This window comes from Clarias gariepinus, chromosome 26 (genome assembly GCF_024256425.1).
Source record: "Clarias gariepinus isolate MV-2021 ecotype Netherlands chromosome 26, CGAR_prim_01v2, whole genome shotgun sequence".
Classification (NCBI taxonomy): domain Eukaryota; kingdom Metazoa; phylum Chordata; class Actinopteri; order Siluriformes; family Clariidae; genus Clarias; species Clarias gariepinus.
The window spans coordinates 8,741,852-9,030,209 of NC_071125.1; the positions used below are offsets into that span (position 1 = coordinate 8,741,852).

Here is a 288,358-nt window from a genome sequence, read left to right on the forward strand (position 1 = left end):
AACAGTGGCTTTCTTCTTGCCACTCTTCCATAAAGGCCAATTTTGTGCATTGCATGACTAATAGTTGTCCTATGGACTGATTCCCCCACCTGAGCTGTAGATCTCTGCAGCTCGTCCAGAGTCACCGTGGGCCTCTTGGCTGCATTTCTGATCAGCGCTCTCCTTGTTCGGCCTGTGAGTTTAGGTGGACGGCCTTGTCTTGTTAGGTTTACAGTTGTGCCATACTCCTTCCATTTCTGAATGATTGCTTAAACAATGCTCCATGGAATGTTCAAGGCTTTAGAAATCTTTTTGTAGCCTAAGCCTGCTTTAAATTTCTCAATAACTTTATCCCTGACCTGTCTGGAGTGTTCTTTGGACTTCATGGTGTTGTTGCTCCCAATATTCTTTTCCTCTGAGGCCATCACAGAGCAGCTGTATTTGTACTGACATAAGATTACACACAGGTGCACTCTATTTGGTCATTAGCACTCATCAGGCAATGCCTATGGGCAACTGACTGCACTTAGACCAAAGGAGGGTGAATAATTATGCACACCCCACTTTGCAGTTATTTATTTGTGAAAAAATGTTTGGAATCATGTATGGTTTTCGTTCTCAAATGTACACTACTTTTTAAATGTACACTACTTTGTATTGGTCTTTCACGTGGAATTCCAATGAAATTGATTCATGTTTGTAGCTGTAATGTGACAAAATGTGGGAAAGTTCAAGGGGGCCGAATACTTTTGCAAGCCACTGTATGTACTGCCGTTGGCCCAATGTTCGGTCGATGTCGGAGCACTAAGAAAAGGTAACCGAAATGTTGACGATGTTGGGCCAACAAAGTAGTGCTATCTGGGATCCAGGTGGTGACTTGGGCAGTGTAGACTATTTTTACATGATGATTATTTTAAGTTCAGGAGGTAAACAAATAAAATGTAAGAAATTTGATGGTATACACACATGCATATTTTAAGCAGGAGGAGGATAAAGGAAAGGTGGAACAATGTGTGAGCTGTGAAGGATTTACATGTAATAAGTGATTCTGCACATTGGTGGGTGGTTAATGACAGACTATATTTGTGCCTTTCTTTTGTCAGTAGGCTACCAAACACCAGCAAGGCTGAGGCCTGTGGAGCTAAGCAAGACTGATCTTAAAAATATGGCAACATGTTAACAACATAAAAATAAATAAATGAAAATAGCTCTGCTTTCTATGCTGCTTTCTATTCTATGCCTTACAACTTGAAAAAAAAAGTAGTTAAAAATACCTTTTAAACTCTCGTATCACTGAACGTTATTATCATGCAAGCCCACTACCAACTGCTTCATATCTCAAAATACTTAAGAGTAAAAAAGTTGCAGAGGTTTGTTAACGTAACAGATGCAGGCCCATCTGTCACTCACATTAGTTGCCACCACATATAGCTTTTACATCCAGAAAATGAAAGAAGAAAAAATAAGAGAATTGACATGCCTCTAAAGGTGGGATTAGTGCATGTATGTTTAGCAGTAATAGGTACACATGCTAAACACCAGGCCCTGACCCTGGCACCACTGTGCCAGGCACTAAACTCTTGTGAGAAGTTCTCCATTTTTTATGGAAGCTGAGGAAAGCACATGTCATCCTATTATCATGATTAGATTATAAGGGGCAGCAACTAAAATTATTTTGACAAACTGTATCTTTGTATGGTTTGGGAAATATAACTGCAATGTGACTGCAATGCCTTACAGAGAATAGTAACGACCGCTGGAAAGCTCATTGGCTCTTCTCTTCCATCACCACAGGACACATTTCAATCATGCTTTGCTCACAAAGATACGAAGATTGTGGGTGACCCCTTTCATCCCTCCCATAGTCTATTTACCCTTCTGCCATCAGGAAAGAAGTATAGAAGCATACATGCCAGTTCCAATAAACTTTATCTTTTTTTTTTTTTTTGATAGGCTGTGAGCACTTTAAATGTACTTCTGTTACCTTCCTTTAAACACTACAAACAAATGTTCAGGATTACTTACACCTTAAAATTCTGATACACTTAAAAATTATAACGTAAAATCTGTGGCATTAAGTTTTTCATTTTGTTTACTCATAATTAACACACATGGTCAGAATAGCACGAGCTGCACCAGTTCCTAGGATGTGTTTATATTGTGCAACAAAAAGAACAATAAGAGATCAAGAGTCTGCTAGACAATTTAAAATGAGCTGCATGACTAAAAGCCTTCATCAAGATTCATGATGTATTTAAATTTCCTTTTCTGCCAAGTGAGAAAATTTCATTAAAGCAGGATGTGTGAAATGGAGGATACAGTGCAATCAATGGGGTTGAATTACCTCAGAATGAAACCTAGTCTCTAGTGAGCACTGCAGGAGTTCATCCAGCTGTGAAGAATGTAGTGGGTGCCTGTGGTGTAAGTCTTTTGGTTGAGAGGGAATGATTCTGTTTCCTGCATCCTCGGATTCTGATGAATGGTGATGCATATTTCAGCACCTACACAATCCCCAGTCATTTAACCAGATTGATTGAGAAGTGCGTGTTTGTGTGCCTATCATCACGCATCACTCATGAGTTAGACTTTCCGTCCATCACTTCTGAAAGTGCTTGGTCACTTTAGCACAAATCAAAATGAAAGATTTAACATTAGACAGAAAGACTGAGTAAGTCATACTAAAAGATGGATGAACAGAAACAAATGACAGAGGAAAACCTGTCAAGCAGAATAAATCACTAGAATAAATTAAAAGGAAGAAAGGATAAAAAAAAACACATTGCAATAAAGACATGAGAAAGACTAGAAAGTGAAGAGGCAAAGTGGGAGAATGGACATAAGTAAGCAGTATCAGGGATCCTAAGTAGATCTGGGAGAAAATAGTTTATTCACCTTTCATACTACAATGTTAGAACTACAGACAGTGGCTTTAGGCTCATCTATATTTCATAAACACAATCACAGAGGGCCATTCAAGCAAGGTTTTTTCTCTGTGTGCTTTATTTTTCTTGAGGTGGATACACAGACAGCCCTTTGCCTATTTATGATGAGTTGTCTTACATACTGCCTGGCCCTAAAAATGTTGCTCACTCATAAATTTTGTCAGACAAACTTTAGCTTTGATTATGTCACAGATTTGCATTGTTTTGACAACCTTATGGAACATAATATTTATTTTGTCTGGATGCATACTTTGCAAGGTCTTGTACTCTGTAAAGTCTTTTTTACTCATAGCAAATCTGAATTTGAGACTTTTAATGGTATTAAGGTCTGGCCAATTCTTGTATTCAACTGATTCATCATGCTCCAAGAACCTTTCACAACTCCTTCACAATTTGAGCCTAAAAAATCTTGGCATTGCTGTGCTGGAATGTGCCTGTGCCATCAGTGCCCCTGGAAGCTTGTACAGTGTACATTATGTTTTAGGTGAATCATATTGCAAATTTCTATTATAATCTGAATGTACAAATTGCTCTGGAATAAGATCAATCTGGACTCATCAGACCACATGACCTTATTCTATTGCTTCAAAGTCCAATCTTTATTTTACAGCAATCTGAAACCTGAAACCCTTTCGTTTCATTGTGGTGCTTGATGGATTTTGCAAATGCACTTGACAATACTGTTCTTGCAAGAACTATTACAGAAAGGCTGACCTCTGTGTCTTAGAATAACAACTAACTGTTGTTTTTGTTGTTGTAACGTAATTACCTAATCCCATATGTGTTATTTCATAGTTTTAAAATCCCCAGTATTGTTGTAGAATGTAGAAAATAAATCACTAAACAAAAACAAAGAAATTTACGAGTGACCCCAAACTTTTGAACGGTAGTGTACTTGTGATTGTCGAAGGTTTTAATATTCATGTTTATTGTCCTAATAAGACCTAATAAGATTTTTTTTGTAAGATCAGGGGTACACACTGTATTTTTATTCTTTTAATAATGCTTCTGACCTCTTTTTTGTGTGTGTGTGTGTTAACTTTGACAAATTAACATCTTTGTTCCATATTACTTGCGTTAATACTTTGAATAGTGTTGCACCCTGTAAAAACCTTGCTCTCTTAACCAAAACCTGTACCCTGGATAAATATCACTACTTATGCTGCCAGATGTAGGAGGGCTCAGCACAAGTAAAAGACAAATTGTATGTATCTTTGAAATTGTAAAGAATATCCTGAGTAGTTATCAAAAAACTGTAAAAACAGAGAATAAATATTTTTCAAGTATTACTTAAAAAAAGCAATTTTATAATTATTATATATATAATTTATTCGTTCATTTCTTTTACCTATTTATTTATTTATTTATTATTATTTTTTTGGAGGGACACTCATCATCCCCCACAAACACACACAATACCACTTATCTATCAGTTCCTCTGTTGCTTTAAAGCAGTTTTAACCTGTTTTCCTTTTTAATGGTTTAAAGCAGATCATTGGGCATATAAAATGTTTATTCTGTCCCACTGATGTTATCCCTCCTCTATTTTTAAAGAGATTTTAAGCAAGCAGCAGTGATTACAAAACCAAATCTGGATCCATCTATTTTGTCTAAGTTCAGGCCTATCTCTAAATTGCCCCTTTTTTTTGTATAAAAATACTGGTTAAAAAAAAATGAATCTTATTTAGATGCACATGGTATTCATAAGGTGTTCTTGTCTGGTTTCAAGGTTTTCACAGCACTGATTTTACTGAGTTTTAAACAATCTTTTAATACCTACTGAGTCACTATAGTGGTTCAGAGCATACGTGATGAATGGAAGTTTTTGTTGTTGTTGTGGTGGTGGATTTGTGACCGTATAATTCTCAGCATCTCTCACATGTGGGGCCTTCAAGAGTCTATTTTTGGGCCACTGCTACTTTTACCTTACTTATTGCCATTAGGATCCATCATTAGGAAGTACAGGATTGCTTTTCAATGTTATGCAGAGACGGTGGCAAGGTAGTGTAGTTGTTAGCACTATGACCTGTGTGTGTAGAATTTGCATGTTCTACTGTACCTGTGCTTGGTGGGTTTTCTCTGGGTACTCTGTATCCTGTAATTTATTGGCACACTGCCTAAGGTGTACCCAACTTTATACTCAAAGTCTACAAAGGGAGACTGCAACCCTGTACAGGATAAGCACTGTACGAGATGAAGAACATGAAACACAGTGAGTTAAACTGTTTAAGGCAATTGTTGAACTGGCTTGGGTGTGTCAAACCATCAATGGTCTTAATTTCTTAGTTTCTAAAGTAATAAAGAATAAAACTGAAGTGTTGGTATTTGGACTCATGTTGACCATTTTATAGAGATGTGTTTTCTTAAATCATATGTTAAACAAACTGTTAGAAATCAGGGTGTTTTATTGGGCAGTGATTTTAAGTTGGATAAAGAAATCAATTCTCTAATTGAAGTTAGCTTTTTTCATGCAATTGTCCAAGGTCATTTTGGTAATTTTTGTCATTAAAAAGGTTATACATGCTTTAATATAATGTCAAAGTGACAATTGTAATGGCCCTGCAAATGTAATGTTGCCCCTCTTGACCGGTAGCAGTTGGTGCAAAATACAGTATAGTGGCCCCCCCTTTTTTAAAAAACATTAATATGTAAGCATAAACATAAACTGTAACTCCTTTCTTGGCATCACTACAATGGCTTCCTGTTCGGTTCAAGGTCAAGTTCAAGGTTCAACATTATGCACGTCTGACCTTTTAAAGCCATACAATCCAGTACGCTGATCAGGGACCATATTTACGTACAGTAAAGCATAAAAGTTGCTCCTAGTGATAAAATTCCAGGTAAATTCCTAGAATTATGACATTTTCTTAGACTTTCCCCTTAATTTAGGACTAAATCTTAGTAAAGATAAAAATGATTCTTGAAACATCTTGGTCCTAAAAACAGCTCCTAAGGTAAAAATTATTAAGAGTAGAGAGCAGGACCTTTAAAAGGCTTTAGAGTTTTTACAGCAGAGGACAAAATGACGGAAAGAAGAAATATTCTCCAAACACTGAACATAAAGTAAACACTGGTCTTCTGTGCAATTTGGTCTTCTTTTTCTTTTACTTCCTTCCATCTCTCTTTGATTGTTAGCTTAATACCATCCAGAAGTGCAACTTAAATAAACTGTCCTACAATTATGTAAATTGGTAAAAGCTGAGCCATTTTCTTCCCATCCATATGAAATGGAGTACAAGTAATAAAATACAAATATGGTAAATAAATGTAAGTAAAGTTTCTATACTTTCCTTACACAGAGTTGCTTTGAGAAGTTTTCTATATCACTTTTAGTCTAAGACTCCCAGCTAGGACTTTATAGGCTAAGATAGAAGCTCTATAAGGTAATTCTAAGAAGCTATGTGAACACGGGACCTGGTGACTATTACCTGGTTTTTATTTTTAATAAATTGTTTATTTATTTATTTGCTTAATTATTGTTTTGTTGGTTAATGATTACAGGTGGAACGGTGGCTTAGTGGTTGGTACTGTATTCCCAGGGCCTGGGTTTGATCCTTGCCTCTGTGTGCATGAGGTGTGTGTTCTCTCCATGCTTGGTGGGTTTCCTCCGGGTACTTCAGTTACCTTCCACAGTCCAAAGGGAGCAATTTGTGAACACCATTTAGCCCATAGTGTGTGAAAGTTTGTGTGTCCTGCGATGGATTGGCACCCGTTCCAGAGCGTACCCCACCTTGTGCCCTAGGTTTTCTGGAGATAGGCTCCAGGCCTCCGTGACCCTGAATGCAGAATTAAGTGGTATAGATAATGAGTAAGTGAGAGTGGTTAAAGATTTCTATGTACTGTCATAAGAACTCTTATTGATTTTATTGTTTTATGTATATTTTATTTTCCTATTATTATTTTATTATATATTATTATTTTTATATATTATATTTTATTATAGCCTGTTAACTGTGTAAGCATCTATTTTAGAATTGTTCAACAAATGGATCAACTATGTTGTGTTTCAATGCCCTTGATAAATTAATGACTTTGATATGACAAAAACCTGGCTGGGAGTTATTGCTACAGTACAACCCCCGTACAGTCCTGACAACACCATTGTGGTGGGCCTGATCACTGACAACAACCAGGATATCAGTGTTGGCATCACACAAAATATTTCATGGTCCTGTCACATCAACACCATGGTAAAGAAGGTCTGGAAGGATCTCTACCACCTCAGCCACTAGATAAACTTCAGACTGCCCTTCAAAGTTCTTCGGACTTTTACTGCTGCACCACTGAGACCATCCTGATGGGGAACATCACAACCTGGTTCGGAAACAGCACAATGCAGTGCAGACAAGCTCTACATAGTGCATCATCTGCACTGAACCCTCTGACCTGCTCCCTAAACTACAGCAAGCGGTGCTGAATCAAGTGCAGGAAGATAGTGAAGGACCTCAGCCACCCCCAGCAATAGACTCTTCACTCGGTTGTGGTCAGGAAACCACAACCTTCTGCCCCTGAAGGTCCATACAGAGAGACTAAGACACATTACTTATCTGAGGTAATCACTCACGTTGTAAATTTGAGCATTGCTTACATGCTACACACCTCCTGAGACTTTTCCTCCTGGAACATTCTTCTGCTTGTGTTTGCACACTGCTCCTTTTCAAATGAATAAGGGCTAACATAACTCAGCTGTAATGTATCCTGTATAATTTATATACTTAAACACTTAACACCTCATACACTTCTATTTTAATCTCTTTATCGTAATTGTATTTATTTATGTATTTTTTGCAGAGAAACCCTGATTTTTAGAGTGCTTTTTAAGTACTCCACTGCTTATACTTTAAAAAAAATTTAATTTGAATTAGAAATGTTTGGGCCATTAAAGAAATTCCTGGAAGGCCAGGCATTATTACAATAGGGCCCAGAGAACACCGCAAAGTTTGGTTTATTTTGATCAATGGTAACACAATCGTTCCTTGCTTGGGGCTTGGGAACCTTGCCCAAGTTTACTGGAAAAGGTGGTTTTGAGAACAATAGAGCACAGATCAAATCAGACATGAAAGCCAATTGTACCACAGAAGTAGATTGCTGTTTAGATGCAACATCATCAGTGTTATCTGTCTCCTCTAAAATCTCTGTGTGCATGTAGGTAAAATTTATTGCTGAAACAAAGCCCAAGTGAGCCAACTCAATGCCAGTTCAAGAACACGCAAAGAGCCAAATGAAAAGCAATTCAATGCTGTATACTGTTAACCGGTGGAGGGACTCACCGTCTCCTCCTTTGGTATTTATTCTTACTTATTTTCACTTGCCAAAATTGGTAGACTTGTTCCGGTTTCTGATTTTTGCCAAATTGGTAACCTTGTTTTTATTTTTTTTTCTGACTTCTGTTGGTACACTTTTTGGTACACTTGTTCCAGAAAATTTTCCCAGGTATTATGGTTTTGTTTGCCTTTACCCTTTACCTGATATATGCATATCATACCATATCTTGTATCTTTCCCCTTAAACCACTTATGTTTAAGCATGGCTTCTCTCTTGCAGAAGCATCATATTAAGAATGTGCCTTGTTTGTTGTTTGTATTATTCTTATCTGGGTCACATCAACCTCTCTATTTCAACCTTTCTATTCGTGCAGGTGCCTTGCTCACTATGATCTTATGCGAGAAAGCACCCTGCTTCTCTGGGCTCTTTAGGTCTTCCAAGTCATCCCATATGAGTTTTAATAGGAAACCTTAGTTTAGAAGTTTATATGATTGTATTTGGTACTTGATTAATGTGACATACTGCATTTGGTACATATTTGAGAAGTACTTGGTTAATGTGGTAATATGTGATTTAAATATGTTTTACCTAAAAACCTTTCTTCTTTACAACATCAAAAGAATCCACCCATTTCTTTCTTCACAGGCTACTCAGGTGCTTGTTCAGTCCCTTGTTATTTCAAGATTGGACTACTGCAACTCACTCCTGGCAGGTCTGTCTCTGTCCACGATTGGTCCTCTGCAACTGATCCAGAATGCAGCAGCACGTCTCATTTTCAACCAAGTTTTTCCACACCATCCCACTCCTCCGCTCCCTCCACTGGCTTCCTATAGCTGCCCACATCAAATTCAAAACCCTAATGCTCATCTACAAATCTAAAAATGTCCCAGCACCCACTTACCTCTCTGCTCTAATCACACCACGTTCCCTCCGATCCTCCATCACTGCTCGCCTCGTCCCACCATCTCCCAGGGATTGAGGGCGACATTCATCCAGACTCTTTTCTGTTCTGGCACCTAGGTGGTGAAACAAACTTTCTCTAGATGTCCATACAGCAGAGTCTTTAAACAACAACTTAAGATGCATCTGTTTCTTCAATACTTGGAGTAATTATGCCCCCCACCCCCCCACACACCAAAAAAAAAAAGGCTTCCCAGTTGTGTTTGACTAATGGCACTTAGTTGGTAACCTAGTAACCCAGTGTAAGTAACTATCCAGTGATGTAAACTTTAAAGCACTTTTTGTAAGTCGCTCTGGATAAGAGCATTTGACAAATGCCTAAATATAAATGTAAAAACATGCTTATACAAGCACGTGCATTGCACTTGACTTTTTTTTGTTACCTTCCCTCGTTCTCACTTTAGTTTAATTAGTGGCTCACAAACCAAATAGTGGCTTACTGCCGCCTGCCATGTCAGAGAGTGTAAATGTCAAGTCAAGTCAAGTAGGCCTTTATCGTCATTCCAACCATATACAGTTCAGTACACAGTAAAACTGTGGTAGAAACTGTCTACCATCGCAGGCCCCTCAGTCTTCTATTTTTCTTTTTGTTTTTTGTTTAATTAACTGTTAATTAGTTAGTTATTCACTTAACTGTGTTTTACAGTATGTGCCCTGCAATCCTCCTCTTTTATTGTTGTTCATCTTTAGCTGCCACAGCAAATCACTCACTCCCTTATCGTCTATACCACTTCATCCTGTATTTAGCACCAGGGGGGCCTGGAGCTTATCCCAGGAGGCTTAGGGCACAAAGCGGGGTACACTCTGGACAGGGTGCCAATCCATCGCACACACACACTCACACACTCATTCACACACTATGGGAATCTGGGAACGTCAATTAGCCAATTAGCAGCTCTTTGTACTGTGGGAGGAAACACACCAAGCATGGGGAGAACATGCAAACTCCATGCACACTTGATGGGAATCGAGCCTGGCCGGGAATCGAACCCGGACGCTGGAGGTGCAAGGCAACAGTGCTAACCACCACACCATCGTGCCACTGTGCCACCCACAGCAGATCATTTTTATTTTGCCCAACTATTTGCTCTTTCTAAAGGTGTATTACAACCACATGGGTTGGGTGGGGCATTGGCCGAATCAATGATTAGCAATGCTTCTATTTTAATACAGAATAATAAATAATAGAAGATTGTTATATTTATGTTGATATAGACAATTGTGTCCAAATTTTATTAAAATATCAATTTCACCATCCACACTAGATGTCACGCTTTAGATATTTTGTGGACAAGTGGTATTACACCACCTAACCTTAGTGGCAGTGCTTCATGACTTTCCTATTTCCTCTCCATTAATCAAAAACCTAATGCACTAAACATCACTTTCAAAAATGTAAAATAAAATAAAATAAAATAATAATAAACTTCTTTAGCTTTAGTGCGAATGCTTGAGCAGTTTCCAATCCTTGAGCCTTCAAGTACATCCCTAAAGGTACTAGTCAGCCACTTTAATAAAATCCTTTCTACTACTCTTAATCAACTTGCTCCCCTCAGAATGCATGCTGTGACCTTCATGCATCCTGTCCCTTGGTTCACTAGTACTCCACACACCATCTCATGAAAGCAGCTGGGAGCCAATTAGATCGCTTCCATGGAAAGACATGGCTGACAGTTTGTGCATTTGCCTATAAAGACCATGTTACATAGTACAAGGTGGCACTTAAGAAAGCCAAGATGGATTACTACTTCACTGTCATTAACAATAGCCCCAGTAAGCCTACTCCCCAGATCTTTGCTGGATTTTTTCTTCTTCTTTTTTTTACCCAAGGACAAAATAGAAAATATTGATTTGCAGTTTCAGCAAAACTCTATCCCTGCAAATGAAGTTGTCTACCTTCCCAATACCTGTACAGGAGATTTCTGTTTCTTGTTGATCAAAGCACTTTTTTCCGCTTCCAACACATCAGTTTCATGGACAAAATGTTCACATGCTGCCTAATATCAACCCATTTTAAGGAACATTTGTAATGAGATAATCCATGTTATTTGCTTTACTTCTCTGTGGTAATAATGTTATGGCTGTATATATATATATGCCACAACTGATCACCACAGCAATTTGGATAAAAGGATCTAATTAGCATTTAATGTCTGTTGGTTTTGATTTTAGAATTAGATTGGTATTTAATGCTGTCCTTGAATTTAAGACCATAAAATAAGAAGCAATTAACATAATAAACATCAAAATAAACATGCATATTAATATGAATAAATCTACATATAAAGCACTGTTTCCTCATATATACATTTCACTTCTTAGACTAATATAGTAAATTCATATAAGCTATGAATTGCTGTTTATATTAGATCCAGGAGAACATACATCACTTTTCTAGCACAGTGTGTAGTTCAAACACCCAAATACACCCACTGAACATTGTAATTAACAGACTAGATAAATTACACACACACACACACACACACACACACACACACACACACACACACACACACACACACACACACACACACACACACATTGATTGCTTCATTTGATTGTCTTGGTCTACAGAGCAACAATTGTGGCATTGTTTAAATACTTAGTACCCTGACTGTAAATATAGTAGCTACTTACTGTGTAAGTGTTGATTGTACCTATGGAACTTGTATGCATTTGTATAAATAAATTAAATACTTACTATATGAATATTATTTGCAGAGCTGTACATAGTAAAATGGTTGCAAAAACATCTCTGACTGACACAAGGTAAACTGATAACTGTCCAAAACAAAAGGGCTTTAGGCCTAATTGCATAAAGTTTTAGATTTGGAACAAGATAAAAAATGAAGGCATAACAGATTTTATTGCATCTCAGTAAACACCATGCTTTTAAAACTCTGTGAACACAAATTGCTCTCTCTCTCTCTCTCTCTCTCTTTCTCTCTCTCTCTTCTCACTATTATATTCAAGTATGAGTCTTTAAAGATTATATTGTAGCAATATGGGCGGTGAACAGCATTATCGCTGATGAGATTTAAGAAGTATTTTTGGAAAACGGATTTGCATGGTAACATTACATTCCTGCTAGTCAACGAAGATAAGGAGAAACAATCCCATGTTTTCATGATGTAGCACAGATCATCTGGTCTAAGTGCCATCAGATAAGTCAAGAGAAATCAGCAATGGTATAAATTTTTCCATGCACACACAATTTCACATAATTATGTGTGAATGTATGCATGCATGGGGCCCTATTATGGACTATTGCCCCAGGATCCACCACAACCTGACCCAGGAAAATAAATACTGATGAATTAATAAAATTAATTATCATGTTTTGTTCTGTTTTCTGATCATGAATATTTTTAACATATAAAAATGCAAAAAATATAAAAAGAAAAAATAAAGACCTATAGGACAATTAAGCTTAATTAAGGTTCCAGAATACAATTATAGTCAAAATAAATACATTTAAATAAACAAAATGATTAAAAGAATAATTATCCATATGAATCGTCTGTCTAAGGCAGTCAGAGCACTGCATGCACCAGACAGTATGAGGCTTTACACCATATGCGACCCCATATTCACACTAATAAAGTGAAATCATCTCGGATTTTGAATGTGAAAAAGTATTAAGTATATCTCGTTTGCTATTGAATAATTGAAAGCCTGACTTCTTCAACTCTTAGACACTATTTAATATAAACTCATTGATGTGTGATTCCAGACACATGTCTTAGTGATGTTAAAGTATGTTTTTAACTTATGATCAAAGACATTTGATCTGCTCTTCTGCTTACATCATGAAAGGCAGTTTATAAAGATTTTTTATTGAATTTTTTTTGGCTGCCAGGACAAAACAACAAGACTGTAACTAATTAATGCCTCAATACTTATTCATGAGCCAGCTGTTCCTGCTATTTAAACTAAAAGGATAATGAATTGAAATCCATACCATGGTGCTACTTTTATTCAGGGTCATCAGGATTTGCAGTGAAAGAATGGATGGTCAACAGCCATGGAACATGCTTATTACCTAATCGATTGTTGCTGATTTATCTATTGAGTAAATAAATAAAACTTACTTACTTTTTTATTGCAAAATTTACATTTTCTTTGCTAATAACTGCGTGGAAAAACCTCAGTACAGGTACCCTAGGACCAGAGTTGACAATCTCTAGTTTAGATAATCACTGTACAATTTGTTTGAAAAAAAATTATAAAAATGTATTAATTAGTGCTGTCAAAATTAGTGCGGTAACGCATGCGATAACGCAATTAACGCGGTTGCAGTTTTTTTTATTTCCTGTTGTGGCCGACGTGTGTTCAACGTGCAAAGAAGTATGGATAAGACCAAGGAAGAACTTTTAGACGGAAAGTTTCAGTATAAAACTCTGCCGGATGGTTCTGTGGATAAAACTAAAGTAATCTGTACATTTTGCAAAGCCAAATTTAAATACCAGAGAAGTAATTCGTCTTTGACATATCACTTAAAAGCAAAACACCCCACCGAAACAATCTCTACAGGGCCTCGTCAATGTAAATTGCATTGATTGTTTTGAAATTCAAATGACACAAATGGCACATACCTGTGTTTTTATTTCTGTAATGAATATGGCTTTCAAGCCAACAGTTAATTTGGAGAATATTGATGGTATGTTGTTTACATGAGAAAATCTGTGTTACAAGTTAAACAAAAATTCCAATAAACAATCATATTTGAATTTAAATAGTTTCATTGTCTTGAGTTTACATTAATTATTTACATATCCAAAAAGTTTCAGTCTTTTAATTGTGATTAATCGCGATTAATTGCAAAAAATTGTGCGATTAATTAGTTAATTTTTTTTTAATCGATTGACAGCACTAGTATTAATATAATCATTATTATAAAAGAGCCTTTGAAAAGATTAAATGCCAATACTGCGAATACAATTAATGTACTACAACATATTTCAATTACTTTTCTGGGTCAGATAGCTCTTAAAAACTAAAAGAACTAAATATTCACAGCATGGATAGAAGTAAAAACACATTTTTTTTTCGAAAAGCATTGGTGCGGAGACAACAGATATCGGGGACAAACTGATCATTCATTTCCATACATATTTCCTCACACATTTCGTACTCATTTGCATATTTTTTTTATTCTGTAAAGCTGCCTTGTGACAATGACCATTGTTAAAAGTGCTATAGAAATAAAATTGACCTGAATATTCGTGCCACCTTGGAACTACCAGAGGGATTGAAGAGGTCTTCTTAAAGGTAAATTAGCCAATTTAAAAATCAAAAAGATGCAAATGCACATAAAAGAAGAGAGCTCAGTGGCATAAATTAGAAGCTCTTAAAAAACACCAGGTGGGCTGAAAAAGTATCGCTTTCTCCCAGATGCCTGCCAGATGACAAGTCAAAGGAAATAATGCATCACGAACAGATGCATGAAGCACAGGATCAGCAAGGCCTTCAGGTGAAAAGCATAATTGTAAATGAGGGTATTGGAAGTGATTTATAATTATTAGCATGTCAGTTTTAAAAGTCAAAACATGATGCTCGTGTGGCTTTCTTAAGTGGAGACACATGAGACATCTTGTCACATTGACCTCAGATAAGAAATGTTTTTTTGTTTGCTTTACAATATACAGTGCATGTTAGAATATCATGAAAAAGTTAATTTTCTCATTTCATTCTCCACACTGCTTAACATTTACATGTTCATGGAGCGTGTCCCAAGTGACTTAAAACCCAGGCAGGGTACACCCTAAATGGGTTGCCTGTCTATCACAATACTCACAATATACAGGAAATTTGTAAACACCAGTTAGTATACCTTGCATGTCTTTGGACTGTTGGAGAAGAGATGCAAACTCCATGCATACAGACCCGAAATGGGAATTGAACACTTGACCAGGAAGTGCAAAGACTACAATGCTAAACATTATGCCACTGTGCCCACTCACTCATTCATCATCCATGCTGCCTTATCCTGTATACAAGATGGCAGGGGGACTCCCAGGAGACTTAGGGCACAGGTGACTTACACCCTGGATGGGGTGCCAATCCATAACAGCGCACACACACACACACACACACACACACACGCACACGCACACACACACACACACACACACATACACACACACACATGGTCATTAACACACTATGGGCAATTTGGAAAAGGCCATTAGCCCAATCTGCATGTATCTTTTTGGATTGTGGAAGGGAGGAAACCAGAGCACCTGGAGGAAACCCACCAAACACAGTGTTACGCTTTCTTATTCTGTTGTTATTCTTGTTATTGATATCTAGGGAAATAAGTATCCAACATTAGTAAATAAAAAAGGATATTAATATAATAAAGGTGGTCACTGATTACTAATGGGGAGAATGAACTGAGTGAAGTAATAAAGCAAACGCTAGACTTGAAATGTGTGTTAGCAAAATTTTGTGGTTACAAAACATTTGCTGTAATCAATTGCTCTTTGGTTACAGTGGAAATCAAAACTCAAATAATTAAAGAAACAATATTTGCTAAAATATATACAAGCATTACAGTTATATACTCAACAGTGAGACCAAAAACATGCACTGCTTAATATACTTACTAACTAAACATAAATACAACAATTAGCTCCCACTCTTAACTACTATTTTTATACAGATTAGCCCACAAAACTTGTTTTTGTGAATTGGAAACAGTGTTGAGACAAGGTTAGTATGCCCATGGTGTGTAAATGACAACTTGTTCTTAACGAGGAAGTAGGAAGCAGCACAGAGCTTAGTCGAACAAAACAACATGCAAAGAAAACAAGAGGCTTTCAGTTTGCTAAAACCAGTCTGGTCATTCTCCTCTGATCTTTCTCATTAGCATGACATTTCCACCCCAAAAACCAAAACTCACTGGAGCACTGTCAATGCTGTTCATTTTTTGCACGATTTTGTGTCAACTGAGGAGACTCTAGAATTCTAGAATATTATTATTTTTTGTGTTCAGTAACTGCACAACATAATGTAAACCATGATCTTTATATCAATTGAAAGGAAATGTAAAGTAAATCAAATACATTTCTTTAGAAAAAAAATATTTTGCAGCTGTCTTGAAGAATCATGCAAAAATCAGTATCCTCTCAGGAACCAATACTGTACACTACTGTAGTTATATAACAGATTTTTTTGCCAGGCAATCAGTCTTTACCATTACTGGATAAAGCTCTACTGAGAGTTATTGTCATGATTTATGCCCCGTCTGCTCCGTTTTTCCCACGCTGTCACTTTCTCTTCATGTGCTCATGTTTTCCCTAGCCTGTCTGTGTCCTTTACCACGCCCCTGTTTCTGCCCTGTCGGCACACCTGTCTCGAATCCGCCACTGATTACTCCAGAATTTAAGCACACGCTGTGCGCTGATTAAATCGCTGGATTATTGAGTGTTGTTTGCTTCAATTTACTCGCATTTTGTTTTCTCGCCTTAACATTTCCCGGCTTTGATCTTGCGCTTCCTCATTTTGACTATGGCTTTTTGTTAAGTTTTTATGGATATTTATCTCACTGCTTAATTTTTCGATGACCGACCTAATGCTTCCTATTTTGACTACGCCAGTTTTGCGCTTTTGCTTAGATGCTCCGCTGATTGATCCTTTGGCATTTGACCTGCGCTTCCGCCTTCCGACCACGCTTCGTTTAACGTTGCAATTATTTATCTGCACTTGGATGCACCTTGGTCCGCTCAGCTCTGTGACAGAATAATTCAGCCACTGATAAGGGTCCAGCTGATGTTGACCTCATGAGATCGCCGCTGAAGATTCAAGGCGCACTTCTCGGAGATCACTAGTAGAAGCTGCCCAGCACCAAGCAAGACCTTGCAGACGCAATGACCCAGCTCCAACGGCTCCAACTCTCTCCGACTTCAAGCAAGGACCCCCACATACAACGTGAACCACGTCTCCCTGCCCCTCCCACCTCCCACCTATGAAGGTGATCCAATCACCCGCCAATCTCAGTGCTCATTGATTTTTGAGCTCCAATTTTACTTCTGAATGCTCAAAGGTTGCATATGTTATCACGCTCCTTTCAGGGAGAGCCAGAGAGTGGAGCACAGCACTCAGGGAGGCCCATGACCATTGTTGCTCAAATTTTGAGTATTTTTCTCAGTAGGTGAGGAGGGTATTTAATTGCTCATGTCACGGCAGAGAAGCAGAATGCAAGCTATTGAATCTCCTACAAGGATCCTGCTCGGCTTACGACTACGCCATTGAGTTCCAGACACTGGCTTTCTCAAGTGGATGGAACGGATGGAACGGACAGTTTTTTTTTGAGGGTCTGTCAGAAGCGCTTACCGACTAGTCTCCCAGGAACTCCCCTCATCGCTCCAGGAGCTCATGGATCTGGTGGGCCGATTGGATTCACGTCTTTGTCTCCGCCGATCAGTCAGGACATTACCACTCAAAGTCACCCCACGACCACGAGCCCATGAACAGAAGGAAACCATGCATTTGGGCAGAACTCATCTCTCTTGAGGTATGACGACGACGCAGAGAGAAGGGGGCCTGTTTCTACTGCAGAAGGTCCGATCACCAGCTCAAGTACTGTCCAGTCCCTGGGAGTCCTCTTTTTGCCCTTGGAAACCCATGCCATGGAAGGATCCCACGCCACAGTTGTCCTGGGCCTGCCTTGGCTGATCCGCCATAACCCACATGTTGATTGGGCTAGGAACACCATCACCGCCTGGACCCCTTATGTTCCACAACCTGCCACAAAGGCCACCTTTATTCCTTGTCGCTCAAGGAACGTAAGCCATGGACTACTATATTACAGAGTCCCTTGAGGCAGGGATTATTCATCCGTCCTCCTTCCTCCGCAGGGGCTGGGTTCTTCTTTGTGGGCAAAAAAGACCGGTCCCTCCATCCCTGCATCGATTATAGGGGCCTGAACAAAATCACAATTAAGAACTGGTACCCCCTTCCACTGATGACCACCGCCTTCAAACTTCTCCAAGGAGCCAGGCTATTCACCAAGCTGGACCTACGCAATGCATACCACCTTATCCGTTGTCAAGATGACAACGTGACGAATGGAAGACTTTAACACCCCAACGTGTAACCCACAACGTGACTTTAACACCCCAATGGGTCACTTTGAGTACCTAGTGGTTCCATTTGGTCTGACTAACGCTCCATCAGTCTTCCGGGCCCTAATCAACAACGTCCTTACAGATTTTCTAAACTCGTCTGTGTTTATCTATCTGGATAATATCTTGAAATTTTCCCGAGATCTGAAAGAACATCAATGTCACGTGCGTCAGGTGTTGCAAAGACTCTTGGAGAACAACTTGTTCATAAAAGCTGAGAAATGCGAGTTTTACACTACTGTACATCAACCACATTTTTGGTGGCCAACATTGAAGGAGTGTCCAGATTTGTGGCAGCATGAAACATCTGTTTAAGGTGCAAGCATGCCAACACCGCTCCTGCAGGCCTCCTCAGACCTTTACCGATTCTGAATTTCGTGACAGAACTACCCACCTCTGACAGTCATGACTGTAGTTGACCAGTCTCCAAGGTAGCCCACTTCATCCCCCTGTCAAAACATTTTTTTTTCAAAGGAGACAGCAGATCTCCTGATTCTCTGTGTGTTCAAGCTTCATGGCGTCCCCAAAGACATTGTCTCATGCACATAGTTCACCTCTCAGTTCTGGAAGGCATTCTGTAAGCTTATCAGAGCCATCCCAAGTCTGTCGTCAGGATGATTTCACCCACAATCCAATGGGTTGACGGGGAGGAAGAACCAGGCCCTTGTGGTCGTTCTGTGGTGCATAACCTCCCACCTTGCTTGCTCACCATTTCATGACAAACAGTAGAGCCCTTGCAAAGCAACATTTTAATATCTTGTGTCTACAGTACAGCACCACGACACACAAACACACAAGTCAAGTCATGGGGACTTAAAAAAAAAAACAAAAAAAAAAAAAACAGATGTTTTACTTGTGAATGCACCAGCAAGTTAAAATGTTTATGAACATTTAATCAAATTAAACATGATGCTATTATTAGAAAGCTAATCAAACTTATATAAAGCTTGCCAACCATTACCTCATATGAGAAGTACAGTACAGATGAAATGTTTAGCCTACATAGAGACACTTTTAAAGCACTCTCTTTATAAGGGATGAGGATATATCAACTGCACAACCCTTTAGAAAATAAGAACACAAGTGCATATTTTTCAGGTTTCTTTTCCAGCAAAAAATGCAGCAATAACGTCTCAAACAGCCTAGAATTTCAATGGCCATGGATGTTTCTCCAATTAATGAAAAATGTGCTCCAGAGCTCTCAAACCTGTTAATTGTATTTATTTCACTAGATGGATAAATGAATTTAGTCTTTTTAATCTGAACTGCAATCTCTGGATGGATGGCAAATTTATGGCAAGTCCCCTTAATAAGTACACAGCAAACATCATCAAAAGGAGATGTACAGTATGAAAATGCATGGAAGGTCCCTTGAAAAAGATAAGCGACACATTAAAAACATTAAAAGTATAATTTTTGGAACAACTTTTGACAAGTGTATTTATATTTGAATTAAGTAATGTGTTTCAAATGCACTTATTTGTGCCACTGACTGCTTTTTTAAACAACTTAAGACACACTCAAGTAGGAGTAATAAACTTAAGGATATTATAAATATACTATGCAAGCATAATACAAGGGTAAGTCCAAAATTATCCGCACTCCGGTTATACTTAAATTTTCTAATGGCCTTATTAGCACATTCTGTTCAAGGCTGCTGTCTTCCCAGTCACTGCTGTGCAGCCATAAGTTCATTTGTAAGTGCAGCATGCAAGCATGCAGTGATTTGTGGGGATGTTTTTTGTCTGAGGGTGTACCTAGTGCTAAAACAGAAAAGCATAAACAGAAGGAACTCTAAGGAAGGTAAAAGTTTAAACAATTATTACTGATGATGAGACATAGATTCAGTACTACAAGCCCTGAAGAGTAAACCGAGTAAACGGCAGAGTTTGGCATAAAAACATCCTCAATCGCTGACCAAAAAAAAGTTTAAAAGTCAACTCTCAGCTGCAAAATTGATGCTTGCGGAAGACTGATTTCCGAGGGCGCAATCATAACTATGCATGTCCGCACACTTCAAACTTAGTTTTCAGATGTTAAAGCATCCTTCTTGTAGTCCTGATCTGGCTTCTCTGGACTTTCATCTGTTTGGTCCCCTGAAAGCAGCTCTATAAAAATGAAGATTCCTTTCTAATAAAGAAGTGAAGACAGTAGTGCATTTGTAGCTCGCAGCTCAGCCTAAAACATTTTTAAATGATGGAATATGAAAGCTTGTTGACAGATAGACAATGTTTATTAATAAGTAAGGAGATTTTGTCGAAAAATGGTGTTTGTCTTTTCTAAAAGTTAATTTAAATAAATTCTACAGCCATAGTGTGTAAAATTTTTGACTTACCCCCTTTTTTACATGGAAATTGTCTTATTTATTTGCAATATATGCAACAGAAACACATATTTTTGCAACTAAGTATACTTTGTTTACACATGGAGAGGAGAAATAAAGTGTGTAAGTGATTTCTTGGGTGCTATCAAAATTGTTGTTTAGTACAATATCCACCTGATAAGGTCCAATTTTCTATAAGTGTTTTTCAATGTATTCAATGTTCCTGAGTCTTCAACATTATACAGTATATACCATTCTCAATCACACTCTTGCTGAAGAACTGAGTGCAACTTTCTTACTCTGCATGACAGCATTTCTAACCAACTTAGTGAAATAAAGTGCCAGTAAATAACAGATGTTAGCTTCCCACTCATACAATGTCAAATAATATTGAGTTGTTTTACAGAGAAAAGTAAGAGAAAAAGTGAAGTAAAACACAGAGAAATAAGAAGCATTAAACAAGAAATGAAACACATTCGAGCTGTTTATTAGGAGTTACATGGTGCTGCCTACTGTATGTCTCAGGTATAATTAGTGATCTCAGTAAAAACTTTATTGTACCAAGTTTGCATAATTGAAGGCATGTCTGTGTAAACGGTGCCGAACCATCACAAGCACACATACACATTTGGAAATGCCAACTAGCTTAATCTGCCTGTCTTTGGACTTTGGGAGTAAACCAGAGCACCCAGAGTAAACCAACCAAGCACAGAAAAAACATGCAAACTCCATGGATACAGATCCATTAACCCTGGAGGTTTAAGGGCAGAGTGCTAACCACTATGCCTCTGTGCCACTTACTTCAGTCATTACATTTACTTTAAACATGCAAATTAATCTTTAGAGTGTTTGTGTGGTATCATCCACAATAAACCCATGGTAATCTAAAGGCTACTCAAACAAGGCCATCCTCAGCAGGAGCAAAGGAACATTTAGGTGAATATGTCTTCATGCAAAAGTGGGGTATCATGATGGATCAGATGGGTGTAGGAGGAAGAAGCAGCCATAATAACTGGTGTCTCAGGAGTAAAAAAAAAAAAAAAAAGAAAGGGGTTGGGGGGTCATGCAAATTTTGTCCTGTAATGATTTAAGATGTATATTGCACACATAATGCAAGCAGTGACTTGCATAACCAAGAGGGAAAGCACAAAAATACTTTAAAATGCATAAAGAAGTTAATTAACTTAATTAACTGATTATTATTATTATTATTATTATTATTATTATAAATATTACTATTTGATATTTGCAATAATATATATACAGTGAGGTCAATAAATATGTTGCAAGTTCTCTTACTTAGAAATCATGGAGGGGTCTACAATTTTCAGCTTAGGTGCATTTCCACTTTAAGAGACAGAATCTAAAAAGAAAAATCCGGAAATCACATTGTATGATTTTTTTTTTAACAATAGTAAATATTATTTACATGCCAACAAAACAAAAGTTTATAAATTTTTTTTATTTTCTCAATGTTTATGTTAAATTTTGTTCACTCACTCATCTTCTATACGGCTTTATCCTCTCCTCGTGCCCCAAGTCCCCTGGAGTCTATCCCAGGGGACTTGGGGCATGAGGCAGAGTACACCCTGGACAGGGTTCCAATCCATCACAGGGCACACACACATACACACACTCTGGGGAATTTGGGAACACCCCAATTATTCTAACCTACATGTCTTTGGACTGTGGGAAGAAACCGGAGTACCCGGAGGAAACCAACCAAGCACAAGGGGGAACATGCAAACTCCATGCACACAGAGACAGGAATCGAGCCTGGCCGGGAATCGAACCCAGACCCTGGAGGTGCAAGGCGACAGTGCTAACCTCTACACCACTGTGCCGCCAAATTTTGTTCAAATTCAATCTTTCATTTATCTTAAATGTTGAACAAAGTAGCATATTTATTATTTAATTATTGCTACTTATTATTATTTGTGTGTTGATTACAGTGAATAAAGAGGGGGCTACAGAAGAGTTTTTAGATTGCAAATTGGGCAATGTTTCTATTAAGTTTGAAAATAGCCAGTGTAAGGAAATTATCTAATGTACAAGCTGATTTTGATGTGGAAATTTGTAAAAATTCCAGCTTATTTTTATATGTTTTGCTTGATCAGATTTCCTCACTCTACCTTGTTTTCTCCTTGTACTCTTCAAAAAGCTGACACAACGTCAAAGAAAACATTATGACAAACTAAGCACCAGCAAAGCGACACTTTCAAAACATGATGACATGAGAAAAATTGTAAGATATTAGGAATGTAGCATTCTGAAATAATTATAATTATAATGAACACATATGGAGGTAGGAGGGAGGTTAAAAAGGGAGGGGAAAAGGGTGTTTAAAAACAGAAGGAGAGTGGACTGGTGGAAAATGGAAGCACATACGAATGTATGATTTATACTGCAGTGAAAGGCCCATTCCTGTGATTAGACACTTTCAGCTATAAATTGCTTCTTAGGTTTAATGAGGCAGAACTTGAAGTTGGGTGCATGGCACTTTTCAAAAAGAGAGAGAGAGAGAGAGAGAGAGAGAGAAAGAGAGAGAAATAAAAAGAAATTAATGAGTCTAATGGCATTTTTCTCTTTTTGTGTTTTCTCCTGTAAAAAAGTTCTGGGATTAGCAGTGTTTATCACGTTTAGATTTAAATTGTATTTAGAATGTGTTTATCAATGTATTTTAATCAAATGACTACAGGACAAAAAAAGCAAATAAAGATAAAGAGGTGCATGTGAGAGAGAGAGAGAGAGAGAGAGAGAGACTTAATTGATATGTGTGTGTGCATTGAAGCATTCTGTGATCTGAAGTGAGAATGGCAAGGATGTGCTGTGCTCTGGGAATTGCTTTGGCTTACATCCTAATTGCATCCTGCATAGTTGAACTGTCGCATTCAGAAACCAACAACAAACCTGCTAAGCCTCAGAGGAATTTTCACTGAAAAAAAGTTCAATCCCAACAGAGTTATAATCTCTAAAGCATTGGCTCTGAATGACAGTTTGGAGACAGCTCTGATAAAACCCAGAGTTCAGCTAATACATCTGCCTGTATATGTGAAATGTTTCTCATTTTTCCTTTTCATGCACTATGGCCCATCATTGAGAGTGAACACAAAATGATTGTGTATTCTTGTAAGGGTCCAGTCACTGTTCATACCTACCTGGAAGAGATAATAACATGATGAACAAGGTGGTTCATTCAAGGCGAGGACCATCTTCTACACTCCATCTGTGAAGCCATCAAATTTTGAATTGTATAATTTCTAATACTGGGAGCTGCTCTCCACTGAGAGCCATGCCTAATGGAATAAAAGAAAAAAGGTGGGCCCCCACAAAGTGTTTCCCACTTTTAGTGCATTTCTGCATCCAAGAAGGCTTTAGGAGCTGCCAGAGTCTGCACTTGCACTTTACTCTGAATGCATGTTTTTTTTTAAACCATTGTTTGATAAGAGCATACAGTAGCTAATCAGGCATACATGCCTTTTCACTTTTTTTTACTTGAGCTGTACACATACTCCTGTTGTCGATGGGGTCCCAATGACAGATTCTGTCACCTTCAGATCTGTCTGATTCAACCTGTCTGACATCAACCTCAAGCTTTCTACACTCATCCCACATGACTACTCTTTTAAGTGAAAGTACTGTATTTTAAAAACCTGCCAATAATAAGGAAATCAATTGCAATGATACATAACAGTCTCCTCATAATTGTGTAGTAATGCTCAAATAACTCCAAAAAGCATACAGACCAATCCCATAATGCAAGGAATGTTTATCCAACTTTCCGTAATAAAGATACTATGGATTTTAATCCACCATTGATTAAATTTAAATCATTTTTGCTTCTCTTAAATATTCATTTGTTTTCATTCATTTTGTATTCATTTGATTGCTTTATTAAAATGCCTTTAGCGTGTTTTCTCTGCCAATATTTCCCTTACATTTCCTCACTTTTTTACTCATTGGGGGGGCTGCCTTTAGGGAGAATGAGATTTCATTAAACTCACAGTCCCATTATATAAGGTATTTAAAATATGGAAATGGTTTTAGATTTTATGGTTCTCTGTTCATGGTTGAAATCCATTTTAACTACTTTTCATAACAGTTTTAATTAGTAGGCTGCATGCTGAGAAGTTGTTCATGACAAAGATTTGAACTCAATAATGTTATTAATGGGGCTAGACCTTACCTGTGTTATTAGCTAATGACTAACTTAACTTTATTGCCCAAGGACAAAACATGGCAGGTCAAGCAGTGTTAGCCCTCTTAAATAAGTAAACCAAAAAAATGAATAAAATTAAGGAATCTCTATCTGTGTTTTTCAGTGAGGATAAGGCAAGACCACAGGTATGAAAATAAAAACTGCCAGCTATACTAATGCACTTATCCCAGCATTTTATTCATGCTTGGATTCAGTGTCCTCAGAGTCTCCCCATATATAATAATTAAACTTTACTAAATTAATTTAATTTTGCTTACTTAATGATAAGACGTTCAAAAAGCAGTTAAGACATGACAAAGAAATGCAAGTGTATGTCTAACTATTTGATTATTAGCTACATACTTACCATTTGCACAGAATTGCAACAAGTAGTGTTTCTGTGGAGAGCAGAGAGAAAGTGTGTGTGTCTGTGTAGGCGAAAGTGGAGGGGTTCCTGTGTGCGTGTGTGTGTGTATGTGTGGCACACGGTGTCCAATGACACGAAATAAAATATGTTTTATGCACACGCACATAGTCACAGTGTTATAGTAAACAGTACATGCGTGCAAGGATGTTGATTATACCAGTAAGAGATGCGCACTAAAACCCAGCAGAGGAGAGGATTACCATAATTCCACAGCGCAAGAGGGAAAAAAAAACATTGGCTCAGTTGTGATCACATGATGCTCGGCGTCAAGACAAGAAGCGCATACGTGCTACATGATACTTGGTACTCGTAAACCAAGAATTGTTCATTTTCCAAGTCAAAATAGATTAAAAATCTTTAAAACGCGTTAAAAACTGTGTTACTAGCAATCCGAGGTTTCACTGTAGTATAATCTTTTATAGTAGAACTAAATCTAGAAAAAAATAAGTTAATGTTCCTTTCTGGTGATTAACATATTAATATTGTAAAGCATTCTGGTATTGGATATGTGAGTATTTTGATTTAATAGGAAACACATCTGGGAGAACAAAAGAGGCTTTGAAGTCTGCCAGTGGAACAGTTGCCAGCTGGCAAAGTGTGTTGCAAAGACATGTAACTAGCATTAGACAGCAGTAACTCATATACAAACCAACAAACACAAAATAACCCAAGGTTTCAGTGACATGTCCCTTTTGAAACTGAAGAAACCTTGGCTGACAAGGTGTCAGTATATGACAGGGTGGTATGTAAACATTACATGAGTTCAATGCCAACTCTGAGTTATTTTGGACAAAAGCACTTTCTTCTCTTCCTCTGTATTTTACATGATTTTTATTCATTTTCCTCTTGTACTCTCTCTGCCATGTTCTAAGGCACCAAGATATTAGAATTTCACACAGATCAGACTGTCTCTGAAAGCACACAAGAGACCAAAGTCAGTGTTCTTGAGCAAATATTAAATTTAGACATTCAGTGCAAGTACTTTGACTGTTAGGGAAAAATGGATGCTCAGCTCAAACTAGATACTTCGATATAACACATCAAAACAACATAAAAAATTATTATTATTATTATTTTTTTTTTATTATTTTTATTTGTTGCCTGTTTGAGACCAAAGGACATTAAGTAGGCATTGAGTCTCACAGGTAATTGGTATTTTTTTTTTAGCCGCCTTTTCAAGCTCTATTCAGCAAACCCTTATAAACACACATGCACACATCTACTGTACATGGCATGCTGCTCAGCTTGGCTGCTCTCTCTCCACTCACAAAATGGTATTAATAAATAAACTTCAGGTGGAAAGGATTACTGCTTGTCTTCACCTCTCTTCATCTGCAGGCAATGCTCAACCATGCCCCCACTTGCACAATATTATTATTATTATGCCCTGTAATGGATTGGCACCCAGTCCTTGTGCCCTAAATCTTCTGGGATAGGCACCAGGCCCCAGTCGACCCTGTATACAGGATAAACAATGAGTAAATACGATATATGAGAGTGAGCGTGTGAGTTATAATTATTTTATTTCCATGCAGGATCACAGGAGGCCTGGAGCCTATCTCAGTGGACACCCTGGACGGGGTGCTGATCCATCACAGGATGCAAGCACGCACTTTCTCACGACACACACACACACACACACCTGGGAATTTGAAAACACCAATTAGCCTAATTTGTATGTCATTGAATGTACGTTTTTAGTCTTATGTTTTTGGAAACCCACCAAGCACAGGGAGAACATGCAAACTCCCCAACTCTGGAGGTGCAAGGCCACACCACTGTGCCACCTATAATAATTATATTATTATTTGTAGTAGTAGTAGTATTCAAGTAGTTAAAAACCAACACTTTTTCCAAGACTAGGTGCTACTCAAAAAGTTTGCATTGTACCCATGGTACCTTGTGTACGTCGTGTTTAATTGTATTCCTTCTTTCTTAATGTCTATTTCAACTATAATCATTTCCATAGACTTCAATAATTTTTCACCCTGTATTTATAGCCCTGTCAGAAATGTTTCCCAACCATCTGCACTCAATAGAATATAACTACCATTAATGTTTGGTGAAGACAATATACTCTTACTCAGCCTTTTTAATTGCATTTACTTTTCTGCTCAATAGTCTACTGCTGTTAGATCATCATCATTTTAAATACACTACATTATGACAGACATCAAGACAAGCGGCTAATTTTTTCACCCAAATACCTGGTGACATTTATAAAATGACGAGAGTGAAAAGCTCTCTAGTTGTTTTATTTATTGAGATCAGTCAAGCTTGTTTAATCTTCACTCAAAATGACATTTTCTTTTGTTCTCTTAAATGTCAAATATAACTGCACCCTGATCACGTCTCTGTTGCTTTGCACTTGGTCTGAAAGACTAAGCCAATGAAAACAAATCAGGACATAATGAGAAAATGATTGCTCTCAGCGGATATAAATTCCTTTGAGGGATCTAAGAGTAGTCAAAGTAATCTCAGAAGATGTCACTGTTCATTACACTAATTAGATAATCATTTATTTGGATTGCTTTCCTTTGATTGTGTTGACTGTTGGCCTGATGTAGTATTTTCAGGAAATCTTTAATTAAATTAGCCCCACACAGTCTTGTTTTTCAAAACTGACAACAACCAAAGCTCTCTACTTAATCACTTAGAAATGCATATTTAGTTCAACAATATAGAATTTAACACACCATATACTTTATAAGTAGGTTAATGAGTGCTGTTTTTGTGCTGTAATGAGGCCTAAATCCTGACTGATACAGTTCATGTATGATAGATATGAGCATAGCTGCTCCGCTACTATCTTTTCGAGAATCTTAGAGATGAATGGGAGGTTTGATATTGGCCTGTAATTGGACAGCTGACAGGGGCCGAGGTCAGGTTTCTTAATTATTGGTTTAATAACTGCTAATTTAAATGATTTTGGAACATATATAATGCTGAGTGAAGAATTAATTATTCTTAACAGGGGTTCCGTTATTGCTGGTACTATATGTTTAAGAAAATATGTCGGTATAGAATCTAATATACAAGTTGATGAATTTGCAGAAGAGATGAGTGAAATTAGTTTATTCTCTTCAAGAGGAGTAAAGTATTCTAGGTTCCAATCTGACATAGTTAGTTTAATATCTGCATCAATTGCATTGTCTAGTTTCAAAGCCTCAATTTTATGCCTAATATTTACAATTTTATTATTAAAATAGTTCATAAACTCCTCACTATTGCACAATGTTGTTGTGGGGATTTCTGAAGTGGTCTTATTCACAGTCTCAATACAGTAAACCCTGAGTGACGACTTTAGCAGACGGTTGGTTTAGCCTGTCTGTCTGCTCCCTGGCCTGGGCCGTCACTTGTCACTGATTAACTAGGCCTCTTCTGAGACCTTAATCTATATTACAAAAAATAAGAGCAGCACCTTCCCGAGTGGGATGGACACCGTCCCGCCCTAACAGGCCAGCTTTGCCCTCAAAGGTCTTCCAATTGTCAATGAAGCCCAAATTTTTTTTCAGCGACCATAACCTGCTGTAAGCTATGTCGCCACGTCTCATTGGGATGGGACCAGAGCATACTACTTCATCGGACATCGCCTTCGCTAATTTAAACACCTCTGAAAAGTTAATCTTACTAACCTCTGACTGACGAAGGCGTATATCGTTAGCTCCAGCATGTACCACTATCTTTGAGAACCTGTGCTGTCCTAGAGCCCTAAGATTACCTGCTATGTCCGGTGCTCGATCTCCCGGGATACACCTAACCACTGCCGCTGGTGCGCCTAAAGGTCTTTCTAATTTCACATGTCTCAGTATAGAGTCTCCTATAACCAGAGCTCTTTCAGGTTTCTCAGCGGGTGCATCACTGAGGAGAGCAAACTTGTTGGACACGTGAAGCGCAGAAGAGGTGTGCTCCGATGGGCTTGCCTTAGTGTTAGGGTTTGTCGTTACCCACTCGCCCTGCTGTGAGGGCTCTAGTGCCGGAGTCGGGGACTGGCTATCTCTGCCTGTGGTATCCAGACTTTCCGCTACAGGAATAATGCTGCTCTCACACTCTCTAACCCTCTCTAAAGTCTGGATGCGCTCCTCTAACGCTGATATCTTCTCCGTCAGAGTGCTCACTAACACACACCTATCACAAATTAAATACCACTAACGACGGAAAAAGAATGTCTAAACATCCTGCACTCCACACACTGGACAAGCTTAACATTATCCAGTATATCATACCCAAGTCGAAGTTTAGCTGTTCTGAGCTGAATTCCGTTTCTTGTTCTTAGACGACGATACTTGTGCGTTCTCCAAAAAGCGCAAAAAAACGGAAAAAGGCGAAGCCCAATAGTATCGTAACAAAAATAGTTGCTGTTAATACTATTATTGTGTAAACAGAAAATCTATTTAATTAAATGCTGAAACTTTCGCGGCAATTATACAAAAACAGGAAGCTACGTCACCAACAGGAAGTGAGAAGAGAAGCAGAGTAATCTCTGCTTCTCTTCTCCTCTGTCCTCTCCTCTTCTCGCTCTCCCTCCTTCTCCCTGTCTCTCTCTCTGTCGAGCTATACATGTCGCTCCTGAGCTGCCGGTGACCATCCTGGTGACCTGCTTATGGTTGGAAACCTCATCACATGGATGCCTGGGGTTGTCTGCTTGAGATATGTGTGGTGACTGGGGACGGTTACACTTTACCACCAAGATGGTCCTGGCCTTGGCTGGTGCAGCAGGGTGTTCTCTGAGGACTTGTGACTGAACTTTCTCAATAGTTTAGGAATTTCCCACAGTCTACCTGAGCCTCTAGTACTGAACTTATATATAACATCTGTTATATTGAACTCAACCCAAATGAGGATGGGTTCCCTGTGGGAATCTGTATGTGCATGGTCCATCGTAATGAAATGCATCCCATCCATATTGCCACTTCTCGCCAATGTTTCTAAGATGGGCATTATAGTCACAGTGACCTGACCAGGGTAAAATGGTTTATGAAGATGAATGAATATTTCTCATTTTTTATAGCTTAATTTGTGCTGAAATAATCCAGTTTCATAACAGAGAACAGCTTTGTCAAAATGTGCATAAATGATGGTAATATAATTTAAAATCTAATTTTAAAAAGTCTGAGTGCATACTTGTGGTGACAAATCTGTTTTAGTAGTTATTTTTAGGAACACTTTAACACCGCAACACTACTAAAGTGTCTTTATACTGAGCACTATTATTAAAATAGATGTGTCTGAGGCTGTGGTGGGAAACTAAAAACATAAATATGCCCTGCATGTGTTAATTTAGAGAACCCAAGGTGCTTTGAATTCATGAATTGAAAATTGAAAATCGATTTAAAATCTATTCTTCTGTCAATTAATGCTGTATCACTGTACAGGTACATGCCATTTTAAAGAAACTATCTACCTATCTACCTATCTATCTATCTATCTATCCATCCATCCATCCATCCATCCATCCATCCATCCATCCATCAGACAAAGTTGCAGCCAGAAAGATGTGAGGTGAGCACAATCCATGCGTATGACAAAATGGCTTAAGATTTAGAAGAATTTCTCTTAAGGCTCTCTGCTTGTTCTTGCTTATACAGCCTTATTTCCAGTGAAAATAAACCTGACTGGGAAGCAGGTTGGTGCACAATGGATCATTGCTGCCCACAGTGCTGCAGTCCTAAGATATATCCTGACCTTGGTCTGTGTGGAGCTTTATATGATCTAACCATGTCTGCCTGGGTTTCCTCCAGGTTATTTCCAAATCTATTTTAGTAGGTCACCTAACCTTCTATCTCCCCAGATATAAATGTGAATTGATATTTATACACACATATATATGAATGTGTTTGTGCATAATGCCCTGTAATTGGCTCAAGCCCAATTTTGGGTCTTGGAATTCTTGGAACAGGTTCCTTAGAGTTTACTAAAGTGATGGAACATTTTCTTACACTTCCAATTAAAGGTAGGGAAGCCTGTGTAGCATTCTTTCCAAAAATCTACTATACTGTAGGTATTTGTTTGTTATCTGAGAATTGTGAGTACCAAAGTATACTCAAGGACAAAAGAAATGTTGTAGTATAAAAAATATTTTTTTTAATTGTACTGTTATGAAAATCTGTAGTCTAATTCAGAATTTAATTGCCTTGGTAAATTAGAAACTCAAGTACTGTAGAGGTTATATTCCTATAATACTCAGTTTATTTACTGAGCATTATTTTATTATAATATCATATCTTCCTAAGAGGCGCCATGCACATGCACAACATTTGCCACATGTGGTTATAACCAGCTGATATGTCTTTGTAAAAAGTACAGACAACATTATAATTGTGCACACTGTTACGATTGTCTTCACACTGTCATATAGACAGGTCTAGATTTGCCAGGAATATAATTTCTAAGCTATAGAACAAATTACAAACATCCGGTTCCACTGTTGATCATCCTATGTCTCGAAGGCCAAGAGTGGCAGGGCCACTTTTTTAAAGATTTTTTAAATGTTCTCCTCTATGTAGTCATACCCAATTCCCATCCATCACTAGCTCTCTCTCACCCATCAAATCTACAACCACCAAAATTGTGAGTGTATTTCTCCACATCTTGCTACCACACTATAGGGAGCAGCGTAACACACTCAGAGGATATCATTATACGCTCTCTCTGCTTCCATGAGCTCACATATGCCTATGATTGGCTAATGTCACCATGATTGATTTGAGAGTGCTAGAATGTCATACTGTATACCCGCTCCCCCTTCCAAACACCCCACCCCCACCCCCCAGAAAGCTCAGCCAATCAGCTCTCCCTAAGCTCCCTGGCTGCGGGAGGCTACAGCATCACCCAGGAATTGAACTTGCAATCTCCAGATGATAGAGTGAGCTCTGTATTACTGTGCCACTCAGGGGGAAGACAGACTTATTCAATGGTGTCAATTTCAAAAATCATACAGAAATGCCTCTGGTGGTATTACTCCTGCTGGAGAGTATTCAAAGCCTTTTGGCTGCAGCTGGACCTGCTACTGTGGATGTGCCGTTTTCTCGGCCAATGTTGACTCTAAATCACTGTCAGTTGAATTTTAATTTTTTCGTGCGGATGAACACAACTCCCTTAAATATCAACCATCTGTCCTTGATTGCCATATACTGTAGGTGGGAAGCCAAAATTGTCCCTTAGATAAAAATATATTTTTAAACATAAATAGTAAAAAAAACATTTTAAACATGTCATAACATAATGCATGTCAATTTAAATGGTGGCATTTATTCTGCCAAGCCCTAACATTGAAACCACTAACAGGTGAAGTAAATAACACACTGCAGAATCCCTCAGGGTTGTGTCTAAAAATCTTGTGTCTCAGGGTTGAGTGTGACAGAGAGTTCAGGGTATTGACATGACCTCCAAATCCCCCAAAACTGAATCTAACTAAGTATCTGCAGGATGTGCTGGACAAACAGGTCCAATCCAGTAAGGCATGGCTATGCAACGTCCTAAGAAGATCTTTTGCTAATGTCTTGCTGCTAGATACCACAGAACACCTGAGGTCTTGTGGTGTCCATGCACAAACAGGTCAAATCTTCTTTGAAAACAAATAAGACCTACACAATATTAAGCTTTTTGTTTGTTTGTTTGTTTGTTTGTTTGTTTGTTTGTTTGTTTGTTTGTTTATAGCTATGTTTGATTGGTGTATTTGCCAAATGATAAACGCTAGGGATTGTTGTTTTCTGATATATTGTATTCAGTATGGTTATTTTCACTTGAAAATCTTTTTATAATTGTGTACCACAGAATTTCTACAGTATGTAGATGATTGTATTGATAACTTTAGAACATTCCCTAAACACTATGTATATTGTCCGGGCTTAAGGTTGCTTTTGAGTTCAGTAAAAATCATGTTCTCTAGCACAAAAGAGCAGACATCGAAAGTCACAAAGTGAGCTCTTTTTTGCCTCTTTTATTGTATTGTTCAAGTGCCATTATTTATCATTATATAAAATCTGTCAGTATGATTCTCTTGTTGACTTTCTACCTGAGTTTTGTTTGGTGTCAAAGAAGTGTAAGACCACTTTGGCATTCAGCTGCAAGATATCCAAGATATAACATTTCTGCCATCAAAAAGGTTTTTTTTCTGCCAGGCCATAAAAGGTATATTCAAAAGCTTTTTCACAAGATTTGTGCTCTCTTTAGAGTTGCGTGACGAGCCCTGCTGAGCTTTATATGTCAGAAAAAAATAGAGAAGCAAAGAAACTAAGCTTGCTTTTGAGCAGCAGGAAAAAAACTGTCTCAACCAATCAAGCACTGTGCTTAATTCTCAGAATGAAATTTGTTGTGTGCTTTGCTTGATAAAAAGAACTTTGTACTAAAAACACATCCATCATGACCCTAAACAGCATTTTCTGAAAATGAGTGAATTGATAAATTGTTGTGGTTGGCTTGCCTACACTACCAAAGTTTGGACACACGGGATAACCATACTAGCCACTGAAAACCCAAACAAGTAGGAAACTTACAAACTGGGAAACTTACATACTTTGTGATATACAGTAGGCCATGGTCTATTTGAGAATTTTAAGAAAATCCACCTAGTCGGCGAAGTTTCTGTGAAGTGTCAAGTGAGTGAGGCAGAAAATTTAAACCAATTAAATTTTTTATTATTATTATTAATCTGCACTTTTGTATTATTCAAACCAAAGTGAAAAGAAAAGTCATTGCAGTCTCAATTTAATTAATGTTTTTATTTTCATGGCATTTTCTATTTACAGGTTACAGTAAGCTTGAATGAGTATGTGCCACTAAAAAGAATTACATACTAAAACGTTGACTATTTTTTGTATTTTATCTAAGATTCTTGTGGCATATGCATCATCAAAGGCCTACAAGCAAAACCACAAAGAACTACAAATCGCCAAATATCATCACTCCAGCCACACCCATGATTTAAGGACATGCGTCTCATTCACCAATTTGCGAAGCAGTGTTTTTATTGTTGAAGTTGCCAAGAGTTACCTGAGTTAACAAGAGTTACCTCATGCATGTAAAATTCAAAACTGGTGACACGCTTTTGGTTGGAGATCTCATCGCATGGAGGCCTCATGTGGTCTGCTTGGGATATGTGTGGTGACTGGGGATGGTTGCACTTACGTAAACCATGAAGAATATCCTGGCCTCGGCTGATGCAGAAAGCTGCTCTTTGAGGACTTGTGACTGCAGTCGCTTATTAGTTCATAAGGGCAATTATTCACAGTTTTGTACCCGACCCTCCAATAACAAACTGGACTCCATCCATTCTCTTCTTCATTGTCCTTCGGCTGTTACCTTTCAGGGGTCGCCACAGAGAATCATCTGCCTCCATCTAAGCCTATCCTTTGTAACCAACTAACTTCATGTCCTCTCACACTGCATCCATAAATTTCCTCTTTGCTTTTCCTTTAGATCTCCTGCCTTGCAGTTCCAACCTCAGCTTCTTTCTACCAATATATTCACAATCCTCTAAACATGTCCAAACCACCTTAATCTGGCAACTCTGACATTATCTCCAAAACATTTAACATGGGTTGTCCCTCTGATGGACTCATTCTTGACCATATCCATTCTCATCACCCCTGAAGAGAACCTCAACATCTTCATTTTTGCTACCAGCAATTCTGCCTCCTGCCTTTTCTTCAGCGCCACTGTCTCTAAGCTGTAGAGCATCGCTGGTCTCACCACTGTCCTGTACACCTTTCCTTTCATTCTCACTGATACTCTTTTATCACACAACACACCTGACACTTTTTATCAACCTACATTTACATCCATCTGCATATTTATAACAATATTATATATTCCATTACCTAGTAAAATTAATTTGCTAACTGCTAGTTATGTCGCTTTCATAAAATAGTGTACTTTAATATACTTAGAAATCATCTCTAAATTATTCTTAGTATTAAGCTACACTTAAAGGTCTTTTAAAAAATTGTATTTTATGTCAGTATTAAATATGTCATCATCTGAATCAAAATCATCAGTTTGTTTTTGTGTTTCTCTCTCACTGGCCTGAACATTGTCCAATTTTCTGACTGTCTTCTTCCAATCCGTTGAACAACATGCTTTGTTTGCTGCCACCAGTTCTTCTATTTTTTTCAGGAGTTCACTAACCTGATTGTGACTTTTCAGGTTCTTGTTGCTAAGAATATGATACCTATTCCCACAGTTTTCAAGAATCCACTTCAGTGCCTCACCTTCACTCTCAATGTACAGCTCAATGGTTCTGTCTCCTAACCAATCACCACAAGTAAAAAGAACTATTGTTTGGTCCCAGACTGTGTCTCCGAAAAGTTTCATATGATCCTTCACAGCATTTCTCTCTTCCTCTTGAAAAGAACTGTCCAGACGGATGACCAGTAAAAAACTGACTGGGCCTGGAGAGGTCAGTGTAACACTCTGTAAAATTTCTTCTTTATTACATTGTGGCATTTCTTCTATTGAACGACGTTTCCACCATCCTGGTGTGTCTATCACAGTGAGTAGTCTTCCTTCTACCTCTGCCATTTTCTTCACACACTGGGAAGTTCTTTTGAATCCAAAATCTGTTGTGCCTAGGATAGTGTTACTTGATGATGTTTTACCAGATTCACCGTACCCCAGAAGAATGAGGCTAAGCTCACTCAGATGCTGCCCAGCACCTACCAGAACACATTAATATGGACTAGTTAGCAAACATACAAACATGTCCAGATGTATATAGATAAGCACACAATTTTCATATGTTTGTATGTGTACACCACCACAGTGGCTTTAAAATGAAGAATTCAAGATCTGACTGAAGTGTAAACTTTTAAATATAAATCAAGGATTTTTTTTTTAAATATAGCCATCTTTTATGAAGTCACAAAAGTAATTAGACACAAAAGTAATTGGAAAAATGAGTGATAAGCACTTTGATGGTGAGCTTCAACCATTTTTGTCTGGAGTTGATTATAAGTGTTGAATTTGCATTTGGTAGCTGTTTAATGAAACTCTCAATATGCAGTCACAGAATTATCACTGCAAGTGAGAAAGGCCATTATTAAGATGGAAAAAAACAACAACCCAGACCTATAGTATTAGAAAGATAGCAAAAACTCTAGATTGTTACTTTGGTTCATATTACTATGAGAGTCTGATTCTGGACTTTAGGAGTGACGAAAGTAACAATCTGGACCATTCTTTAAAACAATGAATGCACTGGTGAGCTCAGCAACACCAAGAGGGTTTAAAGGCCACAGAAGATCATCAGAAGATAAAGTGGATGAATACAGAATAATTTTTCTGGTAATCTTCACAACATCTAGCCAAGTAAAGAACACTCTGTAGGACATACAGTGGAACCTTGGATTACGAGCATAATTCGTTCCCTAATAGAATTTTCCTATAAGAAATAATAGAAACTCAAATTATTCATTCCACAGGCCAAAAAAATTAATACATAAAATAATTAAAAACAAAATGTCTAGTAAAAAATTAAGCAAATTAACCTGCACTTTACCTTAAAAAAAAAGGAAAAATAAATCCAGACAGATAAGTGTTTCTGTGTCCATTGACGCACGCGCACACAGGCACAAAGAGCAGACTGAGCCTTAAGCAGAAAGAAAAAAGTGGATTTTTAACCTCTCTACTGAGACTTACTTTTGCTTTACATGCGCGCTGTACAGGCACGCATACAGACACAAAATAAAATCTGTTTTCTTCACACACACATGGTCACAGTGTTGTAGTAAACAGTACATGAGTGCAAGGATGTTGAGAAGCGCACTAAGACCCAGCAAGGGAGACGATTACCCACAATTCCACAGCGCAAGAGAGAGAAAAACCGTTGGCTCAGTTGTGATCACATGATGCTCGGCATCAAAACAAGAAGCGCATGCGTGATACATGATACACGGCACTCGTAAACCAAGACTTGTTCAAAATGTATTCAAAATCTTTGCTCGTCAACACTCGCAAACCACGTTACACACAATCCGAGGTTTCACTGTAGGTGTATTATTGTCAAAGTCCAAAGTCAAGAGATGCTTTCAGGAATATAACTAAAAAAGATTTCCCTCGAGGTTTAAACTATTTGTAGCAAATGACACAAAGGTGATGGAAGAAAGAAGAAGAAGAAAGGCTTATGTTCCAAAGCAGACCACAACATTACCAAATATTGTGAAGGCAGTTTTTTGGCAAATACATGTTTGAGTTTTAATACAACTGGGTCACTGGTGTTTATTTATGATATGATTGGTAATAAAAGTAGCAGGATGAATTTTGAAGTCTATATAGCTACACTGTCTGCTCCAATTCATCCAAGGCTGCAAAACGGATAAGACAGCATAATACAGATGACACAAAACATACCTTGAAAGCACCCCAAGAAGCAAAAAAATTGGAAAGTTCTCAAACTCACCTTAACACAATTGAACATGATTTTCTCTTACTGAAAAACTGAAGGCAGCTGCAGTAAAAGCCCATTAAAGCAACTCAAGAGAGGAGAGTCAGCATTTAACAATGTCCATGTGTTTCAGACTTAAGGCAGTCATTGACTGCAAAGTTTTGGGAAAATTAATTTGCAAAAACAGCGGCCAATATAGACAATAATTCCAAAATGTATGCTTATAGTATGTTAGTTTGTCCAGTTTCTTTTAAGTCTGTGAAAGTCTATACTAGCATATCCTAACTGCTTTGTTTCAAATTAATAGAACAGTATGAAAATTGCCCAAGCCAAGTATTTATATATGCTGTAAACAAATACAAATGCCTTTATTAACATTAAAAATATATAACAGCATCTGGTTGTGGCTAGAGAAGGTCACTACAAGTGGAAGATTTTTACTTTCATGTGGACAGAGAAACGTGCATTTAATGCATCCTCAAAAACTGCCTGGTCAGTTAATATTTGTTAATATTTTAAAGTAAAATAATGAATTGAAAAATATTCCCACATAATAATACACCATGCCACCAGTGCTGGCATTTCCACATTAACGTACTTTCACCAGTGTATTCATCGACAGGGGCAATAGTGGCTCAGATGGTTAAGGCTGTGGGTTAGAGATCGGAAAGTCAGAGGTACAAGCCCCAGCACCACCAAGTCTGCCACAACCTTATCTGCTTATGTTGGGACTGTATTCTGTTTGATGTTCTGACTCTAGTTTCCTAACTGAGATATGTAAAAAAATAATAATTTTACTGTTTTGTAAGGTACATGTGACAAATAATTGAATCTCAATATTATTATTTTATTCATGCATTTACTAATTTTCTTCACGGGTCACAGGATGCTTGAAGCCTATCCCTGGAGACTTCGGTCATGAGGAGGGGTACACATTGCCAGCCATGCCAATCTATGGCAGGGCAAACACTCACATACCCCCTTAGACACTCATTTACACACTATCGGCAATTTGGGAACACCAATTAGCCTACTCTACCCTGTCTTTGGGTTGTGGGAGAAAACTAGAGTAGCCAGAAGAAATCCACCTAGCACAAGGAGAACATGCAAACTACACACACACAGACCCAAGAAAAGAATTAAAATTCGTATCCCTGGAGGTGCAAGGCCACAGTGCAAAGGACTGGCAAAGTTTCATTAAATTTTGTCCAGCCAATTTTATTTGATGCTGTGACAAAATCAGCTTAACAAAAATACAGACAGTCAGATAGATAGACAAAGAGACAGAAATTTTTCTAAGACTAGTTTCAGGTCTTTCAATGTATGCAACATAAAGATAGCATTGACAAATGTTCTGACCGATGTACAGACGAAAATCCTTTTTTTTATTTATATAGATATGACACACTTTATATGTACCTTTTACTGATCTTGTCATCCTTTTATGGTTCACCTTCTGCCTCATCTTGGATTTTTTTTCCATCAGTCTCCATTTCTGCTTTATTTCCCTATACGTCCTTGGGTTCATTTCATAATAAAGGCCCTTATTTTCTGCCACCATCTTCTCTGTCTTCTTAAACAGCTCCATCACTTGTGTGCCATCTAGGAAATTCTTGTTATTGAGAACGTGATACCGGTTTCTACATTTTGCAACAAGTATCTTTAAGGCCTCCCCTTCACTCTCAATGTACTGCTCAACAGTCAGGTCACCAAGCAAATCCCCATGTGTGAAGACAAGAATAGTGTGTTTCCAAACATGCTCACCAAGGAGACCCATATGGTCCTCCAATGATTTCATTTCTTCCTCTCTGAATGGCATATCTAAACGTAGAGCCAAGAGTAAAGCATGTGGTCCTGGGGGACACAGACAAGTGCTGCGTAATAGTTCGTGCTTGTCTAGTTCTGCAGTGTCTCTTGCTGTGAGAGTCTTCCACCAGCCTGGTGTGTCTAGAACAGTAATGACTTTTCCAGCAACCTCACCCTGAGTCTTCACACACTGTGTGGTTCTCTTCAATTCAGTGTTTTCTCTCCCAAGGATATTATTTTTGATAGAACTTTTTCCAGATCTTCGATAGCCTAACAACACCATTCTTATGTTGGACAGAGAGTAGTTATGTCCTGGAAGACCAAAGAAATAAAAGTTAATATATTACAGGACATTCACAAATACTAGCTCTAAAAAAAAAAAAATCTCACCTTCATGCGCATCTCTTTGTTTCTGTGCTATCATCCTCCTCTTGTTTGCTTTCTCCTCTGCCTCCCTCCTCTTGTTTGTGACTTCATACAGACACTTTTTATCCATTTCATAACAGTAGCCACTATTTCTCACCACCATATCCTCAATCATCTCAAGCAGCTCCTTCACCTGGGTACCACAGTACCGATCAATGTTGAAAATGTGATAACGGTTCCCACATTTTCTCACGAGCCATTGCAAAAAAGTTTCTCCTTCACTTTCAATGTACTGCTCAACTGTTTGATCTTGAAAATGATCACCATAAGTGAACACAACCAATGTATGCTTCCAGATGTCCTTTCCAAAAAGCTCCAGGTGCTGCTGTGCTGCTCTTTTGTTTTTCTCCGTGTATAGAGCATCTGCACGTATGACTAGAAGGGCAGCATGGAGTCCTGATTGACAATGAGCCATGCTTAGCACCAGCTCCTGTTTTTGAAACTCCGGAGTCTCATGCACAAGAAAGTTCTTCCACCAGCCAGGACTGTCAACCAGAGTGACCAGTCTTCCAGCTGCAACCCCACGGAGCTTTACACACTGTGCAGTATTTTGGGGGGATGCAGTCTGTCTGCCCAAAATCATGTTTGCTAGAGATGTTTTTCCTGCTCCTTTATTCCCAAGCAGCACAATCCTGATCTCTGAGATAAATGGTACACCTGATTGAGAAGAAGGTAAAATCATTTTTAACTATTTAGGACTTCATTCAGATTTGAGTAAAGCATGCAAGCATGCAAGCACACTTTAAATAAATAAATAAAGAATTCAGTCTCTAGCCTACAGTTTACCGTTTCAATCTGCATATTCCGTCCCTGAAGCATTTTTTCTACCTTACAGGTTAAAGGGAAGCGCTTGTGGTCTTTAGTTTCTACTCACAAAACATCTAGTAAGTAGGGATGGACAGGACTACTAATACCAAATAGTGCATAGGCTAGTATTGTGATAATGATACCAATAATTTAAAAGGTGTTCTTGTATACACCAAAACAGCAAATCTTTGTGATTTCTGTAATGAAATCTGCAAACGCAGGTAGCAAAATTTGTGAACACATATGAATAATTATTAAAGATTAGGCTTCTTTATTTCGTTTAAATTTTTAATAGGAGCAATTAAAAAACACAAGTTCGATCAGGTTCAAGAACGTGCAAGTAGTCGCAAAATGGTTGAGATGAAATTCTAATGAACAGATATGTTGATGAAAATATAAACTGCACAGTTTGTTCATAAATATTTAATATTATTGAAATACAATTATAAATGAACCAATATATTTTGAAAAACATTTAGAATCTTTAATCATGCTCTTGCTTGGCATCAGAAGCCTACAGGGACGAAGTGTAGCCATGATGTAATGACATCATAAACATAACACACCATTATATTAGATTAATGCATAATTATGGTCAACTTATTTCAGGTTTTTTAAAAAAAACAAAGAAATGTGCTTTAAATATTGTTTGATATACTCATTTAACCATTTCTTCATAGTAATTGCTTTGTGAACTGGGGCACAGTGATGTTGGAATAGAAAATGGCCTTCCCCAAACTGTTGCCACAAAATTGGGAGCATAGCATTGTCCAAGATGCCTTGGTATGCTAAAACATTCAGATTGTCCTTCACTGGGGATAAGGGGCTGATTACTTTTGTACATATGGTGTGTTAGGCTGATTTTAAAATCTCATGCCATAAAACAAACCTAATTAAAGTTACAAAAAAACTGTCCTTATATACATGAATTCATCGTACTCTGAGCATACAGGGACATATTTTGCCCCTTAAGAAATAAGTATTTTCCTGCTTACTTTTTAAATGGGTAAAATAACCTAGTATTTTTACAAAAAAACTTGAATAATATATGCCTTTCTAAAAAAACCTTCTGTCGGATGCCGGGGTATCAGCCTGCACTCTTTCTGCTTGTTCTCACTTCTGCTGTAACTCCTGTGGCTCTTTTTCGGTGACAGTTTTTCATGTGTTTTTTTTTTTTATGTTTTGGCAAAAGACCATACTGACCTCTGACATATGTCATATCTTTGCTTCATTGTTGTTTACAAGAGTGAAATAGCTCCAAACAATGCTTCCTTCCTTTCCCTTCTTTGCTTTCACTGTGTGACTGACTAAATGGCAGAATATGTTTCCCTGCTTGCTTTTCTCTGAGCTAATTAAAGCAGAGCGACAAGGTGGAAAGAAAAATAGTTCCTATCCAAGCAACCAATTTAAAAACAATAATGAATAAAATAAAGTAAATAACATCACCTTTTAAACACAGTGGCAGCTGTTGACTTTTTAAATATGTATATAATATATATATCAGTTCTCAAAACTGCACAATCAGGATCAGAACTAATACTTTGTTATTGACCCTTACTGTACAAGCATTTAACTTTCTAAATATGCAAAAATTTCTAAACAAAATTACTGATGTTAAATTTTGGACCTAAGTCTCTAAATAAATTAAATTAGATTTATTATAGATATATTTATCTGTAACAAATACATTTACGTTTAGTGTCTTTAGAAAAAAAAACTATATATATATATATATATATATATATATATATATATATATATATATATATATATATATATATGTATATATATATATATATATATATAATTTAATATGATTACTGTAATATGTACTTATAATATGAAATACCTAAATACTCTCTTATATTAGATAATACTATATAATGCATTGAAATAGTCTTTCCAACAAAATAAATAAATAAATAATAATAAAATAATAAATAAATAATAAATAAATAAATAATAATAAAAATAAAATAAGTGCAACTTACCAAACTGAGGGCTTGAACCACATGCAGCCATCACTAAAAGGGCTGTTTTATCCTTAAATGTCCTGAAGGTTCAATTACTCAGTGACTGTTTATTTATTATAGGTTTTTGCTTGTAATTTTTTAAAAATGTAATTTACATACAAATTAAACTTATGCAACATTTTGGAAGACCAAAACAATATACTGACATTAATTTAAATTTGCCATTAATAAAATACTATTTTAATAGGAAGGCAAACTAGCTTATCATCATCCTCACTACTCTATGCCACATTGGGAAGTGAAGGAAAGCATAAACGCTTTCTGTACACAAACCACCTGAACCAGTGGGTGAACTGATAAGGCATGTTTATGTTTCTTTTTTTTTTTTACGTTTAGCAAAGTCAGTAGGTCAGTGCAAACAAAGTCCTTCAGCCACCATGTAAATCAGAATAAGTGTGTTTTCTGTTCTGGTTGATAACCTTCAGCCCTTGTCCTTTCTATGTTGGCAAAACAAACTAAATGTTTTAGCCTTTACTTGATGACAAGGGGATAATTTCTTTGATGTAACATTTTGTATATTTATATAAGCACACAGGCCAATTTAATAAGAACACCAGTGTTTTTGCTCTTTCATGCAATTATAAATTCCGCCGATAATATGACAGTAGTGTAATGGACAAAATGGATGCAGGTAAAGGTCAAGAGGTTCAATGACTTTGAGTGTCATTATTGTTTGTGCCAGACAGGCTGGTTTGAATAGGTCAGAACCTGCTGATTTCCTGGAATTTTAATGCACAACCGTTACATCTTGTGAAAAACAAAAACACTGAGTGGCTGACAGTCTGTGGGTGGAAATTTTTAGGGCCATTTGTCCCTTTTATTCCTTCCTTTTGGGCTTTTTGGGGGTCTTAAAATGCTCAAAAACTCATAAAAATTGGCAGGCAGGTTAGAATCTGCTGCCATAAGAATGTCTGAAAGTCGTGGGGCCCGCACATGAGATTTTGGTTCATAGCTCATACACACTTGAACGTATGCACACGAAACTCAGTACACATTTAAAGCTCATTGAGCTAAACAACTTTCGCATGTCTAAGTTGTTTCACAACTTTGCATGTCCTGGGCTCAACTCAACAGGGGGCCGGTTATTTGGTGTTGTTCGCAAAAACGCACCCGATGGATTTTGATACTCCTCCTAGGGAATTTATACGATCGCCACCAGTGATCCAAAGTCAATAAGGATGCAAAATTGCGGAGGGATTTTTGATATCTCAAATGGGTCAGCTGCGATAATGTCTTAAACTTGTGATAAAAAATGATTAATAACTTTCTGTGTGTCCTTATGTTGGTGACATCACGTTCAGTGACATCACATTGAGAAACATCATAGTGTGATGCTTTTTTCCCAGCATCTGCGGCCTATTCTACACACGAACACATCACAAATGTTAACATACTCACACTCTCACACTCACAGTGTGCTTGGGCCTGTCATTGTTGCTTGCAATTTTCCCCAGCAAAATTACTATACTGGTTAAGCTACAGTATAAGGAAAGCTACAGCATTTTTTTTTTTTTTTTTTAAGAACTCTTTACAACATGTTAAACCTGGCCATTGATTAGTCACTATTTATCATTTTATTTGAAACAACAATAAAAATCATAATTATTCTTTCAATTATTCATTTATTCATTCCTTCATCTGGATCAGGAGCCTGTCCCACAAATGTTTGCTGTAAGGAGGGGATGCCATTATTTGGCCAGATGCCAAGTGAGGAAAAACTGAGAGACAAACAGAGTAATCTCAGTAAGACATGGGGAAAAATGCACATAAACTCCACACATACAGAAACCATAGTTGAGGACCAAGCTATTAACCTATCTGTGAGATACTACTCAATGCACAACCATGACACCCATGAAATCAGGAAGTAAAAAATAAAAAGGTGGCCAGAATATATAACTAATGTACTGTAGCACATCCTACATCAGTAGTTGATTGTGTGCTTTTAGTACAGGGTATGACAAAAAATAAAATTATAAATGTCTAAAAAAAAAAAAAGGCTTAAGTGAGGAAATGTGTCTCCTAGACAATTTTTAAGAAAGCTCTACAGGGAGTGCAGAATTATTAGGCAAATGAGTATTTTGTCCACATCATCCTCTTTATGCATGTTGTCTTACTCCAAGCTACTACCAATTAAGCATATTAGGTGATGTGCATCTCTGTAATGAGAAGGGGTGTGGTCTAATGACATCAACACCCTACAGTATATCAGGTGTGCATAATTATTAGGCAACTTCCTTTCCTTTGGCAAAATGGGTCAAAAGAAGGACTTGACAGGCTCAGAAAAGTCAAAAATAGTGAGATATCTTGCAGAGGGATGCAGCACTCTTAAAATTGCAAAGCTTCTAAAGCGTGATCATCGAACAATTAAGCGTTTCATTCAAAATAGTCAACAGGGTCGCAAGAAGCGTGTGGAAAAACCAAGGCGCAAAATAACTGCCCATGAACTGAGAAAAGTCAAGCGTGCAGCTGCCAAGATGCCACTTGCCACCAGTTTGGCCATATTTCAGAGCTGCAACATTACTGGAGTGCCCAAAAGCACAAGGTGTGCAATACTCAGAGACATGGCCAAGGTAAGAAAGGCTAAAAGACGACCACCACTGAACAAGACACACAAGCTGAAACGTCAAGACTGGGCCAAGAAATATCTCAAGACTGACTTTTCTAAGGTTTTATGGACTGATGAAATGAGAGTGAGTCTTGATAGGCCAGATGGATGGGCCCGTGGCTGGATTGGTAAAGGGCAGAGAGCTCCAGTCCGACTCAGACGCCAGCAAGGTGGAGGTGGAGTACTGGTTTGGGCTGGTATCTTCAAAGATGAGCTTGTGGGGCCTTTTCGGGTTGAGGATGGAGTCAAGCTCCCAGTCCTACTGCCAGTTTCTGGAAGACACCTTCTTCAAGCAGTGGTACAGAAAGAAGTCTGCATCCTTCAAGAAAAACATGATTTTCATGCAGGACAATGCTCCATCACACACTCCAGCGTGTCTGGCAAGAAAGGGTATAAAAGAAGAAAAACTAATGACATGGCCTCCTTGTTCATCTGATCTGAACCCCATTGAGAACCTGTGGTCCATCATCAAATGTGAGATTTACAAGGAGGGAAAACAGTACACCTCTCTGAACAGTGTCTGGGAGGCTGTGGTTGCTGCTGCACGCAATGTTGATGGTGAACAGATCAAAACACTGACAGAATCCATGGATGGCAGGCTTTTGAGTGTCCTTGCAAAGAAAGGTGGCTATATTGGTCATTGATTTGTTTTTGTTTTGTTTTTGAATGTCAGAAATGTATATTTGTAAATGTGGAGATGTTATATTGGTTTCACTGGTAAAAATAAATAATTGAAATGGGTAAATATTTGTTTTTTGTTAAGTTGCCTAATAATTATGCACAGTAATAGTCACCTGCACACACAGATATCCCCCTAAAATAGCTAAAACTAAAAACAAACTAAAAACTACTTCCAAAAATATTCAGCTTTGATATTAATGAGTTTTTTGGGTTTATTGAGAACATGGTTGTTGTTCAATAATAAAATTATTCCTCAAAAATACAACTTGCCTAATAATTCTGCACTCCCTGTGCTACAATGAGAACCATTTAGATTATAAATCAACCCAACTGCACAAAGTGAATCAGATGTGTAGATGGGGATTTGTTGGTGGCATTGTTTTTTCAGTAAATGTAAGCCACTAAGTGGAGCTACAAGAAGCAAACTGAACCAAAAAACAGAATTACTGTATAAAACCAGAGAAATGTATTATGTTCCGTATTTTTGAATAAGCAAACTAAAATAAAGAAGGTGAATGCTATTTACAGAATATTTTTGATTTATTACTAATATAGTTAATTATCTACACTTATATTTTTTCCTCATGGGCAATTTTGTCATTTATAAACAAACTTGGTAAAAGTTTGTAGCTGATTTCTGTTACCAGATTTCTGGCTCATGAATTAAAGTTGAATTAGTTTTCTAATTAATTTAGTTTGAAGCTAACAGCCAGGTTACCAGCAAACAAAATGATCAATTTCTCGCTGATTGTGTGCAAGCAAAGTAGTAGTGAAAGTGCACTTCTTGCAAAGTACAAAAGTTTTCCTTCAACAAAAGTTTTTTTTTTTTTTTTTAAAAAAGCCTTTATACTGTTGTCATGTATCATACATATGGCTGCTGCTTTGGGAAAGTTTAACTGTAAACATTTTAGCTGCTTGTACACTTTAAAGGAACATTCACCCTGAACAACGTGCAGATAAATGTGATCTTTTATGCCCTTTTAATATTTATTTTATAATAAATTCTAAGATGACTTTTAAAATTTAAACATTCTTCAAAGTGTTCTATTGAATCTATTATTAATTATGATAGTATAATATAATATTAATTATCTATAATTATTAGACTAAATAGTCTATTTTGCCAATGCGAATGCCATTGGTCTTTCCCTTTAAAGAGTATGGATAGCCCTTGTATCATCTCCACACAACGGGCAACATCTGGTTCTGAAAAATGAGTCCAACAAAGAAGTGCCAAAATATGCAGTTTTTTGAATGACCGGCCCTTGAATGCTCCTTAAATTACTCCGAAATTGATTCAGTCACCATTGACCCCATGTTAAAATCTCCAACTTTACAAAAGAAATAAACGTTTGCAGACTTGTACAAAAAATTATTTAAAAAATGGTTTCGGCCTCCATAACTAGATTTTCTACTGTACGGGGGTGAATTTTTATGTAACTCAGCTAACATCATATTTGATCATATGCAGGTTTGTTCTGTTCTCAGCCCTGTAAATATGCATTCATTTATTTATATTTATTTTTTCATGCTTGCTTTGTTGCGAGACAATTATTATAATTTTTAGGCTGTTTTGATTAGACAGTTTTCCATGGCAGTTGTTTTATTGTTGTAAGATTCTTTACTCTCTTTTTATGCACAGCTAAATTGTTTATTTTTAAGGCTTAAGCCAACCACTCATTGGCTCTTGACATTACAGTCCCATGGTTCCACTTTCTTGCTTAAAGGTCATTTCTTTCAGTCTGAGTCATCATCATTAGTCTTGTGGCAATGGTAGTTTTTTTTTTTCCACTAGAGAATTAATAGATTTCACTGGCCCTTGAGCATAAGATGACAATCTTCAAAAAAAAAGTGGTGTTTTAATATGAAGCATTTTATGTGATATTTACTCAGATAACTAAATCAATATTAAGAGAAAGCAAAACAAACAGCACAAAGAAGCAAACAAACAGTATATAGGTTGTTTTGTAAGTTTTGTATGGAAGAAATCACCTTAACCTGAATGAACACATTTTTAAAGGATTGGAATGCCTTCTCATTTGACATTAGTGCCTAATTTGACTAATGTTTTTGTAAATAATAAAAAAAAAACTCCCTTTTCCATTTAATTTACCATATAAGACTCAGTGCTAATATTAAGATTCTGTTCAAAACATGACTTTTTTAAGTAAGGCATATTAATTAACTTTCATGAAAGGAATTTGTACCTCTCTGAGTATTTTCAAGTTTTAAAGATTTCATAGAGCTTTAGGTTAAAAATATCTACTATGTATTGCATTTTTTATTAAGAAAACAAAGATTTTCTTCAGCTTCCTATTCACCAAGTGTTTGAAATGCTCGGTAGCCATATATAGAATGTAATTAAGTCTTAAAGTCTAGTCTTAGTAATAGCTTCTTACAAAGAAATAATAACCATGCTAACCATGAGACGAAGGACTCAGCCTTGAGAAAGCTTAGCACGATAATGAGGCAATAATGAGATAATGCAAATACTGGCTTTCAGCAAAGGTCAAGTTTTTTTTTTTTTTTAAACTATTATGTTTGATTTATGACTCAACTTATTCTATGATAAAGAAGAACAGTGCTTCTAAAGATTATAAATAAAAAGATTTTTAAAAAGGCATAAACCTGCACAAACCAAGGTGAAGGTTGATGATGCGGTATCAATGATATATCACATCACTCACGGCCGTGTCTCAGGTATGTATTTACAATACTCGCCATACATGCCACTGTATATTGCAGGGGGCTCTTATGTTTGCTACATCTTGACTCTGCCATTGGAACTGCTGTTGATCTATACAGTATATCAGTAATAATATCAACATTAATGGCAGGTGAAATAAACAGCACTGATTACTAATATATACCGGTTACAGAATTATGGCCACACAATACTCACCCATGCCCACAGGGATCGAAGATCAAATGCCAGTGTGTCAGGTCCAATCCCAGAAGAAAGCCAGTGCAGATCAAATCATTTAAAAAATAAATCAAGCGAACAAATCTGATCCACAGAGTCCCCATCGCACAACCTGTAGCACCCAAGGTATCTGCTGCCAACATCCCGGTGCCAGACACCACTGCAGACCCCACTATGGGGCAGTGGTGGCTCAGAGGGCTAAGGCACTGAGTTACTGATCGAAAGAGCGGTGGTTTGATCCCCAACTCCACCAGGATGCCACTGTTGGGCCCTTGAGCAAGGCCCTTAACCCCATCTGCTACAGGGGCGCCGTATCATGGCTGACCCTGCGCTCTATCCCCAGTTACGCTGGGATATGCGAAGAAGGAATTTTACTGTGCTGTAATGTATATGTGACAAATAAAGGCTTAACTTAACAGAGATTTTGTAGAGCCTTGCCTTAAGGGGACAGTGTTGACCTGGTGGCACAAAGGGAAATCAAAACCTAGATAGCTTAAATGTTACTGTTTTTAATGTTATGGCTGATCAGCGTACGGTATGTGCACTCCTACTGCCTGTTCCTGAAAAAGTTCATCTTTCTACATCTATTTGAAGTATTTGCACTTATGACTTTCTGCTATAAATTTGATCACATCATAAGGATAATAATAATAAATAATAATGATAATAAAATTATTATTATTATCAATAGTATGCCCAAACAGCACACTTTTTTCCAAAACTGTATAATTTAATGCTTTATAATCGCACTATCTGGTGTCACAAAGAAAGGGATTGGTTCTCCTTTGAGATTCTTTTAAGGCTTCCTTCTCATGTAATTCTTGCCCTGTCTCTCTGGTTTGCTCATTAGTGATTTTAAGCTTTTTTTTCTTCTTTTTACTTTTTTCTTCTGCCTGCACTCCAACATGATCATGAAGAAGTGATTCATTAATCAGCCAATATGCATTTTCCTTGCTATTTCTTTAATCCTTGCTATTTTGTTTAAGGATACGGATGTATCAAGTGTCATCAGATAAAAGCTTGTACCAATGATATACATATTTAACAGCATCTGAGGCTGTTATTATTAGCATAATACATACCTCTAAAAAGAATAAGATCAGGATAGCATTTGATTTAAAAAGGCATTTTTAATCCCTGATGGCATTTCTAACTCATTACACACAGGAAACCATGAAAATGTGTGTAATTATGATTACAAAAGGATTATTAACGTAATGGTTTAAGTAGAGCAGAAGGGTCACATGTATTTAACAAACTTCATTCTATTCATCCCATTTTTGTAATGTTTAACTGAATTGTTATAATTACTCAAACTAAATTTCTTGACAGCTTTGGCAATGTTGGATTACATCCTTATTGTCTTTTGTTTTCTTTGTGTTTGTTATCCTTTGCATACGTGAGAAATTTTAACAAAATTGTGTCCAAAACTAGGATAAAAAAAAACAAAAAGTACTAAGAAGAAATGGAACAGAGCCATATACAGTAGGGCAATGGAGACAATTTACAGATTTAAACAGATTCAGTGCTCCATGCCATCCTCCTCCTCTTCCTCCTCGTCCTCACTGGTCGGAATAAAGTCGTCCTCAATATCATCAACAGAGGCAGCAAACGAATCACCATCATCATCAGCAGCAGTCAAATCACCTCCAAGTTCTCCTAACAGCAGCTCAGTGTGCTCCAACATGGGCACGTCCTCACAATGCATCTTTATGTAGAACTGAAACACATATAAAGAGATGGTTAGAGGCATAAGGACATACAAGTAACAAATTAAGGGATGATTCTGATAGGATAAACATCTTTCATCGGGAGCTGAACAGGCAGAAGAACCTGGTATTGATTTGATATCAGTGCAAATTGTCTCATTAATATTGATGTAACATAATTACTGTATAGTGCTAGTCCTAGCCTATGACAGTGCTCCTAGGGCACAATGATTAGTCAATAATGAAACCATTATATGATTTTTGTTTCCCTTTATCTCCTTGACTCTCTTGGTAAGTTGAAAAATGAAAAAGATTTGAAAAATTAGCTCCTACTTTCCAAACAAAAATGCATTTGGGTCATTATTAACTGCAAATTATTTATCAACTGACACAGTCCCTGTCAGAAGAAAGGGAGAATTAATTTCCCCTAGTGTGTCTTAAAACCTCAGAAGTGTGTGATAAAAACAGCAATTCCTGCAGAACATACTAGTATTATGCAAAAGTCTTAAGCAACCCCTCATTTCTCCATATTAAATGATGTAGATTAAATGAAAGGAAATGGGAACAAATATTTTACTGTGAAAGCCTGCAAAGTAATAACTTCAGGAGCAACCTCATTTCTCCTCTTGTCTGCACCTGTTTCTCACTACAGTAGTTCATGCCTTCCTTATGTTAGATGCTTTATTATGCTTGAATGACTCATAGGTCACTGTGTGGCGTAACAAGCAAAAAAAAACATTCCTATGAAACAGGTCAGGTACAGTACAGGGATTAAACTGAAAACCAAAAACACGGCAAAAATGGGAGCCAAAAAAAATAAAAAATACAAGAAACTCGGTCTCTTTGGAAGCAAAATATGTATACACCAGAGGTGGCTCAAGACTTGCACGATACTGTATAATGCCACAGACAACTTTAGTTTATTAGTTTTGCATAAAATGTTGAGAGTTGAGAGAGAAAGAAAATCATCACTACAAGAAAGAAAATACATACAAAAACAGGTAGACAGCTAGCTTAAAGAGTTTACAACCAATTAGCCTTTAAGATCAAACACGTGATTCATACACTCCAATGATGAATCGTAGTGCCAGACTGCAGAGTAATAAAACGAGCATAAACATACTCTTGGGTGATCAATCATTAGAACCTGCAGACAGTGAGGCAACAGTTGCAGCATCTCTCATTACCGAGATTAAGTAATGGATAGGGCTTTGAGTCTGCCAGACTGAAGCTACTTTGAACACCCAAGTCATATCACTCTCTCTCTCTCTCTCCACACACACACACACACACACACACACACACACACACACAGAAAATTAGACAGATGAACACTGTAAACCCAAAAAGTAGTCTCTTGCTGCCTAACAACATTGAGTGTGTTCAGAGATGCTCACATGGTTGTAAAGAGTAGTAAGTTTAACAAAATTCCACTAGTTTTTTTGCACTATTTTGTATAAACTTTAGACACTATTGTGTGTGATCCCAGGGGTTTATAACCATTAAATCAGAAAATCTGTTACCAACAACCACACTATGGTCAAAGTCACTGAGATCACATTTTTACCCCTTTATTTACCCCATATTTGATGTAAACATTACCTTTTTAACATAATGCTCTTGACCTTTATCTGTATACACAGTCTTTAGCTTTAGTTTCATATTTATTAGTTTTATTATTGATCCTCAACACACACAAAAACACACACAAACACACACAAACACAAACACACACACACACACACACACACACACACACACACACACACACACACAGACACACACAGACACACACACACGCACACACAGACACACACACACAGACACACACACAGTGAGAGAAAGGCTTGGGGCCAAAAGAAATTTAAAAGATCATAAAGGCTCCAACTGTGCATTTTATGTGTGGAATTATCTGCATAGACAGACAGCCCACACATATGCACATTTTACAAATTTTCAAACAGATTGTGTTTATACAGTATGTGCTTTGGCATGATTAAAAGGTTTAGCTGACTTCAAAAATCTTTTATCACACCTCGTATTAAGCTGAACACAGAGGTTAATAGAAATCAGAAAGCAACATTTAGTGACATTTACTGGTAAATAAATAAGCAGAGAGAGAAAGAGAGTGAGGGAGCGAAAGAGAGAAAGAGAAGCCAGATCCAATATGATTCATCTACCCAAGATCACAAAAAATTTATTAAATCAATGCATACCAAATATTTATAGAATATAAGCAGCCTGAAAAAAATCTAAATAAAATGTTTAAAAATGACATGATGCCCAACGTTTTATCCCCAAGCATACTTGAGATGATGACATCCAGGCCCACCTCAATCGTTGTGAGGGTTTCTCCAAGATAGAATTAAGCCCAGGTTCTCCATAAGAATACTTTGCCCTACTTGATGTTGACATCACACACAACAACCAACTCAGGGATGAGATCCTGCGTCACTGTGGCGTCTAATTCAGGTGGCCTCCAATTTTATTGCCACATAACAGTGGCCACTATTGCTTATGGTGCATCCCTTCTTAAAATTATTGAAAACTTATGAAACACGGTAACATTTTCCATAACAATGGGATATATTGATAAAGAAACAAGAAACAACTTACTCTCCCTTTATCAATGTAAGATCTTGGCCAAATATTAATGCACCTCTGGATATAAATAGTGCCTGAAAAAAATCTAAATAAAATGTTTAAAAATGACATGATGCCCAACGTTTTATCCCCAAGCATACTTGAGATGATGACATTCAGGCCCACCTCACTCATTGTGAGGGTTTCTCCAAGATAGAATTGAGCCCAGGTTCTCCATAAGAATACTTTGCCCTACTTGATGTGGACATCACACACAACAACCAACTCAGGGATGAGATCCTCCGTCACTGTGGCGTCTAATTCAGGTGGCCTCCAATTTTATTGCCACATAACAGTGGCCACTATTGCTTATGGTGCATCCCTTCTTAAAATTATTGAAAACTTATGAAACACAGTAACATTTTCCATAACAATGGGATATGTTGATAAAGAAACGAGAAACAACTTACTCTCCCTTTATCAATGTAAGATCTTGGCCAAATATTAATGCACCTCTGGATATAAATAGTGTGTGACACTATAAAACATCAATGTGCACCGTCATCAAAGTTAAAGGCGGGTCAACAGAATATGAACGTGTGCAATGTTTTTGGCCACACAGTGCGCAAAAAAATGTAAACACTATAAAAAATTAAGTCACTATAAAGTGACTTCATAGTGGTTAAAATTGATCTTTCTCATAATAACATAATAAAAAAACAAAATACCACAATCCTGAGGCCTCTGCTTCACTAAACCCTCTGGGTAACGCAGGGTTAAACAATTATGTTAACTTTTCAATTTTGTAACCAGTGTAACAATGTTTACTGTTTTACCATGACACTGTAATAAACACAGCTGTAGCATAATGGCTATACTATGTCCGACACATCTTAAATTTCTTAAACCCCCCACTTTTTTTTTTATACAAATCAGATTGCAACATATAGGTATGAGATGAGATGAATAGAATTTTGCCATGTCGTTTTTCTCTTCTTTCTCTTTTCTCTATGCTTAGATCGTTTAGATTATGATCTATGACTCGTCCCTGACTTGTCTCTTTCTTTAATCACCATCTCCAAGCTTTTATCTCTGACTCTCAGCAGCTCTTTATCTCATGCTCTCTCTCCTCTTCTGATCGACTACTTGGCAAGAGATGCTTGATCCAAAACTGACCTTAATGTTCACACGGCATGTACAAATGCGCACACATACGCTATCTCTTCCTCTAAGCTAAACTGATAACATGGATTAATCCTCTTTCCCTGTTCTTTCTTTCACAAATGTGTTTGCACTTAAACCTCCTGCAGAGAATGCCTCCTATTGATGTGGACAAACTTCTACTACATAATATATTCTATTCAGGAAACATTGGACTGAAGACTGAGAAGAAGATGATGAAGATGATGAAAATGATGATTGTTAGTACCGTTACCATTATTATACCCTGTGTTTGCTGGTGGGTACAGGGGACCGAATAGAGGACATTAGGTTTTAGCCCAGCATGTTTCAAAGAACGTATGCATGTCCCATCAGTATGGTTTTCTGTACCTCCTGGGCTATGTGGCATTCTGAAATCATTTTCAGTTCTTTGTAGTTGTAGTTAATTAAAAAGTATGGTATTATTATTAAGTAAGTATGACTGTTTTATATATGTGTATGCCAGTGTTTTGTGTGTGTGTGTGCATGAGTAAAGTTTGATTAAAGCCGCATACGCCGCCTCGTACATTTTCTTCATTTTAACCTGGAGAAAAAAGGCTGAAAACCTGAAGAGACACATCAAGGCATACCATAATATTTACCCAGGTTTATAGCCTCTTTGTGGTAATCATGTTACAATATGTTACTACATATTTTATTTTATAGTTAAACCGATGCCAAACACATTAATCTAATAGGTTAGCAAATGATTGTGACCTATACAACAGTCCAAGTGTGTAAATTCATTTATTTTATTTCATTTTAAAATACTGTCCATACTGCTTCTATTGTTTTGTAGGTAAAAAAAAATATGGACATGCAGCAGATAATTATTTTGAAAAAAACTTTAAAAATAAGAAAAGGTTTTGGCTAGACTAGATTGACTGTAGGGTTAATTATAATAATGGTATTGCTAAAATGTTATGTTTTCATTAAAACTAAACGAAAATACTTATTAGTTCCTCTGACTAAAACTACACTAAAATGTCCAAACTTTTAGTTGACTAAAACTTGACAAAACAAAAATAGGATAAAATTGAATAGATATGATAAAAACTACCAGGGACATTTATCCCGGGACTAAGACGAAGACTAAAGTTGAAAATAGCAGACAAAATGAACACTACTGTTTACAACTCTTATGAGACTGCTTTCACTAAGGAAAAGCGGAAAGAAATTCTTAATTTAAGTAGCAAAAACCTAAAAGGACAAGCAACATGTTTATCAAGTGTGCAAATTTTTTTATTTCTCTTTTAACAGAAACATCTGTACACCTTCACATTAATGCAATGATCAGTAAAATCTGAGTGCAACACAAAGCAGCAGTGCAACACATAATATCATACAGATTTCCTTCTGGTTAGTATAAGGTATAAGTAAAAAGCAGTATTATCATACCATCAGTGTCCCTGAGATGACCAGCAGCCGATGCACGTCCCTGTCTCGCGTGTTACTGACTGCAGTCTCTTGACTTACATGCAGGTTTTTATACACTGACCCTATATTGTTACCTCATAATTACTGGTAGAGACTCTGAGGAATGGCACAGATGGTGCTTGTGCTATGTGTCTGTACTTTTCCCAAGAAGTGACTGTGAGGTGATGCATACTTGTGATTGCGTCACAGTTGGTCCACGTTGAATTCCACCGTTGCACTTATTTTAGCCTTACAATCGTTACAGTCATTTCTGATAAGCTTGGTTTGAATATTTCAGTGACAGATGATTTCCTGGGATTTTCCTCAAATTAACTTTTTTCTTTTGCAAAGAAAAAAAAGTTCCAGTAAGTGGGAGCTCCGTAGGCAGAAATGCCTTAATGATGAGAGAGAAAAAAAGGGAATGGCCTGTCTGGTTTGAGCTGGCGGGAAGGCTATATAGTAAATCACTCTTTACAGTGGTGATAGCATGAAAGCATTTGAATAAGCACAAAACACCACACAGCAGAAACCCACATTTTGTTAAACTCCAGGAATCTAAGGCTCAAAAAGCACATACCTACAAGCAAAGTACTGCAAAGATATCCTATCACCAGTTTACTGGGATATAACTTCAATCCAATTTTATTTATATAGCGCTTTTAACAATGGTCATTGTCTCAAAGCAGCTTCACAAAAATGAAAGAAAAGAAAAAAAAAATTATAATTTAGGTGCTTCTTAAGGCAATTCATCTGCTCTTTCGTTTTCCCGGAAATGAAAATGGCCTGGGAACCACAGGAAAGAGCTCTTGACTTAGCTAACAAGAACACCAGTTTACTGGAATATAAGCAATAATCGTATAATAATTTTTATGTGTTAATCATATATGGTGTTCATGTTATGGCTAATCTTTCCATATTTATATTACCAAATCATTTAAAGCTTATTTTATCTTCATGCTTTATGTAGATTTTCATTTCTTACTCACTCAAAGTCTAACACATAACACCACATTCTGTCCGTGTCAAAGACATTAGAAGAAGACTGACCTTGATATGCGTGTTAGTACAAAGTTTACAAAAGTAGACTCAAATGCACAAACACATCCTGCATCCCGTCTTTCAACATGCACACTTACAGAACATTTCACAACAGTTAGGTCAACAAATTTTTCTGTTTGCCCAGAGAGCAAGCGATACATGGAGAGAAAAAAGAGACTTCAAAGTCAGTGTCGGACGAGAGGCAGAAAATCAATGGCGAATAGCAACTGAAGTTGAATCAGAACTGCGCCTGAAGCCACAGACTGTAACGGAGAAAAGAAAGTAGCAATAGAAAAATGTGGAAACAGGAAGAGAAGGTACAAAGACAAGGTGAGATATAGAATCCGTATGGGTGAAACAAAGGAAAAGAAAAAGAGGAAGGGAGTGAGGGAGTGAGAATAAGAGAGAGACGAAGAGCCTACTGTAATATTGACATCAGCCAGTGACTAAATCACACATCAGCATTAGTGACATTATTATGCACAAAATTATAATTTTTACTATATTGCTTCACAGGGTGATTATTAAGTACTGTTATGCTTGGAAAAAAATAGGCTATTTCATATCATATCGGCAAAAAAACCCTGTAAAAAGTTATGCAATGAACATTATTCATTCCAGCATACAATAATAATAATAATCATAATTAGTACTATTATTACTACAGATATTTTATAAGAAAGTAAAAGTGCCATAATTTACTTAAGAGCATTACCAAAGCATTGTTAAAGATGGCGGGATTTATTAAGTTTTTTGGTAATTACCAGTGTGTTTAAAATAAACAATTTTGGGCTTTTTTGGCTGTCCCCATAGGCCTTAAGCTTCAATGTGCAGTGATGCCACTTTTGATATCGCTTATGTAATATCTTTAACAGTGGTAGATTCTATTCCTAACCACCTCTTTCTTTAACTTATTATCATTTAATAAGAGAGTGTATGATTTGCTTAACTATGAAATTACTGTAGCGCTTAACATACAGTAAGTGTTTTCAGAGATGTTTTACTTCCCTGTTCAAATAATAAAAAAAATATTAAAACCAAATAGAATATAAAATATATATATTTATTAAAAACTGTCCTTTGACAAGTTAACATTTTTAGTTTTATCTACTTTTAACCCTATATATAATTAATATAGAACACGTCCAAGAAAACCCGTGATAACATTTCTTAAGAATAAAGGTGTAAAACCAATTTACACCTACAAAAGGCTCCTGTTACTTTTTGCTTCTAACCTTCAATGTATTGAAGGTCAAATTTTTGATATATAATAAAAAAATAGGCAGAATTAAAAAAATTATCAACTTTTATGCCATATTGGAAGCGTGTCAAAGATCCTTGCTGAATGTAACAATAGTCATGTAGTAACAATATTCTGGCTGCGACCTGGTGAAAATTTATGTGCCATTTTGCGCTGCACTTTACTGAGATACCAGACACCCACACATGAAACGCCTATGGATAACATGCAAAATCGTGCAAAATATTCTGGTTCCAGATAACCCAGATGTTAAAGTCCTTTAGAACGGTAAATCACTGATCAGGGAAGGAAGCAATTTTTAAAGGGAAGCTAAGGAGAGAGCGAGAGAGAGAGCTTTATAGGTGGCGGTGATGCAACTTACATAACTCCAACCAATGAGTGGTAGAGTGGTACTAAGAGAAAATGTGTCAAGAAGCAAAAGTGTGTGGGAGTGCCAGATAAAGCAGACGAAGAGTTCAAGACACAAAACAAAAAAAGACAAGATCAGGGAAGGAAACATTAGACGTTTTTTAAAGAAACGCTGGTCTGGAAAATCGAGGCGGGAAAGATGAGAGAGCATGAGACCTGCAGTTGGTGGTAATGTAACCAACTGGATTGTAACCGCCATTATACAACAAAGAAGAAGAAAAAATTAGGTGGTAAGAGTGATTGCTAATCAAAATGCACATGATGGAAATGGGAGGGAACCTGTTTAATTGGGTTAAATAATTTTTGGAGGGAAGAACTATTCAGGCTTAGAAGTGTAAGCCAGTGTAGAAAATGCCACTCACAAAATAATGCATGATTCCAGAGATGCAAAACGAATAATGGGAGGAGCTATTGTTTTCTGACACCGAAAAAGGGATGGGCAGGGCAGACTGTCTGTGACTGTTGAAGATGCTGTCAAGGAATCTGTAAGTACCGCTATTTTGCAAGCCCCTTTTTTGCCACTCTGCCACCACTTTTGTTTGCCAGCCAAGTGCCAACCTGCTAGCTGGGCACTGCCACTGGATCTGCACATGCACATCACTCCTAGTCTCCTCTTCTTTCCTCCCTCCCTCCTCAAACCCATTCCTTTGACCTTTTCTAAAAAATTACCCTTTTCCCGTAAGACCTGGTCTAGTGTCTGTGTGTCTGTGGTTCGAGGTGAGCAAAAGATCTTACAATAAACAGTTGTGCTCAAAAGTTTGCATACCTTGGGAGAATTTGCAAGATGTGAACCATTTTTAAAAAAAAATGGATGAGAAGGCAAACCTACTTTATTTTATTTCTCATAGGATGCAAGTTCGTATGTAAAGCATAACAGAATGGCACAATCATCAAACAAAACATGACGATTAAAATAAGAAAATAAACCATGTTCAAAAGATTGTATACCAATTGTTCTTAATATCGTGTATTGTCCCCTTTATAAATGCAGTCTTTTGTAATAATTGTAAGGTCCTTAATTTTCTCAGGTGGTATACAGTAGCTGCCTATTCTTTTTGGCAAAATGCCGCCAGTTCCTGTAAATTGTTTGGTTGTCTTGCATGGACTGCATGTTTGAGATCTCAACAAAGCGTCTCAATGATATTGAGGTCAGGAGTCTGTGATGGCCACTCAAGAACCTTCACCTTTTTTTGCTGTAGACATTGGATGGTCAACATGCCCTTGTGCTTCGGATCATTGTCATGTTGGAGCATCCCATGGGCAGCTTCCATGCTGTAGAATACAAATTGTCTGCCAGTATGTTCTGATACCTAGCTGGATTCATCTTGCCATCAATTTTGACTAACTTCCCTGTGCTACTAGAGCCCAAATCCACCACCATGCTTTAGGGTGGGGATTGGGTACTTTTCACTGTTGGCCTTGTTGACTCTCCGAACAAAAAGTTTGTTTTTGGTCTCTTCACTTCAAATACAGTACCTCTGCTCCAGAGGTTCTGAGGCTTGTCAAGGTGTTGTCTGGCATTCTGCAAGCAGGCATTTTGTGGCATGGGCACAGTAATAGCTTTCTGCTGGCAACTCAACCATGCAGGTAAATTTGTGTTCAGGTACCTCCTTATTGTGCCCCTTGAAACATCAGCACCACTTTTTTCCATTTCCTCCCGAAATTTGTTCAGTTCTGAACCTGCCAATCCTGGCAGTAGTAGGTGAAATCTTTCTTGGACTACTTGACCGTGGCTTAGTATCAACAGTATCATCTCTTTATCAGAGTTTGAACAGTACTGACTGACATTTGCAAGTGTTGAGATATCTTTTTATATCCTTTCCAACTAAAAAGTTTAACTACCTTATTACACAGGTCCATTGGCAGTTATTTTGTCTTCCCCATGGTGCAGTATTTAACCAAGTCAGTGCATCACCTCATGAACTGAGAATCTAACTGACTATTTATGCACAGACACTTATTATAATTACAGTTATAGAAACTTCCCTTTAATAGCCATTTAAACCTGAGTATTAACTTATGTGTTTATAATGTTGCCAAACATTTAAGAATATGTAAACTTTTGATCATGGTTGATTGAGTGATTTTGGTTATCATTGGGTTTTAAAAAAGAGTTAAACAACTGTGATAATTAATGACTTCATGTGACCATGATCCTAAAATAAAAATATATATATATATATTTTGCATTATCAGTCATATTTTCCAGATAAATGGCGCCCATTTCTTTCAGGATATACAACGTTTGAGCACAACTGTATACAAATACTGAAATGCACTGAAATGCAACTCATTTTAGATCATTTAGAGGAGGTGTTTTTTCTGGATTTCTGCTTGATATTTAGTGTCTATCCTTTAAAATAAACCTATGATGAAAATTATAAACTTGCAAAATCTACAGGGGATCAAATTATTATTTTCCCTACTGTCCTGAAATATGCCTGTGCCACCCGGGAAGAAAAACTCCATTGCTCCACTGATGTGATAACCTGGTCATTTAGCATAGTCAGGTTATCAGCTGATTTCATTTTATTGCCACATAACATTGCTGAGCCTAGACATGGCCAACTCAAGCAACCTAGATCATAACAATGTCCCCAGTGTTATGCAGTAAGCACTATGCATTAAGTGTTCATTGCTTCATATGCCTCATTTCTTACCCTGATGCACCCATGATTCAGGAATAGAGTCAATCTGACCTTTTTCCATTGGTTCAAAGCCCAATTTTTAGGCTCATCAGTACACTGGAGTCTTTTTTCGTATCAGTTTCAATAACAATTTCTTATGGACACATAGTTGTTTAGTCCCAATCCTGTAAATCCATCACATAGTGTGCATTTGGAAATGTTCTTTCTAGCAGTTAGACCCTCCTGAAATGGTGACCTTTTTCGACCAGGTAGTGTATATGATCACTTAATAAAAAACATTAATATTATGGAATCTATTTAATAAAAAAAACCCAACCTTATGCATTATAAATTCTACTTGAGAAACATGAGCAAAACTAAACTTAGCTGTACACACTATAGTATCATTGTGTTACAGTAGTATTTTGTTTTTGGGGAAATGTTTACTGAATGCTGGCTTACTTTGCAAAGACTTTTGGCATTAGGCCCTTTGTTTGTAACCCTCCTTGTAGGTCATGAGTTCAAGTCAATTCTAGCTTATGAGCCTGAATGATAAACAGTGTTTTGGCATAGTTTATCAGGGATGTTCTATTTTTCTAACATAATAAATGAATCATGCCTTCCAGAGAAGTCATGGGTCACTTCGAAAGGCTGAAAAGAAAGGAGTCTAGTTGAATGCACTGATAAAGATGGACAAAGAAAGACTGTGTATGTGCCAATGATTCATCCTGTAGGGCTCAAGGATGGAAAAAAGGAAACCTCCTTCAGAAAGACAAATTGGATAAGACAAGGGTGATGAAGCAAAGGACAGAGCATTCATACAGAAACAGATGACATGAGGTAGTCGAAGCAACAGAAAAACAAAAAAAACACAAATAACCTAGAAAATTTTACAGAAGACTCCATATCGTGTCTTCACAAGAACCCGAATTTTAATTACATCAAACATCCATTATAGGAGTTGAAAAGACAGAGGATTAAAAAAACAAAAAAACAATAATAAACCAGCCATTCCCCCATGTACCTCTCCCTTAAAACTCTTACTTGGCTTTTCTCTATCACCCCAACTTTTTATTTTCATTACACGTTTCTGTGCCTCTCAACTGCCAGCGGCATAAGAAAAATTTCACCACTGCAAGAAAAAAAAATTGAAGCAAGGCCAAGGAGTGTGTGCCTGTGTGTAAAAAAAAAAATGATGATCTCAGATATTTGTGTGTAGGAAGTATTACCTTTTTTGCTTTGGTAAGGTAGATTCTGGCAGATCTTTTCAAGGTTTCTGAGTCTTCTGCAGAACCGGGCTTGTCCAGTTGAAGATAGTACAACCATCCTAACAAATACCACACCTAAGGAATAAAGAACAATCAAAAAAAATCAAAAGTTCTGATACAATGAGCCAGGTTTATAATAAAAAAAAAAATAGTCCTATACTTCATTGAGTTTTCTCATATTATCATGATGCATGTACAACATGCGCTGTAGATATGAACATGTGTTTAAGGGCTAAAACACGTATCATTTCAGCAATAACTAGTGTATATCTGTAGCTAATTAACACATGGTAGATGCTCCACAAAGTCTATGGCTAAACACATGGAAGTTTTCTGTAAGAATATGATTAATAAAAATCATACACTATTTAAAGATTGGAAAGTAACCAATTCACAGGCTTGCTGTTAAAACTGAAGCAATTCCATATTACATCAAGTTCTGATGATCTTCAGAGAATGACATTGGGTGGGTTCTTTCTCAGTTATGCAGTAAGAGAATGTTTTAGAGTCCATCTTGAATAGGCATTAAACTAATCAGCCACAATATCAACACCAACGCTGATCACCAAATATACACCAACAACCTGGTGATAGGATCATGGGCACCCGCTGTTGACTCCACCCAACCTTAAATTCCCCAGATCCCAATCTGATTGAGCAACCATAAGATGCACTGGACAAACAAATCCAATCCATAGATTCCCCACCCCACAACCTACAGCACCCAAAGGAGCCACTGCCAACATTCTCGTGCCAGACACCACAGCACACCAGCAGAGGTTCGCAGAGCCATGCCAGACCACCTCCAGTGACACAATGGGAATGTGACGCCTAAGTGATTATATTGTTATGGCTTTGTGTAATGTGCATAGAGTAGTAAAATAAAAAAAATAAAAAAACAGTCTTGCAGGAACTGTTCCCTGAAGGGTTAAAGAAATTGTATGAAGTGTGACAAATATTTAACAAATGTTAACAAGCAATGGGTTTGAAAATGTCCTCTAGCAATTGGAATACAGAACTATTTCTGTGAAACATGAACAAGCATATACAATAGGGCTTTCATAAATATTTTCTTTGCTTAATTTATGAAAATGATATAAACTACAACATCAAAGATTATCCGCACTTAGATTCTGTGCAACATCGAGAAGAAACAGCATTTGTTATGGTTAATTAGATGTGGAAGATTATACTCAGAGAGCCATTGTCATTGCCGATCCGCTAAAATAAAAGTTGGCACTTTTCCAAGTCATTTGGTGTTATGCAAAGGCTTAAAATGCTTAACTGCAAGACCTTTCACTAATGAATCCACTGCTATTATTATAACAGCAGCAAATATTTTTTTCTCCTGTTTAAGGTTTCCCCCTCACCTAAATAAAGATCTACCATACCATGTTCTAGCTTTTACAAACTTTAGTAAGTTGTCAAAATATAATTAAACAGGGAGTCCCTGACTTACAAACATTCGAGTTGCGGATTTCCTCCCGAAAGAAGCCCACGTGTATTTTACAAAAATAGACACTGCAGTGCACCAGATAAAAATATTTACAATTATATACAATATTTTTAATGTGTAAGTGAATGTCTAAAATGTCTAAAGTCCAGTATATTGTATGTGTATACGTATGGGGGTACACACGTACACACATACAATATAAATACAAATAAATCAGCCTCACGGGTTTCAATAAATTAGTCCGGGAGCACGATGATAGAAAAGAGCTGTCCTGATGGTGAATAATTCTAATCAGTCCCATTCGATGAAAAACTTTGACAGAATGGCATCTGGAATTTCCCTCGTAAACGTGTGTGTGTGTGTGAGTGTGTGTGTATGTGTATGTGTGTGTACACGCGCATTAGGGCATGCATGCTGTAGAGCCGCGATTAATGTGGTCGGCCATTAATGCTCGGCCATTCAGCTCTCTCTGCGCCTCCGTGTGTGTGAGGAAAACAGCATCCTCTGGGGTTCGAACCAGCGATCTCTGGATGATAGGGCGAGCACTTTACCACTGCGCCACTCGGAGGCCCCTTGCAGAGGCATCATTTTACTGAGATTAATTTCCTTCATTTCCAAAGTGGACAGATTTAGTAAATCGGATTGGTATTGTTGTATTTGTGTTAAAAGCGTTCAAGACACGTTTTGTCTATCCCTGACTTATGAACAAATCTGTCTTATAAATTTGAACTCGTTCGTAAGTAGGGAACAACCTGTATAGTGATCTTGGACTCTACTATAAAAAGTTAGATTTTTTTTTTTCTCATTACCAACAAAGAAGATAACATTAAAACATTAATCTGGTTTTCTTGTCTGTCCATTCAATTCCTCCAACAACTAAAACAATGATTAATTAAAATCAACTCCATCAATTAAAACATCCAACAATCAATTTCACAAAGAATTTATCTATACACCAATATGTTCATCATTTTATTCTAAAATAAAACTGCTACTTTTAGTGTATAAATGTGCGCCAATTAATCGATTGACCTTCTCTTAGGAATTCCTTATTCAGAACAATATACAGTATAGAACGGAATAATACAAGATCATTATGAAATAAAAGTGCTGTTTAATTAAACTGCATCACTCTAGTATTACTTTAATAATGTATTGTACAATGTTACTTCTTTAACATAACTTAAATTAACAATGAATTTCATCATTTTATTTTACAATAATTAGAAGTGGTGTAGTTAGAATTTTTAAACTTAGTGACCATTAAGTCAGTTTTTATTGGCCATTGGGATCATACAGTATTTGTCCTTTTTTTTGGGGGGGGGGGGGGGGGGGGGTTTAAATCTACAGCCGTGGCCACAAGTTTTGAGAATGACACAAATATTAATTTTGTCTGCTGCTTTAGTGTTTTTAAATCTTTCTGTTAGATGGTACTATTGTATACTGAAGAATAATTACGAGAATGTTACAAGTGGCAAGTGTTTTTAGTTGACAATTACATTAAGTTTATGCAAAGAGTCGATATTTGCAACCTTCTTTTTCAAGAAATTTTCAATTCGTCTTGGCATTCTGTCAATCAACTTTTGGACCACATTTCGGGAAACAAAACATCGAAATTTTGGGTCCATGGCCAGGAAACTCCCCAGACCTTAATTCCATGGAGAACATGTGGTCAATCCTCCAGACGCAAGTGGACAAACAAAAACCGTCGATTTCTACAAATTAAACGGCAAGCTGATTATCCAAGAATAGGCTGCCATCAATAAGTATGTGGACCAGAAGCTGATTGACAGCATGCCAGGATGGATTGCAAAGGGCTTGAAAAAGAATGATCAAGACTGCAAATATTGACTCTCTGCATAAATTAATGTAACTGTTAAAAGCCTTTGACAGTCATTAAATGCTTGTATTCATATATTTTTGTATACAATGGTAACATCTCAAAAAAGGATCTAAAAAGTATTATTATTATTATAAAATTATTATTTGTGTAATTTTTTAAAACTTTTTTCCATGGCTGTACATGCATGAGCACATTGGGCAACATACTCCCTACTCTTAGTGAGATCTGGCAGCTTCTTACAGGGCAGGGCTGTTAGTTTAAGTGCACCTGAGTAGATGAGGGTAAAGGACCTTGCCTGGCAACACTGGGGACCCAATAGCTCAACCACTGGATACCGTGCCCCATTTGCCTCGTTTGTAATCTTTAATTGGTTTCAAATTTTAGATGTCAATGATAAGAATTAGCACATACAGTATGTTGACCAATAATCAAGTCTTAATTTAACATGTTTTTTTAAGCAATCATTCATGTGTTACATATTGCATATTTGATTTTTCATAGCCTGATTGATAATATGGAAACCTGACATGCCTTCAAAGAAGAATTCATAAAGTATATTTGTGATTGAATAGACAATGTGAGGGGACAGCAGTGGTTTTTAATAGGAGAGCACAGACACAGATTTTATTACTCCGTATACATATTGCACACACATAGTGATCCACAAAGCAAGATCAATCACTAGCCTGGGAGAGAACTTTGCCTGACAAGAACACTAGCTCATTTATGAAGCAGAACAGGAGTTCGGTGGGGGTGGTGCTCAACAGACAAGTGACACTTGTAACAACGATTTAGTGCAGCAAGCAGTGAGTGATTCATCAACTTGCATTAAAAGCACCCTAGCTAAAAAACACACATCAGCACTGTTTCCTTAGTGAGATATTTTCAGATTCTGGCATTTTTTCCCTCCAATTCCTTACATATGTTTATCCTGCACATATTTGATGAGATTTTGAATATCGACCTGCTACACTGCAGACTTGTGATCGGCTCTACAGCCAATCAGGGGCATCAGCAAAAAAAGAGGATAATGCTGTCCTCCAAGTGTGTTGCTGCCACCAATGGTGCGTGAGCGAGCTGTTTGAAATGATGCGGTTGGCTGGCGTCACGTGATAGACTTCGCTAGTAGTATTATACCTTACAACACAGGTGCATACGTTGTTCAGTACCTTATGACATAGGTGGACATGTAATACATTATCTTATAATGAAAATGTATACACTGTATGATCCCGATTCTGTACAGTGCCTGACTGTCACCAATCCTAATCACTATTACCTAAAATTAGGCTACTACATAAATATGTATTTTAGTTGACCATTAGATTTAAGGTGTATGTCTGAGCAAAAAAAAAAAAAAAACAGAGAGAAATGTCTGCAGTCCCACTGAGCTAAATCAAGATGGTATCTTTTAAAGTTCTAGATGATTTATAGTGTATTTTGCTGACAACATTTCTGCAGGGTTGTGCCAAAAAGTGAATGGCTGCCAAAACCTGATTGGACTCCTGCGGGACTGCAGAAGCTTCATATGAGGCTCAACATTTGGAATGCATTTTTTTGCAGGGGAAGTGAGTTATGGAATTTGGCCACATCGTACACACATTCCGGGTGACAAACTTCATGGTCGGGGTACAGAGCAGAGAAATTTATAACGACCAAGACCTACAGTAATGTACGTATATGCAGCTTAATATTGACTTGAAGGAATCTGAACTATGCCTTTAAAAAAGCTCCAAGGATACCAAATTTCACACCACAGGATTTATAACATTATGTGTGGATGTACAGTATGTCAGTGAATGTACAGTAATACTTCATGATGCAGTAGGACATTTTTATACAGAATGTCGCTCATTGTACAAAACCTCAAAACACCAGATCACATAAACTATATACTTCCTATTTAATATATAACTTACATTCAGTGTGTTGCCTTACACCATAACATAACTCACTAAATTTACTGACACTTAAGACACAAATGTAGCTTTTTAGTGTATTAAACACACTTAGATAAAGTGCAGCATTACACTACACTCCCAGTTAACCCACAAGCTCAATTTGAAAGTTAAAAGAAATGTAGAGGTCAAAATAAACAGACACTGAAAACATTGTAGCGAATGTTTAATTAGTGCCATCACCATCACTGGTGTATTTATAACCTAACTTTTATTGATTAGCCATAAAAACTTGTGAACGAGGGTCAGGAACTTGCCAAACAGCCACATCTTGCAGGTCTTAGCAAAGATGATTAACTTACTGTGCTACTCAGGCTTATGATATTTGTATCATAATGTGACATTGCTCACATTCAACATTGTCCGATTAAAAATTCTGACATGACATCTGCTTAGTGAACCCATTAGAACCTATTAATTAGCATCGTCTTCTCGTACTATGTGATTCGCACACAACTTCTCACCCGATTTAAATCAGATCTAGCATGAACTTGAAAAAGGAGCCGAAGCAAAACTGTGTCTAAATCATTCAGCGAAAGCCCACGTTCTAACAAGCTTAGGTTTAATGAGCTTTACAAGACTTTATTTTATACGCTTCAGCAGCATATAACCTAAATCACTTACTTTTTTCCACTCAATATAGCTGTAAGTGTGCAGTACGGCACTCACATCATATCAAAAAAACATACATTCTCAACATTTATTATTAATCCTAAAGCAGGGAAAAACATACAGCTATTCTGTAGAATGTGAATGCTGTACATGTCAGTGTGTGGGTGCGTAAGTAATATAAAATGCATGAGTTCCATCTGCTTTAAACAAGGTGCGTCATTTTAGCGTTGTTACAGTATATCGACGTGACAGTGGCGCTGACATCCACTCGTGTAGGTGTGCTGATAATTCCCACAGCTCATAAGTTATACCTTCACACACACACACACAGTTCCAGCAGTTCTCAAAACATAAATTATTTATTTAGCAGTCTGAAGTAGGCAATGTCAAAATCACTTTTCACACATACAGAATTGTTACAGGCAGGCTTGCCGAAATGCACAAGAATATCAGCTAGAGACAACACAAAGGCCATACTGTATGGTCTAATAATGTATTAACCAGTTTTCTTTTATTAAAACAATTTTCCAAATAAAAATCGAATTATTATCAAATCTAAATAAATATACTCACTCACCTGTACAACCTCATCGTCCTCCTCCAAAAGACCCTCCAACACGTCTGTGGCCATCTAAAGAGAGAAATCCCATTCATTGTTATAGTTTATTCACGGTTACTTTTCAACATTAACCTTATATTACATCTGTTATTAGATCATAGCGCTGTCAAATTCTCCATTCTGTCCGGTCAAAAGATTTTCTTGGACAAGGACTTCAAGGCTCATCATTTCTTCAGTAAAAACTTACAAAGAGATGTGTTTGTTTAAGATGTCAGCGACATACTATGCACAGGGTTGAAAAAGTAAAACTTGAAAATTTCGGATATATGACAACAACTGATACATAGTGACTTGAGAATGTAAAGCTTTGTTAAAGTAAATGAAGCAAACAGAGCATTCCACCAACTTATCACTAGCTAATCTTAAAGGGAACAATGACTATGAGTGCTGAATCTTTAATTTTTTTGTATTTCTTTACATTTAATCTTTATTAGGCATGGGTGAAAGTAGGCTGGTACAGTCAGAAACTGGGTACTACTGAAAGATTCAGTGGCGGTCCACAATACCAGTATAAGGGGAGAGCAGCTACCTTCCAAAACCCACATTCAAAACGGGTTATGGAAGCACTTTCAGCAAGAAAACACCTCTGTCAATGTTATGCTATATTAAACAATGATTGGCTCATTCGGAATTGGACCATCCATGTTGTGTTTTGACTTTTATTCCTGGTATTTCACATTAGAGCAAGTTTCTGCCGATGCACAGATAGGTTCATAACCTTACCGGCTAATGTGAGGTGTTGTCACAATGAGAAATATTATTGGGTGTTGTCACAATGAGAAATTGCGACAAGGCCAAAATTTTTTTTTCACAATTCATTCACTCTAAAGCCTGATTGGACACAGGGAGCTTAGCTTGAGGTCCAGAGTAACAATGGGCAGAGTTTAAAGTTTGGAGTTTAAGGCTCAGAGTTGAGAGTTGTGCAGCAAACACTAAACTTTTAATACAAGGCTGAATCTCAAATCCCTCACCCAACTTGTGAACAAATGCATTACATGGTGAGTGAAACAAGGGATTCTACACCCTAAATAGTGTACAAGCTTTTTTTTCCATATATGAATTTCAGCCCTGGAAAAGTTAGATACTGTAGCTCAAGCGGAGACATAAAAAGAAACTTAAAACATTTACAGGATTGCCCAGAAACTCTCTCTTTTTTTTTTCTTTTAACCTTTTGGCTACATACAGTAGTACCAATAAGAATTTAAAGCAACTTGCACTCATTATTAGGACAAATAAAGTCTGTTTAATAAAGTTTGTCTGTTCTGGAGCCATCCAGGCAACATAACCAGCAGCTTCTGTGAGTCATGCATGACTAGACTCCTATCTCCCTTTAGGGGAAGAGACTCTAAATCCCAAACAAATTGCCATGCGGATATATCTTTTGCTTCAGTGGTTAAAAACAAAAAAGTTCAAGTTGCTCAAACTCTCTAGGACATGGGAGTAAAGACTTTGCAACACCAACCATCTTTAAAAATTTAAATCTAATCCTCCAAACAGAAATCCATAAGTTTCCTGGGTACTTACTGCTTGTCTTGCCACTCATCTTGAGAGCCTGCTGCTCTAAAGTTTCGGTTCTATATTTCATTTCAGTCGTGGTTCACAAATCCATCGGAGTTAACGATGTTTTAGCTAAGGCATCAGCCAGGACTCTATTTGTTAGGATATTATTAACTTATGTGAAGCTGTTCTGTTATGTGGATGGTTCTTTGAACCTAATTCCTAATAAAGCATATAGCCTATGAATTACCTTTATGCAGAAAAAAATGATAATAGGAATTAAGACTTGTCTGCAGCTGAAACAGCTTCTGTGTCTCCACTAATGTAAGAATCTAATGTGTCATGCTTTTCATGTTTATGCCGTTGGCTGTTTTTATTAGGGACTTACACAGAACATCCCTTGGCTTTGTGTCATCATATTCACTTTTCAATCAGTTATTGTCACACATGATATAGTCTGATTGAATACGGAGGCATTACTATGAGTCCTCATAGACAAGGCAGACTGCAGAATGAAAATACCACAAAATAGGCTTTTCTTAACCTGTCCAACTGTCCAGTTACTAGTTAAATCACACACACAAAGTATATGTTTAATTTAAGTAAATTCCACATTTATAATCACAGTAGCACAGCTTTTTCCTCCAAAACCTGCCACTGAAAAAATGGATGTGCATTTAAAAGATGTGCTGGATCAAGAGCTATTTTATAAGTTGCCAACTACTGAGAATGGTGGCCATATCGTTAAGTTAAAATAAATTTAAAAAGCATGAAGTACCTGCAGGTATATGCCATGAATATGGAACATAGAAAATTAAGTAACTTAGGCAGCCGTGTAAGACCTAAGAAATTTCCCCACGAAAAAAAAACTTTTAAACTTGCATCACAGACTCAAATGATGCCATAGTCATGATATTATAGAATTTAAGATAAGTTATATTTAATATAAATTATATATTTAAAAAATAATATTTATACACAGCACAGTCTATAAATCAAAAAGAAAAAAAACAATACAATAATTACACTTTTTTTAATTACACTTTTAATCAAATGTAATAATATAATATTGTTTAAAAATGGGTTATTGCATAGGTGCTATTGAACAAAAGTTTACGGTATTGAAACTATATTGTGAGACATTGTACAGTGGCTATATTTAAGATATTGTAACTACTGTATATTGTATAATTAAAGATATTGTACCAACAGTACATAGCAATAATAAATGTGTGCGCATTACAGTGTTTCGTTCACTGAGAGCAAAAGAAGGGAGCAGGAGGGGAGCAAAGACCTTTGATATCTTTTCTTTGGACACATAGAATGTAAAAGTCTGTCATTATAGGAACTGCTTAGAGATGAAACTGTTTCACACAGGGGATGAGGATATACATTTATTCGGCTTGCATAAGTATTTACCTGCCCTTGAAGCCAGGGGTGGCTTTCTGAAAATAATTTCCCTTTAAATAGTGTGTGAACAATATGCATGTAAGATCACATGGTACAATGTCTACCTTTATTGATAACCAAGGAAGTTAAAGGGAAGACAAATATATGGCAGGATGTGCTATTAAACTGATTTGATAAATGAAACATATATATGTTTATGCATCCATAAAACATACAGCCAAAAATTGTTAACAGTTTAACAGTAAAAAAAATCGATTGTAAATGTATTAATCAGGCACTCTTGATTAGACTAGCTTGTGGTTTCCTCTATAGGAAATATTCAGTTTGCAGTAGATGATGGACATATACAGTGAATATTATTTTTAATGCCTTTTTTTTATTCTTTTACAATTTGTAAGAAGAGGGAGAAAGGGTACGAGTAGGCGAGTGTGAATCAGTGAATCAGGGATGCAGTAAAGAAGAAAGAGATCAGGGAGAGCATCACTCAGTGGTTACATAATTTAAGATACTGACCAGCCAACTTATGATCTTGCAGGGCCATAAAATTTGGTCTGGGCTTAAGAACAGCATATTTAATGTGACACTTCTGACAGATCCAATCTACCAGAAATGCACTACCACCTTCCCTGGTACGTAGGGGTTTAAGTCACAGAGAGAGAGAGAGTGAGTAAGAGAGAGAGGAAGAGAGGGAGAGAATATGATCTTGTTCATAGGCATATAGAAATGTGCAAGCTCATGCACAATGAATTTTACAGTTACAACATTAATCAACATTAATCAATGACAACATGGCTACACGACTGCCACAGAGAGCTAGAAAAACCCTTAATTAAATTGAGCTTTGAAAATTAGAAGCCACAATAATTACTTTAGGGATTGATTTTTATTCACACACACACACACACACACACACACACACACACACACACACACACACACACACACACACACACACACACACACACACACACACACACACACTCTCTCTCTCTCTCTCCGGCTGCGTTTCAGCTCCCCGTGCTGACACTCAAAAGATGTTGCTGATAAAAGTGTGACCAAAAAAAAATAAAAAATAATGCAAAAGAGAACAGCAGGAAACTGATCACAGGAGACACACAAATTGAAAGCATAAATCTGTTTTAAAGCCCTTTAAAAATGTATGCGGTTACAAATTTAACGCTCAATTTCTTTCAATATCACCACAGTTGCTACTTCAAATAATGAATTGTGAATATAGTCCTGTGAGCCATTTAGATTTGTGTTATATATATATGTAGCGTTCTGGTCACTAACTTATCATCTATACTGCTTTGTCCTGTATTCAGGGTCGCAGGGCTTGGATACTTATAGCATGTCCCAGAAGACTTCGAGCATGAGGCGGGGGGCACCCTGGACAGGGTGCCAATCCCTCACAGGGCACATACACATACACACATTTACACACTACAGGCAATTTGGAAACGCCAATTAGCCTAACCTGCAGGTCTTTGGACTGTGGGAGGAAACCGGAGTACCCGGAGGAAACCCACCAAGCACGATGAGAACATGCAAACTCCATGCACACAGAGACGGGAATCGAACCTGGCTGGGAATCGAACCTGGACCCTGGAGGTGCAAGACGACAGTGGCTACACCACCAGAAGGTGATAGAAGGTCAGAAGGTGATAATTTTCTCTGATGACAGTGCGGGATGTAATTCAAACAAGAATTTAAAACAAGAAACATTTTTTTTATTAGTGTACTTGTTTTAATATATTTCTGTTGTGGATATGTAATTATATATATATATATATATATATATATATATATATATATATATATATATATATATATATATATCTCGTTCTAAAAAAAGTATTGCTATTCAACAACATACAACATATACAGTAACCAAGCTTATTTAATTAATTCATTTATTTATGGAAGGACTTTCCAGTGTCAGCACTTTATAAGTTAGTTAGTTAGTTAGTTAATTAGTTAGTTAACACTAAGTTTTTTTCCCTAGGAAATAGTTTTTTATTAAAGACTTTGTACATGCAAAGGTAACGTTTTTTTTTTTTCTTTTATTGACTTCAGGTAAGAATAAAAATAAAACCCTCCTGGGTCGAGGGTTTGATTCCTGCGTCTGGTCTGTGTGCTGAGATTGAATGTTGAATGTTATATATAGTTATAGCAAACATACCTTTTTATCCTAGATTTGAAATCAACAGAAATGTTATTAAATGTTGACATCAAATAGGGCAAAAAATAAATAAAGAAACTTACACAATTCCAGTGAATGGACGTGCATCACACAGGGAGACTAAGTTAGTGGCATGGGGTAACATAATTGCTATTTGTTCGAGTATGAACACAGTAATATTAACATGAGAGTTCTCTCACCTGCTTGCACAAATGCCCTTTCACATGTGCAATCTGGCAACCATGTGATATTTTACCATTTTGATTCATTTTGTAAAAGAACTCGAAAAGAAGCAGCATGAATTCTACATTCATGAGACTGATGTGAGAACTGACAGCATGTGTAATATCATATCTGTTGATGGTCGCATGGTGGTAAATCTTTAAGACCACACAAGGGTATAGCCAAGTCTTGGAGTAATGTTTATAAAGGTTCTTGTTTAATCACTCAATTTTAATTTCGCTTAGATAGGCCTGTGTTATCTTACTAATAAAGGTCTATGCTGGTGACCAGATGTGCTTTGATTTAATCTTAAAACCTTCCAAAAAGCTTTTTCTAACTATAATTATTTGGCATTTCTTATATATAAGGAATGTAGAACACTAGACAGGGGTGGATTTGGAATTTCAGGGATGTACGATTTTAAATTCCAACTCCGCCTCGTTAAACATCCGTGTGTACACATAGTTTACGTATCAAGTTGGGGATACGCAATTTTCAATGGAATAAATGAGATTTATCAAGTTTCACTTATGTTTGATGAACATAGTCTTACCTTCATTCATGCCCTCTAACTTTAATACTGAACTGATTAGTCATAACATTAACACTATTAGCATTAAAACAACCTAGTTTTTAGATTTCCCTTGTGCCACCGAGGTGGTTTTGGCCCGTCAACCATTGCTCCAAAGAACCTCTGGTGGTGTGCTGTGGTGCCTGGCACCGGGACGTTTGAATGCTGTGGGTTGCAGGGTGGGGCCTCCATAGATCATGCTTGTTTGTTCGGCGCATCCCATAGATACATAGAGGCTGGATCAACAACCTTAAACATTTTACCTCCTGGGCCCCGTGCATGGCAGGCTGTGGTGCACTGGGTGTTCTGGTGCTTCACTCTCATGGCTAGTGTCATATGCTTTTTTCGATTGTTTGAGCTCCTTTGTTTTTTTTTTTTTCTGTTTTTTTTTATGGGATGGGGCTGGGTGGGATGGCTTCTGGAACATGTGGGCGTAGAAAGCCCTTGATGGCTGCCCATGATCCTGTCACCAGTATTCAGGTGTATATAACTGTTAATGTTAATCAATTCACCTGGCAGTGACGTTAATGTTATGCCTGATTGGTGTATATTACTGTACATTTGTAAAACCAGAAAAAAAATTAGGATTTTTCATGTAATTGCAGATTTTCTATTTGTAATTAAGATGATGCAGTGCCTAGCCAAAACAGGGTCACAATCAGGATATAAATAAGCAAACAGTTTAGAGCCTATAATTGGATAATTACAGTAATGGATACATATGATTAACCCTAACTGATGCAGTGAGCTGCTTCTCATATCTTTAAATAATTATACCGGAAGACGTATCGTTACCCTGATCATGGAAAAGCTGCATCAAGCAAGGAAAGCAATTAAGAGGAATGGTAAAATTACTGAAACTGGGTTTAAAACTGGATTGAAATGTGGAAGAATAGTGCTGAAACATGAAATATGATAGAAATATGGTCAAAACAAAGGCAACAATGATCCAGTTGCATTTTAGAAATCTGACAGTAGAAATCACACCTATATCTACCAGTGAAGGTAAGGACATTTCCATAAACACAATAAGCTAAGAACTCTCAGGATCGGAGACTAAACAGCGGTGTGGCTGCAAAATAAGTTGTTTATGAGACTAATTGGAAAAAAAAGGGATTCAGTTCGATAGAGAGCATAAAGATTGTTCTTTGGAGCAATGGAAAAAGGTCATGTGGTCTGATGAGTCCAGATTGACCCTATTCCAATGCAATGAGTACATCAGGGTAAGAAGGGAAGTGCATAAAGCAATGCATCATTATGCATAAGACCCACCAAATGCACACACAAGCAGCATTTCTTATTTGAATCCTACTTTGCTATGAATCTTAAACCTTTTGTGATGTTCTACGTCATTTGAAGCATGCATGCTTTTTAAAGAGATGTTTCTTATAATGTATGTCATTTTGATAGTGTAGTTCCATTCCATTTATGGAAATGATTGTAGCAGTACACAAGCACATTTATTTTGAATGTGTGTGATCTATCGGTGGCAATTTCATACAGATGTGTGCATGCACATGTGCGATAGACTGGCAGATTTTATGCACTAATAGTACCTATTAAGCACTAATATGACTTGTTTTACACATGCTTTGATAAAAAAAAAAGAAAGAAAGAAAAAAATACCCCTGATGAGCACCGTCACTGGCTGTGATTGTGTTCAGACTTTCAACTTATTTATACCAGGTCTACATTTGCATGGTGTGCTGCTTTTTTTTCTCTCTCTCTCCTTTTAAAGGCTTCTCTTAAATGGCTGTGAAAATTGATCCATGAGTGAAATCCACTACAACTAAGAGCAAATTTGCTTGCTCTTTCAAAGACTCATGGAATAGCTGCTTAGTGAATAAACTCGCCAATTCCAATTTACACGCTCTACATTTTTTATATGCATGTGGTAAGCATTCACAGCAAATAGATGAGGGATTTTGTCACTACTGAAGAAAAAAAAAGAACTTTTTAATGTTAATTTAATTTTAAGTTGTAAAATGTAATTTTAAATTGCAAAACTGATCGACAGGTTAAAAAAATCCTTAATTTTGCATGAAATGTTTTAATTTAATTTCTTTAAAATGTAATTTTTACAGGTCATATGCTTCCAGAAACTTGCACCACTTTTAGTATTAATACTCAAATAGTTTAATAAATATGAATAATTAGCATTTTAAATGTATATTGTTTGAAGCGAGCCAGTATAAGGCTCAGCAACTTGAACTTTTAAAAAAGCAAGATTGGTTCCTTCCATATTGCATAAACTTCAGAAGTAGTTTCTTTAGCACACACATTTTTTGTAATATATGTAAAACATAAAAAAACTAAAAAAAAAACAGCCCAAATACTGTGTTTTGGCCGCATATAATCTAGCATTAATTGTCGTGACTGGGAAACTGTAGGGGAAACAGTACAACAAATAACTGCAAAACCACAGGTGATGTTTCTTAATCTAACATCCTTTCCAGATTTCGTGCTGCTCTAAATAAATTGTTAATCTCAGCCAAGTTTTCCGTATTAAACTTTTCTCTATATTTTTTATGGCACCGCTGAGATCCGAACATTTCACGGGTTATTTGCTGATTAGCATTACAGTATCTTATCTCTTTAGTTCAACATATAAAAGAATGACTCATATTTTCTTTATTTCATTCAGCCATCTGCTTGTGTTAGGTTGAGGCCTCCCTGCTGATTCTGTTTTGGTGATAAAGACCACTATTGGTGCTAGTGTATTATGGGGAGACAAAATGTAAAAGGCTTTTAAAGCGAAACAGAGATACTCAAAAAGACCCTAAAAATTGAAGATAAAAGTCTGAGAGAGGAATGTTTATGCTATACACCTGCCACTAAAAAAAGGAAGTGCGGAAAGTAATATTCTAAATTCTACATATAACTTTTATATGGCTCAAACTAACCCAGCTATTAAAAAGCCCTTGGCAGATTTTGTTTTTGCCTGACAGCTGGCACATTACCACAGTATGGATAAATGACCTTTGGAGTAACTTCAGTCTGTCCAACAGCATTGTGCCTTATGCAATTTTTCTTTTTTACTATTACCTTTAAGCAAAAAGTTTATTTTTTTTATCTATACTTTGCTGTAGTTGGACGAATATACAGTCATGGCCAAAAATTTTGAGAATGGCACAAATATTAGTTTTCACAAAGTTTGCTGCTAAACTGCTTTTAGATCTTTGTTTCAGTTGTTTTTGTGATGTACTGAAATATAATTACAAGCACTTCATATGGTTTAAAGGCTTTTATCGACAATTACATGACATTTATGCAAAGAGTCAGTATTTGCAGTGTTGGCCCTTCTTTTTCAGGACCTCTGCAATTCGACTGGGCTCTTAATCAACTTCTGGGCCAAATCCTGACTGTTAGCAACCCATTCTTTCATAATCACTTCTTGGAGTTTGTCAGAATTAGTGGGTTTTTTTTTGTCCACCCGCCTCTTGAGGATTGACCACAAGTTCTCAATGGGATTAAGATCTGGGGAGTTTCCAGGCCATGGACCCAAAATTTCAACATTTTGGTCCCCGAGCCACTTAGTTATCACTTTTGCCTTATGGCACGGTGCTCCATCGTGCTGGAAAATGCATTGTTCTTCACCAAACTGTTGTTGGATTGTTGGAAGAAGTTGCTGTTGGAGGGTGTTTTGGTACCATTCCTCATTCATGGATGTGTTTTTGGGCAAAATTGTGAGTGAGCCCACTCCCTTGGATGAGAAGCAACCCCACACATGAATGGTCTCAGGATGCTTTACGGTTGGCATGACACAGGACTGATGGTAGCGCTCACCTTTTCATCTCTGGACAAGCCTTTTTCCAGATGCCCCAAACAATCGGAAAGAGGCTTCATCGGAGAATATGACTTTGCCCCAGTCCTCAGCAGTCCATTCACCATACTTTCTGCAGAAGAACAATCTGTCCCTGATGTTTTTTTTTCGGAGAGAAGTGGCTTCTTTGCTTCCCTTTTTGACACCAGGCCATCTTCTAAAAGTCTTCGCCTCACTGTGCGTGCAGATGCGCTCACACCTGCCTGCTGCCATTCCTGAGCAAGCTCTGCACTGGTGGCACTCCGATCCCGCAGCTGAATCCTCTTTAGGAGACGATCCTGGCGCTTGCTGGACTTTCTTGGATGCCCTGAAGCCTTCTTAACAAGAATTGAACCTCTTTCCTTGAAGTTCTTGATGATAAATTGTTGATTTAGATGCAATCTTAGTAGCCACAATATCCCTGCTTGTGAAGCCATTTTTATGCAACGCAATGATGGCTGCATGCGTTTCTTTGAAGGTCACCATGGTTAACAATGGAAGATCGTCAACATTCTCACCAACAAGTTAACAAGACGATTACTGAAATGATCTCAGCAGGTCCTTTAATGACAGCAATGAAATGCAGTGGAAAGGTTTTTTTTGGGATTAAGTTAATTTTCATGGCAAAGAAGGACTATGCAATTCACTCATCACTCTTCATAACATTCTGGAGTATATGCAAATTGCTATTATAAAAACTTAAGCAGCAACTTTTCCAATTTCTAATATTTATGTAATTCTCAAAACTTTTGGCCACGACCGTATATATATATATATATATATATATATATATATATATATATATATATATATAAATATATATATATATATATATATATATATATATATATATACACATATATACACACACAAACATACACACACAAACACACACACACACACAGTCACAATGTTATAATAAACAGTACATGTGCGCACGGATGTTGACCATATGGGTGACGCAACTCGACTTTTTCACAGCAAAAGTGAAAGCATTCAGATCACTTCTGCTTCAGGTTATTTCATTTTTTTAGATAATTAAGCAATATCACACTTGGTCATGCTGTTATACTGAATATCAGCATGCCTGTGATGCAATCGTAGGCACAACACCAAATGCTGTAGATATTACAGCCGTGTTGATAATCAGTACAACAGAATGATCTTAAGTGTGATATGGCTTTCATACAACAGTTCCCCAAACAACTCATTATGATTTCTTTGTTTATTTAACCAGGTACTTTCCTCCGCCAACACATATTCTTCCACAACTAACTGACCAGTTAGCAGCTGACAGTTAGTGTAATTAACAGGGGTGGCAGTAGTTTTTAATTCTTACCGGTAATATGTAGCCAAAAGGCAAGGAGAATAAACCATGGAGGTGGGTGACAATCCTGAGATTTACTTTATATTTCCATTCTTATCACATTAAAATATCATCTAACTAGCAGTTTCCAGGGTTGAATCCTAAACAGCATAAAAAGAAAAACCAACCCGAAAAAAAAACTCGGTCAATGTTTACTGGTGCACATCACCACAGTATGATTCTTTCAATGTATTTCACACATGACCTAAGGACTTTGAAAACAGCATAAAAAAAAGAAGAAGAAAAAACACCAGCACAAATAACACAAACCCTGCACAACTATTTAACCAGATGCAACTCCAGTCATCCAGCTAATGCCCTGCTTTCTCTCTGCTTCTCTCCAGCAAATACCTCCACAGCATCACAACACACATTTCTCAGCGCAGGAACAGTTTCTTCCCTCAGGCTATAATGATTCTCAACAGCAGGCCTTACTGGATGCTGTTTTTATCAACCTTGATCAATTCTCTCATGCAACTGCAATAAACTGCACATCTTACAAATCACATCTTATTTGGGAAAAAAAAAAAAACTTTTCCAAGCATACAACATGCAATTGACTGTAGATCAGGACTGAAACATTTTCAGTCTAAGAACCTACCATTTAGGTTCCTTTCATTCTTTCAGGCTCTTTGCCCTGCTGTTTATTCCACTGCCCCAACTTTATATTTTAAAGTTAAAATCTCTCCAGTGTTATGATTAGTGAATGCATTAGTTGTCAAGCTTATGCAACACCTAATAGTTAGTACAGAATTGCATAATACTGTATTAAATGTTGCATTGCTAAAAAACAGTAATGGGCTCGTACCTTGCTGGAAAAAGCAGCTACTGTATCACTCTTATACACACAGCTATTATTAAACCCCTCATTAGGGTTAAAAGCTCTTTATTCCTTTACCTCTCTCCCATTATTTAATTGCCGTACAACGCTTTTTCCACCAGAGTTTAATTAAGACCTACTCGTCAAGATGTCATTTAGGCCAGCAAAGCCGTATGGCATAGCAACCACCTGTGTGAAGAGGCCAAGCTAAATGAAAAGTAATTAGTTCTGTCTGGCATGACCGTATAATTTTTGCTGCTACTAAAATGTAACTAAGAAACAAATGGCAAAAATGTACGGCTCTGTAGTATCCAGGGTGATGCAAACTAAAGTGTGATGTTATATACTGGACAGTATACCATGGAATCACCTTGAAGTAGCTGCTATACTAAAAAACAGAACACTGTATGGCCAAATGTTTGTGGGCATCTGATCGATCATCATGTTCTTGTTGGACATTCCAATTTAGATTGTGTCTGCTATTGATCTGTTCCAGACACATGACTACCGTGGATGGCAGAAGTACCATTAACCAATATAAGGCTTCTATGTGTTTTCATTGCTAGATACATTCAAGGTGTTCAAAGTAAGACAAAAGTGTAATGTTACAACATACATGATAGAAAACTGTGTGTTTCCAACTGTATGGCAACAGCTTGGGGAAGTCTCAAATTTGTGCGGGTTTGACGGGTATGTGTTTACATACTTTGGGCCATACAAAAAATGTTTCTCTGAAAAAAAATAACTTCACTACAACTTAAATTAAGCCCCAGCTACATTTTGACGCATGTCCAGAAAGAGCATTGGCAATTTAATAAAAAAAAAAAAATCCTACTACCAGCTGCTGAAATTCGAGACCATTTTTGACAACCATTAATTTAATTACCAACTTTCTATTAGTTGACTGTTAAATTTTTTTTAATTATTATCACTCATGTTCTTTTCTTTAAAACATTTTGCGTAGAATGTTACATTAATAACTTCAATAACTTCCAAACTATGCTCATCTACTTGAACAGGTTTTGGCACCTGGTGGCCAAACCAAGGTGAATTTTCGTCAGTCATTCAGTATCATCTAGATCTTTTTTAATCTCACCGTGTAGTACATTTTATATATTGAATAGACTACAGTCTTAGGTTGGCAATGGAACAATCTTATCTGTTGGCTTTACTGGAAAATCCAAAATAACATTAAAATCAGATTGATTAACATTCATCAAATAACATTAATCAGACTCTGGGAAGTTTTATGCCCTGTATGCCTGTACTGTATGCCCTGTCTACTTTTTACATACAACACTAAATATATTTATATATATTTTAACAATGGTCATTTACTACATTAAAATATTAAACATGTTCAAATTCAACAGCTAAATAATGTGGGAAAGATCCGCATGGCGCCATGGTGCATCCTGTAATAAAACAGGCTAATGTAATTACAGTACTGTGCTAAAGCCTTGAGCCACCCCAATTTTTTTTCAGATTAAATTTAACTAAACAATGTAGATTTAATTTACAAAATTGGAACAAATGTATTACTGTGACAGACAGCAAAGTCCCTACAGATACAAGTTGAAAATTGGTTGTTTCTGTAATAATCTCAGCAGCAATCTCATTTCCCCTCTCATCTGTTCCAACCACTCAGCATTCAGCATCACCAGTACACTAATCCCTGGCCTGATCATCTGTCATCATCTGAACCTGTTTCTCATTGTCTCATGCCTTATGGTAAATGCATTTTTAATGCTTAAATAATTAATTGGTCACTATGTGTCTTAAACAAAAAATGTCCCCTGAAACTGGTCGAGTATAGGGACTAGACTGAAAATGAGTCAAAAACCTGGCAAAAAAGAGACTACAGGTCCTTCTTAAAAAATTAGCATATTGTGATAAAGTTCATTATTTTCTGTAATGTACTGATAAACATTAGACTTTCATATATTTCAGATTCATTACACACAACTGAAGTAGTTCAAGCCTTTTAATGGTTTTAATATTGATGATTTTGGCATACAGCTCATGAAAACCCAATCTCAAAAAATTAGCATATTTCATCCGACCAATAAAAGAAAAGTGTTTTTAATACAAAAAAAGTCAACCTTCAAATAATTATGTTCAGTTATGCACTCAATACTTGGTCGGGAATCCTTTTGCAGAAATGACTGCTTCAATGCAGCGTGGCATGGAGGCAATCAGCCTGTGGCACTGCTGAGGTGTTATGGAGGCCCAGGATGCTTCGATAGCGGCCTTAAGCTCATCCAGAGTGTTGGGTCTTGATCCAGAGCGTCCCCAGTCTTCCTCCAGACTCTGGCACCTTGATTTCCGAATGACATGCAAAATTTGCTTTAATCCGAAAAAAGTACTTTGAACCACTAAACAACAGTCCAGTGCTGATTCTCTGTAGCCCAGGTCAGGCGGTTCTGCCACTGTTTCTGGTTTAAAAGTGGCTTGACCTGGGGAATGCGGCACCTGTAGCCCATTTCCTGCACACGCCTGTACACGGTGGCTCTGGATGTTTCTACTCCAGACTCAGTCTACTGCTTCCGCAGGTTCCCCAAGGTCTGGAATCAGTCCTTCTCCACAATCTTCCTCAGGGTCCGGTCACCTCTTCTCGTTGTGCAGCGTTTTCTGCCACACTTTTTCCTTCCCACAGATTTCCCACTGCGGTGCCTTGATACGGCACTCTGGGAACAGCCTATTCGTTCAGAAATTTCTTTCTGTGTCTTACCCTCTTGCTTGAGGGTGTCAATGATGGCCTTCTGGACAGCAGTCAGGTCGGCAGTCTTACCCATGATTGCGGTTTTGAGTAATGAACAGGCTGGGAGTTTTTAAAAGCCTCAGAAATCTTTTGCAGGTGTTTAGAGTTAATTAGTTGATTCAGATGATTAGGTTAATAGCTCGTTTAGAGAACCTTTTCATGATATGCTAATTTTTTGAGATTTTGGGTTTTCATGAGCTGTATGCCAAAATCATCAATATTAAAATAATTAAAAGGCTTGAACTACTTCAGTTGTGTGTAATAAATCTAAAATATATGAAAGTCTAATGTTTATCAGTACATTACAGAAAATTATGAAGTTTATCACGGTATGCTAATTTTTTGAGAAGGACCTGTATTCCCAAAACCTATAGTAAAAAAAAATTCAAGAACGGGGGGGTTAGTCCAATGTGGAGACCTAATACTGTGCCCTGTAGCAATGACAGGTTGCTTACTGGATTCAGATTTTTACTGTTGGGGTTACCCTGGCTTTGACTAACGGTTTGTTAGCCCTGTAATCAAAGAATCATATTTTTCAACAACATCTTACTTCAATGTCTACTAATGCTAAGTGCTACTAACAACTGCACATTTCCTTTGATTTAAAGCAGGCACATATTAATATTGACTTCATGTCACATTTCAAAATGGCATCTTGTTCCAGAGCCTCTTATTAGTGGATTAGTGATTTGCATATCTGCAGCGTGACATTTAGGCAGCCCTATACAAATGCAAATTATATTAGCCTTCTCTTAAGAGAAAGTGACAGCAAGAGGAACAGGGCCTCATTTGGGGCCTTTCGCTCCTCTGGGAACAGATCGGTGGCACACATTATAAATTTTAACCTCACTCTCACAGTACACTCATTTTTTCATGCATTGTCTGAGCTCTGTGTCTCCGTGTCAGGTGATAGTCTACTTGGTTACCCTGCTGATATGTTAAGTTTTGGTTAATTACTGCCCGATAGAGAAAGGAAACGAGAATGAGAGAGATGGTTGTGAAAAGGATTGATCAAGTAGTCTGTCATGCAGCTATAATTACTAACTCTCTGGAGATCGTTATAAAGATTCTAATGCCAAACTTTTAATTGCAGTTCCTTATTTTGGCCTGATAAATCCTGACTCATTAGCCTTTAATTACCTCCATGTTCACATGCACATCCTTCAATCAATCAAGCATTCAATAAGTAGATAACTACGACATGAAATATGTTCGACAAAGCTTTGTCAATAAAATAAGATTCATAATGATATCTGGCGATAATATACAGTAGTATAATGTATATAATTATACATTGTACTATATTACAATATTAAAATCAAAACACTCATGATGTACATAAAAATAGACAGTAAGGCATTGCTGAGCAATGCAAAAGCTGAGTGATGACCTTCTCTCCAGCAAATCTCAAAAACTCACTTCAACACTGATAAGAGCTCTTATGCCGTCACGCCACACTGAGATAAATATGCACTTTACCATAAGTGGGTTGTAATCCCAACAAGATAATAGGATTAACATGAAATGAAGTGTTCTCTCTATAAAAACCTATTCATGAGAAATTTAAACGTTAGGAAGGATTTGTCAGTTTTTAGATTTCCTGAGCATTAAAAAAACAGATGTTCTGTTATGATAATTTAACAGATGCAAGTGATTAAGTTGATGCAGTAATACAGAAGTATATAATAATAAGGTTTCACAGGTTTAACATTAAAAACACTTTTTATATTTTAGCTTACAGATTTTTTTTTCTTTAATAAATTCTTTCATTAAGAGAAAATGCACACACACACACACACACACACGACTAAAAGCTAACTTTAAATGAAATTTGTAGTGCCTCAGAAGAAATACCCTAATCTAGACATGCTAGCAATCCATCATTTAGTTTGCATCTTTAGTCAACACTGAAAATCACTGTCCATGTTCATTCATTCGCACAAAGTAACAATTGTGAAAAGAGAAACTGGGGAGACCTAGTTAGACATACCTGTTGTTTAGATCACCATAGCAACCATGGTAAAACATGGTTAAAAAAACAGTGGGGTGTTAATATTATTTGATTCTGGCCTGCCAGTGGGGCACTACCAAGCCCAAAGCGCAACAATTAGAAAAAACAAACACCTTAAATCAAAAGCACCAATCAAACATGGCTGGATGATGCTAATTATCCCTGGCAGGCAGTCCAAATAGCCCAGAATAAATAAGCTGTCTGTCAAAAGATTAGGGCAAAGTAAAAACAATGTGCCACTGTAAAGCCAGACTAAGAACTAAATAACGTTTTGATTGTTTACTATGCAAATTATGTTTACACACAAAATATTGTTTAAGCTACTCAAGTTATAAATTAATTACATAAAGAAAATAATAAGAATAGGAAGAAAATTGTACTGTCTTGAGAATGACACAAATATTAATTTCCACAAAGTCTGCTGAGTCAGTGTTTTTAGTTTTTGTCATGTTACTATGGTATACTAAAGTATAATTACAAACATTTTATAAGTGGCAAAGCTTTTATTGAAAATAACATTTAGTTTATGCAAAGTGTCAGTATTTGCAGTGTTCACCCTTGTAACACCGTTGCAATGCGCCCTGGCATGCCGTCAATCAACTTCTGGGCCACATCCAGACTGATGGCAGCCCAATCTTGCATAATCAATGCCTGAAGTTTGTCCAAAAAGATATTGTTCATTACCAAACAGTTCTCAAATGGTTGGAAGAAGTTGCTCTCAGAGGACATATTTGTAGCATTCTTTATTCATGGACGTGTTCGTAAGTAAAATTGTGATTGAACCTATTGCCTGGGTTGAGAAGCAACCCCACACATGAATGGTCTCAGGATGCTTTACTGTTGGAATGTCACATGACTGACAGAAGCGTTTACATTCTCAAATTTCAAGAAGGGCAGCAAAGAAGCCACTTCTCTCTAGTAGAAAACAGCAGGGACAGACTGATATTCTGCAATAGGTACTGTACAGGTATTGGACAGGGTTATCCCTGATGAATCCCCTTCCTAAATTAAGATGCTTGCCCCATCATCCGGAAATCGCTGGTTGGGTTCCCGGGTGATGCTGTAACCTCTCACAGCCGGAGGTCTAGAAAGAGCTGATTGGCCGAGCTCTCTCAGTGGGGAGGGATGAGAGGTACTTAGTGCTCCCACATTAATTACGGCTCTACAGCCAATCAGGGGCACCTGTGAGCTCATGCAAGCGAAATCAGCAAATAGCGCTGTCCCCAGAGTGTGTTACGTCGCCCCTAACGGTGCCTGAGCCAGCAGTTCGAAAAGATGCGGTCGGCTGGCGTCACGTGGTCCGGAGGAAACACGTGATAGTCTTCGGCCCACCTGGCTGAGTGGTAGTAGTAGCCTTAACACGGAAGGGAATTGGACACGACTAAATTAGGGAGCAAACCGAGAAAAAAATCCCCCCAAAAATTAAGATGCCTAAAGCTAAACATTTTTAATCATGGCTGTATTTCACAACAAAAGATTCCAACACCGTCAATGCAACAAAAGTCTTTCAACAATTGCGCATAAAAGGGGAAAACCATCAAACCCAATGAAACATTTGAGGACACACTAGATAAAAGTGTTTAACAGTCTAAAGATATCAGCCGGCAGTGTGTGCATGTGGAGCATGAAATTGTCCAATGGTACAGTATGCTGTAAAAATGTCTTCAGCTTATGCATCAAGAGTTCTTTTCACTAGAACTAAGGGGCCGAGCCCAACTCCTGAAAAACAACTCCAAATTATAATTCCCTCACCACTGAACTTTACACCTGGCACAATGCAGTCAGACAAGTACCCAGACTCATCCATCGGATTGCCAGATAGTAAACCGTGATTCGTCACTCCAGAGAAGACTGCTCTGCTGTCTCCAGTGGTGGTGTGCTTTACACCACTGCATCTGATGCTTTGCATTGCACTTGATAATGTAGGGCTTTGATGCAGTGCTCAGTCAGGGAAACCTTTTCCATGAATCTCTTTATGCACTGTTCTTGGAGTTTGGGCTTTTTTTTGACTGGCAACCATGAAAGCCATTTTGGTGAAAGGTTTTTTTTTTTTTTAGTTTTTCTTATAAACTTTCTGTAATATTAGGAAACAGGGCAGATGAATATATCCGCAGAGGCACGAAAACTTGGACTACATCCCAAACTGAATGCTGCATTAAATACTTTGTCAAGTAGTGTGATTTGCATGCGATTTGTGTCATTTCAGTTTAGGCGCACTGTTTACTTTGGAACACTGCCTTGAATTCTTTCCAAATGTGCATTGCAAAGAGATTAATCTGTGCTGTGACAAACCACGCCGCACAACCCACAGTATAAAATCTTTCCCCGAGAATGGGGGGAAATTCTTAAAATATATAAATATCACATAGCAGAAATAATTCAGACATCTATTGGACTACTGCGACGTGTTATTCCGCCTAATAACACAGCAATTTACCAACAGTTAAAACTTAAATAAGTTGTTAAAAAATAGACATATTGCAAAACAAGTTAGTTCTACCTAGCATCTACATTAAAGCATTTCCCCACCAGCTATTATTTTTTTCCTTTTTCTCCAAGGTAATAAAACAAAAAAATTGAAAGAAAGAAAGACAGAAGGAAAGAAACTAAAAAGTCTTCTTTTATAAATGAGCCATATCTATGTGACATGTGTTTCATAGTTACATAATCCCAAATGTGGCATAGTAGTCCCTGTAAATGAGATATCATTCTAAAAGACGACAATTTTCCTAATTATATTAATTTTAAACAATCATTGGTATTTCAGCAAAAACTGTGCTGTTGTAGAAAATCAAACCACATCTTTTGATTTAAGAATGCAACTTATCTTTTTTATCAGACTGAGTACAACTCACAGTACCTTTATATCAAGGGTACCTCCTATACAGCATGTCCCACATTTGATCCATATTGTTCTGGTAAAAGTAAACCCATTAAGTGTTAAAGAAAATAATATTTACTATATAATATACTTTAACATATTTGATCATTATATAATTAACATTACGTATGTTCAATTGTGCAAGCAATCACCTTCTTTTCATTCGTGGGCTCTTTTGGAGTCCTTCAGTACCATGGCAACCGCTCATGAACAAAATCTTAAACTATATAAAACTACAGAGGCTTAACATAAACTATAAAGAAAAAAAAAGAAAAAAAGTTTGCCGTCACTGCCAGCATTTGAAAGGCGAGGATACAAACTGGAGAAAATTCCAGCTGGTAGTGTCACAAGTAACCTGACATGTGTTTAAATTTATGCATGCACATGTGCTTATCTTTTTTCCGAGTTAACATTTATAACATTGTCATCCATTTGCGTTTGAGGGCCCAACCGCGGGAAATGTGTGGTGCTATCAAATGGATTTGAATCAGTAATCCAATGTCTTATCCATTGAGCTACCCAACTAAAACACAAGCTGACTACAAGTTAACTGTTCCAAAAGGTCACCCTCAAGGCATTTTGTTGTTGTTGTCTGTTTGTAACAACAGCACTTAAGCTATTGCCGTGAAAACCATTCTTCCTTTAAAAAAGCTTATTTATTGATATGCCATAAGCTCAAAAATGATCTCTTGTTGATTAATAAGACATAAATCCCCCACCTCAATATGCAGATTCCACATCCATGCATATTACATACAAAACCTCTTTTTTATGTAACTAGCGAGCTATAAAGCACTCCACATACTGTACAAATACAATACACAGAGAGGTAAATAGCAGCTTGGTAAAGGATAAGTCTGACAACAGCTGGGTTTTGCCCTGGTGACAAGTTTTCGCCTTGATGATAGGCTGGCCTGGTGACAGGTCCGCTGTAGCGATGGTTACCGGGCGACAGGTGAGCTCTCACTAGGGATTCCTGAGACTCATTTATCACCGACACATCGCACATGGAACAGCAAATGCCTTAGCACACGCACACACATACAATCTCTGACAAGTAGCAGTTAAGTGCGGGTCTGTATGTCTGCGTGTGACAGACTGTGACAGGAAAAAAGACAAAGTGCAGGTACCACAAAACCAGCTCCTGTATTAACTACATTACAGAACAGCACATCAGATCCTTCTCAACCTCTGCTAATGAAGATATTGATTATAAAGCTAAGAATAGTGGGAAGAACGAAAGACAATGAAAGCACGTTGCTCTTTAAACCCAGGAGCGATAATTTACGCTCCCTGCTCACCTCCGCCATCCACATGAGCCTGAAGAGCAAAACCGAGCCTGGCGAGCCTCACTTTGCTTTAGGCTCCCAACCGTTTATTTTAATGCGCACACCGTCTCTGCACCTCCGTCTGTAATAGAAACAGACTTACAGAACCTATTAGGAATATTATTGATGTTCTGTCAACCTGGAGCCTTAAATACACTGACCTCTCTAACCCTAACTCTGTGGGTGTGCATGTATCTATGCATCATTGTATATTTGAATGAGGAAAAACAAAAATGCACGCCCAAGCATCGAAGAAACCCGTCACATTTTTTTTTTTCCCCTTGGCATTTAGGCGTCCTATTTTTTCAGTTCATTCGTGCTGTATGAGGTCAGCACTTTGTGTGTCTATGTTTTCGCCGGATACAGGATGGCAATTCTGTCCTCATATTTTGGTCAAAAGAGGTAACAAAACTGAGGAAGCAGAAATCCAAAGGTCTGTAGTTACCAGAGTCAGTGAGTCTATTCAAGCTTCAAAAACTCGAAGGTCACTGTCTGATTTTGTGCTTCGTCCAATTTTTTGTGTTTCTAAGCAATGTGCACTGGTCAGACAAGTTTGGAACCAGAAGGCAGAATACTGTTAAACAAACACTTGCTGAGTGGACGGGTTTGTGTTAAGATTTTAAACTCACACAGCGCATTAGTGACAACCAGGTCACATGTGAAACAAAGTTGCGGGAATAATACATGTGACTCTAAACTCCTACAGTGAAATTTACCAAAATGCTTTCTAATATGCCTTCTAATCCTAATACTTTGTTTGTCATAATGCTGATATTAGATTTCGGCTAAGATCTTCTGTAAATGAGAACAAAAACAAAAATCTGTGATTTGATTTTTAAAAAAGTCAGTGATTATTTTAACAAATATTGTAATTGTGATTTACTTTTAAATTTACCATTTTTTTTTAAACATATGTATGTACAGACGAATATGTAGTTCAATTGTTGTTGTTAGTCTTTCAGCTGCTCCTGTTAAGTAGCGGACAAATTGATCCGACCCACAACTTGGAACAGATTTTACGTCCAGGTGCCCTTCCTGATACAACCCTCCCATTCTATCCGAGCGTAGGAACTGCATGATAGGCAAGAAACCTACCACTGAGCCACCAATGCCCTCTAGGCTAAGGCCAAATAACTGAACAAATTATTTGCATAACTCCTAAAACTAAGAGTAATTTAGCCATTTTTTACTTTGCTATTTTTTATAAGCATATTTAGGACTCAGGATTGTGCAGCATAGAATTCGTTTGTTTGTTTTTTTAGCACAAAATAGACAAAACTGAATTTGATTTCATTTTATCCAACTATATAAGCATGACTGAGAAAAAAAAAATCACATAGGCAAAGAAATAGCATAGCATATGATCACATGTTTTTATGTATATTTTTATGGATGTTTTTAATAGTTTCAAAAACCCCAAACAAAAAAAAAAAAAGTTAAGTTTGAGAGTTCTACATGCGACATCATTCCCATTCCCCTAGTGCATTTAAGGTTTAAGAGGCAGTTTAATAATATTTATTCATCAACTCAAAATTATATATAAAAAAGAATCGTTATGATTATAAAAACATATAAATTATTAGGAAACTTCACATAAATGCCTGACTATGTACAGTATATACATTACTCAGAATAAGTTGGGGATATTGTGAGAGACTTAGTGGATGTCATACTGTACATATGGTGTTTGTTTCATTTCAGACATTTTTGGAATAGGGGATATCATTTTTTACTTAACGGACAAGCAGCGCCACCTGGCCACGGGTCGGTGGCAGGCAGTCAGATGTTGCTCGTGGACTTGGTGTGTCTTAAAGTGTCATCAGCAGATTTGTATCAAGACACAGGACTACTGGCAAAGTTCATGGCAGACCCAGGAGTGGAGCCCCACGAGTGACAGACTGCAACAATGACCAGTACCTAAGGACCTATGCACTCAGACATTTTAAGCATGTTAAGCAATTGCCACACAGCTGCAGGCCCGTTTACGAGATGCGAGGGGTACTAGGGTTTCCAGACAAACCATTCGCAACCGACTCCACCGCTTTGGCTTGAATGTAACAGTCTGGCCAGACATCACCCGTCAGCGCAAAACAGATTTGGTTATTGTACATGGCTTATTTACTGCACGTTCTTACCTCGGGAACATCATAGAACCCATAATCATCCCCCAATTCCGCCAGCACACCCCCAACTTTCTGTTCATGGATGATGATGCTCCACCACATGGTGGCAGAATTGTCACAGCTCGACTTCAGGAAGTTGGAGTGTCTCATATGGTATGGCCATCAATGTACCCTGACCTGAACCCCCAGCTGAAGCAAAAAATGGATGATCGTACCCCACCCCCTCATGACCTGTCAGAACTGCGTGTAGCACTTGTGGAAGAGTGGAACACCTTGTCTCAGAACAACATCATGAGGCTAGTAAGGAGCATGAGACGTCGCTGCCAAGCTGTCATTGCGGCAAATGGTGGAAACACCCGCTACTGACATTGTCAATTTTTGTTATTTGGGGCTATCCCTGTTATTGTCTAAATTTTTGGGTTAATAAATATTAAACTAATGCAAATGGTGTTTCTTCTTAAACATTATTAGTTATATTAAAGAAAACTTTAACTTATTTTAATTCAAATTCAGAGCAAATAGAATAAGCACTCATGTAAATAACAATATCCCTAACTTATTGAGAGTTGTATTACCTATAATAAATTGCAGCCCTCTGCGATTAAAATTATTGCACAGGTCCATATTGCCATTTTAATTTCTATGCAATTAATTATGCAGCACTAACTGTCGACTACAACTTAGTTTCAAGTTTCCAATTTTAATTGTACCATGGATTTATATCACGCCAGCAGTCATCCTGAATTAAAGATATCTTTACTTAATTCGGAGTTTTATGAGTATCGAGATTTTACATGCAGCCCGTGAGTGGTTTAGTGGTAAAAATATGGAGATCACGAGTTCAATTCCCTGGTGATGCTGTAGCCTCCCGCAGCCGGGGGCCTGGAGAGCTGATTGGCCGAACTGTCTCAGGGGGTGTGATGAGAGTCACTTAGCGCTCCGACATCAATCAAAGCTTTACAGAAAATCTTAGGCGTCTGTAAGCTTGCGCAAGTAAAAGGGACGGATAGCATTGTCCTCAGAGAAAAGATAAGGTAAGCTGGTGTCACATGGTTCAGAGAAAACACGTGTTGGTCTTCGGCCCTCCCTGACTGTGTAGTAGCCTTAATGTGGGAGTCCCCTAGTGACGAGTTGGAATTTAATACGATTAAATATATATATATATATTAAATTAAATTAAATAAAAAGATGTTACATACAAGGTCTTTAGTTATTTAACTTATTACTGACATCATCTCTGAATGAATTTCAAATCCACATTACTTTCTCCATACTTTTGTCTCTTTCATTCCAAACCTGAATAATATACGAAGATGAGACAAAACTTGCTGTGCATCAACTCTTACATCTTTACAGAGACCAAAGACACATAAACGCCAAAATGGCTGAAACACTATTTCCATTCTAATCAAATATGAACAGTGGGTTTTTATTAGGACGCACATAAAAACAAAGAGCCGACGCTGAACAGGTCATTAAGCTGAGTAAACAACACATTAATGATTCATTAAAGCCATTGCGGTTTATAATTAATCTCAAATTGAAACAGACAGATCCAGTATAATTGTTTGCTTCAGACACAACAATGTCAAACAGATATCACTCAGGTGCCCTCTAAAATGATTTGCACTTTATATGAAAATAATAGTTTCATACTTGTGTGCGTTTCTTCCCTTCCTTCTTCACCCCACTCACATTTTTCTTTCTAAATTATCACATGTTTTATGTTCACTTAATTGTGTCCATAGAACTGCTATTAGCATTTTGGACTTTTAAGTCAGGTTTGAAGCTAAAACATATATTTTAACTACATTCTTATCCCAATAAATTTTTGTTTAATAATTAGATATATTTCAGTAAAGATACTATGGTAAAAAAGTAAGCTGTTTTCAAGAACTTTTTTAAGGAGGCCAGTTCACAGCAAGTGGGGATTACAAACAGCCTTGTGTAAGTTGCAACAAACAAATCAAAAACCTACGAGAAACTGAGAAATCTTTATATCTGGGACGACATGCCCCAAAATAAGGTTTAAAAAACCCACACACATATACTGCAAAGTGCAAGGGAAGAACACAGACTATACTACAACATACAGACTTTTATCATCACACAGAACAGATGAGCCATGATGAACAGTGCAAAGAAATAACGTTTGAAACGGTTTCAGATTTTTTTTTTCATGGACAGCTAAGATGGATATACACCTACATCAAGCCAGAAGGTCTGCATCTGGCTCTTTTGTTTAGGTGCATGATTTGATGAATTGGGGGTGGGAACCACCAGGGATCTGTGAAGCACAGGTCTGCAATTTCATACATTTTGTTATAGTATGGTGGAAATCACATACCACTATTGTCAAATGTTTCATATATTTTTATTGTGCATTTTTGTAATAATTATATTTTTAAACAAACCCTAATTTTCCTAAATATACAGTGGAGCAAAAAAGTATTTACTCAGCCACCAATTGTGCAAGTTCTTCCACTTAAAAAGATGAGAAAAGCCTGTAATTTTCATCATAGGTATACCTCAACTATGAGAGACAAAATAATAAATAAAATTAAAAAAAAAAAAAAAAAATCACATTGTAGGATTTTTAAAGAATTTATTTGCAAATTATGGTGGAAAATAAGTATTTGTTCAATAACAAAATTTAATCTCAGTACTTTGTTATATACCCTTTGTTGGCAATGACAGAGGTCAAACGTTTTCTGTAAGTCTTCACGAGGTTTTCACGCACTGTTGCTGGTATTTTGGCCCATTTCTCCATGTAGATCTCCTCTAGAGCAGTGATGTTTTGAGGCTGTCGCTGGGCAACATGGACTTTCAACTTTCTCCAAAGATTTTCTATGGGGTTCTATGGGCTAGGCCACTCCAGGACCTTGAAATGCTTCTTACGAAGCCACTCCTTCATTGCCCGGGCGGTGTGTTTGGGATAATCATCATGCTGAAAGACCCAGTCATGTTTCATCTTCAATGCCCTTGCTGATGGAAGGAGGTTTTTACTCAAAATCTCACGATGCATGGCCCCATTTATTCATTCCTTTACACTGATTGGTCGTCCTGGTCCCAGAAAAACAGCCCCAAAGCATGATGTTTCCACCCCAATGCTTCACAGTAGGTACGGTGTTCTTTGGATGCAGCTTAGCAGTCTTTCTCCTCCAAACATGACAAGTTGCGTTTTTACCCAAAAAGTTCTAGTTTCATCTGTTTTGGTTTAATCTGACCATATGACATTCTCCCAATCTCTAGCAAACTTCAGACGGACCTGGACACGTCTGGCAGTGCAGGATTTGAGTCCCTGGCGGTGCAGTGTGTTACTAATGGTAGCCATTGTTACTTTGGTCCCAGCTCTCTGCAGGTTATTCACTAGGTCCCCCCGTGTGGTTCTGGGATTTTTGCTCACATTTCTTGTGATCATTTTGACCCCACGTGGTGAGATCTTGCATGGAGCCTCAGATTGAGGGAGATTATCAGTGGTCTTGTATGTCTTCAATTTTTTTTTTTATTGCTTCCACAGTGGATTTTTTCACACCAAGCTGCTTACCTATCGCAGATTCAGTCTTCTCAGCCTGGTACAGGTCTACAATTTTGTTTCTGGGGTCCTTTGATCTTGGCCATAGTGGAGTTTGGAGTGTGACTGAGGTTTTGGACAGGTGTCTTGTATACTGATAACGAATTCAAAGAGATGCCATTAATACAGTTAACGAGTAAAGGACAGAGGAGCCTCTTAAAGAAGTTACAGGTCTGTGAGAGCCAGAAATCTTGCTTGTTTGTAGGTGACCAAATACTTATTTTACCAAGGATTTTACCAATGAATCCAGTAAAAATCCCACAATGTGATTGTTTTTTTTCTTATTTTGTCTCTGATAGTTGAGGTATATCTATGATAAAAATTACAGGCCTCTCGCAGTTTTTAAGTGGGAGAACTTGCACAATTGGTGGCTAACTAAATACTTTTTTGCCCCACTGTATGTCTTTTATGGAAAGAAAGATAAAAAATGAAATATATTTTCTATCAAAATATTATTAAACACATTTAAACATTATGCCTAATAATTGTATAGTTGACATCCAAGAAGCCCTACTTTAGTTGATGGTGGAAAATGTAAGAGTAGGTCAGAATACTAAATTTAAATACTAAACATTTCTAACGGAATTCGAGATTTAACTGTTTAGAGAATGTGAAGGTGGACAGATCATAGAACAACCTATGTTAAAATTAAGATATTATACCTTGTTGGGACGTGGACATAAATAGTGTAAAATTGTAAAATGTCAGAGATGGAATTGCAAAACTATAGACGAACACTAATATTAGATATTATAATGTTATAAATGTTTTTTTTTTTTTAGAAATTTGTAAATAAAACAAAAAAAAATGCTGTGTTGTTTCAGCATTGTTTGGTTGATATTAGATTCATTTGAGAGATCTGGCAAGGCCTCTTCACACTCTGAGGAAGACTACAAAGTTTACTTTGTGTCCTAAAAATATTGAAAAACTTAAAAAGTTTTATTAAATATATTTGTATTTTAATAAAATTTCTTACTGTTACCAGTACTATACATACAATTTTCAAGCCACATCCCTGTCAGTTTCTCAATGCGTCCAATGTCCAATGAGATCTGTTATTACTGCACCCTATCCGATTGCACCACACTCATTCCGGGAGCTTATGATTGCTTCCTATGTTGTCACTGCATCCCGCAGGTTTAATAAATATTGCAGTGGGTTTCACACCAAAGTGATGGTGTGTGGAATTGGATCCAGTATTTATAAATAATTTATATATTAAAAAAAATAAAAAATGATTTGCATGTGACAGGTGTGCTAATAACCTCCTGCATGAGCGCCAAAAATGTGGTAAGCACCAAAGGACGTAATATGAAATTAATCTATTAAATTAAAACCTATCAATTAAAAAGTGATCTGAAGAGGTTGTTGTGAGAACTCCACTGATACGTCGACAACGCAGAGACATCTCAATTATATCTTAGAATGCTGTCCATTTTTCCCGTCTGCACAATGCTTTTTGTACCATCGATGAAGTTCCTAGGAGTTGTTAGTTACGTGGTCAATACCATCAATACTATACTCTAAAGTTCTTCCTGCATCTTGCTTTAATTACATTAAAAAAGGCGCGGCAGCTCCACATCAGGGGAGACGATCCTAGATCCTTACCAGTCTCTGTTGCGTTCCTGCTAAGTTGTACAGCATCTTTTTGCGATAACCCAATTTTTTGAGGACATAGTGGAAACATAACACAGCCAATAAATGTATTTAAAAAGTTCAGAGACATTCAGGGTTTTGTGCGAGCCACAAAAGTGAGCCAGAATTGCTTCTATTGCAATTTCCTGGCTTTAGCAGCACTTCAAAGACGAAGCTGCAAAGGCAAATAAAAAAGGGATTTCACAGATTTTCATAAATGACTGTTGTTGGTTTTTTTTTGTAATCATGATGAAATTTTCATCTGGACTAAAGCACTATGCTGACTCAAAACACAACCACTTTTAATTTTCTTTATAGCTAAAAACTAATTACTAATGAACCCAAATTAATAGCTTTCCATAGAAAATTATGTAATTTAACCAATTTCTGTTGAATACCTCTACCTAGAACGTGTAATTAATATCTGATACCTTATTTGCACTTTAAGAAAGCAAACTGTTGCACTGTGAAGGACAATTATGAAAAAAACAATAAAATCACTATTTACTACGTCCTATTTGTTACTTATTAGCAGAACTGGTGCTTGTTTGTATCATGGTTTGTTTATCTACAAAGAGTGTTGTACTTGACACACACTGCACATCGGGTTACAGTAATACATTACTTATTATTTTGTTTTGCAAGTTATGCCAGCATATGGTGTTTATGTTGCAATAAATTCAACAACAGTTGGTCTCATAACCTAAGACATCATAATTACTTCAATACAGACTGCAAACTGTAAATCCCAGTAGCTTATTTGACCATTACGCACTACTATTGAAGCAGATGGCATACATGTCTAAAAACACCCCTGACACCAGTACAGCAAAATAATTTACATGTTATTTTTGGCCTCAATATCAAATGATTTGCTATTAAAGGATTGTTATTGAAATTTTGTAAAAGCAAATGCAAAAGTGGAACCGATTAATCATTCTAGATTAATACAACCACTCAATAACAAGTCGAAACTAATTCAGCACCAGCCTCCAATTTTAATACCATTCTTAGTGCTTTCCTTATGACCATCGGTTTCACTTTTGCCCAATCATTCTAGATAAATGCATCCATTTAATGACAGTCAGGGCATAAAGACATCTCAATACATAGTCATGTATTTTTCTATTTTCTGACTACAAATATAAACACAAGAAATGCTGTTTCTTTTCTCTTTTTCCACAACATAGGCATTACGCCATTCTTATTAATAGTATTACGCTATTAAACAAAAGTACAGACATGACTTGGTGAAGCTGAGCTTATCCTGACCTAATGTGTTAATGTGCTTCTGGCCTAAAATCATTGCTCCTAGTTTAGCTTTAAACCCTGGTGTATTTTAGAAAAAGAAAAATCTTTCAGAGAAACCTAATACTATGTCTCAGCTCCACTGAGAACGCCAGAAAAGGTTACCACATTCACACAAAACCATTAACCTCATTCCTTTGACATTAAGGCAGGATGCTCTGGATTCATTTGACCCAAGACTCCAGAATCGTCATGAGATATGCAAATAAACTAAGACTTTGTATATTTTAATCCACCCATATAAAGTGATCCATATGTGCCAAAATATCCATGCTCATACATTATACATCATATTTACATTAGTTAGTTACTGTAGATTTAGGTTAGTTGACTGGATTAGATTCCCAGGGGCACGTCTGACCTTTTCTAGCGGAGCAATTATATGCTTGAACGAACGTGCATACAAATAAAAAGACCTCACGCATCCTTATACTCAATTCACTTCCAACAATACACAGGCCTCCTGCGTATGATTTTCCCCTTTGATCCTATTACTTACCTCTGGCTCGAGCAGGACATTATAGTCCAAATGAGCTTGCTCCCCAAACACAGAGACAAAAGGATGCAAGCCGTAATTAATGACCATGGCTGACTTCCTTTTATTAATGAGGCTTCACTGGGAAGGAACATTCAAATGAGAATTTATGACTGTAGCCTTTAATAAAACCTTGCAATATTTATCACCTTTTACTATAAAAAGTCAGCAGTACACAGGTATTCACTAAACAACAGAATTAAAATCACTTCATATGTCCGAAATTACCAAGTTTAGAGTTATAATAAAATAGGGTTCTAATAAAATATTGGGAAAAGAGATATAAAAGAATGGCTGTAATGGTTTAATAGAAGAAGAAATTTATCAATACCTTTTTCAGACCATGTACAGGCAGTCCCCGACTTGCAAACATTCAAGTTACGAATTTCCACAGTTTTCACGTGTATGGTGCAAAAAAGAAAATGCAATGCACCAGATATTATATCAATATTTACAACTGTAAAAAAGATTTCTAGAGTATAAGTGAATGAATAAAATGTCCAAAATCCAGCATATTGTATGTGTGTGTGTGTGTGTGTGTGTGTGTGTGTGTTGGGGGGGGGGGGGGGGGGGGGGGGGGGGGTTGGGGCGGGGTTACAATGAATCAGTCTGGCAGCACAATGATGGAAAATGGTTTTTCTTTGAAGCTACCCTGAGGGTGAATAACCCTAATTATGGAAAATCCTCAACAAAACAGAGTTCACAGTCCAATGAAGTGGAAAACAGCTCTGAGACAAAATTGGATTTCCCAATGTTATTTAAAGGCGCAGAGACAACACATTGTTACATTTGTATAAGATTCGTCTCTCTACCTAGAAAATGGTTCTGGCCTTGACTGGTGTTGGCAACTGTTTCTCTGGGAACTTGACAGTTCGATAGTTCATGACTGGAACTTCTTACAAGTCTACCTGGGTCTTCAATAACTACCTGGACTCCATATTAACATCAATTAACATCAGCTATTATAGCTGAACTGCCTCCCACCCTACACACTGTATAAATGCAGATCATTTACTGCTTTCTGTTTCACCCAGATGAGGATGGGTTCCCTGTTGAGTCTGGTTCCTCTCAAGGTTTCTTCCTATTACCATCTCAGGGAGTTTTTCCTTGCCACTGTCGCCCTCGGCTTGCTCACCAGGGACAAACTGACCATTTTGATTCATACAAATTCACATTTCATACAAACTTAAATAATTCTTTTGACTATGTAAAGCTGCTTTGCGGCATTGAAAATTGCTTGCAAAATTATTATCTACCCAGTATTTGTGTTGCAAAGTCTCAAATACAGTAAATTTTCAACATCAAAATTTATTATTTCCTAGCAAATATTTCAAAGGGGAAAAAAAGCTGTTTCCAGAAAGATATAAGGATTCAATGACTTGTAATGGCCCTCAACTGTGAAATATTAAACAACTCTCATTTTCTGGGCACCCCACTCCTTCACATGAACTGTCACTGAAGAGGAAAGGAAAGGAAAAAAAAAAAAAACGGTAATAAAAGTTCATAACTCAGCATTAGGGTGTAAAATTATATTTAAGAGGTTGGACATCCCACTAAGCACCCTTGGATCAGTCATGGAAGCTCCATCACATCTTCCGAGCACCACTTAGACAAAGCCCTTTCTAAAATAATGATTAAAAACTGTTAAAGGAAGCCAGTGTGAGAGCGACAGTCACTCTAAAGAAGTTAGAGTCTACTGGGTCGAAGTGGAGTAAAAATGCAATAGAAAACCATTTCAAAAGATCTTTTAGACAGAGCGACAGACAGATAAAGCAAGTTAGCAAAGCTTGAGAGAACCATCACCTCTTGTCCAAACAATGGTCCCAGACACAAAGAAAACAACAGCACAGGAGTAGTGTTGGGTGAGTGATCTACTGTATAAGGGCAAACTAAAATACCAGCTATGAGTCCCATTTGAGGCAGCACAGTGGCTTAGTGGTTGGCACCGTCACCAGCGGTGCACCAGTTTGCATGTTCTCCCTGTAATACGGTGGGTTTCCTCCGGATGAATGCAGATCAACATAATGTGTATTCCCTGTAGAGTGAATGAGCGTGCGTGTGTGTGTGTGTATGCGCCTTGCAATGGATTGGTACACCTTGTCCAGGGGGTACCCCAGCTTGTGCCCCAAGTCTGCTGAGATAGGCTCCAAGTCCCCAGGACCCTGTATAACGGTTAAAGTCGTATAGACAGTGAGTGTGAATCCCATTGTGAATCTGTGGCACTATTTTAAAAATAGCCAGAAACTGACCAACCCAAACAACCTGAAGAACCAACCTGGAGCAACTCTGCCAGTAAGAATAAGTAAAAATCACTCCCAAACAGTCTGTAAGGCTAATAGGAACCTACAACACACTTAAAGCTGTTTCTGCAGCAAAAAGTGATTTTAAAAATTACATCTAAAAACTGAAAGAATTAAATATTAAATATTATGAAAGAATAAAATTAAATATCAAATATATCTAAGTCAATGTTTCATTAGCAATGAAATTCAATCTTTTAAGGGAGTTGAATAATATTTGAAAAGCACTGTACATAAGACCAACTACAAGTATGATTATGAGCATGGCATCAGACAGATACTGGATACTTATATTGGGACTAAAGCTGCTAAAAGAAAAAGAAGAAGAAGAAGAAGAAGAAGAAGAAGAAGTAATAGTACTAGTACTAGCGTGGTGTAAGTATTAATACTTACACCACGCACTGCAACACGTTCCCTCCGATCCTCCAGCACTGCTCGCCTCATCCCAGCATCTCTCAGGGATCGAGGGCGGCATTCATCCAGGCTCTTTTCTGTTCTAGCACCTAGGTGGTGGAATGAACTTCCTCTAGATGTCCGTACATCAGAAACTTTGACTATCTTTAAACGACGACTCAAGACGCATCTGTTTCTCCAGTACTTGGACTAACACCCCCCCCCCCCAAAAAAAAAAAAAAAAAAAAACCCTCTTCCCAGTTGTGTTAGACCAATGGCACTTGGTTATTAACCTAGTTAACCCAGTGTAAGTATGTATCCAATGATGTAAACATTAAAGCACTTTTTGTAAGTCGCTCTGGATAAGAGCGTCTGCCAAATGCCTCAATGTAAATGTAAATGTACTAGTTTAGAATTACAGCATATGCCAATTAGGTGTGCTGCAATTTAAACAAATAAGGAACAAACAGGATTGAATAAAAATATTTCTGCATTATTTTCAGAAACTACTTAGAAACAAACACATTTAAAGTTAAATAATAACAATAACAATAATAACAATAACAATAATATTTTCTGAAAATGTTACAGTAACCCTCTGAAAGTGCATTGAATCCTGTAGGAATGATGTAATATGATTTGATGCAGTGCAATTCAGTAAGATGTAAAAAGATAAACTTTCATTCCCTTTTTATACCAGTTACAATGAATATAGTAGGTATAAATCAATGAACGTGGGAGAGACTGAGAGAAAGAGGTCCTACATCAGAATGGCCTCCTTCACAGTTTGACTATTATGGCAATATTTCAACTTGAAATCTCATTTTGTTATAATGTTCCACAGACCTTGTTCAAAAGGTCACTCAATGAGGTAAAAAGAAAAAGAATGTGGTTAGCACTGCCGCCTTGCATCTTCAGGGTCCGGGTTTGATTTCTGGCCATGCTCAATTCCCGTCTCTGTGTGCATGGAGTTTGCATGTTCTCCCCGTGCTTGGTGGGTTTCCTCCGGGTATTCCAGTTTCCTCCCACAGTCCAAAGATATGCAGGTTAGGCTAACTGGCGTTCCCAAATTGCCCGTAGTGTGTGAATTAGTGTGCGAGTGTGTGAGTGTGTGTATGTGTGTGTGTGCCCTGCGATGGATTGGCATCCTGTCCAGGTCTACCCTGCCTTATGCCCTAAGCCTTCTGGGATAGGCTACAGGCCCACACGGCCCTGAATACAGGATAAAGCGGTGTAGAAAATAAGTGAATAAGTGAGTGAGTGAGAGCTTTAGGGAGTGGAATATTTCATTAACAGGGTCTGACAGATAGTTAGAGAGGCATGGATGCAAGCAGAAAGAATGGGGGCGGGAAAGAAAATCATAATGCAAAAGAAAATTAATTTAATAAAAATGAATAATGAAATAAAATCTGTGTGGTGCTGGACTCATACAGAAAACAAAAACTATAATGGTGCAGTCATGAATGCGTCGTAGCTAATGTGCTGGCTTAAAATCAGTGAATCTTTACACCCCAAGAGGTTTGGGCAAAGATATATATCTGGTTCATCATGCTGTTTTGTTTTCTAAGTATGAACCAGCTGACTGATGCAACCAGAAGTCAATACAGTTATCTTCCTCTCATTGCTCTAAAGGCACACAAAATGACAATTCTTGATAAAAATGAATAAAGATGAGTCAGAAAAGGAGATATAATTATTATGAATAAATGCAACAAAAATACTAATCATTACTATACTACTGCTGCCAAAGATTTCATATACCTGTAATATTGAGGTCTGGGACGAAAAAAGTAATGATAAATACTGCATTATTTTAATCTATCAAAAAAAAAAGGCCTATGGTCTCATATACACAGTGGAACCTAGGATTACAAGCATAATTCGTTCTGAAAGTGGGCTTGTATTCCAAAACACTCAAAAATCAAGGCAAAATTTCTCATAAGAAATAATAGAAACTCAAATTATTCGTTGCACAGCCCCCAAAAAAATAATAATAAAAATAATTGATACCAAACATAGAATAAAAATAAAACAAATTAACCTGCACTCCTTGTAAAAATAAAAAACTCGACAGATATCCATAAACAGTTTCCGTTTATGTTGTGTGTGTGTGTGTGTGTGTGTGAGAAGCTAAAGTAAGGAGGCCCCTCTCCTCTCCCCCTTCTCGTCTTACACAGATACCCTTCCTCCACTCATTCACACACATGCGCGCACACAACAGAAACACTGGTTTATCGGAAAAATAAACAAGAAATCTCTCTAACGACACTTGATTGAGTGACATCCTAACGGAATCACTGCTGTAAAGTAAAAATAAAACAAACTAACCAGCAATTTACCTTTAAAAAGAATCGCGACAGATCAGTGTTTTTATGTAGAGCAGAGAGAGTGTGTGTGTGTCTGTGTTTGTCTGTAAAGGCGAAAGTGGGAGGGGTCTGAGTGCATGTGTGGCACGGTGTCGAATGACGCGCACGCACAGACACGAAGAGCAGGCTGCTACAGAGAGAGAAAATGGATCTTTAACCTCTATAATGAGACTTGCTTTTGCTTTACACGCACGCTGTACACACACGCATATAGACACAAAATAAAATATGTCACATGTGGACACAGTGTTATGGTAAACAGTACACGCGTGCACGGATGTTGATTATACCAGTAAGAGACGCGCACTAAGACCCAGCAGAAAAGACGATTACCCACAATTCCGCAGCACAAGAGAGATAAAAACCGTTGGCTCAGTTGTAATCACGTGACGCTCAGCATCAAACCAAGAAGCGCATGCGTGATGCATGATACTCAGCACTCGTAAACCAAGACTTGTTCGTTTTTTAAGTAAAAATTTTTTTTTAAATCTTTGCTCGCAAACCGCGTTTCTCGCAATCCACTTTCACTGTATGTGTATGTGTATATTTATAATATGAATAATTAAAACCACTATGGCCACCGCAATTAATCATGTAAAACGTAAGTATCCAACTATTAAGTTAAAATAAATAAAAACTACTGGTGAATTCCGAGAATGTTTGCATAATTGTCAGCTTTACCCCGATCTACATAGCTAAAAACAAACCAAAAAAAATTATAAATAAATACAATTTCCTGTCTTATATTAGAGGTGGACAAATCATAAAATCATAACTTACAGTCCAGTGATAGGGTCACCAGCACAAATGAAGGTAGGTCAGTACGGTCTATAGTACTGCGAAGAGGGGAGAGCAGCTGCCTGCCAAAACCCAAATTTAAAACCACTACTTTCAGCAAAGGGAACACATCTGATAAAGTTGTCCTCAACACTTTGTCTCTTAAGTAACTGCTTCTAAGTTGTTCCAAAATGATTCTAAACATCCTATGTTGTTGTTTTTTTTATTATGGACAAAGCTACTTAGCTCCTGATCAAGGGCACTACTTTATGTGTGGAAAAAAGGATTGTACACTATACATAGCGACCTACAGTAGCTTTTCATTTTATGCTGTTTGGGATTCAACCCTGACACCCTGGCAGTTGAATAGCTGAGGTTCCAAATATGGAACTATAAAATGAAAATATAAAATAAATCTTAAAAGATTCTCAGGACTGTCCACCACCTACATGGTTTATTCGTCTTACATTTTGGCTATATAGTACCACTAAGAGTTAAAAAATCCTCTTACCCCTGTTAATTACACTGTCAGTCAGCAGTTTCACCTGTCACAGTTAGTTAGCTCTGCCAGTCGCAGAAGGAAATGTCTTGGCAACCAATGTGGAGCAAACTGGCTGGTTAAATAATAATCTGTTGATAATAAATGGTGTTTCTGGTACTATTCTATAAAAGCAATACCACACTCAAGATCGTGTTGTACCAAATATAAGCACAGATGATATCTTCAGGCATAACAGCCTTGCTAATAAGCAGTACAACAGCACTCCCACTAACGTGATATTGCTTGATTATTTTTGTACATTCTAGTATTAGCTACCAGGGAATGTTACATGATTTGCTCAGTCATATAATATGGTAAATAGAGTAAACAGTATAGTACATGGCCTTATTGTCAAATACGTAATGAAGCTTTATTGATGAAAATTAGACATTAAATAGCATCTGTAAAAAACATTTTTAGTATATTATTCATATTTGCCTTGTAGACTAGCTGTCAGTAGAATATTTCTTCTTAAGAAAAAGTAATAGATGAACATATCACTAAGCAAAAGTAACACATTTACTAAGTGTGTATATTCATACAAAAAAAGTCACATGTTGTGCGGCACATGTTCAATCCTACTGCATCACACATATTAACATTTATAATGCATGGATGATGAATGATCTTTTCCAACTCATATGTATGTACACTGACAAAACTAAGCAAAATAAACTGCTGTGCCAAGCTGTAAACAAAAACGCTACCCAGTGTCTTTCTGTGCAATCTGAAGAGACTTTTTGTTGAGCGTGTACTCACAATGTGCTACCTCAGCCCCTGTCTTAGGTGAAGTAAGAGCGATGTAAAAATCTAAGTGTGGTATTGCTTTTATAGAATAGTTCCAGAAACTCCAGCAGAGCAAGCAAAAAGTATGGCCTTGAGAACTGAATCATTTAGCATGACACTAAATAAAAGGACTTATTTCTTAGGGAAATGTACCATTTAAAAAATCAAACAATAATAAAAAAAAAAGAAAAAAAAAGCCCCAAGCTACCTGGATGATTTGTCTGGTACACACACCGCTGCTTCTCACACCATTCTAGTTAACAAATTATAATGTGCATCATAAAACACAGCCATTAAGATTAGCTATTCAGTGAAATTTCCCTATAAGCAGTTTCTAAGGTAAAACACTAAAGATAAAAACCCACAAAAGAAAATTAGATAGTCAATTAAAAATGTGCACACAATGCACTCTTCGGTGAGTTTTTTTTTCCTAATTAAATACTTTCCCCTTTAGAGATAATTGAATCCCTCCAGTGTCATTACAAACGATCATTCAACTCAATAGGTATACGCAGTGATGAGAGAATATTCTCCTCTCCCATTTTGTTCCTTCTTGCTCTCCTTCGCTCTTTCTCTTTCTCTTCAAAGGAAGACATCCATCTTTTCCTGTAAGTGGGTGTGCTGGGGTTTGACCAGATGGTGTTGATAGGGAAAACGGCCCTGATAAAATTGAGTTAGAACCTGTTCCTGAGTTTTGACATCTTTAAACGCAAAGATACACACAGAGATTCTCTCAAGAGTCTGTACAAATAATACCAATATCTGCCAGTTTTACTCCAGTTTTATGAACTCTCTCAAGTGCACCGAGTTTGCTCAAGGAAGACGTTATGGCACAAAAATGCACACTCTGTTAAAAAAAAAAAAAAAAAAAAAAAAAAAAGGTACAAAACATCTACACAGAAACCTGTCTCTCACAGGCTCGTGGTTGTCTTAAGACGCCTGACAGAACAGGCATCTATATTATAGCACTTTTTCACCAAACACGGCTGCAAGACGTGGCTTGAAAACAAATAGGAACCCAGACTTAACCTAGCTGAATATGTGTGCTGTCACTTAACCTTAACTTGTGCAAAAAAGATGATTTTAGCTGTCAAAGAACCATTTTTTTATGAATATATTAGTTATATATATATATATATATATATATATATATATAGAGAGAGAGAGAGAGAGAGAGAGACTCAGCAAAAAAAAAATTACACACACTTCAGGAAAAGAATAGTATGATTCATATTATAATAATAATATATTAATGTTATCAATGTTATGTTATCATTTTATAACCATAATATTGCCATATTATCAATATAAAATGTATAGGAATATATTTAGTACTAAAATATTTAAACAGGTTGTTGGCATATTATATTCCGTGTATATAGACACACACAGACACACACACACAGACACACACACACAGACACACACACACAGACTATCTGCCACCCTCACTCTCAAACAAGGAGAGGAAAACGCAGCATGTGTTCAGTACCACGGTCAGCTCCATCTCATGCACAGGTGGTCAGCTCCTCCCACAAGCTGTGCACTGGGCCCAACAGCAAATTCCCCAGATTGCAATCCAATCAAGTACCCAAAGGATCCACTGCAAACATTCTGGTGTCAGCCACAGCATACACCAGAGGCCCTGCAGAGCCACTCCCCCAAGGGGCCAGAGCCACACCAGTGGCACAAGGTGAATCGAAAACCTAGGTGGTTTTAATGTTAACTGTATATCGTTGATAGTTGGTTGATTAATGTATTGTCTACAAAAATAAATTGTCTAACATAAAAAGGTGAGTTTAACATTTTACAAAAAAAAAAATTATTCACCTTTTTATGCTAGACAAAAAAAATGGGTGAAAATTATTTACTTGAAAATAATCGGTAGTGTTAGAAACCAATGTCCTCAATAAAACAGCTAGGAGGTTTTACTGTGTGTGCAGGAGAATATGCCAAACTTGGTCCTTTATATTTTTATGCAAAACCCAGGGTTTTATTTTTATTTATTTTTTTCATATAAAAACAGGGTTATCATATAATATGTTGCATTTCTTTACAGGCATGCAAATATTCTTCTGTAATCTTAAATGTTTAGAAATTTTTAAGATATGTTCAGAAATATTAGATGGTTTTGTACATAAAAATGTAGCCATGATAACCATATATAACAAAATGTGTACTAAAGATAATATGGTACCTAAGACTTTTGCCCAATAGTGCACTAAACCTATCCTAGCAAATTTTGGTGCATAAATCATGAACAATATTAAAAAGTTATCCTAGGTAAGTTATCTTTTACTTTTAGTAGACTGTACCGTAGACTGGTCCTGCTTAATTAGAAGGTAGCTCTTTTAACAAGTAACATTTTAGACGTATACTTTAATTCTGCGCTACTTGACTAGTGTACTAGCATTTAAAAATATATATTTAGTTAAGACTCTCTCTCTTTCTCTCCCTCTCTGTTTAATCTACATGAATCTTCCATTTGTTTCTCAAATTGCTGAGAATAAGTCTGGCAACACATGCAAGTTATATTCTTAGACTGGACTCTACTTCCCTCGACAAAAAATTGCCAGCCAAATAAATCAATGCAAACATAAAACTTAGTCATACAACTACTTGGTTATCAGAGCATCTCTCTTTGCCCCCATCCCCTTTTTAACTTTTTTTCCTTTTCTCAAAAGACCAATCAAAATGTTTCATGCTGGGCAGGAGCTTGGCTTCTGTCTAAGCACTAGCTATCAAAGCGATGACCCCATGACTTTCAGTGCAGCTCTGCCAGGCAGCCAGGTGACTGGTATTAATATTAATGCCTCCCCTATGGCGCAAAGAGCTTTCAGCCATGCTGAGACTTCTAACAGCTTTAGAGTCATGCTGCATTTACAAACACTTCTCACACGGGACGGAGATACAAAACAGACAAGAGAATGAAAAGAACATCCTTTTTTAGGTTTTTCCCAATTCTCAGTTGTGCAGAAAAACTCAGATTCCTCTTCTTTTTTTAAACCTCCTACTGTCATCACTCATTTCCAACCCTTTTTAACTCCCCCCCACCCCCACCCCCCCAATTCGATTATATCATTCTGTAATATGCTCACAGGAGTCTCACATGCATGCACACACAAACACACACAAACACACACAAAAGAGTAAAGGTCAAGTGCTAAGCAAAATACAGTTCCTGAATTATTCAACCGTAACCTCCCCACAGAGAAAAGATGGAAATATACTTTGAGGGGAAATGAAAATACCTCATTATCCAAGTGAAGCAAACACTCGTACAATGAATTTAGTAACAAACTTCTTTAACCATCACACATATTAAAAAGTGGCTTTGGCAACTTTTAAAGAGCCTTTTAAATTCCTCTTGGTAAATCAGAACTGATTTCACTGTTCACTCTCTTTTACACACTTACTTATTTCTATAATGCATAAGCTGTGCAGGGCCAAGAAGCCATTCGCAGGAGACTCCGGGCACTAGATGGAGTACACCCTGGAAGCATTGACAATCCATCACAGAGACTGTTGGAGGAAACTGGAGACGACCTGGAGGAAACCCACACCCAAATGCGAGACTCGAACCTTCGACCATAGAGGTGCGACGCCGCAGTGCTTAACACTACACCACTGTGCCACCTCATCACTGTATAGCACTATTTAAATCTGAATAGCGTTCACAAATTCAAAGGCAAAAAAAATCCACAATCTTGAACAAAAACACTAAATTCCAAGTCCATGTTTTATAGTACCAGTCCAAAGTTTGAGAACAATTAATTTTCTAGATTCTAAAACAATACTCGTATTTTTCTTTATTTTCCAAACAATGAAATAACACATATAGAATTAGGCAATTAAGCAACAACAACAGCCAGTCCGAGCTACCAGGCAGCGGTAGCTCAGAGGGTTAACGCACTGTGTTACTGATCAGAAGGTCGGCTATTAGCTACTGTACTGGAATGGAACTCATGAACATCAGATGATAGGGATAAACACACTTCTGTTGTGCCACCTTCAAGCTTGTTTTTCTTTAAAACCTTGAGTAGCGTCTGTGTTATGATCTGTGTCTCAAGTAGGAAGTAGGAAACCCTCGCTGAATATTATAAAAAATACTGTAATTACTAATCCAGGAAAGGTGGTGTTGTTCGTCTTTCGACTGCTCCTGATGAGGGGTCGCCACAGCGGAATCCCAGAATCCAGAAAAGATTTTGCTTTAGTCAAACACTTTTTGTAATAGGAAAAGCATAGTACCTAGTACCATGCTAAACTCACATGGGGTTTTACTGACTCAACTTTTAATTCTTTAAACACCATGACAGTCTAGAAAATTAATAGGTAAAGAAAAACAGGCTCCCAAGTGGCACAATGGAGATGTGTTGATCAGGATCAGGAGTTCGAAACCCAAGATGCTATAGCCATCCATAAGTAAGAGGGGGGGCTGGTATGTCCACATCGACCATAGTGACACTAGGCATTCATAGTCCAGTTTCTTTCCTCCTTTATGATAAGAATAATGAGTAGCTGGTAGGGCTGGTTTTCCGGGGGGGGTTCCTATAAAGATGGGTGGAATTGGACATGACTAAATTTAGGAGGGAATCGATACAGGCCTAACAGTCTGTTGAATGTTGTTGTGCATGAAATTCCTGAAAATGACACTGTGACTGATTTATTGGCTCCAATGTGCCATCTAATGGATGCCACTTTCAGTCCTTTACATGTAAATAAGATACTCAGGCGAGTATGTGAACAATGCGACACAGACACTAAAGCCTAATGTACACTGCATGATTTTATCTCTTATTTCCCAGTCGACAAATAATGTCGAGGCTAAGCGGCAACCCCCAGGAAGCAAATATTCAATGTTTTGTTCGATGTTCAAATATTTGATTTTCTCAAAGATTAATCACACATGGTGAACCTCTCTGCAACTAGTGGCAAGCAGAGCAGTGAAAAATGGCCTATGATAGTCTATAAACAGTGAGGGAAATGAATCAGCTATCATGTGCAGCAGATTACTGAATCCAGTTAGTCATCTACATTTGTCTGGGAGGATGAGAAAAAAAATGGAAAAAACAATAATAATGTTTCTACAAGAACTCCTTTGTCATATATGGATGACTGTTTTATTTGTTTTATTTTGCTCATATTAGTAGTTAAAACAGGTTTTTGCTCATATAAGTAGTAAAAACAGAGCGAGTGAAACAATGCAGTAGAACCTTACCTCAAATTCCTCAACTTCTATCAGCAGTTTGGCTGTTGTAATTCGGGACTCGTATGGTGGGATTTTACTCTGGTTAAAAAAAAAAAATAAAAAAAAAAGTTGTTATGGGCAAAATTCTCCATTTGGCTTTCAGCAACTTTATGCATACATAATGCTAAAACAATGTTAGAAACCTCAGGATCTAGCAAACATACACACACACACACACACACACACACACACACACGTATATATACACACATATACACACACACACAATGATGTGCTATTAGTGATGCAATGAAATGAAAATCCTTGCTGAAAACTAAAACCCAGAGCACACTTGATGGAAATGAACAACTGAATAATTATTATTCCTTATTATTATTTGTATAACAATATAAATTTTCATAAACATGCTTTTTCGTACCAGGTCCTAGCCATGTCCCTGTCAGGTTCTCAGTGCATCTATCATGACACTGATTTCCTATCTTGCACATGATCCTGCTCCACCAGGCGCTTATCACATGCTTACTACTGTACGTTGAGATCGTATCAAACACGTGCAATGCTTATCATGGGCACCATACCTTTATATCTGCTGCTTAGCACCATAAACTTTGTAAGCACTAAAAGAACGTAATTTAATTCACTCACTCACTCATCTTCTTTACCGCTTTATTCTGTATTCAGGGTTGTGGGGGGCCTGAAGCCTATCCCAGGAGACTCAGGGCACGAGGTGGGATACACCCTGGACAGGGTGCCAATCCATCACAGGGCACACACACACATACACACACTCATTTACACACTACAGCCAATTAGCCTAATCTGCAGGTCTTTTGACTGGGAGGAAACCAGAGTACCCGGAGGAAACACACCAAGCAAGAGGGGAACATGTAAACTCCATGCACACAGATGCGGACCCTAGAGGTGCAAGGTGACCGTGCTAACCACTACACCACTGTGCCTAATTCGATTAAATTTTATTTATATAGCGCTTTTAACAATGGTTATTGTCTTAAAGGAGCTTCATAAAAAAGAAAAGAAAATTTTAAAAGAAAAATTATGGAAGTGTGTATGTGTGAAAAAATGTGTCTAGATAATAATGAGATGTCCCTGATGAGCAAGCCAAGGGTGAAGGCGATGATGGCAAGGAAAAACTCCCTGAGATGGCAATAGGAAGAAACCTTGAGAGAAGCCAAACTCAACATCCTCATTTGGGTGATAACGGATAGAAATTATGTAACATCACATGTGTTATGCAGCCAATTATTATTAGCCAGTGAAATTATTGTTATGCAGTTTAATATAACAAAAGTTATTTAAATTAACATGAAGTCCAGTTCAGCACAGGAAAGAGTCAGCAGGTGCAAAGGGCAGATGGGGTCTGGATCACTGGGAGCACAGGAGCAGCATGTGTAGCTCCAAACCACCATGAAGCAGAATCCAGGTGGAGCTGGTCCTGCTCTGGATGCCTCAGGATCCTCGCAGAGTTGGCCTTTGTCTACTAAAGCTGGCACGATCTCCAGATGCCTCGGGATGGGTAGAAAGAATATGAACTTTATGCTGTCTTCTACAACGTAACATAGACGTACCATGGTCACAACACCAGACTGATGAGGGCTTTGTAAGAACAACATCCAATCCAAGCCATCCAATCTTTTTTGTCTGCATCGTGCTTGTAGCACGTCAATGAAGTTGCTTAGAGATCTTAGTTATCCCGATAATTGGTCAATGCCATCGTTACTATGCCCTTATTAAGTTCATCCTGCATCATGTCTTCACCAAGCATTTTTTTTTTTTATGTCCAAAAAAAGTGTGGCGGCTCCACATCAAGAGAGACAACTGTATGTCTTGTACGGTTTGTCAGGAACGCAGTAGAAACCGGTAAAGTTCTTACTGCCTTCAAACAATTTTTTTGCAGAGGTAATGGAAATGTGGTGCAATGTGACAGGGGGCAACGTTAGTACGAATGGTACGGTTAGTATTGTTAGTGACAGTAGTAGCAGAAATACCATTATTAATATTATTATTATTATTATTATTAATATTAATTAATAAATAATATAAGTATTAATAGGATTAGTAGAGGGTCAACTGGCAAGTATAAGTAGTAAGAATAGTAAAAGGAATAAAAATAGTACTAGTAATAGTAGGATTAGTTAAAGCAGTAATAGTTATTAGTATACTGCCCAGGCACTAGGATTAATAAAACTCATGAAAATTTGCACACAGGAAGAAATCTGAGAATATTAGTAGGCCAGCGTGGCTGGGCCTGGGCGTGGCTCAGGGCCCTCACGGTGCCCCCTGGAAAACTTTGGTGCATAGCTCATACACACTTGCAGGAATACATGTAAACCCAAGACATATTAAGATCTTATTGAGCGAAATTTCATGCTGCATGTCATGGGCTCTAATAAACAGGAAGTCAGTTTGCAAAACGCACCCAATGAATTCTGATACTCCTCCTAGGGAATTTAATCGATCGCCACAAAACTGGCCCAATATGATCTCAAGACATTCAGGATGCAAAATTGCGAAAATATTTTTGATGTCTCAGTAGGGGCGCCCCAATATGGTGCCACCGAATATGTTGTTAATTGTGGGAGCCCATCACAGGAGTTAGAGGAGAACATTGGGGTGATTATGTGTACTTTGGCAGGGATTAACCATTTAGGTCGAGCACTTCGCAGCACTAAGGTAATGGCGCTTCTCCGCCGCTTTGTAACTTATACATACATACATATACATATCTGCCTCTCTTCTTCTAATGAAATTATATATTTTTGGTATAGAGATATATATTTTTATCTTTTATGTCAGTTTTCTTTTTTCTTTATCTTTTCATTTTTCTCCTATTTATTTTTCGTTTTCTCTTTCTCTATTTAACTGTTCGCACATGGTGCGCTGTTTCTAGGAGCTTAAGTAGCCAACCGGCCAGGTGTAGCGCTTTGATTGCAGACATCGCGGGGTTGCCCAGAAACCACGCCCAGCCTGCCTATAAATCCGTGGAAAAGTCGTCGGCACAAAGTAGTCGTTTGCCCGTTGCGCGGGGGACCATGTTACACTGCCTTTCTGCTGTGCCAGGGCAGCGATGGTGCAGGTGTTTCAGTGCAGGTGTTCATTGCTTTGCAACTATTTTTAGTAAGTGTATTTATAATAGTAGGGGTTGTTCCAATAATAATCAGGGTAACAGAAGTAAAATAACCCACTCCCTATCCTAAACAGGGTTGCTGGAAGCCTGAAACTTACGCTAGGAGACTCTCTATCCCGGTTTACGAGTATCGGTGTACACTCTGGACGGGGTGCCAATCCATTGCAAAACACAAAATTCTAGTTCATCTTTATTTTCCACTGTTGTGTGTGTGTGTGTGTGTGTGTGTGTGTGTGTGTGTGTGTGTGTAGTCTAGGGCTACAATACACATAAGTGAATGAACTGCTACCTTTATATTATCTACACTGTTATGCTCTAAGGTAGCCGGAGCCTGACGAGCAAGATGCAAATGTAAGACGCGCTCTTTTATGCACGGCACTTCTATGTGTGTTTTCCGAACCTCTCGGCTCATTAGCACTTCATCAGAGCCTTGTCTCCTTTTCTGCTGACTGCACTCTTCCCTGCTGTCTGCGCCTTTCTCGCCTTTTCAACCTCGTCTACTCATTAACCACCCTGGCCTCCCGTCTCATTGTGTGTGAGAGTGTGTATGTGTGTATACAGTATATATGTGTATGTGTGTGTGTGTGTGTGTGTGTCTCAGTTCAAGAGTGCTACCACATCAGATTTTCATCATGATGGCATTGAACCAAATCTGATCCCAATTACACTGTGGCTTTTACATCCTGTTCATTTTTTTTGCTTTTTGTAGGAAACGAGCAGAACACGAAAGAATGCTGTTTAATTTGCCGTCGCATTATGCTTGCAGCTATTAAATCAAACAACAGAAAATGATCCAAACAAAAAGCCAAGACAGAAATAAAGCTGGGGCTTTTAATAATTTCCTTTAGTAAATTTCAGGGCAGTGATGTATACAGACAAGCTGAGAAATTCTTTTTGCCAACCTCAGAGAGCATAATATTAGCTAGCTTTAAGTAAAATCTCTGGATTTCACGTTGCAAAGAGGAACGTTAAAGTACAGGGTCAGCATGTGCGCGCACACGTCTGCCTTGCAGCCCGGTCCGCCTGAGAGCGAAATGAAAGGATTAGTCTCCCCAACTCCTACTAGCTTTCTGCATCTAAGAACTCATTTCAAAGCTCAGGAAAGCTTCATGCAGCGCTGCTTTTAGTCTGGCCAACGGAACAGAGGGCAAAAAAAGTCCCTCAATCAAACTTGCACACACTTGTAAACCAAACACAAATGCACTGGTAAAAATACGTTGTTTTACCAGACTTCCCTCATTCCCAAAGAAAAATCTTAATCATATCCATCTCGAAAAAATAACACCAATAACACCCTGCCATCACACCTTTAGACCAGGCAAGAGGTCTACAATTTGACCCCCTTAAAAAAAAATTCTCACACATTCCTTATTCCGTGACAATAAAGTGACTATAAACATTTAGGGAACAAAAAAAAACAAACAAACGTGTTGTTCATGAATTAATTACAAATAGCGACTGCTGGAAACCACTGGGAGCAGAAGGAATGAAACTGGCCGTTATTGGAAAACGTGGCAACGAGCCACACAATAACATTTTACATTTAGGCATTTGACAGACGCCCTCATCCAGAGCGACTTACATTTTTATCTCACTATAGATCTGAGCAGTTGAGGGTTAAAGGCCTTGTTTAAAGGCCCAACAATGGTAACTTGGTAGTCGTGGGATTTGAACCTGGGACCTCCCGAACCGTAGTCCAATGCCTATCATTGATTATTCTCCTCTAGCACATGCCTCCTTCCCTTACAAGTCAAATGCATTTAAGTCGATCCTTTATTATTAGAAATGACAATGGCCAATAAAACTGCATAATCAAGTCTCAACATAGGAAGAAACAGAGCCCTCATTTCATAATTATATAATTAATATAATCAAATCAGTGCGTCATCATATTTAAACCATTTCCTGTCAATGGGCAAGTAACTACACTTTCTTTTGTTACATATATTACTGTGAAATCTCCACAAAACCACTCAGTAGCTGTTATTACTTGCATTATACAGCAGCTGTAAACAGATGTTCCAGCCCCTGGCCCCTCCTTTTTTCTCGATCTCAAAGTTAATGAGCCATAAAAATGCAATCAGGCATTGAACACGAAATTGTTTGTACAATTACGCAATTTTGTTTATACGCTCAAGTCATTATACACTCACTGGTCACTTCATTAGGTACACCTTGTTGGTACAGGGTTAGACCTTCCTTTGCCCTAAGACGTGCCCTAATACTTTGTGTCATAGATTCAACAAGGTACTGGAAATTTTCCATATACATTTTGGTCCATACTGACATCACATATTAGTCGTTGCAGATTTTTCAGCTGCACCAACATGATGCAAATCTCTCGTTCCACCACATCCCAAAGGTGCTCTATTGGACTGAGATGTGATGACTGTGGAGGCCAATTGAGTAGCGTCCACTCATTGTGATGCTCAAGAAACCAGTTTGGGCTGATTTTAAGCTTTGTGACATGGCATGATATAATGTGGTCATAAAAGAATGGACATGGTCAGGAACAATACTAAGATGGCAATTAGTTCTCAGTTGGTGCTAAGGGGCCCAGAGTGTGCCAAAAAAATATCCACCACACCAGCAGCCTAAACTGTTTATACAAGGCAGGATGGATCCATTCCTTTATGTTATTTCTGCCAAAGTCTGACCCTACCATCTGAATGCCGCAGCAGAATTTGAGACTAGGCAACATTTTCCCATTGTTCTATTGTTGAATTTTGGTAAGCCCATGAGAACGGTAGCCTCAGATTCCTGTTCTTAACTGACAGGAGCGGCACCCGATGTGGATTTCTGCTGCTGTTGCCCATCTATTTTCGGAAATACACAGACAGTCTGGCCTAAAAACTAAACACGTTCAAGGTCATTTAAATGACCCTTTTTGCCCATTGCAATGCTTGGTTTGAACTTCAGCAGATCGTCTTGACCATGCCTATGAAAAATTTTAAGTTCCTGCTATGTGATTGGCTGATTAGATATTTGCCTTAATCAATAGTTTAACAGATGTACCTAATGAAATAGCCAGTGAGTGTATATTGTTTATGTTGTCTTGTATTCTTTATAGCTTAAAGGCAAACATCTGCCTGGCATCTGGTCAATGGCAATAAAGAGCACATTATTATAATAAACACAAGCATTATATAAACACAAGTATATGTATGAAAAATCATTACGGAATGGAGGCAGAACGAGGCAGGGCTATCGCAGTGGTCGAGCTGCTGGATTTCTGATTGGAAGGTCATGAGTTTAAACCCCAAGTCCACCAAGCTGCCACTGTTGGCCCTTGAGCAGATGTATAACGAGATAAATGTAAGCAGCTCTGAATCATGGCATCTGCCAAACACCATATATCTAACATGAATGCAGAATAAAATATCAATCTCTCATTCACTTTTAATGAGAGACAACATCATACACACACTCTCTCACACACCTGCAATTGCTCCTCATCTTCATCAGGCTGCTCTGCGCTCGCTAAAGACTCTTCCTCCTTCTGCCGACTCGGTAGCCATGACGACACACTTTTTATCAAGTACTCACGGCCCTCCTTTAAGAAAAAAAAAAAAAGATGTTTGCATCAGTTTTCGTAGTATATTATTGTATTATGTTATTTCGGTTGGTCTTTTAGTTCGGTAAGCACCTCTCCAGATGAACCAAAGAGAGCAAGATGGATGACACGTACCCCAGCATTAACTCAGACCATTATGAAAAAAATCTGATATAAAAAATTAAATGATCTCCTGCTTTGTAATAACGCAGTCAACTCTGGACTATTTCAAAAACGGTCATCTTGTGAACTTTAATATCATGTCTTGACCTGAAGTCTGAATGAATCAGGATCAAACTCCTTATACCAGTTTGCCACCTACTGGTTGAAATCAGGATTACAGTGCAATTTTGTTTTTTTTTACCTTAGGGAAGTGCAAATTCATTATATGAGCGCGCGATTAATTAAAGTATACAGCGACCTGAGTTGCACTTTCATCGCAATCTTTTTCTCTCTCTTACACTTTCCGCTCAGAGCTGTTAAGTGGTGGGTAAGTTCATAATTAAAATTTCCCATCAAATTACTGACGAACAACTTAACAATGTCATTATAATAAACCTATCAAAGTGCAGCGGAGAGGAAAAAAAAAAACGTATAGAACATCAACAGCACAGCTGATGGATTCCGTTCATTTCTAAAGCACATGAACTTAAATACATGCTTTGTGGGTGGTGTGTGAGAACACGACAAAGAAGACAGGATGTTTGCTTATATAGAGATGATAGTGTACCTCAGGTTTCTCAGTGCTGAAGAGGTAGCTAGCCATTAACTGCAGAGCTTCAGGGTTGTTCTGGTCATAGTGCAGTGCTTTCTCAATAGCCTCCTTACACCGCTCAGCTGCTCCCTCCTCCATACTGAGGGAAAAAAAAGGCATTTGCACATGAATAGAGTTATACAACATTGATTCGAGGTATCTTGCAACATCTTAGATTCTTTCCTATTGTATAAGTTTCAGACCATTACCTGAACATTTAAAGCAACCTAAACTTAGCTTTATTCAACAATTTCACTGGGTTTATTTTGTATGTATTTCAGGGTTTTAAATATACCGTAACTGCATAATACTGGAGGTATTTAACAATTATTTTCAATTAAAAAACTATTTAAAAGCTGCTTCTATTCAAATAATATTTTTTTTTCCAAAACTACAAAAATTGTCTGGGGAATTTGTAATTGTCTCTCTTTAAACTAAATAAATCTGATAATTTTTTTTTTTTCATTAGAAGTCAGACCATAATGTTTTATGATGATGCATATTTGAATTATATCTGCACTAAAGGATAAAAGCTACAATCTGAGATTTTGGTGATACAGTCATGTCTCCTAAAAGCATTTTCCAAAGACAGCGCAATGACATGTATGTAAAGATTTACATACACCAAAGGCAGGACAAGCTTTTGATGCCAATGATTTTTCAAGGAAAAATGGAAAGATGGGAGAGTAGCTATCTGCCGAAACCCACATCAAAAGCCCGCAACTAAACGAGAGTTATGGTTTAATAGGGGGCGGGGGCAAAAACGTTTGCACACAAGGCTATGTAGTTTTGGATTTTGTTTTTTCTTGATTGTATTATCTTTGGCTAATATTTAAAGTTGTTTAATAACCTGAAAATTTGTTATATATAAATAAGGGGGGCCTCCGGGAGTCTATCATCCGAAGATTGCTGGTTGATGCTGTAACCTCTCGAAGCCGGAGGTCTAGAGAAAGCTGATTGGCCGAGCTCTCTCAGAGGAGAAGGATGAGAGGTACTTAGTGCTCCCACATTAATCACAGCTCTACAGCCAATCAGGGGCGTCTGTGAGCTTGCGCAAGCGGAAGGAGTGGATAGCGCTGTTCTCCAAGTCTGTTACGCCACCCATAACGGTGCGTGAGCGAGCAGTTCGAAAAGAACCCCCCAAGGTGTGATGTGAAAAACAACAAATTGAATCTCAAACCCCTTTCCAACCCCTAAACAAGGGCATTAACTTGGTGTGTGAAACATTCTACAACCTACATAGCAGAATAAGACATTATGAGAGATAAAGAGAAATTTTAGACATCTACAGGTCGGTCCACCAACTCCATTGCTTATTCTTCTCACCTTTTGACTATATACAGTATACCCGTGGCCAAAAGTTTTGAGAATGACACAAATATTAATTTTCACAAAATTCTGATGCTTTGTTCCCCAAGCCAATTAGATATCACTTTTGCATCATGCCAAGGTGCTCCATCATGCTGGAAAAGACATTGTTTGTCACCAAACTGTTCTTGGACGGTCGAAGAAGCTGCTTTCAGGAGGTGTTTTTGTACCATTCTTTATTCATGGCTGTGGTCTTGGGTAAAATTGTAAGTGAGCCCTTGGCTCACTTTCCTTAGCTGAGAAGCAACCTCACACATACAGTAAATGGTCTCAGGATGCTTTACTGTTGGCATGATGATGCCATTTCCAGCATGATGGAGCACCTCGCCTTAGTGGCTCTGGGAACAAAACATTGAAATGTTGGGTCAATGGCTAAGTACCTCCTCAGACCGTAACTCTATTGAAAACTTGTGGTCAATCCTCAAGATGTGGGTGGAGCAAAAAAAAAAACAAACACAAATTCTGCCAAACTCCAAGCATTGATTATGCAAGAATGAGCTGCCATCAGTCAGGATGTGGCCCAGAAGTTGATTGACAGCATGCCAGGGAGAATTGCAGAGGTCATCAGCCCAGCAAAGTCACAATAAATTCTCTGGCATCTCTTAGTGATGCCCACAAAACTTCATTAAAGATGAAGCACAACAAAAGATAATCCAAACGACAAGTAAACTGTAAGAAAAGGAATTTCTTAGAGGAAGAAGTGGAAGTCATTTTGAATCACGTCCACAGTTTTTGCAAAATATATTTCTCTATTATTTAGAAAAAAGTCGTAGCATTGCCAAAATATTGCCAGTTATATGATTTGAAGCCAGTCGGGGTTTGTGTTAGTGAGTCGCCTTTCGCGTAAATTTACACAAACTGAGAAACTCCTGTAGGATAACTTTTTGTTCTCTGAGCTAACGGGATTTTCATGAATACCAAATGTCTCGTGTAAATGCTCCGCTGAACAACTTCTGAATAAATTTGGTCGTATACCGCTTGACGAATGAGCACCAGTGTTTCCTGAGAATCCGTTGGTTACTTACAGTATTAAAAAAAAAAAACTGTTTCTCATGCATGAAGTCATTTTTCCTCAGCCTTCAAGAAGAAACCTGTGCATAATTTCACACTAGTACTTACCTCTTAATGTGTTTTTCTTATTATATTAAATACTTCTAATTTAACATAACATTATATTAGCAAACTACTTGATTAGCAATGATTACAGTTCTGTTATGTTTGCACAATGAGTAATTATAAATTACAATCTTTAAATTAACTATTATTTTTCAGTTTGAGAAAGAGAAAGCATACATGGAAAAGAACTTAAAACTCACATTAAAAAATAGTGGTGGGGAGCCGTTTTGTGCCTGCGGGTTCAGGGAATTTTGAAAAAGACTGATGTGCCATAAAGTCGGTTAATATTAACCAGAGTTTATATATATACACATACCTGTTATATATATATATATATATATATATATATATATATATATATATAAAGTCCAACTTCCTTTTATAGATATAGATTATAGATAGATAGATATTAAAGAAAAAGAATATCCTTGAATATTTCTCCTTTGATGTCCATGTATCATCAAAATTACATTTTTTGTACTGTTTACTGTTAATGCACTTGATACTTGAATGAATGCTGCATTTCATAGAGCACTGCCAAGGTGTTATTAAAGACCTGGGCCCGGTTTCCCAATAACTCACACTCTTAGCGCGTTAAGAAGACTCTTAAGATACATCTTACAGGAATTGATTACATTTCTAAGTGTGTTTCCCCAAACTGTCCCTCACGTCTGACGTTACAAGGCACTGTCTACAGTGAATTAACTGACATCAATTGCTCAAGGAATTGATTTTTCACTCCTTTTGCATGACAGCATTAAGAAAGACAGCACTTTTTATGCAAATTACACATGGCACAAAATTCTTCAAATAACGTTTATTTTGACATGGGTTAACTTACAGTGGTGTGAAAAACTATTTGCCCCCTTCCTGATTTCTTACTCTTTTGCATGTTTGTCACACAAAATGTTTCTAAACATCGAACACATTTAACTATTAGTCAAAGATAACACAAGTAAACACAAAATGCTGGTTTTTACTATTTAGGGACAAAAAAAAAATCCAAACCTACATGGCCCTGTGTGAAAAAGTAATTGCCCCCTGAACCTAATAACTGGTTGGGCCACCCTTAGCAGCAATAACTGCAATCAAGCGTTTGCGATAACTCTTTTACAGCGCTCTGGAGGAATTTTGGCCCACTCATCTTTGCAGAATTGTTGTAATTCAGCTTTATTTAAGGGTTTTCTACCATGAACCGCCTTTTTAAGGTCATGCCACAACATCTCAATAGGATTCAGGTCAGGACTTTGCTTAATCGCTTCAGCTTGAGTTGACGAACAGATGGCCGGACATTCTCCTTTAGGATTTTTTGGTAGACAGTAGAATTCATGGTTCTATCTATCACAGCAAGCCTTCCAGGTCCTGAAGCAGCAAAACAACCCCAGACCATCACACTACCACTACCATATTTTACTGTTGGTATGATGTTCTTTTTCTGAAATGCTGTGTTACTTTTATGCCAAATGCAACGGGACACGGACCTTCCAAAAAGTTCAACTTTTGTCTCGTCGGTCCACAAGGTATTTTCCCAAAAGTCTTGCCAATCATTGAGATGTTTTTTAGCAAAATTGAGACGAGGCTTAATGTTCTTGGAAATCTGCCATGCAGGCCGTTTTTGCCCAGTCTCTTTCTTATGGTGGAGTCGTGAACACTGACCTTAATTGAGGCAAGTGAGGACTGCAGTTCTTTAGATGTCCTGGGGTCTTTTGTGGCCTCTCAGATGAGTTGTCTCTGCGCTCTTGGGGTAATTTTGGTCGGCCGGCCACTCCTGGGAAGGTTCACCACTGTTCCATGTTTTTGCCATTTGTGGATAATGGCTCTCACTGTGGTTCGCTGGAGTCTCAAAGCTTTAGAAATGGCTTTATAACCTTTACCAGACTGATAGATCTCAATTACTTTTGTTCTCATTTGTTCCTGAATTTCTTTAGATGTCTAGCTTTTGAGGTGCTTTTGGTCTACTTCTCTGAGTCAGGTAGCTCCTATTTAAGTGATTTCTTGATTGAAACAGGTGTGGCAGTAATCAGGCCTGGGGGTGACTACAGAAATTGAACTCAGGTGTGATAAACCACAGTTAAGTTATTTTTTAACAAGGGGGGCAATCACTTTTTCACACAGGGCCATGTAGGTTTGAAGTTTTTTTCCAACATGCAAAAGAATAAGAAATCAGGAAGGGGGCAAATAGTTTTTCACACCACTGTATCAATAGCATACAATATGCTAATCACCAAACTGTTGCTAATATTTTCCTGTAACCTGTAGTGGCGGTGAAACGAACCGGTTACACAATCATAGTTGATTGACAAACAGCTGACAACACTCTTCACCAGCTTCAGAAACAGTGTGAAGCATGTCAGTGGTTAGGGTTGTATAGCGCACTATGGAATGAATACGATGAGATGCCAGAAAAGAGTTTTAATACCCCTCTCTCACCTACACGGTTTCGCGTGATGGCTGTAAGTACGGTTCATTATGACGTTCATCATGCGTTTTCATCTTTCCATGCAAAAACTTAAGCTTGTTTAACATGCGGAAGCTCAGGGACCTTGCAGACCTTCGCGGAATGTCCGGTGGTCACTCAAGGCGGGTCAAAACTCGTGATGAATCATGATGAACTGTACTTACGGCCACCTCGCGAAACCACATGGGTCTGATGGGGATATAACACCGCATCTCACAGCGAGTCAAAACGCATAGGTGAGATAGGGGTATAAAGCATTACAATCAAAAATTAATGGATGCACTGTTTGAAACTTCCAAGTTTATTTTCTAAACTAAATCAAACTTCATCATAAAATGAAACATGTCAAAAGAAAAGTCCATCCAGTCATGGCTAATGATCAATGAAACATATTTTAAACAATAAGCAGCTGGACATCGGGACGTACAGAGTAAGTTGGCCTGGCAAGTGCAGGCCTGAGCAGGTCAAGAAGCTCCATAATCTGTTTCCTTGGAAGGCGAAACCTTTTTTTAAAATATCCCCCTTAGGCAAAATATGAAAAGGGCTAAAGTTTTGTGTAAAGAAAAAATTTACATGAACCACACGGCGCCGCGGACGGTGCCGTCTTCAGTTTAGCACAACACGCTGTAATCTGTTTAATATTAAAAATGATTGCAAATTTTAATGCATTAGTCACATTATAAAATAGGCAAATTAAAAGTCACTCTATTAGTTTCGTTTCTCATCTTCCTCATGACAACAGATTCTCGATAGGATTCAGGTCAGGCAAGTTGGCTGGGCAAAGTATGTTTACTCAAACTAAACATTCTAATATTTTTACCCATAACAGATTGATGCAGTATTTCATGATAAAGGAGCACCGGCCGAGTAAGAAATGAAAATACTTTACAGAAGCTAGACATTTTTCTGTTGTAAATAAGTTTTTGATTGATTTTAGGAAAGTGGATTTTAAGACAGTGGATTTTAATGTTAATTAACGATAAGATGTAGTCATAAAAATTAAATTTAAAAAAAGTCTTAATTTTTTATTTTATAAATTTACACTATATGAGAGATCTAAATAATCTATAATATGCAAGTTTCACATTTTGAATGAAATTATGGGCAGAAAATCCATATTATTCAAATTTATTTGAGCTGCATTGCATGTGGCATATGAGTAATTTCTTGGGAGAAAACTGAATGGAAAGCATGAGAATATTTGGATGCATGAGAGAGCCTGTGTATTCAATGAAATCCAAATATATTGAATAAAAGTCTGAATACGTTGAATCATCCTGACATCACCCTTATGAATATGTATTGTTGCATGTATTGTTTGCTATTTGTGTATTCTTTCTCCCTCTCTTGGAGAGGAAAAATGTTTTGAGCACCGTCCCTGACCAACACAGCCACATTACCCCTATGTCTTTGACTCCGTCAGTCAGTAGCCAGAATAAGAATTAACCAAGAGCAATCGCTGTACTAAAAGAAGCATGTAACATGTAACTGTTCTGATAAGAACTGTAAGAAAAGATCAGAGTTGTATTCACTGTATATATATATATATATATACACACACGCACACACAAGGTGACACAGAATAACGGGAATTTTTGAAATGCGTATTGGTAGCCATTAGCAGGTGGTAGCACTGCGGGTTAGTGACATTTAGCAAGTAAACACTCCGCCAATTTATTAATCATGGATCACTGGAACAGGCAATAAAATTTATTTCTTTTATCACTTCTAGTTTATTTGGATTGTAAAAAAGTTTGTTTTTTTTGTGTCACCTTTGTATAATTAATTTTGCCTATGGATCCATTATGGACATTCAGTTAGGTTCTTGTGCATTTGGACAAAGGCAAAATTCTTTGTGATTTTTCTGCCTCTGTACGTTAGCTTGACTCGTTTAGCTTGACTTGTAAGTTTAACAATAGGTTACAATGCCACCATGTTGACAGATGACGTAGTATACTATAACAAGTAACAATGTGTATGAGCATGTGAGAAGAGATGGCACGGAGGGGGTAGAATGGTAATGAAATAAACAAAAATTACCAAAGGTCAGTAAAGAAGATCTCAGCGATGGAACAGAAGGCCACAGACACGTCCTTTGCACTAACGGGAGACTCCGATGGCAAGGCTGCAGCTCCCATACTGCTAACCTGTCAACACATACAGTGCATTAAACTTATTGTATATTTAAGTACATAAAATATTAATCCAAGATATGCAACATACTGCAATGCTCATCACATACGGAAAGATTGTGTAAATATATAGTCATTTGTCATGTCTCTATAGCAATGTCAACAATCCTGTCTCTGAGTTGGATTAGTCAGTATGAATGGTTTAACTAAAACTCAGACAGAACCTCCACACTTTTAATGACTTTACATTATTAAAGGCAACATCTTAGCTCACTGTATCTTGATTACTTTGGCAACAATATATACAGCAATACTTTGGACGTTTTCTTTAATTTTAATACTTTTCCAGGTAACATGGAATTTCTAACAGATTTTTAAACATATTGTAGGGTTTGGTTTGTATTTAAAGAATTAGTTTTTTTAATGGTTTAATCAATTAAATAAATAAGTAAATAAATACAAAAAACTATTTTACAATTGTTTAAAGCGCTATTCAAATAAAATTGGATTGAATTACAGTATATTATGTGTATTAAATTGCATACTTTTGCAATTAAATAATTGCAAATATCCACATTTTATTTTAAGGTCACAACCTTTTGCTCCTAATCCCCTAATCTAGTCCTAGTCTGTGTTAAAACTGTTTCCCCATGTATACTCCAGGAGCACACGTCATTATTGGATTATTATCGCTTTATTACTGTTCCTACAAATGCACCACCAGTTCTGTATTATTATTATTTTATATAAGACTGAACATGATTTTTTTTTATAAATAAATAAATAAATAAATACAGCTATCTTGATGGAAATGGACTGAAATTGATCCCCAGAGTAGGCCAGCTTACAGAAATGACGAAAAGCATTAGACTTTTCTCTGCTAATGTTGCTACACCACCAAGTGATGAAACAGGGAACCACATCCCACATTATAGACAAAAATAACATACACAAAAAGCAGGTATTTAACTCACAAACTGGGCCACTATTATATAGCAAGCTATTAATCAAATTGAATGTTACTGCACATTAATATGAATACAAAAAAAAAAAAACTCAGCACTTAGAATTTTGCTCACTCTCATCAATTTCCAATGGGTGCAGCATGTGAATGTATGTGAACATGCCTAGTTCAAGTATACGTGACTAATGCCTGCATAACTCTCTAAAAATAAGCTTTGTAATTTTTCTTTGTTCTTTCTACAACAATTTCTCTTTTGTGTTTGCTTAGCTGCTGGAAACTCCTCCTTGCAGCACTTCCATCACTGCCAACTCATATAACAACTTTCTGCTTGGATTGTCTTTTACTCATGAGTCATTCTGGATTAAAGTCATCTTTCAAATACATAGAAATTGGGAAAGGGATAAAACTACCTTCCATCTCTTGCAGAATTAAGATCAAAGAGCACATTTTTATTATTAGAACCATTACTCATAGTCAAATCCATAATTATTGGCATTCTTCATAAAAAGTACTGTAGCACTGCAATGCAGTTGGAGTCTTATGCAAACCCTGGACATTCATTTAGAGTATCATTTTATCACTCCAACATCCACCATATTAGTATTATAATTAATAATAATAATAATAATAATAATAATAATAATAATAAAAAAACATGTACTTATTTGTCACATGTACCTTACGGCACAATGAAATAATTTTTTCGCACATCCCAATTAGGAAGCTAGGGTCAGAGTGCAGGGTGAGCCAGATTACAGCTCCCCTGGATCAGACAGGGTTAAAGACCTTGCTCAAAGACTCAACAATGGCAACTTGGCAATGCTGGGGCTCGCACCACCCAACCTTCTGATCAGGAACCCACACCCACAAGTACCATACTCATGTGCCTACAAAACTTACCAGATGGAGTGCTTGAGCATTACCGCTGCAGACGGAGCTAACAGCAGAGTTTCTGTTACAGCGAATTAATCAAAGGCTTTAGAATCCAATCAGAATCAAGTACCAAACTGTACAGTATTTTAATTTATATTTCCTGCAAGTTAAAATATATTTACATGTATACCATTGGTTAGAACTGAAACTGAACTAAAACTCCCTATTGAATCATGTACAGTATATTGTAATCCCTTTGGCAAGCATTAGTAGTGTTTTGGGAGAGGAATTTGAAAAGCTATATTTCCTTGTCTTGGCACATTCTGTTGAATAAAACCATTCTATTATTGAATACATGAAAAATTCTCGTAAATAAGTGTGAATCGATTCCAAATTGAAAAACTGACCCATAAATTAAATTAACTGAATCACTTATAACTGATATCACTTATGTGTCCAGATAATCCGTTTCGGACTCCCAAAAATATTACAGATATTAGCAATTTCCAACACTATAATCATATTTTGGCATAAAAAAAACAATCAAAACATTTAGAAATTAACCGCAAATGAAGTAAAATATAAAACTAACAGACATTTAATCTTACTTAAGGTAGTAAGAAGTAAGTACTCTTACATGCTAATCATTATGGTAGTTCAACATCCATCACAAGATACTCTTTTGTACAAAAATCTGTCACATAGACTGTAAATTCTGTATGAGTGCCAAAGTTAGGTACAGTAACGTAGATTGTTTTACTGTTCTGTAATTGTAATTGTGATTTTAAGCCAGATGATTTTGTGCAGTCCCTGTTGCATCTCTCCTTTTAGGATGCCAGCACTTACCCAATGCCATTTCTACATTAGTTTCTGCAATGCAAGCAAGAGCTATACAAACTATTGCTAGAACTTGATGGGTCCAATATGGCACAGTCTTCTGTACATACTAAACAGGGCTGGTGAGAAAGCAATTAGGACAATAACAAACCATGCATCTTGTCCATTTACCTCTCAAGATGAATTACACTACCCACATACAACCAGACCTACTTGGGGCTGTATCACTAATCATTCTAACACACATACTTACAAAAAGTACAATATAGCTAGCCAGGAGGATGTGTTTTACGCCTGCTTTTATATTCCTTTTATTTTCAGAAGCCTTAACACACAGTATGACTGCAAAACAATCCCTGCTATCCGTTATCACCCAAATGAGGATGGATTGCCTGTTGAGTTTGCCCGGTTTCTTCCTATTGCCATCTTAAGAGTTTTTCCTTGCCACCATTGCCCTCGGCTTGCTCAAATAATATTGAATTGAATTAAATATCTAAAAATTTGGACATTCACAAACATTATCAAGGGAATGTTGGCATTGACTTTTAAACTGGTGATACACAATTCAATTATTCAGATTAAAGAGCACACCAAGTCATAAAAATGTCATAGGTTTTGATGAATAAGAACGTCCTTTTTCCTAAATTTGAAAGAATAGAAATACTGATATTTGCTCACAGTTACAGAAGAGCTTTTGCTGTGAAAAAAAAAAACTGTGATAGGCTTTGATGCAACTATAGTTGCAGGTTTCTGTTACAATTTTTATGGATGTCATAAAAGGTTCAACTAATTTGGAATGCAGCAGCTCTCTTCACCAGGAAATCCGTTCAGTAGATTTGCCTAGTTTTATTAAATATACCCTGGCAGATAAATATACCCATGTTCTGTTTATGCATATATCCTAAAATGGTTTATCACTGTGTACATTACTGTCCTGATACTGTATATTCCACTCCCATTCAAGACAATCTGCACTCCATTCATTAGTAAAGATAAGAACCATGTGTGTTTAGACAGGAAATGATGGCACCTCTGTTAATATCTTGTTAATAAAATTGTATTCCTTTACTATTCCGCTGTACTGTTTAATTAGCCTCAATCTGTTTCAGGTTTCAGGGGTGAGGGGAGCTGGAGCCTATCCCAGGAGACTTAGGGCACGAGGCAAGGTACACATGCCAATCCATCGCAGGGCACACACACACATTCAGACACTACAGGCAATTTGGGAACGCCAATTAGCCTAACCTGCATGTCTTTGGACTGTGGGAGGAAACTGGAGTACCCGGAGGAAACCCACCAACCACAGGGAGAACATGCAAACTCCATAGACACAGAGATGGGAATCAAACCTGCCCGGGAACCGAACCCGGATCCTGGAGGTGCAAGGCGTCAGTGTTAACCACACCACCATGCCGCTTATTAATACAAAGAAATATACTTTGTAAATATACTTGTTTACGCCAAGATATACTTTTTTAGTTGTCAGCCAAATACTCCCCCTGTTCATTAATTTGGGGAGGGAATTACAGATGAGAAATCAAAAAATTTTATTGGATAAACATCAAGTTTTCTTTTAAAGCGCATTAAAATTTGCTTATACCACCTCAGTGCTGTTATTTCAGCGGGAAAAATATGAATTAATCCCAGTAAAACTGTTCAGTTTAAATTTTCAAATTAATATCTATTGCTGCAGGTGTTTGTTTACACTGAGCAAGTAGCTTATTAGTAGCTAAATTTAAAGTACAGTGAAACCTCGGATTACGAGCATAATTCATTCCGGAAGCGGGCTCGTATTCCAAAACACTCGTAAACCAAATTATAAATAATGGAAACTCAAATTATTCGTTCTACAGCCCAAAAAAAATAAATACATGAAAATAATTAATACAAAATATAAAGTAAAAATAAAACAAATTAACCTGCACTTGTTTGTGTGTGTGTGTGTGTGTGTGTGTGTGTGTGTGTGTGTGTAGGTGTGTGTGTGTGTGTGTGTGTGTGTGTGTCTGTGAGGCTAGAGTAAGTGGAGACTCTTGTATTCAGCCTCTCCTGTCTTCCCCTTTTCTCCTTTCTCGTTTAAATTAAACACACACACATTAACGGAAAGACTGTTGTTCTCTTTTAAATTATTAAAGCTTCTCTGCTTTTTTTAATGTTGCTCGCGACAGAGTAACAGCCAATTTATGCTCGTGTAATGATGAGATGGACGAACTGGTCGATGTATGCCTGTTCATTTATTTGCTGCATTGTCAGGTTATAGTACAACCTCTCGGGTGGATCCCGCACTTAAATCCAACTTAAATTACTGAAGAACAAAACTCAGGCTCTATATTCTAGCTTACATCTCGCGTTCGCGTTTACACACACCAGACTACATTACCCACAATGCATCTCCTGCACTGGACTACACTTCCGTAAACAGCAGTCATAAATCAACCTCTCTCTCCCGCTACACTTTTGTTTACATTAGCAAGGAACATTGCTAATGACACTCGTGTGAGCGCATATACCGTAATCAGTAGAGTAAAACAAACAAACAAATGAACCAGCTACCTCTAAAAAGATTTGCGACAGAGCAGAGTTTCTGTGTAGAGCAGAGTGTATGCGTCTTAATGTACATACACACAGACAGCAATGAGCTGAGGAAGAAAATGGATTTTTAACCTCTGTATTGAGAATTTCATTTGCTTTACTCGCGCGCACCGTGTGTTATAAGAAACAGTACACGCACTTCCGAACACAAAATAAAATATATTTTACACACACACGTGGTCACAGTGTTACGTTGATTATACCAGTAAGAGACGAGCACTAAGACCCAGCAGGGGAGACAATTAGTCATAATTCTGCAGTGCAAGAGAGAGAAAAAACGTTGGCTCAATTGTGATCACGTGACGCTCGGCGTCAAAACAAGAAGCGTATGCGTGATACATGATACTCGGTGCTCATAAACCAAGACAACGCTCGTTTTTCAAGTCAAAATTAATAAAAAAACCTTTGCTCGTCTTGCGGTACACTCGTAAACCGTGTTACTCGTAATCCGAGGTTTCACTGTAGATTATTAAATCCACCATATAAATGTTCATAGCCACGCTTTTACTCATCATTTTAATTTACTCATGGTGCAGATTAAACTTCAGGCAGACATACAAGTACTGCAAAAGTTCCAATTAAATTCTGTTCAGCCAGTTTTGCGTCATGACGTGACATAATCTGGCATATAACTCCTTATAACTTCACTTTTACTCAACATTTTGATTTTAGCGCATAACACTGCGCTCTCATTTTCGGGTATTTTACACGCCCTGTGACATAATCTGGCACATAACTGCTCATAACTTCCTTCTGACTTAATTTTTTTATTTCGTTTATGTAGCAGGTTTAACTTCAAGCAAATATCTAAGCACTGGCAAAGTTTTATTAAATTCTGTTTAGGCAGTTTTGTGTGATGCTGTGACATAATCTGGCTGGACAGACATACAGACAGAGAAAATTTTCTGAGACTGGTTTCTGGTCCTCCAATGTATGAAACAAAAAGATATTGAAAGAGCGAATTCTGACCAAAGTACAGACAAAACCTTTCCTTTATCTATAACGATTACTGCACTGATAATATTGTAAACTGACATCATCATCATCATCATCATCATCATCACATTGATACATACCTCTTGGACCTGCCCGTCTATGACTTTAAGCATGATTTCAATGCCTTTGCTGAAGTATTGCACGGCCTCAGCACCTGTATGAATCTGACCCAGGTACATGTATTTGCTGTGGCCTTCCTCTCGACTCAGTTCCACTGCTTTCAGAAATATGTACACTGCTGTTAAGGGCCATAACGCTTCCACACACACACACACACACACACACACACACACACTTAAATAACTCAATAAAAAAATAATAAGAGTTCCAAGAAAGACAAAACTTTTTAATTAACTGATAAGGAGTCATGCATGGAGTCGGTTTTATTATATACAGAGATATTAAACACAAGAACGCGAAATATTCTAATTACCTCATGTTCCTTTCAGCCAGCGTGATGTTATAGCATCTGCACTTGCAAGATTAATGTTGTCCCTTTCTGCATGCCCGACTCGTAGCTACAGTTCGCTTTACCGTTCGGATCATGGAATTTTTTTTTATCATCATTAGTATTCATAGTAGTGCTGCATAATATAGATAAATTCTACCATAGGAAAATGAGCTGTCTGGCCAAATATCATTATTTTACTGTATTCTGTACGCATTCTGAGTTTTTAGAGACTCGATGCAAGATTTCTGTAAGTACTTCTACAAAATTATATTAGACAGAATTCTAGCGTTGCCATGATAGAAAACTACTCAGACAGAAGCGGTCACTCATTGCACAGTATACTGTATGATACTAAAAAGTACTAGAATCTCAAAACAATACTATCCATAATCAATACTTTTGCTATTCGTATGTCTGTATGGCCCGACCTCGCACCCAGTGACCTCTTCAAGAGGCGCTCATAAAATTTGTATTATTGTATGAAAAAAGGAAAATATTTGCCAAAATTATCGAACATTTCATGAACATTTCTTCTTGTTTAAATAACCTGCGGTATACTGCTGCACAACGCTGCTAAAGAGTAAAAACCAAACCCCCCCCACACACACACTTTCCTGACGTCGTACTCAGTGACCACTTCCCTCCCATCTGAGGAAACCAGATTACCCAGAGGAAACCCACCAAGGACGGGGAGAACTCCATGCGCGCCAACCCGAGGCAGGAATCGAACCCTCAGCCCTGGAGGTGCACGATATATGCATCCATACATGGATGTTAATATTGCGATGTCTTATGTGAGACCTCCAGTGTCAAAGCCTAAACGTCAAGGTCATATGCATAGCTGTAACTCAAAGTATTATTCTTGCATGAAAGCTTTCAAGACAGAGTACTCATGGCTTAAAGAGAGCGAGAAAAAAAAGAGAGATTGGTAAGGGAACCAGGGTTTATAGCTGCTGTAATGTAAGTGATAACACAAGTGAGTGACGTGTCGTGGCATCACACCAACTCAGCATGGCCTGTAGTGTTGTATTCATTAGAGCATTATATATTAATACTAAATATATAATAATTTATTGAAATATGGCTAAAATATACTGTAAAGAACAGAATTGCAATAATCTAAAGTAAAATTTTTGGCAGAAATCAGCCTAGCTTCATGTGGGTATAACTTACACACACACTTCTCCACACAAATAGAAAATCTGAACACTTTTGAACACTTAAAAAATATCCAGATAAAGTGTGCGTTTGGACAATTTCCATCTCGCGCTAAAGGATATTTGTTTGGCTGAATCCACATCCCCCAGCTCAGCACAGATGTTTCCTAGCATGTCCAGAACAGACAGGTTGGTAGGTTCAATGTCCAGGGCACGCTGGCAGAAAACCTTTGCCATTGGGAAGTCAAAGTTGTCCATACATTCTTCTGTCTACAGAGAGAGAAACAAACAGGATTTAAAATCACAAATCTGACAACTGGGATGTCAGAATGTTATGAGCTGGGAGGACAGAACTACATCACAGGACCAGTCACTTTTGCAGAACAACCAGGTATGACAAATCAACCTCCTCGAAAAACTTCCACCCTTTAAATTCATTTCTGTGATATAACCTGGAATAGGAAGATATATCGAAATTCGATATATCGTGATACAAAAATGAAATATACATTTCATAACAAACAAAATATATATATTTTGGTCTCATAATATTTATTGTGGTCTCATTAGCTCATTAGTCACTTTTTATTTCTCTGTTATACTAGAAGAAATAAATAGACATCCATACAGTGTCCAAACACAGACAGTGTTTTCCCTCGCTTTGCCAGCAGAGGGCACAATTGCCCTTTTTAATATAATACCGTTTTTAATGTTGCGTTTAGACTATTTGAGGTTTAATTTCAGATCTAATTTCTTTAACCTATTTTTTTATTATTTAAATTTATTTGACCCATATTATTTAATATTTTTCTTAATTTGAAACATTTGTGATTTTGAGAAATATTTGCATTTACTGCATGTATGGTTGTTTTTCTGTTTACATCATCAAACCATTATAAGAATGATAAGCGAAAAAAATAATAAACTATAAAGTCATACATTGTTGCCATTGAACTTTGCATCGCGTTTATATCATATTGTAAGCAGCATACTATGTATTAAATTGTGTTTAAGGCATTAGACTATGGTTCAGAAGGTCCCAAGTTTAAATCATGCTAAATCAAAATCTCAGTTTACAACCTAATTTTTACCTTGCATTCAGGCAACAATTGCTTAAAATAGAGCTCCTTTACGTATTCCCAGAAATATTGTGTGTACTGTGGAAAAATACCCTAAATGGAATGGTAGTTCTTTTCAGAATTTACACTCATTCACAGCTAAGGGCACTGTGATCTTGTTATGCACTCCTTTAGGAGCATAACAAGATGACAGTGTAACATGGACTACATTATACAGTAAATCAGACTATGTAAATCAGACTATGTGTACTATTAGCGGGTTACATTAACAAAGGTGCATATAGGTACATTACCATAGGTCTTGGTCAATTTAAATAATAAACATGAAGTTTGTTCCCAGGAACGCAAGTACAATGCAAGTAACCAATTCCACAATCCTCATTTCATGCAAAAAGTGCATTCCAAATTTTAGCAGAGACTTAAATAGGGCTTCTGCAGTCCCGCCGAGCTAAATGGAGTTCGTACCATTAGTAGTTTAATTTCCCCATTATACAGTAGCTAGTTCTGGTTAGTTCCAGTTATGGCTATAGTGAGTGAGTAAGTGAGAGTAGGAAGGGGTTTTTCCCCTTAGGATTTTTGTTTGTATTTGCACACTGGAGACCTACCTGAATGTCTATAGAAATAACTAAAAAGTAAAATTTGCATAATAGAATCCCTTTAATCATAAACAAGCACACAACTCATCCTGTAAAAAAAGATCGTGAATTAGGACTGGCTTCAGAGACTAGACACGTATAATAGACATTTTGTTTCATGATTGATCACACAAACCCTGTGTCATGACAAACAAAGCAATCACTATACTTTCATAATGTTATATATTTTAATTAACTCAAGACACAAATTCAGTCAATGCACATTTTTTGCTGTAGAGAACATTAGCTAAATCTAATCAAATTCTAGTTGTATGTATTTATAGGCATTACCTTTTCCAGTAACTGATCAATGCTGTATTTTTCAGCAGTCTTCTTTTTGGCTTTCTCCTGCATCCTGACTTTCATCCTGTCCTGTGCTGACATATCTGTGTTCTCTGTACCTCAAAAAAAAAAGTTAAATCAGGCATAATCATTAGAATCAAAAATATGATTTTCCTAGGTGCTCGCTCTTCTATATCTAAACAATTTGCCAGAGTTGAACGACTTAAAATCTAAACACCAAAGAGGCAGCATTTTAGTCTGTTACATTTTGCAGCAATGTGCCATCAGATAAAACTCAAATTTAAATTTAAAATAAAATTTCATAGGGTTGTGGTCAAGGGTTTATACACACTTGGCACAATATTGCCATGAGACCCAAGGTTAAGATTTCAATTATTTATTTTAACAAATCTTTATTTGGAGCAAAGTAATTGCTCACTTCTGATTAAGAAATAAAGACAGTGGTGCAGCTCAGCCTAAAACATTTTTGAAGCGGCGATGAGAAAGTTTGTTGAAAGATGGACAAAGTGTATTAGGAAGCAAGGAGATTATGTCAAGAAAAGTATGTATTTGTCTTTTCTAAAAGTTAATTCTAACCTTTGCGTGTGTGTGTGTGTGTGTGTGTGTGTGTGTGTGTGTGTGTCAGTCTCAAAATAAATCTTATCTGGTCTAAGCTTATGTGATATACAACAATATTGATCAGCAAGTCATAGACACAAAACAAATGCCAGATCCCAACCTTTATCCCTGATTTGATAATACATCACATTCCTATCATTGTTATACCTAAACAGGAAGCCATGTGTTATTTAACCCCAGTCTCTATGACTACAGTTATATTGATAACTTTACAGTTAATAATAAATAACCAGTTACCTCTACGGTTCTCTTTTCTTTTAGGTTTGCCTTTCTTTTTAGCCTTTGCTTGTCCTCCCATGGTTGCCTTACGATGACAGCAAGTTTGTGAAGCAAATAAAAAACTTTTATTCAATATTATTTATAGCGCAGATGCGCATACACAGCTTCGAAATGAAAAAGGCATGGGACGTGTGAACGCTAAGTTTTTTTCCCAATCATATTGATGTAGATCCGGGTATCTTCACCTGGATTGGCTGGTAGTATCCGGCTTCTTTGCTACGATTGGCTAGATACAAGGCTAAAAATAATATTAACCAATCGAAAAGCGTTTGGAACGAGAAGGCGGGGTTTGTTGGAATACGGTTGGGGCAGAAATGCTAGCACGTGAAGCAACGTGAACGTCTAGACTTCCACTTCCGGGAGGACATTTAATTTCAAAATAAAGGCGTACATGTGTTACAATTATATGAATTATACTACGTTAACACAATAACACTGAGGTTTTATATATAAGCTATAATCTATATTTTAGTATATATTTTTATCTGTCTATAATGTAGTGTAGAACGTATTTTATAGACAGGTTTAAACAGGACAGTGTAGGAACAGCGTAGGCAATCGTCGCACAATAATGACGTGAACCCTATGCCAGTGTGTGACGACAATGTTCCGCGCCTTCCAGTGCTAATTCCATGTGAATGTCGCCGGGTCTAAAATTCTGAAGTATAAATTGAGGAGGTGAGATATACACACGGTTTATAATTATTTCTGGAAGTCCGTTTTGTGTTTAGTGCGTAATTAATTGCATTAGAGTTTGGAAAATGTTGATATTTGACAGGTAGAATCAGGTAGCGCCTCCATAGCGACAAGGTCAGGATTCTTCCTTATTGAGAAGCTCATTATTCATCTGTTTATAAGATGTAATATGATTGTCATAGTGCATGTATAAGCTTTTCTGTTACCTCTGTGGGGAAAACAGTTTGTCATGTTTACTCCATGTTATAGCTTTGTTTGGTAAACATATCCTGTTCCCCTGCAGTGTTTTGGCTTAACATTCAGGAAGTTGGTGTTAATGAAAGTGAATATGTGGAATCTGAAAGCAGTAGGACTTTTTTTTTAAATAATATACAGTACTGTGCAGAAGGGTTGAGCCACTCCTGATTGTTTGATATTTTCTTTTCAAAGAGTCTCGAGGAATAGTTCGCCAGGCTTCCTTTTTTACTCTTATTCACTCTCATTTCCTGTACCTGACCAGTTTCAGAGGAATGTGTTTTGTTTGTTAAGCCACAGAGTAACATCAAGCATGATAACCATCTAACTGAGATGATAACAGATGATCAGGCTGATGATTATTATACTGGTGATGCCGAATGCTGGATGTTTGGACCAGGCGAGAGGGGAAATGAGGTTGCTGCTGAGGTTGTTGGATATAAACATTTTAATTCAGTATGAAGAAATGCGGGTTGACTCAAGACTTTGGCATAGTTCCTTATGTTTTACAAGCTTTACCATATGAATTTTGAATGATGATATTCTTTTCATGCATTCGTTCAGGTGCTGGAATTACATGTATATTAGTTCATTTATACACATTTAAGAAGTAATAGATTTAGTGAAACCTTCCGTAAAGAGATGTTCAGATGGATAGTTTAGAGTCTTTAAGATGAAGAGGTGGACCAAAATTTGGTTTAAAAAAAACCCCACTGTTTTATAGGAAAGTAATCAACGTTGCAGTGCAAACAGTGACACGCTTTGCACCAGGCCACATGACACCATATAAATTTTCTATACCATAAATCCATTATTTCGGATAAAGTACTGGCTAAAATATACTTTTGCTTTTGTAGAGAGAGAGAGAAAGAGATATGGATAGATATAGCATTTACAATTAGTTATGTAACACAGTTCTTTTGTGTGGCAATTCCTAGATCACCACATTGACTCCAGAATCGTTTTTTTTTTTTTTTTTTTTTAAGTAAAATAAATGTATGTATTTTCACGTTTGAGTTGGTAACATATTGGCATTCCTCTATAATGGAACAGGGGGCATGCTCTTATCGGGAGCGTGCTATTCACTCATTGACAAAAAGCACAATGTTCTGGGTGGTAGGAACAATTTATTTGCTAAATGTGTGTAGAATTGTAGCAAAATCTGAGAAAATAAAATTGAATCGCAGTAAAATTGATTCAGCACCTGGGTATCGTAAAACTATCTTATCAGGTGATTCCCATCCCTAATATCTCATATGTGACTCGAGTCTTTCTGCTTTTCTGTCTCCTCTTCCTGTTCTAGCTCCCCGACCGATATGCGGATGCCTAATCCCGATTTCTAGACACTCAATTGCTTAGGTGAAGATTCCTCCAAATGGCTAGCAGGTTTTTGAGCCGGTGCGCTCGCCTCCTGGCTGTGTGCCCTCGGGCTTCTTCAGTCACCAGCCAACTTCATACACTCACTGCTCACCCACACACAGAGAGTCCACCATGGTCCCAATCCCTCATCCTACCCTCCATCAGGCCCCTCAGTCTGGGTGCCGGTCCAGTGCAGGCAGATGAGCCAGAGATCACATTTACACGTACTGAACTGGATATTCGTGTCGAGAAAGCGACCACACCACAGGAAGTGCTGTCTTTGTGGGCGGAACGAAGCGGCTCCGCCAATCAAGCGGGCATGTGTCTGATCCAACTCAGCCGCCTGGCAGTGGAGAAGAAAGATATCGACAGAGCGAATATCCTTCAGGACCCTAGTTGTGTGGATTTGCTCGAAGCTTTGAACGCTCAGGTATGTTACGGTACAGAAGGGTGTGTGTTAAAGGAACACCATGTGGATGCTAAAGTCGTTTAACTTTCCTCCACATCCTGCGATTTAGATATTGATCTTTATCAATAATAATAAAGTAAATAAAATCAGATATCAAAATGTGCTTTCCAGCCACTATGCTGGTAACATTGAGCTGTTTGTTTGTTTTTAGGTGAACGTGATATGGAATGGCACACTGGTTTCTGTCCTGCGTGCTCTCTCCATTCTTGGTGTCCCTTCCAATGCTCCAGTGATGTGCTCTCTCCAGACCGAGGCACTGTGGAGACTCCGGCGCTTCAACTACCGCCACCTTTCCTCTCTGGCAGACTGGGCATCAGGCTGGAAGAGTCAGGGGTAAACACGAATGTTAACTAAAGCTTTAGCATAGAGCAAGTCTTAATATTAAGATTTTTCAGTGTCGCTCTGTTTGCATGTGTTTTTTCGAGTGGGAATAGGCACAGCACCTAAATGAACTCCCAATTCTGATTCGGTTGTTTGAGTAAACGATGTGCTTAAATTAGGGACGCACAGTATAATTGACTTCGGCAACTGACATTGTTGTATATTTACAATACCTTCTGCTTAAATCATTATAAGATTAATGCTTCAAAATAAAAAATAAATAAAAATTGCATATATATCACTTTAGCTGTTTTTTTTTTATTTTAGCCTTAAATCAGTCTTTGATCAGGGCTCAGTCATGCATTTTGTGGATAAAAAGTTTGTTGTAGGTATACAGTAATCAATGTTTATTATTGCGTTATTGTTTCTCCTCTGGAAGATTAAAATTGAGCTGGTTATACAGCATATGATTACTTTTGCATAGGGATATTTACAGTTTGTATAAATATGTTGCAATATAGTTAGTTTGGTATTTGTGTGTGTGTGTGTGTGTGTGTGTGTGTGTGTGTGTGTGTGTGTGTGTGAGACAGACAGGGAGATGAGCTAATGACGTCTGTGCTAAAGCAACTGGAGCTGCGCTGGACAGAGCTGAATGACCCGCGCACGGTTACCATGCTCATGAGCCGAGCTGCAAAACTCTCTCCTCCGCTCATGGAAAAGCTGGAAGATAAGGTAAGATAAGTCATGCGTCACGTGGCAACAGCATGCACAAGGGGGAGATCGAGTCAGACTAGGGCTTTTAATTGTGTACAATCCCAGAACACTTATGAGAGTTAAAACTCCTTTTATTTCTATATACAATCCCCTGCTACACTAATGCACTTATGGATACAGTCAAGATAGAAAGTTCTTTCCATCAGACTGCCTGCTTCATGTCTGAAACGCTGGCCTCCCAGGAACTCCTTTAATGCCACAAACATGTGGAGTGAGGTCAGGACTGGACCAGGAATGAGGCAGTAACTCCCAGTTCCCACAGACAGATGTGTCTCTTCCGCAATTTGGCGACAGGTTAACCGTCGATTTCCAAAGATCATGCGTTCCACTCGCTGAATGCTCACGGAAATGACTGCAGTGGGCTCCGAGCCACCTCAGCCGGGATCTTTGTTTATAAGCGTTGCCCTCTTTTAAAACAGTTGCAATATTCACGTATTTTACTGCGGCTACTGAGTCTCATTTGGAAAGGTCTCCCAAGCAGCTGTCCTTCTGGGCAAAACCATTCAACAGTCTACAAAGGATGTTAATAAAAGCCTAAAAGTGCTACTAATGTTTGCAGTTCTGTAAAGGAACACAATTAAGATTGTCCATTATCTAGAATGGTTTGGACAGACTAATGTCAAATCAATATTAACAAAATTATAATACTGTATTACACTCCTTAAGTATTATTCATGTTACATGGTGATACCAGAGACTTTGTTTGTGATCTTTAAAGCAGCCATCAAAACAAATGGCAATACAATTTCAGGGCAGTTCATTGAAAGAGAAAGGACACCGGACAGGAAAAATGGTTAGTTACTACTAGTCAGCTTTGACTTACGAATTTGTAGAAAGTGAGGCAGGACTATGACCTCTTTAGGCAGTTAAATCAGTGGTGCATCTGTTAATGAAGTCACGTTGACTAGTGCTAATGGTTAAATGGAATTTTACATGACTCTATTAAAATTATCAAATCACCGTTGTACATGTTTATGCGAATGTTTCATCAAAACATCCATAAATGCTGTTTAAAATGTAAAAACCAATACAAAGATATTCGCAGCATTTTAAAAGAATAAATGTCTCGTATGTAAAGACTTCACACACTTGACAATTGTGAATGTAAGCTTATACACACATCTGGGTACTTTTAAATCCATACATTATTTTGAAAATGCATATTGGTTTATTTTGCCTTCTTGGCATTCTTCAGGCTAATACACACATTTCAGCATATTTTAAAGCTTTGTTTTTTAGGTGTTTTGAAATCCAGAGCAGTCGATATGTTCTACTAGATGAGTTACTGCTCAAAAGGTCGGCAGTTCAAGCACCAGCTCTAGGCTGGCACTGTGGGACCTCGAGCAAGGACCTTAACCCTGCCTGCTCCAGGGGCGCCGTATCATAGCTGACCCTGAGATGAGAAAGAAGAAAAGATCTATGCATTTTTTATGACAAATACATTCAGCAGATTTGTTTGTTTTTGCCATTTATTTACCAAAATCTGCCCTGGAAGGTGACTGTATTTAAAGGATTTATCCTTGGATTTTATTTGTAGTCATAAAAGCAAAAATCCTTATTAATAGTCCCTCAGAGCAGTGGTAACTATATAAAAAATATGTTGTGCAAAATTCACGGAATTTAAAGTCAAGTAGATTTTAGAGGTAATGTTACCTCATATAAAAGATGAACTTTCTTAGCTGGTTGCTGAGATCTGCTTTTCTCTGTAGGGATGTGGCTCTTTCACATATACTTTAAAATGGTACATTAAATTTAATAATTGCTCATGTTTAACTAAATTATGTAGATTAAGTTAAAGAAATGGAAATTTGTTTCTTACTAGTTTATGCCTTAAGTTACATGAAAATTCTAGAAAGTCTTTGCCTCAGAAGCAAAATCTGAAAAAATTATCGCTCAAGACTTTTGTACACGACTGTATGATTACTTTTTACAGAAATAGTAAAATATGGGACAGTTTAAGTAAGCTTGGTGTCCACCATATGTCTCGTCTGTCTAATGCTAACTCTGCCTAATCTTTCTGCACCAGGCCCTGGAGTTGGCTGAGAAGTTCAGTACTGAGGACATCCGCAGGGCGACGTTAGCTGTGGCGTTGCAGGGACGCCGATCGGTGCCACTCCTGCGTGCACTGTCCTACCACCTGCACCAGAAACCCTCTTCTGAGCTCAGTACACCGCTGCTGCTGGACATTGTGTTTGCCTATGGTCAGTTAAGAAAATGTACTTCTGTTTTAGTCAGCAGGCAGTAGCTTGTTTTTTAAGCAACTTTTAAAAGCATTTTTACAGTTACAGGTTGGAGAAAAACATAACCTTCTAGGTAGCTTACTATAGTTTCTGTTATAGATTCTCAATTATCTTGAGGTCTGTGCTCCTGCTGGCTGAAACAGTTTTGACCTGTACTTTCCTCTAACCAAAATGCCCTCAATTCAGATCAGTTTCCCATGTCAAACATTGTCATGTGTATGAGTACTTTCACTATCACTAACGGAATCACTGCTATCTGTGGTCTTCATGGAATCTTTCATTTTGTGTGGCTTTAACAATGCAATGTCACATTGCCGCGAATCACACTTGCTTTTGCCTCAACTTTTAGGATTTAATGGAAATGTGACATTGCATTGTCATGAAACAACTGTCACTACAGTTGGACACGCACACACGTGGTCACACTGTTAGAGTAAACAGAACGCACGCACAGATCTTGACTATACAAGTGACGCACAGTCACTGAGAGCGAACATGGGAGATAATTATCCACAATCCCTCAACAAGAGAGAAGAACCATTGGCTTAGTTGTGATAACGTGACGCTCGGCAGTCAATGCGCATGCATATAGCAAGTATTGCAAGACCTCGCTCGTTTATCAAGCTCAAAAAAAATATATGTTTTGGAGTTTTTTCCCTAATTTCGTCATATCAAATTCCTCCCCGTCACTAAGAAACCCTTACATTAAGGCTACTATTACTACTCAGTCATGAGGGCCAAAGACTAGCCATGTTTTCCTCCGAACCACGTGACGCCAGCCGACCATATCTTTTCGAACTGCTCGCTCACGCACTCAGAGGACAGCGCTATCCGAACCACTTCTTCCACTTGCGTGAGCTCACAGACCCCCCGATTGGCTGTAGAGCCATAATTAATGTGAGAGCACTAAGTACCTCTCATTTCTCCCCTCTGAGAGAGCTTGGTCGATCGGCTCTCTCCAGGCCTCCGGCTGTGAGAGGTTACAGCATCACGCAGGAATGGAACTCAGGATCTCCGGATAATAGGACAAGCACTATTTTGCGCCACTCAAAGGCCCAGTTAAAATTTATTAAACATTTTTGTTTATCTTCCAAAACATCTTTGCAGACTGTGTGACTCGCAATCCAGGGTTTTACTGTATATGATATTACCATGCAATTTTGTTTGAAACACTTGTAATATTGTTGAGATTTAAATTATACATTACTTTAATTCTTGCAGGTAAGCTGCATTTCCACCAGACTCAAGTCTGCCAAAGGATGGCTGCTGAGCTTCTTCCCAGATTACCAGAGATGAGCTCAACTGAAGTCATGCGTTGTTCAAAGTCTCTAGCCTTCCTGAAGTGGCTCCATCTGCCTCTGTTCGAAGGATTTACCCAGGTTTGGATCCTATTCGCTTAATTTATCTACATATAAGACATGTTCTAATAGGTGGGTGTTTGATATATTACAATATAGAGCAACTGTTAACTAAAACAACAAGCCATTCATTAGTTCAGTGTACCGGATGAGTGATGTTCAGACTGAAAAACACATTATATTGGAAAATGTCAAAGGGTACATACACTTAGTCAGCAGCATAGACGGTTTTTCCAGGTCTTCACTGATCTGTGGAATGTAACTGTATTTAACCTTAAGTACATGCAAATTAAATAAACTGCCTGCCAAAAAAAAGTTGCGCCCACAAATATTCACCTTCATATTCATATTCGCTAGCTTTGATTACAGTGCACATTGTGCTGTCCAGTTCAAGTGTGAAATTATTCCTCGCGCTTCCAGAACCACTCTTTCACAATGTGAGTCATCAAATATGTGCGTGCCATCAGGGAAGAGAAAATGCATAGATGTGATACCCCTGGTCATTCAGTCATTACATTCAGGTCATCAGCTGACTCTAGCATGATTTTATTACTACATAGTGTTGCTGAGCCTAGAGCTGACCAAATGAAGCAACCCCTGATCATAACACCGCCTCCAGAGGCTTGTACAGTTGCACTTTGCATGATGGGTGCATCGCTTCGTGTCTCTCCACTTTCATGTGACTCCCTATGAAACTGACTTTTTTTTTTTTCTTTTTTTATGATTACTTTCACTAACAACTGGATTTCTTATGGCCACACTGGTTCCAACAACGTTTCTTTACCGAAGTTGATGGTTCAGCACTATCCTTACCGGTATTAATAGTGTGTTGGACAGCTGTTCATGAAGCTTCAGACACCTGGTAGAGCTTGGAACCAGCTCCAAGCTTGGAAAGCATTAAAATACAGTAGCTATGCTAGACACCTTGTTCTTAACTCTGAGCTGAAAAGCTGGCTAGCTAGCCATTATTTAAGAAATCAGACAGGATGGGCGGTTTGTTAGAGAAAAGAAATTAAAGTCAGTGTGATATGATGCAGCTAAACACAGAGCAGATTGCTCCTGAACTGATTTTTTTTTTCCGAAAACAGCACGTCCACTGCTGTGTTTTAATCTTGTAGCACAGCAGTATGACTATGATGTATGAAAAATCATTATTTTCTATTTGTGGATGGGCAATTTCCACAAAACACTAGCTTGTGTTAATTTTGGATTATAGCACTATAAACAGTCTTTCCTCACCAGCCTATCTCTCTTTCTTTCTGACTGGTAACCATGTATGTTTTAAAAATGCATTCTTCATTCTACCTTTTAGCACTTTGTGAAAAACAGTGAAAAGTACAGCACGTTACAGATGTGTAACCTCCTCATGGCCTTCGCCAAGCTCAACTTCCAGCCCAGTAACAAGGAGCCGTTTTTCGCAAAGGTAACGCATCATAGGTGGGATGTGAGAGTCAGTCATTCACAACTTATTGGTTGATTACATAAAATATGTACCTTTTTTGCCTGTGTGTGTATGTAGATTCATGAAGCTTTGGAAAATTCCTGGAAGAGTTTGGAACCTTTTGTACTGACCGATGTAGTCTGGGCGCTCTGCATTTTCCAGCAGGCCAAACCCGAGTTTATTGCTGCTGTCACAGATCCTGCGTTTCAAAGCAAAGTTACAGGTGCGAGTGACTTAATAATGAAAGTACACTTGAAAGAAACATGAATGTTTGATTTCTAATTAGGTTAATATTGATCTTAGGCATTATACAGTACGCTGTAGTATGTGTGAATATTTTAAGACATTCACTGTCTATACTTTTCACTTGTTTCTTTTTAAAGCAGCAGGCACAAAATGTCACCATGATTTTGCTTATTGTATTTTCAAACCGTATGGTCCTGTTTGATTGGAGTTGGAAGTAAATTAAGCCAGCAAGTATAGCCTCTGACTTTACAAACATTCTTAATATTTTGCATGTTTCTTCCGTACACATACTAGCCACAGTCTGGTTTGAGTATTTCAGAAACTTGTGAGCTACTGGGATTCGGATGAACAACAGTCAATCAACAAAGTTTATGCAGAATAATATGGGGAAAAAATGCTGCTTGCTGCTGAGAGAGGTTTTTCAGTCTAAAAAAAGAATGTTTAGACTGATGTGAGCCTAAAAGAAGGCTATAGTAACTTATATAATCACTGATTACAAATGTGGTGAGCAGAAAAGCACATCAGAACAAACAACACTTTGGACCTTAAAGCAAATAGGCTACAATAACAGACGACCCTGTCTGCATTACTGTATTCTACATTTAATGTATAACTAATGAATGTAGTGTCATGTTTAGTCGATATGTAATGCAGTCAAAATACAGCTATATTGTGGAAGTCCCTATCCAGATGTGTTTTTTGGCTTGAAGCTAATGCTAACGACAGGCTTTGGATCCCCATAATGAAGCTGGATTGACGTTCAGTATTTCTTCAATTTTTAAAGTTTCTTATTTCTGATGCAAACAGTCGAATTGGAAATTGACGTGAAAATGCTCATTTACATTTTATATATGTAATGTGAAAACTTATCCGAGTGTTTAAAAAGAGAACAGAGAAAAGTAGAGTAATCCTTGTTTTATTAGAATGCAAGCAGCCTTGCAGCGATGTGCAACATGGAATTAACCAAGCCAGAGTCTTGTGTGAGAAATAAATACCCACAAATTTTAGAGCATGCTCACACAACCTTAATCATCCTCTCGCCACACACACGAGCAAGGGTGTGTGTTATGTTCCTTTTAAAGTGCCCAGTCACTGTACAGGATGTGTGTGTATTTTTTTTTTTTCTTTAACGTTTAATGGAGTCTCTGGGCTTTTACGCAGTTTATTTCTACCTGCTGTTTTTTTTCTAACCACATGATGTCAGCAAATACCTGGTGCAGAAGTTAAGCTGCAGCACTATTAGTTGCTGTACTTGTCTTGTACTGCAAACTTTTGAAAAGAACAGTGTCATTTCAACTCCACCTGCTTCAGACAGGTCAATGATCTAAAGTCACCAAGCTAATTTGGTACAGTTTTGCATGTCCTATAGTAGTATAACGCAGAAGAATAATATAGCACGTTTCTATATTTCTTTACCACTAGGTGGCAGTGGTGCTCGTTCAGAGAACTACACGCTGAAAGTGCTTCATATCGCAGCCTCCGGACAGCTAGAGTCTGGCATCCGGGCCAGTGGGCCGCTTCCAGCAGTCCCTGAAAAACACACCAACCCAAGCGTGACACCTGTTCAGAGCACTTTACACAAAGCCCTCCAGATCCTCACTGAGAATCGCACTAAAGCCCTGCGCAGAAACATGGACACGGTGTACGGGTGGAATATAGGTGTGTATGTGTGTGTTAACTGTAACCTGTGCTCTAAGCTGAATTAACAGTGAAGCAAATGAAATCCTGCATTATCAGTTGCTTATAATTGGTTTGATCTGATGCTGTTTAGATGCAGAGATAGTGGTGGATTCAGAGAATAAGCCCATAGACTTGGACAACCTGGAGGCACCACACTTACCAGGAGGGGGCGGCACTGAGCGCTTACCTCAGGGAGCACGACGGTGAGGGACAAAACAAATTTATATGTAAACCTGGCCCTGAACCTAATCTTGAGTACATTTAAACAGAGAAGATGCAAATGTTATGCTTATTTCCTGGATAAAAATAATGTTATTCACTCTATGAATAGCAAAAAAAACACCACATTTTAGTTACACTGCAGTTTGTACTGCAGTGTAAAATTGTGTAATATGATTTTATGTACTGAGCTGTTTAAGTGGTATAATCAAAAGCATTTCTTTATACTGTAGGTCAGCCTTTCTCTCTGTGTATTTCTGTCTTCTTGTGTACTTCTGTCTTTGTCTCTCTGTCAGTCTATGTGTGTTTAGAGTTTTATTTATACAGTGGAACATTGGATTATGAGCATAATTCGTTCCAGAAGCGGGCTCGTATTTCAAAACACTCCTAAACCAAATAGAATTTTCTCATAAGAAATAATGGAATAATGGCCTCAAATTATTCGTTCCACAGCCCCAAAAAATAAATACATAGAAATAATTATCACAAAATATAAAGTAAAAATAAAACAAATTAACCTGCACTTTCCCTTTAAAAAATAAATCCAGACAGATAAGTGTTTCCGTTTGTGCGCACAGGCGCTGTGTGTGTGTTTGTGTGTGTGTGTGTGTGTGTGTGTGTGTGTGTGTGTGTGTGTGTGTGAATCTGAAGTAAGCTACCCTCGCACCTTCTCGTCTTACACAGTTACCCTTCCTCCACTCTTTTCACACGTGTGCACACAACGGAAATGTTTTATCAGAAAAATAAACAAGAAATCTCTCTAATGACACTCGATTGAGTGACACACTAACGGAATCACCGCTGTAAAGTAAAAATAAAACAAATTAACCTGCACTTTACCTTTGAACAGAATTGCGACAGAGCAGTGTTTCTGTGTAGAGCAGAGAGAAAGAGTGTGTGTGTCTGTGAAGGCGAAAGTAGGAGGGGTGAGTATGCATGTATGTATGTGGCCCGGTGTCCAATGCGCCCACAGACACAAAGAGCAGGCTGATACAGAATGGATCTTTAACCTCCCTAATAAGACTTGCTTTTGCATTACACACAAGCAAACAAACACAAAATAAAATATGTTTTACATACACACACGTGATCACAGTGTGATCACGTGTGTGTATGTTATAGTAAACAGTACACACGTGCACAGATATTGATTATACCAGTAAGAGACGGGCACTAACACATAGCAGGGGAGACGATGACCCACAATTCCGCAGCACGAGAGAGATAAACCATTGCCTCAGTTGTGATAACATGACGGCGTCAAAACAGAAAGTGCATGCGTGATACATGATATTCGGTATTCGTAAATCAAGACTTCAAAATTTATTAAAAACCTTTGCTCGTCTTGCGGAACACTCGCAAACCGCGTTATTCGCAGTCCGAGGTTTCACTGTATATACAGTATTATGCAAAAGGCACCATGTGTGTGTTTTTAAGTACAAAGTTTATTTATTTTTATTTATTTCATGACTTGATTATTGAGTCGGTGCAAAGGAACATAGGATTAATTTGATTGTTTCTACAGCTTTTGCACAGTGCTATATATTTCTGTCTGTCTTACATCTTTGGTCTGTTTCTATCTGTCTGTCTGCCTTCGCCTGTCTTTCTGCTATTTTCTCTTTGTCTATCTGTCTATTCGGGATGGGAATCCCAGATGTGATATCACAATACAGAGATGCTAGTTTGATAAAAAAAAATTGCGATTTTATTAGTTTTGCGATTTTATATAAAATTATCAAAATTTTATAAAAACTCTAATGCGATATTACATTGTTCCCTGTTTTTGTCACAATTAGTTAGTTTTTTCACCTAAAAAATATTTTACTTCCTCAAATGCCTCCAAAGTCAAGAAACTCAACTTGACAGTGAGCGTGTGGCTTGAGTTGCTCCTGGCACGGCACACAGGTCTTAGAACGCATGTGATGTATTTATTTATTTATTTATTTTGAAATAATTAGCACCCGTGGCAGTTTGAGACTTGTGTAATAAGTGGATCTGAGACTAATTTACTCTCAGAGCTTGAAAAAAATGGTGGTTCGATGACTTTTAATAAGTGTGATTTTTTGATAAGGTAATACCATAAAAAATGTGTTTCCGTTGCGCCATTCGGAAGCTTCTGCACTTGATCAGCCAATCCCCGGTCATGGTCAAACTGAAAACCAGCCAGTTCAGATCACTGGCTGATCAACCGGTTCATCTCTTTTATAAACGTAAAAATGATTTTTTAAAACAACTATCTTAGAGTTGATGTTGCGATACGTGAATCGACCTTTGATCTTTTTATTCCATTAGTAGCTATAATTTTAATCATATCACATTACTTCTTGTGTTTGTTTGTGTATGTGTTTAGAGTGGCTTTCGTGGCCTGGGAGTTCCCTCACTTTGCCTCAAAGAGCAAAGATCTCCTGGGCCGCTTCGCCATGCAGAAGAGACACCTGCAGCTGGCCGGGTTTCTGTTAGTGGAGGTAGGTCATTAAGTGAGAGAAAGAAAACAAAAACAAAATGCCTGAGGCAGTTAAATGATACATGATGGGGGTGGGGGGAATGCTCATATAGCCTAAACTAGAGACTTCTTTTAAATCACATCAAAGAAGCTGTAGGCATGTGATTAGTAATTATTGGTACATAAAATGATTTGTCTAAAGCTTCAACCTATTTTGTTGAAGTTAGTTTGTTTTTATCAAATAAAATGTTATTGCGTGTGTCATGTTGCTCAAGGTATGAACGTCATCGATTTTCGTACATTTACGTCTACTTGACTTTGTTGTCAGCCACGGCTAGCACAGATTAGCCCTGATCGTGCTGCAGCGTCTGGCATAGCAGATTGTCCCATGCTTGGTTTAAAAATAGCAGCAATAGCAGTAGCACGGTGCTGCAGAACAGGAGTAAATCTCACTCACTCACTCACTCACTCACTCTCTCTCTCTCTCTCTCTCTCTCTCTCTCTGCAGCATTTAGGATAATCCTGTTAGAACTGGATTGACTTGGCTGGTTCTTTTATTAGTTCAGACTGAAAAATGATTATACAACATTATAGCTTGAAAAAAAAGTGAGCAAGAATTCCAGTAATGGAGTCGACAGGTTGCTCGGCCAGGATCTTCCATTCAGTTTCTGTATTTGTGAGCCGAGAGATAAGGGTCACTTTAAATCAATACAACCTTGTTCCAAAGATGAACTATTTAGGGTTAGACAACCCTGTCCCTATTCACAGAGCATGAGGGCTCACTGAATGGTTTGGTGAACAGTCAACCCAGCAGAAGAACATTGGGAGATTTCAGACTAATGTGAGGCAGTATAACAAATGTACTGGCTAATGCAGTCAGTTGTCCCTAACCTTGTTAGACAGAACTGAATTCATCAGCAAGTATTTTCTCACTGAAGACCTACCAGTGAAGAAATGATGACGAGGCTTGTAATTAAACTATTTGGCAGCTATGTCTTTTTTTTTTTTTTTTTTTTTTTTTTACCCCCCCCCCCCCCCCCCCACATAGGTTCTTAAGGATGTAAAGGTAGACATCTTGTAAGTCAGTAGAAATGTAATTTAATTCAGGAAGGATGTGTAGATTTGAAAATGATATACAAAGGATAAGGTAAACCTGATCATGTGCAGCATTTCCAGGAGCCTCTTTCTATTGTGTCTTTCTTCAGGTTCCATACTTCGAGTGGCTGGAGTTGAAGACAGATTGGCAGCGAGTGTCCTATCTCAAGGATAAGATCGGGAAGGCTGTAGCTGAGGACATGGCTAAGTGAGCTTATGGACTGCAGCACATCCACAGACCAAAGCAGAACTTCAGAAACCAAGAAAAGGCAAATACTTTTTGGGCACCGAGTTGTTTAGATCCAACCAGAGACCATTAGAGAATGAAGCTCATAAAACGTTCATTTATTTACAAATCATAAATGTTCATGGACATTGAAATTCAGGATTTCTCTGCAGAAATGATATAAAAGCTGAACACACTCTTTAACTGAACTTAAAATACTCTACAGTTATTTATTCTGAGTTTCCGAGGTTCCAAGGCCTTATTAGCATTCTGTGAAGAAAAAAAACTGCTTCATCTCAAGTTCATTAGTTTTAAAGTGTAATTGAAACCAATCTGTATTTCAGGTCTTCATCTTATCATGTACCTTTTGTGAATGTATGTACATCAGTAGAACAAATTCAGCTTTAAGCATAAACAGACTTTATCCTGCTTTTAATAACCAGCCAGACAAAACGATTGGTTCTGCAATTCTTGTATAAACTGTAAAGTCTCCTCTGAGAACTCTCCTTCCACTAATAATAAACTCCCACTTACCGGTTGTGATGTGGTTGCCTAGACAACAGAATTGGGCTTTCCTTGTTGCCAAGGAGACAGTCATTGAGGCTGCTTAAAAATGAATAGGATGTGCTTAGGTCTAATAGTTTTAAACATTTAAAAACATGTCTTTTTTTCCCACATGAAATATATGATTCAGATGCATTGTGAAGTACAGCATATGGACAGAATTAAAATGTTATTTAAACTATTGTATTTGGTTTATTATTAGATATTTATGAAAATGACTTTCTGGAGCCTATCCCAGAAGATCCATGGCACGAGCCAGATTACAAGCTGTAAAGGGTGTTCATCCATCACGTGGCACGCTCAAACACACACTCGTGCACACATTCACACGCATTTTTTTTGGGGAATGCCAGTTAGCCTGATTTGCATGTCTTTGGACTGTGGAAGGAAACCAGAAAATCCATAGGAAACGAACCGAGCAAGGAAGAACATGCAAACTGCATGCACACACCCGAGGCAGAAATCAAACCGAGGCCACACTGCCACCGATTTTGGAAATAAATATAAATACCCAGCTCTGAACAATATGACTTTATTACTGAGGCCTTGTAAGAGGCTTCACACAGTAAGATCCCATTAAAAATTTATACACACAGAAAAAAAAAAGTTGAATCGATCAGATCATACTGACCGTTACACGTGAAGAATTTGAATTTAGTTTCTCTGTTCCTGGATGAGTCTTTTTACATGTGAAATGCAATACAGTATGTCAAGCCCTTTTTTGTTTTGATTTAAATGATTATGGCTCACAGGTCATTTAAAATCAAAATGCAGTATCTCAACATATTGGAATGTTTCATTTTAAGTTTGAGTAATTACTATGCATACAGTACAAACACTCTTTCGGCCTAGTTCGGTACACACATGGGGAAGACTGCTGACTTGACAGTTGTTCAGAATATGATAATCAGCACCCTCCACAAAGAGAGTAAGTTACAGAAGGTGCTAATATTTCTTTTAAGAATCAGTCTGTATTTAAACCAATATATTTATTATTAGAAAAAATATATTTTCTCTCCATAAACATTGAGGTATAATACAGATCTTTCTGTAGTGTAACCTTCATTGGTGACAATAGAGAAAATGTAATAAAAGTATATATTTCACATATTTAAAAATATCATTTATAGGTTGTAAATTTATTAAGTCCGTGACTTTTAAATGAGAATATCATGCAGAATGTTACAAACAAATGATGAATTGTACATGTTTGGCATTTTATTTAATAGCAATTTATGGTCTTATAATGACCAGAAGCCTAAAAAAAGAGCTCGTCAGAAGATCCCTCTTCTTGCAAGGCAATAGGAGAGGTGACAGTTTATTTACGCCACATCAGCATTCGTCTGAAATCTGCTTAGGACAGCCATTTAATGAGAGCCCTTACATCAGACACACAAGTGGAGAAGTGGGACAAAAGGATGGATTACTTAAATCTATAACAGAGTAGTGTACGCCATGGCAACCCAAATAAGAAGCGAAACACATCAGTAGCCTGTTTTGCTTTTGCCTTGATCAGGATGAGGACCAAACTATGAACAATGTTTTGAATAAAACATGGACCTCAGTTTTCCATATGAATATGTGTAATTACTGTTTGAAGGAAGACATGATCACGTTTACAAATATTCAGATTATTCTACTTAGAGCATTTTTTTTTAATCATATTAATATGATTGATCTATTTCATTACAAAATCATTTATTCATTCATCCATCTTCAACAACAACTTTATTTTGGCAAGTGTTGCAGTGATGCCTATCTCAAAAACCTTTGACGTGATGCAGAAATACACTCCAGATAAGGTGCCAGTTTATGGCAGGGCACCATGCACCCACACACTCATTCACACTTTTGGGCATCACCGATCCACCTTCTAGCATTTTTCTGTTCTGGTTCTGGTACTAAAATATTATACAAGTGGATATTGTATATTGTACACCTACAGTATTAGGCATTAAAATTTAAATCTAAAACATTATGCCTGATATTTTATAGGTTTCCTTAGTGCCACTGGGGCAGCTCTAGCACCTTGTGGCATGACACTACAAGACTCTGAATGTGTGACAGCAGAAAGTTAAGCTCGGTAAGATCTGGGGATTTTGGCATATATGGCAGACTTTTATGCACTGGGTGTTCTGATACCTTTCTACCATGGCCAGCATTCTTTTATTTTTATTTTTATTTTTTTGGCAAGCTGTGCTGCATTGGCTTTTCTGTGGGATTGGAACACACCAGCTTGCCTTTGTTCTCCAAAGGTATAAATTAGCCGGGGTGTCCATGATCCTCTCATTGGTTTACTGATGTATAATTTATATTCAATGTTACAGCTTATTGGTCTGTATTGCATATACTATACCTAAAGTGTCAAAGCAAATATTTTGGGGAATGTGGTATTTTGAGTTTAGTTAAATATTAGGTTAACAATATGGTTTGTTTTTTAATAATAATAATGATAATAATAATAATAATTAGAGATTCTAAGTAAGAAATAGTTTAAAATGATCTAGGAAATATTTGAAACATTTTATCTTATTTGCGAAAAATACTCTAGTTGTATGGTACCTGGAAGCGACTGAAATTAGAAACATGTAGCTCACCACATACTGTATACAATACTATACAGTAAAAAGTTTGTGTCCACCTGACCGTCACTCCCATATGTGGACTTTCCCTAAACTGTTGCTACAAAGTTGAAGGCACAATATTATAACATGTCTTTGTATCCCATGGTGTCACAATTTACCTTCACTAGAACTAAGAGGGAAAATCCTGTTGCAGCATCACGATACCTCTGTGCATAAAACAAGGTTCATGAAGATGTTTTGCCAAGATTGGAGTGGAAGAGCTCTGACCTCAACTTAGGCAGACCGCACACCAAGCCTCCTTACCCCTTTTGATCTCACTAATGTCCTTGTGGCTGAATGGGAAAAAATTATATACAGTCCATATACATAGGGGCCCAAAAGATTCAACGGTTGTTATCTATGCCCTTTTTTAAAATTTGAATTTTTGGGTCCCTCTGTATATTTGAAAAATATTTATAATATTCTATTTCTCAGATTCTGCCAAAAGAGCGCAATAAAAAAAATAAGGTGACTGTTCCCTGGGTCACGAATAATGATGCTGGCTCTAGCAAACACACTTGAGACCATTCACTAAAACAAATCTCCATGAATACAGTATGGCAGAGATGATTCAGTGTATCTAAACAGCTTGTTTCACGTCGCACAAATCAATATCACAGTATAAAGGCGAAATTATACAGCTCAATGGCACTTTTAATAAAGCTGTCACTCTTCTGAGTCGATGATGTAATGTTAAGCCTGCATGTGATCGTGCTCACTGTGGGTTTCTTTGTGTGTACGTGCTCGATCTATCGCATTGCTAATTGACCTAGCACTGTTGAGAATTCAGGATTGGCATGTTCGGCAAGAATTTAATTAATGTCGTGTTACAGATTAAGGTGCAAGGGGTTTTGGGCAAGTCTATACAAGTGGTACAATTAAATGGATATGTGTGTGAGTGTGTGTGTGTGTGTGTGTGTAAGAGAGAGAGAGAGAGAGAGACAGAGAGAGGAGATCAAGGGACTTTCCTTGAAAACTGGAACAAGGCTTTAGAACAGGAAGCGGGTCAGTTCTGCAGAATTTCTTTAGAAAGGTTCAATCTTTCAGAAAAGAAAACGAAAGCGAGGGAATGAAAAGAAGCCTCTTGGAAAATCCCACAACCTTGGCAGCGCTGGGATTTTCCACATGCGCAGTTTAATTTCTAAAGATGCTGTGGATGTTTCACACAGCTCAGTTGCTGTGGAAACATGGAGGATGGTTCTGTGCTACAGCGTCCCACTGCACTGAGGAAAAAGATCTATTCTACCCTAATTTAGGTGGCAGGTGTTTTTGTAAATGAATAACAGTCACTTTTTAGCGAGTAATGAGCTCAGACATTAGGACTAATGATGGCTGGTCGTGATATTAGACGGGAGGGCAGAAATTTTAAATAAGACGTATATCAGGAGTTTGATACCAAAACTATTAAAGCTGATTAAAACATTAGATCACAATTTTTCTAATGGCATAATAAGAATTTTGTGGGGCAAATTATACCACACAATTACAAAGAAATAGGGAGTTGGATTTATGATTTTTTAAGTGGCTCATCTTCCTAATGCTCTACTGTAGCTTTTATATGCTTGTAATTCTGTTATCTGTAATTTTGTGTTATGTGTCTTTGGCTGCACAATCTTTCCAAATGCTCCTTTTTAGGAGAAAAAAATGTTTTCTCAATTAGTGCTAATAAGGTGTCTGTAAAAAAAACAAAGATGACACGCTAAAAAAAATGTTTACATGCTACTTAACTACATCATGCGAATAAAAAGTTTAATGTTGCACTGCATGTATAACTTTTGCATCTGCCTCACTCTCTAAGATGTCATTCAGTCACCTTTAGCTTTGATTACACCACACAATGTGGTAGAGTGGTAAAAAAAAAAAAAACTCCATTGATGTGATAACCTGGTCATTCAGTACATTCAGGTCGTCAGCTGTTTCCATTTTATTGCCACATAACGTTGCTGAGCCTAGACCTGACCAGCTGAAGCAGCCCCAGATCATAACACTGCCTCCAGAGAATTGAGGCCACTATGCATGATTGGTGCATCGTTTCATGCGCTTCCCTTCTTACCCTGGTACGCTCAACACGCTGGAATAGGGTCGGAATCTGAACTGGGCCACACAGCTGCAGGCCCGTTTACGAGATGCGAGGGGAACTAGGGTTTCCAGACAAACCATTCGCAACCGACTCCAACGCTTTGGCTTGAATGCCAGACGACCGTTGCAGGTGATTTCACTGACACCAAGACACCGCCGTGAACGTTTGCAGAGGCATGGGCAATGCAGCAGTGGTCTGCCGTCCTGTTCACTGATGAGTGTCGTCAGCGTTGCTGGAGAAGGCGAGGTGAGCGATACGCTGAGGTCAACATGGTCCCCAGGGTTTGCTTTGGTGAAGGAGGTGCAACAGTCTGGGCAGGCATCACCAGTCAGCGCAAAACAGATTGGGTTATTGTACATGGCTCAGTCACTGCACATTCTTACCTCAGAGACGTCATAGAACCCATCATCATCCCCCAATTCCGCCAGCACACCCCCAACTTTCTGTTCATGGTTGATAATGCTTCACCACATCGTGGCAGAATTGTCACAGCGCGATTTCAGGAAGTTGCAGTGTCTCATATGGTATGGCCATCAATGTCCCCTGACCTGAACCCCATAGCATGTCTGGGACCAGTTAAAGCAGAGACTAGATGATCGTACCTCACCCCCACATGACCTGTCAGAACTGCATGTAGCACTTGAAACACCTTGCCTCAGGCAATTTGCCTTGGGGCAAAATAATAAAAATTGTTATTGTCTAAATTTTTGGTGTAATAAATATTAAACTAATGAAAATGGTGTTAGTTCTCATACATTATAAGTACTATCAAAGCGAACTTACTTATTTCATTCATATATATATACTCAGCAAAAAAAGAAACGTCCTCTGATTTTCAACTGTTTTTACTTTCAGTAAACTTAATGTGTAAATATTTGTATGAACACTAAAAGAGTCAACACCATAAGACATAAACTATAAATATTTCACAATGTGTCCCTGAATGAAGAGAGGCTCAAAATCAAAAGTACCAGTCAGTATCTGTGTGGCCACCAGCTGCTTGAAGTACTGCAGTGCATCTCCTCCTCATGGACTGCCTATTGCGGACAGTCTGAGCACTGATGGAGGGATTGTGTGTTCCTGGTGTGACTCGGGCAGTTGTTGTGACCATCCTGTACCTGTCACGCAGGTGTGATATTCGGATGTACCGATCCTGTGCAGGTGTTGTTACACGTGGTCTTGGACCGCGAGGATGATCAGCTGTCTTTCCTGTCTCCCTGTAGCGCTTGTCTTAGGCATCTCATAGTGCGGACATGGCAATTTATTGCCCCAGCCACATCAGCCGTCCTCATGCCTCCCTGCAGCATGCCTAATGCACGTTCACGCAGATGAGCAGGGACCCTGGGCATCTTTCTTTGGGTGTTTTTCACAGTCGGTAGACAAGTCTCTTTAGTGTCCTGAGTTTTTAGAACTGTGACCTTAATGCCTACTTTCTGTAAGCTGTTAAGGTCTTAACGACCATTCCACAGGTGCATGTTAATTAATTGTTTATGGTTAATTGAACATGCATGAAAAAACAATGTTTAAACCCTTTACAATGAAGATCTGTAAAGTTATTTAAATTTTTACAACATTATTGTTGAAATACACAGTCCTGAAAAAAGGACGTTTCTTTTTTTGCTGAGTATACAGTGGTGTGAAAAACTATTTGCCCCCTTCCTGATTTCTTATTCTTTTGCATGTTTGTCACACTTAAATGTTTTTGATCATCAAACACATTTAACTATTAGTCAAAGATAACACAAGTAAACACAAAATGCAGTTTTTAAATGATGGTTTTTATTATTTAGGGAAAAAAAAACCCAAACCTACATGGCCCTGTGTGAAAAAAGTAATTGTCCCCTGAACCTAATAACTGGTTGGGCCACCCTTAGCAGCAATAACTGCAATGAAGCGTTTGCGATAACTTGCAACGAGTCATTTACAGCGCTCTGGAGGAATTTTGGCCCACTCATCTTTGCAGAATTGTTGTAATTCAGCTTTATTTGAGGGTTTTCTAGCATGAACCGCCTTTTTAAGGTCATGCCACAACATCTCAATACGATTCAGGTCAGGACTTTGACTAGGCCACTCCAAAGTCTTCATTTTGTTTTTCTTCAGCCATTCAGAGGTGGATTTGCTGGTGTGTTTTGGATCATTGTCCTGCTGCAGCACCCAAGATCGCTTCAGCTTGAGTTGACGAACAGATGGCCGGACATTCTCCTTCAGGATTTTTTGGTAGACAGTAGAATTCATGGTTCCATCTATCACAGCAAGCCTTCCAGGTCCTGAAGCAGCAAAACAACCCCAGACCATCACACTACCACCACCATATTTTACTGTTGGTATGATGTTCTTTTTCTGAAATGCTGTGTTACTTTTACGCCAGATGTAACGGGACACGCACCTTCCAAAAAGTTCAACTTTTGTCTCGTCGGTCCACAAGGTATTTTCCCAGAAGTCTTGGCAATCATTGAGATGTTTTTAGCAAAATTGAGACAAGCCTTAATGTTCTTTTTGTTTAAAAGTGGTTTGCGCCTTGGAAATCTGCCATGCAGGCCATTTTTGCCCAGTCTCTTTCTTATGGTGGAGTCGTGAACACTGACCTTAATTGAGGCAAGTGAGGCCTGCAGTTCTTTAGATGTTGTCCTGGGGTCTTTTGTGGCCTCTCGGATGAGTTGTCTCTGCGCTCTTGGGGTAATTTTGGTCGGCCGGCTACTCCTGGGAAGGTTCACCACTGTTCCATGTTTTTGTCATTTGTGGATAATGGCTCTCACTGTGGTTCGCTGGAGTCCCAAAGCTTTAGAAATGGCTTTATAACCTTTACCAGACTGATAGATCTCAATTACTTTTGTTCTCATTTGTTTCTGAATTTCTTTGGATCTTGGCATGATGTCTAGCTTTTGAGGTGCTTTTGGTCTACTTCTCTGTGTCAGGCTGCTCTTATTTAAGTGATTTCTTGATTGAAACAGGTGTGGCAGTAATCAGGCCTGGGGGTGACTACAGAAATTGAACTCAGGTGTGATAAACCACAGTTAAGTTATTTTTTAACAAGGGGGGCAATCACTTTTTCACACAGGGCCATGTAGATTTGGAGTTTTTTTTTTCTCCCTTAATAACGTAAACCTTCATTTAAAAACTGCATTTTGTGTTCAATTATGTTATCTTTGACTAATAGTTAACTGTTTTTGATGATCAGAAACATTTAAGTGTGAAACATGCAAAAGAATAAGAAATCAGGAAGGGGGCGAATAGTTTTTCACACCACTGTATATATATACAGTAAGCCCTCGTGCTTATGAATATTATCACAGCTGTGCTAATATTCAGCACAGCAGCACTTCCCTCATGTAATATTGCTTTTATACCACAGTTCCACAAACACCACATATTATTAACAGATTATGATATGTTTGTTTATTTAGCAAGTTATTTTGCTCCACCAACATATATACTTCTACAACTGTGACTGGTGAAGCTGGTGACTGACACTGACAGTGTAATTAACTGAGGTTAATGTAATTTAAAATTCTTATAATACATACAATCTAGCCAGAAGGAGATGAGAATAAAACATGGAGGTTGTCAACAGTCTTGTAAATCTTGTAAGTTTCTCTTTATATTTCCACTCCTACTAATTCCGCTGTAGAGTCAACTAAAGATTTAGGGGTTAAATCCAAAATAGTGTTAGACTGTGAAAATTAGAACGTAAATGGCATCAAACTAAACTCTTAGTATTTCAAATAGCATGGAAAGAAAGCGTCTTTAACAATAAAAAAACTTTTAGTGTTGCTGGAACATCATATGTCTATGAAAATAGTTCACTCTTCACTTAGCAGTGGGTATGTTCCAAAACCTTTTAAATTAGCATTTATTTAACCACATAGGAACAACACACAAAATGTATCAGTCAAGATTTAGCCATCATCACAGCACAGAGACATTGCTTGTTGAAGTAGTAAATGACCTCCTACTGGCCTCTGATCAGGGTTGCATTTCTTTGTTTGTATTAGTTGACCTTAGTGCAGCTTTTAACACCATTGATCATAGTATTGTCCTTTATAGATTAGAAAATGTAATAGGAATTATGGGAAGGGCGCTCTCCTGGCTCAGACCATATTTGATTGATCATTATCAGTATGTAGACTTAAATGGTGACTATTCTGCATGTTTTCAAGTGGAGTTTGGTGTTCCGCAGAGTTCGGTTTTAGGCCCACTGCTATTTTTCCTCTACTTGCTTCCTCTGGGCAACCTAATTTGTAAGCATGGTATTAGTTTCCACTGTTATGCTGACGACACACAGAGTTATGTCTCAGCAAGCCAAATGCACAGAGTAAAACCAGCTGTAAAGGTGAGCAATGTGTAAAGGACAAAAGAGACTGGATGTTAATTAACTTCTTTCTGCTTTATCTGGACATGACAGAAATACTGGTACCACATGCAGCTAGAAAAAAGATTTCTGATCACACAATAATTATGGATGGCCTTTCTATTTAATCATATACAACAGTAAAAGACCTTGGTGTGATTATAGATTCTTATAGTGTCTTACGACACTCAGGCACTCTATAGTTCAGGACTGCAGTTTCCTACAGTCTGAGCCTCCAAGAACGAACTGGATGCAATATTAACTTGAGCACATCATCTGTTATATTAGTCTAACACACAGTATTACAGCAAATAATTCCTGCTATCCCTTATCACCCAAATGAGGATGGGTTTCCTGTTAAGTCTGGTTTCTCTCAAGGTTTCTTCCCACTGCCATCTCAGGAAGTTTTTCTTTACCACCATCGCACTTGGCTTGCTCATCAGGGACATTTTGATTACTGCTCTCTTCTCAGAGAGTGTATGATGGACCGTACGGACTGACTTTCACCCATTCTGCAATCAACAGTTGTAGAACACCTGAGACGCATTAAACATCCCAGTTCTGTTACCGTCCATTATCAACTCTTGTCCTTGTCCAATCAGATAACTAACTGTATATAAAGTCAAAAGCTAGAAGAAACTGAGCCCATGCCTTGCTTCTGTACTTTTGTATGTGTTTTTACACACCACTCTGATGGTGCTGTTGTGCTTGGTGTAATAAAAGTCAAGCAAAGTCACCTAAAGACATTTATTACAACAAATTATCTACAGTACAGTATAGTCTGTTAAGGTAGTTGAGATGTGTTTAATATTAATTAGTTTAACACAACTTGTGAGTTCTTGTTTAATAATGACCAATTTATCAGGAATTCTAAATGTTGATTCATTTATATTCAATCATAATATTTGATTTATGTGATTCTTTTTTTAATTAAACTCATACATTTAACCAAATCATACCATATTTACATTTACTATATTATTTTATTTACTATACTATATTAAGTAATTTAAACCTTTATATTTTTCACTATCAAAAAGAAAAAATATAAAGGTATTTTCTCCCATACTCGAGGAAGAAAGCATCTATTTATTACAGGAAACACATCCATGATATTTCTCTGTGCCCTCCAGCAATCCAGCAGCCTCAGTGTAGAAATTTGCTGACATCATTTTCCAACATCCACTTGCTTGAAGGAGCAAAAGGGGGTGGAAGGGTGAGTGATAAAGCAACAGAAAAGAGGAGGAAGAGGAGGTGGAAGAATAAAAAAGTGGAGGAGAAAAAACAACAGGGAGGGTGAGTGAATAGAGAGAGTGAGTGAGAGAGGGCGATACAGAAGGACGTAGAGGTTTTGAGGCCGCAGGTGGAAAGGGAGGGTGTATGTGAGAGAGAAATAGAGAGAGAGAGAGAGAGAGAGAGAGAGAGGGGTTGGGCTGAGGACTCGCTGCAATCAGGGAGAGCACTGCAGCTCTCGCTCAGATTCCACCCATCCTTCTGCAGCCTCTCTCTCTCTCTGCCTTTCTACCACTTTCTCCCACACACACACAAACACACACAAATACTCAGCAACAGAGCATCTTAGCAACATACCCTGCACTCATTTGCTGCTTCCTGAGCTCCTGTCATCCGTTTCTAACAAGTGCGTCAGAGGCTGGGTGAGGATCAACATGCCCGGGGATACACAAGACTTACTGGACACGGACACAGAACTACCAGGTGAGACACACAACATAGAAAGAAAGAAAAGCAATAAATATAAGGAATGTGCACAAAATTTAACGTTGAATAAGTGAGAGTTTGGAATGTTGAAAAGTGTGCTTTTAATGTGACATCAAATAAGCTATGTGAAAAAAGAAAGAGACAAATGATAGAGACAGAATGGGTGAAGGAGATCTGGATGCTTTCTGAAGGACTCCTTTCAGTACAAATTAGGGTGTGTGTATATGTCTATGTGTGTGTGTGAGTGTGTTTGTGTGTGTGTGTGAGAGAGAGAGAGAGAGAGAGAGAGAGGTTTGGATTGGCCGCACCCTGTAACAGCATCAGCATTGTCCCAAAAGAGATGCTGTAATACATCCAGAGCATGACACAGCATCACTGAGGACCCACTGTGGCCAAGACAAATGCCTGCTCAAAAAATGTGATGTAAATAAATAATTCCAGCTTTTTGGATGATTTAGGTAAATGTGAGCATTACAACACCAGGATCACTATTAAATAGCTCTGCAATGCTGTTGCTGCAGTAGTAGAGTTCTAGCGAGGGAAATATTTCCTATACTATAGTCTACATGATGTACAGTTTGTAAGATCAAGTATAGTAAAGATTGAGTTCTATTTAGCAAAGAATTGATGTATACGATGCTACTGCTATTGTATATTGCAAAATTATATCATCTCTGATCATTTACATAAATACATGGAATGTATTTATGTAATAAATAAAATATAGTTATATAACTATATATAACTTGATGAGACATATTTTTTTGTTAATTCTCATGTTGCAATAAAAAGCAGCTCTATTTGATGACAATTGCTAAAAACATGTTAATGAGTGCCAGGTTATATAGCACAACCACAGAAGTGTGAGTGGGTGAGCTGGCCTAAAAAAAAATGTAATTAATAAAAAAATCTCTCGTGTGCCAGCGTGTCACCACTATCTTTAGTCTACTAAGCAACGTAGATGAGATGAGCAGGTCAAATTCAAATTTTACTTGCCACGTACACAACCATACACAGTAGGATATGCGGTAAAATTCTTATACGACTATTCTATACTTGTTCAAGACCTAAAAATGGAAAGATAAAATAGAATAGGAAGAAAGAGATATTTTTCTGCGATAAAAGTTCAGTATCAATTGCACTTCAAAAAAATGTAAAGTTAAAAGAATTGGTATGAATGTACTATCTACAGTACATTTGTACAGATTTATACAAGGGGTTACACAGTGGGGCAAAAACGTATTTAGTCAGCCACCAATCGTGCTCCCTCTTAAAAAGATGAGAGAGGCCTGTAATTTTCATCATGGGTATACCTCAACTATGAGAGACAGAATCACATTGTAGGATTTTAAATAAATTAATTGGTAAGTTCCTTCTGTATTACAATAAGTAATTGGTCATCTACAAACAAGCAAGAATTTTGGCTCCCACAGACCTGTAACTTCTTCTTTAAGAGGCTCCTCTGTCCTCTGTTCATTACGGTATTAATGGCATCTGTCCCCAACCTCAAACAGTCACACTCCAAACTCCACTATGGCCAAGACCAAAGAGCTGTCAAAGGACACCAGAAAACATAATTGTAGAGCTGCACCAGGCTGAGAAGACTGCAATAGGTAAGCAGCTTGGTGTGAAGAAATCAACTGTGGGAGCATTTATTAGAAAATGGAAGACAAACAAGACCACTGATAATCTCCAAAACGAAGGAGTGGCTTCGCCAGTCTCCAGAGCTCGATCCCATAGAAAATCTTTGCAGAGAGTTGAAAGTCCGTGTTGCCCAGCGACAGCCCCAAAACATCACTGCTCTAGAGGAGATCTACATGGAGGAATGGGCCAAAATACCAGCAACAGTGTGTAAAAACCTCGTGGAGACTTACAGAAAACGTTTGACCTCTGTCATTGCCAACAAAGGGTATATAACAAAGTATTGAGTTAAAATTTTGGTATTGACCAAATACTTATTTTCCACCATAATATGCATATAAATTATTTAAAAATCCTCTAATGTGATTTTCTGGATTTTTTTTTTTTTCTTATTTTGTCGCAGAGTTGAGGTTTACCTATGATGGAAATTACAGGCCTCTTATCTTTTTTAAATAAGAGAACTTGCACAATTGGTGGCTGACTAAATACTTTTTTTGCCACATGGCACTATACATTTTCCGAAGTTCTATGAGCTCATGGTTTTAATAATTAATCATTAGAAAACGAGGAACAATATATAAAGCTTCTTTGTATTTTCCATTTTCTATCAAACTCTTCTCTTCTGGGAATCTTTCCAATTTCGTTTTTCATCTACTATAACCAAATTGAACTGCACATTAACTAATCATATTATACTAAAAAAAGCAAAAAAAAGAGTCCTTTTTAGGAGGGGTGAAAAAAACAGTTTTATCCCCATAGATAATCTGGAGTGCATTTTGGATCGACAAGAGCCAGAAATAAAAATTTGCTGCTTTTTTCCTAAACCGTACCCTAATAGATCTCTTTATCGGTGACTTTAGGACATGTCAATCAGTATATACAAAGATAAATTCAAATTTCTGTAAATCCTTTTTCGCATTATGCCACCACTTATTACCACTTCAATTACCAGTTCTGCAGTTGAATCCCAAATAGGGTAATATGGGAAGCTAGTGCATTATGAATGATGTACAATTTCTTGTTTCACACAGCAAGACATGCCCTCGTTCAGGGAATAGAGAGGGCATTTGGAATCTGCCTTGACTTAGAAGCTAGTTAGCTTTATAGCTTGCGTTAGCTGTGAACAACGCATTGAGGTGAGTCATGATCCTGTCAGCACGTCGGTGGAAGCTCACACTCGTGTTACTTGGCAGTAATGAAAGATCAAAACCGCACTTTTTAGAGGTAGTTTGAAACAACTTAGAAGAACAACTATTATTAAGAGTTGTTTAAGATGACATAAAATTAGCAGATGCTTTTTTATACTGTAAGTGCTTCCTTGACTGGTTTTGAACATGGGTTTTGGCAGGCAGCTGCTCTGCCCTCTTCCTGGTACTGCATAACTCCACTGAATCTTTTAGTGGTACGCAGTATTGGACTGTATTGGCCTATTGTATTTATGGTAACATGTTTAAAGCAGATATTGAAAATTTACAGATGAAATAGAATCATACAGTCATCTATGTGTCATTAGCATATTTTCCCCTCTAAATATGTGTTTTAAAAAAAAAAAAAAGATTATTCAATCAAAGTTTATATATATATTTTATTTATATACATTTTTTAAAGAGAGGGTTACTGTTTAATATGTTTGGCAATCATAGGAAACAGCATGAAGCTAATGGATATGTACAAACTTAAAGAATAAAAATAAATGAATAAATATATATATATAACAATAATGCAACTGCTTTTCAATGTTTCCAGTGTGTTTATGCATGAAAGAACATTCTTGATATGCAGTTAATCTCTTTGTTGAGATACTGATAGAGATTAGAGTTTATCCCCGCACTTAATTTCACAACCAGCCGTCAATTATGGGAGTATGCAGAAACAGTCTGATTACAGCCAGCTTTTCCTTGTCATATGATATCTAACAACACAGAAGGATGAAGGCTAACAAATGCTTCCTCAAAGCCAGCCAACATTTTTTTTATTTGCTGCTTTTTTAACATTCTGCATCATAGAAGCTTTATCTATTCTATTCCTCATACATGATCATGATTGTCTATGACTCTTGTTACATGTCATTGTAACACATTATACATTTACAAGTAATTCAGCTGAAATCTGTAATACCAGCAATGTTGATATCTAGTGGGTTGTTACATGCTATCCAGAGGATGCTAGCACAAAATGCGGCTACAAATGTGACTAAGCAAGAAATTTCAGATTGCTCAGTCACTGCAGCAGTGAATATCAGAGCATGCAGGTGCAAAAGGATTTGGGGGTGGGGATAATGACGTGAAGCCTAATGCCGACTCAGTGTTTAAATTCATGCCTGCTGATCTGATAAGAAGTAATCATTTATGGCGTGCCTTACACCTACTGCACTTTCCATTTTGTAAACTGCAGGGATTCGGTAGGGAAGGACATTCAAAAAAGAGGTCATGCATGCAGAGAGAGAGAGAGGGAGAGGGACTGCTGCATCTGTTTGTGTATTCCTGGAGCAAATGCACCCCTCAGTATCGCAGACTTGCATGTTTCTGGCACATTTTAGGTTCTGTCCGTGTAGTTTTATAAAAACGTGAAAGGTCTTTTCTTTCATGCTCTCTCTCTGAAACACAAACATACAAAATCTGACCAAAAAACACTGTGCTGTTTTTTTTATACCACCCCATAACAGTTGCTCTGTGTGCAACGGGTGCGATACGGTGATGTAATCATTTCGCCTCATGACTAAGCACAACAAACCACCCACAGCAAAACATACGTATAAATATGACAGAGCTAACGCACTATCTTCCTGAAAAAAAAAAAAAAAAAACACATACACACTGGGAGAAACAAAAAGCAACTACATATCCATACAAAAAGACCAGCTCAAAATAATGTTGGTATATGAAAGAACACATAGTTATTCATAAGTATTTGTTTTCATCCATGCTTTTTCTTGTCCTCTTGGTGTCCCAGTGTTCCTTATTCAAGAAAAAAAAGCATATATCGAAACTACTGTATATACAGCCTTTAATCTTCAGTTTAGACTAGCCTGCTAGTCTGTAGTTCCCACTATAGCAAAAATGGTTCTGTACATAATAGATACAATGTCATCTATTTTTACAGACATTAAGGACATATAATTAAACAATATACAACAAGAGGATGGCGGCATGGTGGCTTAGTAGTTAGGGGTCTGTGTACATGGAGTTCACATGTTTTCCCGGGGCTTGGTGGGTTTCCTCTGGGTACTCCGGTTTCCTCCAACAGTCCAAAAACATGCCGATTTGGCTACCTGGCATTCCCAAACTTTGTGAATCACAGTCCCTAGTTGGACTATAGAACCACAGTCCCTAGTTGGACTATAGAGGTTTCAAGATGCATGATGGATCCCACAAAAGATTTGGCTGTTTTACTAAATACCACTAAACTGTTTGTGTGATGCGGTCATAGGCACGAGAGGGCAGCCTGAGTGCTGAAGGCATCACAGCTGTGCTGATATTTAGTACAACAGAACTCTCTCTCATGTGATATTGTCTTATTATATGTAATCAATGTCTGTAAACATAGGTTATGACAAACGAAGGGAAAGCTAACTTCTGGGGTTTCGGGGTTGAGCCCTAAATAGCGTAAAATGGAAAGTTAGTGTGCTATGTATTGTGTACAATCCCTTGTTCAATACACCAAGTAGTGCCCTTGATCAGGAGTTGGGGGGAGGATTTGTGTTAAAAAGCCTTGTGTTAAAAGCTAGTTAGCTTTTTAGCCTGTGTGAACAAAACAACAAGGATGGTTCAGAGGCAATTCAGACACACATATATATATATAATGTTATCAGATGTGTTTTCTTGCTGAAAGTGCTTCCGTTGGTTTTGTAGGTGGTTTTGGCAGGCAACTGTCCTCTCCTCTTTCCACTGCTGCGGACCATACTTACCTCCTTTCACTCATGCTAGTTAACGATTGTTAGACGCCAAGTGATACATATCTGTCTACCATGTACTGTATATATGGTGCAATCATCTAGGTTTCTGCAGACCCTTATACAGTGCTGACTACTGAAATGCCCGGTGGACCAATGAAGCCAAAGATCTGACATTTAAACATTACTTTACTTAAATAATCAGCGATTGTGTATGACGTACAGCCTGTTTGCATATAAACAATACATTCAAAAATAATGTTTTTATTTTATTTTTATTTTTTTAAAATATTACAATACCTTCACCTTCACCATATTTCAAACCAGCTGAACATTTATAAAATATTTTGGCACATTTTATTAGATAGTGCTTACTACCACCACCATAAGAATATAGTTCTAGTATAGTTATACAGTAAGGTTGCCTCTCTCATAAGAGTATAGTTCTTGCCATTGTGCATTAAAGCTGTGTTGAAGTCTTGTGGTGTCCCAACACTTCACTAAGCCACTTGGCTGTTTTTTGTTTTTTTTCATTTGTATATACAGTATACTGTATAAACTGTATATAGTACATATGACTATGTGCGTGTGTGTGTGTGTGTGTGTAGGTGTGTGTGGTTGAACCTGCATCACTATTCTGCTGACAGTAAATTAGATTCCTCCTCTTACTGTCAGTGCTGTCAGTCTAAGTTTGCCTTGCAGGCAGAATAGAAAATGACTTAGAAAGAAACTGTTAGTCAAGAGCCAATGAAATTGCTGCTTCTCACTATTTAACCAAGCTCCTTATAACATCACTACTCTCTCTCTCTCTCTCTCTCTCTCTCTCTCTCTCTCTTTCCATCTATCATCATGAGATATTTCAAATAGCCTTCTTTGGAAATTCTCTCTCCAAAGTTGATCTGGAAGACAAATTCAAAGGAAGACTCTTACATGCTCAACCAGAATAATAAAAAAAGAAAGTGTTTATCAATGTTACTTCACTATTCAACTGATAAAATAGTTTCATCTTTTTTATTTAATTAAAAAATATGGGTCTTGATGCTTGCCAAAGCCATTTTCAAATTCAAGTAATGTGACTTATGTTGAAGTGTCAAACTTTTTTTATTCGTTTGTTTAGATAAAAACTATTTATTCAAATCTAAATCAAGTACCATTTTACTATCACTATTTAAGTGCAATATTTCATACTTGGTTCAGTGCTTGTAGGATGTTTAGAATTTATTGAGATGGGGTAAATGTATTTAGCCTGTGTAAATTCACAGGCTAAATGATAAAAGAAGAAACTGTAAATCCACAGAATATTGCAATTTACTTTTCTGTTTTGTTCATTAAATGCTACCCAAAATACTCCAGCCAAACTGTTTCAGTGTAAATGACCTTTCCAAGTAATATACTGAATATTTTATGTGACATTTGGTGGCATTAATGACTATGCATGTATGTCAGCAGCATCTGGAAGTGATAAGAACGTACAAGACCACAAGTAGTTCACTTAAAGGTTACTCTTTTCCTGAAGTAGGCTTGCTGTAATTTCAATATTGCTGTAATTCCAATATTATCCAATAAATAAATGTGCTTAGTAGTGATTTAAAATATAAGAAACCCATTAAAAGCACAATTAAAAAAACATCAACTGCAGGCACAATGCAAAGAAATATTTTATGATTTTATTATTTAAATTGTTTCTTACATGTTTTCTAAATTTCTTTTTCAGATTTATCCAGGCAAGCATCAAGCTCCACAGCCTCAACTCCAACTGACAGTGCCTCCAGTCCATCTCCAAGCACTCCACCTAAGCTCTCCCCACAATGTACCTCTCCATTTGGACCACGTTTGGTCATGTCTAAACCAAACACTTCTGCTCGACCTCAGCCTGAGGGTGCCAGTTTCGAATCGGATGGACGCACAGTAGGCAGGCTAACTGGGCGGTTTGGTAAAGGTGGATGCAGACGGGGGCCAGTGAAAATGGAGAGGATTAAAGTATTAACTGGAGCTGAAGTTGAGAGTGACTACCAAGAGCCTGAGTCCATGGATGCAAGGGTTGTAATGGGACAAGAAGCATTACTCAAGAACATGGAGACACAGATTGGTGACAAAAAGACAAGTAAAGAATTATCCAGTTCAGAACCCCCTCACTCAGATACCACACTTCTTGTGGAAAAACATATTACAGCAGAGGAAAAACTTATGCTTGATACTGGTCAAGAGACTGAAAACTCTGACCAGGTAAAGACTTTGACCCCAACTCCTGAACAAGGGAGAATTGTAGAACAGCTACTAGAATGCCCGATTCTAGAAACCAAATCAGCAGATACTGGGCTGACTGAAAGCAGTACCTTTTTCCCTAATGATGAAGAAGACACACAGTTTCTATCTCAGGGTGAAGTGCCTTCCTTGTCCTTCTCTGAGCCCTCCTGTCCAGTTGATCCTCAGAAAATTGGTGTTCTTCCTGGACTGGACCCAGATCGTTATTACACAGCCCCTTCCACACCGATTAAGATGGCCTACTGCTCACATCTTAAGCAACAATGGCAACCAAGCAGTCCAAGCACAGGTCCTGGTTCACCAACAGATGAGTCTGATCTGTGCTCTCCTCCCACTTCTCCATCTGGATCCTACATCACTGCTGAGGGTGGCAGTTGGAACTCCTCCTATAATTCTGGCACGTCTCACTCCTGCTCACCTAATCTAACTGCTGAAGCTGAATTGCAAGAGGTCCCTGCTTGCTATGTGGGCTCTCTTTCTGAGATTGGTGATGAGCTGGGAGATGACAGACTTGTGGCTGAAAGGGAGCATTGTCTGTGTAAACCTGTCATGCCAGAGTTGCCCGAGAGTGAGGAACATGAGGAGGAAAAGATAAAGAGAGAGACTTGTCGGCCTCACTGGGTAACAGAGAACGTATCCCCACACAGAAGCAGCAGTGGTAGAACCACAGACACAAACCATGAGGAAGAGGGAGCTGAGACCACCTTGGTCCAGACAGAAATTCCAGGAGTCACTGATATATCACAGGCTTTGGATAATCAAGATCAGGAGCTAGAGCTGGACTTTAATTACTGTATCTCAGAGCACTTTGCCAGGCATGATGCCCCTTTAAGTCTTGAAGAAGACTTTCCTTCAGATCTGGCATGTTCTTCTCCTTTAAGTCATCAGCAGGCAGCAGCTTCAACTACTCTCGAGACAGGCAGTCTAACCCCTGCTACTTGTTCATCAGAGATTTCAGACACTGATAATAACAGTTTGTATAGTGAGATGGGATCTTCTGCCTTGTTCTTTCATGGATACTCCAGGGATGATGGATCTGGTGGAGAGGGGATGATTCCTGCATCAATGCTACCAGTCCATGCCAGCTTGATATTCCAGGCAGATTCGATGGAAATAACATTATTCCCTACAGACGATGAGCCAGAAAATGATGTTGATGCATATGCTGCTGGAGAAGAAGAGGGGGATGTGGATGAATATGATGATGAGGATGAGGATGTGGACATTGATGACAGTGATGTGGAACAGCAAGTTGAAGCCATAAAGATTGGAGCAAGGGGTGTTGACGATACAAATGAAGAGGATACCTCTGCCTCTTTTCTTAATTCACTTTCTGAGAACTCAATTAATGATGGAGTAGATGAATCATTTGCTTATCAGGATGATACAGAGGAGTCAATTGATTCCACCTCTTGTAATGGAGATGAAGATGACCAATTGTACAGCACAGAGAGACATGCTGAGCTTGCCCAGCAATTTCCTGCACAAGATGATCATGTGCAGTCAGTAACCCATGCACGACCAGAATCTTCTGGAAGTGAGAGTGAAATGGAGATTTCTTCTGGATCTTCTGGACCATCAAATGCATTAGCTCAGCAGCATATATCAGTTTGCACAGAACATGCTGAAGACATAAGCACACCTAATCCAATGGCAGAATCTGCAAAGGGACTAGTTTTTTCAAGTGATATTGAGAAACAAAACGAAGAGAGCAAGCAGAGCACGGACATTGAAAATGCAGAAGAAACCAACAATGCATCCTGTGAAGTGTCTCAACAAAGTGTCTGTGCAAACATTCAAGGGTCAGAAAAACAGACAAGCTCAGAAGAACTAGGTAAATTATCAGAAAAATACAGTAAACCAGTCCTTTGTGTGCTTGGTGCCACCGCAGCAGGCATAGATAATAAGATAAATATTCAGGATGATAAAGATCTAGATCAGAAAAATGGAAATAACTCTGAATTCATGAATACCTCACTCCAGCTTGATGAGACAGCAACCAATGATCTCAACAAGGGAGTGCCTTTGTTGTCCTATCCTAAAGATGATTGTAGCCCCACAAACATACCGGTTTGTGCCTATCCCGAACTGTCTGAAGTACCAGATAACCTGACTCCTGCTGATATTTCCCCAACTGAACAATCCCTTGACCAAGACAACCTGACTGAAAATCAACCCACCACAAATGATATAACTGTTGGCTCTCTAAATATGTCCTCTTCTACTTACGGCATGCTTGCCATCTCACCAAAGAAGGAGAATTCACAAAGTAGCATGACAGAAAAGAATGTTTCTTCTGAACATTGGGCTCCAGAAGAGCCTTTGTCTTTAGATGCATGTTGTGACTTTAGGCCAGATACTTTGCTGGTATGTGAGATACCTGGATTAATGCACAATAAGGGGCAATCTGTAACTCCCAACATTTCGGCTCGAGATAATCTTATGGGTGACCTTGAGGACAACAATATCTACTGTGACTTGCCAGAAAAGATGGCAAATAATGAGGCTGGTATGCTGGAGTCGAATTTGTCCACTTGGAAATCCATTGAGGACCTTTCAGAGGCAGGAGGAGGTGAGGATGATGCAAACAACTTACAGAATCCAGATAATAATGCACTTATACAATGCCATCCAGAACATATTCAGGAAACCACATGGAATAACCCAGAAAAGAGCTGTCCTCTCAGTATCCCAGTTGCACAATCAACATGTATGCCATTAAATATCCTTTCACAAAAGGGGAAAGATGAGAAAGACCAGACCACTGACACAGAGTTTAACATTCCTGGGGAATCCTCACCAAAACAATACGGAGATGCAAGCTCTGACATTTTGCCTAAACAGGGGTCCGAAGTCCTGGAACCAACTCAGAAATCTAATGAAGCACTGATTTCAAGTTCTACCATTTTGTACAAGGAAAATGATCTCTGTGGAAGCAAGACAACAAATAACACAACCGACAAACAAAGTGACATAGAAATTAGTGTTACTTCTAAGCAAACATGTTTGGTAAATACTAATTCAGTAGGCTTAGAGAACAAGCCTGTATTTAATCTAAAAGGAGGGTCATTTGGCAACTTTGACCATAAAAAGAAATCAACTGTATCAAAACTTAATATTTCCTCCTCTGAGAAATTGCTAATACATAAAGAATCAGCTGCTTGCTCTACTAAACGGATTACAGCTGGAGCACCAAATCTTGATACCAAACAATTACAGTCTAACTTTACAAAGACTGATGAAAATCAGGCGAATTCTGGTAATCAAGTGGCTTATGAACAAATTGAACCAAAGACTGAAAGTAGTATGTGTATTACTTTTACGGAAAAAGACAATGAGGAGGTCCTGGAAACCAATCCGAAAGAGGAGGCAAGTGAAACATCCAGAGAGAATGCTAATGTTTTTGAACTGAGCAAAGAGGAGACTGATGTCTCACAGATATCAATTACCACTGAAACTAAAAAAACAGAACTGAATGCCACTATTGTGTGTGAAAGGGGAGAAACTGTTTCTGCTAGTATGATACCAAAGGAACCTGTCACCTTTGACAACAGCAAAAAGATTGCTGGATTGGAGAAAAAGGAAGACATAAATATTGAAGACCATGAACCTGAGACGGGAATAATTCAAACATCTGTAAATGATGCAGTTTTTCAGCATAACAAATATACTCCAGAAACTCAACCAAAGGAGCCTGTCACCGTTGATAACAGTGAAACGATTGCTGCCTTAGAGAAAAAGGAAGACATTAAAATTAAAGACCGTGAACCTGAGACGGGAATAATTCAAACATCTGTAAATGATGCAGTTTTTCAGCATAACAAATATACTCCAGAAACTCAACCAAAGGAGCCTGTCACCGTTGATAACAGTGAAACGATTGCTGCCTTAGAGAAAAAGGAAGACATTAAAATTAAAGACCGTGAACCTGAGACGGAAATCATTCAAACATCTGCAAATGCTGCAGTTTTTCAGCATAACAAATATACTTCAGAAACTCAACCAAAGGAGCCTGTCACCGTTGATAACAGCGAAACGATTGCTGCCTTAGAGAAAAAGGAAGACATTAAAATTAAAGACCATGAACCTGAGACGGAAATCATTCAAACATCTGCAAATGCTGCAGTTTTTCAGAGTAACAAATATACTCCAGAAACTCAACAGCAAATACATACAAATGATGCTAGAGAAGAGAAAAACAAGAATCATCAAACTCTAGTTCAAAGCGAAATCCACCCTGCAGTTTTGATCTCCAGTACTGCTGAGAGAACCCCGAATTTGACAGAATCAAAAGATTCTACTGACACAAATAGTGTCCACAATTCAGATCAGAATGAATCTCTTAATCATGGCACCACAGAAGGGCTGAGATCACACCAAAGCACACAAGATGCCAGTGATAACGATGTCAGAGCTTCCTTAACTTTGGACCTCAACAGACATTCCACTTCTTCTTCATCCACGGATTTGTTGGAGGAGGACCTTCCAGCACCTATACAAGAGTCCCAGTCTTCATTTAACAGTCCTCAAATGCACAGTCCCCTCCCCCATACAGAAACAACGCTTAATGATGAACTGCAGCAACTTGAATCACAGAGCCCCCTCCAAATGATAGATATAGAGCAGTCGGATGTTGAATCTGAGGAAGAATTACCTGTCTCACTTCCAATACAGGATACACATAAAAATGTAAATGAGCCACCAGGCTTAAAGTCAAAGACCTGCAGACAAGAGAAACCCAAAGGTGTGTTGTATTTCAAATTACCGTTTTTAACTGTGCTACTGTTTATTAAATTAAGTGATCTCAAGCCAAATTAATTTTTGCTTATACTTGGTCACTATTAAAAATGTATGCATTTTTGGTTCTTTGAAGCAGTATGCAGGGAACACAGGCTAGAACCACCTAAAAGTCCCCAAGCCTGCCCCACTCGATGTGTAGGACTCAGAGACAGTAGTCCAGCTCACAGAAAATCAAGCTTGAGCAGTGAAAGAGAGATATTGCCATGCATCACAACTGCACTAAATTTCCCAGTGCAAGCAAGACAAAATCCAAGTGATAAACACACTGATTACCAGGATGGGTGTTCAAACAACTACAGGACAAAGGACTCTAAGGAAGTGGATCTCTCCTTAAAAAATACCAGTATGTTCACTATTTTCATAATAATTCCTAATATGCCTAACTTTAATAGTATAAGGCACTCATTCCAAATTGATTGTCTCTGTCTCTGTTTTTCACTCATAAAGTGGGCTCATGTAATGACACGGACAGTGATGGGTCAATTCCAGAGCTGGAAGAGCCAAACAGAAGCCTCTTGAAACCCTCGGACCCACAAGTACGTGTGTAATACGTTTTTATGTAGAAAAGCCAAGTTTCACTTTAAAATACAAGCTAAGTTTTGCTAACCTTGTTTAATCTCTCTTAGATATCACATTCAGCTGATGAGTCAGTAAGCAAAACTAAGCAGAGTCGAAGTGAGAAAAAGGCACGGAAGGTATGTAATGCCCCGTATCACAATTTCTTAGACAATTACGCCTTTTCTTGTTGATTTGTTGTTGAATTTTTTTTTTCCTTTTGGTGGGGGTGTTTTCAAGGCTATGTCTAAGCTTGGCTTAAAACAGATTCACGGAGTTACGCGGATTACCATCCGGAAGTCCAAGAATATCCTTTTTGTTATTACCCGCCCAGATGTCTTTAAAAGCCCTGCATCAGATATCTACATAGTCTTCGGGGAGGCCAAGGTTAGCATTTCGATTAACTTTTTGTCATTTTTACAAATTACTTTCAGTGGCAGATATTGTAATTTTAGGTTCAAGGTAATTCAAATTAAATTTGTGACAGTCGAGTTGCATAAAGTTTAATGACTAAATGATGACATTTACCAATTACAAATTACACGTCGTTTAGTAATCATGCATCACAAATGATTAACAGATATTTTAAATATGCCATGACAGGGAGGATAAATGCATACTTTTAAATCATCGAACATTCAGTCTTTGTCATCGACATCTGCCGACTAATTTCATGAAACTCTCTGAAAGTCTAAGGAAGCTCTTGTAAGCTTAAGGCCCAATGAACAGCCTTTGGTTGAATAATCTAATTTAAATACATGTCATTAGTTTAAAACAACAACAGAAGATATGCTAAAGAAACCATGTTGATTCTTGAAAACATTCTTCCATTGCCTCTGTTGCAGATTGAGGACCTGTCACAGCAAGTGCACAAGGCTGCAGCAGAGAAATTTAAGGTTCCCCTGGATCCCTCCCCTTTGACCCCCGACACTATGCCTAGCCTCACCATAAAAGAGGAGAGTGAGGAAGAGGAGGAGGTAGTGAGTTGATACTGTGTTTATAATCACTCCCTAGTCACTTGGCTTTGATGGAGTTCATTTTAATATAATTGGTTTTATGTAAAAGCAGCTACCATCTTGTTGGCGCGGCCTTTCACCTTTATATGTAACCTACTGTAATTTGATGCAACATTGTCTCCGATTTATGTCTCCACTTGTTAAAAATGCACATAAATTCAATTTCTCTTTATCAGGTGGATGACAGTGGACTGGAACAGAGAGATATAGAGCTGGTAATGGCACAGGCTAACGTGGCTCGGGCTAAAGCTGTCCGCGCACTACGTCACAACAAGAACGATATTGTCAATGCTATTATGGTAAAGCAACAGCCTTTTTACTTTATATGTTCTTCTATGTCACTATAAATCTTCTTATAAATATAGTCATGTGACTATAAATACAGCACTGTCACAGAAAAGTATAATTGTACAGGAAATGTGCGCTCCTTCCTATTCCACAGTATAACATTGGGTTTTTCCTTTATCTATCTTCAGGAGCTAACCATGTGATAGAAGAGGTCTTGCCTGGCCCCAGCTTTTCTTCCTGGCATACCCATCAACCCTTCCCAGTAATGCTGCTACATACCTTTAATGCCCCTTACCTGCTAAATAAACTCTATAAAAACTGAGCTGTTTGTTGTTTCATACATTTAATTAACAGAATAGCTGCTATCACCCACACAGTGTGATAAATGTGCAACATTTGGTTTGCGTGTCTACGTTTAATCACACTTTACTCAAAGCACATGTGTTGCATTGTAACAGTGATGCTAGCTGGCAAACACACATCAAGCCCATCAGTAAAAAATAAACCAGCAGATGGTATCCTATATTTGTAATTGAGAATATGTATTTTTGTATTATTACACTTTCATTCACTCCAAGTGGCAAAAGACAAAAACGTGGCATTTGTCTAAATATCATATGAAATACATAACATAATTATACAAACATAATTATCAGCTTCACTCACCACAAAACCAACTTGAACTGCCCTTAAAACTCAGTCATTTGCTGCGGTATGATCATTTGCTTAATCTATCATACTTTTTAGACTTTATATTTGATTTTCATTAAATTCACCATTTTGAATATTCTGTTATGCAATATTTAACTGCACATACAGAAGTAAACAATGACATTGCATTATGAAACTGAATCTCAACCGTAACAAGTGTGATTCATAGTTAATCTTATCTGCTTACTCAAAATACCGTAACTTATGACATCACTAAGGACATTGTATGTGTTTCGTTTTTATTAAACAATAGACATAGACATTATATTGTGAAACACTTTGAATGAAAGAACCTTAAGAGGAACGAGTCAAAAAGAACCCATTTGAGTGAGACCAGATATCGGAATTATACAACCAATAATGGGCACAACGGGAACCTACACTTTACTGGGAATAATGTGTGAAGTATTCCTCTTTATATTCAGTACTTTGAAGACTCATATTCGGTATGAGTGTGTTGTGAATATGAGTTCTAAAAGATCAAAGCAGAAGTAGTATAAAGATGAAAACTTTAACATTGGAACAGGTGACCACAAAGTGCTATGTAATTATATATTTTGTAATATTGTATGTTATATAGCATAAACCAACAAATGTGTCAATGTAATGTTTCAGATAAGCAGTTTACTGTAAAATACATACTTATACATGACCCATCCTGGTCATGCTCAGGGTCTATCTCAGGAGCAGTGTGCAACAGTACAAATTAGAGGCAACATCGGGCCATTACAGGAACACTGTGCTCATGTACTGTACATTCACACTCATTTACACTTAGTGGCAGGCAGCCCAGTCAATGCACCTTCTATCATGGTTTTGGGTGGAATCCTGGTGGAAGGAAAGCCTGGTGGAAGGAAAGCAGAGTATGCTGTATATTTTGGATGCTAGTTACTCAATGTGGATTTAAAATATTATGAAAATGAGATAGTAAATAAATTAGCTCTTTTCAGCTTTAAATGACTCTCACACTCTCATTTATGCCCAAGAAGCTGCTGTTAAACAGGCACTCAGCTTTAAGTTCCTCTGAGTCTATATCTCTAATGAACTCACCTGGTCCTGAACACCTCTATCCTAGTAAAATGGCACAACAGTATACTCCTATATATCTATAACTTCTAAGAAGGCTAAAAAAAAAAAAAAAAACTTAAACCCCAGAACTGATCGACAATATTTAATCTAATATTGATAACATCTTGAATAACTACTCCAAAATGGACAGCAAATCCCTTCAGCTGGTAATGAAAACCCTCTAATTATTCATCAGCACACAGCTGCCCACCATCAATGACATTTAGAAAAAAAAAAAAAAAATGACAAAAGGCGATCTCAGAGACACCTCTCACCATAAGAATGGACTATTCAACCCTATCTTTTTATGTAAGCACTATCAATGCTGTGGCACCAAACAGATATTCTATTCCTTTTGCATTTTTGCACTGCACCTGCTGTGCAACAGCAAAAATGTTTTTTGTTTTTTTCATTTCACTACATTGCATCTTTAAAAAACTGAACATGGTTAAAAAGTGCATTTTCTTTTGTAGTTTAATTTAAAACTTAAAACTCTTATATAGTCTAGATTTTTTTACATGTAAAGTGCAAAAAAGTCATGCAGTCTGATGAGTTCAGACTGACCCTATTCCAGAGTGATGGGATGTCATGGTAAAAAGGAAAGCGCCAGAGGCAATGCACCCATTATACTGTACATAGTGCACATTGTACAAGCCTCTGGAGGCCGTGTTATGATCTAGATTTGCTTCTGTTTCAGCTTTTCCCACTACATACTGTACACACACACAATGATCAAAAATTAGAAAAAAAATTGTACATCTTAAAAATTAGAATTTTGTGGAAAAGTTAATTTTCTTTTGTAATTTCATTAAAAAAATTTAAATCTTGCATATATCTATGTAGATTCATTAAATGGAAAGTAAAATGAAAAACCCATACCCTGTGAACATGGCACCCCCTTGTGGCTGTATACCAACTTATTTGCACGTAGCAACTTCTGGTCAGTGTTGCCAACTCGTCAGTAAGGAAAGTAGCTATTGGCTGTCGTAGAAGTCGCTAGAAGTCGCTAGATGACGTCATCACGTAATTTGCATAATGCACGCTGCACAGTGTGAAAAAGCAGCTTTACCTGCTTCTCCAATGTGATCACATGCCAGCATAGAACAGTGTTCAGCGATAACTAATGCCATGGTGGCTTCAGCTTTTTTTGAAGAGTCTTTTTTTTTTTTACCATAAATGGCAGTTTGTTTTGTGTGAAACTATTGTAAGACTTTGCCTTTTGTGTATGTTTCTGAGTTGACATGTGTTTTTTTTATATCGCAAAGTTTGGCATAAAAATCAGTCTTGCAATACAGGCAGTATGCCCGTGTATTATCTCCAATAAAAGGCTTCAACCATCCGTTGAATTCAGGATTTGATTCCCACTCCTTTCTGAATTTCTGAGAGTATAGTTTTGACTGAGACATGATGAACTAGCGAGCTATATGTTTATGCTAAAGTAACAAAGAAGCACACACACAGTGGATGAGGTAAGTAATGAGGCTGTCTGAGTCAAATGCAGCGATTTATTCTTGTGCAGCAATTTATTTTAGACTTCTGCGAGAGGACGGGCCTGTCTGTGAGTGCTTTGGGACGGGGGAAGGGCCGGCGGCGGCAGCTGCTGTGGCAAGTTGTGAAGAAGTCTCCAGTAACACAAGAAAAAGTCGCCAGATTTGTCGCTAGTCGCTTTTAAAAAATATTGTCGCCAGAGGGATTTGAAAAGTCGCTAAATATAGCGACAAAGTCGCTAAGTTGGCAACACTGGGTCTAGGCTCAACAATGTTATGTGGCAATAAAAGGAAGGCAACACGTTATCCCGTTAATCGTTTTTTTTTTTAAACCATAATGCACAGGCATATTCAAGGACTCAAGTTGTGAAAGAGTGGTTCTGGGAGCATAAGCATAATGCACTAGCCATAAACAAAGGAAAAGGTGATCAAACAAAATAAGTGTGTATGGCCAGACAGTGTACTCCACCAGTTGTTAGAGAACCTCCTGAGAGCAGTCCAAGAGGTTCTACTGGAAAAAGGTTCAAAGTATTTTGGTGTGAAGTAGACAGGCTAATTTGTGTCCATTAAAAGGAGAATTGTAGAAATTCATGACTGTAAGTTTAAACTTGTCAGAGAATTGACAATTCCTGCTTATGGAATATCCTGTTTTAAAATAACACCAGATACAGCACAACCCACTGGAGAGTGGTGGCTCAGGCGACTAAGGCTCTGGGTTGTTCATTTGAGGAGCTGAGGATCTGTGGATGTGAGTTTGAGCCCTGCCATCAATGGGTCGCCACACCCTATACTACTCTGTAGTAGCCACTGCATGCGGTGCCGGTCCCAAGCCTGGTTTGAAAAATGTAAAAAAGGGTATCCAGAGTGCTAATTGGATGGTGCAAATGGGATGGTCTGCTGTGGTGACCCTTTAAAAGAAAAATCCACTATGGTTGTGTTATTTTGAAATGTAAGGTTAATAGGCAAACTCACGCAGAATTTTAAAATGTTTAAATTTATATCGTTGCTTATCCAAACCTCAACACTGAAACAATACACACAAAACACTGGCCTTTTCTTTAAAGTAAAACAGGCACTTGTTCAGTGTTAAACAATGATACTGTGACACTCTTATGAGTTTCCCCTGGACTTAAGTTAGACAAGAGACAGCCTGTGTACGCTCCGGGGAACTACATGTCTGAAACTACATGTCTAAAAATACCCCTCAATACATTTATGTATATCAGCTCAATGATCTTGTATAGCTCTGAAATACTCCAGCTATCAGTTTTATCATTGAACATGGATTGAGCTTAGTGTTTTAAAAATAAATATTAAGGCCAACCAAAATGTAAGCCATCAGTGTATTAAATAATGCTTAGCCATAGGGCTCCAATTCACTTCTTAACTTTAAAACAGCAGATGACTTCCATCCTCTAGCTCCTCAAGCATTCCAGGAACAGCTTAGGACTCCTAGGAGGCAGGACATTTGCTTCGAAGTTGCCCTGATTCGTGACATTCCCGGCAGGGAAGTAGCGCGCCACCACAAATGTGGAGCCATCGGATGCAACAGCTTTACCAACACCCAGCTTCTTTGAGCTCTTCCAGACCATTGCAGTGAAGTGACCTGTATAGGAAATAATACACAAGTTCTTTAGAAGTGGAATTGTACGCTGTGCATGTTTACGCAAGCTCCAGAATTTCATACCGATTTTGCAGATATGTGCCTCTAATATAAACATCACAATTGCTGTAAATACAGAGTTAATAATTTATGTTTCAAAAGGAGCGGTAGAAAAAAGTAGCATTTATCATATTTAAATCATATGATAGCATTTATCATATTTAAAATACGCCATTTACAAAGTCACCATGAGTTTGTAGGAAATGAGGCTGATATAAGACAATCCAACTGCTGGTAGATATTACTCACCAAGTGGTTTGTTTATTGAACATCCTGTAGGTGTTTTTATAATAATTATTATTATTATTATTATTATTATTATTATTATTATTATTATTATTATCTTGTACTATTCCAGTGAATTTTGACCAATAAGTTGTTGCCTAATATTTAGCTCCATACAGTAGGGCTTATAGTATGGTTTCACTTTGGAGCCAAATCAGAGCAGGCTTACCAGTTCCAGAGGAGAATCCAGGGTGGTTAAAGTTGTACAGGTTCACCTCATTATACCAGCGATCAGTCACATCCTTTCCTAACACAGCAAAAAGTATTAACAATAACTTGCAATGACACAATGACTGATTCCATAATTGAAAACGTGTACAAAAAAGCATCATGTATTATCCTTGATTTCAGGTATAATTTATCTAATATACAGATATTATAAATTATGAAAATATTATAATACATGAATATTATAATCATGGTTACTGCACCTGAACATACTACTTTGGAGCTACGTACATACCGCACAGAGAAAGAAAATCTAATTTCGGATTAACAATTTGTATTTGAGTGTAACCATAAGCATTTGACTGCTTGTATTTAAATGGTTTGTATTGTGTATTTGAGTGTTTTTCCTTTTATCAAATAGTTTTTTTATTTTTGGAAATACTGCTATATTATTACTCAAGTCACATGCTTTTAGCATTACTCCTTAGGACTTTACTAGTACTACTGCACCATACGGGGCTGGGTGCTCATTATTTAAAGTTCAAAATTGTTGCAATTGCAAATGACATTCATCAACTGACAATAGGTCATAAGGTCTCACAACTCACTAAAACAAATCACTGCGTGAAATTGAAATTATGAAAAGTTAGAACGAGGGTATACAATGATGTTTCATAGTAGTATCATAGCATCAGTGAAATACTCTTATTTAATACGCAATACTAATACTCTTAATACTCTTTATACAAATAGATTAGTATTAAAATAAGGATGTACCAACTATGTTTCAACAGTTGGAAAAGTTGGGGTTATGGTTAGACAGTTTGTGCCTGAAAATATGATTCCTCATCGGTCAGTATTGATTATTGAATATTATACATTAAATGAAATGTTGGATGTTTGACTTTTTTTAAATAATAATTTGCCACAGTTTTTTTTGTCAAACTGAGACTTTTCATTGTCCAGAATAACAGTATACAGTTTTAAAAGTAAAACCTGCCTTGATTTCTCTATATGATCCACTGCTACACTAATGCACTTATTCCAGCGTTTTACTACTGCTTGATGGTAAAACAGTAGAAAGTCTTCTCAGTGCACTAGAGCAATGACTACCCTCTTTATGTCTAAAACACTGGCCTCCCAGGAACATCTTTAAAGCCCCAAACTAGTAGAAATGTCTTTGGGGTGATGTCAGGATTCCTTCAGGTGAGTTCCTGTAAATTATTTTTTTATTTTTTGCAGAGAGAAATACATCTCTTCCTAAGTTCTACGTACGACAAGATGGATAACAAGTTATCCATCGATTTTCAAGAATAAGGCGTTTCCCTCACTGAGTGTTCAAGGGAAAAACCACAGGAACTCCGAGCCACCTCGGCTGGAATTGTTTCTCACTAAGAAACACTCACTCATCGTCTTCTTTTTCTTCTTTGTCTTTCGCCTGTTCCCTTTCAGGGGTCGCCACAGCGAATCATCTGCCTTCATCTAACCCTATCCTCTCTCACACCAACTAACTTCATGTCCTCTCTCACTGCATCCATAAATCTCCTCTTTGGTCTTTCTCTAGACCTCCTGCATGGCAGTTCAAACCTCAGCATCCTTCTACTAATATATTCACCATCTCTCCTCTGAACATGTCCAAACCACCTCAATCTGGCCTCTCTGACTTTATCTCCAAAACATCTAACGTGGGTTGTCTCTCTGATGAACTCATTCTTGATCCTATCCATCCTTGTCACTCCCAAAGAGAACCTCAACATCTTCAGCTCTGCCACCTCCAACTCTGCCTCCTGTCTTTTCTTCAGTGCCACTGTCTCTAAGCCGTAGAGCATCGCTGGTCTCACCACTGTCCCTTCATTCTCGCTGATACTCTTTTATTGCACAACACACCTGAAACTTTTCTCCACCCATTCCAACCTGCCTGTACCTGCCTCCTCACCTCCTTTCCACGCTCTCTGTTGCTCTGAACTGTTGACCCTAAGTACTTAAAGTCCTGCACCTTCTTTACCTCTGCTCCCTGTATCCTCACCGTTCCTCTTGGGTTCCTCTCCTTAACACACATGTCTTACTGCGGGTAACCTTCATTCCTCTGCTTTTCACCTGTTTCTTGCTCTCGCTACAAAGCACAATGTCCATGGAGATTCCTGTCTAACCTCATCTGTCATCCTGTCCATCATCAAAGCAAACAAAAAGGGGCTTAGAGCCGATTCTTGATGCAGACCAACCCCCACCTTGAACTCTACTGTCACACCTCTTACCACTGTCTTACAGCTCTCATACATGTCCTGCACCACTCTAACATACTTCTCTGCTACTCCAGACTTCCTCATACAACATCACAGCTCCTCTCTCGGCACCCTGTCGTATGCCTTCTCTAAATCTACAAAGACACAATCCAACTCTTTATTACCTTCTCTGTACTTCTCTGCCAGCATCCTCAAAGCAAATACTGCATCTGATGTACTCAGACATGAAACCATATTGCTGCTCAAAGGTGAGCATTGCTCCACAAATGCTCACCTCTGCGCTTAACCTAGCTTCCACTACTCTTTCCCACAGCTTCATTGTATGGCTCATTAGCTTCATGCCTCTGTAATTGCCACAGCTCTGCACATCTGCCTTGTTCTTAAAAATCGGCACTACACTTCTCCTCTATTCTTCTGGAATCCTCTCACCCTCCAAGATCTTGTTAAACAAACTAGTTAGAAACTCTACTGCCACCTCTCCTAAGCACTTCCATACCTGCACAGGTATGTCATCAGGACCAACAGCCTTTCCACTCTTCATCCTCTTAAACACCCTTCTCACCTCACTTTTACTAATATTTGCTACTTTCTGCTCCACAACAGTCACCTCTTCCACTCTTTGTTCTCTTTCGCTTTCCTCATTTATCAACTCTTTAAAGTACTCCTTCCATCTTCCCATTACCCTCCTGGCATCTGTCAGTACATTTCCATCTCTATCTTTAATCACTCTAACTGCTGCACATTCTTCCCATCTCTATCTTTCTGCCTCGCCAACCTGTACAGATCCCCCTCTCCCTCCTTACTATCCAATCTAGCATACAAGTCCTCATATGCTCTTTGTTTGGCCTTTGTCATCTCTACCTTCACCTTACTCTGCATCTCCCTGTACCCCTGTCTACTCTCTTTATTCCTTTCATTGTCCCACTTCTTCTTAGCTAGCCTCTTTCCCTGTATAGACTCCTGGACTTCCTTGTTCCACCACCAAGTCTCCTTGTCCACTTTTGCCTTACCTGCTAATACACCAAGTACCCTCCTACCTGTCTCCCTGATCACATTGGCTGTAGTTGTCCAGTCAACTGAAAGCACCTCCTGACCACCCATAGCTTGTCTCAACTCCTCCCTGAAGACTACACAACATTTTTCCTTTCTCAGCTTCCACCACTTTCCACCACTGCTCTGCCTTTGTCCTCTTCACCTTTCTCACCACCAGGGTTATTTTACACCACCATTCTGTGTTGTCTGGCTACACTCTCCCCTACCAACACTTTGCAGTCACTGATCTCTTTCAGGTTACAACATCGACACAAGATGTAGTCTACCTGAGTGCTTCTGCCTTTACTCTTATACCTGTATGTCACCCTATGTTCCTGCCTTTTCTGAAAGAAAGTATTTAGTACTGCCATTTCCATCCTCTTTGCAAAGTCCACCACCATCTGTCCTTCTACAAAGTCCACCACCATCTGTCCTGAAGACCAAACCTGCCCATCACATTTTCATCACCTCTGTTCCCCCTCTCAACATGTCCGTTGCAGAGCATCCCGTCTGGGGATGCTCTGCATCACTTCATCTAACTCACTCCAGAATGTCTCCTTCTCTTCTAACTCACATCCTACCTGTGGGGCATAACCACTAACAACATTGAACATCACCCCTTCAATTTCCAGCTTCAGACTCATCACCCTATCTGATACTCTCTTCACCTCTAGAACATTCCTTACAAACTCCTCTTTCAGAATAACTCCTACTCCATATCTTTTCCTATCCACACCATGGTAAAACAATTTGAACCCTGATCCTAAGCTTCTAGCCTTGCTACCTTTCCACCTGGTCTCCTGGATTCACAGTATATCCACCTTCCTTCTCTGCATCATATCAACTAACTCTCTTCCCTTCCCTGTCATAGTCCCAACATTCAAAGTCCCTACTATCACTCCTAAACTCTTGCTTTTCCTTTTCTCTCTCTGCTTTCGAACACGCCTTCCTCCTCTTCTTCTTCAACCAACAGTAGCCCAATTTCCACCAGCACCCTGTAGGTCAACAGCACCAGTGGCGGTCGTTGTTAACCTGGGCTGTGACCGATCCGGTATAGAAATTATATTTGTGATTCGCATCATTGATTTGGCAAATGTTTTTCCGTCGGATGCCCTTCCCGACACAACCCTCTGCATTTATCTAGACTTGGGACTGGCACCAGAAGACACTGAATTGAGAAGTTCGAAAAGATGCGGTCAGCTGGCGTCACGTGGTTCAGAGGAAACACGGGATAGTCTTCAGCCCTCCCAACTGAGTGATAGTAGTACTGTAGCTTAATGTGGGAGCCCCCTAGCGACAGGGAGGAATTCGACACGAGTAAATTGGGGAAAATATTGGGGAAAAAAATTTAATTCAAACACTATTCTTACCTGTTTGATCATTAGACGCCAAGGCTAGATTTTCTCCACAGTTTACATTACTCAATTCAGCACTGTGCTTTAAAATCATGATGCTGGCCAAACCCTCTGCATATCTAAAAACACACAAAATGGGTGGTGCAGAGTAATTTAATTTTAACTCACTACTTATTTATTTTAACTCACTACTTATTTATTCAAACTGTATAAACATGTATGAGTTTACCTCGCCGCCTCTGTACAAAGATTCTTGCTGAGCTTCAACGGCGGTGCTTGATGCTTCTTTCTGTATTCATTATGAGACTTCAGCACATCCTTATTGAATTGCTTTGAGGCTAAGAGAGAGATACATAGCCACAGTCACAATAGTAAATGGTACAAGACCACACTAAACACTTGTTTTTATTAAGGACGCTTTTGTACCGCATCATTGGACACTGATCATCTCTTGTAAAAAAAACAAAAACAAAACACACACTCAGTGGGTATGTCATATCCAACAACGGATAAACAATATAGGTGTGAAGGCATACAACCTATATAGAAATAACGTTCTATATACAGTATATTTGACACATTATGGTTTTTTTGGATTATGGCCAAATTATATAAAGTCATGATATAGGTATTTGACATAAACCATTTCCCAGCAGAAATTCAGTTATCTTACCTGACTTTCCCATAATTATGAGAATTTCCTTTCTAGGCCTTTTCCAGCTGCTTTTTCACTGATCTTGACACCGTCCTCTTTTTATCTCTCTCTCTTTCACTCTCTTTCTTCTCAGACTCTCCGAGTCCTGCTGTCCTGCAATTCATGCAGTGCCCATATGTCTCTTAACCATACACACATAAAATACAGCTGATGTTTCAAAACCCACAGTATGAACTGCACTACCCTTCTCTCTCTTCTCATATGTCACATTCCATCTCTCTCGTTATTGCTTTCTCTTTCTGTTTCTCTTTCTATAAATATAGCAGTCCAAAGAGAAGGTAAAATACACAAGAGGATAGTTATGATGTATAAACAGTGGAAAAGATGTAGCAAGAAACACATTAATTCAATTAAAAACAATATCATAATAATTTAGAGGTCTGTTTATTTATTATTAAATTGAATTTATTTAAGAGAATTAAAAAGTGAGGTCATTTCTGTGTATGTGAATTGAGAAGGGAGAAGGAATCCTTGTCTGATTACATCATAGTGTGAGTCACGTGACCTTATATGGGGCTGTGCACCTGCTTTCCCATGGAAGCAGTGATCTGTAGCACAGCTGTAGACACACAAAAAGAAAAGTGGGTGTGCATGATCAAACTAGGGTCAGACTGACAGATTACCTATATAAGGTCGTTTTATGAGAGTTTGCAATTTTTGCTTTTTTTTTTTTGTTGTTGCTTAAACACTGTTGTTTAAAAATGAGCATTTTAAAAGCCTGAAGAATTTAGAGATTTTAAAAAATGCAAACTGAAGAAGCAGATCATGCACTCATCTTTTATACCACTGTTTCCTGTATTCAGGGTCGCGTGGTCCCAGGGTACACCGTGGACAGGGTGCCAATCCATCGCAGGGCACACACACATTACAGGCAATTTGGGAACGCTAATTAGCCTGACCTACATGTCTTTGGACTGCGGGAGGAAACCCACCAAGCACAGGAAGAACATGCAAACTCCATGCACACAGAGCCGGGAATCAAGCCTGGCCAGGAATCAAACCCAGATCCTGGAGGTGCAGGCCAAGATATTTTAGTGATGAGTTAAACTTCTATGTAAAACTAATGTATGTGTAAAAAATAATCCCTCATGCTCCCAGAACTACTCTGAAATATGCCCATGCCATCGGAAAAAAAAAATTGTGTGCAGTGGCCAGTAAGGGCTGGCAATCACATTCTTGCTATCTTTCACATCAACAGATCTGTTGTTGGGCATGTACCATGCACTAAGTTTCTTGGAATCAACTGCACAATTTATGTTTGCAAAATGATACTGTATATTACCATGTACAGCCTATCCTTATTACTTACTGCACCTTCTGTACATATGGACCGATACCCTTATTTACTACATTCGTTATTTATTGTAAACTTATGCACTTCTGCTTAGATCTAACTGTGTTTTGTTGGCTTTGTATGTGCACTTTGTACAATAATAATAAAATTTAATCTAATCTAATCTAAATAAAGCTATGCATGATGGCTTGATGTACTTGATCAATGTCCCCTAGACACACCCATTACTCATCAATAGGGTCAATTTGAACTCACATGGGTCAATGAGGCCACATGACCTTTTCCCATTGCTCCAAAGTCTGATCTTTTTGCTCCTTAGCAAACTGGTTTTCTTATTGTCATGCAGCTGTTTAGTCCCAATCCTGCGAGTTCTTGTCACATTGTGAGAATCAAAATACTCTTACTTTTCACTATTAAACATAGCTGTGATTTCTACTGTAATTTTTTTTTTTTTACAATGCAGCTTTACAAAATTTTTATACAAAAAGTTATCTTTGATCATGGTCATTCTTGATTTTTTTTTTTATCACATTTCTTCCACAAAGTTGACATCCTCACAGGTTTTAATAATGGGTTGGACTGTTCTTAGACCAATTCCAGTCATTTTAACTATCTCATTAGTATTTCTTGGGAAGGGGCCGGCGGCGGCAGCTGCTGTGGCAAGTTGAGAAGAGTCTGTACAGACACATCAGAGTCTCCAGTAACACAAGAAAAAGTCGCCAGATTTGTCGCTAGTCGCTTTTTAAAAAAATTGTCAACAGCCAATCAGAAGTAGCGTGTGGAAGTCTGTGATAGGCTAGTTTTGTAACACTGGACAAAGTTGAGCGAGTGTACAGGCAGAGTCGAGCGCGCACAGAAAATAGACGTCGCACTTGCGTGCAGGCAGTGTCGAGCGCGCACACAAAAAAGATGGTGGGACGAGGCGAGCAGTGCTGGAGGATCAGAGGGAACGTGGTGCAGTGTGTGGTGTGATTAGAGCAGAGAGGTAAGTGGGTGCTGGGACATTTTTAGCTTTGTAGGCGAGCATCAGGGTATTGAATTTGATGCGGGCAGCTACAGGAAGCCAGTGGAAGGAGCGGAGGAGTGGGGTGGTGTGGGAAAACTTGGGAAGGTTAAAAACGAGACGTGCTGCTGCATTCTGGATCAGCTGCAAAGGACGAATGATGGACAGAGGCAGGCCTGCCAGGAGTGAGTTGCAGTAGTCCAGTCTTGAAATAACCAGGGACTGAACAAGCACCTGAGTAGCCTGTGAAGAAAGAAATGGGCGAATTCTTCTGATGTTTTAAAAAGGAAATCTACAAGAGCGAGTAAGGTTAGCGAAGGAATAGTAAGGTTAGTGTCTGAAGGAATGATCAGATTGTTGTCGTCAGTCTCTGGTGGTCTAGTGGCTAGGATTCGGCACTCTCACCGCTGTGGCCCTGGTTCGATTCCCGCTCAGAGAAGGTAAGTATGGGGCAGTGGTGGCTCAGTCGGTTAAGGCTGTGGGTTACTGGGTTACTTATTGGAAGGTCGGGGTTTGAGCCCCAGCGTCGCCAAGTTGCCACTGTTGAGCCCTTGAGCAAGGCCCTTAACCCTATCTGCTCCAGGGGCGCTGTAAGCTGCCTGACCCTGCGCTCTGACCCAGATTCCTAATTGGGATATGCGAAGAAGACATTTCACTGTGTTGTAAAGTACATGTGACAAATAATTAAATATTCTTCTTCTTCTTCTTGACCTAGGGATGAGTCACCAGGGATGAACAGCAGTTTGGTTTTACTCAGATGGAGCTTCAGCTGTTGGGCTGCCATCCAGGATGAGATGTCTGCCAAACACGCTGAGATCCAGATCTCCAGGTGGAAACCAGAGTATCTGAGGGAGGAAATAAGAGAATAAGTTGTGTGTCATCTGCATAAAAATAGTATGAAAATCCATGTGATGATATGACCTTACCAGTGAACTGTGCCATCTGCAAAAAAATTCTAATAACACAGCCAGCAGTAGTCTGGTGCATAAAGAATGGACAGGAGAATGAGTATAAAGAACTTGTGGGGTCATTTGTTGATTGGTGTAAGTTGAATCATCTGCAACTGAACATCACCAAAACAAAATACATGGTTATTGAATTTATTTTTTAAGTGTCCTTTGCACTGTCTCTGAACATCAACTATCACCTACTCTGTGCTCTCCTAACAAAACAAAAGAGCACATTCAGTAATAGCCTGGGACAGCTGTGCCCGACTAAGGAACTTTATAGGAGGTTGTTCATACCTGCAGCCATTAGGCTTTTTAATGCGTCGACCTCCTTGATGCTGATGAGGTATGAATCTGCCACTGTACATATGGCTATTCTCATAGCTGCTGGACAATCTTACACACAGCATGAGCAATATTTGCACAAATGTGTTCCCTTGACATGCTAAATCCCTGTATAAATGTATATATGAATAGAATTTTTCTGTATTTGACGGCACCTTATTTTACAAGTACGAGTTTTAGGGATATGACATGCAGACATGCAGATAAGGCTAACTGGCATTCCCAAACATTCCCAACTTGCCTGTAGTGTGTGAATGAGTGATCTGTCTGTGTGTGTGTGTGTGTGTGTGTGTGTGTGTGTGTGTGTGTGTGTGTGTGTGTGCCCTGCCCTGGATTGGCAACCTGTCAAGGGTGTACCCTGCCTCATTCCCTAAGTCTACTGGTATAGGCTCCAAGTCCCCTGCAATCATGTACTGTTTACGGGATAAAGCAGTATAGACTGTGAGAGTAGTATAGACTTTTTTTCGTTTAGTCCCACCACTTGGTACGTTTGTATGTCTTTAGTCTGTGCTTTTGTCTGAGCTGCTGCAGAACTGCAACTTCCCTCAGGGTTAATAAAGATTCATCTTATCTTATCATATGACCATCAGTTATGCTAATTCTGTGTTATGTTCCACAATGTACTGTAAAGTGTGCTTCCTACTCCTTGCTCCCTGTGGAGGGAATGTCGGTTAAGTAAACTTCCTTTGACAAATTTACACTACTCAGAACACCCTGAATGGTGAAATTTTGTGACCTGAACTGTTGAGTGTACCCTTATTGTATCTCTCTTTTTTTCTGATGTGACCAGTGTAGATGTCACTTTATTATTGTATGTTTTTTTTTCTTAAGCTTAGTAAGGATTTAATGATTCTTACTATATTTTTAAGTTTACTTAAAGGATTCCATTAATACTAATGCATATGATTAACATGTCATCCTCTATAATTCTGCTAATAAATAAATAAAACATTGTCGAGCTCAAATTTTTTTATGAGCAATTAGCAATTACTGATGGGAATGTTTTCTTGTCCACTTCCAGCGAAGTGAGGTAGCATTCTTCCCTACACCATTCACAATTCCCTTTTACCAGAGCAGCTTCGCTCCTATGTAGTTAACATAACTAACATAACATAATTCAAATTCAAATTCAAATTTTATTTGTCACATACACAAACATACACAGTACGAAATGTAGTGAAATGCATTATACGACTGCCGTTGACCCTAAAAGAGAATTAAAGTTTACAAATAAGAAATAAATATGAATAAAAGAAATACGATAGAAATTAAATAAAAAATTTAAATTAAACTAGGAAAAATAGAACTAAAAATAAAAATAGAAATGTGCTAGGAAAAATAGAACTAAAAATAAAAATAGAAATATGATGTACAAAAATAGAAATATACTGTACAAATTGAAATATACTGTACTGTGCAAATATGCATAGAACAAAGTGTCTTTGTGCAGAGGTTATTAAAGTGTCTTTGTGCAGAGGTTATTAAAGTGTCTTTGTGCAATGGTCCAGGATGTAAACGTACAACATGTAGTGTAGATATGAAGGAAGGTGAGCATGTAATTGTCCATAGTGTTCATGGATGTAAAAAGATTGATAGATTTGATCAATTATGAAAAGATTGTGTTAGTTCTGCATAGTGGTGTGGTTGTGGTTGAGAGACCTTATCGCCTGCGGGAAGAAGCTCCTCCTCAGTCTCTCTGTGTTGGCCTTCAAGGACCAGAGGTGGAAACCACCCCGGAAACCACTACAACGATTGATTGATGGGCGTCGAGAAAAAATGCGCTAAACTCACAAGAACGATGGAGACAGACAAAACAGATGCCAGTGATGCAGACACAGCTGAAAGTGAAATGCCAACAAATTCTTATGATCAAACCCCTAGTCCATATTCCACTTTAATTTCAAGCACAACAAAGGGAACAGATTTATTATGAAAGGGTGTTCCATCCCCCATCCCACCCCCGCTGTTAAAAAAAAAAGTAACTCAGTAACTTTTACTCTGAGTAAATTTTTTATGAGTTACTTTTTACTTTCACTTGAGTAGATTTTTATAACGGTAACGTTACTTGTACTTCAGTAAAAAATCCACTAAAGTAACAGTACTTTCACTTGAGTACAAAATTTTATTACTCTTTCCACCTCTGCTGAATTCTCTGTGCAGTCCACTTTGCAGGGAACTATTTGCTGATCAGAACGCCACCGTACACAGTTCCTTTTGAACTGAGCAGTTCACTTAGAATCAGAATTAACATGGCCAAATTACCTGTGTAGTCCACATCGCAGGGAGCTACTAGCCGATCACAACGCAGGTTAACTGTCAGTCACAACCTTCATGAAAGTAGGTCCATATGATATTGATGGCAAAATGAAGCCTCAAGGATTCCCAGCCAGTAATTTCACCAAATGTTTATTTTAAAGATTAATTTACAAGCTCAAATGTACGGACATCTAGTGAACAACTTTTGTGTCGCAAATAGACCCTAACATCGCAAAACATTAATAAGGACAATTAATATGGACATGTAGCTCCTAGTAATTATGCATTCGACCATTGATACTTGTCAGTTGTGTGCATATGTTGTTGTTTGAAAAAAGAAATGTTTGTGCACAAATTGACGTGAATCTTTAAAAATTATGTGAAAAACAAAATAATCCTCTGATTCCATTATAGCAATTTATTAAAGTAATTACCTTATTTGGACAAATTACTTCAAACTGTCCTCATCTTTTTTCTTTTTTTAATAAACATGAGTCACTGTTTCTTGGAACAGAATATATAAATATTGAAAGTCAGCCAAATTAAAACAGATCATAAACATTAAATGAAGAGAGAAAGAAAACAGAGAAATTTAAACAAAAAAAAACTATACACACTAACTACATTGGGGTTTATGAGAAAGATTGAGGTCAAGTTTGTTGTGTGCATTTTCCTTCATGTATTTCAAAGATATGAATTAAATACTTAAATAAAAAATTTCAATGTAAAATGCAATGGCTTTCCTTAATCTTTATTTATGAATAAAACAGCGAATAGACCTTTTTTTTACACCAGTAGAAGCATCAAATAAACCAGTTATGTGATTCCAGTAAAAGCGAGGCCTTGTTTGTCATTATTCACACGACACCTAGGGACCTTTATTTGAAACAGCCTCTTTGCTTACGTCCACAGAACTGAGGAGAGAGCAGCTCACTGGGAAAGCACATTTAAAAACAGCTGCAGAAGCACTGAAGTCATTTTGAACTGTTTTTGTTGTTTTATTATGCCTAAGCCAAGCTAAAAAAGGTAATTAGAGTCTAAAGCAAGGCTGAATCCCAAATCCCTCTCTAAACCTAAACGTAGTGTGAGGAATATGTCATTGTGCACCATATAGCATAGTAGCTTTCCATTGGGACGCTAATTGGGATTAAACCTCAGGACATGGAATTTAATGAGGCTGATATTTTAAAAAGGAATAAGTAGAAATGTAGAGTTATGAAAGAAAGTTATGAAATTTACAACACCTCCATAGTTTATACTCCTCACCTTTTGGCTACATAGTACTAGTAAGAATTTAAAACTACTTTCACCCTGTTAATTATACTAACTGTCTGTCGCCAACTCAAATAAACACACAAATTATAATCTGTTGATGGTGTATGTGGAACTGTCGTATAAAAGCAAAATCACATTCAAGGTTTGCTGGATATCAGCACAATGCTGCGTCTTTGTGCCTACAACCGCATCCCAGTGCGGATATCCAGCCCAACTGCACTTCCTCTCATGTAATAATCCTTCTTTTTCTGTTAATACTGTAATAATAATAATTTGTTCCAGAAGCGGGCTCGTATACCAAAACACTTGTAAACCAAATAGAATTTTCCCTAAAGAAATAATGGAAACTCAGATTATTCATTCCACAGCCCAAAAACAATGAATACAAAAAAATAATCAACACAAAATATTTTAAAAATATAAAGTAACGCCTTAGAGTATTTGGATTACTTTTTTAATGTAACGAGTGATGTAACGAGTGATGTAACTAGTGATCTAATGCGTTAGGTCCGCCATTTAAGTACTCAGTTATTTAGTTATATTTTTCAAAATTAATTCGTTATCTAGACAATTTATGTAATCCATGAACCAGACAGCAGTGATTCTGTTATTGTACTATGTGTGTGTGAAAGTCATCCTACAAGCCTCGCCTTCGCTCCCGATAACCCGCCCTCCTCTGTTATTCCTGCAATTGTGAAAGGGTGAAAATGCAATGGGAGCTACAGCTAGTAAATCTTCAGAGCAGTGGAAACTGCATTTTTAACTTTAGTTTGCGGTTTCTTTCACGTCCCCGTTGCTGATGTGTCACTGCAAAGTAAGTCATTTTCGGCATATTTTGGAAACCTGCGAGCAGAAGATGTACTAGACATGATGCCATCCGAAAAGTAGCAAAATGTAGGATGAATTTCAAGCCTTTATAGGGCACTACAAAAGGTAAAAACAAATACCACTTACAGTATATAAGACAAAAATAAGTTCACCTTTTTTAATCTACTATTGATAACATCTTGAACAACGGCCCCCTTCAGCTGGTAATGAAAACCCCCCAATTAATCATTAGCACACAGCTGCCCACCATCGATGAGATTTAGAGTGTGGAACAATTTTATTGATCTATAATTGTAGTCAAGGGGAAGGTACCAAATACCCAGAAGGCCGACGCCTTCGTTTAAGAGGCTTTGATCCTTGCGGTACTCGCACGACAAATTGAGGAAGTGAGAAAAACATGCAGGCAGGAGGCAAAGGTTAGGTAACAGGGCAATAGATAAGAAAACTAACATCAGGAAAAAATTATAATCTGTAATCTGTAATAATAATACTTTTTGATTTTATTATCATATTTACTCTTACGTTGGTTAATGATGGTTGGGAAATGATGATTAGGAAAAAATATGCAAAGTGTGACCCAAGAACAACCCGTACATACAGAGTGCAAGAAATTAAGGAACTTTATTGGAGGGGAAAATACAGTCAGTGATACAAAATATAAAAAATAAGCTTTCGGTTCTGCTTTAATTGGGACACAAAGCGCAAAAAGCCATACTTCTGCTTTTGAAAAACAGATAAACAACATAAATCATATTCAGAACAAAACTAGTCACTGATCTTCAGCAGTACCATCATCCTCTGAAGAATGAGGATAATAAACTGGAGAGGTGGGATTGAGGCTGACACTGGGTAAAGATGGGGGAGAAGCAGGAGTGTTATTACCAGGTGGTGGAACACCCGTGGACCTGTAGTAAGGTTACACTGGAGGACGCCTTGATGGAGAGAGAGCCTCAATCTCAGCAATCACAATTTCCAGGTGGCGAACTAGGCCCATCAGAGCTCTAATCAGACGCAAATTGTGACGGTTTGGGTAAGGGAAGGAGTAGCCACCTGCTTCCAGCAGAAATCTCAGACGAGAAGTTAAAACGAAAAGTGCGCTGCCTGCGAACTAGACTAAGAAAGAGAATTTTAGTAAACATGGGCCCAATAGAAAAATCTGGATAAATGCACTAAGCACATATTAAAAGAAATGTAACAAAACAAAGCATACTGCAATATCCTACAACTAAAATTAACCGTTACTTTACCAAATTGAATAATAATCTACTGTATATGCACGCATGTAATCATGTAATGTAATCTTGATTTTAGTAGTGTAGGTTCAAAACTAGCATAACAAATAATCATGCCAATGATCAGATTAATGTGATTGTCTTAAACTAACCATAATATGGGAATAGTAGTAGGTAAATGAAAAATAAATATTAACAAACATGTTCAATTAATTGATTTAATCTGATTTAATTAATCTTTAATCTCAATATTTATCCTATAATAATCAAAATATATTAAACAAAAAAACCAAAAAATTAAACTAGTTGATATATAAGGTCAAAATCATTAAAATAATCACATAGTTATAGAAATATGTTTAAAGTATAATCAAAATGAATAACCAGAACATATATTAAAGTACTAATAGATAAATAATCTCTATACATGTAGAAAATACATAATGGACAGTTAAAGACAAATTAGATCAAATTTACTGTGATGGGAATAATAAAAATAATTAAATATAATAAATATAGAACACTTACACATTTTGATGAGAAAGAGTTTGAAAAATTGCGGCTTCAACAAAACCCGAGTCACCAGCAGTGGTCAATGGTCTGGTCAAGAAAAAAGGAACAAGCCAAATTTTCTCCAAAAAAGAGAGCATAAGAGCATAAGTAAATTCTTGACTTAAGGCAGAGCAAACAATAATGTAATTGTTAAATGAAGGTATATAAACCATGTAAAATTAGGGAAGTTGGAGGAGGTGAGGGAGAGACAACTTTGCAGAATCTTGTCTGTTTGTCTTTTGTCTGGCTGGTCCAGTGCTGTCCATTTACTTTTGGCTGCAATAAAATCTTTTGCTATTTCAGTTCATGAGTAGTTATTGATTTTTTTGGAAAATTGGCATAGTTCACAGCAAATTTGCCACGACAAAAGGTAATAAAAAAATGATGAACGGCATTCTCATAAGAATGAACTATTCAACACTCTCGTATAAGGTAAACATTATCGATGTAGTGGCCCCCAAATCTTTTCGGTCTGTTGGCAGTTCCAAATGAACAGTATTTTCACTGTATTCTATTTCTTGTGCATCTTTGCACTGCACCTGCTGTGCAACAGCAAAAATGCTGTTTTTCCATTTTACTACACCGCATAAAAAAATGAACATTGTTAAAAAGTAAACTTTCTTTTGTAGTTTAAATTAAAAACTAAAACTCTTAAATAGTCTGGATTCATTACATGTAAAGTGCAAAAATTCCTATTCCAGAGTGATGGGATGTCATGGTAAGAAGGGAAGCACCAGAAGCAATGCACCCAATATACAGTGCATTCAGAAAGTATTCACAGCGCATCACTTTTTCCCTATTTTATTATCTCACAGCCTTATTCTAAAATGAAAGGCGCATCCTGTTTCCCCTGATCATCCCTGAGATGTTTCTGATTAATTGGAGTCCATCTGTGGTAAATTCATTTGATTGGACATAATTTGGAAAGGCACACACCTGTCTATATAAGGTCCCACAGTTAACCATTCATGTCAGAGCACAAACCAAGCATGAAGTCAAAGAAATTGTCTGTAGATCTCTGAGACAGGATTATCTCGAGGCACAAATCTGGGAATTTACAGAAAAAAGTGGCCTCCATCATCTGTAAGTGGAAGAATTTCTAAACCACCAGGACTCTTCCTAGAGCTGGCCGGCCATCTAAACTGAGCGATCGGGGGAGAAGAGCCTTAGTCAGGGAGGTGACCAAAAACCCGATGGTCACTCTGTCAGAGCTCCAGAGGTCCTCTGTGGAAAGAGGAGAACCTTCCAGTAGGACACCCATCTCTACAGCAATCCACCAATCAGGCCTATATGGTAGAGTGGCCAGAGAGTCTAATCAGAGAATTTTGTTTCTCTTGGTCTGAGAGTCCTTCAGGTGCCTTTTGGCAAACTCCAGGCGGGCTGCCATGTGCCTTTAATAGAGGAGTGGCTTCCATCTGGCCACTCTGTCCAGACCACCTCTGGAATCAGTTCAGGGATTCGTACCCAAGCTTGGAACAATTGCATGCTCACAGACAAAAATAAACTGGTCCTGGGGCCAAGTGTGCTCGAAAACCTTCCCACACCCCAGTGCGAAAACGCACGAAAGCGATCCATACCCTGTAAATGCACCCCCTAGAGGCCATATACTCAATTGCACCTATGCACTTCCGGTTAGATACAAAGAGCACTTTGTATGATACATGCACTCTGCACTATGACGAAATTAAATTTGGTTTAATGTACCCGAACAAAGTAACATTTCCCTTTTTCGACAATCAATACTTACAATTAATTAAAGGAAATTTTAAATTTAACAATATAGGTAGGTGGGTTCAACTTTATTGTCATTGCATAGTAAAGGTACTTACCAACGAAATGCAGTTTAGCATCTACCAAAGGTCCAAATATTAGTGTATATACTTTTTAATATAATGCTCTTCCCCCTTTTATTTCACAAAGAGCAACACACCACTATATGACACATTGTTTATTTATTATATAAAAATCTCCCCGAAGGGTCAAAACATTGACCTACATCAGGTGTCGGCAACCTTAAACACTCCAAGAACCATTTCGACCCGTTTCCTACAGAAAACACCGGGAGCCTCAAAACATCTAAAAATGTCCTTGTGACATCTAAAAATTAAGATAACATTATATACATTATATCGCTTTTTTTTACCTTTATGATATGTATAAAAAAACACAACACAGTGTGTTGCAGTTATAAAATTTATGAACTGCAACAGCGAAAAACTAAATCTTATTTCTGTATGCAACAAAAAACATTTTGAACTCCGATAAAAGACGACGAGTTTAAGGTTACTTTTAAATAAAATAGTTAGTGTCTCTCTAGAAATAGAGAGAGTAAGAGCATTTGCATAATGTGATGACAGCTCACAGGATTGGGTCCAAACAGCTGTTTGTCTATATAACAACTTCTTGTCAGTGAGGCTAAACAAAAAAAGGCTTTAATTTGCTGGGGAGCATAATAGTTCAAACTTTAAAGCAAGAGGAAAAGGTCATGTGGGCTGACGAGTCCATACCTATTCAAGAGTGATGGACGTGCATGTAGTGATGCACCCATCATGGATAGTGCCCACTGTACAAGCTTCTGGGAGCAGTGTTATGATCTTGGGTTGCTTCCATTAGTCAGGTCTAGGCTCAACAATGTTATGTGGCAATAAAAGGAAGGCAACATGTTATCTCATTAATCGATTTTTTTAAAAACCATAATGCACAGGCATATTCAAGGACAAGTTGTGAACGAGTGGTTTGGGAGCATAAGAAATCATTTCATGCACTAGTCATAAACAAAGCTAAAGGTGATCGAACAAAATAAGGGGGTATGAATTCCCACCCCCCCGACCATACAGTGTACTGAGGGAGCCTCTTGAGAGCAGTCCAATAGTGGGGAAAAATCAAGGTATTTTGGTGTGAAGTAGACAGGCTAATTCGTGCTTGTTAAAACGAGAATTGTAGAAATTAAAAACTGTGAGTTTAAACTTGTCAGAGAACATCTGATTAGGAAACATCCTGTTTCAAAATACGACCAGATATAGCACAACCCTCAGGCAGCTAAGGCTCTAGGTTGTTGATTTGAGGATCTGAAGATGTGGGTTTGAGCCCTGCCATCGGTGGGTTGCCACACCCTATACTACCCAGCCACCGCGTGCAGTGTCGGTCCCAAGCCTGGTTGAAAAATGGAAGGGTTATGTCAAGAAGGGCATCCAGAGTAAAACCTGTGCAAATTGGATGGTCCGCTGTGGTCACCCTTTCAAGGGTGCGGCTGTCGTGTTAAGAGAAAAATCAAATACTGTTGTGTTATTAATGAAATGTAAGGTTAATAGGCAAGTTCACACCGTTTTAAACTGTTTAAATGTTTACTGTTGTTTATTCAAACCTCAACACTGAAATAATACACACAAAACTATGGTAAAGCAGGCACTTTGTTCAGTGTTAAACAATAATACTGTGACATTCATGTTAAGACTCATTTTAAGTTCACATGCTCTTAACATGAGTTTTCCTTGGACCTTTAAAAATAAGAGACAACGTGTGTAAGCTCCAGGGGACTACATGTCTGAAATTATGTGTCTAAAAATACCTGTCAATAGTACATTAGCTCTGTAGTACTTCAGCTATCAGTTTTATCTGTGAACATGGATTAAGCTTAGTATTAAAAAACATTCTAAGACCAACTAAACTGTAAGGCATCAGTGTATTTAATAATGCTTAGCCATAGGGCTCCAATTCACTTCTTGTAGACCTGTGAGACTTGCAATTCACCGTAACAGCACACGACTTCCAAACTCTAGCTCCTCAAACATTCCAGGATCAGCTCTTAGGAGGCAGGACATTTGCTTGGAAGTGGCCCTGATTAGTGATATTCCCGGCAGGGAAGTAGCGTGCCACTACAAACGTGGAGCCATCGGATGCAACAGCTTTACCAACACCCAGCTTCTGTGAGCTCTTCCACACCATTGCAGTGAAGTGACCTGAATAAGAAATAATACACAAGTTCCTTAGAAGTAGAATTGTACAGTCGTGGTCAAAGGTTTTGAGAATGACACAAATATTAGTTTTCACAAAGTTTGCTGCTAAACTGCTTTTAGATCTTTGTTTCAGTTGTTTCTGTAATGTACTTAAATATAATTACAAGCACTTCATACGTTTCAAAGGCTTTTATCGCATTTTACATGACATTTATGCAAAGAGTCAGTATTTGCAGTGTTGGCCCGTCTTTTTCAGGACCTCTGAAATTCGACTGGACATGCTCTCAATCAACTTCTGGGCCAAATCCTGATTGATAGCAACCCATTCTTTCATAATCACAAATCATAATCTCGCCCCTTGAGGATTGACCACAAGTTCTCAACGGGATTAAGATCTGGGGAGTTTCCAGGCCATGGACCCAAAATTTCAACGTTTTGGTCCCCGAGCCACTTATTTATTACTTTTGCCTTATGGCACGGTGCTCCAATCTTCACCAAACTGTTGTTGGATTGTTGGAAGAAGTTGCTGTTGGAGGGTGTTTTGGTACCATTCCTAATTCATTGCTGTGTTTTGGGCAAAATTGTGAGTGAGCCCACTCCCTTGGATGAGAAGCAACCCCACACATGAATGGTCTCAGGATACTTTACTGTTGGCAGGACACAGGACTGATGGTAGCGCTCACCTTTTCATCTCTGGACAAGCCTTTTTCCAGATGCCCCAAACAATCGGAAAGAGGCTTCATCGGAGTATATGACTTTGCCCCAGTCCTCAGCAGTCCATTCACCATACTTTCTGCAGAAGATCAATCTGTCCCTAATTTTTTTGGGAGAGAAGTGGCTTCTTTGCTGCCCTTCTTGACACCAGGCCATCTTCCAAAAGTCTTCGCCTCACTGTGCGTGCAGATGCGCTCACACCTGCCTGCTGCCATTCCTGAGCAAGCTCTGCACTGGTGGCACTCCGATCCCACAGCTGAATCCTCTTTAGGAGACGATCCTGGCGCTTGCTGGACTTTCTTGGACGCCCTGAAGCCTTCTTAACAAGAATTAAACCTCTTTCCTTGAAGTTCTTGATGATCCTATAAATTGTTGATTTAGGTGCAATCCTAGTAGCCACAATATCCTTGCCTGTGAAGCCATTTTTATGCAACGCAATGATGGCTGCACGCGTTTCTTTGAAGGTCACCATGGTTAACAATGGAAGAACAATGATTTCAAGCATCACCCTCCTTTTAACATGTCAAGTCTGCCATTCTAACCCAATCAGCCTGACATAATGATCTCCAGCCTTCTGCTCAACATTCTCACCTGAGTTAACAAGACAATTACTGAAATGATCTCAGCAGGTCCTTTAATGACAGCAATGAAATGCAGTGGAAAGTTTTTTTTGGGGATTAAGTTAATTTTCATGGCAAAGAAGGACTATGCAATTCATCTGGTCACACTTCATAACATTCTGGAGTATATGCAAATTGCTATTATAAAAACGTAAGCAGCAACTTTTTCAATTTCCAATTTTTTTGTAAATCTCAAAACTTTTGGCCACGACTGTACGAACATGTTCGAACAAGCGCCAGAATGTCAGACCGATTTTGCAAGCATGTGACTCTAATATAAACGCCACAATTGCTGTGTGAATACAGAGCTAAATATTTATGTTTCAAGAGGGGAAGTGGAAAGAATTAGATAGCATTTATCATATTTAAATGCTCCTTTTCTAAAGTCACCATGAGCTTGTAGGAAATTAGGCAGATATGACACAATCCAACTGCTGGGAGATATTACTCACCATGGGGTTTGTTCATTGAACATCCTGTAAGTGTTTTTTTACCCTCTCATACTATTCCAGTGAATTTTGTTCTGCCTAATATTTAGCTTCATACAGAAAGTCTTAGAGTTTTCATCATAAATAAGCAGGCTTACCAGTTCCAGAGGAGAATCCAGGGTGGTTGAAGTTGTACTGGTTCACCTCATTATACCAGCGATCAGTCACATCCTTTCCTAACACATTAAAAAATTATTAATAATAACTTGCAAAGACACAATGACTGATTTTCTAATTGGAAAGACATAAAAAAAGCATGATGTATTATCCTTGGTTTCAAGTAAAATAAATATATAATATACAGATTATGATATAATCAGATTATACATATACAGTAGTATACAAAATTATGAATAAAAGACTCTAATCATCATGGAAGGTTGTTACTTTGGGGTCTGCACCATTTATTTATTTATTTATTTCAAAGTGATCAGAGAAATCTAGACCCCTATGAACACTTTGTATTTGAGTGTAACCTTAAGCAATGATTCAAGATTCAAGATTCAAGGAACTTTATTAATCCCAGAGGAAAATTGCTTTAAAGAGAGATCCTTCGAGCTGGATGGAGTGCTTGTACAATATTTGAATGGTTTGTCTTGTGTATTTGAGTGATTTTCCATTTTAGTTAATAGTGTTTTTCTGAAATACTGCTATCTTATCACTCAGTTCACGTGCTCTTAACATTATTCCTTAGGACTTTACTACTGCGCCATCCTGGGCTGGGTGCTCATGATTAAAAGTTATCTTTCTGCAATTGCAAATAAGATTCATCAACTAACAATAGGTCACAAAGTGTCACACCCTACTAAAACATTTTCTTCAAATTACCATGTGGAATTGAAATTATGAAGAGTTAAACCTACTGTAGGGCATACAGTGATTTTTCATAGTAGTATCATAGCATCAAGAAATTACATTTTTGTTACCCGGCAACAAGGAGGATCACTTAAGCAAATAGATCAGTATTAAAAAAAGGATGTACCAAATACATGGGGTATTCAAGTCAAACCAGGACTTTTCATTGTCCAGAATAACAAAACACAGTAAAGAGTAAAGCCTGCCTTGATTTCTCTATACAGTATAATCCACTGCTACACTAATGCACTTGTGGTTAAAAAAAAAAAAAAGTAGAAAGTTTTCCCAGTATGCCAGAGCCATGTCTGAAACGCTGAAACATCTTTAATTAATCAATACCATCATGTAAGCATCAATAATAGAATTCAGGCACACACTGTCTAACCCTAACTGTTCCAACTCTTTATAGAATTTTAATGTTTGTCACCTTTATGAATCACCCTGGACCGGCCAGACATTCCATTCCACTTAGTCAGTATATTAACAAAGCTAACATGGAGGTTGTCACTACAAAATTAGTCCCAGCTGTTGCAAACTCTGGAGCAAACCGGAGCGAAGAGAACAAGCAAATGTGTGCTGTATCTTGGACAGGATTTCATTAATTCTAAGTCAAACAATATTCTCACCTGTTTGATCATACGATGCCCAGGCTAGATTTTCTCCACAGTTTCCTTTACTCGATTCAACACTGTGCTTTAAAATCCTTCTGCTGGCCAAACTCTCTGCATATCTAAGAAAAAACAACACACACACAATGGGTGGTGCAGAGTAATTTGATATGGAGCAAAAACAGTATGGGACATAATCAGAGCAGCAGATATGAATTCAACTACTTACTTACTTACTTACTCAAACTGTTTAAACATGAACATGTATACGCTTTACCTCGCCGCCTCTGTACAAAGATTCTTGCTGAGGCTCAACGGTGGTGCTTGATGCTTCTTTCTGTATTCGTTATGAGACTTCAGCACTTCCTTATTGAATTGCTTTGAGGCTAAGAGAGAGATACATAGCCACAGTAACAATAGTAAATGGTACAAGACCACACTAAACATTTCACTGCATCACTGGACTCTGATCATCTATTGTAAAAACAAGACACCCAGTGGTTGTCATATCTTACAATAGATAAACAATACAGTTAGTGTGAAGGCACACAACCATGTTTCAACCACTGGAAGGAATAACTTCCTATATATACTGTAAACATATACACACACTATATATATACACACACACATATACACACACACGACACATTATGGCTTTTTTTGGCAAAAAATATATATAACCTGATCCATACCAGCTAGAGGATTATAGCTGAATTGTATGAAGGGCATGACATTTTTAAACTTCTTAGCAAACCTTTTCAGACAAAAAGGATCTTTTAAGAGTGGACTTTAAGCTTGAGATTAGCACAACATACTAAACAATGCATCTTTATAATAACGATTGTTGTTGTTGAAGGGGCCTATTTATAAAGCCAACTGCATCATAGTGGATGCTGAACAATGCAATGACTATGGTCTTTCTTTCTCTATCTCTCTCTCTCTCTCACACACACACATACGGACACAAAGCAAAGGAAATGTTGTAGTATTGTGGAAAAATACTGTCATTAAAATAAATAAAAAAAACAATGACACAGACATTTGACAAATCATTTCTCAGCCGAAATCCAGTTCTCTTACCAGACTTGCCCATGATGAAGAGAATTTCCTTTCCAGGGCTTGTGCTTTTTCACTGCTCTTGGCACCTTTCCCTCTCTCTCTCTCTCTTTCTTTCTCTCTCTCTCTTCTCAGACTCTTCAAGTCCTGCTTCCCTGCAATTCATCCAATGCCCATATGTTTCTTAACCATACACACAAAGTACAGCCAATATTTTAAAACCCACTCTATAAAACTGCACTACGCTTCTCTCCCTTCTCATATGTTCCCTCTCTCTTTCTCTCGTTCTGCTGTCCCCTCTCTCTTTCTCACTCTCTTTTTCCTTCTCTTTCTGTGCATGTGAAGTGAGTAGGAATCCTCGTCTGATTACATCATCAGTGTGAGCCACGTGACCTTATATGGGGCTGACGCGCCTGCTTTCACATGAAAAAAGTGATCTGTAGCACAGCTGTAGGCACACAAAAGACAACTGGGTGTGTATGCTCAAACTAGGGTCAGACTGACAGATTACCCACATGCGATGTGTGTGCATTTTATGAGATTTTTTTTTAATGTTATACTTGCACTTATTTTATTCATCTGCTGGTTAAACATGAGTACAATGAAAGCCAGAAAAAATCAGAGGATTAAAAAAAATGCAGACTGAAGAAGCAGATCACATGAATGGAATTATTAAGTGCAAATAAATAAACAAACAAATAAATAAAGTAACACTTTAAATTTCTTTTTGGACTGTGTTTAAAAAATCCTTTGAATACAGTGCACATTGTTTTATATATATTTTAGTGATAGGAGTTAAACTACTATGTAAAAGCCAATTCATGTGTAAAAACAATTCCTCATGCTCACAGAACCACTGGGACAGACTATGTCCATGCGATCAGAGAAGAAATACTCTTGCACCCATTTACATCAACAGATTAGATTTAAGTTGCTTGGAGTCAATCATTATGCATCTTTGCATCATCCCTAATTTATGTTCTCATTGCACATGATTGTATATTATGCCCATATTTGTTCTGTATATACTGTATCATACAGACATTCATATATGCATGTACGTATATAATGCTGAGCATGTTATCCTCAGCAGAGATTCATTTGCCTGCTCTTACAAGTGTATGTAAAATTAACTGACCAAGATGCAATGTACTTTAGTGACTATTTGCCTACAGTACGACACCCATCTCAAACGCAATAATAGTCTTGATAACAGTTTAAATATGTTAGACGTCAGGAGGCAGTAAATCATTGATCAGTTGCAAATGGGTGTGCACGTGTAAGCTTATCAGTACACACACATTGTGATCATTACAAACACATTTGCTTTACAAAACACTACATGTGTTGCTTCTATTGTGCCTCCTTGGCTGTGGGGATGATGGGAGCATTTAACTAGCCGAAACACATTTGGGAGATTTTGAAGTAATATGTTGAAGTACTACTCTCTTACTCATTCACTATACCGCTTGTCCTGTACAGGGTCACGAGAGGCCTGCGGTCTACCCCAGAGGACTCGAGGCACAAAGCGGGTTATTTTGGAATCAGGCACTTTGGAACACTAGTTTGGACTGTGGCAACCACCACACACACAGAACCAAGACAGGAATCAGACTCTTGACCCTGGAGGTGCTAACCAATATGACACCATACTGCATTAAAGTACCATCATTATCAAAATATATCTTTTGAAATAATGCTGTTCAGTCCTTCAGTACAGTTGCAGGGACTTGTAGAATTTGAGAGTGCTCTGAATCTCATGGCCAAAAATCAAGAACGGCTTATAGTTTCAATAAGGCTGTGCCAGTTCCACCAAATCTCTTCTGGTTTAAAGGTCCCATATTTTACAATTTCTTCACCAAGTTAAAAAAATTAAAAAGGTCTCCCAACATGTGTTAATTCTTCAGCTAAAACACCCCTCAGATAATGGATTTTTTTTTTTATCTCATACTCCCTTTATTACACTTAACCGCCATATGTAAATGAGGTTCTGCTAAGCCACGCCCCACCGGAGAACAGGAAAGCTAACCAACAAGCCGGGGGAGGAGTACCTTCGTAGTACAATAGGGTAAAATGCATATGACTTGATTCGGCTCTGGACAATTTAAAAATAGAAAAAGGGGGAAAAAAGATAGGATTTTTTTTGTACTTACGCATTGGAGACACATTTAAATGCCTAAAAATGACTAAAATTGATTTTTGCATAATATGTTTTCTTTAAATCTGGGTTAAAGCAGATACAGTGAGTGGCAGTGCATTACATCCCTGGTATAAACTCATACTGTAAGCTATTAATGGGGATAGTGTGAACTAAGTAACAAACCTATTATTCATCTGAGTAATGGACTGTCACGTTCTGGGTGTAAAGGCAGGTGTTGACGCCGTGGGCGGAAGGAGCAGGCATAGAGGCAGAGGGGTGGTGTAACCAAAAAAAGAGTCTTTTTAATGATAATTAAACAAAGTATAAATAAAGATACATCCAAAGGAACAAACAAACTTAAATAATACTTAACTTTGTGCTAACAGGAGCTCTCTGGCAAGACACAGACAAGGGGAGACACCTAACACGCCCTGCGGCGAGACACCTAACACGCCCTGCGGCGAGACACCTAACACGCCCTGCGGCGAGACACCTAACACGCCCTGCGGCGAGACACCTAACACGCCCTGCGGCGAGACACCTAACACGCCCTGCGGCGAGACACCTAACACGCCCTGCGGCGAGACACCTAACACGCCCTGCGGCGAGACACCTAACACGCCCTGCGGCGAGACACCTAACACGCCCTGCGGCGAGACACCTAACACGCCCTGCGGCGAGACACCTAACACGCCCTGCGGCGAGACACCTAACACGCCCTGCGGCGAGACACCTAACACGCCCTGCGGCGAGACACCTAACACGCCCTGCGGCGAGACACCTAACACGCCCTGCGGCGAGACACCTAACACGCCCTGCGGCGAGACACCTAACACGCCCTGCGGCGAGACACCTAACACGCCCTGCGGCGAGACACCTAACACGCCCTGCGGCGAGACACCTAACACGCCCTGCGGCGAGACACCTAACACGCCCTGCGGCGAGACACCTAACACGCCCTGCGGCGAGACACCTAACACGCCCTGCGGCGAGACACCTAACACGCCCTGCGGCGAGACACCTAACACGCCCTGCGGCGAGACACCTAACACGCCCTGCGGCGAGACACCTAACACGCCCTGCGGCGAGACACCTAACACGCCCTGCGGCGAGACACCTAACACGCCCTGCGGCGAGACACCTAACACGCCCTGCGGCGAGACACCTAACACGCCCTGCGGCGAGACACCTAACACGCCCTGCGGCGAGACACCTAACACGCCCTGCGGCGAGACACCTAACACGCCCTGCGGCGAGACACCTAACACGCCCTGCGGCGAGACACCTAACACGCCCTGCGGCGAGACACCTAACACGCCCTGCGGCGAGACACCTAACACGCCCTGCGGCGAGACACCTAACACGCCCTGCGGCGAGACACCTAACACGCCCTGCGGCGAGACACCTAACACGCCCTGCGGCGAGACACCTAACACGCCCTGCGGCGAGACACCTAACACGCCCTGCGGCGAGACACCTAACACGCCCTGCGGCGAGACACCTAACACGCCCTGCGGCGAGACACCTAACACGCCCTGCGGCGAGACACCTAACACGCCCTGCGGCGAGACACCTAACACGCCCTGCGGCGAGACACCTAACACGCCCTGCGGCGAGACACATAACACGCCCTGCGGCGAGACACATAACACGCCCTGCGGCGAGACACATAACACGCCCTGCGGCGAGACACATAACACGCCCTGCGGCGAGACACATAACAGGGGGACAAACACAACAGGACATAAACGAGGTGTGGAGCTGAAACGAGACACTAGGGAAAACTGGAGACACTGGAGACACTGGAGACACTGGAGACACTGGAGACACTGGAGACACTGGAGACACTGGAGACACTGGAGACACTGGAGACACGTAACGACGAGACGAGAGACCAAGAGAGGGACAGGACAAGGGCTAAAGACATGGCAATCAGCTAGGCATGGCTTCTAGCTAAACATGGTTAAGCATTGCTTAACCATGGCAGTTAGCTACACATACACCTAGCTAAGCATGTCTTCAGCCCCAACATGCACTAAGCTATACTTACCTACTAGCTTAAACACACTAGGGAATAGGGGCACAGAAACACAGACAAAGACTACCCAGTGGCTAGGCGAGGCAGCCCTCCAAGGCTAAGCGAGGCAGCACTCACAAGCTAGTCGTTACTCCAAAGCCCGGAGGGACCGCACTCTAAACCTAGGCACACTGGGACGCTAGGGGGAGAGGAAACACAGACAAGGGATACCCAGTGGCTAGGCTAGGGGGCCCTCATAGGCTAGGCTAGGGGACCATCATATGCTAGGCTAGGGGACCATCATAGGCTAGGCTAGGGGACCATCATAGGCTAGGCTAGGGGACCATCATAGGCTAGGCTAGGGGACCATCATAGGCTAGGCTAGGGGACCATCATAGGCTAGGCTAGGGGACCATCATAGGCTAGGCTAGGGGACCATCATAGGCTAGGCTAGGGGACCATCCAAGGCTAGGCTAGGGGACCATCCAAGGCTAGGCTAGGGGACCATCATAGGCTAGGCTAGGGGACCAGCAAAGGCTAAGCTAGGGGACCAGCAAAGGCTAGGCTCAGGACACATCAAAGGCTAGGCTGAGGACACATCAAAGGCTAGGCTCAGGACACATCAAAGGCTAGGTTCAGGAAACATCAAAGGCTAGGCTGAGGACACATCAAAGGCTAGGCTAGGGGACACCTAAAGGCTAGGCTCACTGGGCAACTCGGGAGAGAGGAAACACAGGATAGCTAGAGACACAGAAGGGCTATGGCTAGAAGCATGCTAGTACTGTAACTGTACTATAAACTCAACATAGCATTTAGCTAATCATGCTCCTAGCCACACATACACCTAACTGCTTACCTGCTCTAGCTAACCACAAGAACACAGGAGGACAGGACCGAATCAGCTCCACTAACACAGACACACAAAACATACACAGAGACATTGCCAATAAGAGAGCCCAAGTTAACACAACTAAAATCAAAGTACAAATTAAACAAATAAGAACAAACCAAAATGCCCACATAACTGACAGTGGTTTTACCCAAAAATGCTCGACCCAGTTTCCCAGTCTAAACAGCTATTTATAGATTGGTTGATGGCTACCTCGGTTCAGGTGTGCACTGCATCACCTGACCGAGGTGCCTGCTGGGAAACTGAGTCGGCCAACAAAAACTACAAACTAAAAACAGTGACCTCTAGTGGAGGACCCTTACAGTGACACACCTACACAGGGATTATTTTTAGGAGATCATGGGGAAAATTAGCTAAAATGTCATTTTTTACAGCTTAAAACCAGAGGGTTTAATGTAAAAAAAAAAAAAAAAAAAAAAAGAAAGAAATGTAAGTATAAAATGTAACAAATCTTAATATAGCCTAAAAGGGAGGTTTATTGCTAATAAGAACAAGGTCTATTCAAGAAGGACACTAGAGGAAAGAACCTATATAGAATATACAGATTTAATAAATTATATAGAAATTATATAGAAAGTATATTTTCAAAATGAAAATTATTCTAACTGTTCAAAGATTATTCAAACTATGACCAAGGGCAAAATAATTAATATTTTGTTTTATAATTTTGTAATATAAATATTCAGTTTTTTTAAGTTTCCTGAGGTTTTAGTTATCGATTTTAGGGTTAATAACAATATTGAAGTCTTCAGGGAAAATAATATTTGTTGAATCAATATTAAAAAAGTAAATAAAAAACAAAATAGAAAAGAAGTTGATTATTATGATTATTATTATTAGTGATCTAAATGTCGGCATGTGTAAGTGCTTTGTGGTTAAAAGATATGTTGAAGATAATAAATGTTCCACCTAGATCAATGATAGATTTATGGATCAATTGAAACTATTTTATGATAAAAAAAAAAATTGTAAGGTTTTGCAGGGTTTTTTTCCTTTATTTTATTAAGTATCCTTCTTGTAAGAAACAGACATCAGCCTTTAATTTCTTTAAACCAAATTGTTGATAATGTTAGTCCTCTTAGCCGGCGTATGAAGGCCATGATACCAACTTAGGTGACTGTATAATCATTTATTAAATGTGTCTTATTGTGTATGATAGAAAATATCCATACTTCTATAAAACAACAGTTAGTTTCAACCAGACAATCTGATTGGACAAGAGGCATTCCATGAGTGGTGATAATAGATGGTAACATCACCTGCACGTTTAACTATATGTATCACTCTGGACCCCAGGTGTTCTAATACACCACCAGACATTGAACTATTTAACTATTGAACTAGCATTCGACTGTACTATATGCTGCAGGAATTGTCACGCACCATTCTGCTTGCTATTTACATTCCTCCCTCCACTGCTCCTGATGTTGCCTGTGACACTATTCATATGACTGTGGCACAATTCCAAATGCAGGACCCTAGTACTTTCTTGCACCAGTGAACTAAAGGGACTTCTTAACCTTAGGATAACCTTAGAAAAAAGAGATACAGTATGGGAAAAAACCTGGAAAGCAAAATGGAGCAGATAACACATGTTAGGTTTGGAGGCAGACGAGGAGCAGTTTTGAACAGGGTACTAGAACAGTGGTGGATGGAGGTTTGGAGAGGACAGATAAATTAAGCATGTTCTTTAATAGGTTCAATGATTCTGCTCCATCCTCCCCCAGTTCACTGATTCTTACTCTGTTGCTCCAATAAACAAGACGGGACTTAATGTGATGCTTCCTCCCATTCTGACTTCTGCTCTAAAGCCATTGTATCTTTCTTCACACATCATAGAAGAGGTCACATCTCCATCTGCACCTTCACACCTTCTCTTCACTCATGCACATGCACCCCAGCCATTGTCACTGTCTTCATACATAAAGGACTACAGTATGTCACACACCCATTTGTATCCCCTCATCACCCCATCCCCCTCTGTCTCTCTATCACAAATAAGTTATATAAACAAAAGAGCTGTGTAAAAATGGTTCAAGGAATACTGTTGGTTCTGATGGTGTCAGTGCTAGGGTCCTAAAAGAAAAAAGTGTGCTGAGCAGCCATGCAGTGTTTCAGAGAATTTTTTTTATCTGAGCCTGAAGCTGGAAAGGGTTCCAGTTATGGAAAACATGATGCCTGCTCCCAGTTTCTAACAAAGGACAATCAAAACTCCCGAATGACTTTAGAGCAGTAGCCCTTACATTACACATCATGAAGACCATGGAAAGACTGGTCCTGGCCTACCTCTATCCCTTGATTAGAATAGCACTTGACCCATTGCAGTTTTCATACTAATACCATATAAGGGTGGATCTCGCAGTGATTTACCTGTTACACAGAACCTACTTACACAAAACCATTCAACCGAGATTGCTGGGGAATAAGCTTGGTGCTATGAAATCATGGACTATTTAACTGGTAGACCACAGATTGTGTGGCTCAAGGACTGTCTATCGGACCTGGTCATTTTCAGCACTGGTGTTTCGCAAGGGACTGTATTAGCTGCACTCCTTTTCCACCCCAATCAGTTTCCTGTTGCCACTAAGGGTGAGTGTTTGCAGGTAGTCTCCAATTACAAATACATGGGGGTGCATTTGAATGAAATACTGGACTGGAGCACAAACACAGAGGTTGTATACAAGAAATCGCCTCAATTTCCAGAGGAGACTCAAGTCTATAGTGTTTGCAGGCCACTTTTGAATGTGTTTTATCAGTCTGTTGTGGCTAGTGTGATCCTTTATGCTGTGGTGTGCTGGGGAAATGGTGTTATATGGGAGTGTGGATGATGCCAATAGGCTTAATGAGCTGCTCAGGAAAGCAGGCTTTGTCATAAGAACCAAACTGGACTCACTAAAGATGGTGGTTAAACAAAGGTCACTTAAAAAATACAAACTATATTGAACAATGATTGCACTTTGAACTGTTCTTACCAATCAATATGTGTTATATACTGTGCTGTGACATAGCTTCCTGTTTTCTTATTGTTACCGTGAAAGTTCCTCATTTGTTTGTATCAGCGTTTAAATTACACTGCCTTTTCCGTTTATACTTAATAACAATATTAACTAGTTTTACGTTATAATACTACTGAACTTTTGCCTTTTTCTGTTTTTTGCACTTTTTTTGACAACGCGCATATCTCCTCATCCAAGAACAACAAGCGGAATCCATTACCAAACAATTAAAACTCCAACACAGAGGTACAATATCATGTCTACCATTCAACTTGTTCAATGTGTAGAGTGCAGGATGTTTGAAAAATTTTCCTCCGTCATTAGCGATAACTTTATTTGTAATAGGTGTGTGTTTGTGAGCACTCTGTCAGAGAAGATATTAGGGTTAGAGAAGCGCTTCCAGACTTTAAAGAGGGTTAGAGAGCATGACAGCAGTGTTATTCCCATAGCGGAAAGTCTGGGTGCCACAGTTAGCCAGCCCCTGACTCCGGCACTAGAGCCCTCACAGCGGGGTAAGTGGGTGACAACTTGGCGGCATACTCGTTCAGCCAAAGCTAACGCTAAGGAGCACACCTCCTCTGCACTTCACGTGTCCAACAGGTTTGCTGTCCTCAGTGATGAGAAACCTTGAAAGATCTCTGGTTATAGGAGACTCTATACTAAGGGCGTGAAATTAGCTAGACCTTTAGTGGCAGCAGTGGTTAGGTGTATCCCGGGAGCCAGAGCACCGGGCATACCAGGTAATCTTAGGGATCTAAGACAGCATAGGTTCTCTAAGATAATGGCACGTGCTTGAGCCACTCGGGAAGGTGCTGCTCTCATTTCCTGTAGTAAAGCTCATAGTCTCAGTGAAGGCCTAGTTAATCGGTGACAATCAAAAGCCCAGGCCAGGAAGCAGACAGACAGGCTAAACCAACCATTTGCTAGCTGCATTGAGTCGTAACTCAGGATTCAGTATATTGAGACTGTGTCTGTTCCCCGAGCTAAGCAAAAATATACAAAGATTTATAAAGTCTGTTTTAGTAATTCAATAAATATAGAGACAAAAAAATTAACAACCCACTAAATACACAGCCAGCACCTCTAATCTGAAATTAGGACTGTTAAATATTAGATCTCTAGCATCTTAAGCAGTTATTGTTAGTGAAACTATCACAGTCCAGGGGCCTGATGTATAAACGTTGCGTACGCCCAAAATGGGCATAGAAATATGCGTACGCATTTTTCCACGCACATATCGGGATTTATAAAAAATAAACTTGGCGTAAATAAGTGCGCACCGTAAGGATGCTCTTGACCGTGCGTACGCACTCTTTTAGAAGAGTATGTGTTTTGGCGACACCAACTGGCCCAAATAGCATTAACTATTTAAAATAGTCATCACCCAATTAATCAAATTGCATCAACCCGAATTATCATTATCAGCATTCTTAACCAGGTGCAAATACTTTGAATTAACTATTTTTTTTTTTTAATGAATGGGCTATAAAAAGGTATGTGCGTATATAACATATCATCATAATGGATGCTCTAGCTTTCTGTTAGAAGACCTTGCTAATGACGCTCTACGGAGGGAGCGTGTTTTCAGAGACCGTGAAGATTTCCTTGCTCATGATGATGATTGGCTCCTCTTGGAATTGTGTTCTGAATTACGGCCAGTATTGGAAGAAACCACGCGGAAAAACCACGCGCTGTGTGTTCAAGTACAAGTATTGACCACATTAGGCCACTTGGCCACTGGTACTTTCCAGCGAGAGTTGGCAGACCGATCGGGTATATCGCAGTCATCCCTGAGCCGTGTCATGCCATATGTATGGGATGCCATAGTGGGGATATATCCGTTTTCCTTACACGCAAGCTGAACAGGCCAACATCAAAATGCAATTTGCAGCAATCGCCGGTTTTCCCAATGTAATCGGTGCTATTGACTGCACTCATGTTGCAATAAAGGCACCATCTGAGAATGAATTTGCTTTCGTTAACCGAAAACATTTTCATTCTTTGAACGTGCAGATCATATGTGATGCACATATTTCTCTGACATATGTAGTTGCGAGATGGCCTGGGTCAACTCATGATTCCTACATTTTGTCCAACAGCAGTGTAGGGAACAGACTGCAAACAGGAGCTGTGCGTGATGGATGGCTTCTTGGTAAGTCGGCAGGAATGCGCATGTAATTGTAATTGAGTAATGATGCAAATGTGTTTAAAGCATACCTTTTAAAATGTTTTTTTCTTTTAGGTATAATTATAATCTCCAATGATAAACAACCCCACACTTATTTTAATAGTTTTAATGCAAAATTTCACATCAATGCAAATTTTCAGGAAACAAAACATGTTTCATAGCATTTAAAAATTAAGTGAAATGTTATATTGAATCAATATTGCCCTGGAAAAAACAAAAAGCTATCTGGAGGCTATTACAAGCATGTACTTTCTTTAAAGTATTTTTATAATATTGTTTCTAATTGTTACCTCTGCCTAGCACTTGAAATGTTATATTAATTGTCCCATTGTATTTACATTCATTGTTTTGTTATATTTCCTTTAAAAAAATTGTAAATGTTTTACCTCTCAGGAGACAGTGGTTATCCCCTTAGAACGTGGCTGCTAACTCCACTAACTAGACCATAAACCGAACAAGAATGACGTTATAATGAGAAGCATTGCCGGACGCGTTCAGTGGTCGAACGCACTATTGGTCTGCTAAAAGGACGCTGGAGGTGCTTGGATACGTCTGGTGGCACAGTGTACACCCCTACAAAGGTTTGCCGCATTGTTGTGGCTTGCGCAGTGTTGCACAACATTGCTCAAAAGAAAGGTATACCTGTTCCATCGAATGCCCATCCTGAAGATAATGAACCCGACCCTGGCCCTCCTAATGCAGTGCATAATGCTATGGCAATACAGCGGCGTATTAATGTAATAAATGCAATGTAAAAAGGCAAGTGAATTCAAACTGTTTATTTTTTCACAAGTTCTTTAAGTGAACCACTTATTTCTGACAAAATTGTTTTTATTTCTTTCAGTTCGAAACACACCGCATTAACAGCATGAACCATGTGACGTTGGGTCTGCATGACTTCTTCCGTCAGTACACGCCTTGAGTTACCAGCGCTCGGTGGTGGCACAAAGGATGATGATGATGCACTGGATTGCGCACAGGATGGGGTTGCTTGGGCATTTGATGATGGTGGCACACTGGACGTTGGTGGAGGCACACAGGACGGTGGTGGCACACAGGATGGTGGTGGAGGCACACAGAATGGTGGTGGAGGCACACAGGATGGCGGCGGCGGTGGCACGTAGGATGTAAGCCTACATCCCTTGTTTACCCCACTTGGACCACCCACCGGGCTTGAAGGCATTCCAGGATTAACTTTTCCTTTAATCATTAAAAAAACGTTTAATTAAAGGTTGTATTGCATATCTGTAAATGTGTGAAATAAAATGTGCACTTGATGACTTGCTTTTGTCTTTTTAAGTTAAATTTTTTGCATATGAATAAACAGGAAAATCGACTGTTTTAATAAACGTATATCTTAAATACAGCTGCATCTATTGCTAGATTTGTCACTTGGATATAATTGGTTGATTTAAATTATCCACAATAAAAAAGCAGAATTTTAAACAGACAAAAACTTATATAATGTGTAGATAAATCAATTACTTACCATCGTCACCGCAAATCACATCCGTATCACCTTGGAATTCTGGAAGAACTCCACTTAATCCTGTGTTCCCTATAATCGCGCCCAACCTCGCATCAAAGGCTGAGAGGTCAGTGATTCCTTGACCACCACCAGTTGTTACAACACTGCGCCTGTGTGCACATATTCTTTTTTTAACGACTACTTTTAAGTCTGACCATTTTTTTTTGGTCTCTTGGACTGTGCAAGGCACCGATGTAACAGCATTGACTGCTTCTGTTACTTGCTTCCATTCTACCATCTTTCTTTTATTTGAAATGCCCGCAGAGAGCCCACCAAATAAAACTTTTCTTCGGCCCTTCACCTCAGACAGCAGTACCTCCATCTCGCAGTCAGTGAAGTTTCTTTTTTTTGCTTTTCGTTTCTGTTTTTCCATTTTTAGCCAAACAGATCAATGACAATTATCGGTCGTATTAATATGCAGGGAGATCATACATATTCAAAATAGGCGGTCTTAATCTCCAAATATGGTTATTTGGGAGGAGATTGGGGTACGCTATAAGCATGTGCACCTGCGCACAATATTCAGATAATTGTGATTTATAAAGCGAACCTTGCGCAGGTTCTGGCTTATGTGCGTACGCACACTTTAAGGATAAAATCTACGCAAAGTTTTATACATGAGGCCCCAGGAGTTTGATATATTATGTTTAACAGAAATCTGGATTAAAGAGAACATGTATGTAGCTCTAAATGACACTAGTGCTCCTGGATACCGCTACACCAGCCTCGGCTAATTGGTAGAGGGGGAGGTGTCGCAATTATTTACAATGATAATCTGTCTATCGTACAAAAACACGTACTAAAATGTAATGCATTTAAAGTTCTCTATAGTAACATAAAAAGTGTAGCTACAAATATGAAGTCAGCTCAGTCGATTCCAATAATTATCATTTACAGACCTTCTGGGCCGTATTCTGAATTTCTCTATGAATTTGCAGATTTCCTCTCAAACCTTGTCGTCTCTGTAGACACAGTTTTAATTGCTAGAGACTTTAATATTCATTTTGAGAATGCAAAAGACCCACTGAGTCCAGTATTGACATAAATGCTGTTCTCAGAGGGAGTAAATCAGTGTGTAGTAGGACCCTTTTATAAAGCAGGTCACACTTTAGATTGAATATTATTCTTCGGTTTAAGTATAAGAAATATAACCACAATTCCACAGTATGAAGCTATCTAAGATCACTGTCTTGTCTTAATTAAAGTGTGTCATAGTAATAATGTACGCACAGTGCCGCGCTACCACATTAAACGTACATTCACATCAAATACCACAAGGAGCTTTATCAATAATCTTTCAGGGTTATCAGCTTTGATTGGATCGCCATCTGACTCCACAGAACTTGATCAGGAGACTGAATATTTTAAGTCAACATTTCGTTATACATTAGATAATGTAGCTCCAGTTGAAAAGAAAATGATTAAAGATAAGAAACTAGCTCCCTGGTATAATGCAAACCGCTCGGAAATTAGGACGCAAATGGCGTCAAACTAAATTGCTAGTACTCCAAATAGCATGGAAGGAGAGCATCCTGAACTATTAAAAAAAAGCTCTCAATGATGCTATATCATTGTATCTGTCCACTCCTATTGAAAATTACAAAAATAATCCTTGATTTTTATTTAATACCATAGCTAAATTAACTAGAAACAAGATCGCTGCAAAAATCTCCACAACAACAACATACAGCAGTGAGGACTTCATGAACTTTTTCAATAACAAAATCATAAATATTAGGCAAAAAAATCAGGCTTTAAAATCAGACAATTTAAGTTATACAGATAATAAACTAACCACTCTACATCAGAACCTAGAATACTTTACTTCATTCAAAGAGAGTAAACTAATTTTATTCATCTCTTCTTCAAAATCGTCAACCTGTGTATTAGATCCTATACCGACACATTTTCTTAAGCAGATAGTACCAGCAATAACAGAACCCCTGTTGAAAATACTTAACTTTTCACTTAGCAGTGAGTATGTTCCCAAATCCTTTAAATTAGCAGTTATTAAACCGCTAATTAAAAAACCTGACCTTGACCCTTGTCAGCTGTCCAATTACAGGCTGATATCAAACATCCCCTTTACCTCTAAGATTCTGGAAAAGATAGTAGCATAGCTCTAAGTGGAGTTTGGTGTTCCACAGGGTTCAGTTTTAGGCCCATTGCTTTTTTCTCTTTACAAGCTTCCTCTAGGCAACATAATTCATAAGCATGGTATTAGTTTTCATTGGTATGCTAATGACACAGTTATATGTGTCAGCAAAACCAGATGAGGAAAAACCAGCTTACTAAAGTTGAGCAATGTGTGCAGGACAAAAGAGATTGGATGTTAATTAACTTCCTTCTGCTTAATCCTGTTAAGAGAGAAGTTTTAGTCATAGGACCACAAGCAGCTAGAAGCAAGCTTTCTGATAAAACTGTAACATGAAATGGCCTTTCTGTTCCATCAAGAGCAACAGTAAAAGACCTTGGAGTGATTATAGATCCTAGCTTTTCATTTAAAGCACATGTAAATAATATTATCGAGATAGCATTCTTTCACCTCAGTAATATTGCCAAGATAAGAAATATATTGTCACTAAACGATGCAGAAAAACTAGTTCATGCATTTATCACCTCTAGGTTGGACTATTGTAATGCCTTACTGTCTGGATGTTTAACTAGGTGTATAAACAAGCTTCATTTAATCCAGAATTCAGCAGCGAGAGTACTCAGTAGAACCAGAAGATACGAGCACATCACCCCTATCTTATCCACACTGCATTGGCTTCCTCTGAAATTTTGCATCGATTTTAAAATACTACACCTGAGGTATAAAGCTTTAAATGGTCTCGCGCCACAGTATCTGAGTGAACTGCTTGTGTTTTATGATCCGCCATCCCTAGTTTGATTAAAGAATGCAGGCTGACTCCAATGTCGCACATTCATATTATGAATTCACCCGTCAACTTAAACTTACATTCGAACATCCTGCGGGCGAGGTGGAGACCGACGCCAAATTGTATCACCTACAGCAGGGAGGTTTGTCCAGAGACTCCGCACTATGGACAGCCTACTACGAGGGATTGGCTTCACGGATTAAGGACGAGCTCGCCGGACGAGAACTTCTCGCCAAGGATATCAATCAACCAACCCCGGGAGAGCTTCAGCCACTTCCTGTGCCCCGCCGACCCTGGACGCACATTGCCGTCACCTTCATCACGGGCCTGCTGGTTTCCGAAGGGAAGAACACCATCATGACTATAGTCAATCAGTTTTCCAAGGCTGTGCACCTGGTAGCCCTCACCAGACTCCCATCAGCAAAAAATACAGCTGAGCTGATATTGGAACACGTAGTCCGACTGCATGGGTTCCCACGGGACATCGTCTCGGACAGGGGGCCCCAGTTCACCGCCCGGTTCTGGAAGGCCTTCTGCCGTCTGATCAATTCCACCTGTAGTCTATCCTCCGGATATCATCCCCAGACTAATGGTCAGACAGAACGGACCAACCAACAACTGAAGCGCTACCTGAGATGTTTTATTGCTGATCGCCAGCACTCCTGAGCCCGCTACCTCATATGAGCTGAACTATCTCATAACCTCCACACCTCTTCCGCCACCAACTTAAGCCCATTTGAGGTATGCCATGGTTTCCAACCTGCAATGTTCAACCACCAAGAACTGGAGGTTGATGTTGATCAGCTGAACACCGTAGGTGTCCCCCCGGACGATTATACCACGTAGGTGACAAGGTATGGCTATCTAGAAATCTCCACTTACACACCGAATCACGAAAACTTTTCCCCAGGTTCATCGGTCTATAACGCATCACTTCACAGATCAACCCTTCCTGCTTCTCCTCCCCGTATCATCGACGGTGGTCCTCAGGGCAGAGACACCCAGTACCTGGTCGATTGGGAAGGCTATGGCCCCGAGGATAGGTCTTGGATTCCGGCCCGGTTCATTCTCGACCCCAAACTGATTCGAGACTACCGTCGTCGGGTATTGTCAGGAGTCGGTCCTGGAAAGGGGGTACTGTCATGCACACTCAATCCGTGACCCGCACTAGGACCCAGAAGTAATGCGGTCGTGAACCAGGAAATATAAGAGGAGTCAACATGTCGCGGCACATGGTTCAGTCATTGAGTTCGCCCATGTCGTTTCACGAGCTATTAGCTATCGGCTAATCTGTGAGTATTCACTTTATTAGGTAAACTTCTTGATTGAGTGTGTGTCACTAGGACACGGGTTAATTTGTGTTTTCCCTTGCTCTATCCGAGAGAATCCTAACAACAACAAGCGTCCTGCCTGTTCGTGTCACTTCCACGTTTGGGTTTACCATCCACGCTACAAAGGGCTAACTGCTAATCTGCTAATATGTCTTCTGTTCATCTCTGGTTAGTTCCTGACAGCTTTTTCTAAAATGCATAATAATCTAATTATTATTATTTTACTATTTTCCTATTCCTATTCAATAACTTACCTTAAAGTTATTAAAATAATTTATTGGTTAATTTTTAGTTTTTATTATTTACTTTATTTATTTATTCATTTATGATCTGAAGATTATAATGAATAATTTTTAGACTTATGTACAGTTAGGGTCAATATGATTTAATTTTGTCAAAGCTTTCCATTAGATTATATTATTTTTAATATAATTATTATTATTGCACAATTATTATAATCATTTTCCTTATTTTTTATTCATAAAATAATCCTTTTTTTAAAACATAATTTAATTATTAACCTATATGATTTTAAACATTGACGTTTGATTATATATGTATACAGTATATTAGTAATTATAGTTATATTAATTTATATAATTTATTAATTAATATTCAAAAATTACAACCTTCATTGATGAAATAAGGTTATGTAGTATAATATAGAGTGTAGTGGGGGATATTAATGGATTTGATTATTAACCATCGATCCCTTTGTTTCTTAGATTTAAAAACAGAGCTCTGTGTCCAGAAAAAAATGAACTAAAAGTTATTTCTTTTAACTTTTCCATTTTCCCACATGATAAATATGATTTATGTTGTTTATCAGCTCTTAAAAACGGAAATCTGTCTCTTTGCACTCTATGTCCCAATCCGAACTAAAAACTTATTTTTATATTTTGGATCACTGTCTGCATTTTCTGTATTTTCCATTTCATTGAGGTTCCTCAATTTCTTGCACTCTGTGTGTACGAGTTGTTCTTGGGTTACACTTCGCATTCTTTTTCTGCTTAATTAACATTAGTTATAAGAAAACAGCTATAAAACAAAATAAAAAGGGGTAAATATAGTTAGTATTATTATTTTTCCTAGTATTATCATTTTCACTTATTGCTTTGTTTCCTATCCCTGCCTTTTACCTGTATATTTCTCACTTCCCCAATTTGTCGTGCAGGCGCCTTCTCTTTTTTTGTAACGAGCGGATCACGGCCTCTTGAGTACTGGGTATTTCGTACCTCACACTTGACTACAATTGTAGGCCAATAAATTTTTTCCACAGAAGACAGCATCTAAACATACCAGTTCACCATAATACTCTACGTCTGTGAGTCCCCCAGATCTGCTTCTTTACCTAGGGCAAATCTATTTACAAAAATGCTTGGCTAAATAAGTAGGTTTTTAGCCTAGACTTAAGCACTGAGACTGTGTCTGAGTCCCGGACATTAATTGGAAGGCGATTCCATAACTTTGGGGCTTTGTAAGAAAAAGCTCTGCCCCCAGCTGGAGTTTTCATAATACATGGTACTGACAAGCAGCCTGCATCCTTTGATTATATCCTTTGATTATATATATACATGAAAGTAGTTTTGTATATTTGGATGCACCTTATTTTACAACTACTGTATCCTTATTGTATCTCTTATTTTGGTTTTCTCCCACAGTCCAAAGACATGCATATTTGGCTAATTGGCATTCCCAAACAATACCAAATTGTCCATAGTTTGTAAATGAGTATTTGTATATGTGGCAGGATGTCAAGGGTGTACACAGTCTTGTGCCCCAAGTCTCCTGGTATAGGCACCAGGTCCCCTGCAACCCTGTATACAGGATAAAGCAGTATAGACGGTGAGTGAATGAGTGAGTAAGTGTATCCTTATTTATCTTTTTTTTTTTTTCGGTTTTGTTTTGTCCCACCACTTAGTACTTTTGTATGTTTTCAGTCTTTTTAGTTAAAGTAAAATATTGTTAAGCTCAGTTTTTCCATGTACAAAGGATTAGCAACGATTGATGGGAATATTTTCTTGTCCACTTCCAATGAAGTCCTTAACATAACTAAATTCCCTGTGCAGTCCACTTTGCAGGGAATCACTTGCTGATCAGAAAGCCACTGTGCACACCGGACTGTACACAGTTTCCTTTTAATTGAACAGCTTAACTTAAAATCATAATTAACATTAACAAGTCCACTTTGCAGGGAGCTGCTAGCCGATCAGAACGTAAGTTAACTGTCAATCACAGCCCACATGAAAGTAGATCCATATGATAGTGATGGAAAGAGGAAGCTTAATTCAAGGCTTCACATGCCAGTAGTTTCACAAAAGTGTTTATTTCAAAGATTCATTTACAAGGTCAATTGTACCGACATCTAGTGGACAAATTTTGTAACAATTAATGTAACATTACAAGCATTATAATAAATATGGACATTTAGCTCCAAGCAATGTTACATTCATCATTGACTCTTGTCAGTTGTGCACATATGTGCTTTGAAAATCCTGTGTTTAAAGAAAATATTTCTGCGCAAACTGATCATTTCCGAATATGTAAAAACAAAATAATCCTTTGATTACATTATAACAATTTATTAAAATATATATGTGTGAGATAGATTGAGGTCATTTATGTAAACACAAAGTTTGTTGTGTGCATTAGCCTTTTTCATATATTTTAAAGAAAACACATCGGTTAATATTGTGTCATCTTTTAACTACTTAATAATTGCTTCCAAGTCATTATGAAATGTCTCTGAACTGTTTTTGTTGTTTTATTTATGCCTAAGCCAAGCTACAAAGCAAATTAGCGTCAAAAACCAGGCTAAATCCCAAATCCATCTCTAAACCCTAACTTAGTGTGAGGAATAAGTGATTATGCACCCTACATTGTGCACTAGATTTCCATTAAACACTAATTGGTATCCAGATGTAATTTAATGAGGTTGATATTCCAAAGAGTAATAAGTAGAAATTTATGAGTTATGAGAGACAGTTATGAGATTTATAACACCTCCATGGTTTATTCTCCTCACCTTTTGGCTACATAGAATTTAAAACTACTTTTACCCCTGTTAATGACACTAACTGTAATTATACTCATTATACTGTCGCCGACTCTGCCAGTTGTGGTTAATTAGTTCTTCTAGATGCAGAAGGATGTGTGTTGGCAAATCAAAATAAGCAAACAAATCATAATCTGTTGATAATAAATGGTGTATGTGTAATTGTCGTATAAAAGCAATATCACACTCACGGTTGTGCTGTTTTGCTGGATATCAGCACTGTCTTCGTGCCTATGACCGCATCATAGATATCCAGCACAACAGCACTCCCTCTCATGTGATAATTCTTTTGTATACGTTAATATATACCGTTCTGAACAGTGCAGAGTATTTTTGCTCTGCCACTTGTGAGACCCATGTCGTTATAGATAGAAGCAGTTCTTGACTAAACATGACAGTTCATGAAGGTTTGTAGTTACCAAGAGTAACAAGAGTGCCAAAAATACTGTGATCTCACAACAAATAACTCAGGCACTGCTACATTTCAAAATCTCAGTGAATACTTAGTAAATATTTTTAAATATCTTGCATGACTTAAGCATATCTTTTTCTTCTTTGTGGATGCCCAGGATTTCTCCAGTATCAAACGTCCTGAAAAACTCTCTCCGATTTTGTATAATCTCACGATTGTATTAGTTTGAGATTAAAGTGCAAGGTGGGAAATCCATTTACCAATTATTTTCCATAACCCAAAATTGATCCTGTTACAGAACAGTTTTAAGAAAAACACATGAATTGTGTAATTATTACATACTGTTGCTTTTACTTATTAACTGACTCGCAGTGTGTAATGACAATCAGCAGCCAGCCAAACTCTCTCCATGACTCAGGATATGAGAAACCATGTTCCCTTATTCAATTATCCATATGAAAAACATGTAAAAAGGTGAATCTGTATTAATGAATATTTTTCTATTAGTCTATTCTTTCTCATTCTCACTCACTCATCATCTATACCGCTTTATCCTGTATTCACGGTCGCGGGGGGCCTGGAGCCTATCCCAGGAGGCTAAGGGCACGAGGCAGGGTACACCCTGGACAGGGTGCCAATCCATCACAGGGTACACACACATACACTCACTTACATACTATGGGCTATTGGGAAACGCCAATTAGCCTAATCTGCATGTCTTTGTACTGCGGGAGGAATAATCTATTCTATTTTCTATTTAAATTCGAATAAAAAAAATCCATTGCATTATATTATTGATTTGCTTTTGGAAGTTCTTCTTCTTTCTCCTCTTCTTATTGCTGCTCTTATGTAGCAGCAAATTGGCAAACATTTTATCAGTTTATGATATTATGACAACTTACGTATCATCATATGATACGTTTATGATATTATGACAACGTACTATCATTGACACGCTTGTCTAAATAAAAAATGAACATAATCCTGCATGTGCAGTGTTGAGCAGCAAGGCATGTTCTGTCCCATCGGAAGACATGATAAGCTTGTCATTTTGGAATAATGTGATCTGAATGACCAGATAACATATTCCTGAACTTAAATACAGATTAGAATAGGATACACACTATTTTTAGTGGAGATTAGTGGGGTGAGTGAGTACTGGTACTTCTCAGGATGCAACAAAAATATCATATGAGTTTGAGGTCTTTATTTGCATGCAAAATGTGAGAGGGTGGACAGATCTGAAACTTGCAAAACAAAGAAAAAACAAATATTTTTAAAACAGACCTGTAGCTGCAGCTAAAACCACTGCTGGAACTGCGGGTGAGAGAACTGCAATGGGAGCTACAACATTAGCTGTAAATCTTTTAGACTGTATGTTTTAGACAAGTGCAGGTGGTACAACGTTTAACAGCAATAGGAATTGCAATGGGAAGTGTAGGTGGCACACACCTAACCAGAGCTAGGAACCGCAACCAAAGGTACAGCTGGAGCCACCGCTGAAACTGCACCTGGAACTGCGTTCTTAACTTTAGTTTGAGAGTTTTTTACCCGTCTGCATTGCCAGATGTGTCACTGCAGAGTGAGTAAATTTCATATATTATTCCAGACATATTATGGAAACCTATGAGCAGAAGATGTGATAGACATGATGCCACCCGAAGAGTATCAATGTAGGATAAAAAGCATTTGATCATGATTTATAAAAATTTTTATTAGCGCTCACAGAGTGGACTTACTCAGGACTTAAGGTAATTTTAAGATTTTATAGGGGACTTTAAAAGCTAAAAACAATAAACATCACTAATATAAGACGTTTATTTACTTATATAATATATTCATTTAGAAGCAGACAGTAGTATATCAAAGATTAATTGGACAAGGTTGAATTTCAATGTAGGATAACAAGCTTAGTGTCTTGGAGAACATTTGGCTGGAAAAGTCTCTGTAGATTTTTTTATTTCTCCAGCTTAGAAGATTCATCATTTAGGCCCTTCCAGTTGTTGGAGGAATTGTAGTTTTGTTTTTTGTTTTTTTTAAAGCTAATCATTATCACTTGTTCTGGTCCTGCCCAAAATCTACACAGAATTAGTCGCAATATTTTAAAAAAAAAAAAACAACAACAACAAAAAAAAACATTACTTTTAGTTGGCTCTTCTTTGGGTTTCCAAAAACAATATTTTTTAATTTAAAATCAAAATTTCTCTGGGTGGAGCTGCTAGAAAGGCTATAACAAGGAAATTGTGAGCCAAATACTTTAACTATTGAAGATTGGAACAATATTATTTATGGAAATTTTGTACTGGAAAAAAAAATATTACTTTCTTCATGAGGCTACAGGAAGATAAAATTGAAAAAATTTTGGAAAAATGGAAGCAGTATATCTTCCCGGAACGCCCACATTTTATGTTTTTCCCCCTTATCTTATACGGTTTCATTTTTAACAATAAATGCACCCTTGTATGTTCTTTTGTTATATAGTTGCTAACTGTGAAAGTTGCTAACTGTATATAGTTGAAAATTGTAAAAAAAAAAAAAAAAAAAAAGGGGGGGGGTTACTGTGTTAAAAACCATGTATACAGTAATTGTATAAATAATACACTGTATGTAATCCCCAATAAACTTTAAAAAAAAAAAAAAGTAGGATGGAGTTTGTGAAGCAGACATTGAGTGTTTGAACCAAACATAAGCAACAAGCATAAAATCAACATATGCAAAAAGTCAGCTGTGTCCTGGTGTGATCTTGGTTTATTCACCTGGTTTGAGACAGTATCAGTGCTGAAGACAGTATCAGTTCTGTGCTATTTTCTTACTTTCAGGCTTTCTGCTCTAAATGTGCTCTTACTCTGGTGTAGTTAATCTTGGGAAACAGTTGCTGCACAGCCCTTCTACAGGATACCGACACACCTCAGGACTTGTGTGTGTGTGTGTGAAGAATCGTTTCCTGACACTGAATATTCAGAATTCTTTCCTGTGGATGTGGTTAAGCTGGTTGTAGAAGGCCGAATTCTGCATTATTTTCGTACAAAAATGCAAACGATATATTCATTTTAATCATGCTTACTAAAGTGTAATAAAACTTAAGAATAGTAATAAAATACATTTCTAGAAGTATTTCCTAACCTTGACCAGCATGTACACTGCCTATCCAATATGCATGAGTGCACCACAATTTCAATTGCACAGATCACACTGGAAACAAAAGAATAGAGATGAAAACAAAGGTTTTTGCTATAACTTTTATTGCATTTTTTTAGGTTAGTGGGCAAAAAACAGTGATGGAACAGTAACTAATGAATTTATAAAGATGCAAAATATGTCATGGTAAATGCCATGGTAAAAACAAATGAAAATGAATTTATAGTATGAAGATGTGGAAACATTTATGAAGGTTTTGCATATTAAAAAGAAAAGGAACAGCTTCAGCAGCAGGCTGTTTGTGTTTCATAACCCTCTAGTGGACATTATTAGAAGATCAAGTGTTCCTCTTTCATATTGTCTGTGACAAGAAAACTTACTAAAATGTGTAAAATACTAACAATGCCTGCACTAAACAAAAATTACATGCATTATGAGAAAATAGTAATTAAAAAAAAACGTTTTTATTAATAAAATATATTAACATATTAATATAAAACCATCAAAATTGTTGACTGCACGACTGTCTTTTTTTTTTTTTTTTTGCTATAAAAAAAAAACATCTTTTGACCAATCAACATTAACTTCAAATCATTTTCCAAAAGCATGGAAGTAAGACCAACCACCTCTAATCAATTATATTTATCCTTGTAATACTTTACTATTTTCTCAGCGTCGTGGACAGACATTTCCTGATCTTTTAAGAGGTTCCTTGAAGCTACCTCACACACACTTAAGCTTTCAAATAGCCGTTTATGACCTACACGCAGTACCCAATGTGGATTCATATGGAAGGCCACGGATACGTTATCCCATACAAAATATTCTGGCCTTTTGTGAGATCTGTCATCTTTCTCCTTCTCCTCCTCATGGCGGTTATATTCATTTGAAGGAGACTGGCAGTGCCAGGATATTTTCTTTTGACTGTACCCACACAAAAATTCCTCATCAATGGGTAGACGAGGGTATTTCCTATAACGCCTTACGTGTATATGTCGTGGATGCACCAAAACTAAATAGGCGATCTCCTGCTTGTAGAGGTGGGTGCCTAATACACGCAGAATCGGAGACGTTCTCCGGCAAAATTGATTGCTGTATAGGTTTAGAAGCTCATTTAAATTAAAGCTGAAGCAGAAGTTGCCATAACGGGATTCACGTAGGAATGCAGGTGAAGTGGTAAATTTATCAGAGATAGGCAGCTGGATTCTTTTCTCAGCATTGACAATGTCATCATCAGTCACTGAAAGGCCCCACCAGAGGAAGTCATCTTTCCCTTTGAATCCTCTGTCACTTAAGATCCCGTCAAGACCCGGCCTCTCAGTTACATGGCAGACTTTTTTCACATTGAAGACATATGTGGGATAACAGGGAATGTTTTCCTTCCTCAGGTAGCAGTTTTCAGGGAACTTCTCTTTCAGCTCAGTCAAACTTACATGCTTTCCATCACACTGCTGAAACGTATATCCTCTGGAATTGTTTTTTTCAACCCATTTTCTGAAAATAAAAAAAGCATTATTAAAGCATTTTTAGTTGTGCAGGGTTTACTTAGCCTGAAGAGGGTTTTGTAATTCTTGCCTAGAAGCCACACTCAAAATAACCGTTGTTTGATTTTCAAGTTTCAGACATGACATTTGACCAAAAGCCAAACAGTCTGACACACCCCAAACTTGTAGAAAGTTACAATATAAAGCCTACAGGAGGCGATAATGCATTTGATACTGAAAGTGAACTAAAACTAAAAAAAGAAAACAAAAAAATACCCTAAAGGAAACTGGAATTAACAGTAATAATAATAATAATAAGAAGAAGAAAGAAACTCAAGATCATTCCTAACATACTACTTGGCAAACTAAGCCTTATCAAGTTAACCTGAAAAAAAGAAAAATCACACAACGCTGTGGGGTAAAATTAGTGACTGTCTAGGGACGTCTATAATATTTTTTCTTACCCGTCTTGAGTCATTGCTGCTTGTATTCTCTCCTCAGTGTTCAAGAAGCAAAGATTTGAAGCTTCCTTCCGTCTCGTAGCCTGCACACACACCCCCACAAAGACCCACACACACATACTCATTGTCTAAATGAGACCAGGAAATCATATTTGTACCAATTTTATATTGAAAATCATTACTGGCTTATATACTGTCCATTCTCTAACCCCTTTCCTTTAAAACAGGTAAAGTAGAAGAACTGAACCTACGGTAGGTTTGATTCATATATTTGAAGAGTTTTAGATTTTACAACGTGTCTAAGCTTTCCTTCCTTGAATAAAACCCTACTTGATACCTTTCTAAAGTTTAGAAAAAAATCTTGATTATTAACGTGTTAGAAAAAAAAATACATGGTCTTAGAAAAAATGTTTTCCTTCTTCACTTACACTAACTGGTAACTCAGCTTTCAAGAAAATAACGAAACAAATCAAAAAGACTCAATAATTTAAAATATACTGCATTCACCTAGATAATGAGTACAGTGAACAAGACATCTGAGATCTTTATATACTGGTTTATGGGGGATTTCCCTTAACTGGCTGTTACACCCTGGTCTACCTTGGGCCATAACAGGAATGAAAAGACAGACCAAAAGTGGGGCGGAATAGGCGAACAAAAACCAAGCAGTCATCAAAAGGGGGAAGTCTAAGCGTAGTCAGGAACGTAGCAAGGAGTCATACACAGAATAACATTTAGAATCAATTTTGGGATAAACAGTAAGAAAAACACGGTTTCTAGCACTGTGGTCTGAAGGCCTTAAGTTGGCCTCTGGGTCTCCTAGATACCCAATCGTCAGGCAGGAGGGGGGGACCAATGAAGGAAAGGCAGGGCAGCATCCAATAGATTTCATTTCAAATAAATCCAATATCGTAACACTTGGGAGTTCTGGTTTCTGTATGTGGTTTCTGACTTCATCGTATATTTACATTATTTTTGTCCTGGTTATTACTGGCTCATATCCAGGAGTGAGTTCATTATTAAACCATCTTCATTGTCTTTCATTATAACATTATTTACATCCCACACATGTACTGTAGGTAATTTTTTTTTTAATATTGAAAATGAGTGTGTAACAGAGATTAATATAAGGTAAGTGTCAGGTGTGCATAATTACACAAGGGCTGTACTGAAAGCAATGCAAAAGTGGTCATAACTTTTATATTACCTGACATACGTAGGTTGTTCAAATTATTGGTAAAGTACCTCTTCCTCTATATTAAACTACTACTACTACTACTGGGACTGAACTTACAAATCTTCTTTAAAAATCCCCTTTGTCAGTTATCGGTCTCTCACTGCGTTACAGAATGTTCTGAACGTGCACAGATGGATTGAAGACAAACCACACCAACAGTGGGACACCAACTATGACTAAGTGGAAATTCCTTTAAGAATGGAACATGCTACGTCTTACCGAAACAAAAAAAACCCTGAACCTTCCTTTGAATGTTTGATTGGCTGGTTTTGTGGCAGTTTTGTAACGCTGGACAAAAGTTGAGCGAGCGTACAAGGCAGAGTCGAGCGCGCACAGAAAATAAATGTTGCGCGCGCGGAAAAATCGTTGAGCGAGCAGGGAAGAAACTGCACGCGCAGAATCGAGCTGTTGAGCGCGCGGTGGAGAAATTGCACGCGCATAGAGTGCTTTGTCTGCTCTCAAAATGTCAAACCACGCGCTCAGAATTGTGGTAGGAATATAACGCCATAGGTAAGTGGATTTAGTTTAACTTGATGTGAGTACTGTTTATAGTGGAGGAGCGTGAATGTGTGGTACGCCACTCGTAGGAGCGCGAGGCTGTGTGCCAGGCTTAGAAGACCCTGCGAGTGTGTTATGTGTGTGTGAGTGGTATCTTAGAAGATCCTGTGGGTGTGAGTGGTATCTTGGAAGATCCTGTGAGTGGGTGTGTTATGTCTAAAGAACCTGAGTGTGTTAAATGTGAAAAACCTGTGTGAGTGTGTGCTAAGTTTAAAGAGCTTGTGTATATGTTAAGCTTCAGTAGCCGGTGTTTTGTTTATTTAGTTTTGGGGAATTATTGTTTGTTATGTTTTCAATAAAAGACTTATCTGTTAAAAACCCTCTGCGCCCATGCCTGCCCTTCTTTGCCCACGGCGGTAACAACAGCCAGCAATACATCTTAGTACGTTACAGTCATATATCAAAACGAATTTCCCCCATGAGAAATAAAAAAACTCAGACAATTTGTTCCACAACCCAAAAATATGCATCTTAAAATAATTGATACAAAATATGAAGTAAAAATAAAACAAATGAACAAATTAAAGCAAAAATCGTGGCTTTACACACACTAGTAATTGAAAGTTTGGATCATTTTAGAGACTTGGTTCTTTCGATCTCATTCATCAAAATCTTTTTAATTTAGTTCATTTCGTTCTTTTGATCAGAAATAAAATAAAATGCTAAATTTTTAATAAACAGACCCCCAACACATCTACATACACAAATTTTGACTACTGTTCCAGTAATAAAAATATTATAATGCAGCTAAGGACATACAGTATTATGATAAACAGAATGAGCAGCTCACCTCTCATATCTTCTGGTCTAAATATTTTGTTCTTTTGCCACGTGACTCTCACAGATGCTATGCAGTGCATTACACAGGAAACAAAATTTAGTGGTTCTTCTCATGAGTCTTTTAGTCCGAGTCGTTCGTTCTTTTGAATCTATTGTGCTGCACATGCATAATGTCTATAAGAGTCACGTGACAAAAGAATAAACGATTCAGACTAGAAGATTCAAAGGTAACTACTTATTTCTGTTTTCTGTATATAACCTACGGAGGTTTTGCGATGCTTTGTGCCTTCGCGCCCAGTAGAAAATGAACAGATCACTCTTTGAGACTACTCGTTCATCTGAGTCATGTTAAAGACTTTTACAAAAAGAGCCCAAAAAGAACACACACACACACACACACTCACACACATACAAACACAAAATAAAAGATGCTATACGCACACCCATGCAGTCAGTGTTATAGTAAACAGTAGAGGTGCACGGATGTTGACTATACGACAGGCACATGCACGCTGAGACCGAGCATGGGGGATGATTACCCGCAGAGAAGAGCCATTGGCTCAGTTGTGATCATGTGACTCTGCGTCAAAGCAAGAAGCGCATGCGTGCCACATGATACTCGATGATACTTGGTACTCAAGTATATTAAAACTTGCTCGTTTATCAAGACAAAATTTATTAATCTTGCGGAATGCTCACACCTGGGTCACTCTCAATCCGAGGTTCCACTGCTTATATTTTCATATTCTGTTTTAAAACTGTGTTTAATATATCTTTTTTTAAATAGATACCTTTCTATACCTATATTTATTATTCATGGCATCATTGGGGACAACAAAGAACGAATTATATCGTACAGGGGGAACATATTTCTTTACTGTGCATATGAAAATGGAACGTGAAACTAAACAGAAATGTATGTTTATGTTCACCACTCAGACTTCAATTAAGAATATAAAGGGACAGAAAAGAAACTTTGGTTTCAAAATTAGTATTGTATTAGTATTGCATTAGTACAATAGTATTGTATTAGTTAGTCTCATTAAGATACCTACTGCAAAATTCTAATTTAACAGCCAACTAATGAAAATGTGCTCCTCTCAAGTTGAATAAGCAGGGAAATTCTGAGCCTGGCCACTGCAGACTGCAAAAATCTGACAAGAGCTGCAGTCTTGGAGTTGCTCTGACCCAGTCATCTAGCTGTTACAATGTAACCCTTGAAAAGTCTCTCAAATCCTTACCTTACTAATCTCACTTTCCAGTAAACTGAAATGTTATTCACAGAAACCAGGCTGCTAGTTTGGGTGTCAAGCTGCCAACCCGGTCCCATAAGAAGTTGCCAGAGAAACGATGAATATCTCTCCAAGAGTGAGGGGCATGGTTAGGGGTATCCATGCCCTAATGTGCCTAGGTACAGTACATGGATACAGTATATATACTTCCGTTAATATTAATAGTAAGGTCAGTATTTCTTTTTACCCATTTATTTATATTTTTCCCTTTTTTCTTTTTTGTCCATTGTTTATCTTGTTTGAGAAAAACAAAACACAACTGAAGTTGAAAGACAACAATTTTTATACAATAATTTCCTTATAGCCTTCCAATAACATTGTATTGAAACCAAAACAAGCATGGCCATTTTTAACAATGTTGTTTCAGAAGTATATAGTTAGCCCTTTTATCCATCTTGAAAGTATTCGCGTATCACTTTGTGTCTTGTAAATTACTGAAATTGTCAGTTGAAGGTGAATGATGTCTGAGACCAAAAACAGAAAGTTTGAGGCAGTCTAATGAGAAATTAAACTTTTGAGCATGCCGAATTTAAACCTTTATTGTGACAATTTAAATAAGCAATTAAGTGTTTTGATCTGGTAGATGATCAGACATCAGTAAAATATAAGTTGAATCAGTTGGGCTTTCCAGCTCGCTTGCTAAAATAAGTTTTCAATTAAGAGTTCAAACCAGTTCAAGAGAAACAAACAACTTCACCTCTTCAGCCAACTAACAGCTAATTAATTTGCTTGTAAATCCTGCATGCGTTGCCTCATTTTCAGTCTTCCAGTAAGTCGGCTCAGGCCCTTTATTTATATTCTTTCACATGCTGCAATTTTTTTTTGGCCTGTTTAAATACCTAGTCTTGTAAAATTATATGCAACCTAAACTTGACAGCTTTATCTGTACTGAAAACTGGTGTAATTCATGACAATTATATGATTTGAAGCCAATGAGTTTACGTTCATATTAATACATCTTTTATGCAACTTTACATGAATCAGAAGCTATAGTAAGATTTTTGTTTCTAACAAAATTGTAATGTATGCATTTCTTTTGTAAAAACACCTGCAATTGATATATGAATATAATAGTATGCAGTTTGCAGTTTATATGCAGTTTACCTCTTTCATGCATTAATTATTTAGATAAATATCAACATTTCACAGAAGTAACAGCGCCCATGGTGTCTAAAGGACATTTCTTTGACATGGCTGATTTCTGGCTTGCTGCTATGATACTTCTGTCTTCTATCCATTGGCTCCATTGGTTTTTATACCGCACCGGTTTAAAGCATGATCAATGCTGAAGTCTTTGACAGTGTCCCTCAGGTCTTTTGTTTACGTTTATTTACTTATATAATATATTCATTTAGAAGCAGACAGTAGTATATCAAAGATTAATTGGACAAGGTTGAATTTCAATGTAGGATAACAAGCTTAGTGTCTTGGAGAACATTTGGCTGGAAAAGCCTCTGTAGATTTTTTTATTTCTCCAGCTTAGAAGATTCATCATTTAGGCCCTTCCAGTTGTTGGAGGAATTGTATATATATATATATATATTTTTATTTTTTTTTAAGCTAATCATTATCACTTGTTCTGGTCCTGCCCAAAATCTACACAGAATTAGTCGCACTATTTGTAAAAAACAAAACAAAAAAAAACATTACTTTTAGTTGGCTCTTCTTTGGGTTTCCAAAAACAATATTTTTAAATTTAAAAATCAACATTTCTCTGGGTGGAGCTGCTAGAAAGGCTATAACAAGGAAATTGTGTGAGCCAAATACTCTAACTATTAACGATTGGAACAATATTATTTATAAAAATTTTGTACTTGGAAAAATTACTTTCTTCATGAGGCTACAGGAAAATAAATTCGAAGAACTTTGGGGAAAATGGAAGCAGTACAGGTATATCTTCCCGGAACGCCCACATTTTATCATGTTTTTTCCCCCTTATCTTATACGGTTTCATTTTATAACAATAAATGCACCTGTACAAAAGGCCTGACTTTATGACAATAGTGCCCCCTTTTGGTCACTTTAAGTTACTGCGCCTAGAACTTTTAATCTAATTGGTTAAAAGTAGGACATGCCCAGGGCAGTGTTACCAACTTAGCGACTTTGTCGCTATATTTAGCGACTTTTCAAATCCCTCTAGCGACATTTTTTAAAAAAAGTGACTAGCGACAAATCTGGCGACTTTTTCTTGTGTTACTGGAGACTTTTGGAGACTCTGATGTGTCTGTACTGACTCTTCTCAACTTGCCACAGCAGCTGCCGCCGCCGGCCCCTCCCCCGTCCCAAAGCACTCACAGACAGGCCTGTCCTCTCGCAGGAGTCCCCCCCCCCCCCCTAGTGTTAACTAGTGTTGAGGGGGGTCTGGAAAAAACAAAAACAAAAAAATTTGGACTACTCTGTTAAATTGTTAATGTAGATGGTATTTAAAAAATGTTACAATGTTATGGTTAAACTGTTCATGTTTTAAGGTTCTAAGTGGATTATAAGATTATAAAGATAAAAAAAAAAAAACTCCGCCAAAGTGTCTCATTTGGGTCACTTTTGCCGGTCCCAAGCCCGGGTAAAGAAGGAGGGTAGGAATTGTGACATTAAAAAAACTAAACTAATGTTAACCAGTAACACTAGCTTTCCTGTTCTTTTTGTTTACTATATTTTTTATTTTATTTAGGTTATTATATATATTAAAAAAATAAAAACAGAGGCCTACCATAAGCATGTATTATTCTTTTTCTATTCCATCACCAGCATTTGCTAAATGCACTGTGTATAAGCTAACTGAGACATGGCATAGCATTTGCATGTCTTTGCTCTTTTGTTGATTTTAATTCCTTTAAATGTCCTCATTTATAAGTCCCTTTGGATAAAAACATCTGCTAAATATGAAAAAATGGTGATGTTATGAGATAAAAGTCGAAATGTTACAAATGGGTTTGTCAGATACAAATACACATTCTTACCATATTTCAAGCTTTAAATAAGTGTCACGTAACTTTATGAAAGCCATATGACAGAATTGTCTCTTACTTTCGGTTTCTGAATTTGCAAATAATTTGCATGTGCAGCGTATATTATGCAAATTACGTGATGACGTCATCTAGCGACTTCCAGCGACTTCTACGACAGCCAATAGCTACTTTTCTTACTGACGAGTTGGCAACACTGGCCCAGGCACATACAAAAGTGGTTAACTTTCTAGATAGTTCTGTAGCAAGCTGTGCGCCGTTCTGGTCCCATTTCAGTCTATTTTACCATACTGTGTGCGTAAATTCTGAAGTAAGTAACTTAATATTGTTTCATATGTTCATTGCTTAATTGAATTATCATAAGGTTATACTACAATGCTTGCTATTGGATGTTGTTCATTGTTGTGAAATAATTAGTATGTATGCTACAATCACACAGACATATTGCGTGTGATTTGAGATACTTTAAATGCAGCAGTTAAGATAATATAAGGCCATGTTCTGTTTATTTATCTAATAGTCCACTTAAAGTAAATATTAATATAGAGAAATCTGATGTGATTTATATCTGCTTGATTTAGATAAATTTAACCTGATTCATATGCTGCTGTGTTATCCATATTATTGAAATATTACTGCTACTGCTCTTAAGTGCACAGTTTGTATTTTCTGTATATTCATTCTTTGTTGTTATTGTTTATTTGTAGAAACCACACACATATTGACGTATGCTTACAGTAAAGCTTCTTAATGGACATGGACCGTGTGATTTATTGACTACAATCTGTAGCGGGTGCCACTCATATTGATAATCGAACCGCAACATTCACACAGCACCCTTGTATGTTCTTTTGTTATATAGTTGTTTGTTTACAAATATACCAATATAAATATAAGGAGAAAATTGTAAAAAAAAAAAAAAAAAAAGGGGGGGGGGATTACTGTGTTAAAAACCATGTATACAGTAATTGTATAAATAATACACTGTATGTGATCCCCAATAAACTTAAAAAAAAAAAAGTAGGATGGAGTTTGTGAAGCAGACATTGATTGTTTGAACCAAACATAAGCAACACCGATATGCAAAAAGTCAGCTGTGTCCTGGTGTGATCTTGGTTTATTCACCTGGTTTGAGACAGTATCAGTGCTGAAGACAGTATCAGTTCTGTGCTATTTTCTTACTTTCAGGCTTTCTGCTCTAAATGTGCTCTTACTCTGGTGTAGTTAATCTTGGGAAACAGTTGCTGCACAGCCCTTCTACATGATACCGACACACCTCAGGACTTGTGTGTGTGTGTGTGAAGAATCGTTTCCTGAGACTGAATATTCAGAATTCTTTCCTGTGGAAGTGGTTCAGCTGGTTGTAGAAGGCCGAATTCTGCATTATTTTCTTACAAAAATGCAAACAATATATTCATTTTAATCATGCTTACTAAAGTGAAATAAAACTTAAGAATAGTAATGAAATACATTTCTAGAAGTATTTCCTAACCTTGACCAGCATATACACTGTCTATCCAATATGCATGAGTGCACCACAATTTCAATTGCACAGATCACACTGGAAACAAAAGAATAGAGATGAAAACAAAGGTTTTTGCTATAACTTTTATTGCATTTTTTTTAGGTTAGTGGGCAAAAAACAGTGATGGAACAGTAACTAATGAATTTATAAAGATGCAAAATATGTCATGGTAAATGCCATGGTAAAAACAAATGAAAATAAATTTATAGTATGAATATGTGGAAACATTTATGAATCTTTTGCATATTAAAAAGAAAAGGAACAGCTTCAGCAGCAGGCTGTTTGGTGTTTCATAACAATCTAGTGGACATTATTAGAAGATCGAGTGTTCCTCTTTTATATTGTCTGTGACAAGAAAACTTACTAAAATGTGTAAAATACTAACAATGCTGGCACTAAACAAAAATTACATGCATTATGAGAAAATAGTAATTAAAAAAAACATTTTTATTAATAAAATATATTAACATATTAATATAAAACCATCAAAATTGTTGACTGCACGACTGTGTTTTTTTTTTTTTTTGCTATAAAAAAAAACATCTTTTGACCAATCAACATTAACTTCATATCATTTCCCAAAAGCATGGAAGTAAGATCAACCACCTCTAATCAATTATATTTATCCTTGTAATACTTTACTATTTTCTCAGCGTCGTGGACAGACATTTCCTGATCTTTTAAGAGGTTCCTTGAAGCTACCTCACACACACTCAAGCTTTTAAATAGCCGTTTATGACCTACACGCAGTACCCAATGTGGATTCATATGGAAGGCCACGGATACATTATCCCATACAAAATATTCTGGCCTTCCGTGAGATCTGTCATCTTTCTCCTTCTCCTCCTCATGGCGGTTATATTCATTTGAAGGAGACTGGCAGTGCCAGGATATTTTCTTTTGACTGTACCCACACAAAAATTCCTCATCAATGGGTAGACGAGGATATTTCCTATAACGCCTTATATGTCGTGGATGCACCAAAACTAAATAGGCGATCTCCTGCCTGTAGAGGTGGGTGCCTAATACACGCAGAATCGGAGACGTTCTCCGGCAAAATTGCTTGCTGTATAGGTTTAGAAGCTCATTTAAATTAAAGCTGAAGCAGAAGTTGCCATAACGGGATTCACGTAGGAATGCAGGTGAAGTGGTAAATTTATCAGAGATAGGCAGCTGGATTCTTTTCTCAGCATTGACAATGTCATCATCAGTCACTGAAAGGCCCCACCAGAGGAAGTCATCTTTCCCTTTGAATCCTCTGTCACTTAAGATCCCGTCAAGACCCGGCCTCTCAGTTACATGGCAGACTTTTTTCACATTGAAGACATATGTGGGATAACAGGGAATGTTTTCCTTCCTCAGGTAGCAGTTTTCAGGGAACTTCTCTTTCAGCTCAGTCAAACTTACATGCTTTCCATCACACTGCTGAAACGTATATCCTCTGGAATTGGTTTTTTCAACCCATTTTCTGAAAATAAAAAAAGCATTATTAAAGCATTTTTAGTTGTGCAGGGTTTACTTAGCCTAAAGAGGGTTTTGTAATTCTTGCCTAGAAGCCACACTCAAAATAACCGTTGTTTGATTTTCGAGTTTCAGACATGACATTTGACCAAAAGCCAAACAGTCTGACACTCCCCAAACTTGTAGAAAGTTACAATATAAAGCCTACAGGAGGCGATAATGCATTTGATACTGAAAGTTAACTAAAACTAAAAAAAAAGAAAACAAAAAAATACCCTAAAGGAAACTGGAATTAACAGTAATAATAATAATAATAAGAAGAAGAAAGAAACTCAAGATCATTCCTAACATACTACTTGGCAAACTAAGCCTTATCAAGTTAACCTGAAAAAAATTAAAAATCACACAACGCTGTGGGGTAAAATTAGTGACTGTCTAGGGACGTCTTTAATATTTTTTCTTACCCGTGTTGAGCCATTGCTGCTTGTATTCTCTCCTCAGTGTTCAAGAAGCAAAGATTTGAAGCTTCCTTCCGTCTCTTAGCCTGCACACACACACCCACAAAGACCCACACACACATAGTCATTGTCTAAATGAGATCAGGAAATCATATTTGTACCAATTTTATATTGAAATTCATTACTGGCTTATATACTGTCCATTCTCTAACCCCTTTCATTTAAAACAGGTAAAGTAGAAGAACTGAACCTACGGTAGGTTTGGTTCATATATTTGAAGAGTTTTAGATTTTACAACGTGTCTAAGCTTTCCTCCCTTGAATAAAACCCTACTTGATACCTTTCTAAAGTTTAGAAAAAAATCTTGATTATTAACGTGTTAAAATACATGGTCTTAGAAAAAATGTTTTCCTTCTTCACTTACACTAACTGGTAACTCAGCTTTCAAGAAAATAACGAAACAAATCAAAAAGACTCAATAATTAAAGATATACTGCATTCACCTAGATAATGAGTATAGTGAACAAGACATCTGAGATCTTTATATACTGGTTTATGGGGGATTTCCCTTAACTGGCTGGTCTACCTTGGTCTACCTTGGTCTACTTTGGTCTACTTTGGTACACCCTGGTCTACCTTGGGCCATAACAGGAATGAAAAGACAGACCAAGTGGTTTAGTGTCCCCAAACATCCCCAAACAGTGATTGTGAGTTTCAGAAGCCGACAAGGCCAAAACAATAAACTAAATTCCCTCTAACTAGTACCAAAGTGAAACAACTAACCTGCACCGAAAAAAATAAAGAAACCGAAATACAAAGTTCTTCCCCTACTCCCTTGCTAACCACAAACCAAGAAAAAAGTGCAAACAAAATGGCGTCGACTCCTTACTAAGCCACTAAATAAAGAATTAAATACAAATATATACAAAAGTATTTACAATCCAAACCAGCAAAACAAAAAAGGGGAAACACTAAAGCGTAGTCAAAGCAAGCAAAAAGGTCATGCGCGGAATAGGCGAACAAAAACCAAGCAGTCATCAAAAGGGGGAAGTCTAAGCGTAGTCAGGAACGTGGCAAGGAGTCATACACAGAATAACATTTAGAATCAATTTTGGGATAAACAGTAAGAAAAACAGGGTTTCTAGCACTGTGGTCTGAAGGCCTTAAGTTGGCCAATGGGTCTCCTAGATACCCAATCGTCAGGCAGGAGAGGGGGACCAATGAAGGAAAGGCAGGGCAGCATCCAATAGATTTCATTTCAAATAAATCCAATATCGTAACACTTGGGAGTTCTGGTTTCTGTATGTGGTTTCTGACTTCATCGTATATTTACATTATTTTTGTCCTGGTTATTACTGGCTCATATCCAGAAGTGAGTTCACTATTAAACCATCTTCATTGTCTTTCATTATAACATTATTTACATCCCACACATGTACTGTAGTTTTGTTTTGTTTTTATATTGAAAATGAGTGTGTAACAGAGATTAATATAAGGGAAGTGTCAGGTGTGCATAATTACACAAGGGCCGTACTGAAAGCAATGCAAAAGTGGTCATAACTTTTATATTACCTGACATACGTAGGTTGTTCAAATTATTGGTAAAGTACCTCTTCCTCTATATTAAACTACTACTACTACTCCTGGTCGTCCATCACAAGTGATGAATTTATCCCATCTGGGACTGAACTTGCAAATCTTCTTTAAAAATCCCCTTTGTCAGTTATCGGTCTCTCACTGCGTTACAGAATGTTCTGAACGTGCACAGATGGATTGAAGACAAACCACACAGTGGGACACCAACTATGACTAAGTGGAAATTCCTTTAAGAATGGAACATGCTACGTCTTACCGAAACAAAAAAACCCTGAATCTTCCTTTGAATGTTCCTTTATTTGGTCCAACATGTTTCAATTAACCTGACTACGACTGACTCTGGACACCACAGTTAAGGTTTCAAGCATACATCTTGATCAAGACAATTATAGAAATAAAAAGCACTCCGATTTCAACAACATTGAACAAGAAGGGTCAAATTTGACTTTGTTTAATGTCTTAAATCAATGAGTCATCTTAATATGAAATATAACATGCCCAGATGTGCCTAAAGGGAAATCCAAGCAGAAATGAAAATGAAACAAATTAAACCAAAGCCTGAATATTTTATTAATTCCAGGTTATTCCCTGCTGGCTTCCTACTCATAATTTATCAAGTAAAATATCAGCTGAACCAGTTGAAGTATGTACAGTACTCACCAAATCAATGAATCAGATAAAGCTTTCAGACCAGCAGTACTGATAAAACAATTGAAAATTTAAAAGATACAGCTCCATCTCTTTTGCGGACCCGCTTCCTCATTTCTGTGCACCCTGCTGACAAACTTTTATCTACGAATGAGGGAACAATTTTATGGCATTGTCATCACTCACTCGTCTAACTCGTCGTCTATACCGCTTATGATAAAGACAATTCATAACTCACCTCAAGAAACAGGAACCTGATTCTATTAGTAATTTAAACATTTATTTAAAAGTACTGTTGTCATGTCATGAACTTATTAATATCTCATACATTGGTTAACACAACCACAGTTGTGTGTCAGCTCGTAATATCTCTGCTTGAACCCTACAGCCGCGTTGGTAAGCGATCTACTATACAATATATCACAGCGCTTTTCAGTTGGAATGAACCAAATACCCTAAACGGTGAAAATTTATGGATTGTCAATCATTTGGACAATTTGCACAGCCATTACAGCCTTGCACATACACTGCGGACTGATTCACACACTTTGTGGACTTTGCACACTCCATGGACTGTTTACAGTACAGTGCAACCTAGGATTGCCAGCATAATTTGTTCCGGAAGCATACTTGTATATCGAAACAGTGTAAAGGACTGCCCCTAGAGGGCACTGTGGCCATGATTATTTTTTGTTCATGCAGTTTTGTTGGTAGACTCAGTTTCCCAGAAGGCACCTCGGTCAGGTGAGGATGAGGCTCACCTGAGCCGAGGTAGCTTATTAGAGATGGTATAAAAAGCTGTTAGTTCTGGGAAACTGGATCGAGCATTAAGACTGTCTAGTGGGCATTTGTTTTGTTTAAAAAGGGATTTGTGTTTAACTGGCTCTGAAGGCTTGTGCTCTATGTTACGTGTAGATAAGTGGATTTAGTTTAACTTGTGTATGATGTGAGTACTGTTTATAGTGGAGGAGCGTGAATGTGTGGTATGCCACTCATAGGAGCGTGAATGTGTGGTACTGTATGTTGCTCGTAGAAGCGTGAATGTGTGGTACGCCGCTCGTAGGAGCGCAAGTGTGCGTGTGTCATTCATAGAAGCGCGAATGTGTGTGTGTTTGCTCATAGGAGCGCGAGGCTGTGTGCCAGGCTTAGAAGACCCTGCGAGTGTGTTATGTGTAAAGGACCGGTGTGTGTGAGTGGTATCTTAGAAGATCCGGTGTGTGTGAGTGGTATCTTAGAAGATCCTGTGGGTGTTAGTGGTATCTTAGAAGATCCTGTGGGTGTGAGTGGTATCTTGGAAGATCCTGTGAGTGGGTGTGTTATGTCTAAAGAACCTGAGTGTGTTATATGTGAAAAACCTGTGTGAGTGTGTGCTAAGTTTAAAGAGCCTGTGTATATGTTAAGCTTCAGTAGCCGGTGTTTTGTTTATTTAGTTTTGGGGAATTATTGTTTGTTTTGTTTTCAATAAAAGACTTATCTGTTAAAAACCCTCTGCGCCCATGCCTGCCCTTCTTTGCCCACGGCGGTAACAACAGCCAGCAATACATCTTAGTACGTTACAGTCATATATCAAAACGAATTTCCCCCATGAGAAATAATAAAAACTCAGACGATTTGTTTCACAACCCAAAAATATGCATCTTAAAATAATTGAGGTAATGAAGTACAAAATATGAAGTAAAAATAAAACAAATGAACAAATTAAAGCAAAAATCGTGGCTTTACACACACTAGTAATTGAAAGTTTGGATCATTTTAGAGACTTGGTTCTTTCGATCTCATTCATCAAAATCTTTTAAATTTAGTTCATTTCGTTCTTTTGATCAGAAATAAAATAAAATGCTAAATTTTTAATAAACAGACCCCCAACACATCTACATACACAAATTTTGACTACTGTTCTAGTAATAAAAATATTATAATGCAGCTAAGGACATACAGTATTATGATAAACAGAATGAGTAGCTCACCTCTCATATCTTCTGGTCTGAATAATTTGTTCTTTTGCCACGTGACTCTCACAGATGCTATGCAGTGCATTACACAGGAAACAAAATTAAGTGGTTCTTCTCATGAGTCTTCTAGTCCGAGTCGTTCGTTCTTTTGAATCTATTGTGCTGCACATGCATAATGTCTATAAGAGTCACGTGACAAAAGAATGAATGATTCAGACTAGAAGACTCAAAAGTAACTACTCATTTCTGTTTCCTGTATATAACCTACGAAGGTTTTGCGATGCTTTGTGCCTTCGCACCCAGTAGAAGATGAACGGATCACTCTCTGAGACTACTCGTTCATCTGAGTCACGTTAAAGACTTTTACAAAAAGAGCCCAAAAAGAACACACACACACACATACAAACACAAAATAAAAGATGCTTTACGCACACCCATGCAGTCAGTGTTATAGTAAACAGTGCACGGATGTTGACTATACGACAGGCACATGCACACTGAGACCGAGTATGGGGGACGATTACCCACAATTCTGCACCGTGTGAGAGAGAAGAGCCATTGGCTCAGTTGTGATCATGTGACTCTGCATCAAAACAAGAAGCGCATGCATGCCACATGATACTCGATGATACTTGGTACTCAAGTATATCAAAACTTGCTCGTTTATCAAGACAAAATTTATTAATCTTGTGGAATGCTCGCAAACTGGGTCACTCGCAATCCGAGGTTCCACTGCTTATATTTTCATATTCTGCTTTAAAACTGTGTTTAATATATCTTTTTTTTAATAGATGCCTTTCTATACCTATATTTATTTTTCATGGCATCATTGGGGACAACAAAGAACGAATTTTATCGTACAGGGGGAACATATTTCTTTACTGTGCATATGAAAATGAAACTTGAAACTAAACAGAAATGTATGTTTATGTTCACCACTCAGACTTCAATTAAGAATATAAAGGGACAGAAAAGAAACTTTGGCTTTAAAATTAGTATTGTATTGTATTAGTATTGCATTAGTACAATAGTATTGTATTAGTATATTAGTTAGTCTCATTAAGATACCTACTGCAAAATTCTAATTTAACAGCCAACTAATGAAAATGTGCTCCTCTCAAGTTGAATAAGCAGGAAAATTCTGAGCCTGGCCACTGCAGACTGCAAAAATCTGACAAGAGCTGCAGTCTTGGAGTTGCTCTGACCCAGTCATCTAGCTGTTACGATGTAACCCTTAAAAAGTCTCTCAAATCCTTACCTTACTATTATCACACTTTCCAGTAAACTGAAATGTTATTCACAGAAACCAGGCTGCTAGTTTGGGTGTCAAGCTGCCAACCCGGTCCCATAAGAAGTTGCCAGAGAAACGATGAATATCTCTCCAAGAGTGAGGGGCATGGTTAGGGGTATCCATGCCCTAATGTGCCTAGATACAGTATATATACTTCCGTTAATATTAATAGTAAGGTCAGTATTTCTTTTTACCCATTTATTTATCTTTTTCCCTTTTTTCTTTTTTGTCCATTGTTTATCTTGTTTGAGAAAAACAAAACACAACTGAAGTTGAAAGACATAACAATTTTTATACAATAATTTCCTTATAGCCTTCCAATAACATTGTATTGAAACCAAAACAAGCATGGCCATTTTTAACAATGTTGTTTCAGAAGTATATAGTTAGCCCTTTTATCCATCTTGAAAGTATTCGCGTATCACTTTGTGTCTTGTAAATTACTGAAATTGTCAGTTGAAGGTGAATGATGTCTGAGACCAAAAACAGAAAGTTTGAGGCAGTCTAATGAGAAATGAAACTTTTGAGCATGCCGAATTTAAACCTTTATTGTGACAATTTAAATAAGCAATTAAGTGTTTTGATGATGGTAGATGATCAGACATCAGTAAAATATAAGTTGAATCAGTTGGGCTTTCCAGCTCGCTTGCCAAAATAAGAATGAAAACAAGAGAGTTTAAACCAGTTCAAGAGAAACAAACAACTTCACCTCTTCAGCCAACTAACAGCTTATTAATTTGCTTGTAAATCCTGCATGCGTTGCCTCATTTTCAGTCTTCCAGTAAGTTAGCTCAGGCCCTTTATTTATATTCTTTCACATGCTGCAATTTTTTCTTTTTGGCCTGTTTAAATACCTAGTCTTGTAATATAATATGCAACCTAAACTTGACAGCTTTATCTGTACTGAAAACTGGTGTAATTCATGACAATTATATGATTTGAAGCCAATGATTTTACGTTCATATTAATACATCTTTTATGCAACTTTACATGACCCATGTAATAGCGCCCATGGTGTCTAAAGGACATTTCTTTGACATGGCTCATTTCTGGCTTGCTGCTGTGATACTTCTGTCTTCTATCCATTGGCTCCATTGGTCATCTTACCGCACCGGTTTAAAGCATAATCAATGCTGAAGTCTTTGACAGTGTCCCTCAGGTCTTTTGTTTACGTTTATTTACTTATATAATATATTCATTTAGAAGCAGACAGTAGTATATCAAAGATTAATTGGACAAGGTTGAATTTCAATGTAGGATAACAAGCTTAGTGTCTTGGAGAACATTTGGCTGGAAAAGCCTCTGTAGATTTTTTTATTTCTCCAGCTTAGAAGATTCATCATTTAGGCCCTTCCAGTTGTTGGAGGAATTGTATATATATATATATATATATATAACAATATTATTTATGAAAATTTTGTACTTGGAAAAATTACTTTCTTCATGAGGCTACAGGAAAATAAATTTGAAAAAATTTGGGAAAAATGGAAGCAGTATATTTTCCCGGAACGCCCATATTTTATCATGTTTTTTCCCCCTTATCTTATACGGTTTCATTTTTTAACAATAAATGCACCCTTGTATGTTTTTTTGTTATATAGTTGCTTGTTTACAAATATATAAATATAAGGAGAAAAAAAATTTAAAAAAAAAAGGGGGGGGGTTACTGTGTTAAAAACCATGTATACAGTGATTGTATAAATAATGCACTCTATGTGATCCCCAATAAACTTTAAAAAAAACATAAGCAACACCGATATGCAAAAAGTCAGCTGTGTCCTGGTGTGATCTTGGTTTATTCACCTGGTTTGAGACAGTATCAGTGCTGAAGACAGTATCAGTTCTGTGCTATTTTCTTACTTTCAGGCTTTCTGCTCTAAATGTGCTCTTACTCTGGTGTAGTTAATCTTGGGAAACAGTTGCTGCACAGCCCTTCTACAGGATACCGACACACCTCAGGACTTGTGTGTGTGAAGAATCGTTTCCTGACACTGAATATTCAGAATTCTTTCCTGTGGATGTGGTTCAGCTGGTTGTAGAAGGCCGAATTCTGCATTATTTTCGTACAAAAATGCAAACAATATATTCATTTTAATCATGCTTACTAAAGTGTAATAAAACTTAAGAATAGTAATGAAATACATTTCTAGAAGTATTTCCTAACTTTGACCAGCATATACACTGTCTATCCAATATGCATAAGTGCACCACAATTTCAATTGCACAGATCACACTGGAAACAAAAGAATAGAGATGAAAACAAAGGTTTTTGCTATAACTTTTATTGCATTTTTTTAGGTTAGTGGGCAAAAAACAGTGATGGAACAGTAACTAATGAATTTATAAAGATGCAAAATATGTCATGGTAAATGCCATGGTAAAAACAAATGAAAATGAATTTATAGTATGAATATGTGGAAACATTTATGAAGGTTTTGCATATTAAAAAGAAAAGGAACAGCTTCAGCAGCAGGCTGTTTGGTGTTTCATAACCCTCTAGTGGACATTATTAGAAGATCGAGTGTTCCTCTTTCATATTGTCTGTGACAAGAAAACTTACTAAAATGTGTAAAATACTAACAATGCTGGCACTAAACAAAAATTACATGCATTATGAGAAAATAGTAATTTAAAAAACAACGTTTTTATTAATAAAATATATTAACATATTAATATAAAACCATCAAAATTGTTGACTGCACGACTGTGTTTTTTTTTTTTTTTGCTATAAAAAAAAACATCTTTTGACCAATCAACATTAACTTCATATCATTTCCCAAAAGCATGGAAGTAAGATCAACCACCTCTAATCAATTATATTTATCCTTGTAATACTTTACTATTTTCTCAGCGTCGTGGACAGACATTTCCTGATCTTTTAAGAGGTTCCTTGAAGCTACCTCACACACACTCAAGCTTTTAAATAGCCGTTTATGACCTACACGCAGTACCCAATGTGGATTCATATGGAAGGCCACGGATACATTATCCCATACAAAATATTCTGGCCTTCCGTGAGATCTGTCATCTTTCTCCTTCTCCTCCTCATGGCGGTTATATTCATTTGAAGGAGACTGGCAGTGCCAGGATATTTTCTTTTGACTGTACCCACACAAAAATTCCTCATCAATGGGTAGACGAGGATATTTCCTATAACGCCTTATATGTCGTGGATGCACCAAAACTAAATAGGCGATCTCCTGCCTGTAGAGGTGGGTGCCTAATACACGCAGAATCGGAGACGTTCTCTGGCAAAATTGATTGCTGTATAGGTTCAGGAGCTCATTTAAATTAAAGCTGAAGCAGAAGTTGCCATAACGGGATTCACGTAGGAATGCAGGTGAAGTGGTAAATTTATCAGAGATAGGCAGCTGGATTCTTTTCTCAGCATTGACAATGTCATCATCAGTCACTGAAAGGCCCCACCAGAGGAAGTCATCTTTCCCTTTGAATCCTCTGTCACTTAAGATCCCGTCAAGACCCGGCCTCTCAGTTACATGGCAGACTTTTTTCACATTGAAGACATATGTGGGATAACAGGGAATGTTTTCCTTCCTCAGGTAGCAGTTTTCAGGGAACTTCTCTTTCAGCTCAGTCAAACTTACATGCTTTCCATCACACTGCTGAAACGTATATCCTCTGGAATTGGTTTTTTCAACCCATTCTCTAAAAAAAAAAAAAAGAATTTTAATGAATAGTGACTTAGTTGTGCAGGGTTTACTTAGCCTGAAGAGGGTTTCGTAACTCTTGCCTAGAAGCCACACTCAAAATAACTGTTGTTTGATTTTCGAGTTTCAGACATACAGGAGTCTACAGGACGCGCTAATGCATTTGATACTTAAAGTGAACTAAAATTGAAATAATAAAACAATAATATACCCTAAGGTGAACTGGAATTAACAGTAATAAGAAATAAGAAAAAACTCAGGACGGTGAAATCAAGATCATTCCTAATAATAAGCAATGGCTCATTCCTTAAAAATCCAGATTTTTTTAAAACTTCATAAAAGTATCATATAGGGTTGTTTTCATGGGACGAAAGTTTAGACACGTTGTAAAATCTAAAACTCTTAACATAGTACTTGGCAAACTAAGCCTTATCACAATTAACCTAAAAAAAAAATCACACAACGCTGTGTGGTAAAATTAGTGTAGGGCCTAGAGACGTCTTTAATATTTTTTCTTACCCGTGTTGAGACATTGCTGCTTGTTTTCTCTCCTCAGCGTTCAAACGGCAAATATTGAAGCTTTCTTCCGTCTCGCAGCCTGCACACCCCCACCCACCCACGCACACACACATAGTCAATGTCTGAATGAGGTCAGGAAATCATACTTGTACCAATTTATATTGAAATTTATCACTGGCTTATATACTGTCCCATTCTCTAACCCCTTTACTTTAAAACAGGTAGAGTAGAAAAACTGTACTAAAGTTGTTTCACTTAAAAATTACCTAATATTAACCCTACGGTAGGTTTGGGTCCTATTTTTGAGGGGTTTTAGATTTTACAAGGTGTCTAAGCTTCCGTCCCATAAAAAAAACCCTGCATATCTTCTGAAGTAAAAAAAAAAAAGGGTTGTAAATGTGTGTAAAAAAAAAAAAAAAAAACACATGGTCTTAGAAAAAATGTTTTCCTTCTCCACTTACAGTACACTCACTGGTAGCTCAGCTTTCAAGAAAATGAAACAAATCGAAAAGACTCAATAATTAAAGATATAATTCACTGCCCTGCAGAGTACAGTAAACAAGAAATCTGAGATCTTTATATACTGGTTTATGTGGAATTTCCCTTAACGGGCTGTTGGGCCGTAAAAGGAATGAAAAGACAGAAAAAAGGCAGAGACAGACCAAAAGTGCGTATGCTTAGTGTCCCCAAAAATCCCCAAAAGGTGGCTGTGAGCTTCAGAGGCCAACAAGGCCAAAACAATAAACTAAATTTTCTCCACCTAGTACCAAAATGAAACAACTAACCTGCCCCCAAAAATAAAGAAACAGAAATACAAAATTCAATTCAATTCAATTTAATTTAATTTGTATAGCGCTTTTAACAATTGTCATTGTCGCAAAGCAGCTTTACACAATTATTTGTGACAATTATTTACAGAATTATTTAAGTTTGTATGGAATGTGAGTGTGCATGAATCAAAATGGTCAGATTGTCCCCGGTGAGCAAGCCGAGGGTAACAGTGGCAAGGAAAAACTCCCTGAGATGGTAATAGGAAGAAACCTTGAGAGGAACCAGACTCAACAGGGAACCCATCCTCATTTGGGTGAAACAGAAGGCAGGAATTGATCTGCATTTATACAGTGTGTAGGGTGGGAGGCAGTTCAGCTATAATAGCTGATGTTAATTGATGTTAATATGGAGTCCAGATAGTTATTGGAGACTCAGGTAGGAAATTCCAGTCCTGAACTATCGAGCAACTGCAGCCAAATCAAGTCCTCAGAGAAACAGCTGTCAACTCCAGTCGAGGCCAGAACTGTCTTCATGGTAGAGTGAAACCGGACGCATCCCAAACAGACACACAGGGCATCCATGTGACGAGATCTCCAACCAGAAGCGGGGCACCAGGATGGGTCAGACAGGTCTTGATGGCAGAGGAAGTCTGGATCACTGGCAGCTCAGGAACGACATGTGTAGCTCGACAGAGAGAGGAAAATAAAAAGAGGGGAAGAGAGAACAGGAGAGGGGAAAGCAGAAGAGGAGAGATAACAGTTATGTATGATCGCAATCACATAATATATAATGTGAATGTATATTTAGTGTAAAGTGCAAGCAGGGACTCCGGCAGGACTAATCATAACAGCATAACTAAAAGGGAGAGCCAGAAAGAAACACAGACATGAGGGCTCCCCGACATGTAAAGCAAACAATCACCTCACTATCAACAAAACTGAGTGATCAGTGAGAATGGCAGCATCTAAACATACCAGTTCACCCAATACTCTACGTCCATGAGTCCCCCAAATCTGCTTTACACAAGACAAATCTATTTATAAAAATTCTTGATTAAATAAATAGGTTTTTAGTCTGGACTTAAATACTGAGACTATGTCTAAGTCCCGAACACTATTTGGAAGACTATTCCATAACTTTGAGGCTTTGTAAGAAAAAGCTCTGCCCCCAGCTGTTATGTAGTTTTCATAACATGCTGTACTGACTAGCAGCCCACATCCTTTGATCGAAGTAGGCGTGGCGGATCGTAAGACACTAGCAGTTCGCTCAGATACACATGTACTGCAGCGCGAGACCATTTAATGCTTTATACGTCAAGAGTAGTATTTTAAAATCGATGCGAAATTTCACAGGGAGCCAATGGAGTGAAGTTAAGATAGGGGTGATGTGCTCATATCTTCTGGTTCTAGTGAGGACTCTCGCTGCTGCATTCTGGACTAGCTGAAGCTTATTTATGCATCTAGCTGAACAACCAGACAGTAAGGCATTACAATAGTCCAACCTAGAGGTGATAAAAGCATGAACTAGTTTTTCTGCATAGTTTAGCGACAATGTATTTTTTTATCTTAGCAATATTTATGAGGTGAAAGTATTCTATCCTGGTAATATTACTGTATCTACATGAGCTACAAATGAAAGGCTGGAATCTATAATCACACAGAGGTCTTTTACTGTTGCACTTGATGGAACAGAAAGGCCATCTAAAATTACAGTGTAATCTAGAATCTTACTTCTAGTTGTATGCGGTCTTTCTGTCTTCTGCTGGATTAAGCAGGAGGTTAATTAGCATTTAATCTCTTATGTCCTGCACACATTGCTCAACTTTAGTAAGCTGGTTTATCTCATCATAACTGTATACAACATATAACTGTGTGTCATCAGCATAACAATAAAAACTAATACCATGCTTACGATTATGTTGCCCAGAGGAAGCATGTAAAGGGAAAAAAGCAGTGAATCTAAAACTGCACCCTGTGGAACACCAAACTCCACTAGAGAACATGCAGAATAATCACCATTTAAGTCTATATACTGATAACGATCGGTCAAATAGGATCTGAGCCAGGAGAGGGCTGTACCCATAATTTCTAATTCCTAATCTATGAAGAAGAATACTATGATCAATGGTGTCAAAAGCTCCACTGAGGTCGAATAACACAAGCATAGTTACACAACCCTGATCAGAGGCCAATAGGAGGTCATTTACTACTTTAACAAGTGCTGGGTTTTTTTTCTATTTTTTCCAGAATCTTAGAGATGAAGGGAAGGTTAAATATTGACCTGTAATTGGACAGCTGACAGGGGTCAAGTCAGGTTTCTTAATTATCGGTTTAATAACTGCTAATTTAAAAGATTTTGGAACATACTGTATTGCGTTGCATTTGATAAACATTCCCTAATCACCGACCCAAATAGGAAATATCTAGCTGCAAAGGATGAACCATAACCGGTGTCAAATTCTGTAAAGATCAGTACAAGACTCACCTTAGAAAGTGTCCTTGGAAAGTAGTCCCCAAGATCATCTGTTCCCGAACACAAAGACTCACACCTACTGCACAGTACTGGTGGTACTAACCTCGCAATGGGAGGCAGTCCTTTTATTATTTTATATTGCAATCAACTACAACTTCAGCAAATAAAAGCAAGGTATATATGGAGAGCGTAAAGTCTTGTGAACTTAAATTAACAATGCATGGTAACACTGCCTAAGAACCTTTTCGAAGTACAACAGAACTCTTTTATACCCTGGTCCTGTGACTCATGTTCTAACAGCCCTACTCTACTAACGAATTAGCAGGTTCTAACCTTTTAAGGTAAATACTGATGACTCAAGCTGTGCTATACTATCTCTTACTAGACGTAACACTAGCAGCAGGATACATAGTCTTATCTTGTGGCTCACTAACTGCCATACTATAACACATACTATATCACATTAACCGCAGACATTACACTACACAGTACATAACAGTACATCTTAAGTGCAAAGAACATCGCTGATAACTCCAGCCCTAAAGATGTCGACAGCTTCTTTCTCCACACGTGCTGCAGCAATGTCAGAAGGAGGGGTCTTTGCAGCATCTCCTCTCGCCAGGGGCCTGCACATCTTCTTAAGCCTCCGTCATTCTCGCCGAGCTGCGACTTGCCCTGCTTTTCTATCTGACATATTTTTAGCTTTACACAATACATCTCCTATAGTAAGCTGGGACAACTTAAAACATTGGCCCCTTCCACAACAATACCCAATGCTGAGTGAGGAATTAATTATTCTCAACAGGGGTTCTGTTATTGCTGGAAAATGTTTAAGAAAATGTGTCGGTATAGGATCTAATAATACAATAAACAGAGTAAACAGTAAGCAAAACAAGGTCTCTAGCACTATTGTCTAAAGGCCTTAAGTTGGCCTCTGGATCTCCTTGATACCAAATCATCAGGCAGGAGGCGGGACCAACAAAGGACAGGCAGGGTAGCAAGCAATAGATTTTATTTCAAATAAATCCAATATCGTAATACTGGCGAATTCTGGTTTCTGTATGTGGTTTTTGACTTCATCTTTTATTTACATTATTTTTGTCCTGGTTATAACTGGCATTGTAATGTTACATTACAACATTATTGACATCCCACACATGTGCTGTAGGTAAAAAAGTTTTTAAAAAATGTATTGAAAATGAGTATGTAACAAAGATTAATATAAGGTAAGTATCAGGTGTGCATAATTACGCAAGGGCTGTACTGAAAGCAATGCAAAAGTGGTCATAACTTTTATATTACCTGACATAGGTTGGTAAAGTACCTCTTCCTCTATATTAAACTACTACTACGACTACTACTGGTCGTTGATCACAAGTGATGAATTTATCCCATCTGGGAGTGAACTCGCAAATCTTTTTTAAAAATCCCCTTTGTCAGTTATCGGTCTCTCACTGCGTTACAGAATGTTCTGAACGTGCACAGATGGATAAAGGGTTTGAAGACAAACCACACAGTGGGAAACAAACTGTGACTAAGTGGAAATTCCTTTAAGAATGGAACATGCTACGTCTTACCAAAATAAAAGAACCCTTAATCTTTGTTTCTTTATTTAGTGCAACATGTTTCAATTGACCTGGCTACGACTGACTTAGGACACCACATTTAAGGTTTCAAGCATACATGTAGATCAAGACAATTATAGAAATAAAAAGCACTCCGATTTTAACAACATTGAACAAGTAGGGTCAAATTTGATTAATGTCTTAAATCAATGAGTCATCTTAATGTGAAACATAACGTGCCCAGATGTGCCTAAAGGGTAATCCAAGCAGAAATGAAAATGAAACAAATTAAACCAAAGCCTGAATATTTTATTAATTCCGGGTTAGTCCCTGCTGGCTCATAATTTATCAAGTAAAATATCAGATAAACCAGTTGAAGTATGTACAGTACTCAATCAATGAATCAGATAAAGCTTTCAGACCAGCAGTACAGTAATGTAACAATTGAAAATTTAAGTTGTTCAAAAGATACAGCTCTATCTCTTTTGCTGACCTGCTTCCTCATTTCTGTGCACCCTGCTGACAAACTTTCATCCACGAAAGAGGGAACAATTCCATGGCATTGTCATCATTCACTAACTCATCGTCTATAGCACTTTATCTTTATCCTGTATTCAAGGTCGCGGTGGCAATCTAAATACTTCATACTGATAGAATACTAGTATATATGTAACATAGATTGCATTAACATAAAAATATGTATATTTGTGTGCCAAATTCAATATATAAATCTCTTTTTTGTTTATTCAATTGCGTTCATTGCGTTCAATTTGAGTTCATTGTATTAGACAAAGACAAAAATTGAGAGCAAACAACAACAGGTTAATGTTAACACTAAAGTTAATCACTTATGATGAAGACAATTTATAACTCATCTCAAGAAACAGGAGTCTGACACTATTAGTAATTTAAATATTTATTTAAAAGTACTGTTGTTATGTCATGAACTTATTAATATGTCATACGTTGATTAACACGACCACAGTTATGTGTCAGCTCGTAATATCATCTTGGGTTGCTGTAACCCTGTTACCTGAAAAAGCGGGAACAAGATGCTGCGTAAAAACACTATGGGAACATCTTTCTGTGTTGCTTGTTGTGCAGCATGTGTGTATCAAACGCCAAATTTTGGCATATAGAACCTCGGTCTGGTGACGTCACCTGATGAAGCGCACCTGCAGGTTATAAATAGGAGTAAACCGGAAACATTCCTCTGATCAATTTTGTCTGAAAGGACGTCCAGTTAGGCAAGCAGTGCGGCATTTTTAGCGCAGCATCTCGTTCCTGCTTTTTCAGGGAACAAAAGCTACACTTGATGCTGCGTGAAAACGCTATGAGAACGAGAAAGGCCAAGGAGGTCTCAGAGCTAGCTCTGGGAGGCTGACTCGAGGACCCATGAGCCCGGAGTAGCATGAACATCCAGAATATAAAATCTGACAAATGTGTGCGGAAAGGACCACCCTGCCGCATCACACACTTGCAATCCCCCTGGTCAAATGAGCCCTGATTCCAAGAGGCGAAGTGAGACCACGCACCTCATAGGCTAGGGCGATAGCATCTCTCACCCAATGAAACAACATTTGTGTAGTGGTGGCCGCCCTGCGGTTGCGGTCCCCGTAACATGTGAAAAGCTGCTCTGACTTACACCACTGGCTAGTGCGGTGGACGTAAATCTGAAGAGCACGTACTGGGCACCGTAAGTGAAGTCTTTCCTGCTCCAGAGATGTAAAAGGCGGAGGACAGAATGCTTCGAGAACAACTAGGTGCATGATTGAGAATGGAACTTTCGGAAGATAGTTTGGGTAAGGATGCAGAATAGCTTTGACCAGCCCAGGGGCAAAGTCAGGCAGGATGGAAAGACTGACAAAGCCTGCAGATCTCTAATTCTCTTCAGAGAAGTAACGGCCATGAGAAAAACCATCTTAAGAGTCAGACACCTAACAGGTGCTGACTAGTGAATCAAAAGGAGTGTCAATCAGACCTTCGAGCACAATAGATAAGTCCCCAGAAGGGACAATGACTATAGTGGGCGGCCTCAACCATTTAGCTCCACGAATAAAACGGGCAACTTAAGGTTGCTTTTCCACATAAATCCCGTCAGTCAGAACATGACAAGCCGAAATAGCAGCTACATACGTTCTGAGAGAAGTGGGGCATAAGCCCGAGGACAACTTTTCTTGCAGAAACTCCAGCAGCGATTCGGCAGTGGACTGGGTCTACATGTTTTGCCATGCACCAACTTTCAAATACAGTACACTCCATTTGAGGGCATAAGTTCTTCTGGATGAGGGAGCTCTAGCACTTAAAATAGCTTCAATTACACTGGCTGGTTAAGACCAGTATCTTTTAATTGGCCCCGATCAAGGGCCAGATGTGAAGGTTCCAGAGCTTGGACCGGGTATGAAATATTGTCCCCTGCGCCTGAGACAGAAGATTCCTCCTCACTGGAATCAACGACGGTGAGTATATGAGACTACTGTAGTGTTGGTCATGGTAGCCTCTCAACTGCTGGAGGAAGTGCTTTGAAACCAGAAATAGAGCCATCATTTTGAGGCAATTGATGTGCCGCGCGAGAAGATGACCTCTCCAGCTCCCTTGGGCTGGACGGCCATCCAAGACCGCACCCCAGCCCGTGAGGGAAGCGTCTGTCGTTAGCATCTTGCGACGACAGGACAGACTTAGAGTGGGACCCAAAGTCTGAAACCGGTGTCTAAACCACATAGAAAGGGTACGAACCCCCCGGCATGTAACCCTTATTGGGGATTGGCCCTTGAGTAAAATCCCCTGGTTCTTAGCCACAACTGAAATGCTCTCATGTGCAGAAGGCCCAAAGGTATCACCGTGGATGCAGCTGCCATGAGAGCTAAAGATCTCTGAAAGTGATGAACAGTCACTTTCTGGTCTAGCTTGATTTCCTTGAGGGTGTTGAGAATGGATTCGACAAGAGCGAGAGACAGCTGTGCCCGCCTTACGATCGAATCCCATGTGACACCCAAATAGATGGAAAGCTTTTTGTGGCAATCCTAAGAAACAAAGACTAACTAGGACGACATCCTGATGTTGAAGCGCTAGCTCCTGAGACTGGGCCAGCCAGTCATTTATGTAATTCAAAATACGGATGCCCTGGAGTCGTAAGAGCCAGAACTGCATCCATGCATTTTGTGTATGTGTGGGGTGAGAGAGCTAGACCAAATGGAAGGACCCGATAATGGTAAGCTTTGCCAGCGAAAGCGAACCTCAGGAACCTCCTGGGGAGATGTTAGATGTTCAGCATTCTGAAACATGGCAGGAAAAACCAAAGAACTAACACTTTATTGAAGACCAGTGTTACCCGAAACACCAGTGATAGCGAAGCATGAACACCGACCTCCTGGGGGTGCCAGGAAGAACACCCCCGTTGGGGGGCCACCCCCATGGTCCTGGGCACATGAGCCTCAGAACTTCTTTGTGAAGAAGATAGTATGCCAGTCCGACCTCTTTGAGGCAGATTGCGAAGCGCGGTGTGCCGCACCCCAATCTTTACGAGGGGGAGCCATGCTCAAACAGATTCTCCTTGTTTGTTTCATGCCTCGCAAGAGTCAGACCTGGTCGAGACTGGGTGGCCGACAGTCCCGACTTTTGAGCACGGCGGGGAAGGAATTTCCTGAAGGCTTGTTCATATAGCTTCGCCTCACGAACCTAGTGGCGACCGAGTTAACGACGTTGCCAAACAGGCCAGAAGGCGAGATGGGGGCATTAAGGAGGAATGCACGATCCTTATCCTTGATTCCCATGAGATTCAGTCACAAGTGCCTCTCCGCGGAGACCATCACAGCCATAAAACGGCCGATAGCACGAGCCGTCAGATTCGTTGCACGAAGAGACAAGTCTGTGGCCCCGCGTAATTCCAGAACGCCCTGTCTCTCAGCAGGTCAGTCTGGTAGGCCTGCAAAACCGCCATGGTGTGCAATGGAGCACCAACCTGACCTGCTGCCTGAAAAGCTTTTCCCTCCAGAGAAGATGAATTTCTACACAGCTTGGAAGGAAGTGTTAGCTTTTCAGGAAGGATGATGTCCCAGGAGAGAGATCTCTCTTCTAGAGCGTCTCTTCTATCTGAGCATCATCATATAACCCCGCGCTTCCACATCAACTATATTTAAATAAATAAATAAGTCGATGGCACGGTTCACTCCCATTTATAATCTGCAGATGCTCTTCATCAGATGACGTCACCTGACCGAGGTTATATACAGTATGCCAAAATTTGGCGTGTTTCATATACACACTTTACAACCAGCAACACAGAAAGATGTTCCCATAGTGTTTTCACGCAGCATTGAGTGTAGCTTTTGAAAGGGAACTCTGCTTGAACCCTACAGCCGTGTTTGTGAGCGATCTACTATACAATGTTTCACAGTGCTCTTTAGTTGAAATGAACCTAAACGGTGCAAATTTATGGATCATCAAACATTTGCACAGCCTTGCACACTCACTGCGGACTGACTCACATACTTTGTGGAATCAAAATTTGTTCCGGAAGCATACTTGTATATTGAAACAGTCGTATGTCAAAACAAATTTTCCCCCCAAATATTCATCTAAAAATAATTAATACAAAATATAAAGTAAAAATAAAACAAATTAACTGATAAAACAAAAATTGTGGTTGTAAACACACTACTGATGTGAAGTTTGGATCAGTTTAGTGACTTCTTTCTTTCAATCTCATTCATCAAAATCTTTTTTATTTAGTTTTTCATTCGTTCTTTTGATCAGAAATAAAATAAAATATTATATTTTCAATAAACAGACCCCAACACTTCTACATACACAAATTTTGGCTATAGTTCCAGTAATCAAAATATAACAAAAATATTACAAGGCAGCTAAGGACATATTATGATAAACAGAATGAGCAGCTCACCTCTCATATCTTCTGGTCTAAATCATTTGTTCTTTTGTCACGTGACAATCACAGATGCAGTGCATTACACAGGAAACAGAATTGAGTGGTTCTTCTCATGAGTGTTAGTCTGAGTCGTTCTTTTGAATCTTTTGTGCTGCATAGTGTCTATGAGAGTTGCATAAAAAAAAATGAACGATTCAGACTAGAAGATTAAAAGGTAACTACTTATTTCTGTTTCCGTATATAACCTACGGAGGTTTTGCGATGCTTTGCGCATACATGCCCAGTAGAAAATGAACTCCCTGAGACTACTTGTTCATCTGAGTCACGTTCATCTGAGTCACGTTAAAGACTTATTCAAAAAGAGCCCAAAAAGAACACACACACATACAAACACAAAATAAAAGATGCTTTACGCACACCCATGCAGTCACAGTGTTATAGTAAACAGTACAGACGCACGTGACTATACGACGGCACACGCGCACTGAGACCAAGCTTGGGAGATGATTATCCACAATTCCACACCATTTGAGAGAGAAAAAACATTGGCTTAGTTGCGATCATGTGACTTTCTGCGTCAAAACAAGAAGTGCATGCGTGCCCCATGATACTCGATGATACTTGGTACTCAAGTATATAAAAACTTGCTCATTTATCAAGACAAAATTTATTAATCTTGCATAATGCTTAACTCACAATGCTTAAGTAACAAACTGGGTTACTCGCAATCCGATGTTCCACTGCATATATTTTCATATTCTGTTTTAAAAACTGTGTTTAATATATCTTTTTTTATAGATACCTTTCTATACCTATACCTATTATTCATGGCATTCATTGGGGACAACAAAGAACGAATTTCACCGTACAGGGGGAACATATTTCTTTACTGTGCATATGAAAATAAAACTTGAAACTAAACAGAAATGTATGTTTATGTTCACCACTCAGACTTTAATTAAGAATATAAAGGGACAGAAAAGAAACTTTGGTTTCAAAATTAGTACAGTGGAACCTCGGATTACGAGCTTAATTCGTTCCGGAAGCAGGCTCGTATTCCAAAACACTCGTAAACCAAATTTCATTTACCCATAGGAAATAATGGAAACTTAAATTATTCGTTCAACAGCCCAAAAAAATAAATACATAAATAAAATTAATACAAAATATAAAGTAAAAATAAAACAAATTAACCTGTATTTTACCTTAAATAAATCCCGACAGATGAGGGTTTTCGTTTGTGCATGCAGGGTGTATGTGTGTAAAATGTGCACGCACACACACACATTAAATGTGTGATAGACCGTTTTTAAAACCGTTTAAAAATTAGCAAGGAACATTCCTAGTCACACTCACGTGAGCGCATACTAACAGGATCACTGCTGGAAGTAAAACAACAACAAAAAACAAATTAAACAGCTCCTCCCCTTTGAAAACAATCGCGACAGAGAGGAGTTGGTGTGTTTATTTGGCAACCTGAGAGGAGGGGGGCTGAAGGGGGGCTCGCTCACGTTTACGGCCCCCTTCTCTCAGGTTGCCAAACAAACACAAACTCTCTGCCTTACACAGACACAAACACACACGCACACTCAAAAACACTGCAGGCACTAAGACCCAGCAGGAGACGCTAGGTCTCGGCTTTACAGCTCCCCTTCTCTCAGGTTGCCAAATAAACACACAAACTTCTCTCTGTCGCGATTGTTTTCAAAGGTGAGGAGCTGTTTATTTATTTATTTTTTTGTTGTTGTTGTTTTACTTACAGCAGTGATCCTGTTAGTATGCACTCACGTGAGTGTGACTAGGAATGTTCCTTGCTAATTTTTAAACGGTTTTAAAAAATGGTCTCTCCGTTAATGTGTGTGTGTGTGTGTGTGTGTGCGCGCGCGCACGTACATCACACACACACACGCACACACGCTGTGTGTGTGTGTGTGTGTGTGTGTATTCACCCAGCAGGAGAGGCGATTACCTACAATTCTGCTGCAAGAGAGAGAAAAACCGTTGGCTCACTTGTGATGATGTAACGCTCGGTGTTAAAACAAGAAGCGCATGCGTGAAACATGATACTCGGTGCTCGTAAACTAAGACAATGCTCGTATTTCAAGTCAAAAATTATTAAAAATTGTTGCTCGTCTTGCGAAACACTCGTAAACTGCGTTACTCGTAATCCGAGGTTCCACTGTATTGTATTGTATAAGTAATTTCTAATTTAACAGCCAACTAATAAAAATGTGCTCCTCTTAAGTTGAATTAGCAGGACAATTCTGATTCTGGCCACTGCAGACTGCAAAAATCTGCAAAAAGAGCTGCAGTCTTGGAGTTGCTCTGACCCAGTCATCTAGCTGTTACAATGTAACCCTTAAAAAAGTCCCTCAAATCCTTACCTTACTAATATCACACTTTCCCTTAAACTGGAATGTTATTCACAGAAACCAGGCTACTAGTTTGGGTGTCAAGCTGACAACCCGATTCCATAAGAACCTGCCAGAGAAACAATGAATATCTCTCCAAGAGTGAGGGGCATGGTTAGGGGATACAGTATATATACTGTCTATATTTCCGTTAATAATAATAGTAAGGTCAGTATTTCTTTTTACCCATTTATTTATCTTTTTCCCCTTTTTTCTTTGTCCATTGTTTATCTTGTTTGAGAAAAAGTTAAGACATTACAATTTTTATACAATAATTTTCTTATAGCCTTCCAATAACATGATATTGAAACAAAAACAGGCATTTCCATTTTTAACAATGTTGTTTCAGAAGTATATAGTTAGCCCTTTTAGTCATCTTGAAAGTATTCGCCTATCACTTTGTGTCTTGTACATTACTGAAATTGTCAGTTGAAGGTGAATGATGTCTGAGACCAAAAACAGAAAGTTTGAGGCAGTCTAATGAGAAATGAAACTTTTAAGCTTGATGAATTTAAAACTTTATTGTGACAATTAAAATAAGCAATTAAGTGTTTTGATCTGGTAGATGATCAGACATCAGTAAAATATAAGTTGAATCAGTTGGGCTTTCCAGCTCGCTTGCCAAAATAAGAATGAAAACAATAGAGTTCAAACCAGTTCAAGAGAAACAAACAACTTCACCTCTTCTGCCAACTAACAGCTTATTTATTTGCTTGTAAATCCTGCATGCGTTGCCTCATTTTCAGTCTTTCAGTAAGTCGGCTCAGGCCCTTTATTTATATTCTTTCACATGCTGCTATTTTTTTTGGCCTGTTTAAATACCTAGTCTTGTAATATAATATGCAACCTAAACTTGACAGCTTTATCTGTAGTGAAAACTGGTGTAATTCATGACAATTATATGATTTGAAGCCAATGAGTTTACATTCATATTAATTAAGATTTTTGTTTCTAACAAAATTGTAATTTATGCATTTCTTTTGTAAAAACACCTGCAATTGATATATGAATATAATAGTTCATATGCAGTTTACCTCTTTCATGCATTAATTATTTATATAAATATCAACATTTCACAACACTAACAGCGCCCATGGTGTCTAAAGGACATTCCTTTGACATGGCTCATTTCTGTCTTGCTGCTGTGATACTTCTGACTTCTATCCATTGTCTCCAATAGTCATCTTACCGCACCGATTTAAAGCATGATCAATGCTGAAGTCTTTGACAGTGTCCCTCAGGTCTTTCAGGCCTCCTGTTATAATTGTGCTTTTGCAGGCATGGACATTCTGCGGGATACTAACTTATCTACAGTGGTGTGAAAAACTATTTGCCCCCTTCCTGATTTCTTATTCTTTTGCATGTTTGTCACACAAAATGTTTCTGATCATCAAACACATTTAACTATTAGTCAAAGATAACATAATTGAACACAAAATTGCAGTTTTTCAATGATGGTTTTTATTATTTAGGGAGAAAAAAAATCCAAACCTACATGGCCCTGTGTGAAAAAGTAATTGCCCCCTGAACCTAATAACTGGTTGGGCCACCCTTAGCAGCAATAACTGCAATCAAGTGTTTGCGATAACTTGCACCGAGTCTTTTACAGAGCTCTGGAGGAATTTTGGCCCACTCATCTTTGCAGAATTGTTGTAATTCAGCTTTATTTGAGGGTTTTCTAGCATAAACCGCCTTTTTAAGGTCATGCCACAACATCTCAATAGGATTCATGTCAGGACTTTGACTAGGCCACTCCAAAGTCTTCATTTTGTTTTTCTTCAGCCATTCAGAGGTGGATTTGCTGGTGTGTTTTGGGTCATTGTCCTGCTGCAGCACCCAAGATCGCTTCAGCTTGAGTTGACGAACAGATGGCCGGACATTCTCCTTCAGGATTTTTTGGTAGACAGTAGAATTCATGGTTCCATCTATCACAGCAAGTCTTCCAGGTCCTGAAGCAGCAAAACAACCCCAGACCATCACACTACCACCACCATATTTTACTATTGGTATGATGTTCTTTTTCTGAAATGCTGTGTTACTTTTACGCCAGATGTAACGGGACACGCACCTTCCAAAAAGTTCAACTTTTGTCTCGTCGGTCCACAAGGTATTTTCCCAAAAGTCTTGGCAATCATTGAGATGTTTTTTAGCAAAATTGAGACGAGCCTTAATGTTCTTTTTGCTTAAGTGGTTTGCGCTCTGGAAATCTGCCATGCAGGCCGTTTTTGCCCAGTCTCTTTCTTATGGTGGAGTCGTGAACACTGACCTTAATTGAGGCAAGTGAGGCCTGCAGTTCTTTAGATGTTGTCCTGGGGTCTTTTGTGGCCTCTCGGATGAGTTGTCTCTGCGCTCTTGGGGTAATTTTGGTCGGTCGGCCACTCCTGGGAAGGTTCACCACTGTTCCATGTTTTTGCCATTCGTGGATAATGGCTCTCACTGTCGTTCGCTGGAGTCCCAAAGCTTTAGAAATGGCTTTATAACCTTTACCAGACTGATCGATCTTAATTATTTTTGTTCTCATTTGTTCCTGAATTTCTTTGGATTTTGGCATAATGTCTAGCTTTTGAGGTGCTTTTGGTCTACTTCTCTGTGTCAGGTAGCTCCTATTTAAGTGATTTCTTGATTGAAACAGGTGTGGCAGTAATCAGGCCTGGGGGTGATAACAGAAATTGAACTCAGACGTGATAAACCACAGTTAAGTTATTTTTTAACAAGGGGGGCAATTACTTTTTCACACAGGGCCATGTAGATTTGGAGTTTTTTTTCTCCCTTAATAATGTAAACCTTCATTTAAAAACTGCATTTTGTGTTCAATTATGTTATCTTTGACTAATAGTTGACGGTTTTTGATGAGCAGAAACATTTAAGTGTGACAAACATGCAAAAGAATAAGAAATCAGGAAGGGGGCAAATAGTTTTTCACACCACTGTATATAAGTATTATCTATGTATTTTGTGAAAAAAGTGACCCTTTTGCTGAAAATGCTTCAAATTCCATCATATCATAGTAGATCTTTAGACTTTGAGTCCCGCTTGTTCAGCACTCCCAGTGCTTCTGGCAGAGTCCGCTAAAGGAGTCACTGGCTTTAGCAGTCTTAATGATATGGCTTACCAGACATAAAGGACAAAAAAACAAGCAGAGCAACAGAACAGAATCAATGTATTTATAAATCTGCAAAATCTGGTAACAATAAAACCATGGTAACAATAAAAGAACACTGAAAAAAAATTATAAAATATAATAAAATAGCTAATATATTAGTTATGATTGTATGGAAATATTTATGAAGTTATACAGGCAGAGCTTGAGCCTCAGGCTTTATGGTATTTTACAACCATCTAGTTGACATTATTATATCAAATTGTCCTCTTTTACATCATCATTGGCAAAAAATAAAAATGAAATATCATATCATTACATTAATGCTGAAACTGAAGACTCATTCCATAAATGTTAAAAGAATGTTTTACAACATCTACAATTACATGCTAAAAAAATGAAGAATATATTAATATCAAATCTTTGGAAACAACTACAAAGAGCGTCTTTGTAGAACGTCTGTAAAGTATACAGTAAAAGCAGAACCAACCACCTCTAATCAATAATAGGAATCATAGTAACTGTACTATTTCCTCAGCTTCACGGACAGACATGTTTGGTTCTCTCAACAGTTTTTTTAAAGCGACCTTACACACACTCAAGCTGTCTGATAGGCAACCCTGATCTACATGCAGTATATCATCTGGGTTCATGTGGAAGGCCATGCATACATTATCCCATACAAAATATTCTGGCCTTTCTGGTGATCTGTCATCGCATTCATAATATTTATCTGAAGGAGACTGGCAGCGCCAGAACATTCTTCCCTTTTTGTACCCACACACCAATTTATCATTAAAGGGTAGGCGAGGGTATTTCCTATAGTCTGCCTTCAGTTTTTTTGGATGCACCAAAACAGAATAAACAATCTCTTGCTTGTGGACCTGGGTGCCTAGTACACGTAGAACTGGAGCTGTATTGTTGCAGCACTGCATGCTGTATAGATTTAGAAGCTTTCTAAGAGGAAAAGTGAAGCGGAAGTTGCCATAAAGGGATTTCTTCTGGAATGCTGGTGAAGAGTTTTCCCTAGGGAAAGGCACAAGCATGTTTTTCTCAGCTTCAGCAATATCACCATCAGTCACCGAAAGCCCCCACCACAACAGGCCATCATTCCCTCTGAATCCGTCATCTCTGAAGATTCCCTCAAGACCACTCTTATCAGTTACATGGCAGACGTTAGACACACGGAAGACATATTCAGGGTATTTGGGAATGTTTTTCTTCTTCAGGTAACTGTGGTCAGGGAAGTCATTTTTCAGCTTAGTTAAATTCACATGCTTCCCTTCACAATATTTGTAGTTACAGCCTCTGGAACTTTTGCCTGGAAGCCATTTTCTAAAAAAGAAAACAATATTTGTTTTAATTTGCAGGATATTTTCTAAGTAGATTCAAAGTGGTTGGAATACTTCACAGCATGTAGCAATATAATGGTACCTTTGTTCTACATCCATTTATTCACTGGAGAACTCTAAATGTCCAGTATGATAGGACAGTTTATTAAATTTAATTGAACCTAAAACTAATAAACCAAGAGGCTGCTTAAGGCCCATCAATGGTCTCCAGAAAAATGTTGGCATGTAACCACATATGTATTGTGAATAAAGATTAAAACAGTTCTGGAGTTTGACTGGTTCAGTGTGCATGTACTCATAATACATATTGCAATACCTATGATGAAGCATTTTCAGTAAGCCTATAGATAGTGGTGTACAATTTAGATTTGTTATTTTCTTCAGTAGTGTGTAGCTCATAACTTCCAAACTCTAACATGAAACTAAGAGAATGCAGTGTCTGTGGTGTTTACATGTTTTCCACACGTTGGTGGGTTTTCTCTACGTACTTCAGGTCCTCCCACAGTTCAAAGACATGTGGTGTATGCTAATTTCTATTTCCATCAGTTGTGTCTGTTTTGTTGTGCCCTGCAGTGGGCTGTCAATGGTTCCCCATCCAGGGTGTACCCTACCTTGTCCCCTAAGTAACCTGGGATAGGCTTCAGGCCCCCATAACTCTACACAGAATAATGGATAGATGGATCACATATACACATGGGGGCTGCCATGCATTTCTCACTATGTGAGCTTGAGTGCAAGGAGGTGGGAAATAAAGTAATTCCAAGCTCTGGCTGCCCATTTCTAGTGTAAGTTGAACCATTTGAAGAAGGGAAAAAGTAAAGAACAGGAAAAAAAATGTGTGAGTTTAAAATTGATGAGTAAACCTCTAGATCTGTCTGTGGTGCTTGTTGATTGCTTGTCGACCAGCAGAGACAAAAAAAAGTGCAAAATGGAGTGTCAGAGTAACCTCTGAATCATTCATGGTGGTATATACAGTAACTCCTAAGCCAAAGCTCTGAGTTCATACATATTGCATACATTCACTATTGCATCAAAGTCAATTAGCCATTCACATGTTATATAGAAATCCAGAGAAATAAAGCGGAAAGGTTTATAAACATCCATCCCTCAAACTATAGGTAGTATTGTCATGTATGGAATTAGAGGTTAACAAAGATAGAGAAAAAGAAAGAGTGGCATGGGATAGTTAACACAGTCAACGGAAAATATCAGAAAATGCCAACAAATGGCTAAACTATTAATGTAAGTTCTGGTGTTATTAATAACATTATGGCATTGGTTTTCCTTTTAGGGGAAAATATTTACTGTCAACAAGCTTTTTTTAATGAGATGATTGATAATTATGTAGGTAACTAGAATTTCAAAGGGATAGTCACTCAGCAATAATAGCAGTAATCTGTATCAACATATATTTTTTTATTTATATAGCGCTTTTAACAATGGTCATTATATAGCTTACACATTTACACTTCTCTTTTTATAAATCATGTTTGAAAGTCCCTAAAAACTAGAGAAAAAGTCCTAAGGATATAACAAGAAAAAAAAACATATACCACACAAACAAACAAATTCTGAATAATTAATAACCCCAGTTAAGGATTAAATCCAGGACCAGGATGACAGTAATGGTAAATTATATGAATAAAATAAGATTTTGTCTGTACATTGGTTAGAACTCTTTCTTTCAATGATATCTTTACGTTTCATACATTGGAGGACCCGAAAAGAGGCTCAGAAAACGGTCTGTCTGTACTTTATGTCTGCCTGTCTGTATGTATGTCTGTCCAGCCAGATTTAATTACAGCATCACACAAAACTTACTAGACAGAATTTAATTTAAAAAATTTGGTTCCTAGATGGATGGATGGAGAAAAGCTAAACTGAATTTTTTTAACAGAAATAACAGTGCCGAAGTTTTATAAATAAATTTTAATGTGTTATAAGTGAATTTGATTTTTAATGTTTTAATCACTATTTCATCTACTTTAGCTTAAACCTTTTAACTATTTCTTTTCCCATCAATGATGGGTGGTTACGCTAGTGATATATAAAGTAGAACAGTACATTTTTATTTTTTTATTTTTTTACAAAAAAGTAAAAAAAAAAAAAAAGGAAGCAGTTCAGCTTTGCTTGATGGTTTGTGACCATTCATCTTCTTTGATATCATCTTGATGACATTCCAAAAGTTTTCTGGAGTAAATTGCAGTGGTCTCTTTTTTGTTTTCAGAGCTGTATATACAGTATATATATATATATATATATATATATATATATATATATATATATATATATAAAATAAACACATATTTTAATATAATATAATTAGATGAAGCAGAAAAAGCTGAAAATGTATGTTTTATTTAATTACTTATACAGTAGATTGGACATGTGTGAAATATCAAAGGTAGGGGTTTATTATAGTAAAATGTGTAAACATTAGCCTAAACATTACTGCATTTCTCTGGTTACTAAGAGTATTTTTGTGGAATCTGGTCTACTTTGCTATACTCAGTAAATCTATTATTTTAAATACTGCACTCTTATTCATTTGATAAGTATAGCATTAAAAATAAATCACTCTGAGTTACCCAGTGGCTCGATTATGTGACCTGATCCACTCTGATTCACTCAATGAATCTAGAAAATAAACTGATTGATTCTAGTTCTGTCTTAGGCATTTTCATTATGCTTTCGGGTTGCTCCGCCTCCAATATATTTTGGTTTATTTTCAGATTTACTATCTATGTTTTAATTTTTTTGTCTAAAAGGGAAAAAACACTTACTCACTTCCTCATCATTTATACCGCTTTAAAATGTTGTATCTGCTAATTGTGGTCATAAAAAGTATGTATTGCTTTTATTTTTAATCCTGTCAATTTTAAAACCACAATAAAAATTAATAGTTTTTATAAAATTAATATATAGTTAATATATGAAGGCTATATGAGGAGTTAATGAATCTGATGCTAAAAGTGAGTAAAGTATAAACTAACAAAACAATTAAAGAAACATTACATATGAATAAAGTCAGGACTGTAAAATTAACATCAACACATTTGCCTACCTACCAAACACACACACACACAACTTTGTTATATAAAATGAACATTCTATAGATTTCTATAATTAGAAATAATATTATTATTAGAAAATAATATTATTATTACTAATATTATTATTATAAAATAATTTATATTATTACAAATATGTTTGCCTTACATTTGGTTAGCCATTGTCACTTGTTTTCTATCCTCAAGAAGCAAATGCTGCAAAAGGGTTCAAGAAGCAAATGCTGCAGCTCAGCTTCCTCCCCGGCCCCGGGCTTCAACACGCACACACAAACACACCCACACCCACACACAAAATCAGTATGTGCATGAGATGATGAGGAAATCATCTAAAGCCTGTGCAAAAAAGTTGTGTTCTTATATTACAGCCATAATCTGTAAATACACTTGCAGGTCACTATGACCTGTACAACTGAATGTGTTATTCTTATTAAAATTATCAGTTTTTCTCTTTACATGATAAAAGGATAAATCTCTTATTCAGCTCATTTAGTTGAGCCCTCCTCTATACTTTGGTCTTTGTGAAATTTTCGATCATTTGCATATTTTTATTACTACAGGACGCTTTATTTAGAACCGCTGATGATTGGTGTTTCCTAGTGGCTCACATCCAGGAGTGAGTGCATTGTTTAACCATCTTCATTGTCTCACATTATACCTCTATTTACATCCCACACATAAGTAAAAAAAATAATAATTAAGTGTATTATTGAAAATGATTGTGTCACAGAGATCAATATAAGGTAAGTGTCAAGTGTGTATAATTCTACAAGGGCTGTATTAAAAGTACTGCAAAAGTGGTCATAACCTTTTTATTAGCTGATATAGGTTGTTCAAATTGTTGGTAGAGGTACTCTTGCTCTTTGTAAAGGTACTAGTTAACAGAGTCTTCATCACAAGCCATGCATTTACCCCATCTTTCAACTAAACTCACAAACCCTCTTTGGAAATCCCCATTGTCAGTTGATGGTCTCCCACTGCGCTACAGAATGACTGTGCACAAAAGCAATGCACACAGATGGATGAAGAATTTTGAAGAAGAGGAAACCAGTATTAAGGACAAACCGCACAGTAAAAGACCAACTGCTATAAAATAGACATTCCTTAAGCATGGAACATGTACAGTATGTACCTGCTTGGCATGGGAAAAAATCAAAGAACCCTGAATGTTTGTTTATTTATTTAGTGCAACACGCTTCAATAAAACTGGCAGTTGAGCTTTCATCGAGGATTGATCATAGAAATAAAGTGCATTAGGTTATTAATTCCCTGCTGCCTAAATACTATTACTGTAATACTATTGTAATAATATTACAATAAAAAAATCAGCGGAACCAGTTAAAGTATGTACTCACCAAACTAATGAATCAAGCTTTCAGACCAGCATTACTAATGAAACAGTCGATAGAAACAATTCAAATTTCTTCTGCTGACTTGCTTCCTCATTTGTCTTTGCACCCTGCTGACGTTTCATCTTCCATTTTCTAACCCAGTCCAAATGGCACTTATACAGACATAGACAGACCCTTTCACCTTGATATATATATATATATATATATATATATACTCACTCACTCACCGTCTATACCCCTTAATCCTGTATACAGGGTCGCAGCGGGCTAATGGAGCCAATGGATTATAGTCAGAAGTATCACAGCAGCACCGCAGAAGTGAACCATGTCAGAGGAATGTCCTACAGACACCATTACCACACTACCACCTCACACATGGTGCAGCCACAATGTTACATTATTTCACATCTTTCCATTTCCATTTGGCCTTTTTAAATCATGTACTTAGTCTTGTGATATAAATAAGCAACTAAAACTTTACAGCTAAACTATATTTAAAACCGGGATAATTCTATGATATGAAGCCAATGAATTGAAGTTCATATTTATATATCTCCTTTTATGCAACTTTACACAAATAAGATTTTGTTTATACATTTCTTTTGTAAAAATTCCTGCAATTAAAATATCAATAAGATTGACACAAATTATTTATATAAATATCAACATTTCATTGCAGTAACAGGGCCCACAGTGGGTCCATGGTTATTGCCACCATTGACCCTCATTTGGCCTGCATTGGCATGTTTGCTGGGTTTGTTCCAAATAGTCAAAAACCATTACAGACATCATTCAAAGTTTTTTTATAATTTAGATTTTGAAGAATTATTTAAATATAAAAGTTAAACCATAATATCATTTTTATACATAAACCTTTTAAACTTTAAATTAAAGAAAAAGTTAAGCGTACATTTTGAAAATTACCGTAATTGCCTTAATATGTCGACCATATGTAGGTAAATAGTATTTTTATTGTGATGCTTAGGTTTCTGGACATCATTCCTGAGTTGATCAAGGCCATGACTACAAAGGAACTTATAGGCCTGGAAGGAAATTCTACATGTGAGCTGGTAGTTTGGTAATGGTGACTGAAGAACATTCTTCTGACATGGCTCACTTCTGCTGGCTCACTTCTTGGCTCCATTGGTGAGCTTACCATCCCAGTTTAAGGCAGTATTAATGCCTTAAAGTTAATACAAATTGTACCTAACACAACATGAATCATCTCCTGCAACCGAATATGCAGAATTATTTCATGTAGGAGTGGATAAGCTGGTTATAGAAAAATTCTAATGAACCTAAAAAAAAATTATGAGTGGTAACGACTGCATAGGAGATTTATAAGATTTAGACTTTTGAGAATGCCATTCTTTTCGCACTCCCAGTCATTCAGGCTGTGTCCACTGACTTTGGCAGTTCTGCTGATTTTTAGCTCCTGGTATGGTTTGACAGAAACCTGACTTCATCTGTGTGGTGCTGATAAAATTACCATTTGGTGCCACATGATGTAAAGTGGCCCAACACTTATCACCTCTTACTCCACATTTAGTACACAGGACAACAGTTTCTTTCACCATCTGCATCTGAGCTGTATCCATCATTGCACTCATGCACCCTTAATCCATGGTAATTTTTCTAGACTGATGCAAATGATTGAATGCTTAAGATGTAAATAAAATACATGGATGCCATTCCATGGATATGCAGCGTACAATGACTAAATGAGAGTGGAATAAAAAAGTATGTTATTTTTATTATAAAATTGGAAAAAAAATATTTTTATTACCTTTTTTATAAGGTAAAAAATAATTTTAATAATGCTTAGTAAATGATGATCATTCTTAAGAATAGTAATAAAGTACAATTACTCAAGTATTTTACACCCCCGGCATCACTTATAATGTCTTCCAATATGAATTTAAGCACCACCCTATAAATTAAATTGTACAGAACAGAGATAAAAATGAAATTAGTTTTTTATTACTTTTATTGCTTTTTTTGGTCAATTTGGACAAAAACAAACATAGCAACAGAACAAAGCAACCATACAGTGGACATTATTAGGAGATCAAACTGTTCTCTTTCGTATTACCTTATACATACTTATATAATTCTTTTGATTGTGTAAAGCTACTTTGCGACAATGTCAATTGTTAAAAGCACTATACAAATGAAAATGAAATGAATATTGTCTAAGGAAAGTAAACGCATAAACCATCATAACTTTAAAACTGAAGATCTGACACTGAAGACTCCATCTATAAATGTTCAATGAACATCCTGCAGAATGTTCCACCACATGAAAAATATCAGTATTATAAAAAAATTGTAATATAATAAAAAATATTAATATATTGTCTTTGTAACTGCAGCCTACACAACTTTCAGAGTTGCTTTTATTTAAAAGTAAAATCTTTAAAGGTTGACCATTCAGATTGTAAAGTATACCAATCCCTTAAGTGGTCTGGGTGAATTGCTTAAAATTATTAAAACTTTTGTGAAAGTATAAAAACAACACCAACTACCTCTAATCACTAATACCCATTTTTGTAATGCTTTACTATATTCTCAGCCTCAAGGAAAGACATTTCTGGCTCTCTTAAAAGATTCTTTGGAGCGATCTGACACGCACTCAAGCTGTCAGCTAGCTGATCAGGATCTAAATACAGTACCTGACCTGGCTTCATGTGGAAGGCCACACCTACGTGATCCCATACAAAATATTGTGGCCTTCTGCTATTATAAGGGTAATATTTATTGAAAGGAGACTGGCAGCGCCAGAACCATGTCCCTTGGTTGTACCCACACACTGATTCATCATCAAAGGGTAGGGGAGGGTATTTGCTGTAATGATTCATGTATCGTGGATGCACCAAAACTGAATAAAGAATCTCTTGCTTGTAGACCTGGGTGTCTAATACACGTAGGACCGGACCAGTACTGTAGCAACATTGCTTGCTGTATAGTTTCAGGAGCTCTCTTAAAGGTAAGGTGAAGCGGAAGTTGCCATACCGGGATTCATCCTGGAATGCAGGTGATGTGGCTTCCTCAGGGAGATAATAATCAGGCACTGAAAGGCTCCACCACAGAAATCTACCATTTGCTCTGAATCCTTCATCACTGAAAATTCCCCTCAGACCACTTTCGTCAGTTACATGGCAGACTTCGGACCCACTGAAGACATATTCGGGGTAATAGGGAATGTTTTCCTTCTTTAGGTAGCCGTGGTAAGGGAAGTCATTTTTCAGCTCAGTTAAATTTACATGCTCCCCTGCACAGTATGTGTAGTTACACCCTCTGGAACTTTTGTCTGTAAACCATTCTCTAAAAAAGAAAGCAATATTGGTGTTAATTTGCCAGATATTTTCTAAGTACATTCTTTACATAGCCTGTACTAACTGAGAATGTAAATTCACCAAAAGGTGGAAAAAATTATAGTATAAACATTAGATTTGAGTTACTCAAACATTGCATTGGAGTACTTAATGGCAGGTATCATTAAGCACTGAGGTACCCCTGGGGCCAGGGGTAGCTCAGTGGTTAAGGCATTGGACTACGGTTCGGAAGATCCCAGGTTCAAACCCCACAACCACCAAGTTGCCACTGTTGGGCCCTTGAGCAAGGCACTTAACCCTCAACTGTTCAGATGTGTAATAAGATAAAAATGTAAGTCGCTCTGGATAAGAGCGTCTGCTAAATGCCTAAATGTAAATGTATCAAACTGGTTGTAACTTTGGTATTACATCCATTTAAACACCAGAGAACTATAAATGTGCAGTATAACAGGACAGTTTATTAAGTTTATACAAAGCTTTAACTAACAAACCTAGAGGCTGCTTAGGGTCCCACACACACAAGGGGTCTTCTTAAATTGTTGCCCCATAACTGAATGTTGTTAAAACATTGTAAGGATACTTCTACTGACTTATCAATTTGACTTTGTCATCATGGCATCAGGCAAGTCCTGAATCTAACCACAAAATGGGGGAAAAAATGTTTGTTCTAATGTTATCAACAAAATCATGGTTTTGCCTTTAAAAAAAATATTGTCAACACTCTTACACAACTTTTCATAATCATTGCCCCATTTAAATCTAATTTAAAAAGGCCCTAAAAATCTAGAGACAAATTTTTAAGCAAATGCTAAGAAAAAAAAGGATACTTCTGACTGTACATTTTTATTTTTGCTCTGTTGCCAACATTTTTACTTTGAAATCTCAGACAAATGTGTCAGGCTTAGAATCTCTGTATCAGGTTTCATTTGGCTATCAGAAGTTTCAGAGAAAAAAGTCATATTAAGCATATCTATTCATTCAGTCATCTTTCATCTTAGTCCGGATTATGGTGTAGCTGAAGCTGGAAATACACCCTGGATGGGATACCAGTCCATTGCAGGACACATGCATGAACATTTTGCACATTGAAAGCAAGGGGCAAGTACATATACAGTATATCTACTTTGTTTAGTGGTATATTTCTTGACAGTCTGAAGAAACTCAGCAGCCCAGAGGAAACCCAATGTACAGTAGATGGTGAAAACATATGAAATCCTGCACAAATAATAATCTGAGCTCAGGATTGAACCCAGGACCAGGATGACAATAATACCTAAAATAAATAAAATTTAATATTTTTTTTTTGCATAGCAATAAAAATCGTATATTAACGTGTTAAATCTTCCATGCTGCTATTTTCTTGTCTCCTCCTGCATCTGTTCTTAAAGGTGCTAACGATCCCACACTCACCTTATCAATCTCTCTTTATGTCGCCCTCTCTCTCTGTCTCTCTCTCTCTCTCTCTCTCTCTGTCTCTGTCTCCTTCCCCCTTTCCCCCTAACTCGAGCCAATACTTTCTGTCCTGATTTGTCTTTGGACGGACACCTGTCAATTTTTACTCCTTTGTTCTTCAACTGCGGTAAAGTTGATATAAACAAAAATATGTATTCTGGGAGGCGCATAACCCCGTTAACGGCGGCGCTGCGCTGTGTGCGCCTTAGGAACCGGGTAAAAATTACATGCACTCTGTGAAAACGTACAAAACTGAAAGTACAGTCAGTCATAATGGGATATGGGCAGATGTCACTTACACAGCTGTGCTGCAGCTGGAGTGTATGCATAATCAATTTATTTTACAATGATCAATTAAAGAAGAAATCCATTCCAATTTTCCCCATAATTATTCTTGTGATATGCCTCACTCTATCCCATTTGCATGTTACAAGAGCTTTTTTTTTTTTTACAGTTATATTAATTTATTGCCATTATAATTAATTATTGGCACACTAATCAATAAAACAACAAATCTGTGGGTCTGTTTCCCATAATTCCTCTTGTGATATGCATCACTCAATCCCAGCTGCATGTCACAAGAGTTTTTTTCCCAGTTAGACCCCCATATGTACAGTTATATTAATTTATTGTCATTTTACTTGATTATAGGCACAATGCAATAATTGATTAAAATAACAATAAATAAATATAACTGTACATACAGGGGTTTAACTGGGAAAAAAGCTCTTGTGACGTGCAGAAAAATTGATTATGCATACACTTCAGCTGTAGTACAGCTGTGTAAGTTACATCTGCCAATATTTCTTAATGATTGACTGCAGTTTTCTACGATTTCACAGAGTGCATGTAATTTTTACACGGTCCCTAAAAAAAGCTCTGCTTTTAACGGGGTTATGTGCGTCCCAGAATAAATATTTTTGTTTATATCGACTTCAAACATATCGAAATGTGACAGTTCCTACTTGAAATACATACAAGGCAAATAGGTGAATATATCACAAGACCCAATATTCGTTCCAAACCTTCCTGTTGCATGTAGAGGGGCGGCAAAAGCTGGATATCAAACGAACATCGAACAGCAAACGGACTTCACCGCAGTCTCACACGGACATTTACAATGTTTTTTGTTCTTTGTAGTAACATATGCCGATAGCTCAGGCTTTTGGTCAAACATATAAAAACCATATATTTTACTGTTAATAAAATGAAACGTTTCTGACAGACAACGTGTGTGTACTGTATGTGTTTGACTGAGTCTCTCCTGATGCCTGAAAAGCTTATCGAAGAAGAGAGGGCAGACCGAGCAACTTGCTTCTTCTACTGCGCAACTTTAAAACTTTACACTGGGGAGCACTTTATGAAATCTGTTCTGCTCTGCTTTATCAGTCGGCCGAGAATAGAATTTAAAACGACTTATTTTAATTTACTCTAGTAAGTCCAACATTTAAGGTGAATCACTCCTGTATGGCGAGTCTGTAAACCAGTTCATTATGATTCACTCACTGGCTCGCGCAAATAAACGGACGCGTCCACTCTCCATTTGAAAAGTAACTCAAGTGTCTTAAAACGCTGTATGGTGATTTTGATATAAGAGGGGGTCGAGGCTTTTCTTTACTCCTGTCTGGATTTTTAAAAGCCTCAGTTCAATGAAAATAATCGTTTGTTTTTGTTTTCTGGAGTGAATTTACACCAAAGGCTAAACGAACTGAACTAATGCTACGGTAGTTTAGGAGCTAATCCACCTGATACTTACTAAAAACAAAGTACAACTAAATAAAACGAAACTGGCATCAATTATAAAGAAACTCATTCACAAGTAATTAAGTTAGGCTGAAGGAGAAAAAACACAAAACAAAATTGTGTAAAATAATACTATAGACTCCATAATTAGGCTACGCGTCTTTTAAGACCATATTTTCTTACCTTTGGTCAGCCATCGCTGGTTTGTTTTTTCTCTGCAGAGCTTAAAGAGGCAAATGTTACAGCTTTCTCTCCGCGCCCACCCTGCACACACACACACACACACACACACGTGAGCGAATGAGATAAGGAAATCACTTGCCAAATTTCATTCTTACTAGTATATAAGGTCTAACTGTACACTGTAAATCCTAATGCTCAACGTAATTAAACATTTTGAGTACTGTTAACTTAAATTATTACAATTAGATCAAATTAATAGACCTTGATTGAGTATTTAGAACTTTTTGGTATTTATGAGTTTGTAGAAATGGCATTTTTCAAGTTAGCTGAACAAATTTGATATTTTAAGTATCTGTAAGTACTTAAGTAACAGTAATTGTCACCTTAAAGTTCCACCAACTTGTTGTTGGTTGGTGTTTCACCCGCCATGCGAAAGGCCCGAGTTCACAACAACTGGATGAAGTGCCTGTCCCAATCCCAGATAAAATGGGAGGGTTGTGTCAGGAAGGGCATCTGGTGTTTATTTGATTTGAATGAGTACAACAAACTCAAAAACTCATAGTTCCGTTTACTTAAAACTGGAAACATTATTACTTTAAAAATGTTATGTAACTTATTATCTAAAAAAAAAAAAAAAATTAGAGTTTTGCCAACTTATTCGGGTTTACAGTGTAAGGATTAACACATTCCTCTTGTAAGATATATTAGTTACAGTAAGCCTATTCAGTCTCTATTCTAAGAACTTCCTTCCTTTAGCTCTTATCCACACAAATATATATCCAAACAATTTGTTTGTGCTGAAAACCTTTTGTTTAACCAGAAACACAGTATTGGTGCTGATTTTTTTTTATGTTATACAAAAAATGAAGAAAATGTGTGTGCCAAAGTAGCTACTACTGAAGTTTATGCAACATGGATGTGACCAATCTTACTTTCCTAAAATTTCAAGTTGCGAAATTCAGCCGTTTTGGAGACATCCCCTAAAAATCGCACAAATAAGCATTATACTGTCTTGCTTTAAACAATAAGAATAAAAAATAATAATAAATCATGGATTTTTTCACTTTTTCAGGTTATGTCTTTTCGTCTGATATCTAAATTACCCAAGTTTCAAGTTTAACATGAAAATTATGATCGATTAATGATTTGAATTAAAAAGGTTTACTGACTTCATAAAATTGCATAAAAATTGTATTTAGCAAACATGCTTCTTTTTATCTGTCCAAAATATAAATGTGTATGCATATTTTGCAAAAAAAACTATGGATGGATTGGGGATAAGAAGCATTAAGTATTATGAAAAAACTATGTTCTAAAATGATGTATCTAAAAAATTCACTTTTTTATATGTGAGACACTTTTTAGCACCAATACCATGTTTTGGCAGAATTACATTTCCTATCGTCTTTCTGTCGCTGGCTCTCTCTATGACTGACATGTTAAGTGTCATGTTTTGATGTTGTTCACGTATGTGTCACAGCACCTGGCCAATAGTTAAATATGCTCTCTTTGCTGACAATAAACAGAGACCTTCAGATATCATGAGTGCATGTTGTCACTGCCTGCGCTTCGGGCCCGGCCAGTAAGTGTATTGAGGTGTGGTGGACACAACAACCATTAATTCTCCAGCTTGAATTTCATCCTATAACTTACCAATTTAGACACTATTCTTTTTAAACTAACAGGACTGTTAGTATGGTAACCAAGATGTGGTTGTTGACATGGCAACACATATATGTTATTATTATGTCACATATATGTCAATGTGTGTAGAAATGACTAGTAAAAACACTAAGATGACATACAAGCAATAAATTGTGGATACACTGAGAAAACTGTTGCCATGTCCTGATGATGTACAACCTAACGTGTAAAGCTAAGACTGGTGCAGACACTGAAAAAATACTGTGTATAAGAGAGGGGCCTTTGAATATTTCTTTGTGTTTGGTCACACAAACATCAGTGATAACATCATACACAATACAATCATCTTTGCTTACGCAGAACTTAATAGACTCAATTGCAATGTATATTACATTGGACTATTGGACAATTTATCAGCGATCTCAGATCAACTAAATATAATTTTTAACTTTAATTAATTTTGGAAAAGCTTAGTTTAAAATAAAGAGAAGCAAAGCGGGGGAAGTGGTATAGATGGAGGGAGAAATTCCTGTTCAAGCCATAAAGCGTCATCACTTCTGACCCCTGTAACCTTCTGTAACAGAGAACCATTGTACCATGGCGGGAAAAAGAAGAAATACAACACTATCACAGACAGTCCTATATAAATGTGTCATGAAGAATAAGAAATATAATGCAATCAAGATTTTAGGAGTTCTAAGTCAGTTTGTACTCCTAAAAGTGAGTTGACTAAAAGTATGTTCAGTGAGTTGACTAAAGTGAGTTGACTAAAAGTATTTGTGGTACATAAATTACTTTATTTTGCATAAAAGTAAATACTAAGATATAGATTTTTTTTTCTTATTATTTAATCATCTAAGGTCAATTAAATTTAATATGATTTTAATAAGTATATTTGTAGACAATGGTTGTCTTTGATCATGTTTTTCCTCTTCAGCGTTCTATAGTATCTATATGGTCTGGAGGGTGCACATATGACTGTAAAGATATAAGAGCAGTATTAAAGCTGACTTATAATTTTAAAATAAAAATAAATCAATGAAACCTAGCAAATTATAAGAAGGGCACAAAGGCAGAAAAATAAAGGCAGACATTCCTTAAGGATGGTACATGCTAGACCTTATCAAGCTCCCACGCATCGTAAATTGTCCCAGCGTGCCATAATCAAAACCAAACAACCCTGGAATCCTTGTTTGTTTATTTAGTGTAACATGCTTCCATAAATTTGCTATGAGAATTCACTCTGAAGGTCGCAGATAAAATTGCAAGCATACAATTAGGATAAATATAATTATAAAGCACACCAATTTTAACAAAATTATACCAGAAGGATAAAATAAGCCATTGTTTAATGTCTTAAATTGCCCTTTGAAATTGGTGGATTTGAATTGGTGTCTAAGACAAGAAATCACCCTAATGTGAAATAAAACTTTCAGACATGCCCAGACATGCCTAAAAGGAAATCCAAGCAGAAATAATCATGAAAAGATTTAGATTTTTTTAGGTTTTTGCTGACTAAAACCTCATAATATATTAAGTAAAATATCAGCTGAACCAGCTGAAGTATTTACTTACCAAATAAATAAATCAGAGCAACATTTCAGACCAGCATTACTAATAAAACAACTGATAGAAACGATGCAATTCAAACGACTTTAAAAACAAAGCTCCACCTCTTCCACTGTCTTGGTTTTTCCCTTTTTGTGCACCCTGCTGAAAAACACTCATCTTCCATCTTCTAACCAATGTAAGCATATTTTAGTTAAATACATACTTGTGCATGCAGAAATGTAACCAACAATATTAGTACTAGCAATATAACAGTGAAAAGGGAGGACAGGAGTAAGGCAGGAACAGCAAAGCAGGGAGAGCAGGAAAGAACCTGGAACAGCTAACATAAAATCCAAGGACAACAAAGAAAACAAGCAGGTGACAGATACCAGATAAGCACACATGTTTTAATGCAAAGTGTACAACTGAAATTTACAATACATGTCTGTATTATTTTAATGGGCTTTACTGTATGCTGAGTACACATACGAATAGCAACACACATAGACCTGAATAAAGGGCAATGAATGAATAACCAATAGACACAAAACCAGTCTTATGAATAACATATTTTAATAAGAGTGGGCACAGGATAAAATGTCACCAATTTATTTCTTTAAGCCATCTGTTTTTCCCAATTCTTCTTTGCCCTTTGATGGTTATTTACTCTCTCTTGGATATCACACACACAGTTAAAGATGATTATACAACAGTTAGTTCTGAGTGAGTAATCTAATTTCATGAGAGGCATTCCACAAATGGTGATTATAGTTTAATTTAGATTAATACTGGAAACTATATGCATCGCTCCGTGTCACAGGTGTTTTAACAATCGTTAATTACACTAACTGCTCCAAAAACTCCCAAGGCCCGACATGGGATTTTTTGATATTTACAAATTTTGGTTTCTGTATGACTTCACCTTAGCCTTTTGTTTATCTAGAAAAAATTTTTGGGGTGGTTTCTAGTGGTTCACATCCAGGAGTGAGCTCATCAGTTAACCCTCTCTTTTGTCTCACATTATAACACTATTAACATTCCACACATGTAAGTAAAAAATTGTTTAGAAAATATACATTTTTGAAAATTAGTGTGTTACAGATATTATTAAGAGGAATGTGTCACATGTGCATAATTATACAAAAGCTATACTGAAAGTAATGCTCCATAGTCACAATACAGGCAATAAATCATCAAGCTTGTTCACAAAACGCTGTCCTATTATTGATGCCGTAGCCTTCCAATAAAAGGGTATTGAAACCAAAACAAGCATGGACAATTTTACAATGTATAAGCTCTTTTAGTCATCTTGGAAACATTCACCAGAAACAGCAAGTTTGAGGCAGCCTAATGAGAAATGAAACTTTGGAGCATGCCAAAAGTAAAACTTGATTGTTAAAATTGTAAAAAGGGTTTCGATCTGATAGATAATCAGACATCAGTATATCCGTTGAGTCAGTTAAGTCAGCCAGATTAATCAGTTGGTGGTCATTAATAAGTCACCCAAATTAATGAGTCAGTTTTGGATTTTCAACTTCCATGGCAACATAAGGATGAAAAAAAAGAAACGTGGCCATACCCAAACTGTTCGCACACCGCTGGGAGTATTAAATGGTACAAAATGTCTTGGTATCCTAAATCATTAAGAGTTTCTTTCACTGGAACTAAGAGGCTGAGCCTCCTGAAAAACTACCCCACAACAAAAATTCCCGCTCCAACCAAACGTTATGCTTGGCAGTCACAATGCAGTCAGACAAGTACCGTTCTCTTGTTTTGTCACTCCAGAAGACACTTTGTAAGCATATTTTAATCAAATATACTTGTGCATGCAAAATAATAACCAGCAATATTAATCTTAGTAATATAGAGGCAAGGTGAGAAGGACAGAAGAGAGCCAGAAACAGCAAACATATAACACTCAAAGATGAAAGTTCAACACACAGGTAGAATGTACGAGAATGACATATCAGTAAGTATAATATTAAAAGGAACAATGTTCGATACACATGTGGTGTATGCACCCGCATATCTTAATATAAAGTATAAGTTGACTCTGCAGCATGTTGCATGTGCAACGTATGTATCCATAGTAACGTACGTAAGACTGCATAAAGGGCAGTAGATGAATAACCAAAAAACACACAATCAGTCTTAAATAACATGTTTAATAAGAGTAGACACACAACGCCTCCACTGCGCTAAAGTCCAGTGGCGGTGTGCTTAACACCACTGCATTCAATGCTTTGCATTGCACATGATAATGTAAAGCTAAGATGCACCTGATCAGCCCTGGACGCCCATTCCATGAAGCTTTCCTCGCACTGTTCTTGAGATAATCTGGCCACATAAAGTTTTGAGTTATGTAGCTTATGACTCTGCAGAAAGGTGGCAACATCTGTGCACTATGCGCCTCAGCATCCGCCAAACCCGCTTTGTGATTTTACATAGCCTACCACTTCGTGGCTTCCAACTGCTCCCACTTATAATACCACAGTTGACTGTGAAATATTTAGTAGTGAGGAAGTTTTTCGACTGGATTTATTGCACAAGTAGCATCCTATCACGGTACCACGCTAGAATTTACTAAGCTCCTGAGAGCGATCCATTCCTTCACAAATGTTTGTAGAAGCGTCTGCATGCCTAGGTGCTTGATTTTATACACCTGTATCCATGGAAGTAATGGGAACACATGAATTCAATGATTTGGCTGAGTCAATTGACTTTGCAATATAGTGTATAAAAAAGCAATCTAAACTTGGCAGTTTTATCTATACTGAATCCTGGCATAATTCAGGACAATTATATAATTTAAAACCAATGCATTTAGATTTATATTGTTGTGGAAACGGCTAATGTTTTAAGTTGTCATATGTCCCAGCTCACTATAGGAGATGTATTGTGTGAAGCTGAATATGTGTCAGATATAAAAGCATGGCGAGGCGCAGCTCGACGAGAATGACAAAGGCTCAAGAAGAGGCGCAGAGGCCCAGCGAGGTGGAATGCTGCAAAGACACCTCTTTCGGACATTGCTGCAGCACATGCGGAGAAAGGAGTGGTCGACATCTGCAAGGCTGTGGTTACCTGCGATGTTCTTCACACCTAAGATGTACTGGTTAGTGGGTTAGTGTCTGTGTTTAATGTACTTAGTGTTATTGTTTGGCAGCTAGCCAGTCCCAGGATAAAAACATGTATTCTGCTGTATGTGTTAGGTTTAGTTGGAGACAGTATAAGCGCAGCTTGGCTCATCAGTATTTATCTTATAAGGGTAAGGCCTGCTAATTGGTTAGTAGCATAAGGCTGTTAGAACATGAGTCACAGGACCAGGGAATAAAAGAGTTCTGTTGTACTACGGAAATGTTTTTAGGCAGTGTTACCATGCATTGTTAATTTAAGTTCACAGGACTTTGTGTTCTTTCATTTTCCTTTTAACTCTTTGCTTAGTCATTTCTGTTTTCACCATATATCTACCTCGTTTTATTTGCTTAAGTTGTAGTTGCTTGCGATATAAAATAATAAAAGGACTGCCTCCCATTGCAAGGTCAGTACCCCCAGCACGGTGCCGAAGGTGTGAGTTTTTAGTGTTCGAGGGCAGACGATTCCGGGGACTACATTTCCAAGGACACTTTCTAAGGTGAGTCTTGCGCTGATCTTTACAGAATTTGACATCGGTAATGTTTCGTCATTTGCAGGTAGATATTTCCTATTTGTGTCGGTGATTAGGGAATGTTTGTCAAATGCAGCACAACAATATATCTCATGTTATGCAATTTTGCCAATCAGAAGTTATTATATTTTTTTCTAACTGGATTTTAATTCATTTATACATTTTGTAAAAACTGCTGCAATTGATCCATGAATATAATTGTTCATATGCGGTTGAACCCTTTAATGCATGAATTATTAATATAAATATTGACATTTCCGCAATAATAGGGCTGCTCACAGTGGACCCTCACTGAGCTCGCACTGGCATGTTTTCTGTGTTTATTAGAATTTCTATATTTGTCAGATTTTGAGAAATCCTTTAAACAAAAAAGTGAAAAACATAATACCCTGTTTTTAACATAAACTCTTTGAAATCCAAACTAAATAAAAAATGTAAATGTACATTTTAAAAATTTGCATCATTGCCCTAATATGTCTACCATTTGTAGGTGAATTTTTTTTTTATTGTGATGCTTTGGTTCCCTTTCAAAGGCTACACTCGATGCTGCATGAAAACGCTATGGGGAACATCTTGTCATGTTGCCGGTTGTGAAGCATGTGTGTATCAAACACGCCAAATTTCGGCTTATATAACCTCGGTCGGGTGACGTCATCTGATGAGACGCACCTGCAGGTTATAAATAAGAGTGAACCAAGTGATCCCTTTTTCTTAGCAATCTCCATATGAGTTAACCCTTTCATGGAGTAAGCTGTATTTATCCTGTGTTTTCCTGCTATCTACTTATTTATTTGTTTAAATATAGTTGAGGTGGAAGCGCAGGGTTATATGATGATGCCCAGATGGAAGAGACGCTTCCAGGCTATCTCTCTCCTGTAACATCATCCTCCCTGAAAAGCTAATACTTCCTTTCAAGCTGTGTAGACTTTTATCTTCCCTGGAGGGAAAAGCTTTTCAGGCAGCTGGTCTGGTTGGTGCTCCATTGCACACCATGACGGTTTTGCAGGCCTACCAGGCTGACCTGCTGAGAGACTTAAGTACTGGCGGGGCTCTTCAAAATAGGGCGTTCTGGAATTACGCCGGGCCACAGACTTGTGGCTGAATCTTAGCGGCATCAAGCATAGGATCGCGCATTCCTCCTTGATGCCCATATTTCGCCTTCCGGCCTGTTTGGCGATGTCGTTAACTCGTTCGCCACTAGGTTCATGAGGCGAAGTTATATGAACAAGCCTTCGGAAATTCCTTCCCCGCCGTGCTCAAGAGTCGGAACTGTCGGCCACCCAGTCTCGACTGGGTCTGACTCTTGCAAGGCGTGAAACACACAAGGAGAGTGTTTTTGAGCCGGGCACCCCCTCGTAAAGATTGGGGTGCGTCGCGCCGCGCTTCGCAATCCGCCTCAAAAGAGCTCAGACTGGCATATTGTCTTCTTCACAAAGAAGCCCTGAGGTTCATGTGCCCAGGACCATGGGGGTGGCCCCCCAATGGGGAGAGGCACACAGAATTCCTTTCGAGAATGAAGTGTTCTCCCTGGCACCCCAGGAGGTCGGTGTTTTTGCTCCGCCACCACTGGTGTTTCGGGCAACACCAGTCTCCAATAAAGTGTTAGCTCTTCGGTTTTTCCTGCCATGTTTCAGGATGCCGAACATCTAACATCGCACCCCCGTTTAACCAAGCCGCTGAGACTTTTGCCCCTCTTAGAGAAACTGGCAGCGTGGAAACTACTGCCAAGCATATCTCCTTGGGTACTAAGCACTGTAGAGAGAAACTACAGGATGCAGTTCTCACCTCACCCTCCGTGTTTCAACGGCATGGTCACCACTTCCATGAAACCGGAAAGTGCGCATCTGCTGACAGAAGTTGCTGGGGAATGGGGCCATGGAACATGTTCCCCTACCAGACAGTGAGTCAGGCTACTACAGTCGGTATTTCTTGGTTTCCAAGAGGAACGGGGGGCGACGTCCAATTTTTAGATTTTCGCGGGCTGTTTGCTATCTAAAATGAATAAATACAGCTTCAAAATGTTGACTGTCAAAGTGATTGCTCTCAAATCCTACCAAGTGATTGATTTGGGACAATCGATTGAAGGACGCTTACTTCATATAGAAATATTGCCACAACACAGGAGGTTCCTAAGGTTGCTTTCAAGGGCAAAGCTTACCAGTATCGGGTCCTTCCATTTGGTCTAGCTCTCTTACCCGCACATATACGAAATGCATGGATGTAGTTCTGGTGCTTACGACTCCAGGGCATCCGTATTTGAATTACATAGACGACTGGCTGGCCCAGTCTCAGTAGCTAGCGCTTTGACATCAGCATGTCATCCTAGCTCATCTTTGTTTCTTAGGATTGAGACCCAACGCCACGAAAAGCGTGCTCTTTCCTGTTCAGAGGACAACATATTGGGTGTCACATGGGATTCGATCGTAAGCGGGCACAGCTGTCTCCCGCTCGTGTCGAATCCATTCTCAACACCCTCAAGGAAATCAAGCTAGATCAGAAAGTGACCATCACTTTCAGAGATCTTAGCTCTTATGGCAGCTGTATCCACGGTGACACCTTTGGGCCTTCTGCACATGAGAGCATTTTAGTTGTGGCTAAGAACCAGGGGATTTCACTCTTTCACTCACGCTTCGTACCCTTCCTATGTGGTTCAGACCCCGGTTTCTGACTTTGGGTCCCACTCTAAGTTCGTCTTGTCGTCGCTGATGCTAATGACAGATGCTTCCCTCATGGGCTGGGGTGCGGTCTTAGATGACCGTCCAGCCCAAGGGAGTTGGAGAGGCCATCTTCTTGCGCGGCACATCAATTGCCTCAAAATGATGGCTCTATTTCTGGCCCTAAAGCACTTCCTCCAGCAGTTAAGAGGTCCTAGTGCGGGTGGACAACACTATGGCAGTCTCATATATTAATCGCCAGGGCGGACTGTGCTTGCGCCGCTAAATAGCTAGGGCATATGAATGTGGGAGCAGTTGTTCTGTCCAGTCAATCTCTGACACACGGGGAATGGAAACCCCACCCCGAAATAGTCAGTCAATCTGGGAGAGATTTCAGGTAGAAGAGGTGGACCTCTTTGCCTCGCAAGATCAGCAAATGTCCCCTTGAGTCTGGACGCCGTGGCCCGTACATGGCCCTGGTTACGCCTTTATGCGCTTTTCCTGATAGCTCTGCTCCTGGGAGTCTTGGCGAGGGTCCATCAACAGTGTTTGCGCCTCTTATTGATAGCGCCCTGTTGGCCGACCAGAGTGTGGTTTTCAGATCTAGTATCCCTCTTTAACGGCTCACCATGGGTAATTCTAATGAGGTGGGATCTTCTGTCTCAGGCGCAGGGGACGATATTTCATCCCCGGCCCGAGTTTTGGAACCTTTACGTTCAG

At 38.0% G+C, this 288,358-nt stretch overlaps 10 protein-coding genes across 12 annotated transcripts; 2 read left to right on the plus strand and 8 right to left on the minus strand.

Annotated features, from left to right (window-relative positions):
• Positions 1-34,204: 34,204 nt before the first annotated feature.
• LOC128514321 (GTPase IMAP family member 8-like) lies at positions 34,205-40,518 on the minus strand. The gene is made up of 3 exons (XM_053488122.1): positions 39,801-40,518; positions 39,024-39,722; positions 34,205-35,877 (listed from the first exon to the last, which is right to left on the minus strand). Exons 1-3 carry the CDS (start codon positions 40,516-40,518, stop codon positions 35,150-35,152), a joined length of 2,145 nt encoding a protein of 714 aa, XP_053344097.1. The 3' UTR covers positions 34,205-35,149.
• A 9,480-nt stretch (positions 40,519-49,998) lies between these two features.
• si:dkey-12j5.1 (uncharacterized) lies at positions 49,999-136,734 on the minus strand. Its single transcript, XM_053487484.1, has 11 exons — positions 136,550-136,734; positions 135,683-135,792; positions 133,797-133,947; positions 132,150-132,295; positions 125,719-125,825; positions 118,713-118,836; positions 117,869-117,982; positions 111,294-111,362; positions 68,845-68,898; positions 62,360-62,473; positions 49,999-50,608 (listed from the first exon to the last, which is right to left on the minus strand). Exons 1-11 carry the CDS (start codon positions 136,608-136,610, stop codon positions 50,411-50,413), a joined length of 1,248 nt encoding a protein of 415 aa, XP_053343459.1. The 5' UTR covers positions 136,611-136,734; the 3' UTR covers positions 49,999-50,410.
• A 456-nt stretch (positions 136,735-137,190) lies between these two features.
• tbrg4 (transforming growth factor beta regulator 4) lies at positions 137,191-152,137 on the plus strand. Its single transcript, XM_053487455.1, has 12 exons — positions 137,191-137,269; positions 138,825-139,310; positions 139,501-139,682; positions 140,261-140,402; positions 142,471-142,645; positions 143,906-144,063; positions 145,355-145,465; positions 145,562-145,706; positions 147,152-147,388; positions 147,501-147,612; positions 149,979-150,093; positions 151,277-152,137. Exons 2-12 carry the CDS (start codon positions 138,897-138,899, stop codon positions 151,376-151,378), a joined length of 1,893 nt encoding a protein of 630 aa, XP_053343430.1. The 5' UTR covers positions 137,191-137,269; positions 138,825-138,896; the 3' UTR covers positions 151,379-152,137.
• Positions 152,138-162,467: 10,330 nt separating this feature from the next.
• nacad (NAC alpha domain containing) lies at positions 162,468-177,506 on the plus strand. 3 transcript variants are annotated; one of them, XM_053487760.1, is made up of 9 exons: positions 162,468-162,724; positions 169,975-175,269; positions 175,399-175,668; positions 175,773-175,861; positions 175,952-176,020; positions 176,121-176,267; positions 176,726-176,860; positions 177,073-177,195; positions 177,373-177,506. In XM_053487760.1, the coding sequence occupies exons 1-9, from the start codon at positions 162,676-162,678 to the stop codon at positions 177,385-177,387; spliced, it is 6,192 nt and encodes a 2,063-aa protein (XP_053343735.1). In that variant the 5' UTR covers positions 162,468-162,675; the 3' UTR covers positions 177,388-177,506. The 3 variants fall into 3 exon arrangements, with proteins under 3 accessions (XP_053343735.1, XP_053343737.1, XP_053343736.1); XM_053487762.1 differs by having other exon boundaries at positions 175,402-175,668; XM_053487761.1 differs by having other exon boundaries at positions 162,469-162,724; positions 176,726-176,857.
• Positions 177,507-180,890: 3,384 nt separating this feature from the next.
• On the minus strand, positions 180,891-188,033 carry LOC128514310 (Golgi-associated plant pathogenesis-related protein 1-like). The gene is made up of 5 exons (XM_053488109.1): positions 187,870-188,033; positions 187,426-187,534; positions 187,212-187,315; positions 182,568-182,645; positions 180,891-182,056 (listed from the first exon to the last, which is right to left on the minus strand). The coding sequence occupies exons 1-5, from the start codon at positions 187,880-187,882 to the stop codon at positions 181,866-181,868; spliced, it is 495 nt and encodes a 164-aa protein (XP_053344084.1). The 5' UTR covers positions 187,883-188,033; the 3' UTR covers positions 180,891-181,865.
• A 12,935-nt stretch (positions 188,034-200,968) lies between these two features.
• On the minus strand, positions 200,969-206,300 carry LOC128513910 (Golgi-associated plant pathogenesis-related protein 1-like). The gene is made up of 5 exons (XM_053487473.1): positions 205,968-206,300; positions 205,162-205,270; positions 204,903-205,006; positions 203,520-203,597; positions 200,969-201,602 (listed from the first exon to the last, which is right to left on the minus strand). The coding sequence occupies exons 1-5, from the start codon at positions 205,978-205,980 to the stop codon at positions 201,442-201,444; spliced, it is 465 nt and encodes a 154-aa protein (XP_053343448.1). The 5' UTR covers positions 205,981-206,300; the 3' UTR covers positions 200,969-201,441.
• Positions 206,301-239,423: 33,123 nt separating this feature from the next.
• On the minus strand, positions 239,424-241,246 carry LOC128514435 (uncharacterized). The gene is made up of 3 exons (XM_053488288.1): positions 241,184-241,246; positions 240,766-240,845; positions 239,424-240,308 (listed from the first exon to the last, which is right to left on the minus strand). Exons 2-3 carry the CDS (start codon positions 240,777-240,779, stop codon positions 239,453-239,455), a joined length of 870 nt encoding a protein of 289 aa, XP_053344263.1. The 5' UTR covers positions 240,780-240,845; positions 241,184-241,246; the 3' UTR covers positions 239,424-239,452.
• Positions 241,247-248,998: 7,752 nt separating this feature from the next.
• LOC128514443 (uncharacterized) lies at positions 248,999-250,487 on the minus strand. The gene is made up of 2 exons (XM_053488297.1): positions 250,434-250,487; positions 248,999-249,912 (listed from the first exon to the last, which is right to left on the minus strand). The coding sequence occupies exons 1-2, from the start codon at positions 250,445-250,447 to the stop codon at positions 249,057-249,059; spliced, it is 870 nt and encodes a 289-aa protein (XP_053344272.1). The 5' UTR covers positions 250,448-250,487; the 3' UTR covers positions 248,999-249,056.
• Positions 250,488-266,060: 15,573 nt separating this feature from the next.
• On the minus strand, positions 266,061-270,295 carry LOC128514409 (uncharacterized). Its single transcript, XM_053488256.1, has 2 exons — positions 270,212-270,295; positions 266,061-266,975 (listed from the first exon to the last, which is right to left on the minus strand). Exons 1-2 carry the CDS (start codon positions 270,223-270,225, stop codon positions 266,153-266,155), a joined length of 837 nt encoding a protein of 278 aa, XP_053344231.1. The 5' UTR covers positions 270,226-270,295; the 3' UTR covers positions 266,061-266,152.
• Positions 270,296-273,381: 3,086 nt separating this feature from the next.
• Positions 273,382-281,581, minus strand: LOC128513932 (uncharacterized). The gene is made up of 3 exons (XM_053487502.1): positions 281,345-281,581; positions 278,126-278,206; positions 273,382-274,736 (listed from the first exon to the last, which is right to left on the minus strand). The coding sequence occupies exons 2-3, from the start codon at positions 278,137-278,139 to the stop codon at positions 273,947-273,949; spliced, it is 804 nt and encodes a 267-aa protein (XP_053343477.1). The 5' UTR covers positions 278,140-278,206; positions 281,345-281,581; the 3' UTR covers positions 273,382-273,946.
• Between the last annotated feature and the right edge of the window lie 6,777 nt (positions 281,582-288,358).

What these genes read in the sequence shown, in the direction of transcription:
- LOC128514321 (XM_053488122.1), bottom strand. Translation starts at nt 40,518, where the DNA reads ATGATTTTACCTTCTTCTCAATCAGGTGTACCATTTATCTCAGAGATC. An exon ending in ACAAAGAGATGCGCATGAAG is followed by an intron (nt 39,723 to 39,800) that starts GTGAGATTTTTT and finishes TTGGTCTTCCAG; the next exon opens with GACATAACTACTCTCTGTCC. An exon ending in GATGACAAGATCAGTAAAAG is followed by an intron (nt 35,878 to 39,023) that starts GTACATATAAAG and finishes GTGTTCTGGTAG; the next exon opens with GTGCTGGGCAGCATCTGAGT.
- si:dkey-12j5.1 (XM_053487484.1), bottom strand. Translation starts at nt 136,610, where the DNA reads ATGGGAGGACAAGCAAAGGCTAAAAAGAAAGGCAAACCTAAAAGAAAA. An exon ending in GGATTCAGCCAAACAAATAT is followed by an intron (nt 132,296 to 133,796) that starts CCTTTAGCGCGA and finishes CAGTGTACATAT; the next exon opens with TTCTGAAAGCAGTGGAACTG. An exon ending in ACCTTACCAAAGCAAAAAAG is followed by an intron (nt 50,609 to 62,359) that starts GTAATACTTCCT and finishes TATGTGTTTCAG; the next exon opens with TTCTACATAAAGATGCATTG.
- tbrg4 (XM_053487455.1), top strand. Translation starts at nt 138,897, where the DNA reads ATGGCTAGCAGGTTTTTGAGCCGGTGCGCTCGCCTCCTGGCTGTGTGC. An exon ending in TGGAAAAGCTGGAAGATAAG is followed by an intron (nt 140,403 to 142,470) that starts GTAAGATAAGTC and finishes TTTCTGCACCAG; the next exon opens with GCCCTGGAGTTGGCTGAGAA. An exon ending in GTTTCAAAGCAAAGTTACAG is followed by an intron (nt 145,707 to 147,151) that starts GTGCGAGTGACT and finishes CTTTACCACTAG; the next exon opens with GTGGCAGTGGTGCTCGTTCA.
- nacad (XM_053487760.1), top strand. Translation starts at nt 162,676, where the DNA reads ATGCCCGGGGATACACAAGACTTACTGGACACGGACACAGAACTACCA. An exon ending in GTGAGAAAAAGGCACGGAAG is followed by an intron (nt 176,021 to 176,120) that starts GTATGTAATGCC and finishes GGTGTTTTCAAG; the next exon opens with GCTATGTCTAAGCTTGGCTT. An exon ending in TAGTCTTCGGGGAGGCCAAG is followed by an intron (nt 176,268 to 176,725) that starts GTTAGCATTTCG and finishes CCTCTGTTGCAG; the next exon opens with ATTGAGGACCTGTCACAGCA.
- LOC128514310 (XM_053488109.1), bottom strand. An exon ending in CTTTGTACAGAGGCGGCGAG is followed by an intron (nt 187,316 to 187,425) that starts GTAAACTCATAC and finishes GTGTGTTTTTAG; the next exon opens with ATATGCAGAGGGTTTGGCCA. An exon ending in GGCGTCTAATGATCAAACAG is followed by an intron (nt 182,646 to 187,211) that starts GTAAGAATAGTG and finishes TTGCTGTGTTAG; the next exon opens with GAAAGGATGTGACTGATCGC.
- LOC128513910 (XM_053487473.1), bottom strand. An exon ending in CTTTGTACAGAGGCGGCGAG is followed by an intron (nt 205,007 to 205,161) that starts GTAAAGCGTATA and finishes GTTTTTTCTTAG; the next exon opens with ATATGCAGAGAGTTTGGCCA. An exon ending in GGCATCGTATGATCAAACAG is followed by an intron (nt 203,598 to 204,902) that starts GTGAGAATATTG and finishes TTAATGTGTTAG; the next exon opens with GAAAGGATGTGACTGATCGC.